Source organism: Marmota monax, unplaced genomic scaffold (assembly GCF_021218885.2).
Source record: "Marmota monax isolate L192 unplaced genomic scaffold, Marmota_monax_Labrador192_F-V1.1 WCK01_AAM20220418_F8-fsc00101, whole genome shotgun sequence".
Taxonomy (NCBI): Eukaryota; Metazoa; Chordata; class Mammalia; order Rodentia; family Sciuridae; genus Marmota; species Marmota monax.
In genome coordinates, this window is record NW_026692786.1 from 458,558 (window position 1) to 708,328 (window position 249,771).

The 249,771-nt window shown below is 49.7% G+C and overlaps 19 protein-coding genes and 1 non-coding gene across 41 annotated transcripts; 9 read left to right on the plus strand and 11 right to left on the minus strand.

Annotated features, from left to right (window-relative positions):
* Positions 1–5,062: 5,062 nt before the first annotated feature.
* Sdhaf1 (succinate dehydrogenase complex assembly factor 1) lies at positions 5,063–6,177 on the minus strand. The gene has a single exon (XM_046448127.2). It carries the CDS (start codon positions 6,080–6,082, stop codon positions 5,726–5,728), a length of 357 nt encoding a protein of 118 aa, XP_046304083.1. The 5' UTR covers positions 6,083–6,177; the 3' UTR covers positions 5,063–5,725.
* A 39,191-nt stretch (positions 6,178–45,368) lies between these two features.
* Lrfn3 (leucine rich repeat and fibronectin type III domain containing 3) lies at positions 45,369–52,224 on the minus strand. The gene is made up of 3 exons (XM_046448023.2): positions 51,145–52,224; positions 48,411–49,841; positions 45,369–45,997 (listed from the first exon to the last, which is right to left on the minus strand). The coding sequence occupies exons 2-3, from the start codon at positions 49,823–49,825 to the stop codon at positions 45,532–45,534; spliced, it is 1,881 nt and encodes a 626-aa protein (XP_046303979.1). The 5' UTR covers positions 49,826–49,841; positions 51,145–52,224; the 3' UTR covers positions 45,369–45,531.
* Positions 52,225–56,267: 4,043 nt separating this feature from the next.
* On the plus strand, positions 56,268–56,374 carry LOC124095045 (U6 spliceosomal RNA). Its single transcript, XR_006852404.1, has one exon. It is a non-coding gene; the product is annotated as a U6 spliceosomal RNA (small nuclear RNA).
* Positions 56,375–82,165: 25,791 nt separating this feature from the next.
* On the plus strand, positions 82,166–84,927 carry Tyrobp (transmembrane immune signaling adaptor TYROBP). 2 transcript variants are annotated; one of them, XM_046448129.2, is made up of 5 exons: positions 82,166–82,319; positions 82,662–82,688; positions 82,827–82,961; positions 83,332–83,375; positions 84,703–84,927. In XM_046448129.2, exons 1-5 carry the CDS (start codon positions 82,262–82,264, stop codon positions 84,766–84,768), a joined length of 330 nt encoding a protein of 109 aa, XP_046304085.1. In that variant the 5' UTR covers positions 82,166–82,261; the 3' UTR covers positions 84,769–84,927. The 2 variants fall into 2 exon arrangements, with proteins under 2 accessions (XP_046304085.1, XP_046304086.1); XM_046448130.2 differs by lacking the exon at positions 82,662–82,688 and having other exon boundaries at positions 82,170–82,319.
* A 137-nt stretch (positions 84,928–85,064) lies between these two features.
* Hcst (hematopoietic cell signal transducer) lies at positions 85,065–86,572 on the minus strand. 2 transcript variants are annotated; one of them, XM_046448134.2, is made up of 4 exons: positions 86,413–86,572; positions 85,965–86,027; positions 85,440–85,577; positions 85,065–85,221 (listed from the first exon to the last, which is right to left on the minus strand). In XM_046448134.2, the coding sequence occupies exons 1-4, from the start codon at positions 86,453–86,455 to the stop codon at positions 85,181–85,183; spliced, it is 285 nt and encodes a 94-aa protein (XP_046304090.1). In that variant the 5' UTR covers positions 86,456–86,572; the 3' UTR covers positions 85,065–85,180. The 2 variants fall into 2 exon arrangements, with proteins under 2 accessions (XP_046304090.1, XP_046304091.1); XM_046448135.2 differs by having other exon boundaries at positions 86,004–86,027; positions 86,413–86,568.
* Positions 86,573–88,595: 2,023 nt separating this feature from the next.
* On the plus strand, positions 88,596–95,786 carry Nfkbid (NFKB inhibitor delta). 2 transcript variants are annotated; one of them, XM_058580478.1, is made up of 12 exons: positions 88,596–88,613; positions 89,325–89,425; positions 89,807–89,867; positions 90,245–90,462; positions 90,715–90,902; positions 90,989–91,094; positions 91,259–91,405; positions 91,516–91,567; positions 91,659–91,807; positions 94,122–94,238; positions 94,492–94,656; positions 95,144–95,786. In XM_058580478.1, exons 4-12 carry the CDS (start codon positions 90,457–90,459, stop codon positions 95,195–95,197), a joined length of 984 nt encoding a protein of 327 aa, XP_058436461.1. In that variant the 5' UTR covers positions 88,596–88,613; positions 89,325–89,425; positions 89,807–89,867; positions 90,245–90,456; the 3' UTR covers positions 95,198–95,786. The 2 variants fall into 2 exon arrangements, with proteins under 2 accessions (XP_058436461.1, XP_046304015.1); XM_046448059.2 differs by lacking the exon at positions 88,596–88,613 and having other exon boundaries at positions 88,906–89,425.
* A 4,111-nt stretch (positions 95,787–99,897) lies between these two features.
* Aplp1 (amyloid beta precursor like protein 1) lies at positions 99,898–108,659 on the minus strand. 2 transcript variants are annotated; one of them, XM_046448005.2, is made up of 17 exons: positions 108,498–108,659; positions 107,455–107,598; positions 106,555–106,687; positions 106,237–106,349; positions 105,882–106,015; positions 105,588–105,772; positions 105,029–105,159; positions 104,574–104,648; positions 103,660–103,818; positions 103,454–103,582; positions 102,475–102,574; positions 101,508–101,615; positions 101,222–101,245; positions 100,977–101,047; positions 100,689–100,751; positions 100,413–100,556; positions 99,898–100,316 (listed from the first exon to the last, which is right to left on the minus strand). In XM_046448005.2, the coding sequence occupies exons 1-17, from the start codon at positions 108,642–108,644 to the stop codon at positions 100,218–100,220; spliced, it is 1,959 nt and encodes a 652-aa protein (XP_046303961.1). In that variant the 5' UTR covers positions 108,645–108,659; the 3' UTR covers positions 99,898–100,217. The 2 variants fall into 2 exon arrangements, with proteins under 2 accessions (XP_046303961.1, XP_046303960.1); XM_046448004.2 differs by having other exon boundaries at positions 101,222–101,248.
* Positions 108,660–109,837: 1,178 nt separating this feature from the next.
* Positions 109,838–118,124, minus strand: Kirrel2 (kirre like nephrin family adhesion molecule 2). Its single transcript, XM_046448002.2, has 15 exons — positions 117,806–118,124; positions 117,449–117,598; positions 116,742–116,891; positions 116,415–116,575; positions 115,866–116,016; positions 115,511–115,616; positions 115,281–115,429; positions 114,890–115,017; positions 114,673–114,805; positions 114,289–114,389; positions 113,924–114,143; positions 113,102–113,206; positions 112,725–112,825; positions 112,176–112,241; positions 109,838–111,034 (listed from the first exon to the last, which is right to left on the minus strand). The coding sequence occupies exons 1-15, from the start codon at positions 117,855–117,857 to the stop codon at positions 110,699–110,701; spliced, it is 2,109 nt and encodes a 702-aa protein (XP_046303958.1). The 5' UTR covers positions 117,858–118,124; the 3' UTR covers positions 109,838–110,698.
* Positions 118,125–120,957: 2,833 nt separating this feature from the next.
* On the plus strand, positions 120,958–140,157 carry Nphs1 (NPHS1 adhesion molecule, nephrin). Of its 3 annotated transcripts, none has more exons than XM_058580452.1 (29): positions 120,958–121,501; positions 121,603–121,818; positions 121,893–122,015; positions 122,213–122,341; positions 122,862–122,943; positions 123,299–123,402; positions 123,591–123,718; positions 123,807–123,978; positions 124,127–124,284; positions 124,501–124,645; positions 124,746–124,870; positions 126,030–126,141; positions 126,427–126,556; positions 126,729–126,901; positions 127,264–127,404; positions 127,487–127,627; positions 128,054–128,175; positions 129,001–129,175; positions 129,275–129,431; positions 129,511–129,662; positions 131,062–131,173; positions 131,257–131,438; positions 132,907–132,963; positions 135,002–135,121; positions 135,260–135,284; positions 135,393–135,468; positions 135,635–135,728; positions 135,833–135,939; positions 138,025–140,157. In XM_058580452.1, exons 1-29 carry the CDS (start codon positions 121,276–121,278, stop codon positions 138,154–138,156), a joined length of 3,816 nt encoding a protein of 1,271 aa, XP_058436435.1. In that variant the 5' UTR covers positions 120,958–121,275; the 3' UTR covers positions 138,157–140,157. The 3 variants fall into 3 exon arrangements, with proteins under 3 accessions (XP_058436435.1, XP_046303937.2, XP_046303936.2); XM_046447981.2 differs by having other exon boundaries at positions 120,960–121,501; positions 126,054–126,216; XM_046447980.2 differs by having other exon boundaries at positions 120,963–121,501; positions 126,030–126,216.
* Positions 140,158–146,247: 6,090 nt separating this feature from the next.
* Positions 146,248–155,822, plus strand: Prodh2 (proline dehydrogenase 2). Its single transcript, XM_046448061.2, has 10 exons — positions 146,248–146,515; positions 146,589–146,785; positions 146,870–147,008; positions 147,092–147,178; positions 152,335–152,415; positions 152,493–152,648; positions 152,725–152,891; positions 153,433–153,543; positions 154,359–154,444; positions 155,593–155,822. The coding sequence occupies exons 1-10, from the start codon at positions 146,342–146,344 to the stop codon at positions 155,775–155,777; spliced, it is 1,383 nt and encodes a 460-aa protein (XP_046304017.1). The 5' UTR covers positions 146,248–146,341; the 3' UTR covers positions 155,778–155,822.
* A 132-nt stretch (positions 155,823–155,954) lies between these two features.
* Positions 155,955–164,293, plus strand: LOC124094972 (inactive serine/threonine-protein kinase TEX14-like). Of its 4 annotated transcripts, XM_058580466.1 has the most exons (15): positions 155,955–158,023; positions 160,278–160,853; positions 160,930–161,084; positions 161,168–161,228; positions 161,305–161,429; positions 161,540–161,632; positions 162,083–162,418; positions 162,496–162,647; positions 162,727–162,920; positions 163,005–163,077; positions 163,163–163,239; positions 163,327–163,482; positions 163,617–163,773; positions 163,906–164,009; positions 164,100–164,293. In XM_058580466.1, the coding sequence occupies exons 2-14, from the start codon at positions 160,749–160,751 to the stop codon at positions 163,971–163,973; spliced, it is 1,752 nt and encodes a 583-aa protein (XP_058436449.1). In that variant the 5' UTR covers positions 155,955–158,023; positions 160,278–160,748; the 3' UTR covers positions 163,974–164,009; positions 164,100–164,293. The 4 variants fall into 4 exon arrangements, with proteins under 4 accessions (XP_058436449.1, XP_046303989.1, XP_058436450.1 ...); XM_046448033.2 differs by lacking the exon at positions 155,955–158,023 and having other exon boundaries at positions 158,101–160,853; XM_058580467.1 differs by lacking the exon at positions 155,955–158,023 and having other exon boundaries at positions 158,101–160,853; positions 163,960–164,009.
* A 45-nt stretch (positions 164,294–164,338) lies between these two features.
* On the minus strand, positions 164,339–177,585 carry Arhgap33 (Rho GTPase activating protein 33). 3 transcript variants are annotated; one of them, XM_058580451.1, is made up of 23 exons: positions 177,471–177,550; positions 176,676–176,755; positions 175,404–175,501; positions 175,215–175,299; positions 174,748–174,828; positions 174,507–174,644; positions 174,005–174,097; positions 173,333–173,455; positions 173,168–173,245; positions 173,016–173,082; positions 172,874–172,933; positions 172,632–172,784; positions 172,446–172,548; positions 170,943–171,087; positions 170,781–170,863; positions 170,590–170,697; positions 168,865–169,010; positions 168,063–168,216; positions 167,833–167,978; positions 167,672–167,746; positions 166,071–166,748; positions 165,589–165,980; positions 164,339–165,504 (listed from the first exon to the last, which is right to left on the minus strand). In XM_058580451.1, exons 2-23 carry the CDS (start codon positions 176,751–176,753, stop codon positions 164,725–164,727), a joined length of 3,864 nt encoding a protein of 1,287 aa, XP_058436434.1. In that variant the 5' UTR covers positions 176,754–176,755; positions 177,471–177,550; the 3' UTR covers positions 164,339–164,724. The 3 variants fall into 3 exon arrangements, with proteins under 3 accessions (XP_058436434.1, XP_058436433.1, XP_046303934.1); XM_058580450.1 differs by having other exon boundaries at positions 164,339–165,980; XM_046447978.2 differs by lacking the exon at positions 176,676–176,755 and having other exon boundaries at positions 164,339–165,980; positions 177,471–177,585.
* A 1,704-nt stretch (positions 177,586–179,289) lies between these two features.
* On the minus strand, positions 179,290–193,184 carry Proser3 (proline and serine rich 3). Of its 5 annotated transcripts, none has more exons than XM_046448000.2 (11): positions 192,064–193,184; positions 190,780–190,876; positions 190,296–190,480; positions 187,371–187,498; positions 187,169–187,266; positions 186,419–186,501; positions 186,171–186,280; positions 182,759–182,958; positions 181,728–182,670; positions 181,557–181,638; positions 179,290–181,405 (listed from the first exon to the last, which is right to left on the minus strand). In XM_046448000.2, exons 1-11 carry the CDS (start codon positions 192,072–192,074, stop codon positions 181,261–181,263), a joined length of 2,082 nt encoding a protein of 693 aa, XP_046303956.1. In that variant the 5' UTR covers positions 192,075–193,184; the 3' UTR covers positions 179,290–181,260. The 5 variants fall into 5 exon arrangements, with proteins under 5 accessions (XP_046303956.1, XP_046303954.1, XP_046303955.1 ...); XM_046447998.2 differs by having other exon boundaries at positions 186,171–186,319; XM_046447999.2 differs by having other exon boundaries at positions 187,169–187,269.
* A 16-nt stretch (positions 193,185–193,200) lies between these two features.
* On the plus strand, positions 193,201–195,555 carry Hspb6 (heat shock protein family B (small) member 6). The gene is made up of 3 exons (XM_046448123.2): positions 193,201–193,464; positions 194,356–194,478; positions 194,577–195,555. Exons 1-3 carry the CDS (start codon positions 193,267–193,269, stop codon positions 194,742–194,744), a joined length of 489 nt encoding a protein of 162 aa, XP_046304079.1. The 5' UTR covers positions 193,201–193,266; the 3' UTR covers positions 194,745–195,555.
* Positions 195,556–195,601: 46 nt separating this feature from the next.
* Lin37 (lin-37 DREAM MuvB core complex component) lies at positions 195,602–200,132 on the minus strand. 2 transcript variants are annotated; one of them, XM_046448099.2, is made up of 9 exons: positions 199,930–200,132; positions 198,097–198,255; positions 197,851–197,901; positions 197,538–197,567; positions 197,373–197,458; positions 197,118–197,284; positions 195,947–196,087; positions 195,794–195,867; positions 195,602–195,720 (listed from the first exon to the last, which is right to left on the minus strand). In XM_046448099.2, exons 2-9 carry the CDS (start codon positions 198,252–198,254, stop codon positions 195,639–195,641), a joined length of 789 nt encoding a protein of 262 aa, XP_046304055.1. In that variant the 5' UTR covers position 198,255; positions 199,930–200,132; the 3' UTR covers positions 195,602–195,638. The 2 variants fall into 2 exon arrangements, with proteins under 2 accessions (XP_046304055.1, XP_046304056.1); XM_046448100.2 differs by having other exon boundaries at positions 198,097–198,172; positions 199,930–200,131.
* A 1,194-nt stretch (positions 200,133–201,326) lies between these two features.
* Positions 201,327–202,653, minus strand: Psenen (presenilin enhancer, gamma-secretase subunit). Of its 2 annotated transcripts, none has more exons than XM_046448131.2 (4): positions 202,503–202,653; positions 202,203–202,346; positions 201,757–201,861; positions 201,327–201,604 (listed from the first exon to the last, which is right to left on the minus strand). In XM_046448131.2, exons 2-4 carry the CDS (start codon positions 202,261–202,263, stop codon positions 201,465–201,467), a joined length of 306 nt encoding a protein of 101 aa, XP_046304087.1. In that variant the 5' UTR covers positions 202,264–202,346; positions 202,503–202,653; the 3' UTR covers positions 201,327–201,464. The 2 variants fall into 2 exon arrangements, with proteins under 2 accessions (XP_046304087.1, XP_046304088.1); XM_046448132.2 differs by having other exon boundaries at positions 202,481–202,615.
* A 138-nt stretch (positions 202,654–202,791) lies between these two features.
* U2af1l4 (U2 small nuclear RNA auxiliary factor 1 like 4) lies at positions 202,792–204,986 on the plus strand. The gene is given in 10 exon segments (XM_046448143.1): positions 202,792–202,835; positions 202,979–203,019; positions 203,022–203,061; positions 203,460–203,491; positions 203,494–203,529; positions 203,618–203,667; positions 203,737–203,835; positions 204,020–204,153; positions 204,269–204,364; positions 204,715–204,986. Coding segments are annotated over 10 exon segments (684 nt in total). The 3' UTR covers positions 204,827–204,986.
* A 13-nt stretch (positions 204,987–204,999) lies between these two features.
* Igflr1 (IGF like family receptor 1) lies at positions 205,000–208,110 on the plus strand. Of its 2 annotated transcripts, XM_046448071.2 has the most exons (5): positions 205,000–205,128; positions 205,785–206,009; positions 206,479–206,666; positions 207,293–207,659; positions 207,741–208,110. In XM_046448071.2, the coding sequence occupies exons 2-5, from the start codon at positions 205,850–205,852 to the stop codon at positions 208,058–208,060; spliced, it is 1,035 nt and encodes a 344-aa protein (XP_046304027.1). In that variant the 5' UTR covers positions 205,000–205,128; positions 205,785–205,849; the 3' UTR covers positions 208,061–208,110. The 2 variants fall into 2 exon arrangements, with proteins under 2 accessions (XP_046304027.1, XP_046304026.1); XM_046448070.2 differs by having other exon boundaries at positions 205,084–206,009.
* A 387-nt stretch (positions 208,111–208,497) lies between these two features.
* Kmt2b (lysine methyltransferase 2B) lies at positions 208,498–229,662 on the minus strand. The gene is made up of 37 exons (XM_046447973.1): positions 229,294–229,662; positions 228,146–228,218; positions 225,896–227,901; positions 225,569–225,682; positions 225,326–225,476; positions 224,831–225,110; positions 224,599–224,654; positions 224,070–224,348; positions 223,546–223,640; positions 223,164–223,262; positions 222,910–223,023; positions 222,629–222,775; positions 222,430–222,525; positions 221,915–222,032; positions 221,268–221,381; positions 220,917–221,101; positions 220,753–220,842; positions 220,547–220,651; positions 220,346–220,419; positions 219,594–219,709; positions 219,406–219,497; positions 219,186–219,323; positions 218,172–218,330; positions 217,855–217,975; positions 217,698–217,776; positions 217,436–217,596; positions 216,134–216,361; positions 214,747–216,049; positions 214,581–214,658; positions 214,391–214,500; positions 210,611–210,748; positions 210,451–210,525; positions 210,171–210,348; positions 209,601–209,708; positions 209,407–209,490; positions 209,160–209,289; positions 208,498–209,071 (listed from the first exon to the last, which is right to left on the minus strand). The coding sequence occupies exons 1-37, from the start codon at positions 229,660–229,662 to the stop codon at positions 208,796–208,798; spliced, it is 8,139 nt and encodes a 2,712-aa protein (XP_046303929.1). The 3' UTR covers positions 208,498–208,795.
* A 990-nt stretch (positions 229,663–230,652) lies between these two features.
* On the minus strand, positions 230,653–234,482 carry Zbtb32 (zinc finger and BTB domain containing 32). Of its 4 annotated transcripts, none has more exons than XM_046448047.1 (6): positions 234,432–234,482; positions 232,105–233,091; positions 231,792–231,865; positions 231,623–231,691; positions 231,344–231,505; positions 230,653–231,159 (listed from the first exon to the last, which is right to left on the minus strand). In XM_046448047.1, the coding sequence occupies exons 2-6, from the start codon at positions 232,989–232,991 to the stop codon at positions 230,873–230,875; spliced, it is 1,479 nt and encodes a 492-aa protein (XP_046304003.1). In that variant the 5' UTR covers positions 232,992–233,091; positions 234,432–234,482; the 3' UTR covers positions 230,653–230,872. The 4 variants fall into 4 exon arrangements, with proteins under 4 accessions (XP_046304003.1, XP_046304004.1, XP_046304002.1 ...); XM_046448048.2 differs by lacking the exon at positions 234,432–234,482 and adding an exon at positions 233,628–234,422 and having other exon boundaries at positions 232,105–232,152; XM_046448046.1 differs by lacking the exon at positions 234,432–234,482 and adding an exon at positions 233,628–234,422.
* Positions 234,483–249,771: the final 15,289 nt, after the last annotated feature.

The following is a 249,771-nucleotide window of genomic DNA, read 5'->3' on the forward strand; positions in this document are numbered from 1 at the left end:
ATAGGGAGCATAATTATGTTTTTGTTTTTTAGGGGGGTACAATTTATTCATTCACTTATTTTTGCAGTACTAGGGATTGAGCCCAGGAGCACTCTGCCTCTGAGCTAGATCCTCAGACCTCCTTTCTAAAAAAAGTTTTGTTTTTGAGACAGGGCCTCATTAAGCTGCTATCCACCTGCCTCAACCTGCTGGAGTAGCTGGGACTAAAGGTGCCCATCCATGGGAACCCCCATGTTTTTGTTTTTTGTTTATTTGGCAGTACTGGGGATTGAACCCAGGGGTGCTCTACCACTGAACTACATTCCAGCCCATTTTAATTTTTTATTTTGAGATAAGGTCTTGATAAATTGCTGAGAGTCTTCTAAGTTGCCCTAGACTGGCCTTGAACTTGTGATCCTCTTGCCTCAGACTCCCAAGTTGCTGGGATTAAAGGTATACACCACTGTGCCTGGCAGAGGGTGCAATTTAAATAAAGAAGCTGAGGAAGTCAAGGTAATAATTCTGTTGCTATGTTATAACTGCCTTTAGAACAAACAGTAGTGAGAAAACAAGCTGCATGTCCAGTAGTAATGTAATGCAAGACACAAATGCAATTTAAAATCTTCTAATAGACTAAAACAGTAAAAATAGGTGAAATTAATTTTAAAGATTTATGTTGTATTTTACCTGGTATGTCCAAAATATATCACTTCAATATATAGTCAATATAAAAATAATGACTGCTGGGTGCAGTGGTGCATGTCTGTAATACCAGCAGCTTGGGAGGCTGAGGCCGGGAAGTTCAAAGCCAGCCTCAGCAATTGAGTGAGGCCCTAGGCAACTTAATGAGATGCTGTCTCAAAATGAAAAATAAAAAGGGCTGGGGATATGTCTCAGTGGTAAAACCTCTGGGTTCAATCATTAGTACAAAAAATTTTATGTATATATAAACAAAAATCTGGTCATGATACTTTTTTCATTGTTAAAATATTCCATAGTAATTTCTCCACATCATTGCACCCAGGGTGACGCTGTTCAAGGGAGAGTGCTGAGCAGGAGTGGCGGGAAGTTCTAGGTGTGGGGTCGGTGGCTCCTCCTCTAGTACAGTGAATTTCCCAGAGTTCTCCAAGGCCCTCCTGGGCCATCTCCTGCATCTGGTCATTGGTACCTTGGGACAGCTGAATTTGTGACCCAAGATAAGAACATATTCTAGTAATCTGTGATTCCTGGTAGAGTGGCGATCAGACTCTATAAGGAAGGCCAAATAAGGTCTTTATTTTTTCAAAGACAAAAAAAAAAAAAGTGGAAATTTTATTTAATTGATTTTGAAATAAAATTGTGAAGCAGCAGCTATGCATGAGTTTTGTAAAGTCTCAAAATATCAGCTTCTCTTTTATAAAAATGTGCCATTGTCTTTCAGGCCCAAAGATGACAATGACTGGTAAGACAATGACCCAGGTTGAACACCCCTAATCTGAAAATCTCAAATCTAAAAAGCCTCAAAACTTGAAATTTTTAAATACCAATATGATGCTACAAGTAGAAAATTCAACACCAGGAAGCTTCATTTCTTCTAAAAATTTTTATTTATTTACTTACTTACTTTTGAGATGGGGTCTCCCATGTTGCCCAGGCTGATCTTGAAGTCCTGGGCTCAAGGAATCCTCCTACTTCAGTCTCCTGAGTAGCTGAGACTATAGGTGCCCACCATAGTACCTGGCTCAAACTAATTAAAAATATCAATATATATAAAAGTACTTTTAGGTTATGTGTATAAGGTGAATCACAAATTAATTCTATGTTTAAACTTGGGTCCCACCCTCAAGATGATTCACTATGTAGACACAAATATTCCAAAATCTAAATCAAATGCATTGGTCTTTAGCATTTCAAGTAAGGGGATTCTGAATTGGTATAACCATTAATTTTTTTGGGGGGGTACTAGGGATTGAATTCAGGGGCATTATACTACTGAGTTATATTTCCAGTCCTTTTTAAATTTTATTTTAAAAGACAAGCTCTTCCTAAATTGCTGAGGATCTTGCTAAGTTGCTGAGGCTGTCCTTGAACTTGCAATCCTCCTTCCTCAGCCCTTCTTCCTCCAGTCACCACTGACTTTTCTTGATTTTTCATTTTTGAAACTTGGTTCAATTACTGAAAACCAGGGGTGCTCTACCACTGAGAAACACCCCAGTCCTTCTTTCTTTCTTTCTTTTTTAAATGTTTTTTAGTTGTAGATGGATACAATACCTTTATTTATTTCCATGTGGTGCTGAGGATCAAACCAGTGCCTCACACGTGTTAGGCAAGCCCTCTACCACTGAGCTACACTTCAGCCCCACCATTCACATTCTTGCTATTATATATGTGTATGTACAAATTCACATACGTGCACACTTGCATGTTTTGGAAATTTTTGAGAATAGGCTGCAGACATGATGACTCTTCACTTCTAAATACTTTAAATACTTTAATGTGTATGTCTTAAGAACAAGGGCGGGCTGGGCGTGTAGCTGAATGACAGAAAACTCTCAAATGTGAGACTCTGGGTTTGATTCCCAGCACTGCAAACAAAACAAAACAAAAGGCATTCTCGTCTGCAATTAGAATACAGTTGTCAAAATCAGGAATTCTACCGGTGTGGTAATGCACACTTTCCAGGAGGCTGAGACAGGAGAACCACGTGTTTGAGGCCAGCCAGGGAAACTTTGTGAGACCCCATCTCAAAATAAAAAGGACTGGCAATGTAGCTTAGTGGCACAGCACCTCTGTGTTTAACCCACAGTACTGGGGGAAAAATCAGGAAATTTTACAACTCAGTTCAAATCTATTATTAACCCACAATCCATATTCTAAATTACTCCAACTTTATAGCAATTGCTTTATAGCAATTTTCTTGGACTAGGAGATTCTTTTTTAATAGACCAGGGCAAGGAGTTGAAAAATGTTAACAGTGGGCCTTGGCAGAGTGAAAGAATAGAGCAGTAGACAGTCCCAGAGCATCAGCAGAGTCCCCTCCTTTACACAGAAGCACATGCTGAGCCCCAGACTTGGATGAGGAATTTTATTTGGGAGGTGATCCAGGAAGCATGAGTGGGGAGAGTGAGGCAGGGCTGGGGGGAAGGCCAAGAATACTGTTCATGGAGTGGTGACCACTGTGGGCAATAGGGGCTCAATCCCATAGGGACCTCTGAGGAAGCTTGAACATGTATTATGATCGGCTCGATGGACAAGAGGCAGGTCTGGGCACTCATCCAGTGACTGCTGTTCCCCACGGCTAAGGGTTGCCCCCAGGGGCACTAAAGCACCTTCTTTGACTCCCAGAAACCCTTCAGCAAAGAAGCAGAGAGGTAGGGCTATGGGCAGGAAGCTGGCAGCCTGCTGGGAACCTGCTTCTGCAGCTGCAATTGAACTCAAGCTGGAGGGTTCAGTGGCGGGCAGAGGAAGTACCATCGCTGGCTGCTCACTAGTTCATAACAGTCATGTGATGGGGCCTACTACTATGCTCATTTCATCAATAAGGGCACAAAGGTGCAAAGAGGTTGTTAAACCACTTGCCCATGACCGTGTAATCAGCAAGTGCTAGAGCTATGATCAACTGGCATTCGAGTTCTGTAGTCCTGCTCTTAACCTTCCCTTACCTGCACACCTCCTCTGTCAAAGGAGCATTCCCTCCACATCCTTCCTACTTTCAAACTCCATTCCTCCACAACACCCAGGTGAATGTCTCCTCCTCTGCTGACCAAGGTTGCTCAGCTCAGTGGGAACCCTGCTGGCAGCTCCATCCTGGAGCTTATTAGGGCTCAAGATCATGTAGCCAGGTGGGAGGTAAGGCTGGAAGACATAACAGGGGCTGGATGGGTAGGATCCTATTAGTTTCTTTTTGCGGGGGGGGGGGGGCGGTGCGCCAGGGATTGAACCCAGGGGCACTTGACCACTGAGTCACATCCCCAGCCCTATTTTGTATTTTGTTTATAGACAGAGTCTCACTGAGTTGTTTAATGCCTCGCTGTTGCTGAGGCTGGCTTTCAACTTGTGATCCTCCTGTCTCAGCCTCCTGAACTACTGGGATTATAGGTATGCGCCACTGACCTGGCACCCCATTAGTTACAAGTCTTTATTTTAATTCTGAAATGGAGCCTGGACAGAGTCACCTTGATGGAAAAAAACTGAGGCTGAGAGATGAATAGATGACTAAGGTCCCATGGTGAAGACTATTCAGAGACAGAAGTAGAGGAGATGACACAGAGCAGTGCCACAGCTTTGTTGTCTGAGGCACTCTAGGTCCTCACTAGGACCCTGTATTTCTCCCCCTTGCCCCTATCAGGCCTTTATCCTCAGTGATCCTCCTCTTAGAAGTCTATAGCTACTTTCTGAAAAACTCCTAATTCTTCAAATTTCAAGCCATCTTTATAAATGTTTGGGTGCCTGGCTTCTCCATTGGGATTAGGGCAGTGACTGTCTTTTCTGCCTGGCCTCTCTTCAGTCAAGGTCTGGGTTCCTCTCTAAGATCCTCCTTTCCTCAATTGCATCTGCAAGAATTCATCCCTCTTCCACTTTCTTAACTGACTTGGATGCAAATACAGCTCAGGGTTGCAAAATATAGTACTCTAGGTAATGTTCAGGGAAGGTTCGTACGGGAACAGGAGAAGGGGTATGCCTGTGTTTTGTGGGTCCATCTCCCTGCCCCCTGTCCCAGGGCCTTGCTAACAAAAATCCCAGCTTCTAGCTGAGGTTGGACTCCTCAATCAGGTTTGAAGATGTGTAAGTTTCTAGATTTTGTGAAACACTGAAAAGAATATGAGATCCCCACTACTGCCTCAGCTCCACCTTTTCCTCTCCTGATTTATTACTTGATTTAAAAGGAGTCAACTGGAGTCTTTTTGAAGTGAAGCTAGGATGGGTCTCCTCCTTGGATTTACCCAAGAGAGAGAACAATGCCACTTCAACCAATTTGCCAGGCTAGAGGGCTTCAGAAGGGAAGAGACAGCTCCCTACATCCATTCTCTCCGAGAGAGCCAAATCCAGGTGTGGATGTGTGTGTCTTCAAAAATTCCCCATAAAATCCTTAAGAACAGGGAACTAAGCACATCCCCAATTTTATTCCTTTTGTGCAACAGTCCTGAGAGAGAAGGGGCACAAGAGTTAGAGTTGCCCCTTTAACAATCAAATAGGGATTCTTAAGCTGATCAGCTGGGGGTGAGACCCCACCCCTTCCTTGTGGTTCCAGTTTGACACAGTGTATGGGGGTGAGGTCAGTAAGCTTTTCAAAGGGAATTCTAGTCTTCTCACGGTTCATCAGAGTATCTTTCCAAAGTGCTTCTCAGCAAAAAGTCTGCTTTTCTCAGAGTTAAATACAGGAAAGGGCAGTCCCGTTGAGAGCCAGGGGTAGATGTGTTCTCAGAGGTGAAGGAAGAGAAGGGTCTCAGGCTCTTTGTCCATGACAGAGGGAGGGGGCGTCTGGGCTCCCCATGACTCTGGGTAAGTAGATCTCCGCAGAGCACTATTCAGCCTCCCAGGCCACCCCAAGGGGATGGGGGGACTGACCTGTCAACATGTATCGGGCAAGGTAGGACATTTCTCACCGTCCACCACAGGGCTCTCTACGCCCATGTCGCCAGGAGGGCTGTTTCCCAAATCTGGAGCTAGTTTCTCAAGACCTCTCATCTTCCATCAGATGGGTTCTCGAGCCCCTTCAAGGAGCCAGGCGGGCCCCTCTGCACCACTGAGAGAGCTCTTCTGCCTGTCATCGTCCATCGGGTCGGATCTCCGGTGCCCCGGTGTCGTCGAGAGGGCTCTTTGGACCATCATCATCGTCAGGCGGGGTCCCCAGGGCCGCCGCGCCGCCAGGCTTCTCCGTCGGGCCCCGCGGGCGCACAAAAGCACCCAAGGCCTTGGCGTGGTCGGAGCGCAGCAGCTGCAGCTGGCGCCGTCCGCGGCGGTACAGGTACTCGATGCGCAGCACGTCGGTGCGCGGTAGGCTGGCGTTCTGCCGGAACTCGGCCCGCACCCGCGCCTCGGCACCCGGCTTCCCGCGCCCAGCGCGCAGAAGCTCTCGGTAGAGGCTCAGAACTTGCCTCTGCAGCCGGCTGGGCCGGCTCATGATAGCAGCAGGGAGGCAGCAGCAGCAAAGGCCGGGTGGACAGCAGCCAAACAGCTGCCCAAGCCAAAGGGCAAGGAAACAGTCACTTCCGCAGCGCGCCCTTCAAAAACTCCGCCCCCCGCCTCCAGCTATCCGGCACCTCCACTCCCGATTGGCTGTCGTGGCAGTTACGTCACGGCGCCCCGGGGAAGGGGGCGGAGTCTTTGTAGCCCTGGCCCGCCCTAAGGGGAATTAGTGTCCTCTAGTGGACAGCCGTTCTATCGATCCAAGCACCTGGGACCTGGGGGAAGAGAGCTAGGTTCTCGGATTTTTAGGCTTTGGGTCAGAGAGTACCGGAGGTTCTGACCTAACCCCTTGGTCTTGGAAGAGAGGGAGCTAGGGACGTGGACCCTTCTGACCCCAAGGGCGTGGGAACACTGGGAGAGAAAAGACAAACATTTTATTTTGCTTTGTCTTTTAAGGAGACGGGTTTCGCTATGTTACCCAGGTTGGCCTAGAATTTCTGGAGTCAAGTGATCCTCCGGGGCAGCTGGGACTACAGGCGCGATCCACCTGGCTCCAAGCACTTTGTCATTAGTTATTAAAAGCTGCGTGCGTTCGCTTCCTCAGGCCAGGTCTGCTTTAGGGGTCCCAGCCTTGGAGACTTCTAGAGGGAAGGGATTAAGGAGTAAAATGCTGGGTCCGGGACAAGATTCTCTGTTTTGGAAGACAAGCAGAGAGAGGGAGAGAGCGCCAAGCTCAAAGAGTTGGACTGGTCGCGCCCTCTGCGGGTGAGAGTCGGGTCCTGGGGCAGCAGCGGGAGAGTCCTTCCCCGCAGTTAAAGCTCTAAGTCCCATATGCTGAACAGCTTGGCTGGGTTGACACAGTTTGAACCTCCTGGTCTGCTGCTGCAATTTCCTTGTAGTCCTAGCAGGCTGCTGAGAGGCTCGCAGGGAAACCCCCCCTCGGGTCCCATTAGTACCAGGAGCAAAGGGAACCAACCACTGGATAACCCCTGAGCCTCTGCCAGGCATGCAACCAAGTCTCTGCACATGAGTGGGCAGCCCCCGCTGGGCACTGGTTCTGCAGAAAGGATGGGTGGGTCAGGGTCAGAAGATGAAATGGAGTCCAGGAGTCTAGAGGGGCTCAGAAACCACCGTGAATCCTGCCGGGTGTATCTGTATCAGCAAAGAGGAATAAGGTCTAAATCAAGAATGGTAGGATATTTGGAGCTGATGGGTTCGTAGGGTTTCATAATACTATTCTATTTGTGATACTTGAAATATTTTCTTTCTTTTTTTTTTTTGAGTTGGGTAAAACAGTCAGAAACTATATTCTGTGAGTACAAAGAACAGAGAGGGGAAAACTCATGCTCTAAAGACACTTGCTTCCCAATGTGGGTCAAGAGGGGCTCCTCTTGGGCTGGGGCTGTCGCTCCGTGGCAGAGCGCTTACCTCACATGTATGAGGCACTGGGTACAATCCTCAGCACTACATAAAAATAAATAAATAAAGATATTGTGTCCATCTACAATTAAAAAATATTTTTAAAAAGATGGGCTCCTCTTATGAGTGAAAGGGCCGATGGCAGGGGTCAGATCAAGGTGGGAAAAGGAGAATCATGAGCAGATTATCTTTTTGTGCTCTGCACCCAGCTAGTTTTGTGCTCGCCACACCACTGCATTTAGATTTTTCTGGTTTGGATTGATTTTGCAGGTCTTCTGTCATGGTTCCTGTTGAGTAAGCATGCCGTTAGGCATGGTTGAAGCCAAGGAGGCGACTTACCACTTTTTTACCCAAAAGGGGACTTAGAATGACCCTTTGGTTCCACTCTCATTTCTCCAGCTTTATTTGATACTTTTTCTTTTAAGCACTTTCCTAAAAGAGAGATTTCAAGGGAGAAAATAAAGCCTTGGGGACCAATTGCATCTCTCTCACCAATGTCTTCATAATCGGTTTACTGCGTGCTCTGTGACAGGTACAATTCCACATGACTTTGATGTTTTATCATTTACCTTATGGGAATATGTGACACAGTATATTCATATAATAAAATGTGCAATATAATGTTTGCAATTGGTATTTTTACATTGCTACTTAATTTATATTATTTTATGTAATATTTTTATTTTGAAGTAGTAATTATTTCAAGGCCCTTTGTCACTGTGCCTTTCATTGGTGTTTTTAAAGCTCTAAGAACTCTCAAGATTCTGATATGTAGTGAATATTGTCAACTCTGGCAATGGAATGGACACAATGGCAGATGTATCTGCTTTTCTGTGTTGTTTTTCTTTCTGTGGCCATCTCTTCATTCCCAGGGTCACTCAGGGGTTTAAACATCCATGCTTTTAGCTGGGTGCAGGCCTGTAATTCCAGCTACTTAGGAGACTTTGAGTCAGAAGGCTTATAAGTTAGAGGCCAGCTTTAGCAATTTAGCAAGACCCTCACTCAATATTTAAAAAGAAATAAAAAGGGCTGGGGGTGTAGGTCAGTGTAGAGGGTCCCTGGATTTAATCCCTAGTGCCTAAGAAAAATTCATGTTTTTCTATCAAGTGGTCCTTCATTTCCTAGACAACTATGTCAATCAGGCTTAGGGTCTTTCTTTGCTTTCCAATAGACTCAAGGGGCTGCAAAATCTCAGACGACATACTATCCCTCCACCCCCAGCCCAGTGTCTATCTGTGGTTTTCTGATAATGGTCTCTCAGTGTGCCTTTGGGGATCTAGCTCCATTCGATATACCCAGACCTGGCCAAACAGAGATAAACAGAGCACTCCATCCCCCGTTCCTTTGATCAATACAGGAATGAGCAAAGGGGCACTGGGACGATGATTGTCAATAACTATCAGCCCTGGGATATCTGCTAAAATTGTTGATAAATAAGTGCTGCCTCCCTACTGGGATTGCTAACCTATATTAAGTAAGTCTGGACCAGTTGGAGGCCATCTTTGCTCCACAGACAAACAGGTGGTTTGAAAGTGAATTTATAGCTGGCTTCAAATATCCATCCTCCATTCCTTTCCTAGATTTTTTTTTTTTTCCAGCATCGATGGTTGAACCCAGGGCCGCTCCACCATTCAGTTACATCTCTAGCCTGCTTGCCTCAGCCTCCTGAATAGCTGGGATTACAAGCATGTGAGCCACCATGCCTGGCTTTTTAGAATTAGAATTTTTAGCTACACACGTGGCCACCCAGCTAAAAATACATTTTCCAGCCTTCTTTGCAGCCAGATGGTGTCTTTCCTGGAAGTGTTGGCCTATGGGAAGTACATGGAAGAGATGTGTGTCACTTCTAGTTGTACCCTTAAAGGAAGGTGGCCTGACTTCATGACCTCCTTGTCCTGCCCTTTTCTCTGCCAATTTGCCTGAATATAGACGTGGGGGGGGGCAGCAAATGAGGGCAGAGCCACCTGATAGGAGTCTGTTTTGGAAGAACCAAACTGGCTATACTTGGACTGTTAATGAGACAGAAATAGACTCCATCAAGTTTAAACCATGTAAATTTTGAGCCTTTTTGTAGCATTTGGACCAAGAGCTTACCGAATATAGAAGCTAACTCAGAAAAAGGAAAAACAGGGATGAATAAGTCCTAAATACATCATTTGAGTTCCTGAATCCAGCCATGCCTAAAGGCTTCACAGATAAGTAAAAGTAGATAAATTCCATTTTAATAGTTAGCTTCATTTTCTTTCATTTATGACTGAAAAAAAATACTGTGGTTCAGGGAACATCTTGTGATGAGGTATGAAAAACTCCGCCCCAGCATTAGAAGAGGTTCCCTCTCACAGGGGTGTAACATCTATAGTGGAAGCAGCCACCTGGCCATACATACCAAATTTCAAAACTTAGTAAGAAAAGAGAATTGTAAAACATCTCATTGTTTTTATATTGACAATGTATTGAAATGATAACATTTTGGACATAGAAGGTAAAATAGAACATAAATTATTAAAATTAATTTCACATATTCTTACTGTTTTAGTGATTACTAAAAGATTTAAAATTGCATTTGTGTCTATTGGACGGGGCTGCACTAGAAGTCCATGTGGCTTATTTTCTCACTACAGTTTGTTCTAAAGGCACAATTATAACATAGCAACAAAATTATTTCCTTGACTTCCTCAGCTTCTTTGTTTAAATTGTACCCCTGCCAAGCTCAGTGGCATATACCTGTAATCCCAGCAATTTGGGAGACTGAGACAGGAGGATTACAAGTTCAAGGCCAGCCTGGGCAACTTAGTGAGATTCTCAGAAACCTAATGAGATTGTCTAAAAATAAAAAATGAAATGTGCAGGAGATGTAACCGAGTGGTAGAGTGCCCCTGGTTTAATCCCCAGTACTGAGTGCCTGGGTGACTGAGCATGGTGAAAAAACTTTCTATACCCCTCTGTGCAAGCAGGGTTTCCACTGGTCTATTCTCAAGGGAATTTTTACTTTTATAGCCTTTATTTTTATAGCCATTTTATAGCAAGATGTGTGTGGTCTTGCCAATTCCTGAGATGCCCTCAAATCATCTTTCTAAACTGTCTCTGGGTAAAGCATGTAGTCTCATTTTAGTGAGTTAGAAAACTGTAAAGTTTTTAACAGCCTCAACTTCCTTTGTCCCAGTTTTCATCAAACTTTTGTGGCTGAACTCCAAGGTTTTCAAATCTTTTCGCTCTGTTTTCTGCTCCTGATTATCACAGGAAATGTGACTAAAAGCTGCCATCAATATCCATGCCACTGTCTGAATGCTGCGCTGCCCTGAAATTTCTTCTGCCAGATTAATTAGCACATCACCTTTAATTTAGTCTCACACAAAGTCTCCGGAAATGGGCAAAATGTAAGAACTTCTTATCCATAACACCACACGAATGGCCTCTAGTTCATTTTCCAATAGAGTCCTCCTTCTCTGAAACCTCATGAGCCCGTTCTTTACTGTCCACAGTCTTATCAGCATTCTAGTCTTTTAAACTCCCACCAGAATCTCCCATTAAGCTCTGCTTACAACATTCTAAAGTTTTTCCAGTTTGCATCTCTAAATGTTTCAAAATTCCTCCCACAAATTCCAAAAAGCTCCAAAAGCTTCTGGACCACCTGGTCAGGTTAGTCACAGCAATGGTCCCACTCTAAGTACCAATTTTTATTTTAGTAAGTTTTTATTTTTGCTTCTGTGACCAAAAAACTTACAAGAACAATTTTAGAGGAGGATAAGTTTTTTTTTTTTTGTGGCTCACAATTTCAGAGGTCCTGGTCCATATACAGCTGACTCTGTTGCTCTAGGCCTGAGGTGAGGCAGAACATCATGGCAGAAAAGTGTGGAGGAGGGAAGCAGTTCAGGAAGTAGCACCAGGAAGCAGAAAGTGCTCTCATTCATCAGGGGCAAAACATAAATCCCAAAGGCATGTCCCCAAAGATCCACCTCCAATCACACCCTATCTGCCTAGAGTTACTACTACTATTAAGTGGATCAGTGCACTGATTAGGTTAAAGCTCTCATAACCAGATTATTCCACTTCTAAACTTTCTTGTATTGTCTCACACAGGAGCTTTTGGAGGATACCTCATATCTAAATCATAATACTAGATTATGACCTAGTGACCCCTATCAGAGGAGGGCGTTCTTCCTGGAAACCCATAACCTGCTCTGGATACACCCCAGACCCAACCATAGAACTTATAAGGTTTAGGGCTTGCCCAGGAGTTCACAGGGAATTCCAGCTTCCTGCCAGGCTGTGAGGGCATCACAGAGGCAAAGGTACCTCTTCTCTTGTAGGTATATAATAAGGAAGGGCTTGGGGTTGATGTGGCCCAGGTAATGGTCAAAGGAGCCATCTGATACCTTCAAAAGTCCACACAGTTTGGGAGCCATGAAGATCTGAACAAATTTCATGGCGCAGCTGATGCTAACACTGTGGACTGGTTGGAGAAGAAGACAGGAGTAATGACCAGTACTTCAGTCAGGACTTGGACCAAATTGCCACCAAAGTTCTCATAAAGCCCTGATAGCTGGCCTCAGAAGGTGAAAGGTACTGACAGGTGCATCTGGCTGCCCCACATATTGATGAAACGCAGCCACAGCCTGGGAGCCCTCACCGTTCACCTACAGAGAAGGAAAGAATTTGGGACTGTGGCTGGGGAGCTCCAGCTTATTTCTAGCGCTTCTGCAACCTGGATGTCCGTCCTCATCATGCCACAAATGAGCTGTGAGAACTGGGGGAGAGAAAGCCTTTCTGAACTTTACTTGTGTGTAAAATGGAAAGAAAAGAATATATACTTCATAGGGTTGTTGGGAGAATAAATGAGATAACTAAAAGGGCTTAGAACAGAGCTGGATATGTGGTAAGTGCTTTGTGACCTTGGCCAAGATCAGCTAAATGCCAATCAACTCATAGACATATGAGTGAGAAAACTGGTTGGAGTAAGTCACTAAGATTCAGAGGTTGTGCTGGGTGGTGGTGCACACCTGTAATCCCAGCTACTCAGGAGGCTGAGGCAGGAGGATCACAAGTTTGAGACCAGCCTGAGCAACTTAGGGAGACCCTGTCTCAAAATAATAAATAAAAAGGGCTGCAGATGTACCCAGTAGTAGAGTGCCCCTGGGTTCAATCCCCTGGACCAGAAAAAAAAAAAAAAAGATTCTGCAGTTGTTTATTCTACAGTGTTAGTTGACTGATACAATTGTGAGAATTAAGTGAGATGATGCCAGAAAAGAGCTTATCACTAATAGTATTTACTGAAAAAAAAATCCCAAATGACAGATTTTCTGCAATCCTACATGGTGGACATAATATAAGTATCAACAGCTACTGTTTAGCACTTAATTATATCCAGGGTGTTTCCACCTGATTGTATCCTTGCATCATTTAAAATCCTGAGGGGGCACACACGTGAAACCGAGATGTTTCCAGAAGGGGAGGGGCAGGGCCTGGGGGTAGCCCAGTGGGTGCTTACTATGATGACACTGACCACTGAGCAGTCCAACTGTAGCTGGATGTCCAAAGAAGTTGAAGTGCAGACTGGTTTGGCCTCACGGTGGGCCACATCAACCTGAAAGGCGAGGGTCCCCACACATCCCAAGTCGAGGTAGCGCTCAGGATCCAAGGATGTGAGCACAGGTGCTGGCAGGTGCAGCATGAGCGTGGGGCCCTCGGCTGGCAGCAACTCAGTCCTTTACCGAGGCTGCATCCACGCAGTCAGCGTGCTCCATCTCCACCCAAGCGCCGCAGCGGCAGCAGCATACGGAGCCAGGCCCAGGGTACCAGATGGTGCTCAGCGGTCAGTACCCTGGCTCGGGCAGGCAGCCACGCACACACGCAGACATTGCAGCTCAGCAAGAAGCCCTGGTCCCAGGAGCAGCCCTTATAGCACGGCAATGCTGAGGGGGAGGGTCAGAAACCTGGCCGGGACAGAGATGGAGAGACACAGTGGGGGACAGAGAAGGAAGTACGCCCACAAGAAGCTGATGGGCAGATGGGGGAAGCAGAGACGGAGGATGCAGAGGATGCGGGGGTGAGCAACACAGAGGTACTCTGGGAAGAGAGGGGGAACTGAGAGAAGGGCCCGGGGGAGGGGAATCAGAAAGGGACAGAGAGAGACAGACAGAGGCATGATGGTGAGTGGGTTGGGGCTGGTGGGTAGACACAGAGTGACGAAATGAGACAGGCGCAAAAGACAGAAAGACTTAATTAAGCCGTAGCCACACCAGGTAGGGCTGCTCCTTTCCGTGGTCCACTCTGCCTGGTCTGTTTCCTCCAACCCAGGGGGAACTGCTTCCCTTGGATTTGCTGCATCAGCGCCTGGTGGCCTAGCGACTCTTCTGATCTCTCTCCAACTGCCTGGGCATTCTAGACAGAAGTCAGGGGTCCTTCTCAGCCACAGGTGTAGGCTCAGGGCTTGGCAAAACAGGGTAGATGACCCAAACGTGTGGCCCTTTTTGCCATACACGTTGTCTAGTGGGAGTCCAGCACTGCATAGCTTGGGAAGCGCCAGCAGCCCACAGTGCACTTCCCTGGCAGGTGGGCATCCGTAGCTGAAGCAGGGTCCACAAGAGGCCTTCCCAGACCAGGCTGCAGTCCAGCAAACGCAAGGGCCCGCTGGAGCCGCTGGGGCTGCAGAGTTCATATAGGTAGGGTCCACAGAGCCCTGGCAGCTCATCACAGGCACTAGGCTGCTCCAGTCCTGGTCAGGAGAGGTCTATTTCCACACAGAGCTGGTGGCTCTGAAGGTAGTGCAGAGGCAGCTGCCATGAGAGAAAGACAGCAATTCCTGAATTCTGACCACCTACAGGGAGGATGCGCAGTGGGGAGACAGCAGGAGGAGAGGGTTCAGAGTAGTGGTGGGTCAGCAAAAACAGCCAGAGAGAGATCAAGGAGAACATAGAGGTTGGTTAATAGGGCTAGTCATTAAGTGTCATAAGAGGATTCCGTGGAAGGTCATGTTACCCAAGTCCTAGGCCAGAAGCAGGACTCTGAGGGTCCCAACAAATTAGGTCTTGCCACTCATCCAAAAAATCAAACGGAGAAAGTAACAGTGAAAAGTGGGAAAGGAAGCCAGTTGTGGTTGGCAAGACTGTAATCCCAGCAACTGGAGAGGCTGAGGCAGGAGGATCTCAAGTTCTTTTTTTTTGTGGGGGGGGGTACTGGGGGTTGCACTCAGGGGCACTCTACCACTGAGCCACATCCCCATCCCTATTTTGTATTTTATTTAGAGACAGAGTTTTACTGAGTTGCTTAGCACTTCACTTTTTGCTGAGGCTGGCTTTGAACTCGTGATCCTCCTGCCTCAGCCTCCCAAGATTCTGGGATTACATGCGTGCACCATCGCACCCAACAGATCTCAAGTTCTTGGCCGGCCTGGACAACTTACCAGAGACCCTGTCTCCAAATAAAGTAAAAAAAGGGAAGGGATTGTAGCTCAATGGTGAAGTGCCCCTGGGTGGTTCAATCTCTAGTACAAAAAAAGAATAAAAAGGCAGGAAAGGAATTTTTTTTAAGAGAATTTTAATATTTATTTTTAGTTCTCGGCGGACACAACATCTTTGTTTGTATGTGGTGCTGAGGATCGAACCTGGGCCGCACGCAGCCAGGCGAGCTCGCTACCACTTGAGCCACATCCCCAGCCCCAGGAAAGGAATTTTAATCAACAGGGCTGTACAGGGAAACAGATCAAGAGTCTCAGTCCTGTCTTTGCAGCATTGATGTGAACTCTAGGTTTAAATAGAGGAATAATTGGTACAGAGACATGCATAATTGAACAGTCTTGGTTAATCTGTGGTTTGGTTGACCATTGTCTCAGTTTGGTTCTGTAAAGTGGCTGGAGAAGTCCTTATCACCTGAGTGATTCTTATGGTTTGGATTTAGAATATCTCCTAAAGTTCCGTGTGTGTTAAAGCCTTGGTCCGCAATGCAGCATTATTCAGAGGTGGGTCTTTTAGGAAATGATTTAATCATAAGGGCTCTGCTTTCATCAGTGGATTAATCCACTTATAGCCTAACTGACTACTAGAAGGTGGTGGAAATTGTAGGTGGTGGGGCTGGTTGAAGGAAATAGGTCACTGGGGGCCTGCCCTGGAAGGGTATTTCTTGTCCCTTAGCCCCTTTCTCTCTTTTCTCTTCTCTTCGTCCTCCTCTTCCTTCTCCTCCTTTTCTTCTTCTCTTTTTTCCTCCTCCTCTCTTTCCTGACCTCCATGATCTTTGTGGCTTTTCTCCACCACTGATGTCTTCCACCGTGATGTTCTGCCTCATCTCAGTCAGATCACTTTCAACGCAGGATGATTTTCTGTCTGTCTTGGTGTTACAGAGTAAGGGCCTGTTGTGGAGGCCATGCAAACCCACAGTGTCCTCAGTTACCAGTTTTTGCTGTCACACTGTAAAGTTTTCAGACATGTCACCCAGAATAGTAGGCATCAGTTTATTAGAAGGTCTAGAAAAAGAGAAATAGGGGACACTCTTAAAGGAGAGAGTGGGTTCTCAGAGAGGAGAAAGATGGTGCACCCCTCCTGAACTCCAGTTTTACTGGGGGTGCCAAGGAAGTTTCCAGAGACTCCCATGCAGGACCACTTCTTGATTTTTGACTGACAGCAGGATCGCATCAGACTTCCAACTCCCTACTATGCATGGTTTTACCCCATGGAGGGGAAATTTGACTGTTGTAATGATATGCTAAAGATCCAAGGCAACTCTGGTTCACTTTGGCCCATGCCGACCAGTTCTAATAGGACCTTGTTCTTATAGATTTTATGGTGAGGAGGATTATCCTATTTCCCATAGTTCTGGGATCTGATCAGTATAAGGATCACAAAAGTTTCTCCTTCAGGGTAACTCGTGTTTTTCTTATTGGCAGGGAGGAAACTTTTGGTGCCTGCATTTATCCTACAGATAACAGATTGTTTGCCGAGGAATGTAACATATCCTGTCCACTTAAGCCAGGCAGGGCTGCGGATAAATTGCTTCTTGGAGAAAAAAAAGCATCTGGGGGTCAGCACAGTGGGCCCAGTTAATAGAATTATCCCCTTAACCTTATGTTCCCACCACCCACATCTGTCTATTACCTAGCATTGAGATCATGGAAGGGGCAATTCAGTTCCCATGAGGTGATCACTTAGGGTGGGCAGATTCATCATGGGGTGATCTATCTGTGAGGCTGTGCTCTTTCTGGAATCCAGGGTGAATGCAGGTTTAGGGAAATGACTAGAGTCTTCTAGGGGCTCCTCTAGGGGTCTGCAACAGGAGGCTATAAAAGCTTGAATGTTCCTGCAAGTGTGTGTATGTTTTTTTTTGTGTGTGTGTGTGTGTTACTGCAGATACTGCAAGGGCACTCTACTACTGAGCTATATCCACAGCCATTTTTATTTTATTTTTTTTAGACAGGGTTTTGCTAAGTTGCCCAAGCTGGCCTAGAACTTTCAATCCTCTTGCCTAGGTGTCCTGAGTCACTAGGATTGCAGATGTTCACTATTGCAGCCAAAGAATGTCCCTGAAAATCATGAAAATAACTTAGGTACTCTTATCTTGGTGTCTTCAGCCTTGAGGGGGGACAAGATTGGTTGTATTATCAGTTTTAGATGAACATGAATAGGATGGAAGAAATAAAGAGGTAGAAATGAGACAAAAGGGAAGGAAAAAGAGACTGTAGCTATCAATCTAAAAGCCACATGATTAGACATATTCTCCAGCCCTGTTTTTACCTCCAGGCATGTCACTCCCAAATTTCTGAGAAATCTACAAATGTTACAGTTACTGTAAATTCACTCATCTGTGAAAATTGCCTCATTTTGATTAAAGGTTAAGTGCAGTGTTAGCCTACACAGGTATTTTCAGATTAGATAAAGCAAAGAGAGATGTATTTTAAGACATCTATTATATAGGCACATTCTAAACATTATGGAAGAGAAAATGTCAACCTGAAGATTCTGGAAGAAGATGAGGCCATCATAAATGTCTTGTGATCCATGATCAAAGAACTGAACTCACTGAACTGTCATTATTCTCATATACATTACCGTGTCGATCCCTCACAAAGTTTCCTTTAAAAGAAGCTCCCATGGCAGGCAAGGTAGTACATACCTGTAATCCCAGAGACTCGGGAGGCTGAGGCAGGAGGATTGTAAGTTCAAGGCCAGCCTTGGCAACTTAAAAGAGCCCATCTTAAAAATAAAAAGGGGGCAATGGATGTAGCTCAGTGGTAGTACCCCTGGGTTCAGTACTAAAAAAAAATAAAGAGCCCAAGACCCCCATAATGCTTCTCACTCTTGAGATAGCCCACCTTTGGCTCTGAGAGTGAATATCTTTACCTTTCACTTTCTGTTAAAATTCTTCCTCTTTACTAAAATCTTATGTGCCCTCAAGTTCTTTTGTGTGAGCCTGAAAGGTCCAAGTAGAGGTCTCTTGTGCCTCTGGAGAGATCTCCTTATGAGGGGAAGAAAGCGAATAACCTGCCCAAATGCAGAGCTGAGCAGGAATCTGAAGAAAGATACAAAATTAAGCAGAGATGCCTGGCTTTATCCTGCTTTTAGTTACCACTGGGAACCTTCAGACCCTCATGAAGAGTCGGTGCCTTTAGCAAAAATAACTTCTAATTCTCTGGTCTAGTCAATAGGCGCCTCAGTGGAGGGTCAGTTAAGGACTCAGTTAAGGATTCAATGGTAGAGTGATCAGAGTAAATGAGGATCTCTCGGAGTTCAATGATGGGTAATGAGAGAATAGCCAAGTGAGTAAGGGTCATTGGGGGAGCCATAGAAAGATCAAGAAGATGGCAAATGAAGAAATGGTGGCTGTGTTCACATATCACTGCGGATCAAGTCTTAGTGGGTGGTTTTGAGTGGCAATGGAGTGGGAAGGCTCTGCTGGAAAGTAAGTCGGGTGGCATCAGCAGGTGTTAATGGGATACTCTTTGGAAAGTTCAATGGGTGAGAAAATGGGTCAAAGAGAGACTCAATTAGGATAATTGAATGGCTTGAGAATTCAATGGAATAGTGGATATTAATAAGAAGTTCACTGGGAGAATTGGTGGGTGGTGGGAGAGCTCCATGGGAAGGTAATTATGGACATTAATGGACTGGTTAATGGATCACTGGGAAGGTCAACAGACTGCTGAGTTCAGATCAGTGGGGGAAGGTGGCTCAAAAAGACAGTGGATAGGGTTAATGGGCAAGTCAGTTTAAGAGTGGAAGGATCAGTTGGGGAGCAGTGGATGACTCAATAGATTAGTGGAATGTCCAAAGAAAGGGAGGGGCAGTGGGGAGATCTGTGGGGTGCCCGTGGGTCAAGGGGATGCTATTAGGGAGTTAATAGGAAGATCACTGAGGACTCAATGGAGAGTCAATGGTAGGGTAATTGGAGTCTCAGTGGTGGTTAATAATGGCAAGTGGGGAGTTGATGGGGAGGGATCAACCAACAACTTGGGAGGGGGTCAATAGCCATTGGTGGGGGATACACAGGGTCAGTAGGAAACTGGAGTCGGCATTTTGAGATCCAATGGGAAAGTTAATAAAAAGTTAACTATAGGTTGCCTGGAATAGTGGGAATAATGTGGAGTCTTTAGGAGCCTCACCTGGATGTAGTTGAGGCCCTTCAGGCTCATGGTGTCAGGTCAGGTCACAGACTGAGAGGGTCAAAGCCTTGGTGCAGCTACATGGCTGCAGAAGTAGGATGTGATCAATCAGGCTGATGGGCTTGAGGTTGGCATGGGCTATGCCCCTGAGAATCACCCTTTGGTAGATGTAGGAGCTGAGAAACTCCCAACAGCCCCTCTAAATGTGTGGAAGTAGAAGTCTCCAGTGGCAGTGTAGACCAGTGGTTCCTCCAGGACAATGGGACTGGACAAGGACTGGGTCAATGGGCAGCAGTGCCAGCCACCTGTGGAGGTCTTACAACCACCTCAGCACTTGTTGGGACAGCACCAGGACATCCTGGTATCAGGGTCTTTCCAGGCAGTGGCAGGGCCTAGTACATCTGTCTGTCCAGAAAGTGCACCTTGATGAGGAAGCAGGACAGTGGGTGCCAGGCCACAGTGGCCTTCAGGAGCCGGTATCCAGGCAGGGAGTTGCTGGTAGAGAACAGTGGTTGCAGCTGCTGGGGCCAAGGGGCTGGGCATGGGACCCACATGGGACAAAGTGAGAGTAACCAGGGTCATGGGGCCATACTGGGGTAACCAGTGGCGGGGCTACAGGACTCAGGGCCAGGGTTGAGGATGCTGTAGGGGAGAGAGAAAGACAGGAACCCATGACTCGGGGTCCCCAGAACTCTCTTCCTTCAGACCCAAAAGGCAAGGCCCCCACCCCCCTTTCCAGGATCTAGAAGTCATGACCCCACCTCTGACTCCTTGGACTCCATCCCTGGTCACCTCACAATTAGGAGCCTGGAATTCCATCTGAGATGCCACAAGCTCCCCCGTTAGTGTAGCTAAAGGATCACAGGTCACACTCTCTCCCTGAAGGGGACAGGAGAAGTCCTTGATGAGGGAGTCTGGCCTGGGTATGGAGGAAGCAGTGGATGGTGAGGTGCTACTGGAAGGTACAGGGAGAGGAAGAGTATGGCTTCAGAAGCCAAGTGGGTCCACACAAGTGTGACACTCCAGAGACCCAGGAGAATGCTCTCAGGGAAGTGCGGGCCATTGAGGCAGCCGGAAGGAAGGTCTACAGGGACTCAGGGTGCCAACTACTTTAATGTGCCCAGGATATGACCAGCATGGCTTCCCCTCTCTTTGTCTTCTTTGAGGTCTTGTTACCTCATCCCCAGCCTCTGCTGAAGGGGTTGGCCTCCATGTGAACCAAGTTGCCCTGCCCACCCCCAAAGGTCTGTGGGGGTCTGTCTCTGGCCTCTAGCAGGGATGCCTATTTTTGTTTTCCATACCCAGATTGATCCCAGGGGTGCTTGACCACAGAACTATACCCATAGTCTTTTTTAATTAAAATTTTAATTGTTCTTTTTAGATATACATGATAATAGGATGTTTTTAACATATTATACATACATGGAGTATAATTTTTTTCTAATTAGGATCCCATTCTTGTGGTTGTACATTCCCCAGTCTTTTAAATTTTGAAATAGGCTCTTGCTAAGTTGCTGAGAGCTTCATCAAATTGTTGAATCTAGCCTCAAACTTTGATCCTTCTTCCTCAGCCTCCCAAGTCTCTGGAATTATAGGCATGCAACCCCATGCAGGGCTTCCATACCCTTCTAATAATAATCTGTACCTTCTTTCCTTTCCTTTCTTTTTCTTTTTTTTTTTTTTTTTTGTGGTACCAGAGATTGAACTCAGAACCACATCCCCAGCCATTTTTATTTTGAGACAGGGTCTTGCCAAGTTGCTGAGGCTGCCCCGCAACTTGTGATCCTCCTGCCTCAGCCTCCAGAGTTGCTACCATGTCCGGCCTGTACCTGGACAACTGCCTATTCTTACCTTTTTTTTTTTTTTCCTGTTGTGAGGAACAAATCCAAGGCTTCACACATACCAGGAAACTGCTCTACCACTGAGCTGCACACCAAGCCTCTCCATCCTTACTTTCAATATGTGGATTGAGGTGATTCCAACACCAGCCTCCTTGTTAGGGGTGCTAACAAGCCTCAAGTCTGGCTTTCAGATTATTTCTCCCTCCTCTAGGCCATGATAATTGGCCAACAAAGCCTACAGAAAGCTGCTACTGGGGAAAATGGTGTTAGGCTTTGAAGCTGTAGGATTTAGTCTAAATTATTGATGCCTTGTTGCTACCATGGGGGGACAATCTGTTTGAGAATGGAGTTGAACAGGGTTGGGGCATACCTGTAATCTCTCCTACCCAGGAGGCTGAGACTCGAGGATGGAAAGTTGGAGGCTTCCATTCCTCTGAACGGAGCCTCCATTGCCATGGATGAGATCGAAAGTCTTCGTAGTATGCTGGGCCCATCGGCCTCGGATTGGTCTATTTTGATCCTCAGCAAGCAGCAGATGCAGGAGCTGGAGGCACACTTCCTGAAGGACCCCTTTCCATCCCATGGTACCCTGTTGGCCCTGGCCTCCAGCCTCGGCCTAGAGGAGCAACAGATGCAGAATTGGTTTAGGGTGCAACAGGAGATATACCCGAACCCTGAACGAGGCTATCAGCCATTTTGCACCATGCCTCGGGCGGCCCTCATGCTCATCCTGGGCCGGCCCATCCTGGTCTAGCTTCTGTTGTACATGCTCATCCTGAAAGTCATCCACTACCCCAGCCCCAGAAGATCCAGAAGGTTCTCCATTCAGGCCCAGGCCTGTGGGAACCTCCAGGGCGGTGCCCAGGAGAGTGCCTGGCCCCTCAGGGGAGAGGATGAGGAACTAGAAACCGCCTTGAAGAGACTCTCCACTGCAGAGCCTGAGGAAGGTGACCTTGAAGGCGCAGACAAATTCGGTCCAGGAGATTTCTGAGTGGATGGGGGTTCTGCACCTGCCCCAATCCACGGGTCCCACAGGTCCTCACTCTGGCTACTATTCCATCTAATTATTGTCCTCACCTGTCATTTGAATCACCTGGGAGTGTCTGGGTCTCCAGTCTAGGAGTGGAATGGGTGTTCCTGGGTACACTTCCTTCCCTTGATGCTGCCCCCTCCCCTAGTCTACAGCCCAAGGATCCTAATTTATGGGGATCTTGGTCTACAGCCCAGAGCAGCGGCTGCCTGCATCTCCAGGAATGAAGGACCTCTGCTCTCCCACAAGGATTTTCCCACAGTCCTCTGCTGACAGCCACACCCACATCAGATCCCCACCCCCCACCTGAATCCTTTAGATTCCATATCCAATCCAATTTCATCATCTTGAAATAGTTTGGAGCTTTGTCTTAATTTAGGTATCTTTTCCTCTTATTTCCTTTTAGTCTTTGCTTTGTTACTTGTTTGAGGTTATTTTTCTGTTTGATTTTCCTCGATTTTTTCAATAAATTTTCTTCTTTTGCTTCAATGGAAAAAAAAAAGAAAGTTGGAGGCTATGCCCTGTAATTTAAGGAAACTCTGTTCCAAATAAATAATAAAGCTAACTAAGGGGGGTGCGGGGGAAGAAAAGGGACAAGCAAGAACAAGACAAAGAAGAAGAAGAAGAAGACAGAGGATATAACTCAGTGGAAAAGTGCCCTTGGGTTCAAGGTTCAATCCAGCACAAACAAATGGAGAGAGAGAGAGAGAGATGAATTCCCGATATCTAGCTAAGCCTGAAGGTAGAAATGCCCCTTTAGTCTTTGCAGTTGTGTGTGCTCCAAAACCTTTTTTCTTCCACTCTTTGATTCTGACACTGCCATTAAGAGTATTGCCTGAGGGCTGAGGACATAGCTCATTTGGTAGAATGCTTGCCTAGTATGTGTAAAGCCAGGGTTCAATTCCCAGCACCATAAACAAACAAAGAATAATAAAAAATTATTTGCTGGGCACAGTGGCGCATGCTTATAATCTCAGTTGCTCTGGAGCCTGAGGCAGTAGAATTGCAAGTTCGAGGTCAGCCTCAGCAATTTAGCTAGGTGCTAAGCGACTTAGTGAGACCCTGTCTCAAAATAAGAAACGAAAAGGACTAGGATGTAGGGGCTCAGTGGTAAAGTGCCCCTGGGTTCAAAATCCAAGTACCAAAAAAAGAAGTACTGCCTGAGGGCTGGGGTGTAGGATCCTCAGCACTGGAAGCAAAAAACAAAAACAAAAAACCAGTTTGCCCCTCAAAACAAAACAAAACAAAAAAAACCCTGCCCAATCCAGATGGTGGCATTCACCTATAATCCCAGCTACTCAAGAGGCTGAGGCAGGAGGATTGTAAGTTCAAGGTGAGCCTGGGCAATTCAGTGAGACCCCTCTCAAAGTAAAACAATACAATGAGAGGATTGGGGACAACCTCAAGTGTACAAGGCAGTGGATTCAGTCCCTAGTGCCACAAAAAACGCACCCTGCCTCTGCTATAGCCAGTTGACTGGGTCAGAGCTGGACAAAAAGTACATATGGAGGTCATCCATATATAGTAAGACAAGACAAACAGATGTCCCCAGGAGCATGAACCTAGAGGCAGGGAGGGGTTGAGTGGTGGGGAGTGGAGGACACAGACACAAAAGAGTAAGTCAACGTGGGGCCGAGAGTTCAGGAGGGGCATGGAAGAGACAAGTGGACACAGAGACTCAGAATTGGTGAGATTCTGTTTAAAAAAAAATGAGTAATTGTTTAGATCCAGCTGAGCCATATTTTGGGTGTGTAACTTTGGGCAGATTCCTTAGCCATCTGTGCCTTGGTTTCCCTCATCTGTAAAATGTACTTGCCTTGTGGGGCTGATGGGAGAGTTAATTGAAGTAGGAGAGGGCTAAGCAGTAAAGACTGGCTTTATGGGCTGGGGCTGTGGTTCAGTGGTGGGACACTTGCCTAGCATGTGTGAGGCACTCGGTTCAATTCTCAGCACTGCATATAAATAAATAAAAAAAAAGATCCATGAACAACGAAAAAATAAACAATAAATAAAAAGATCAGCTCTATCTGTCTATCTATCTATCTATCTATCTATATTTGGTATTGGGGATTGAACCTAGAGGCACTTTACCACTGAGCTGTATTCCCTGTCCTTTTTATTTATTTTTCTAATTTTGGGACAGGCTCTTGTTAAGTTACTGAGGTTAGCCTCTAACTTGTGATCCTCTTGCCTCAGCCTCCTTAGTGGCAGGTGTCTTTTTATGCCATCATTGAGACTTTTCTTACCTTATGTAGAGGTGCTGTAGCACAATGAATCAGAGTCAGGATTCTGGGATCAGCCGAAAGGCCAGTTACTGGCTGTGGGATATGGGGGAGTTGCTTAGCTTCTCTGCACCTCAGTTTCCTCAACTGTAGAAGTCAGACAATTGTTGCTATCTTGTGGAGTAACTTTTGTTTGAATTTTTGCAGTACTGGGGGTAAAACTCAGGATCTTGTGCATTTTAGACAAGTGCTCACACCCTGCCCTGTCATAGAGCAGTTTGATGACAGAGTGAGCTAAATTAAAGGAGGTAGAACACAGGATCTCAGGTCTGGCCTTGCTCCAGAAATTCCTAGAGAGTTTGTTAAACCTAGATGGTTGGGCTCCATTCCAGAATTTCTGATTCAGTGTGTTTGGGGTAGGGCAAGGGTTTACATCACCCTCACCCCAACCCCTGCTGGGGATTCAACCAGGGCCTCACCCATGCACTTCACCACTGAGCTAAAACCTCCAACCCCAAGAATTTGCATTTTTAACAAACCCTGGTTATTGCTGGGGCTGCTGAGAAACTTCGAGAACTACTGCCTTAAAAGAGCACCCAATAGCCCTCCTGCCTCTTCCCTGGCTCTGTATCCCGCCCTGTCCCCAGGGACCACAGAGGCCTCCAGATCTCGCCCCTGTCCTGAAGACCCCCTCTCTCCCCATGCCCACCCCACTACTTTACTCCTCCCTCTCTTGGTCTCCACACTCCTCCCACACAGTGCCCTGTGTTAGCTAAGAACTCAAATGAAATCTGTCCTTTCCATGAGAATATACACAGGATTCCTCTTGTTTGGTGCTGTCCTCAGCATTGGGGACAGCATTTAGTAGGTCCTCAACTAATACCTGTGGATGACTAAAGGCTTCATGTCCCCGCTCACTCTGGAGGGGGTGTTGAAAAGTGTGTTACAGGGCATGAGAGGGGGTGTGTCAGAACTGGGGGGGGAGGTGGAAGAGGATGGGACGACTTAGAGGAAGGACAGGGGGATGATGAGGTGTAGGGCCTGGGAGACGTGGGACTGGATGGGGGAAAGTGAAAGGGAGGGGGCCCCAGGCAACATTTTGGGTGGATACTGTGTTATGATTTAGATATTAGGTGTCCCCCAAAAGCTCATGTGTGAGACAATGCAGGGAGGTTTAGAGGGGAAATGATTGGGTAATGAGAGCCTTAACCCAATCAGTGTTGATCCCCTGATAAAGATGAACTGAGTGGCCACTGTAGGCAGGTGGACATGGCTGGAGGAGGTGGTCTTTGGGGGCTCCCTTTGGCATACATATTTTGTGAACTGAGCTTAGTCTCTGCTTCCTGGTGCCGTGATCCCAGCTGCCTTCCTCCACCATGCTCCTCTGCCATGATATTCTGCCTCACCTTGGGTCCTGAGGAATGGAGTCGGCCGTGTATGAACTGAGACCTCTGAAACTGTGAGCCCCAAGGAAACGTTTCCTCCCCTAAGATTGTTCTTTTCAAGTCTTTTGGTTGCAGCTGTGAAAAAGCTGACAAGAGCTAGCGGGAAGGGGGCCAGGAGAGGGGAAGTGAAAGTAGCAGGGTGGGCATGGGGGTGCAGAGAGAGCAGGGACACTCAGGACAGGAGAGTGGTCTGGAGGCCTCTGTGCATCTGAGGGGTGGGGAAGGCTATAGAGCCAAGGAAGAGGAAGGAGGGGATGTTCGGGATAGAAAGAGGGACTATTCTTGGGGGAGAAAGGGCCAGTGGTGAGTGAGGGACACTCAAGGAAGGGGTTTGGGTGAACAGGAGAGGTTTGGGGAGGGTGGATGGGGAGGAGTTAATCATTTTGTGGGGGGAGAGGGCACTCTGAGACCCAGGAGGAGGAGCAAAAGATAGGGAACCTGCAGCTGTGGTGCACACCTGTAATCCCAGCTATTCAGGAGGCTGAGGCAGGAGGGTCACAAATTCAAGGCCAGCCTGGGCAACTTAGCAAGACCCTGTCTCAAAGTACAATAAAAATGCATGATAAACAGACTGTGGTTGTAACTCAGTGGTAAAGCTCCCCTGGGTTCAATCTCCAAAAGTGAGGTGGGGGGAAAAGATGGGGAAATGCAGATCGGAGGATGGGAGAGAGTGGTGGGTGGGTGAAGAGATTGAGGAGGGAAGAAGAGACACAGAGACACAGAGACTGTGCAGCACGGAGCAGGGATGCGCAGCTGATGAGGCAGGTATGGAAAGGTGAAGGGAAGAGAGAGAGAGATGAGGGAGTGGAGAGTGGACAGGGGAGGAGAGGAGCAGAAATGAGGGTGTTGGAGAGGGGAGGGAAGGAGAGCTTCAGAGGTGGACACCCAGGGACACACCCAGGGACTCACCCACTGGAACGGAGTCTTGAAGGCCATCCAATGAGGTGGGCTGCAGTGTGGGGCCTCACTGTGACATACTCCAGTGTCAGGGGCCACCCTGAAGTCACAGTGCATAGCAGAGGCCAGGCATTCCTGGGCCCTTTTCCAGCACCACCTCTAAGGCCGTATACCTGCTGGGCCACACCCACCAACAAATGCCAGTGCTTGGGAGGTGCTCTTGAAGATGCAGTGACAGGGCCTTCTTGAGGAGATGCAGACGCCTGAGACACCGCCAGAGGCATTGCAAGGTTTTCAGGCCACCCAGCAGCCGGGGTGGCAGCAAGCAACTGTGGCTAAAGGCCTGATGAGGGGATGATAGTCAAAAGCCAGGCTCAAGGTAGCGACCAGCTTGGCTTGGCACCGACTCATGGCCACATCACACGTGTAACCCTTGCACCCCTCATGGCAATTCTGGCTGCCCTATGGCCTGGGGCAGCTTCAGTCCCACGCAAGTGACCCAGCAGCCAAAGCACGTGGATGGGGTGTGACTGTGCTGAGCACAGTGGGCCCGGGGAAAGGAGGAGGCATGGAGGGTTACTCGGGCATGTATTTGAGTAACCCTTTGGTCCTCAAGGGTATCTCTGGTCTCACCTTCTGTTTCTGGGGTAGATCAGTCATCTGGGGTCTTGTGGGGGGGATAAGGGCTGGAGAATTCAACTTGGACAGAACTGAAGCCTGGACCCCCAGATGGGAGACACCGGGTGGCTGACCATGGATCAGAGGAACTTATGGGATCTCTGAGATGGGCAAGGGATTAGGGGCTGGACAGGGAAGGGGTCCTGAATCTCTCTGAAGAGGTCAGAGCTAATGGGCTGGACTGTCATCAGAATTGAGAATTGGCAAGGATAAGAGTTGGGGACTGGATTCTAATCAGAGGAGAACAAACTTCAAGATCGGTATATAGGAAGGTCTGCAGCATGACGGAGGGGCCTGGGTTGAGTCTAGCACCATGGGAAGCCCAAGGTCTCGGGGACTAAGTTGTTCAGGGAGGGTATGGAACTCTGGGATGGACAGTAGTCAAGGAGCTAAACCTGGTCAGGAGTGGAGCCACGTTCCCCAGAGATGAAAAGACTCAGAGGCTGGACTGAGGCCCTGGGTATTTACTGAGGGCTCAGCTTCCGCCAGGGGAAGACTTGGCCACCTAGCAACTGGCAGGTTTCACATTAGAGACTGGGCATGGAGCAGGCACCAGTGTCCAGACATACATCCTCCAAGCAATCTTGGAAATAGGGGCCTGGTGCCTCCATCTCAAGGCACAGGAGCAAGGGCTCCAAGGTACCCAAGAGGATATCATAGATGTGGGCAAAGCAGGCCAGGGTGCTGGCAATTGGCAGGATGACACAGGATAATGGTAGTGGTGGCATTTTTTGGGGGGGGTACTGGGGATTGAACCCAAGGGTGTTTTACCGCTGAGTTATATACCCAGTTCTTCTCTTTGTTTTGTTTTGATACAGGGTCTCACTAAATTGCCAAGACCAGTCTCAAACTTGTGATCCTCCTGCCTCAGACTCCTGAGTTGCTGGGGTTACAGGTGTGTACCACTGTGCCCTGCTAGTGGGCATCTTGCCAACAGCACTTGAGCACTCCAAGGGGGAAACCCATCAAGCAGATGTGGTCAAAGGCCCAAGACTTGTGTCGCTTGGTCCTTGCAGAATCTGGGCAGCTGGAGGTGGTCCATGGGATTCCCACTGAATTCAAAACCAACCCCATCAGACAGCCCCTATATGCTGCTGGCAAAAGTAGCACTCTGGGGAGGTGGCCAGAGCCTCTTTAGGGGGTTCTTCTTCCTGCCAAGGAGGGTGTAAGCCACCTAAGAAGTTAAAGTCTAGAATAATTACTGAAGAACAAAAGACAAAGTTGGAAAGATGGTTAAAAGGTGGAGCCCCTGATAGGTCCAATCCACACAGAAGCTGGAACTAGACAACTAGAAAAAGGCTCCTGCAGTTTATTTAAGGGGTACATCAAAGGCAGGGATAGGTTTCAGGGGTGGAGTCTTGCTTCGTGAGGTCTTGCAGTCAGCAGGTTGATTGGCATGTTGGTAGGTCACACTCATCTCAGAGGGGCTGTGCAGCTACAGCAGGTCACCCCATCTCCCGATGCTGTGTGGGACCTTTGGCAGAGCTGTATAGGGCTCACAATGTGTCTGGGCAGTCAACCAGAGGAACTGTCCACTGGCATTTCCCAGACACCAGATTCTCCTATTCATTAGGCTGCAATGTGCAAGATGGCTGGGACACACACAGCCCACAGGTGGCTCTCACACAGCACCATGTGGATACCAAGGTGTAGGTCACAAGTAGGTCAACAGGGCAGCGAACCAGTGTCCCACCCATGGTGGACACTGTTGCCCAGAGTCTGAAGTGCCAGATTCTTTTTCTTTCTTTCTTTTTTAGGTGGGAATGTGATACTGGGGATTGAACCCAGGGGATTTACCACTAAGCTATTTTTTGAAACTTGGTCTCACAAGGTTGCTGAGGCTGGCCTTAAACTTGCAATCCTCCTGCCTCAGTCTCCCTAGTCACTGGGATTACAGGTGTGCACCATCACACCTGGCATGACATGCCAGATGTTGGGAAGAGAGTGGGTCAAGCTGGAGACTAGGAACCCAGTCTTGGTTCTGAGTATTCTTGGATCCCTAGGTAAGAAACGTGGGTTCTGGAGGGCTCTGCCACAGGGCTAGGAATCTGCCCGTAATGCCTATCAGTGTTTGAGTTGCTATTTGTTGTCCTGATCAACATGTTCTTGAAAGGACTCACAGGGTACAGAAATTTATGTCCTCAGAAACCCAAAGTCCCCCATCCAAAATGAAAGTCTGGCTCTGGAACACAGAACTCTTACTCCAGCCCATAGGTTTCTCACCCTCTAGAACCAAGACCTTTCAGTCCACCCTATCTGGGAAGCCATCCCTTTTAGAATGAAGTAGTTCTGATCACCCAGGCCCTAGAAGTCCTTGCCCCAGGACTCAGATGTCCCCCCGACTCACTGGACCTACGTCTTGTTTCCCCAGAAACCAAGAACCCAGAAGTCCCAGCCTTAGAGCCACGGGGCCTCCATTCCCAGGACCCAGGATCCAAGAAGTCCTGCCTCCAGACTCTAGAAGTTTCCTCTTAACTACTCCACCCCCAACAACTTAGTAGTTCTGCTCCCAGCACCTAGAGGCTGTCCCACCCCAGGGACCGGTAGCCTTGTCCCAGCAACCAGACCTCCAGAAATAAGAAGCGTCACCCCTGATTCCCCGGGTTTCTTTCCCCAGCAGCCATTAACCCTTTCCTTGGAGGCTTGCCCACAGTAGCCAGCCTGGAACCTCCATGGACACTGACCCCCAGGCACTGACACGTATGTGCATGGAGGTGAGGACTGTGCAGCATGGGGGTTGGGGAAGTGGCAATTCCAGGCACTGCAGCTGGCCTTGAAGGGCGTAGGCAGCAGCACTCGGTGACAGTGATGAAAGACATCTTTCCAGGCAGCCAGAACAGCATAGGATCCTGGGGTCTGTTGTCGGGATGTGGGCTTGGTGCAAGGGGCAGCTCAAAGGATGTGGCTCAGGGCATCAGGTGCTGCAGGGCCCATCTGTGCCCATGTTGTCAGTCCCCTTCCAGTTGAAGTTACCACCCAGGGCCAGCATGTGTGGTGGCCCCAGCCACTTGCAGTGATGAGGTCCTTGTCATCTCTCCCTTTATTCTGCACCACGATCCCTCTGCAGCAGCTGCAGTGAGCATCTTGCTGTTCCTCTAGTGTGCCTGGAAGATTCCCACCTTAGGCTCTTGCTGTTCTCTGCCTGGAATGCTCTTTTCCCAGACAACCACATAGCTCTCTCCCTTACTTCCTCTAAGAATTGGCTTGAACCTCTTCTTCTATTTAAAACTGCACATTCAGAAATCCTGATCCCACTTTCCCTGCTCTATTTTTTTCTCCTTGGTGTGTATTACCTTCTAACATGCTATGTGATCAATTTACTTATATTTATTGCTTATCTCTCTCTGCCAGAACACAAGTACCACAGGAACAGGGAATTTTGCCTGACTTGGTCACTGATGTGTCCTCGGCACCTTGAACAAGGCTTGATACATAATAATAAAACACCCCATAAGGAAGGAAGGAACACAGGAGTGTCAGGTCCCTGGGAAATAAGAGTTCATGTTAGTGAGAGAACAGATCTGGATCCTTGAGAATTTGAAGGTCCTGAATACCTGGGGTGGAGGCCACTGGATCACGGAGAGCTGTAAGAGCACCCGGGGACTTCTGAGTGGCAGGGTAACATCTCAGGAGTCGTGTTCTCTCTCTCTCTCTCTCTCTCTCTCTCTCTCTCTCTCTCTCTCTCTCTCTCTCTCTCGTATAGAGCATTGCAGGATCATATATCAGGTCCTAGCATCTCACACTCTGAGTTTTCCATATATTAGTTTCCTTAATCCTCACCATAACCCTACAGGTTAGATCTTTTCATCATTTTTATTTCACATATGAAGAAACAGGCCCAGAGGGGTTGAATAATTCACCCAAGGTCACACAGTAATGAGAGGCCAAGCTGGGATTTGAACCCAGACCATTTGGCTTCAGAGTCCATCTTTTTTTTTTTTTTTTAAGTAATTTCCCTATTGTCTTCCTATAGTGGTACTGAGGGTGACTTAGTACATCCATGACCTCCGTCAAGCTCCTCCTCTAGCAACCTTGATTAAATATACTCTGGTCCCTACAACCTTTCAACACAGAGCATTATCCCTAAACGTCCTCTGAGGAGAAGTTTGGGACATTCTAGCAGCTGCATGTGGTCCTAGGATATGTTTAAAGCTCAGAGGATCTGGAGGTTCCAGAGGGCAGTGTTATGGGGAAAATAAACACAGCAAGCATTCTTCATATGCCACTCCCTATGAGCTGGGCTGTGTTTCAGGTGCTTTTTATCTGTTAAATCACTTCCATCTCATAGGAGCTCCGTGAGGTAGGTGCGAAAGATCCACAATCCCTTATCCCCGAGGGTGAAAAATAGCCTAAAGACCAAAAGTTGGATTTGATGTTAAAACTTGATTGGCAGCACATGCTGATCTGAACTCATGGGTGTCTGCTTATACTCTTAATTGACCCCACTTAATGTGAATATTCAGATAGTTCACTTCAGAGATAGTAGTGTTTCTGATTATGTGAACACCCACTGGTTGTGTTATATAATATGTGGCATTTGCTGGTATGATCATTCTAAATTCCAAAACTTGAAATGACCTGGCCCAAGCATTTAAGGCAAAGAACTTTGGACTGTATGATTGCCTCCATTTTAGAGATGACCAAAGTAATGTAGAGAGAAGGATGAGTTTTCCCAAGATCCCATGCCTTAGGATTCTTACCCATGCTTGACAGCACAAACAATGATGTCAAAGATGCACACTGTGACAGAGCATAGGGGATACTTCCTTCCAGAGCAGGCACAGGGTAAAAGTAACCATTGAAAGTGTAGACAGGCCATCTAAAGTGTAGGTGGCACACACCAGTAATCCAAGCAAGTTGGGAGGCAGGGGTAGAAGGAAGGGATTGCAAGTTTGGGGACAGCCTCAGCAACTGTGTCTCAAAAATAAATTTAAAAAAAGGTTAATTTGTAGCTCAAGGGTGGAGTGCCCTGGGTTCAATTCCAACTATGACAAAAAAGTATAATGGGATGGCAACCCAGAGGCCTAGCAGCTACCCACTGTGGTGTCCTTCTGCCCCTGCTAGAGAGGCTTACTCTTTGATTTGGCCATAGACACCAGTTTTAAGTTCTGGTTTTGTCACAGCTTGTAAGACTGGTTCAGTCACATTTACCATTTTGAGCTGTGGCTTGGCCACTGTGACGATTCTGATCCAGACAGACAGAGTGACTTGGCTTTGGACGTGGTTATAGACACTGGTTCATCTACGGGCTTGGATGAAGGTACAGATGCAGGTGTTTGCTCAGCCACAGCTACAGGCTCAGGCCAGACACTCATCCACAGCCCCTCATGAAAGCCCTGGTTGAGCCATGGCCACAGGTTCAGGTGCAGGTTCAGCGATGACCATAGAAGCAGCTTCAGGTGCGATCTTTGATCCTGGCTCAGCCATTGCTGTGGTTTTGGAGATGAAGATGGATTCTGTTTTGGAGCCTTTTAGAAATACCATCTTGGAACTGGATGTGGTCTTGGGACCAGATGTGACATGGTTACTGGACATAGATTTAGGCTTCTGCTTCACAAAACGACATGTAAACCCATCACAGCATGCAAAGTTCTTACTGGAATGACACTACCAGGAAAGCGTCACCAGCTGTCCAGGCTGGCAACTAAAACCCCACACAAACACAGAAATTCCTTTTTGGGGGTCAGGGATGGCTCTGAGACCTCAGGTGTCAGCTCCCACGCTGGAAGGCAAGGAAAGCAAGGGAGGCAAGGCAAACCCCCCTATTTATTGGGGAAAAGCCATTCATAGAATATTCCACCCAAATAAGGCAAAGGATTGGGTTTCGAAGGGTGGAGTCTTGCTTGGTGATGTCTTGTGGTCATCAGGTTGATTGACAACTTGGAAAGCCACACCCATCTCAGGTGCTGTGTGGGATCACAGGCAGAGCGAGAGGAAAGGCACACATGCATCGCACAGCCCAAAAGCGTGAAACACCAGATCAGTCCCCTTGTACACTCAAATGTGCATAGCTCACACACACAGCCCATGGATGGCTCATGACAAGAAAGAATCTAGGAAGGGATGGAATTCTTGGAATTCCAGTTGCTCTTCAGTCAGAATGCCTGGAGATGAGATGAAGAGAAGCCACAGGAGAATTTAATGCCTATGTTTAGCCTCACCCCTGACCTGCTTCCATATCTAGGCCCCCAGGTTCCTTGGAACCAGAAACTCAACATTCAGAAGCAAGCAGGGTTCCTAGTATAAAATTAAGTGGGCCTGTATGTATCAGCAGGAGGAGAAAGATGGGACTGAGGTAAAATAAAGAAATGATCAGCATTTCTGGGTATAAAATAGAACTGATGTGAGCTGTAGAGTACAGGCCCCATGTAAAGATAACAAGATTCAATTATTTAAAAATCCCTGGGGGTTAGGGGATGCAGCTCAGTGGTAGAGCACATGTTTAGCATGTGTGAGGCCCTGGGCTCAATTCCCAGCACTTGCACATGCACACTCATCCCCACATGTGCACACACACACACACACACATATACACCTGTGTCAGTCAGTCCAAACACATCTTGTGGATTAATTTTGACCAGTGAGGACTTCAGCTTGATACATTAAGCAGCCTTGAGAGTAGCTTGCCTTCCTCCTTCCTAGGGAGGGGAGATATTTGTTCATAGCTGGTGATGAAGTTGGTCCCCTACAAAGTGGATCTTTAACAGATAATCTTGCTTTTTCTAGAGTTTTGTTTATTTTCTATGAAAATGGAAAACAGAGTTTTAGTATGGATTAGACAGATTTGATTAGCATCAACACCATGAGGGTAAGGATATTGTCTATATGGTTCATTGTTGCATCTCCAGTGTCTACAATTGGACTGGCCTTAGGTAAATGCCAAAAAAAAGAGATCATCAAAATATAGTAATAGCAAATATTTACTGCTTACCAGGCACTGTTCTATAATTCATTTTTTAAAAACCCACAATAGCTTTATGATGTTGTTGGCCTTATTATCTACTTTCACAGAGGAGGGAATAGAGACTCAGAATGATGAAGCGACTTGTACAAGGGCTCACAGTTTGGTTTGAGCAGGATTTGAATTTTCTTGGCTCCAGAGTTCAGCTCTAAGCCATTAGAAAAAATGAAGTCAAGGTCTTCGTTTCTGAAAAACTCCAGCCTGTCTCTGAACATTATTTCACTTTTTCTCGCATCTCCCTGGTTTCCTGTTTGTTTTTCAAGACTGGAAAAAAATTTGAGTGGGAGTCCCTTAATTCCAAGGACACAGAAAAATCCTGAGTCTGAAAGCACCGTGTGTTCAGAACCATGGCCAGCGCCCAGTCACACTGAGTCTGCGCGAAACACCGCGCTCTCCACAGCCACAAGGTTGGTTCCCAGCAGCCCCAGCGAATTTTGGGTACAAGCTGCCACTGCTTCTGTGTGCCTCTGGGCGATGATTTAGCGCCTTCAATCTTCACTGCCTTCTCTATTAAGTAGAGGGATGATAAAACACCTGCCTCCAGGGTGACTGAGGAATATATTATATGATGTATGTACATTATACAGAGAAGCACTTACCACTTAGCCCATAAAGTCTGGACTATTTATAAGTCTTTGTGAGGAAGTACAACACACACACACACACACACACACACACACATCACCACCACCACTACCACCCAAAAAGTGATTTGAAGCTTGTGCTCTGGAAGCAAGCAGACCTCAGTTCAAATATTATCACTTTTTAGTCATGTAAGGCAAGAGAGGTGACTTCTGGCCCCTTTCCTTCTCCTCAGGAAAAAGGAATTGTTTCAATATTATTATAGCTCAAAGGCTGGCAGGAAGATAAAAAGAGGATGCAGAGGCCTGGGTCATAGCTCAGAGGTAGAGAGTTTATCGAGCATGTGTAAGGCCCTAGGTTCCAACTAACAGAGAGAGGGAGAGGGGGACGGAGAAGGAAGGGAGAAGTGGGGAAAGGGAGAGAGAAAGAATGAGAATGAATATGAAGGCACTCAGTACTAACCATTATTATTTTGTCCCTTCCCTACCCCACTACTTGCATATTACACTGTAATAAAGAAAATGTGTTGGCCAACAGTTCCTCTCTGAGCCCAGCACCTGGCACAAGATGTGGTATTTTTTTTTTCAGTACTAGAGACCAAACTGAGGGTTTCTCACATGCTAGACAAATGCTGTATCACTGGATACAGAGCCGGCCTTTTTTTAGTTTTTATTTTGAGACATAGTATACATAAATTTCCCAGGCTGGCTTTGAACTTGTGATTCTCCTGCCTCAGCCTCCTGAGTAGTCGGGATTACAGGTGAGCACCACCACGCCTGGCTGATGTGGTGTATATTTTTAAAAAATGATGAATATTATTCATTCCACAAATTTTTACTTAGCACTGAGCACTATCATAGATTCTGGCTATTCAACAGTGGACAAAATATTCTTTAAAAAATCTAACCTTTTATGAAGCTATCTGGGGTGATGGAAATGTCTATAGCTTCATTTAAATGATGATTACACAGGCGTACATATATGTGAAAATTCATTCAGGCTAGATACCTACACACTGTGCAATTAACTGCCTATCTTAAGACCTATTTAACAATGGGAAATCATTGCCTTCAAGGAACATCTGTATAACAGAGAAATATTATAGAATAAATAAGCATATAGAAAGAAATATGTGCTATAAATAAAAAGCCAGGAAAGGAGATAGTGAATATAGGAGATGGGAGTTTGTGATTTAAAATCTGGTAGTCAAGTTGGCCTCAGTCAGAAGGTGATATTTGAGCAAAGGAGGTGAGGGAAGGATCCAGAGGGATGTCACCAGGACAGCCAGTGCAAAGGCTTTGGGACAGGAAGAAGAAAATAAGGGGAACAGTGTGGTTGGTGTAGATGGAGGGAGGGACACAGTGGGAAGAGAGCGGTTATGGCAGCAAAGGTGTAGGGCCTTATAAACCACTGTAAGGGTTTTGCTTTTGCTGGGAGGTGGGATAATTACATTGCAAAATTTTTTATTTCATTTTATTTTTTAAAGGTGCACACAATATCTTTATTTTATTTTTATGTGGTGCTGAGGATCTAACCCAGTGCCTCATGCATGCTAGGCGAGTACTCTACCACTGAGCCACAACCTCAGCCATACATTGCAGAATTTTGAGTGGAGTAGGAATGTGACTTGCATTTAAAAAGTCTCTCTGGCTGCTATTTGAGCAATCAAATGTAGTGTTGTGCTTTTCCTCGATCCCATCCTCAGCAATTCCATCATATGATCGCTTCCCAAGACCCTTGGTCCTCAGGTCTGTTGAACCTCTGGTTGAACTAAAGCCACAGTCCAGAAGCTGGGCACTCCCACTGGTCGCTTGTGAGTCTCCAGGTGGTGCACAACTCTATACGGGTACACTTAAGCCTCCTCGGTTCAGGGAAGCCTTGAGCTAGCTTTGGCCAGGAGGCTGCTGCTGGCGATGAGGCTTGGGGCCAGTAGGGCTGAGGCGCCAGGGCCTGGGCAGGGCAATAACCACCGGTCCAGGTCCACCAGAGCAGGAGTGCGCCATCAGCACCGCCACGTTGGAAAATTACGGCTGTACAGTGAGTTTGAAGCTCCAGCCAATCGTTCCAACTCATGACATGTGTACGAAAAAGGGATCGTAGGTGGCATCTCTGGGAGCCCTGGCTGCCACCAGAAAAAGCACCTGCACACTGCCAAAGAACTAAAGAAACACCAGCGCGCACACAGCGTCCTTTGGAGGTGGCCCCAGCAGAAGTGCAGGCTACCCAGGCCACTAACCGCCACTTACACGCTGTCTCGGGGTCAGGGAACCACTGATGTGGCCCCAGAGATTCTAGGGCAGCGGTTGTTCTAGCTTGTTGGCAACTGTGGCCGGCCAGTAAGTAGCGCGACGGGATGGGTGGCCAGGATGCGGGAGCTAGATTGGTGGCCTGTGCTCTGTAGCGGCGGTGCCCGGAACCGTTCGAGGTGCAAGAGGAACGGCCGACGGCAGGGTGGGCGACCCGATCCAGCAGGACCATCGCAGGGTGCGTGAGACACACAGCACGTGGACTGAACCCACCCCCAGCCCCAGTCCTTGTGCCTGTCGCGGGGATGCTGCCACGGCATCGCCACCAAGCAGTAAGTGCCCAGTAGGCGGCGCCGTGGGGCAGGCACCGCGTCCAGGAAGGCGCCCCCACAGGGATTCCGAGCCAGCGCTCAGGCGCTGTCACTAGCACCCCCGTCGGGGGCCTTTAGGCGGTGGCAATACATACAGCCGGAAGTCAAGCTTCTCAGCGCCCCCGTTTTCCAAGAAAGCTGCGATGAAGTGGCTATCCTAGAAACCCACAGACGCAGCTGTTGAGTCTGAGGGAAGCTGGAGGGGAGAGGAGTCAGAATAACTGGGTGGATTTAATCCGGTTTTAATCCGGACTGCCAGGTTCTACTCATATGAAGCTGAGCAAGGTATCTAACTTCTGTGGGCCTCTGTTGCCTCATCTGGAAAGGGGTTATTAGTACACGATTCATAGAGCTATTGGAGGTAGATGAAATGGAGTAGAAAGGCCATGGATCAGTGTCCTGTGTATAAATATTAAAGTTGCTTCCTTGAACTAACTGCTGTGCCCCCTTCCAGTTTGGCCAACCCCTGGCACAGAGTTTGTCCTAATAGCCCCTGTGTGCCAGCTGGCCAGGGCTTGATCCCAAGAAGTTTCACTGTCACCCCTCTGTCACAGAATCATGCCAACCCCAGCCAGCATGACCAGTCCTCTGCTATAAGGCCAGACCAGCTTACCTGCTTTCTGTGTCCACTATGGATCACCTAGAGCACCAAGGCATGGAAGGCCAGGCACGTGGGCAGCCATAACTGGGTAAGGGCTGGAGGCCTTTGCCTGTCTTCTCTTTAGCTTCCCACTGTAGGAGCAGTAGGAGGCACAAGGGAAACCCCAGAGGAGGACTCACCTTAGAGCCCAGGGAGGCAAACAAGGCTGGGAGTCCCGCCCATCAGAGGCCAGGCTGAGGCCAGGAATGCTCAGAGGGGGACACTCTATTGTAGGTGCCTAGGCTGGTCCCTCAGCACCCTCCCTGAGTCTGTTCATGGATGTCTCTGTTAGCACTGGCTCCAGCCTAACCTGGTGCCATCCATCATGATGATTATGGGGATAAGGACAAGAGGCAGATGGAAGGGCAGAGAAGGAAGGGAAGAGTGACAAACGTAGGGAAGCAAGAGACAGAGAGGGACATAGACACTAAAAGAGGGAGAGGAAGAGATCATTACAGTGAGGAGAAAAAGATGTGGGGAGAAGATGAGGGAGAGAGAACGGGTATAGGGAAAGACATAAAGACTAAAAGAGAGTCAAGAAGGGGAGTTCTGCAGAGGACAGCCTCTGGGTGTGAGGGGTGGCTGTGCTTGGAGGGCTCCCCATTTCTGCCACACAAAAGGGATCAGGGTCAAAGGGGCGGGGGAGGAAGCCAGGTCTGAAGGCCATCCTGAGAAAAGAGAGGTGGCCCCCCACTGAGCCTGCTGAGGAGGGAGAGACAAGCTTCCAGGCTGTGCTTGTGAGACCTGGGAAGGAACGCTCTGAGGAAGGAGGGGAATGGAGCTTGGGTTCCTATGTCTGAGGGAGGAGGGAACTGGGGAATTGAATTTGGGGAAGGAGGGGTGGGGGCCTGGACTTCTGGGTCACAGAAGTGAGTGGAGACAGAAGCAGGGAGTCCCACCCATCGGAGGCCAGGCTGAAGCCAGCCATGCACTCAGATGCGAGGTGGAGGGTGGGGGGCAGAGCTCCCCACGGGAGGACAATGGCCATCCTCCCAGAAGGTCCTAGCTGGAGAGCAACAGAGCTTCTTTCTCCCAAGGGGGTCTGGGAGGGAAGGACAAGGCAATCTCTAGAAAGGAAAAGGCGAAGGTGATAGTTTCCAACCACCTTCCACCTCAGGCCCCAGGAGCCTACACCCCTAGATCCCTTCTCCCCCGGAACCCTTGCCTTTGGTGGAGACAGGGTACAATTCAAGAAGGAACTAGCTTTCTTCCAGTAGCTTCATTTGCCATTCGCTTAAGATCTTTCCCTGGCTCTTCACTGCAAGCAGGAAGTGAGGGCAGGTTCCAGAGAGGGCACAGTGAACAACATGAAGGAAGAGCTGAAAGTCCCTGTCCCTGCCTTTTAGGGAGCAGATTTCCTTCCAGCCCGAGGTGGGAACAAGCGTGCTGGAGATGGCACTGGGGGAAGGAGGACAGCATAGGAATAGCAGGCTGAGGAGCTTAGAGTCTGTCCCTGCGAGCCATAAAGGAGTCTATGAAAAGGAGGGTCTGGTTTGGCTCTAGGAAGATTTTCTACCAGAATCGGGAGACTGAGGCTGGCAGTGCAGAGGGAGGCCAGTGCAGGGACCCAAATGTCTGAGGCCAGCTAGATCAGGACAGGGCCAGAGAAGGGAGGAAGGAGTGGTAGGATGGACACAGGGGAAGCTGAGTAGGGGTTACCCTGAGATGGGACCTGGGAGGAGGGGCACATTTGGGAAGAAACTGAGGCCAGGGTGGGTGTGAGAGCCTGGGGGCTGTCCAGGAGGACAGGGTCCAGGAAGTTGAAGTAAACCAGGTCTGGGGTTTAAGAGAGGCCAGGCACAGGAACAGAAATGTGGAGGTCAGCTGGGCGTGGTGATGCACACTGGTAATCCCAGTGACACTGAGGCTGAGGCAAGAGGATCATAAGTTCAAGGCCAGCCTGGGAAACTTAGTGAGGCCCTTTCTCAAAATAAAATAAAAGGGGGCTGTGGATGCAGTTGAGAGATAGCTCACTCTTGTGTTCCAAAAGAAAGAAGGAGAGAGACAACGAGAGACAGAGACAGAGATATGCAGAGTTTGGCAGCAGAGAAGAAAAACTGAGGCCCTGGAGTGGATGCTGCAAAAGGAGGTGAGAAGAGAAGGAAGAAGGAGGTCAGTTTCCAGCCTTGGGGCTGGAACAGCATTTAATGGGAAGTTGAAGAGGAAATTCCCAAGGAACTGCTGGTTGAATCCAGAGGGCTGGGGAGAGGGAAGAGTGCCCCAGGGTTCCATGGAGTTGAAGCCAGAATATATCCAGAATAAAGTCCTTTGAAGTCTCACATTTTATACTCTAAATTCCTGCCAATTTTGCATTCACCTCCATCAGTCTAGCCATTCGAGTGCTCATATAAAAAGATTTTCAAGTACTTACCAGTGACATTCTGTAACTCAACCTCTGTGCTTCCTCCCCACCCCTTATAGCGAGAATTTTCAAGGGGAAATGAAGCTTTAAGCTCATCCTGTGGCTCTGGGGTCTCCCCAGCTGGTGTCCTGGTATATTGGAGTGTCTGTCATCCAAGCATTCAAGGTTCTTCATGAGCCTGCCCACACTGACCTCTCCTCCCCAAGCCTTTCCTCAGGGTCATGGACACTCCCAGCCCCCTCCACAGGCAGCTGAAACCTCTGTTTGCTCTTGGTCACGTGCCCCATCCTCCCTCCCCACAGCAGCAAATGGATCTTTCTGAAGTGCAAACCTGGAACTTCCCCTCCACTATTTATCATGCTCCCTGGCTCCACAGCGCCCTGGGATGGCCTCAGAACTTCTTGGCCTGGCAGCTGACTTCCGCCCACCACTTGAACTTACCTGTCACATCTCTTGTCCCACCCTGTGTTCCAGTCACACCAACTCCTGCCAGTTCTTCAAGTGAACATTCCCCTCTCCTTTTGTCTTGGTTTTACACACGATGCTTTCTCCTTAGAAGACCCTCTCTGCCCTGGTTCTCTTTGAATATCTTTCAAGTACTCTCCTTTAGGCAGGACTGGCTACATAACTTGCAGGGTGTAGTGCAAAATGAAAATGGGAGCTGGGTGTGGTGGCGCATGCCTATATCCCAGTGGCTTAGGAGGCTGAGGAAGGAGGATTGAAAATTCAAAACCAGCCTCAGCAATTTAGTGAGGCTCTGAGCAACTGAGTGAGACCCTATCTCTAAATAAAATATAAAAAGGGCTGGGGATGTGGCTCCATGGTTAAGCACCTCTGAGTTCAATCCCTGGTACCAAAAAAACCCCACAGGGTCCCTGTTAAGTGTGCAGTGCTGGGTGACTCCTCAGATCACACTATCATAAAGCAGACCCTGCCTTCTGGAAATCTTGGATTTTCCCCATCTTCTATCTCAGTTGGGGACCCCCTTTGGGAGGCTCCTGAAGTCCTCTGGGCTTCTGCAAAAACATATCCCCCAATTGTTCTTGCTTTGCACTTCTCCACCCCACCTTCAACTACTCTGGGATGTCATTTGGAGAACATCTATTTGTTCCTCTAGAACTGGAATTCTGAGGGAGTAGAGTTTGGGCTATTGGGTTACCACTATGTCCCCAGCATTGCCACACAGACCAGGGCAACACCAAGCATTAACACCTAACACTGCTTTTGTGAAACATGGAGATGGGGGCAGGGATATCAATGAGGAATCACAGGCAGCAGCCACCAAGTGCCACCCAGAGGAGGACCATCCTCCTCAGGAGCACCCCTAATTGATTCTCCCACATAGGAGCTCATGGAGAGAGCTGCAAAAGTCTGGCGTTAGTGCAGGCCTTACAGGGGTCACAAGCATCTCCAGATGTTGAGCACCTGTGCTAGACTAAGCCATTCCAAGACACATGGGTTGGATCTGGCAGCATGCAGGCTGGGGAGAATTCTGGTATTAAGACTACAGTCACTTCAAGAAAATGCCTCAGTATGCCAGGTTTGGAGGATTACATTTGTAATCCCAGCAGCTCAGGAGGTCAAGGCAGGAGGATCGCATCGTTGAAGCCAGCCATAGCAACTTAGGTCCTGTCTCAAAATAAAAAAAAACAAAGAAACAGCTGGGGATGTGGCTCAGTGGTAAAAGTAAAAGCACCCTTGGATGGATTCATCTCCACTACTCAAAAAAAAAGCTTCAATAGACTAGAGTTTTGGTCTCCAGATTGTGCAGGGCATTTTCCAAAGCCAGATAGGGAATGGACAGTAAAAGCCATACTTCTGAGCTCAGGAAATTGGAGGGTTCAGCTGGGCAGGATTGGACAGGTCAAATTTTAACTTTAAATCTTAGACACAATCTCCTTTGTTCCTACCCAGGGGATGAGGAATGGTCCAAGCATCCTGTGGGGAGCAAAGGGAGCCATACTAGAGGGACCAGCCTGTCCCAAATCCTCCCACTCTCCCTGTTTCCAAACTTGTAACAAGCTATCACTGGGTGCACATCCCCATTCTGGCTGTGCATTCCCTACGTCCACATCCTCCCAGCCAGATGCAATATCTGCTTTTCAGCCTCTGTGCACTGTCTGCCTGGGACTTGGACTTGGACAATCTCCTTCATGGCCGTGCTACAGAGATCAGCTCCAAGTTTCCACACTTAGGGGATGGATCCTGGGATATCCGGGATCAGGGTCCCACGGCTCTTCTTCCCTGGTCTCTGCAGTTTTGCCTGAGCACTGGGCAGCTGGACAGTAGTCTACACTGCTCTTTTTGGGTAGGGTTGGAGACTTCTGGTAATGCTTCACATCTCTCATACACTTCAGGTCTGTCCTATGCCACCCTTCTGCCTGGGCCATTGCAGTATTCTCCTCCCAGGCTTCTCCTTTACCCTCCACATGTAAACAGATGTGCCGCCAGAGCTTTCTTGAGATCAGGGAACATGACTTCCTTCATAGGTCAAACCCTCCAATGGCTTGTCATGCCACTTAGAAAGTCCAGACTCCTCCCAGCAGCCTCCTCCTAGGGTGCTGCCCACTCTCTGGCCTCAAAGCTCTGTTACTCCCCTTCCTGCATCCCACCCCAGCTGCCTGGCCTCCTTCACTCCCTTTACTCACCATGACCCCTTGGCAATGCCCTTCCCTGCCCAGGGAACACTCTTCCATCTCTTTTAGTGAACTAAGCATGTTTCAGGCCTCACCTCCTCTAGGAAGCCTTCCTAGACTTTTCTTGGGACAGGTCCCTTGATGATAGCCTCACAGTTCCATCTCTCTCCTACATGATCCCCTTTGTCACCATGGCTGCTTTAAAACTTGCTTGGGACTATTTAACATTTGTGTTCCCAACAGATGGTGAGATAAGGGAGGGAAGGACCTATTTTTGTTCAGCACTGAGTCCTCAATGCATTGCACACAGTAGGCACACAATAAAGGTCCTTCAAATTTAAAAGGAGGGTCCAGGAACAGTGCACGCTGGCTCCCCACCCCCCTATGGCAGAAACTGGTATTTTGTAGTGGGTACAATCTTCCCACTCCCTAGGACCTATTCCCCAAGACTGATGCCCTCACTGTTCCTCATGACCTCATGTGACCTCAGTCAACCCAGGATAACCAACAATAAGAGGAAGGTCCTCATAAGAGGAAGGACTTGCTGCTGGGGAACTGGGAAGTCAGACTGGGAAGAATCCAAGGTCTCTGGGATTCAAGTTGTTCCTATGGTTAATGGAATATTATTTCCAAGACTAAGGTCCACCACAAAAACTGGGGAATTTAAGATTTGTCATCCCATCAAGACAAAGTCATGTGACCAGGGCATGAGAATGAATGGTCAGTCCAGTCTTGGGCTCTCCTCACCATGTCTCTCACACCAGTGTTACTCCAAAGGGTTGATGGGATGGGATCCAAGTTTCCTCACATTCCTGCCTGGACCCACCATTGGCCTCTTGCTGCTCATCCCATGTCTGGACCTCCAATGAGGCCTGACGTGTCTTGGGCCCAGTGTTTGATCCCACAGACTTGTAGGTCTGGTACCCAAGGGGCCTAGGGCAAAGATGGAGTGAGGACCAGACAGATAAAGACACGTGGTCTCAAGTTCTAGATCAAACTGAACCAGGCTCTAGCCCACAGAAACACGGATTATAAGTCCTGTCTACACTTCTCACCTCCTACTCTCAAATCAGTCAAATGTGGCATCTGCCCCCACTGATCCCTTCACTATGCTCTTGATGGTGTCACCTCCACTTTCACATTATTAAACACAATAGTCACTTGGGTCTGAATTGCTTGTCTTTCTTTCCCCGGCCCCTGCTCCTGTATTGTTTGTTAAGTTTTTTGTTTCCCCCTTAAATATGGAAAGTCCTAGTGATTGGGACTTGGGACCCTTCCCAAAGGCTCTCTCACCCCAAGTAGCCTCAGTTCCCATCTCTGCTGACAAAACCCTTCTTTCTTTCCTTAGCTGCACCCTCAGATCAGGAGTTCCTTGGTATCCTGGATGTCACCCTCTGGACATCCTCTGGATCCCCCACACCCACTGAGTCCCACACTGGCCAGAGTGTCCTCCACAGACCTGCCCCTCCTCCCCGGTCCTCTACCAGGGAAGTCCCACCATCTCCCTTCCCAGAGCCCAGGGCCTAATCCTGACACTTCTTCCCCATGACCCTCAGCTCCATGACCATCCACTTCCTGCCTCTACTACCCCTCGCTCTCCTTTCCCCGACCCTGGTCCAAGTTTGTCCTCACCAACCCATAAACCGGCTCTGGCTTCCTCCTGCTCCCAGCTGCAGTCTCTTCCTCTAGTCCATCTTTCTTAAGTAGAAGGATCTTCCTAAAGCCCAAATCCCTTTGCCTTATCCCTTCCCTGCACTGAATCCTCCATGGCTCCCCGTCAGGCCACAGCCTGAGGTCTTTGGCCTAGCTCTAGTAGGCCTGAGCCCTGCTCACCCTCCTGCCATAGCTCTACCACAGCACGCCCAGTACCTACTATAAACTAAGCCCTTGCTTATCTGTGCCCTCTTCCTGGAACAGCTTTTCTTCAGCTCTTTGCCCAATTATCTCCTTCAGATGTCTTTCTCAGAGCCCAGGTCTCCTCCTCCAGGAAGCCCTCCCTGACCACACCCCAGGCTGAGCCAGTCATCACTTCCCGGCTCCACAATCCCCCAGGCTCCCCTCTTCACCATACTCCCAGTCTCTTTGGGCTATTACTGCCTGAAGACATGTCTCCCACTGGACTTTGTGCTCCCTGAGGTTAGGGCTCAAGGCTTTCAGGGTCACTGCAGTGTCATCCAGGTAGACACTCCAGGGATGTCTGTTGACTGAATGGATGAACATCCTCAGTTTTCCCCACCGGCTCCTGCCCCAGGACCTCAGGTTGAACTGGGGGGTCTCTCAGAGGAGGTACACCCAGCCCCAGACCCCTGTACCATTCCCCCAAACCCCACAGACAGAGACAAGGGCAAGAGCCCAGGCCCAAGCTTAGAAAAATAGGACTTTTTTGTTGTGCCCCGGTGCCCCGACACCCTCCCCTTCAGAGTTTTAAAAACCGTGAGCAATTTGGTGAGTCTGAGGCCAGGTCCCGCGGGGTGTCCGGGTCCTGCTGTCCCCTGGAGCCAGAGGAGCCGTAGAGGTGGGTGCCCAGCTAGGGTCCCGTGGGTTCGTGGCTGGGCCCCCAGGACTCGCAGTCCAGCTGGACAACGGTGTGGGCCCTGGGTGCGGAGGGCTCAGGGGCAGGTGCAGTGGGCGTGGGACCCAGGGCGCCATTGGTCTGGGAGCAAACGCTGCTGACAGGCGCGGGTGTCTTGGCCTTGCCGGGGGGCTGGCCACCGTGCACCTTATAGCGCATAAGCAGCACGAAGATGAAGACCAGTACCGAGGCCACGATGACACCACCGAGCGCGATGATCATTGTGCCGCCCAGGAAGGGTGCGTGCGGGGCTCCGCACGGCCGCAACGCAGGCTCGGTGGAGAAGCGGGCACAGCCCACGGGCCGCGTGGCGGTCAGCCCCGTCGCGCTATCCTCGTACACGGCAAGCACGCACAGATCGTAGGTCCGGCCTGACGCCAGGTCAGTCAACAGGAACGAGCGGCTGTCTGCCGGGATCATCCTGGAGGAGCAGGCAGGTGGAGTCAGGTCCCCGCTGCCCAGCACCCATCTTCTGTCTCCCCCACCCAAAGCCCCGCGGGGCTAGATTCCCTCCACTCTTCTACCTCATTTTTCTCTAGCCCCAAGTTCCCTCTGTCCAGCATTCCAGTTTCCTTGGGCCTCTGACAGCCCTTCAGCGACCTGCCTGATGTCCCTCCAGTTTGCTCAGCAATCTCACTCTAGTCCACCCTCTTGCCTCCCCGAGCCTGCCAACCCACTTCTTTTGCTTTTTCTTTGGACCCCATGCCCAGTTTCTCCGCAGCCCACCACCTGAGTTCCTCCACTGTTTCATGTATTTATACCCACCTGCCCTGTTCCTCTTTGGCACTGCCACCCAACTTCCCTCCACTCTGCAGCTCAACTTCCCTGCCCAGTTCTGCCCCAATCCTCTGCCTGATTTCATTCTGATCTAACTATAAAAGTTCCTGCCAGTCCTAATGCCAGATGTCTCTCCAGCCCAATTTTGTTCTAACCCTGTCTGAATTCCCTGGGACCTAATCCCCTTTCCTTCTAGCCTGCCAGCCAATTTCCCTTTACCCTCACTCCCCCATCGCCCTCTAGACCCCCACCCAATTTCCCGCTGGTTCCTATCTGAGTTCTCTCCAGTCTCTGCCTAATTTTCCTTTTCCAGCTGCCTGATTTTCCCCTAGTGTACAGCAGAATTCTCTTTAATCTTTTAATCTAACTACCTGATTCCCTGGTACCCCTGCTGCCTGATTTCCTCTAAGCTGCCAAAAAATTTCCCCCTAGCCCCATTCCCTTATTATTACTATCATACTCGTATCTGTAGTCTGTTTTCCAGTGAGTCCTGTCATTTGAATCACTGCTGCTGATTTCTTTTTCTCCCTGTTGCCTTATTTCTTTCCGGCTCATCACTTAACTCTCTTTTATGTCTATTGTTATCCTTACCTTTCCCATTTCCTTTTAACCTTACCACCCAATTCCACCGTATTTCCTGTTGGTGCAGTGTACCCTGTTGGAGGTTTAACTTGTTTTATTACTAAACTGCTTTATTGAGAGAGAAACAGGAATCTCCAGGATTGCCTGTGGATGGTGGCCATCCAAAAGACTGCTGGTCCCATTAACAAGTCCAGGCAAGGAGGCCAGGACTTGTGTGACTTTTCAGGAGTGAGCACCCCATGGAATCTACTGAGTAGTATTGTCTGAGAAAAAGGAGTAGAATCAGGACTGAAAAGAAAACCAAGTGATGATCTCTTGAGGGGTGGGTCCCAGAGGCGGGAGGGGGTCCTGGTATTGGGTTTCTACATTGTACATCCCAGTCCTTGGCCACCGTGCACCTTATAGCGCATAAGCAGCACGAAGATGAAGACTAGTACCGAGGCCACGCCTCAGGGACTGCACTCTTGGAACCACGCCTCAGGAACTGCACACTTGGCCCAGCCTGGTGGCAAGAACAGGGTGTCATTAACAACTGCTCATGCAAGGTTGGACTTCAGTAAGAGGTGTCAGCAGCCACCACTTTCCACCATATGTATCAATGCTATCTGGCTTGGGGACAGAAGTTGAAGCACCCCACCTCTTGGACTCTTAAAAACTCCAGGTTTTTTGTTTGCAACCACGGAAGAGAGAAGGGAACCCCCCAAGAGTGACAAATAGGATATTTCTGATCACCCAGAAAGAAGAGCTTGAATTAAGTTTGATTTGACTTAGCAAATCAAAAATTGATATGTCACCATTATCAGAACTCCACATGTACAGAGATCACTCTCCGCATGAACCCAAAGCCTAGTCTCTATTCAACCTCCTCCCTCCAAGTTTTCCTTTTAAACTCTGGTCTGATTTCCTTTGTAACGGAGCTGCCTCATTTCGTTTTCCCTGGCATTCCTGTACCTTCCTGCTTGATCTTTTTCTTCCTGCAGCCTCGCTTGTATAAAGCCGTCATCTAGAAAACTAGGCTTTTCTCTCTTTACCTTTTACTGCTGAAATTTGCTTTTATCCCCCGCCACTCATCCCCATTAATGTTTTACTCTCTTGGCCTGATTACTTTTTACTCTTGCTGTCTAATTTCCTCATGTTTGTTACCATTTACTCTTACTGTCTTATTTCTCTTTACCTCTACAGGCTCATTTCTTTTATCATTACTGCTTGATATTGTTTAGCCCTATAGTCTGATTTCCTTTTTCCTTATAGCCTGATTTCTTCTTACCATTGCTGTCAGATTTCTTTTACCACTTCTGCCTGATTCTGGTGAACCTCACTGCCAGATTTCTTTTACCTTTGCCATCTGATTTCCTTTATGACCCTGTAGCATCATTTCTCAGCTGTGCTTCAGTATGGAGCATTCATGGGTGTGCCCTCCATCCTCCCCATTCCTCACTCCCCCACCCAGCTACCCCTCTGCCTGGCCCCTGCACCTGTACACGAGGATGTCATCAGCTGAGCTGTTGTACTGGATCTGGTACATGCGGATGCCTGGGATGGGCCGCTGATCTGGCCACTGGACGAGAGCAGCTGTGGCTCCATGCTCAGTCACTTGGACGCCACGATCAGTAGGGGGCACGGTGTCAGCCACCTTGGCGGAGGCCGAGGCAGCAGAGGGCGGGGTGAGAGCATCAGGATCCCCGTCCCGCGGGGGGTCACAGCTGGTACTATTGGCTAGCTGTGGGGGTGGTGGGGGACCCACGGTCAGCTCAACAGCAGCCGTGGCCTCACCAGCTGCATTGGCTGCAATGCAGGTGAAGATGCCACCATCGCCTGGCTCAGTGACCAGCAGCTCCAGTGTCCCATTAGGGAAGGCACGAGCACGGCTCGAGTTGCCCAGTAGCCGGCCTTGGGGTGATACCCAGCGCACACGGGGCTCTGGGTCCCCTACTGCCCGGCAGCGCAGAGCAGCTGGTCGACCTGCAGGCACTGCTAGGGGTGGTGAGCGGTGGGTCACCACAGGTGGTTCACACACAAACTCCTCCTCACCCACAGCCCAGAAGTAGCGGCCCCCCAGTGCAGGTGGCGAGGCACAGGCCTCGAGGTCGTCTTCCCGAGCCAGCCGCCGCAGCCACACCAGCTCACAGTTGCAGTGCAGGGGGTTCCCACCAAAGGCCAACACCAGGGCAGAGGCAGGAGAACCACGGGGCCGGGCAAGCAGCGGCAGGCGAGAGAAGAGGGGGTCAGGTGGGATGGTGGTCAGGCGGTTGGAGGTCATGTCCAGCCGTGCCAGCTTGTGCAGGCGGGAAAAGGCGCCAGCAGGCACAGAAGCCAGCAAGTTATGGTCAAGGCCCAGCGTGTTGACATTGCCCAGGCGGCCCAAAGCCTCCCAGGGCAGCTGCTCAAGGTTGTTGTAGGAGAGATCGAGGTCCTCCAGCGTCTCGGCACAGTCGTCCAGGGCACTAGCTGCCAGGGCTGCCAGCTGGTTGTTGCTCAGGATGAGGTGGCGCAAGTTGACCAGGCCACGTAGCTGTCCCTCGCCCAGCGAGGTCAGTCGGTTACCATCTAGGTGTAGGGCGCGCAGGGCACGGAGGTCAGCAAAGGCGCCGGCTGCCACGTGGCGGATGGTGTTACGAGACAGGCTCAGATGCAGCAGGCCCGTCATGTTGGCCAGGTCACGGCGGCGCACGGCTGCAATGAAGTTGTCTGCTAGGCGCAGCTCGGCTGCACGGCGATCCAGGGAGGGTGGCACGAACAGAAGGCCTGCCCCTGGACACAGCACACTTAGGGGCAGTGACTGGGTCTGGCAGCGGCAACGGCGGGGACACGGGCTGGATGTGGCTGGCTGGGGTGGAGACGAGGCAGGGGCCAGCGGTAGCAGGCACAGGAGCAACGGGAGGACGGCCATCGCGGGCGGGGGCCACCTGCAAGTAAGAGGGGCAGCACTGGGGCAGGCTGAGGCCAGAAGAGGGGCCCCACAGGGAGAAGGTCACCATGGGATGTGAACAGCAGAGCTGGTCAGAGTTGCTGAGAGGGAGGAGGGGTCAGACACAGTCCAAAGCCAGAGGAAGTAGTCAGAGACTCAGAGATGTGTATAGTGGAGGCACAGAGGGAGGAGAAATGAACAAAGATGGTCAGAGGGAAGGGAAGAGGCTAGGGAATGGGCAGAGATGGTCAAAGAATAGGCGAGTTGATCAGGGTGGGCAAAGAGAGGATCAAAGATTCCTACTGAGAGAAGAGGTGGTCAGGTGGTAATCAGAAATGGTCAGACGTGACCAGAGAGGAGAGGTGGTCAGAGGTGGTCAGGAATAGTCCAGCCAGGAGAGCTGGTCAGAGAGAGAAGTGATTTGACATGGTCAAAAGCCAGAGAGGTGTTCAGAGAGAGGAGAAAGAACAGACATCAGAATCAGTTGGAGACCAGGGGAGTGGGGAGAGGTCATCATAGGGAAGAAAGACAACCAGAGATGGTAGAAATAATCAGAGATCAACAATTAAGAGAGATAACGGGTGAGAGGGGACCAGGAAAGGCCAGAGATGAACAGATGGTTGTAGACAGAGAGTTAGAGTTGGGGTGGGTGAAGGGCAGGAGAGATAGTGGAAGATGGTCAGAGAAAGGGAAGATAGAGAGGAGGGACGGCAGGGCAGCTAGAGAGAAGAGTGGTGGATAGAGATGTCAAACATGGTTGGAGACGATCACAGACCCAGGATTAGAGCCAGGTGTGGACAGAGAGCAAGAGAGCCAGTGGAAGATGATTAGAGAAAAGTACAGGGGACAGAGATGTCAAAGATGGTCACTGAGTGAAGCAGTAGACAGAGATGGCTGGAGAGAGGAGCTGTGGACAGAGCTGTCATATATATCAGAGAGAGTAAAGGTGAACAGAGATGGTCACTGAGAGGAAAGCGGCAAAAAGAAGACTAGAGAGAGTGGTGGTGGACATGAAAGGCAGCTGGAGATGGTCAGGCAGGACAGATGGTGAGAAGCTGTAAGGGTGATGGCAGCAGAGAACTGGAGATGCTATCTGCTGGGAATAAGGAGGTCAGAGGGGTAGGCTGGCCAAGTGTCCTGGGAATGTTGGAGGGAGAGCAGGACTGGATGTAGATGTAGAGAATGAAATGACTTTTTTTCCAGGGAAACCCAAGAGTGCCAAAGGGGACCTGGTCCTCCACCCCAGTTACAAAGGTCCTCTCAAGTCCCTCCCCACCACGGAGGTCTCTCAATGGCCTTACCTGAGCTGGAAGCCACCCCAGGGAGCGGAGTCCTCAGGCTCCAAGGGGGTCAGAGGTCAGGACTCTGGAGGGGGTGTCCGGTCATGCCGTCCCTGTTCCTGAGGTCTCTAGAAGGACTGTTGTGTTTCAGCTGAAATCCGTGCCCATAGAGTCTACAGATCTTGATACTTAGGGTCCCAGACCCCCAAATATAGGACCTCTAGGGTCCTGTTTTAGAGACCCTGGCCCAAGTTTGTTTGGTTTAGGGTCAGGGTTTCCCAGCTCCAGTCTTAGGATGCTAAATAAGTCAAATGGGGAAGTTTAGGGTCTAAGTTCCAAATCCAACCCTGGATTCTGGTAGTGGGGTTCTGTGTTCTGATACTGGGGTGCCAAGTAAAGACTTGGAGGTCTCTAGCCCCAGATTTCAGCATTCAGGTCTGCAGGAAGGACTTCAGGCCCAAATTCAGGTTCAGGTGCCTTGGAATCCCAAGGTTCAGATCTTGGAATTTGAGGCCTAAATCCCAGGGTTCAGTTCCCAAATAGTGGGTTCCAGGATATAGATTTTGGAATCCAGTCCCAGATTTCAAGGTGCCAGGCACAGAATTGAGAGTTCAGCTCCGGATTTGGGGGCTTATATACCAAATCTTGGGGTCCATGCTCCAAATCATGGGATTCAGTTTCCAAATCTTGGGGTCCCAGGGACCGATGTTGGGATTCCAGCTCCAGATATTGGGGTTCAGGGTCCAGATCTGCGGGTTTCGCGGGCTGGATCTCGGGGTGCTAGCCCCAGATCAGGGTCTCAGGCTTGGGTTTCCGTATCTCTCCATCCAATCTCGGGGTGAAAGCCCCCGATGTCGGGGTGCGGGCCCAGGGTCTAGGGCGGCAGCATCGCGGCTTGCTTCCCGGCTTGCAGCTGGCGCTGGCCCAGAGGGAGGGGGTCCGCTGCGGTGGGGAGGGGGGCGGCCCGCCCGGCAGCCCCAGGGCCGGGGTGGGGCGAGGCCTGGGCGCAGACAGACGGACTGACAGACAGGAACTCGCGGGATGGGGGCAACGCAGCGCGGGCGGGGGCGCCAGGGGGGAGGGGCCGCGCTCAGAGACCCCTCCCCCGCCGGGGCCGGGGCGAGGGCCGGGCGGGGGCCGGGCAGGCGGGCCGGGTCCGGGAGCTCCCGCGGCCTCCTCGCCGGGAACCCAGGGCCGCGCGCGTGCCCGCGCTTAAAGGCGCAGGCCTCGCGCGCGCCCGCGCTTAAAGGCGTAGGCAGCCCCCCCCCCTTTCTCAAAGGCACGCCCCTGGCCCCACCTCCTATGGAGTCGCCCTAGCACTGCTGGGAGCGAGAATCCCTGGATACAAGGAGACTGAGACCGGCACAGAGACTAAGGCAGAGAGACAGAGACAGAACAGAGAGAGAGAGAGAGAGAGAGACAAAAAGATGGGCAAGCTTGGATTGAGGGACGGAGAGGAACAGAATGAGAGATACAGACAGAAATACACACGTGTGTTCAAAGAGAGATGGAAATGTAGAGACAGAGACAAGAGGCAAGGACAAGTCAGAGACAAGAGATGTGTATGCACACACACACGCTTTAATATACAGCACTTGGGGGCAACTAGACCATGAGGATGGATACATGTAGATGTGTGTTTGGAATTCATTCATAGCTTTGAAGTAACTCTCCATCCTAGACACCCCTTACCCCCGCCAACACACACCTGTCTCCTGCCCCTCTACCTCAGCACCATCTCCTTGGAATGTCCTTTCTACAGGTGAAGTTTCCGTACCTGGGTTCTGCCCAGCAATAGGCCTGGCCTTTCAAGCCAGAAGACCTCCTTCCCAAGTCTCCTTTCCCTGGCTGAAAGGACAAAACTTGGATCTATGTTTCTTTACCTTGTAGGATTAGGGGTAGACCTCAAGATGCACTGAGAAAATGTCCTAGAGAGGAGAGAGAAGATAGGAAATGGTTCAGAGGCAGGGGGTTAGTGAGGCTGGCTCAGAGAAGTATGTCCACTGATTTCCCCTCCTGCCTCTCAGGGCCACTACCCACAGAAGATTCTACCAGGAGTGATGAAGGGATGGGGGGAGTGTCCCACACTGTCACGGCAGATGGTATCTTAGGCAGAAGGGTATGGGTAATGGTCTGCAAAGCTGGCGACTTTGTTATAGCAATGTGAGGGAACTGATCTTGCAGGAGCCCTGGTCCAAAGAGGACAATTTTGCCCTGGGTGGTTTGGGGACATGGCCCTACACTGGGGAATCTGAGTGGTCCTGGGAAGTATCCTACATATACCATCTGAGGAGAAGAGTAAAGTGACCTTGCAGGTGGGGTGTGGATGCACATCACCCTGGCATCCCTAGTCTGTTGAAGGTTTCAGAATAGACTTTTGGCTCCTTGCACTTATGTGTATTGAAAAATTGCAGCTAAAATTAACTTGGCCCTGGGACCCGCCTTTCCAGATCATTAGCAAAGTTCATCAGTGCTCCTGGCCCAGCACAGCAGATACTGGTCACTTAGAAACTCAGAAAAAGACTACAGAAGCTTCAGAGATGCTACAAAGTTAGAGGAGCTGGGGAAAAGAGAAGGACAGAGATGGAGGACTGAAAGCAGGACTAGAGAATTCAGTGGAACTGGCTAATTTGGGGGGTGATCCCAGGAAACACAGGCAAGAGAAGAATTGGGTAGGGGAGAAAGAAAGCTAGTGGAAGGTGTACTGATGAGGAGCATGTTATCTCCCTGGGCAACTGGGGTTAGAGAACTTTAAGGTACCTTATAGAACACATCAGAATTGTCCTTCTAGTCCCCCAGCAAAGTTCAAAGAAGCTGGGGCATTTATCTATGATCTCTGGCCCACCTTGGGTGATGATTGTCCCTGTGTGTGTGTGTGCTGGGGGTTGGGTGAGGGAAGAAATGGTAATTATGAGCCATGGAAGATCTAGGAGGTGGAAAAGTAGAAAGAGTGCCTTGACCAGTGAGTGGTCCTTGAAATTTAGATCATCAGGATCACCTGGAGGGCTTGTTCACCATGGACCTCCAGGACCCAAGCTCAGAGTTGATTTGGAGTCTGACTCAATAGGTTTGAGGTGGGACCTAGACAACAATTGCATTCTCAACAAGTTCCCAGGTGATTTGGGGACCACACTTTGAGAGTCACTGGACTAAACTGAGAACATCTGCAATGTGCAGGGAACTGTCCACCACAGCTATGCTAAAACCTGGTGAGTTGAGGGGATGATGTAGCAGCCCAGGTATGTTCCAGAAACAGAGATTCAGAGGCGCAGATGCTATCATTAGTTTGGCATTTGTTATAGATTTCTGCACATGGTCATGTTAGTTGACACTGCAGTAAAAGTGGTGACCAAGAGAGCTCAGGTCCTGTCTTCAGTGAACTCATATCCAGAAGGGAGAGAGTCACATTTCCAGACAGCCCAGAGCCATCAGGGCTGGGATGGGAAAAGCTCAGGGCAAAATAACAAGGTTGGGGTGACAAAGCACAGGCCAGAGTAGCCCAGGCTCTTATGGGGAAAGCAGAGGGCATGGGGCTCCAGAAGCAAAATCCAGGCTCTTCTCCCCATTCTGAGCCTTGGAGGCTCCCTGGAGTAGGGGACCATCATGCTGAGATGTGAAGGAGAAGTACACATGAGGCAGGGGGGCAGAGGGGCTCCTTATGCTGTGTCCACGCAGCTCGCCTGTGCCTTCCTGCCATGGCACGTACAGCTTGGGGTCCCTGAGTGCCTGGATAGTGGGTCTGCATATGCTGTAACCCCTCATTAGCTCCTGGAAAGGGATTCTGGTGGGATGAATGTTTGGGGGACTCTGCTTAATTGCTGCATTTGCTTAATTGCAACATCTGGAGAAGAGGACAGAAGCAGCGGAAACAGCCGCAGAAGAAAGAATGAGGTTAAACTGCCTGTGAGCTGAGGAGGCCTTGGGGGGAAGGAGACAGCTCCTATCCGCACACAGCCCAATGCACACATTCCCCAATAGACACAGAAAGCAGGGGACACACCCGTACTCACACATGCACATCATGTACTGAAGCTTGCTGGAACATAGTCATGCAGACACATGGGCTCATGTTCAGACAGAGGGACACGCACATACACAATCTTACATCAGGCATGTATGTAGAAGCAGTCTGCACACATATTCTCTCTGGCACCCCTCCCCTAAGAAACACAGAGGTTCATGTTTACACAGGAAGGGGTACACACACACACACAGGCATATGCATGTGCACCCAAATCAATGAAATCAGTTAATCCGCCCAAAAGGGTCACTTTATAAAGGGACATAGTCCCCTTCCAAGTCAGGGGGCTGTCAGAGCAAGGAGGGAGGATGTGGTTTTTCCCTATCTCTCACCTAGCACCCACCAGCTCAAGTTTGTGGGGTTCACTGGAATATTAGCACATGGATCTGGACTGAGGACTAGGAACTCACTTTGAAGATCAGACTCAAAGGTATCTCCACAGGGTGGGATCAAAAGAGGGTGGCACAAAGATTTGTATCCCCATTTCTACCACCACACTAACCACTTTAAGGGGTTCCAGGAAGCACTAACTTCTGCAGGGAATGAAGAAGCCCCCATATATGAGGTTCTGCTTAATAATGCTGGAAGACCTAGTTGCAACTGTCAGGGTCTGCCTTAATGACTTCAGCTACCAACATGGAAGACGACTTCCATAAGCACATGGGAAAAAGTTTACATTTGTGCAAAGAATGGGGGGGAAATACCGCTAACTTTTAACTAACAAGCATAGAGATTCTGAGTCATTGAACAGATATTCTATATGAAAGCCTGAATGCCACAGCTGGGGATTAGAAGCTCATTTCACAGACTACTACTGCTCAAGATTTACAGACATCAGGAGCCCAGAGGGGAAGGGTCAGTGTATTAGTTAATGTAATGCCAGCTGCTATAACAAATAACCCCCTTGGATTTCCCTGACTTCATACAATATTTTATTTCTCATTCACAGGTGTCCTAGTTGGTTGGCAGCTGTCCTCCATCTGGTGATTCACATACCAGACTCATTAATCTTGAGACATCATTATTTCCTAAGGCTCAGAGTTATCGAGTTATCAGTTTCTACCTGGCGAAAGGGAGGAGACAGGATGGAGGTGGTTTTCCAACTTCTTAAAAGACGTGTCCAGTGCTCACTTTTGCAGCACATATACTAAAATTGGAATGACACAGAGAAGATTAGCATGGCCCTTGCACAAGGATAACATGCAAACTTATGAAGCGTTCCATATTAAAAAAAAAAAGACTTGTCCAATAGTGACCTTCAGACATCCTTTCTGTTCCTATTTTATTAAAGAGAACTAGTCAAACAGTCATCCAGGATACAAAAGGGGCTAAGAATATATTCCCAGGTCAGGCAGTTCCCATCCAGCCACAAAGGGAGTATGGATTATTATGGCACCAGTATTAGCTACCAACACATCCAGAAACTTAGGAACAGGCAGCAGGAAGAAGCTATTGGGTTACCTTCCACCCACTACACCAAATCCTGCTCCAGGAAGAAGTTCCCAATCTCCCCCTGACTACCACTCATCTACCATCCCCTGCTTTTTGAGTGAGTGAACACAAATTTGATTACTTTGAGGGCAAAGTGAACCTGGCTTAATCTGATAAGTCTAATGAGGTCAGTGTAGGATGATGATGAGTGACTAGTGCTCTTTTTGAGCCCTCTCTGTGTGTGAGTCTCATGCTGGGAACATGCCCATAAATCAGACACAGTCTTTGCTTTGAATTTGATTCTTCTCATAAGCAGCAAAGAGAACAGATAATTTCTGAACTTGTGTTTGTCACTGTGATATTCCATTAAGAACAAGGAGAGGGACAAGAACACTACCTGCTGGTGTTGATGGTGGTGGTTGTGGATTTCAGGAAAGGGATGGGGCAACTTGTCCAGTGCTCACTTTTGCAGCACATATACTAAAATTGGAATGACACAAAGAAGGAGGTCACCTGGACCAAAAGGGAATAGGCCTTTCTTGGCGAGAACAAAACCTGTGTGTGTCACTGTGCAAATCAGAAATCTAATGACTCCCAATCTGACACAAACCACTACTGATTCAAGAACTAATCAGAAATCTGATCCCTGTGAACAGAAACCTGTGATGATTAATATGCTAATTATTAATCTGTTTTGATTGTAAACTTTGTCCCAGAGCAGGTCTAAATCATTAATTTGGGGCTGGGATTGTGGCCTAGCATGTGTGAGGCATCGGGTTTGATCCTCAGCACCACATAAAAATAAAGATATTGTGTCCACCTATAACTAAAAAATAAATATTAAAAAATGTCATTAATTTGTGGAAGACTAGCATGGATAATCACCAACTCTAAGAAGTTCACACGATTAATAGCCATTTTCAGTGGATTCATATGCCAATTACAACCTCAAGATAACAGAATATGATATTCATATTAAAAAAGAACAGACGGAAGCTCAGATTGTCAGGGTTCAAATCCCAGCTCTGCCACTGAACCCTGACAACTCTGGCTGACATTCCCTTCTCTGGGCCTCCACTTCATTCCTGTAAAGAGGTTTGATAATACCTCAAATGGCGGTTGAGAGGATTAAATAAGCTAATACATGTAAAACACTGGAAGCTGTACTTGGCACAGGAAAAGAGCTTACTCGTCAAGCACTTGCTGTAATAACCACAGTATGCAGCCAACAGTTACTGTCCTGATTTCATTTAATCCTCATAGCAGGCCCTCCTCCAGTTTCATGCTACCACCCTTTCCTGGCATAGGTCTGGGAGCCTCAGTCTCTGGAAAGAGATTCCCAAAGCGACATTCAGCGTTCGCAGCATCGTCCGGCTCCCTCTGCGCACGATTCCTAGACTCCTGGCCAACCGCTCAACGGCCACGTGAGGGCAGCAACACACCGCTCAGTCGCTACGCGCGCGGTGCATTGTGGGGTGCGTAGTCTAGCGGGCAGGTTAAGCGGTGGATACAGCCTGGGAGCGAACTTCACTTCCCAGAATGCCACGCGGCACCCTCTGCCTCACCTTGCTCTGGTCTGGAGGTGGAGGCCTCGCCCCACTAGTGCGGGCTTCCAGAGCGGCGCGGGGGTTTATGGGTTGTGGGGACAGGGCTCCACGCCCCGGGTGCTGCGCAGGCGCGGAAGGTCTGCGGGTCCCACGGGACGTTAGGGGGTAGATAGTAACGGAACGTGTGGTGTAGGGGCTGTGGCTGTCCATACTGTAGGCAGAGCTGTCAGGAGAGGCTGTGACGGCCCTTATTCCAGCAAAAGAGAGTTCAACACCCTCCACGACTGGATATACCCCGGAGCTCGCTCAGCCTCTTTCTGGCTTCCCTGCATCCAAACCGTCCTGTCAGCTCTTGAGCATGTTGATGGCTCTTGATAGAAAAAAATTCCCCTTATTTTATTTTTCTTCACAGCCACCTCCTCCCGCCTTTAAAATTTATTGTGGTAATGTTCATCCTTACACAAAAATAGAGTTATATAACGATCCTCCAAGTACCCATCTCCCAGCTTCAATTATTGTCAACATATGGCCAATCTTGTTTTATTTATTCCACCTCCCCCTGAATTAGTTTAAAGCAAATCCCAGACATCCTATGATTTCATCCATAAATAGTATCTCTAAAATACCAGGTTCTTTAAAAAACATAACTATAACATCTTTATCACACCTAAAAATTAAGACTAATTCTTTAATAGTATCTAACATCCAACCTGTCTCCAAAATTCCCTGATTGTCTTATAACTTTCTTTTAACTCTTTTTTTAAAAGAAAACATTTTTAATTAATTAATTAATTTATTTATTATGTGGTGCTGAGGATTGAACCCAGTGCTTCACACATGCTAGGCAAGCGCTCTACCACTGAGCTACAACCCCAGCCCTTCTTTTAACTCTTGACTTGCTCAAATTAGAATCCAAACAAGGTCGGCACATTGTATTTGCTGGGTACTTCTTTAACTTTTATTCTATAACTGTTCCCCCTCCTCATTCATCTTACAGTTGGCTTTGACTGGTTGCACCTTTTTGTGTCTGTTAATATGTTTTACTGTCCCCTGTTATGTCTTGCAAACTGGTAGATCTAGAGGCTGGGTCAGATTCAGGTTCAATTTTGGGGTAAGAATACTTCATGGATGATGTTGAATTCTTCCATCAGGAAGGACATAATGTCTGATTGTCTTTTTGTGTGATGTTAATATCTAGGGTTGGTTTTGAGTCTTGTCAGCCTGACCCATCTGTTGCAAAACCACAGCCAAACTTCAGGAAGGAAGTGTCTACATACTCTATCCTTCTCTCTCTGCTTCACAAAAATGAAACCTTTTATTGTGAAAGCTCATTCTTGTTGCTAAATTCAGAGGCAAGTTTCCATCCTCCACTTACTAGTTCTGCAACAATAGCTGACATTCCTGGCCTGCCCAGTGCTGTCCAATATGGTAGCCAGCAGTCACACAGATGGCTTTTGAAGACTTGACTAGTCCTGAAATGTGCTACAAGTATAAAACACAACTGAAATTTCAAAGGTTTAATACAAAATATAGAATGTAAAATGTCTTATCAATAATTTTATAAAATATTGATAACATGTTGAAATGATAATATTTGGGATAAATTAATAAATATTAGTGATTTATTATTAATTAAATACAAGTATAATATATATTTTTTAATATTTATTTTTTGGTGTAGATGGACACAACACAGTGCCTTTATTTTTATGTGGTGCTGAGGAGCGAACCTGGGTCCTGCCCGTGCTAGGGGAGCGCTCTATCGCTGGGCCACAATCCCAGCCCCAAGTATAATATTTTATTAAAATTACTTTCACCTATTTCTTTTTGAATTTCTTTTGCACGGGGATAGGGATTGAACCCAGGACCTTGGGCATGCTAGACAAGCACTCTATCACTCAGACTTATTTTGACTTTTTCAATGTAGTTACTAACAACCCCTCCAAACCATTCTTGTGTTAAAGCTCCTTCCTGGTTTCTGTGATGCAGTACCCTCCCAAACCCACCCATTTGTCACCAATTCATTGTGAACTGCTGATCCAAGCACCATTGGGTCCCACCTGGACCACTACACTAGCTTAGAACGTGGTTTCCTTGCCTCTAATCTTGTCTCCCATTGACAGTCCTCACACCACAGCTAGAAAGATTGTTCAAAAACATAAATCAGATTCCCTCTGTGTAAAGACTTCCAATGGCTTCTTATTGTACTTAGAGTAAAATCCAAACTCCTCCTGAAGTCCCCCGGCCCTCCATCATGTGGCCACCGAAGCCTCCACATCCTCATATCATCCTGCAAGTTCCTTGTTGGTCCTTTCACCCTAACCATACCTTTTTTTTTTTTTTTGCACCAGGAATTGAACCCAGAGGTGCTTTACCACATCCCCAGACCTTTTTATTTTTTATTTTTGTTTTCAGACAGGGTCTTGCTAAGTTGCTTAGGGCCTTGCTAAGTTGCTGAGACTGGCTTTGAACTTGAGATCCTCCTGCCTCAGCCTCCTGAGTGACTGGAATTACAGGTGTGCACCATCTTGCCCAGCCATCACGGTAATCTTCTCTCTGTTCCTCACACACTCCCAGTTCTTTTCTGCCTCAGAGGCTTTGTGACGGCCATTCTCTTTTCTGGGAACATTGTTCTCCCAGAACTTTGCAGGGATTTGGGGGTCAACTCACATGGCCCAATCTCAAAGCTGCCATTGTGCCACCAACTAAATCTTGACTCCTCTGCACGTGTGTTGTTCACACATCACCTTTGATTCTCTGCATGGCAGATACCACATGCCCTTCTTCCTCTCCCTCTTCATTTGTTTGTCTCCCCCACTGTAATTCATGCATATAAGGGCAGGTACTTGTCTTACTCATCTCTGGTCTCCAACTCTCCCACGGGGTCTGGACATAGTAGATGCTCCATAAAGGTCTGCTCATTGACCCAGTGAGTGAACTAATTCCTCTGCTCCTCCTCAGTCTCTTTTGAGCCACTATCTACTTTGAAGTCAGAGGACCATTGAAATCCATAGTATTTGACTCTTGGTACATTTCCCACAATGATCCTTACTTCTGACTTTTGCCACACGGGGATATCTGACAATGGGTCTATCTTCCTACTTGGGCTCAGTGGGCTGGAGGCTCTAAACCTGGAGAAGATGCAGAACCACTCCCATATGAGAAGAGAGGGACATTAACACATGGAGGTGGTCATGCAGGGGATGGAGGAGCTGAGGGACCTCTAGGGGAAGGAGAGATCCCTGATACCACCCTTAATTCTTTTCTTTTTCTTTTTTTTTTTTTGAGAAAAAGGAAAAAGAAGGTTTATTGCTTTGCTAGCAAAGGAGAAACCCAGGGGGCTCTGTTCCAAAGGCTGTGATTCTCCCCATCAGCAGGAACAGGGGACTTTAGAAGAGGTGATTCAAAGGCTACATGCCACAGTTATCTGTGGGGTTGTAATTCACTCTTTAATTTGGGAGAGTCATTTCTGAGATCTTCTGTTACCATCCCCCAAAGTCTGGATGACTTCCTTCCTTCCTATGGGGGATGTGTACTTAAGGACAGATCAATCTGCCTAAGCTGGAGAAGAAAAGTAATCCTATTTCCCCTGAGATTACCACCCTTAATTCTTATAGGGGCTCTTTAGCTGGATCAAGGAAACAAATTTATACAGGGGCTGATGAATAAGACAAAAGTTTACAAATTTAGTTACATTCGCGTGTACCTGGAGATCTTCAAGACTGTGAAATCCACAGAAATCAACCCATGCAAGATGCTCTTGTATTTTTTTAGACGAAGATCAATAAATCTTGAGAGCCGTGACAGGACAAGGGAGGGCAGCTAAAAGATGGGAAACTGTGCGATGCAAATATATGGGAAGAATTTAGTGGAGCCGGGTTTGCAGATCCCTAGTGCCTGGTTCTGAGCTGATAAAAGTCATCTTCAGCAAAGGAGGATTTATGTCATGCCTTTAGGCAGACACAGAAAGGATGGAAAGTCCCTCTGCTTTCTAACCTTCTTCAGCTCAACAATCCTTTGTATTTAAGGGAGAAATATGATGATTTTCTTTGGGCTAAATGGGAATCAGTGAAGCAAGAGGAAGTGAGTAATAGCAGCAAGTTGCTGTCACTGAAGGCTGGAGGGACCAAGAGAGGAGGTGGTATTACCAGAGGTCAGAGAGGAAATCGCCGAATAGAAGCTGGGGACCCAAGGAGATGGTCTGGCTGGTAGGAGCTGGAACTGTGGAGGAGGCACACAGCAGGGAGAAGGGGGGAGAGTGACCCAGCCCCTGGCTTCCACCCTTGTCCCCTCCTGGGCTTCCCAGTGGTTGAAGGTGAATCCAGATGAAGGGGAGGCTGAAACCTGCAGCCAGAGAAGCTGGCGGAAAGGGAAGGGTGGACACAGCCCAGAGCAGCAGTGAATGGGTTCCTCAGTGTGACAGGGATCCCACCACGTCTATTGTCCTGTACCAGGCCCTGATTTGGGTACCCTGTTTGGTCACTTGGGGTTGGGATTGAGTTTCAATGATCTATGGCTGCATAGTAACATCCCTGAATAAAGCAGTTTTAAAACAACCATTTTATTCTTATTCCAATTTTACGGGTCAGGAATTCAGGAAGGTTTCAGCAGGCTGTCCTTACCCTGGTGTCCCTCTGGGGCTGCAGTCATTTGAAAGCTCAGCTGGGCTGATGTCCAAAGTGGCTCATTCACATGGCTGGCAATGTTGCTGACTGTCAGTCGAGAGCTCAGCTGGGCTGTTGACCAGAACAACCACACATGGCCACTCCAGCCCTGAGAGCCTGTATGGCAGCCGGCTTCTTCCAGAGGAACGTCCCTTGGAGCCAGGAATTCAAAGCATGGCCCTTTCTGACACATCCTCAAAAGTCACAGAGCATCACTTCTGTTTCTGTCTGTTGATTGAAATAGTCACAAGCTCATCCAAGATGAGGCTACCTAAATCCCACCTCTACATACATTTCTTCTCTCCCAACTCCATTCTCTTTAGATGACCTTCTCTATTCTGGTGGCCTTGATGACCATCTACATGACTATAATTCTCCATCTATACCCGTTCCTGATGTATAGATTGATTGTAAACTGGACATTTCCCACATCCCCAAAGTTGCTTAGGAACCTCCATATTATGATATTCACACCTGGACTCATAATTCTGATACACAGATGCTGCTGGGATTCACTATCCCCCAAGATGAAAGCCACATTTATTTATGCACCTTTCAGTGGCTCCATTATCCCCCATTCCATGGGCCCTGCTTGGACTCCAGCCTCATCTCCCCAACTTGAATTTCAGCAATTCACCCAGACTGAATCAGTGATTTCTCACTGATGAATCTTGACATGCTCTTCTGTTTGAATGAGTAAGTTCTATTCATTCTTAAAACTCAGTGGCCATGATTTGAATATTGTTTATCCCCTCCAAAACTCATATCAAAACTTGATGGCCGTTGTGGCCGTATTGGGAGGCAAGGTTGTTCTTTAAGAGGTGATAAGACTGTTAAGAGGCTGCACACTTGTAATCCCAGGGACTCAGGAGGCTGAGGCAGGAGGATCACAAGTTCAAAACCACCCTTAGCAACTTAGCGAGGTCCTAAGCAACTCAGTAAGATCCTGTCTCATAAATAAAAATATTAAAAAGGGCTAGGGATGTGGCTCAGTGGTTAAGTGCCCTGGGTTCAATTCTTAGTATACAAAAAGGAGGGGGAAAAAAGGGACTGTTAAGAGAGATTAGTGACTTTCTCTATAAATGGGCCACAGAACAGGTCGTGAGTGCCTCTTGTGGTTTGCCTTTTGCACGTGTGCCCACTTGCCCTTCAGTTTTCCTGCAGTGGAGGCCCTCACCAGATACCAGCGTACAATCTAGGATTTCCCAGCCTTCAGAACCATGAGCCACAATAACTGATTTCCTTTAAAAGTTACCCAGTCTCAGGTATTCTATTGTAGCAATGGAAAACAGACTGGTGCTTTTGCTTTTGTGTACTCAGGAGCCCTGAGCTCCCTGCTGAGGAGACCACATGGAAAGGCCACCTAAAGTCCACATGGAGAGACCACTTGGAGAAGAACTGAGGAAGCTGAAAAGAGCAAGTATTGATGTCCCTAACATCTGACTCCAGCTTAGGTCTCCCATAGATATTTAAGGTGCTCTTCCTGATGCAACAGACATGGAAGAGAAGAAGTTCTTTTGGCTATTCTAGTTTTAGCCAACATCATGTGGAGCAGAGACAGGCCATTTTTATCCAAATCCTTGAAACACTGGACAGTGTTAACAACAACAACAACAATATGGGTGCTGTTTTAAGCCACTAGTTTGGGGGTATTTTGTTATGTGGCAATAGCTACCTGATACAGGGTGAGTGAACTGTTTCCTGCTTATTCATGGTCCTCACAGAGGAAGGAGAAGAACGTTGTTCCTAACATAAATAGGCTCCCTGCCCAGATTAGGGCTGATATATTATATTCATTCATTTATTCACTTACTAATTCATTCTTTTAAAAAATATTTTTAGTTGTTGATGGACCTTTATTTTATTCATCTATTTATATGCAGTGCTGAGAATCGAACCCAGTGCCTCACACATGCAAGGCAAGTGCTCTACCACTGAGCCACAACCCCAGCCCTTCATTCATTCTTTTACTGAATATTTATTGACCAGGCACCAGATTCTAGGTTCTGCAGATACACTGGTAACAAGATAGTAAAATCAAGGAGGTCAGTCAGGCACAGCAGCACACATCTGTAGTCCCAGCTGTTTGGGATGATGAGGCAGGAGGATCATTTGAGCCCAAGAGTTAGAGGGACAGCCTGGGCAACAGAGCAAGACCCCAGCTCAAAAAAAAAGAGCTTGCATAATTTAAATCTGGCTTTAGTGTAAGAACAATCATCTTGGGTAATATAGCAGACCAAATGGAGAAAGCAAAAATGTATTATAGAACAGAAGCATAATATCATACAGTTGGATTTATATCTCAACCATTCGGGGGAAAAATACCAATTTGGAGCTTCATCTTACATGACAAAATGAAAATAAATTCCAGATGGACTAGAGTAAAATGTGGGAAGAATATTACACAATAAAATTCTTGAAGATGGAATAAATATTTAATAACCTCTGTGTATGGAAAGACTTTCTGTACTTTAAAGCAGAAGAACAAATCACTAAGGAAAAAAAAATGATGGGTTTGACTGTATTAAGAGTTGAACATTCCAAATATCCAAAAAGCATGATAAAAATTCAACTTAAATGAATAACATATGCAACAAGGATGATAGAAAAATAGTTACTGTTCTAAATGTAATGAAGATATTAATGAATTAATGTGAAAGACCAATGAAATAGGTAATTCACAAAAGAAATGCAAATAACTACCCACAGATCAAAGCCAAGTTTATCTTAATTGGTATTTGAATGATTTGCTACTTGAAATATGGAGACACATCTCTTTCCCTGTCAATCGGCAAAGATGTTTGAATTGTGGTTCCCTGTAGCCCAGAAGAGCTCAGAGGGGCGAGAGACCCCATTCGCCCTGTTCAGAATGCAAATACCAACAACCTTTCTGGAGAAGGACTGGGCAATCCAAGTCCAAAGACGGAAAATGTGCACATCTGTTGATCTAACAATTATACTTTAGGAATTTAATATCTGGAAGTGATCCAGGTAGTGGGTAAAGATTTCAGAACAAGGATTCTGATGCCAGTTTTGAATAATAGCAAAATAAAGTGGGGTGGGAGGGGGACCAAAACAAACTGGTAGTAACCATGCATCTTGCCAACATTTGACAAAGATCCATGGGATATTAATAGGTACTCAAAGATAAAGGCACTCCTAGCTAAATGAAATATGGGGAATGATGGCGTTCATGAAGTTAAATGAGCTGTTTGTCACAGCAAAGTTCATTGACATGCTAGAGTCCATGGCAACCATACAAGAAGGAGCCTCCTAGGCTTTAATTTCTGAATTTATTTGTCAGAGCAACTGCATGAATTAGCTATGGATGGCAAGTGTCACTGCATCCCTTTTGTCTCATTTTTTCAGCCAAATCAGGTTTTAAACCTACCCTGATTCAGTGGGTGGTGTGTTAGCTACCAAACCAGCATTCAAAAACAATTAGAGGAGGAGAAATTTATTTTGTGCTCATGGTTTCACAGGTCTCGTCCATGGTCAGCCAGCTGCCCTGCTCTAGGCCCAAGATGAGGCAGAACATCCTGGCAGAGACTAGCTGCTCAGCTCATTACCACTGGGAAGCAGAGCAAGAAAGGGGAAGGACCCTGGGGGACGATGAACACTTCCGGGGCACACCCCCAGGGATCCACTTCCTCCAGCCCTGCCCACCTGCCTGGGGTTACCACCCAGTTAGCCCATTAAACTCCAATGGACTGCATGATTGCCAGGGAGGGTGGGAAATGCAGTCCAGCTATGTGCAAAGGGAAGGACTTTCATGAGCAATTAGCCAGCCTCTGCCACTCATTTTGCAATAGGCTACCCCTGAAAATAGAGGAGTTTTACTTTATATATTTGCTTTCTTGTTTATTGTCTGTCTCTTTCCACTAGGAAATGAGAGCAGTTTTGTTCACCACCACATCCCCATTGCCTCTTACTGGGCCTAGACATAGTAGACCATAAGTAAGTGTTGAATGAAGGAATGAGTGAATTAAAAATATAAGTGACTTCATGGGCTGGGACAGTAGCTCAGTGGTAGAGCACTTGCCTAGCACTGTGTGGGTTCAATCCTCAATACCACATATGAATAATTAAAATAAAGGGATATGTCCATCCACAACTTAAAAAAAATATATCAATGACTTCAGAGATGGACAGCTACCATTCCTTCAAGGCTGGTATTCCTAAAGAAATTGAGAAACAAGAGAAGTTGCTGATTATAAATGAAGTGTTAGGAAGAGTAGGTAGGATGTGAAGCCAGCAACAGAACTCAATATAACAGTGGCTTAAAGAGAGTAGAAGTTTTGTTTCTCTCTCACCAGTACACTCTTTTCTGTGGTTTTGCTTTCTACAGTTTCAGTTTCAAAAAGATTAAATGGAAAATTCCAGAAATAAACAATACTTAAGTTGTAAATTGCTCAGCCTTCCAAGTAGCGAGATGAATCCCACACTGTACTACTTTGTCCTACCCAGGATGGGAATCATCCCTTTGCACAATGTATCCACCCTGTATACGCTACCTACCTATTAGATATTTAGTAGCCATTTCAGTTGTCTGATCAACTGGTGCTGTAGTGCAATCATTGTGTTCAAATGACAGAGAGAGAGAGAGAGGGGGGAGAGATTTTCACATTTTTATTACAGTATATAGTTAAAATGGCTTTATTTTATTATTCATTGTTGTTAAACTCTTAGTGCCTAATTTTTAAATTAAACTTTATCATAGGTATATATGTATATATAGGGCCTAGTATTATCCTAGGTTTCAGGTGTTCACAGAGGTCTTGGAAGGTATCCCCCCTAGATAAGGGAAGACTACTGGAGACTACACATAAACAGTCCAGGCCTGGTATGGAGGCTTCAAAGGGCCAGAAATGCAGGATGCTTCTACCTTTAGTTCATTTATAATCAGCAACTTCTCTTGTTACTAATTTTCTTTAGAAATATCAGCCTTGAAGAAATGGTAGCTGTCCAACTCTGAAGTCATTGATATATGTTTTTAAGTTGTGGATGGACATAATATCTTTCTTTTGTTTATTTCTTGCCCTCCTGGGAGAGTGCCCAGGCCTGTGTGGTTCAGGATGCTCTTGGTAACACCTGTCCCTATTCCACGCAGTGGGAAGAAGGGGAAAGGAAATAGACTCACTCCACAGTGAGTGAGTCTTTCCAAACACAGATGAGTTGAGAAATGAAATCAGCTTTAATTTATTCTTCCCTAAGGACTTTCAGGGGTTGTCTCTTTGGTTTTTTCCAGGGCAAAGAATCAATGTATAACAGGGAGGTCAGATCACAGGTGAGCAAAGGGAATATAGCTGTTCCTTCCAGGTTAATATGATTTGTGTACAAAAATGGGCAGGATACAAATTTGTATCTATGATATGGTTAGAATTTATAAAAAATATGCCCAGGAAAAGGAGAAGAAATAGAATTAAATATTAATAGACATTGTCTCTGCATGATAGGTAAATATTCTTTTTCTTTCTTGCTTGCTTTATTTTTTTTTTTCTTGCGGCACTAGGGATTGAACCCAGGGGTGCTTTACTACTGAGCTACATCGCTGGCCCTGTTTATTTTTTATTGAGACAGGGTCTCACTAAATTGCTAAGGTTGGCCTTGAACTTTCAGTCTTCCTGCCCCAGCCTCCCAAGTTAATGGGATTACAGGCATGCACCACCATGCCCAGCATAAATATAAAGATAAAATCATATTAATTTAAAATATCGTTTGATGACTACAGATTCCTAAAGTTAATTAGTCAAAGGTATCAACCTTCTCTATTATAATCAGTGATTTTTGAGGGTCTTCCCTCCCTTGAGGTTATAAATGTATGCTTCTACATTACCTTTAAGAAATTTTTGGCTGGGCATAGTGGCACATGCCTGTAATCCCAGTGACTTGGGAGGCTGAGGCAGAAATATCGCAAGTTCAGCTTCAGCAACTTAGTGAGGCTCTGTCAAAAAATAAAAAATAAAAAGAACTGGAGATGTATCCCAGTGAGCCCCTGAGTTCCATCTCTGGTACCAAAAATAAATAAATTAATTAAATAATAAAAAGAAAGAAAAGAGAAATTTTTGGTTTGCCTTTTACATCCTGGTCCATAATCTATCTAGACAGAGTGGATTTTTATGTTTGGAATGAAAGAGGAGTCTAATGTCATTTTTATACATTTGGATGGCAAACTAGCTTAGCTTCTTTACTAAAAAGAGTGCCTTCCCCACAACTGAGTTTTGTAGTAAAATGTCTATTGCAAATCAGGTGGCCACATATGCATGAGAGTATTTCTTGATTCTGTTCTATTCAAATTCACCAATCACTGTGTTAATTCCTGTAGCTTTATAATAGGTCTCGGTTCCAAGTAGTGAGACCACCTGCCTTGTTTTTCCTTAAGAACATCTTTGTTAGACTTGACTCTTTGTATTTCTATATAAAATTTGGAATCCACATGAAAGTTACAAAGGAAAAAATGTTTTAACTTGGATTATAAATGAATTGAATAAATAAGTAAATTCAGAGGGAAACTGACATCTGATCCAGTAATTTGATATATAACACTATTTTTAGTTAGTATTTAAAAAAAAAAACTTTAGTAGTTGTAGATGGACAGCATGCCTTTATTTTACTTATTTATTTCTATGTGATGTTGAGGATTTAACCCAGTGCCTCACACATGCTAGACAAGTACTCTGCCCGTCTTTTATAGCTGGGTGTGTGGCTCATGCGTGTAATTCCAGAAATTTGGGAGGCTGGGCAGGAGGATTGCAAGTTTGAGGTCAGCCTCAGGAATTTAACAAGGCCCTAAGCAACTTAGTAAGATACTGTCTCAAAATGAAAAATTAAAAGGGCTGGGAATGTAGCTCAGTGGTAAAGCATCCTGGGTTAAATCTCCAGTTTAAAAAAAAAAAAGTCTTTTAGGTCTTTTATAAGGTTTCTTTGTATAGAGCTTTCACCTAGTTTTATAAAACTTGCTACTAGGTACTTGTCCACTTGTAATAATACAAATGGTTATTTTTCTACTTTTGTTGGGTTTATAAAATTGATTTTCTATCAAGCAATCTAGTTAAAATCTGCCCTGAAGTCTAATAAATGATTCTATAGAGTCTTGTAAATTTTCTGTAACCACAATTGTATCACCTCTTTTTTTTTTTTAAATATTTATTTATTTTTTTAGTTCTCGGTGGACACAACATCTTTGTTTGTATGTGGTGCTGAGGATCGAACCCGGGCTGCACGCATGACAGGCGAGCGCGCTACCGCTTGAGCCACATCCCCAGCCCCACAATTGTATCACCTCTTAATAATGATGCTAATAACTTTTATTTTCCTGCTTTACTACCATATAATGTCTCCAAGACAAAATAAACAACTGGCATTTTTGTTGTACTCTGAAGGAAGGGAAGTTTTTGGTACTTAATTACTTTTGTAATTAGATGCTTTAATACTTAACCACAAATAATGCTGGCTATAAGTTTAGGTAATGTTATTCATCAAATTAAAAAATTTACTTCTAGTGGCTGGGGTTGCGGCTCAGTGGTAGAGTGTTCACCTAGCATTCATCAGGCACTGGGTTCGATCCTCAGCACCACATAAAAACAAAATAATGTGTCCACCTAAAAATAAATAAATATTTTTTTAAAAATTTACATCTATTCCTACTATGCTGAGAGTTTTAAACATGAATTGAGGTTAAATTTCATCCAGTATTTTTTTTTTTGTATCTGTCGAGGTACCCTATGATTTTCTCCCTAAACTCATAATATGCTGGTTTACATTAATATCTGGTTTTTGAATATTTAACCAATCTTGCATTCTTGCTGTAACTCTAATTTGATTATTATCTATTCAAATATTGCCTGTGCCCCACGCTTTTGGTACCACAATAAAATAAGCTAGAAACTTTCTGTATTTTATCTGGTATTTTTGTCCCTGCCCAATTCTTGATATTTTTTTTTTGACCTACTTTCTTTTTATTCAGTTCTGTCTAATCTCTGTTAAATGTTATCTCTTTTTTGTATCTCTGTTTGTATATAAAGTATGTTGACACCCAATTCAAGTCTTCATACATTACTTTGTATAATAATGTGCATCACATTATCTTTTGAGTTTTTAATTTTAGCAATTGTATTTTTCAGTTCTGTAATTGCTTTTTGTTTTGTATTCTGTTATGCAATTCTCTGTGTGTGTGTGGAAAGGTGAGGGTTGGGTCAAACCCAGAGCTCTATTGCTGAGCTTAGAACTCAGTCTTTCTCACCTTTTTTTTGCGGGGGGCGGGGGGGTGGGCGGGGGAGTACTGGGGATTGGACCAGAGGAGTTCTTCCACTGAACCACATCTTCAGCTCCCTTTCTTACTTTATTTTGAGATAGGATCTCCCTAAATTGCCGGGCCTGGCTCACAAATCTGAAAATCTTATCAGGGAACTATAAAAAGTGAAAGTGGAACTGGGCATGGTGGCACATGCTTTTAATGCCAGCTACTCAGGGGATGGAGGCAGGAGATTCACAAGTTTAAGGGCAGATTTGGAAACTTAGTGAGATCCTATCTCAAAGTAAAATAAATAAGTAAAAAGGGTTGGGGGGTGTTATTGAGGTCTTCTGGGTACAATCCCCAGTATCCCCAGAAAAAAAAATTTTTTTGATCTATGTTTTATTTACTTGAAAATCCATGCAGCCATATTATAGTTTGTATCTGACAACTCTAGTATATAAGTGTGTGTGGATATGTTCTCGTATTTGTTGATTCTTCTGGTTCTCATTCTGATTTGTAGGAAGACTATGAAGGACTAATACAATGGTATGTTACTCCAGAAGTGACTTTTTTTTTTTTTTTCTTCTATCAGTCACCTGGGAACACCATTAATCCAGGATAAGACCTGAGTTTATCTAACTCATTTAGGGGGTACAAAGGTAAGCAGTAAATTCACAGCGGGGCTCAGTGATTTCTGGTTCACTTTTACCTTGAGGGTGAAATATATATACCATATTTGTACCAGGGTACCAGGGATTGAACCCAGAGGCTCTTCATCACTGAGCTATTATTCACTCAGCTGCCATCTTGTTCCCTGCTGCTGGCAATGTCTAATTAATTAATAATAGCTATATCCCCAGTCCTTTTTATTTTGAGACAAGGTCTTGATAAATTGCTTAGAGCCTCACTAAATTGCTGAGGCTGGCTTTGAACTTGAGAGTCCTCTTGCCTTGGCCTCCTGAGCCACCACGCCCAGTTGAGGGTGACATCTTTCAGATGAAAAGCTGGTTTTTGGACTGTCCAGTCTGGGTAGGCCTGAGTCTTTACTGTTGTCCCACTTAGTCCCAAACTGTCATCTGGATTGAAAAATGCAGTCAGTAACGTGGGGGCATTTGAGTTTGGGCTTTTCTCTTGTTTTATTCTGAGTTTAGGACAGTGCTGTAATCACTTGCCCTATTCCTAGTGCTTCACACTTTCCAAAATTTTATCCCATTGTGTTTTCATCCTGCATTTTAAGTTGTGGTTTGTTGGATGGAAGGTGGTTTCTGGATATTTAGAGAATCATTACTAGTAGCAGAAGTCCAGTATGTTTTCCTCCCACAGAATTGGCTTTAGTTGCATGTTTTACCCTGTAAAAAATTCAAACAACAGCTGGGCATGATGGTGCCCGCCTGAAATTCCAGTGGCTCAGGAGGCTGAGATAGGAGGATTTCGAGTTCAAAGGCAGGCTCAGCAAAGGCCAGGCACTAAGCAACTCAGTGAGACCCTGTCTCTAAATTAAATACAAACTAGGGCTGGGGGGTATGGCTCAGTGATTGAGTGCCCCTGAGTTCAATCCCCAGTACGAAAAATAAATAAATAAATAAATAAATAAATAAATGTAAGACATCTACATCTCATCACCTAGAGATACCACTGTGGACCTTCTCTTGACTACACCTTCGTATTTTTCTACACAGATTTACAGTTTAACATATGTAAATTTATGTAAATAGCATCCTGTCCAACAAAATGTCATCATATATTTCATTTATTTTCAACCCTGACTTTTAAATTTATTTTTTAATTTTAAAAAAAATTTATTGTTTTTTCGGTGATACGGGACAGTAGAATCTATTTTGATATCCACCCTGTTTTGTTCTTCCCCATCTCCTACACAGGCCGCCAACATTACCAGCTGAGATGCATCCTAGCTTTCCCCATCATCAAACAAAGGTGTAAATATGCACACACATATTAATAAGGGATTCTTTCTGATTGCTGTTTGGAGTTGTACTCTATTCATTCCTCTATATTTTGCTTTTCTCAGTTAAAATTCCTTTCAATCAATTTTCAGAGTTCCAATTTATTAGTGACAGCTTCATTTATGATATGAATGAACCACAGTTGAAGAACCCAATTAAGCATTATTGAATTATATTTTAAAAGCCTTCATTTTACAAATAAAGAAAAGCTAGCCATTGTGGTCTAAGTTCACTGCCAGTATCAGAGCCACCTTCTAGCCAAGAGAAGAGACAGAAAAGGAAGGCACAGTCTTCTTTTTTTTTTATTAGTTTATTTATTTATTTTAATCAGGTATGTATGACAGCAAAATGCATTCTGATTCATTGTGCACAATTTTTCATTTTCTAGTTGTACATGATGTAGCATCACACCATGACTTTAAGGACACAATCCAGAAGTTTTCTACATCATTTCTGTCACATTCCGTTGACTAGAAGACAAAAAGATGCAGATGCTTGCCTCCAAAAGGGCTGAGAAACATCGTCTTAGCTAGGGGACTATACACCCAATCGCAAAATCTATTTCAATAGAAGGAGAGGAAAAAAAATATTGTTGGACTGCTAGCTTTCTGTCTTGTACACCTTCTAGCAAGCCAGCATTTGCTAGCACTTTCCAATGAGTCAGGGCGGGAGAAGTCCCGCTGGTCTTTGATATTGCAACTGATAGGAAATAAAGGGATCACGACGCCTCTTTCCTAGTTTCTTTGGTGCTTATACTTTCCATTTCATCAAAACAAAACTTTAAATCTAGGTATAATTTATAAAGGAAAAGTCACCCTTGTAAATGTATAATTCTATGAGTTCTGAGAAATGTATGCCGCCATGTCACCAATATTACAATAAAAATATAGAATTCTAGTGGGATGCAGTGGTGCCCGCCTGCAATACCAGTGGCTCTAGAAGCTGAGGCAGGAGGATCCCGGGTTCAAAGCCAGTCTCAGCAAAAGCAAGGTGCTAAGCAACTCAGTGAGACCCTGTCTCTAAATAAAATACAAAATGGGGCTGGGGATGTGGCTCAGTGGTTGAGTGAAATGCAATTCCCAGTACCAAAAAAAAAAAAAAAGTTGAATTCTAGCACCTTAAAAGTTCCTTCTTTTCCTTTGGTAATCAATTGTTTCTTCTACGTCTAGAGATACTCTGGCAACCGCTGATCTGATTTCTGTCCCTGTAGTGTTGGCTTTCTAGAATGTCATGCAAAGGGGATCTTATGGCATGTGCCCTTTTGAATTGGTATTTTCGCTTATTGTCGTGCTACGGATTGGTCTTGGTCATTGCGTGTATCAGTTCATTCCTTTTTGATTGCTGCTGTCAAGTATCAATAGCCCACTTTTTAAAATTGCTGAACAGTATTCTGTTGGGTGGATGTACCAGTCTCTTTAGCCATTCATCCACCGAAGAACATTTGGGTTGTTTCCAGTTTGAGGCAATTATGAATAAAGGCGCCATTCACATATTGTTCTGTTTTTTTGTGTGAACTTGAGTTTTCACTTCTCTTGGGTAAATACCTTGGAAGGGGATTGTTGGGTCACATGGTAAATGCATATTTAACTTTATGAGGAACTGCCGGACTATTTTCCCAAGTGTCTAAGACGCATAACATAGGTCTTAGCAGAAAATCCAGGGTGGTATTAGCAGAGGAACTGTGGGGTTTGTACTCCATGACAGCAAGATGTGTAGCTCAGGACTGATTCTCTGACCTTCCTAGAGATTCACCAGGCTCCCTGATGTCCTTGAACATATCCTCTTTTCTGCTTAAACTAGTTGAAGTGTCTTTTATTGCATGCAATTAAGCACGCTGATTGCATGTGAGTCAGATGTAAAGTCTGTCTTATTGGTCGGAGCCAAGAAACGAGCACATGCAGTTTCCACTTCCAAAGCGTAGAAACAGCAGGCTCTTTGAGAAGGAGGTAGAAATAGGGAGATATCAGGGGCATCAGTTGTCCTGAGGACCCAGTGTCTCTCCTTCCTTCTAGGAATGACACTTCTTTTGTCCTTGAATGGATTGTCCCTGAACCAGATAGTGAAAAGAAGATTCATATGCAGGTCATTTACTCTGGAGGTACCAAGAAGATGTGTGAGGAGTAGGAAAGGGTCACAGGGAAGGGTGAATGAAGGGTGTGTTATCTACAGCGATTGGGGCTTAATCTTGCTGGGGATTTTTGGGAGCCAGTGCAGACTATGTGTCATAGAGTTGTCCCAACCAAGGGGTGAAGGAACTGGGGACATCTATCAAGCATCTCGCATCAGTTGCTAGTTAAGAGCTTCTTTCAGGAGCTTTAATTCTTTGGTCCTTCCAGTCTGCCCCTCTCTTGGGCAGGGTGGGTGCCAATGTCAGATAGTCACAGTCCGGACAGTTGGAAGCCCGGTGGTCTGCTTGGAAACAGTAAGTGTGGAGGGATGTGGGTGAGTACCAACAGCGTCTCTCTGAGACTACTGCTTCCTCCATCCATCTTGGTGTCCTTATGGATCATGTCATCTTATAGATTTTGATTCCCCAATGCCAGCCACAGATGATTAGTTTGGGGGGTCATCAGGTTATGAGCCAGTTATGACCTCTTAACTCAGCTAGTTCAAGCAGGGATAGCTTTGCCTGTATTAAAAAGTCTCTGAGGGGCTGGGGTGGTGGCTCAGTGGTAGAGCACTTGCCTAGAATGTGTGAGGCACTGGGTTCGATTCTCAGCACCACATATAAATAAATAATAGGTTCATTGACAACTAAAAAAATATTTTAAAAAATCTCCAAGATGGGGCTGGGGTTGTGGCTCAATGGCAGAGAGCTTGCCTGGCATGTGAGGGACCCTGGGTTCAATCCTTAGCACCACATAAAAATAAATAAACAAAATAAAGATATTGTTTCCACAATATCCACAATGTTTTTTGTATAACTAAAAAAAAATTTTTAAAAATCTCCAAGATAACAGTGCTGTTTCCAATGTCCATGGCTTTGTAACAGACCCCTCATTTCCTAAATGTACTGGCTTAAAACAAAGATTTATAATTTCCTATGATTCTGTGAATTGATTCTTCTCCATGTGGTATTGCCTGGGCCACTCACGTGGCTGCATTTGGCTGGTGTCTGGGATGGTGTGGAACATCCAAGATGATGCCTGTCACCTGTCTAGGGATTTGGTGCTGGCTGTTGGCTGGGGTTCTTTGATTCTCCTCTGTGAGGCCTCTCTTTCCACATAGTGTCTCCTCCTCTAGGGCCTCTTTGTGGGGCCTCACTCTCCAGGTAGACACTGGACTTCCTTACAGCATGGCAGCCAAGTTACAAAAGCATAAGCTGTTCTCACAGGCTTCATAAGGCCCAGCCTTAGGATTGGCAGAGCATCACTTCCACTGTGTTCTTGGCCAAAGCAAGTCACAAGGCCAGCTCAGATCCTGAGGGGAGGAAAAATAGATTGTCTACCTCCTGATGAGAAGGACAACATGTGCGTTTTGGGAGAGAGGGGTTCTTGGTGACCATCTTTGGAGACCACCTGCCACAAAAGGCTTAAACAAGGTAGAAGTTACTAGTCTAGGGTTGGTGTGGCCCCTCCAAGACGAAGGGCCTGCAGAACCTTTTGTCTTGTTTCTCTCTCATTCTATGGAGCTGCTCTCATCTGTTTGTTCCAAGAGGACCCCTCACATATTCAGATTTCTGCAAGTGGAAAAATCAAAGACGAGGAGTTAATGTACACCCTTTCACAAAGATATGACCTACAAATGACTTACCTCACTTCGCACACTGTCTGTCAACCAGAGTGAAACCATGAGATCACTCTAGATACAAATGAAGTTGGGAGATATAGCCTTGTCTAGTGGCCTAAGTCCTGATAAAAATTCCATGGCAGAAAAAGCAAGAGGATATTGGAGGACACTAGCATATTTTTTTTATTTTCAATTTTTATTGTAGTAAAATACACATAACATATAATTTTCCATCTTAACCAATAAGCATTCATTATGGAGGTATTTAATGTATTTCCAGTATTATACAACATCACCACCAGCCATCTCGGTAATTCTTTTCATCTTCTTAAACTGAAACTCTATACCCATTGCTATGGTTTGAATATGTCCCCGAAGTTCATGCGTTGGAAATTGAATCCCTAATGCAAGAATATTGAGAGGTTCAACCTATAAGAGATGATTAGTGGCTAGGTGCGGTGGTGCACACCTGTAATCCCAGCAGCTCAGGAGGCTGAGGCAGGAAGTTTGGGGTTTCAAAGCGAAACTCAGCAATTTAACAAATCCCTAGGCAACTCAGTGAGACCCTGTCTCTAAAATAAATTATATTTAAAAAGAGGGGCGGGGATGTGGCTCAGTGGTAAAGCACCCTTGGGCTCAATCCCTGGTACCATAAATAAATGAAAAAACAAAACAAAATAAACAAAAATAGGAGAGAGAGAGAGAGAGAGAGAGAGAGAGAGAGAGAGAAAGGATTAATGGTTTATTGCAGTTCTCTCAGAAGTGAGTCTGTTATTACAACAACAGTTTTGTTATAAAAGTAAATTATGGGCTGGGGACATACATGGCTCAGTGGTAGAGCACTTTCCTGACATGCAGGAGGCCCTGGGTTCAATCCGTAGAACTACAAACAAAACAAAGTAAATTAGGTCCTCTCCTGCATGTTCTTTCTCTCTCAAATGTCATGCCCTCTGTCTTCCGGCATGGGATAATGCACAAGAAGTCCTCCGCCTGATGCGGGACCCTTGAACTTGAACTCTCCAGCCTCCAGAACAGTAGAAAATAAATCTCTTTTCTTTATAAATTTCATCAGGTATTCTGTTATAGCGTCCCAAAGTGGACTAAGACACCTATTAAACACTGATTCCTCCAGGTGCAGTGGTGTGCACCTGTAATCCCATCTACACAGGAGGCTAAAACAGGAGGATCATAAATTTGAGGCCAGCTTGGGCAATTCAGTGAAATCTTGGCTAAAAAAAAAAGAAAGAAAGAAAAGAAAAGGACAGGATCTGGGATGTAGCTCAGCTCAGTGGTCTGGGCTCAGTAATAGTGTCCCTGGGTTCCAACCCTAGTATTAAAAACTAAATAAATATGTACATTTATAAAAAATAAATAAATAAAACCAAAACATGAATTTCTCATTCCTCCCTCCACTTTAGCCCTGACAACCAGCATCCCAATTTCTCAGACTCTGACCACTCTGAGCAGCACATATAAATGAAATCATACAGTATTTGGGACAGTAGCATTTTTATTTGTTAAGTGATAAAATCAAGAAGGTACCATGCACAGGTCTGGGATACCCTTAGACTCCTGCAGAGACAAGGAGCCGGGTTTAATTCAACCATCTATTGCTGTCATTTAGTTCCATAGCCAAAGATTGGGGTGTTGGGGGATACAACAGTGAATAGGACAAAAAGGTCCCTGTTCTCACGGAGTTTCCATTCTAGAAGAAATGGCAGATGAAAAAAAAAAAAAGGAACTCATAAATCAGAGAATTAAGGGTTTGACAAATACCAGGGCGAAAATGAAACTGAGGGTGGTGGGGTGACTTTAGCAGTGGCGGTCAGGAGAGGCCTCTGTGAACCTGACATTTGAGCTGAGACCTGAGGATGCAAAGACTTTGGAAAAAGCATCGCAGGCAGGGTGTCAGTCCACTTTCTGCCGCCGTGGTGGGATACCACAGACTGGGGAATTTGTAAACAATAGAAGTTGATTTGGCTCTGGGTTCTGGAGGCTGGGAAGTCTGGCAGCTTGGTGCTGGCATCAGGAAAGAGCCTGCCTGCTGAGTCATAAAATGGCAGCAGGGCAGGCTATCACATGCCAGGCAGAGGAAATTGAAGGAATTTATCCTTTTTATGAGACACTTACTTCCTTGATGAAGCATCTATCCATTTAAGATCTCACCTCTTTTTTTGTTTTTGTTCGTGGTACTGGGAATGGAACCCAGGGGTGCTTTACCACTGAGCCACATCCCCAGTTCTTTTTATTATTATTATTATTTTATTTTGAGAAAAGGTCTCCCTAAGTTGCCCAAGCCCCTGCCCCTTAATGCTGTTCCAAAGGCAACATAAGTTTTAGAGGAGACACTCAACTCACAGAACAGCAGTGGCAGCAAGTACAAAGGCCCTGGGGTGAGAATGAACTTGACCTATTTGAGAAGCAGCCAGGAGGGCGGGGTAGTAAGTGAGTCAGGCAATAGTGTAGTCAGTGAGGGGAAGAGAGATAGGAGGGACAGGCAGGGGAGAAATACTGTAGACCTTACACACATTGATGTGTATATGGCTTTATTTCTCGTGGGTAAATAACTAGTGGTGGGTTTGCTGGAAGCTGGGTAGGTGAATACTTAACAAACTACCAAAGCAGTTGCTCTAATCTCATGTTTCCACCAGCAGTGTATGAGATTTCCAATTGTTCCACGTCTCTGATGACACTTGAAAGGGTCAATCTCTTTAATTAGTCATTTCAGCGGGTGCATGGTGATGTCTCCTTGTGGTTTTCATTTATATTTCCCTAATGACTAATGATGCCACATACTTTTCCTCATGCTCAATAGTGGCCATATGTGTCTCTTCTTTGGTTAAGTGTTCAAAAAACCAAAGGGCCAATTTTTTTTTTGGGGGGGGGTGGTACTGGGGATTGAACCCAGCATTGCTTTACCACTTAGCCCTTTTCATTTATTTTATTTTATTTATTTTGAGACAGGTTCTCACTAAGTTGCCCAGGCTGATCTTGCACTGCGATTCCAGGCATGTGCCACCATGCCCAGCTCTTAGGGCCATTTTTTAGAATTAGAATATTTGTCTGATTTTTATTTTTTGCAGTGCTGGGGATGGAACCCAGGGCCTAAAGTATGTTAGGTGGCTCTGTCCCGTTGAGCCACCACCTCAGGCCTGTTGGTCTGATACTTCAAAAAGCTTCCTCTGGCTGTTGGGGAGGACAGCAGCAGCTTCCACAGAGGTCACTGCCTGATTTCCAGGAAAGCCGACTTTGGCCTTCGCCCACTCTTGGCCTGCTGCCAGGGCAGGTTGGGCCACTTTGCAGGTCTTGTGTGGAGACCTTCAGTCCAGCTTCCTCAGCCTGGCATCTTTGGAGGCAGAGGCCAGACAGTGGGGATACCGTCCATTTTATCTTCCTTCACCCAAAGGGGGAATCTTATCTGCCCATCAGGCCCAGAGACCAGCCTAGGACACTGCGTTCTGTGCTCTACGCCAGCACACCTGCATCCACTGCAAAAACATGGAGGTATTTCCCTTCTCTCTGATAAAGATACTGTTAACTCATGTCTTATAAATGTCTGCATCAGGGGCTGGGATTGTGGCTCAGTGGTAGAGCGCTAGCTTAGCACGGGCAGGACTCAGGTTCGATCCTCAGCACCACATAAAAATAAAGGCATTGGGTCGTGTCCATCTACACTTAAAAAATAAATATTAAAAAAAATGTCTGCATCACTCCAATCCCCTTGGAACCCCCTTGAACTTCACACTAAAAAGGGACTCCAGGACTTCAGCCCAGCCCACAGGCCACGTTTGTTCTGACTGGATGGTGCCTGGGTGTCCCGACCTGTCAGACTGGATGTCTTCTGGGGACAGCCCAGGCCTGGCTGGAGTTGGAGGGTGGGTCAGGAGGCTGATGCTGAAGGGCTGAGGGAGGATTTTTATCAAGCCCAGAACTCAATACGGGACGTACTAACACCAATATCAATAATGAGGATGGTAATTAACATTTCTTGAGCCCTTGCAGTTGTGCCAGATATTCTAAGAGATGTTACAAAACCCAAGCACCACAGCAGGCTGCCTGCCCCACTTCCTGCTCCCACCCACAGCCAGAGGGAGCCTGGGAACACCTGACAGGTGAGGGCCCTGGTTACCCTGCTGGCTCCCTTTGCTCCGTAGTCTGCTGTGTCTGGGGTGGGGAGGGAGGGCACAGGGTCTCTTCCTCCAGGCTTGCTCTAGACCTAATGGGAAGGTTCTGGGTTCTTTAGGGATCAGACTTGGCCAGACCTAGGGGCAGCTGTGAGCAGCCAGCATGGTGCCAGCCTTGCCCTGACCCTCCAGCAGCCCCCAACTCCCCAACCCTCCCCTCTTGGCACTCAGCATCTGCCTCATGACCAGCACCCAGCTTCCCCTTTTCTCTCCTGCACCCAGGCCTGGGAGTGCTGGGGTGTGACGTGAGGACGGGGGAGGGGGCTTCCTGCAGCTGGCTCACCCCCAGCACCCTGACCTCAGGTTCCTCCTTCTCCTGCCCCTGCCTCAGCTCCCACTGGGAGAGAGAAGTCCCTGACTCCTCCTGGGTACCCTCCCTCAGTCCCTGTTCCCAGCCACTTCCTCCTCCTGCAGGCAGCCCAGCCCTGCTCAGTGGTCACCGCGTTGCACTCCCCCATCTCACCTAAACCCAATCCTGTCTCTGTGGTGTGGTTTCTGTGACACTAATTCTTACTTTCTCTCTCTTCTTTGCCATCATTTTTTCCTTCTCCATCTTTCGTCTCTTTTTCTTTCCCCTAAGACTTAACATCACTGTCGTGCGTTCAGTTTTCACTTTTATTTACCGTGTGAACTTAGGCAAGCGTCTTTATCTCTCTGTAAAATGGGAATAAGAGCATCGACCTCAGAGGAAGTTTGTGGGGATTAAATGATTTAACACTTGGGACAGAGTACCATATGTCAGGGTGCCTAGATGCTGAGGCTCTCTATATTCTGTGCACATCACAAGAGTCTGATTACCAGGGCTGGGGAGGTAGCCCCGAGGTGGAGAGCCGCCTAGAATGCACAGGATCCTGGAATTGGTCCCCAGTATATCCCCCTCCAAAGGGGTCTGATTATCAAATAATTATAGCTGACGGGTGCCAGACCCTGTTCTAAGAATGTTAATTCATTGAGTCCCCTACAACAACCCCACAATTAGGTACTGTTTTACTCCTAGTCTTACAAGTGAGGCCTAGAGGCTGATGATGCTCAAGGCTGCCTGGCCAGGAAGAGGCAGGACTGGCTTCACTTGTACTCAGGAGTGACCCTCCTGATACAAGGCTGCTGACCCCTGACTGGTGATGGGGGTCAAGAGCTGACACACGTACCCTTCGCCCTTCACGTCCAGCTGTTAGGTACTGTGTGCTGCGCAGGCCCTGGGCCTGATTCTTTCTGGTGCTATCTCTGTCTGTCCTTCCTCCTCCCCTATTGTCCCCTCCTCCCGCTGCACCACCCACCGCAGACTTCCTCCTTCACTTGGTTGGAAGCCACGCCGCATCCCACTGGCCCCTGGACTGTGGTGTCCGGCAGTGTCCAGGAGTCATGGGGGACCTGGATCCCTCGTGGCGGCTCCTGATCCTTCTTCTCCTGACTGTGGCTGGTGAGTTGGGGGCTTCTGCAGCTGTGTCCTGAGGCCCCGGGTTCAGCTAGCGGCAGGGCAGTGTGGTTCTGGTGAGAACCAGAGGGGAGGTTGGGTGGAAGCAGGTCCGCGTGGAGCCTCTGGGTCTCCAAATCTGAGCCCCCAAGATTCGGCTGGTGGGGGAGGGGATCATCTAAGGGTGTTGCAACAGGACAAGCGGGCAGAGAAGTCACATGGCATCTAAGCCTTGGCGCTAGTCCCCTCCCAGGTCCCACCAGATACTACTTTCTGCTTTTTCTGGCTTCTAAGGCCCACTACCAGCCATAACCCGGTGCCTCAGTTTACCTCTTTTTCCCTTCTCAGGTCTCAGTCCTGTCCAGGCCCAGAATGGTAGGCCTAGACCCTGCGGTCCCTCTCCCTCCCTCCCAAAGACCCTTCTCCAATCCATTCAAACTTCCCCCTGCTGACACCCACCCCCTAATTCCCAAAGCACATGGACCTCCCCTGACCCATGTGCCATATTCCCAGAATGCAACTGCTCCCCAGTGAGCCCTGGCGTGCTGGCGGGGATCGTGCTGGGGGACCTGGTGCTGACCCTGCTCATCGCCCTGGCCGTGTACTCACTAGGACGGCTTGTCCCTCGGGGACGAGGAACTGCAGCAGGTGAGTGGGGCTGGCAAGAGATGGTCTGGGACACTGTAAGGGTGAGACTGGTGGTGGGGTGTAAGCTCCCAGGTCACAAACATCCAAAGGGATGGAGGTAGAAGGACTGATTTTAAGACAGCAATATGGCTGGGTGTGGTGGTGCACACCTGTAAGCTCAGTGACTTGGGGGCTGAGGCAGGAGGATGGCAAATTCAAGGCCAGCCCAGGCCACTTATAAAAAATAAAAAAGGGCTGGGGATGTAGTTCCATGGGAAAGCAACCCTGGATTTAATTCCCATTATCAAAAACAAAAGCAAACAAAAAAATGGTCCCAGTTTACTATTCTGTCCATCTTTGCACCCTGTGTCACCCCTTTGTCCCTCTGCAGGGACCCAGAAACAGCACATCACTGAGATGGAGTCACCTTATCAGGTAAGAAAACCAGATTCATTCCCACATCTTTCTCCTGCCCATTCCTGTGGGCATCTGGATTATGGACACCCCCATGTCCTCCTGAGGACCCTAATGCCCCTTTCCCAGGTGCTACCCCATACCTAGAAGGCAAATGGGACATCTGTCCAAAAGCACACTCAGTGATAAACTGCAACCTTAAGCTTAGCTTAAAATGTGTGGAGCAGAAATAAAGGGTGTCTTGCCTTTGTAAGATCAGAAACAAGCCTTATGAGGCCCCAAATTGTTCTGGAAAAAGCTTAGCCCTAGGAGAGGGCTAGAAGAAGCCCTCAGTAGGACAAAGAATGGAATTCAGCCCTAGTTTAGTGACTCAAAAGAGAGGAATCTTAGAATTTGAGGAATGAGAACCCTAAATTCTTTTGAGAAGTAATCAAAGCTAGAGACTCTTCAGAAAAATCCACACACAAAAATACAAAGTCATGCGTATAATCCAGAGGCACTTCAAGTGATGTAGACAGAGGTATCTCTCTAGTTCTCCCTCTGCTAAGGCTCCTTCTTAATCCTTTAGGGGGGGTCATGAGATCCTGAGACCTCCCCGTCCTTAGAGAAATGCACACCAGAAACGGGTCTTTGGTATATGAGTTCAGGGATTCTACCTAAGGCCTGCCCCCTGGGACCACAGACACCTCTTATTTGTGAACCAATTTATTATCCGTAATCAGCTTTGCTGGCTTGCTTCACTTGTGGATTGAATGTTTCTTTGCAAAGTGTAAAAATCTCAAATTGGTTCTGTGAGGTCTTGAAAACTGAGAAAGCTTTCCTGTTATTGATAGCAGTGAAATTTTAGGCAAAGCGTTACCCTGGTCTATTTATTCCTTCAGTGGATTTGTTGAGCACCTACATATATAGCAGAATTTACATCCTAGCTGGGGAGACGGACTTGAAGCAAATTAACAAAATCATTTTGGAGAGGCACCATGAAGAAAATAGAGCAGGCTGTGTGATAATGAGTGGGGTTTGGGAGAAAGAAACTATAGATGGGGAAATTGAGAGCTGAGACTTGAAGAGGGAGAAAGAGACTGAAGGTCTACAGGACTGGTGTTCCAGGCAGAGGGCATCATAGCACATGCAAAGGCCTTGTGGCTGGCTGGGCATAATGGTGAGTCAAGGAAAGGTGAATGCTGAATTCAGGTGAATAAAATCCAGATCTCTTCCACCGCCATGTTTGAAGAAGTTGCGGGGGTGGTGGGGGGGGGGCGGGGGACTTGAAGACCATTAGGAGAAGTCTGGATTTTGTTTGAAATTTATTTGGTGAACCCCTTCCACTAATGTCCTTCATTCCTTTTAGGAGCTCCAGGGTCAGAGGTCAGATGTCTACAGTGACCTCAACACACAGAGGCAGTATTACAAATGAGCCTAGTCAACAGCCCCATATTTGGATCCAGTCACCTCTGTTGCCCACCCAGCTCATCATTCCTACTCCTACTAGAAAACAATTCCACGGAGAGTCTTCCCGGGGATTTTAGACCTCTCCCCACTAACGTTCCCAAATAAACAATAGAGTGCAAAAATATTGTTGAGTTATGCCAGACTCTTGGGTTAAAGGATTGGGGATTTGCGGGGTCCTGAGAAGGGTCTTGAACACAGAAACAGCTAAGTGAGGGGAGTTTTGGGGAATCCTAAGGTTCTTTGGAGAAGAATCAAACCAGAGATATTTGAACCGCTTTATTCAATCCAAAAGGGTGGGGGTGTTGTACATGTTCCTGTGCCATCACACACGATTCAGGATGAGAGGGTCAGAAGTCAAAGGTTGAAGTTACAGGAGGTCAGCCTCTACCAGGCATGTTGATGTAGATTTTGTCATTTTCTGGGGGTGGGGGAGAGAAAGCATGAAGCCTGACCACCCACCACCCACCCCACATCTCCACCTTCCTGGGGACCCCCTGCCTTAGGGGTTTCCTCAGGGATTCCCCCAGACCCCTCCCCCAGGGTTTCCCCAGCACCTCCTCCAGGGCTTCCCCGGGGGCCCCCCTCCTTGGGACCCCTCTCTAGGGAGGCCACCGCCCCTCCAAGCCCCGCCCTTACCATAGTTGAGCCTGCGACCTGGGCGTGGGCGGGCACACACCAACACCACCCCCACAATTATCAGTGACATGACAGCATCTGCAGCCACTAGGCTGGCCAGGAGATGCGGGGAGAGGGGCCCACATCCGGAACAGGAACCTGGAAGGTGGAGCCCAGACAAGAAAGTGGCTCAGGGGGGTCCTGGTTCCCTGGGGCTGTGCTTTGGCCACAAGAGGAGAAGAGGAAGTCCCCTTTGAGGGGCGTGGATCCCAGGTGGTGCATGGAGAAGGAAAGATGGAGATCCCTAGCAGCAGCAGTGTCCCAGGATTCCAGGGGGACTGTGCAGTGGGCACATAGGCCACAGACAAAGGGAGGCTGGGGTCCTCTTTTTTCCCTGGGGCTCAGGGAGTGGTGGTGAAGGGGGCAGGATGGGACCCGGAGAGGGTTGCAGATCCCTCTCCAGAGGATGTGAGCTGGTGACGGCAGAGCCATGGAGGTGGGGCATTCTAGGACCCTCAGGCCAGGCTTTAGAGATGGAAGCAGTACCTGAAGTTCCAGGGTCAAAGGTAGGGCGCGATGGCTCACCTGTGGACATCTGGGCAGCAGCAGCTGTGGAAGGACAGGGGAGGTGGGTGAGGTGGCCCCAGAGCAGGGTTGAAGGGAAGATGATGTCCTGAGAAGGAACCTCCACTCTGGAGGGACAGAATGGGAAAGAGGGCCAAGTGGAGAGGGAAGCTCCCAGGGACACAGAGAGACAGAAAAGGGGAAGTAGAAGCAGTGACTACCGATGACAAGGGGAGGTTAACAGGCCACCGGCCACTCCGGAGCTCCCCTCCTCCCTCCCTCCCTGCCAAGGCCCAGCCCTGATGCAGAATGATCTCCAAGAAGAGAAAGGGCGCAGGCAGAAGGGCCTGCCCTCACCACCCTGACTTCAGATGTCACCCTTCCCACAAGTCCTTTGCCTGCCACCACCCCCCATAGCCCCTGGCTTCACCTGGGAGCAAAAGTAGGAGCAGTATGTGGCCTGGAGGGGTCATGGTGGACTGGGGGCTGAAGGGATCTGGCCAAGGACTGTGGTCCAGAGAAGTCCTGAGGAAGAGTGGGGGAGTAGAGAGGTAGCTATAGCGGATGTCACCCTGATGGTGGCAAGGCCACTTACTTCCTGTGTATGTGTGTGTATGTGTGTATGCGTGGGTGTCTCTATGACTCTTTGGGGAACAAATTGGGGGAGGGTCAGAGAGTCCAGGAAAGCTGCTATGATCATCTAGGGAGATTCTGGAAATATTTTAGAGGTACAGCCAACATTTGCTGGTGGAGTGGATGTAAGTGTGTAGGCAAGAGGGATCCAGGATGACCAAAGTTTCTGGCCATTGAAAAGATGGAGTGTGGATGGAGAGGGAAGTGGCAGAAGCTGGTTTGGGAGGCAAGTGCTGAGTTTCAGGCATACGGAGTTGGAAAATGTCTGACACAGCTCCCTGTGGAAATGTAGAATGCTCAAAGCTGCATTTATGAATTCAGGGGACAAGTCTGGTCTGGGGATGTCAGTTCAGGGGTTGATGGCCTAAAATTGGTATTTAAAGCCACGAGGCTGGATGACATCACCAAAGAAGTGAGTACAGACAGATGATAACCCCACACAGGGGCCCCTTCCACACACACACAGAGAATGGGAGAAGGGGACAAACCAGCCAGGGAAATGGGAGGAGGAGGAGCAAGAGACGGGGGAGACCCACGAGAGCAGAGTCTTGAAAGCAGAGGAGAAATTTGGTCACTGTTGTCAGTGTTGAGAATGGCCACCAAATGGGAAGTGAGAATCTCCTCCCTCTGGAATGACTTGAGGGCTGGGAATTCCTGCCTGTTTACTTCTCACTTGTACCACAGCACCCAGCAAGGCGCCTCCCCGGGACAACAAATTATTAAAATAATGAAAGAATAAATGAAACTAGACTTCGGAGGCCATGTGGGAAAGAGCGAGAGATTTGAGCCTTATCTTTCCTCCCTACAGACCAGGAAGTCCAATCCCCCGGCCCCTCTCCCCGCAGGACTCAGTAATACTACTCTGTCCACCCGAGCCCAGAGCCCCAAAGTCAAGGTCTCTAGTCAAGGTCTCTAGCTGGAGGCTCTGGACCTCTCTAGATTCCTGATTCCCTTTGGACAGGCTCGGGAGTCTAGGTCCCCAGTGTCACCCTTCTCCTTGAGTTCGGTATCAGGCTCCTTCAGGCCAAAGACCTGACCCCCAACTCCCTTTTTCTGGGGAGACTTGGGACTCAGCCCCGCCCATTTAGAAACTAAGTTTGCTGGGGTGTGACGTGGGGACTCCCAGGGCTGAGGGCGGGGCCCTGCCCTGCACTGGGCGGTGCCAGAACCCTAATTTAAAAACTCGCGGGGACCCTATTCAAGATCGGGGACCCGACGGCGGCTCCGAGGGAAACAGCGAGGCTGGCGCAGCGCCGAGGCCGCGGCCCTGGGGGCCCACAATCCGCGCCACGGAATCCCCGAGGTACTAGATGGGGGGATGGTGAGGCACCTCGGCTCTTAAGAGAGTGACAGCCTGAGGTCTTGACTTTGGGGTCCTTGAGGGACAGAGCTGAAGCACCAAGATCTGGGCTCTGAGATCGAGTACCCAGTGTTTGAGGGTAGCAGGGGGTCCGACCCCCTGCTCGGGATGGAGGAGTGCCAGGATTCTGCACTCCTGGGTTTTGGGGGCGTTGGGGACTGGAGATCCAGAATCCTGGTTCTCGGCGGTACGAGAGCTGGGAGGCCAGACTACTATGTCCTGTGGAAGGAGAGGGATGGTGGCCCGGACTCCTTTCCCCAGAAGGACCGGCTGCAGGGAGCTCTTGGGGGCGTGGTTGTTTAAAATCTGCCGCTGATCTTAGTGGCCAAGGTCCGGCGCCTGGCGCAGGGTCCACGCTGGCAGCGACCCTGCCCCTCCTTGGGGTTTCCCAGAGCGCCACCGGCCCGGGTCCCCCAGCTGGGCAGGAATTCCCCGCGTGCGGGGATTCCAGGAGTGCCACGCTTGGCTGCGCGCCCCGCCTGCGAGCGGGACACCTGCGGCGCGGGGCTGGAGCGGAAGGCGGAGATGGAAGATTCCCTTGCGCGAGCGCCGTGACGTTAGCGCGCAGTGTCTGGGCGGTTTCCGAATCTGCTCCACGCCGGCTTAACCCTTCTGTCGCCGGAACCCAAGCTCGGCAGGTTGTGGTGAAAGGGCTGGTCTTCCCGGGTGACAGAAAGGAGGAGTCTGAAAACCTGGACTCCCCGGTCCTGGAGAGGAGGGGGCTGAGGGCTTGGACCCCCGCGTCCTGGAGAGTAGGACGCTGGACTCCCGGACTCCTGCGTTTGCGGGGTGGACCCTGGACTCCAGGTTCTGAAGAGGTGGAGCTGGCGGCTCTGAACCTCTGGATTCTGAGGAGCTGGGCGCGGGCGGGGGGGGGGGGGTTCTACTGGCTCGTGATTCCTTGGGGGAGGGGACTTGGGGGCTCGGACGCTTGATTTCCCGGGGAACTGTAAAAGAACGTCAGCTTCATTGGGAACCCGGTTGTGCGTCTCTGGGGAATGGTGGCTGGCGACGTTTCCCCTACCCCAGGCCTCAGAACTGGAGATCTGGGGGTGGGATTTTTCACAGAAGTAGAGGGGTGCTCTCCCCCCTCCCCTTCCTCAGTTTCCACGACGCTGGTGGAAAGTTGGGTCAGCGGGAAAGTGCGGAGCAAAGAGAAGGAAACGGCGGAGGCGGGCACCGCACTTAAAATCTTCTATTGGCTTTGGAGTTCTCAGGCGGCATCTGTGTGCCAGTTTTTCCGCGCGCGGGAGGGCGAGATGGGCGCCCACATCCACTCCTCCCCCGCTCTGAGTGCATTTAGATGACTTAAGGACCCCTGATGACTTCCTTCTCTCCTCCCCAACCAGTGAGCCGAAATGAGCGCAGCCACTGCCCAACACAGACGGTGAAGAAACTCCTGGAAGAACAGAGGCGTCGCCAGCAGCAGCCTGACGCTGGTGCAGTACCGGTGAGGCCTGAGAAGCACTTTAAAAGACAGCTCTCGCTGGGCGTGGTGCCGCTCGCCTGTAATCAGCCACTCCGGAGGCTGAGGCAGGAGGACTAGCCTCAGCAAATTAGCGCGACCCTGTCTCAAAAATTAAAATAAATAAATAAATAAATAAGAAAGGGTTGGGAATGTAGCTCAGTGGTAAAGCGCCCTGGGTTAAATTCCTAGTACAATGAAAGAAACAAAGGGGGGGGGCAAATCTCAAGAGGCCATGTGCTTGTTGGGCCCTCAGAACTGATAAGAGTTGTAGTTCTGACTCCGATGCCCTAGAGGTTGGAAACAAATGCCGAGAAATGTAGCAAATTAATTCTCCCTTGTTCCTTTTTGCTTATGTCTCTACAGATTCACTTCTCCCCTCCCCTGACCCAGCCCCTGACCCCATCTGTGAATGAGGCCGAAGCTGGTAAGTCTGGAAACTCATCAGGTTCCCTGAGCTCCCAGCCCTAGCCTCCCTCAGGCCCTCAGACACCCCAACTCTTAGAATTTTAGGGAACAGAGGGTTCAGGTTCACATTTTTTTCTGGGACTTACTAGAAATTTGACCTAGTTTCATTGGCTCCCAATCATCTATGCACTTGGGCCCCAGGCTTCCACCTTGTGAGGGCCCCACAAGTCCAGGTTCCAGTTTGCCCCTGGGTGTTCCAGGATCCTAGGCCCCAGCCCCTTAATGTCCCAGAAATCCTTTGTCTGGGCACCTTGTGACTCAGGCTCCTCCTTCCCTGACTGTGACTCCCCCAAGCTCTGGTAACCAGGCCCCCACCTGCCCTCCTCTCACATACAGGCCATACTCACTTCCCAACAATCCAGGAGACTGTGGGTTCTGGAATTGGCACCCTGGCACCCCCAACAAGCTTTCCAGACTGGGACCCCAACACACATGCTGCCTATACAGACAGCCCCTGCTCTTACCCTGCTTCTGCTGCTGAAGGGTTCCTGAATCCTGAGTTCTACCAGCCCTCGGACTCAGGGCGATCGTGTGCATTTTCCCTAGGGATGGAGGTGAGATACAGAATGAGGAAGGATGCTGAAGGGCTTCTAAAACTTCCCAGTTGCCCTTGTGCAGTATTCTGAACTATGGAATGGGATTAAAATCCCATTCCCCAGACAGGCAAAACAGGCCCAAAGGTTCAAGGTCACTTGGCATAGACGGGGTTCCCAGCTCTAGCCACTTGACCAGAGGCTGTGTATATGTATGTGTGGTGGGCTGGGAAGGGGGAATTCTCAACTGACTGACTGTCCCTACCCCTTCAGGACCCCCTGGACACTCGGCTCTATGCAGAACCTTCCCTGTCACAGGCAGAATCCTGGAGAGTTTCTGGGCCCCCCTCAGTACCCCCACCATTGCTCCCATCCACTGGACCATCCTTGGAGACAGCCCGAGCTCATATGCTGGCTTTGGGGCCACAACAGCTGCTGGCCCAGGATGAGGAGGGAGACACGTGAGTATAAGGGAAATGGGGGTCATCTGCACACTCCTGAGTCAGCAGGGGGACTGTTCTCACTGCTTCCCCCTACCTGTCCGCAGGCTCCTGCACCTGTTTGCAGCATGGGGACTACGCTGGGCAGCGTATGCTGCAGCAGAGGTGCTCCAGATGTACGGACATCTGGACATCCGTGAACATAAGGGCAAGGTGAGGGCTAGAGGCCTGGATTTCTGGGTACAGGGGAGGAAAGAGCTGGGGGTTGGAATTCCCGGATCCTGGGTCTGAGGGTGGAGAGGGCTGGGAACCTGGATTCCTGGTTCTCAGAGGGGAGATTGCTTGGGGCCCAGACTGATTTTTCCCATGACCTGCAGACCCCTCTTTTGGTGGCTGCTGCCGCCAACCAGCCGCTGATTGTGGAGGATCTGTTGAACTTGGGAGCAGAGCCTAACGCCACGGATCATCAGGGACGTTCTGTCTTGCACGTGGCTGCTACCTACGGGCTCCCAGGAGTCCTTTCGGTATGGTTAGCTGGCAGGCAGGGGTCTGGGGTGGATTGGTTGCCCAGATCCTGATCCAGGGCTAAGAGGCCTGGGGAGACCCTTTGACAACATCTTTTTCCTCCTCCTAGGCTGTGTTTAAATCTGGTGTTCAGGTGGACCTGGAAGCCAGAGACTTCGAAGGTAAGCTGTGTGTGGGCAGGGCTGGCATGGCGGCAAGGCTGGGCAAGGTGGGTGCCCCAGCTGTAGGTCCCTTACTCTCTCCATTCTACAGGACTCACACCCCTCCACACAGCCATCCTGGCCCTCAATGTTGCTATGCGCCCACCCAGCCTCTGTCCTCGGACACTGAGTACCCAAGCCAGAGACAGGCTGAATTGTGTCCAGATGTTGCTGCACATGGGTGCAGATCATACCAGCCAGGTGAGCTAGGCTGTGGATGGCTGGCCCATAGGAGGGTGTGTGGGACAGGGTCACCTGGATGTCCAGGGACATTAAACAAAGCCTGAGTTTGCTACTCCCTAGCTGTGTGACCTTGAACATGTTACTTCTCTGTGCTCTAGTTGTTAACTTGGGGTACTGTCACGGATCTTAGCTTAGATTTATCCAGCACTTAATAGTGATCAAACACCAAATTTTATATATTAACTTATTGGATCCTCACAAGAACCTTGTAAGGCGCATGCTATTATTTCTTTCTCCGTTTTACTGACAAGGAAACTGAAGCACAGGGAGTCAGAAGTCTTAAAACTTGTGTGTCAGAGAGAGAATTAGAACCCAGGGAGTCTGACCCTAAAACCCAGCTCTAAATCATAATCACCTTTGCCATGAAGCTTCTTTGCAGGCTCGATGAGAGAATGAAATATCACTTAATTAAAAACAATTTTTGGCTGGAATTGTGACTCAGTGGCATAGCACTTACCTAGCATGTGTGAGGCACTGGGTTCGATTCTCAGCACCACATATAAATAAACAAAATAAAGTCCATTGACAACTAAACAGATATTTAAAAAAATTTTTTTTAATCAAGAATTTTAAACACAGATAAAGTGTAGGAATACTAGAATGAATTCCACATACCCAATATCAGTAATCAGCAACTCATGGCCAGTGCACCCCCATCCACTCTCCCACTTTCCTGTTTTTTTGGGTTTTTTTTGACCGTGCTGGGGATAAAGCTCAGGGCCTTGCTCCTTCCCTAACATACCATTGAGCTACACCCCCAGTCTTTGTGTCTTTAAAAGTTGCTTCCCCCTTCCCGGTACCACTATTACACCTTAAAAGATTAGTTATCTCATAATCTCAAAAATCCTGGCTGTGTTCAAATTTCCTTTTGGCTCTAAAGTGACTTTTTTTGTTCATTAAAAGTAATTAGGGGACTGGGGATATAGCTCAGTTGGTAGAGTACTTGCCTCACATGCACAAGGCCCTGGGTTCAATCCCCAGCACCACACACACACACACACAAGAAAGTAATTAGTAACCACATATTACAATGATGTCTTTTTAAAGTTACTTTTATTTTAGAGCTCCTCCTTCCGTCTCTTTGTGTTCTCATCATAATTTGGTGAGCAAACTAGGTTGTTTTCCCTATACAAGCACTTAAAATTTTTGATGTTTGTTAAAAATGTACAGTAATTCCATAAAGGCAGGTAATGAAGTTTCTTTTTAGAAAATGTCTATTTTCCCCCAAAATACGGAGGGCATGGGCTGGGGTTGTGGCTCAGCAGTAGAGCACTCGCAAGGCCTAGCACGTGCAAGGCCCTGGGTTCCATCCTCAGCACCACATAAAAATAAATTTTAAAAGTAAAGGTATTGTGTCCAACTACAACTAAAAAAATAAATATTAAAAAAATATGGAGAGAGCAACTTAACATTGCAGTAGATATAGGCTTAGTCCACTGATTAATGCCACCGACTCTTATCCTTGTAGATAGAATACAGTCATGTGGGACAGGGTGCACTTTAATGTGCTAGGCAGAATGCAGGACAGCCAGGTAGCTGCAGGCCAGAGTTCCTTTGAGAGATTGGAAAAGGAGCCTGTTTATCAACAACACTTAAACAGGAAAACAGTCATAAAAAAGGTACAGTTCTGGGGGCTGAAGTTGTGGCTCAGTGGTAGAGCGCTAGCCTAGCACACAAGGCACTGGGTTCAATCCTCAGCACCGCATAAAAATAAATTTTAAAAAAAGGTATTGTGTCCAACTACAACTAAAAAATATATATATATATAAAAGGTACAGTGTCGCGACCCCTCGCCGGCAAGGGAAAACACGACACAGGATTCTTCTTTCAGCAGTTTATTCAGGCCTTGATTCAAGTATCATCTTCTAGTGACCCCCCCCCCCCCCCCCCCCCCCCCCCCCCCCGGTCGAGTGCCCAAGCACAGCCTAATAAAGCCTCCCGCATACCAATCCCAAGCTGCCACGTGGACCTTTCTCATAGGGTGGTAAGGGATTGCGTGCCAACTCTCCAAAAAAGGAGTTGTTTATCACAGGCCACAGTGGAAGCCGGCGCCATCTTCTAATGGCGGCCACAGTCTATAAGAATGGCTTACCACAGTACAGTTCTGTGCTGCACATGGTATGAATTGCTACCTGTCTCCCTTGGAGGTGGTGCTCTTATACAGCTACAACACATGTAGCTGTACATGGACACCCCTGGGTAGGGTCTGCAGGAACCCTGAGTTCCATGGGAGGAGGACTGGCCTTGACCTCTGCCATTGCCCCCCCCACAGGAGATCAAGAGTAACAAGACAGTTCTGCACTTGGCCGTGCAGGCTGCCAATCCTACCCTGGTTCAGTTGCTGCTGGAGCTGCCCCGGGGAGACCTGCGGGCCTTTGTCAACATGAAGGTGGGGACCTAGGCTGGGATATGCAGGTTGTGGTAGAGAAGGGCAGTAGGGTAGAGGGTCCTGTGGGCTGTGGGCATGGAGGGGACAGAGGGTGGGAGGTGAGGGAGAATGCATAAGACAGACAGAAGGGGTGTGTGGCATGTGGCTGTGAATGGGGACACATGAGATGCGGATATAGAAGAATAACAGGTGTGGTTTGGAGAACTCAGGCAGCTTAGCCTGCAGCCTTATCAACCCTACCCCTGTTCTTCAGGCCCACGGGAACACAGCCCTCCACATGGCAGCTGCCCTGCCCCCTGGGCCACCCCAAGAGGCTATTGTGCGGCACCTGTTGGCAGCTGGTGCAGACCCAACGCTGAGGAACCTGGAGAATGAGCAGCCTGTCCACCTGCTGCGACCAGGGCCGGGCCCTGAGAGGGTGAGTACTGCCCCTGACCACAGAGGGACCCCCTCCGCTGACCCAGTTTTGACTTTGGAGGGTGACTTCAAATCTCAGAAAATGACCTTCAACCCTTATCCAACCCCGACTTCAAAATGTGATCTTCAATGTCAGTACCTGGTCCTTTCTGTCCACATGAGACCTGGTTCTGATTTCTTATCCAACCCTGACCTCTCAACCCCAAATCTTGACCTAAATGTGCCCTTTGATCTCTCAGTGGATCCTTTGAACTCCTGTCCCTAACTCTGGGTCCTGACCTCAAATGTATTTCCAACTCTTGCTTTAACCCTTTGGTTCTGATTCAGTGCTGACCCGAAGGTCTTGAGACCCCAGGCCAGGGACACCCTTCCCGTCATCTCTGCTCTGCTAGGTTTCTGCTCTCTGGTCCCTCACTCGTGGGTGCCTGTGACTCCCCACTTTCCTCCCAGTCGCCCACACTTTTCACCTTGCCTTTTCTCGTCTACAGCTCCGGCAATTGTTGAAGAGGAGCCGTGTGGCACCCCCAGGCTTGTCCTCTTAGGACTCAAACCCAGAACCTGGACTGATTTTCCAGTCCCCACCGTCCTGTGGGACAGCCAGCGTATGCTAATGTTGCAAATCCATGATAATGTATGTGGAATGTCCTGCCATTAGGGTCTTACATTAAAACCCCAAAATGGCTGCCGGGAGGGTGAACAGTCCCCAATATTTGGGGTGGTGTGATACCCCTTCCCTACCCTCAAGGAGCCACCTGGATGATTTCCATGAAATCGAGGCTTCTTGATTGTTTCTGTGAAACAACCTGGGCCCTCTGACCCTCTACCCACTAGGGTATTTCAGGATCCTCTCCCTTAACTCAGTCCTGCATGTCTAGAAATCCAGATGTAACCCTTTCATAGGACTTGGAGCATCTCAGCAGGGTTCCCTAACCTTCCCCAGAACCCACATCCCTCCAGTCCTAACCCCTGAGACATAAGAAGGACCCTGTGGGACTAGTGTCCCTGGGGTCTGTTGCTTTCAGATTCAGTATTCAGTGGAGTCCCTGCCCCAGATCTCAGCATCCCTGTGAATCCCTCTCCCCTAATATGAGCCTCCTCTAAGCTCCCTATTAAACTTTACTTAGAACATAACTGTTATCATCTCATTTCTGGGGGCATTGGTGCAGGGAGGTGGCTATCACCCCACTGAGGGGTCACATATGCATGCATGTGCTCAGCAGGGCATGTAATAGACACTGTGGGTGCCATCAACCTTGACCTACCCAACATTGTGCCCTGACAGCTGGGTCCAGCACCTGTGGATTTATATGTCACAGGTGCAATTTCTAATGAAGGTGTTCTCTGGTTCTGCAGAGGACCATCTTCGTACTTCACGCATTTCCATACTTCTGGTGTGTCCACTGTGTAAGATGTTGGCAAATCATAAAATCCAGGGAGTTTATGCTACACATAGTGGTGCACATCTGTAATCCCAGCTACTTGGGAGGCTGAGGCAGGAGAACTACAAGTTTGAGACCAACCTGGGCAAGTTAGTGAAACCCTATCTCAAAATTTTAAAAGGGTGGTGGTGGTTAGGGATGTAGCTCAGTGGTAGGGCGCATTTGGGTCAATTCCCAATTTATCGCATGTGCGCACATGCATGCACGAGTGCACACGCAAAGCCAAGGAGTTTATTCGAGCTTCAGGTATGGCTCAGTGGTAGCAGGCTTGCCTGTCATATGCAGGATGCTGGGTTTGGTCTCAGCACCATAAACAAGAAAAGAATAAAAGAAAGGCCAGGGAGTTCATGCCTGCCTCTTGGGCAGCCCTCAGCCAGTGACTATTAGGAAATGGTACATACATGCTCCAGGTCCCTCGACGCCCTTGGGATAAATTTTATGTTCTACTCTGGTTCCCAGAGTCCCCCAACAGAATAAATGAAGCTCTAGTTTCCCAGAGTGGTTTGGGGGAACTCAAAAACTCCATTTCCCTTCTCTGTGTCTCTTCCTGCCTCCCCTAGCAAGTTTCTCCAACCCTTCCTCCTAAGCTTGACCTTAAGTGCTCGCCTGAGTCAGCTTCTGGGGGAACTCTCTGAGTTCCTCTGCCATTCCTGCTTCGTATACTTGCCCCACAACCTCAACTCTGGTTGTATTGTAGACGAATCACACCAAGAGCACCCATCTCAGAAAGCTCCTTGGCCCACCTGAGCCCCTTTGCTCGGAGTCTCTTTTGAACAACAAACCAAGTATATATTTGCATACCTCAGGAGTCTCCATCCCAATATTTAAAGCTTAAAATGTTTGCCTCTTAAATTGTTTATGATTCTGCAATCTGAGCTGGGTTTAGCTAGTGGTTCTGTTCTGTAGCTTTGGTCACTCATGTGGCTGCAGTTAGTTGGACACTGCTGGACTGGATCCGAGACAACCTCACTCGTAGGTCTGGTATCTGGGCTAAGATTGCTGGAACTGCTGGGAGTGGACCAAGAATATCTCCACGTGGTCCAGGAGGGTAGGTGGATCCCTTCACATGGTAGATAAGGGCTCCAAAAGAGAGCAGGCCAAGGGCTGGGGTTGTGGCTCAGTGGTAGAGCACTTGCCTTGCATGAGCAAGGCACTGGGTTCAATCCTCAGCACCACATAAAAAAACAAATGAATGTATTGTGTCCATCTACCACTAATTTTTTTAAAAAAAGAACATTCCAAAAGAGCATGCCCTTCTTGTATCATGCTCTCCTACATGCCATTGACCAATGTTAGTCATGTGGCCATGCCCAAAATCAGCATGCGGGGTTGGGGGCAGGAAAATTGGGAGACAGAGTTGGGAAAACTGGGAGACAGAGTTGTCAGGGACCATTGGTTTTAACTCTCCCATCAGCTTCTGTATGCCAACCTGTGTCACTCTTGTATGTATCATTACAGTGGCAGCTGGCCCCTGAAGAATTCATATGAATATGCTCTTATTTCATTGATTCTAAGAATAACTTAATTGGAATTCATCTTACAACCAATTGTGTGACATAGTTTAATTTCTACCCTTTTTCCTTTGTGATACATAAAACAATGGGGTTTTTTTGTGTGTGTGGGGTGTGTGTGTGTGTCTGGGGACTGGAACCAGGGCCTCATGCCCTCTACCATGAAACTATGTTCCCAGCCCAATGATGTTATTTCTCATCATTGATAGCATCTGAAATTTTGTTGACATATATTTATTCCAATTTGTATTATTATGGATGTTTATTCCAATTCATATTATTATGTTTGTGTGTCTCTCCCCCAAATCAATATGTTGAAATAACAAGCCCCAATGGGGGTGGAGCCATTGAGAGGTAATTAAGTCATGAGCATGGAACCCTCATGATGAGATTAATAGCAAGACACAGGGGAAAGCTTGGTTGCCCTCTTTCTGCTCTGTCCTATGAGGACATTGCAAGAAGATGGAGCCATCTGCAAACTGGGAAGCGTGTCCTCAGACATAAAATCTGCTGGTACCTTGAGCGTGGACTTTCCAGCCTCTAGAACCATGAGAAAGAAATGTTTCTTGTTTAAGCCACACAGTCTATAGTATTCTGTTATAGCAGAATAAGACATGTATCAACACACACACACACACACACATACACACACACACTCACTCACACACCACTAACATGTTAGAATGTCCCTGAAAACCTAATTTATATTAAAAGAAAAATTAATAAAATCATCTTCAGTGTGACTTAGGGGCACAAAAGCATCAAATGAGCATTATAAAATCAATATGTTCATAAAAATAGCATTTTAAATGAATTATTCTAAGCATCGCCACTAAAGTAGAAATTTGGTTAAGGAATCAGACACTGACCAGATTGGAGAGAGAATGGCCTTTTAGTCCTGGTCTCACCTGCTCGAAATTCCTTCCCTATTGTTAGCCTGTTGTTCACTCATGGTTGTGAAAACACAAAGGCAGCTTTCCCCCAAGCCTGTATTGTTGGTGATAGATTTCTGCTGAGCTCATCTGACTATAACTAAAGATATAACCACTGTTGGAATGATGATGCATCCTGAATTCTCTAACAAAGCTGTGGCGTTGTATCCAACTTGCGTTTTAAAAGCACCTTCCTCCTCACACCTACCAGGGGTGCATTTAATATACATGACCTGTATTTACAGGGATATATTATGAAGAACTCTGCTAGCTCATAGGCCCTTTGGGAGAGTTAGAAATAGGTGCTTCCTCCCTAAGCCATCTGTCTGAAAAAAATTGTGCTTACATTAGAACATGGCACATTACCGCCATCTGCTGGGAAATTGTGGTAAAAGAGCAAATCTGCAATGTCTAAGGGTGAAGGAATGGTAGGCATGACTTGGAATTTTGCAGTGCACAATTTAAGCATTATATATGACAGTCTTGAATTATTAAATAGTATGTTAGCAAAGTGCTCTAGAGTATATGCACTGGACACAGGATGCCTATGTTGAATTCCCAGCCCTCATTCTTCCTAGATGATGGAGTCAAAAGGAAATTTGATCTCACTTCTCTCATCCTGCCTTTCCTAACCTATAGATGGAGATAAATTAGTTCCAGTTCTATGGAATGAAAATAATGATGAAGCGCGCCCATGCATGTAAAGTGTGTTGGTACTAGGATCAAACCCAGGGCATCACGCATGTTAGGCAACTGCTCTACCACTGGGTCCCCTCCATTGTGGTTTGTTTTAAAATTTATTTAACAAACACTTGCTAAGTGGCAGGAACAGTTTTAATATCTCCACAAATATTGACCCTTTTAATCATCATAATGACTGTCTTGGGAATACATCATCTGATGGGACCCTTGAGTATATTCATTCCAATAGGTGTTTGCAGACATCACATACACCCCACTGGGACACGAAACTGGAATTTCTACATTCCAGGGAATCTCCTTTTGACTCCCTAAGAAGCTATGAAGACTTGGGATTGGGAAGTGATTCCAGATTCCCAGTGCTCGCAGGTTGGGGCAGATGCTGTGTATGATTGTATGGGCAGGTAACTAGAAGGGTGGAGAAACTTGCGGGAACCCAGCAAATAGACACCTGGAAGTGGCAGCCAGTTCAGCACCACGGAAAGCTCCTGGGCAGGCGCAGAAAGCCTCACCGAAGTCTCTGGGCCCTGCCCGCCCGCCCTTTCCGCCGGCTCCGCCCAGATTTAAAGCTCTCTTACTTAGAGACCCAAAGGAGGCCTGGGCAGAGAGGGACACCGCGTCCAGCATATTTACACACTGAATCTTCCATAAAGACATAGGATGACTTGGTAGGGAAGAGGACTTTATTGGGATGTTAGTGGGAAAAACGTGGGCAGGTGAACTCTAGGGAACAATAGACGCTGAAACCAAAATGGTGGTGACCTTAAGGAGCAATAACTTACAAAATAAATTAAGTGAGGAGGTCCAAAGTGGGTTGGCAGCTGGGAATATCTGGGTATTTCTTAGGGATGGCACTGGAAAGGGGAAATAAGAGTGAACTTGTCAAGACCTCCCTCCCCCACCCTAGGCTGGGAATTGGGGTTCTGGGGCCCCAGGAAGAGGGGAGGTCTGGGCTCAGCTGAAGGCATCAAGGGGGTGGGTTCAGGGTCGTTCCTCCAGGAAGCGGTAGGTGGGGTTCTCATAACCATGTCGCTGCAGTTCACGAAGCTGCTGCTCCTCCAGGGTCAGCATGGGATCCACCTGCAACAGGGGCAGAGTAGGGCTCATGGAACTCAGAGACCTGGCCGCAGAGCTCATGGTCCATCCATGTCTGCACCAGGCCTTTGCGCCTCTCACCTCCACCACTCCGTGGCTGATGGCCCCATAGGGCTTCTTCTTGCGCAGGAGCAGCATGGAGAGGACGATGAGGGAGCCCCCACCGGCTCCCATGATCAGCAGACCCGACACAGCCTCACGAGACACTCCTGTCCCTGCTGGTGCCTGCAGGGAGAGAATAGAGGGCCAAAGACATCTTTGAGGCTTATCTAGGTCCTGTGGGGCTTTGGGAGCCACAGCTTAAACAGTGATCTCTGATCTTTTCCCCCTAAGCACTGAGAATATGCTTCCTCTTACCAGCTCATCTCTCTGGATCTCTGAGGAGTGGAAAGGAAAGCCCCTTGGAACAGACACATTCACCTGGGGAAGCAGGAGGTATCATGGATCCCAGCCTCTTCCTCCCCAGGAGCCCAAAAGGGGACTCCCCACGGCCTTCTTCTCTCCTAGGACCCCAAAGCCCATGGCTTCAGCCCTCTTTTCTCTTCTGGCCAAGGCATATAAACCCTCAGCACCTCCTCCCTCACGCCTAGGAGTCCAGGCTCCCTCTTGTGCTCCCTCAGGTGCCCATAGGTCTGTTTTACTTACCTTTGGCTCATATTGCTCCAAGGGGGTCATCTTCTCTTTTCCAGGTGATGCATTATCTTGTTCTGTGGACCCTACCCCCCAAGTCCCATCTCATTCTTGAGGGTCCAGAGGGGTGCTGCCCCTGCCTGAGGAGGGGGTCATAAAGGGCACCAGACTCCACCCCAGGAGGTCTGAGGTTCCCAAGGTATGGACCTTTTCCATTCTGGGTTTAGGATTCAGTGGGATTTAGTGACTTGGACACTCACCTTTTGGAAGGGTCATGGGGGTGTCTGCTGGCAGCCAGTGGGGGGAAAGGCAGGGAAACAGTAAAGAGAGGAAGGTATCATCAAAGAAAGAGCAGGGAAACACCCTCCCAGGGACAGAAAAAGGGGGACAGAGGACCCTGCAGAGGCCTCCACACCTTCAACATTCCTCCCCATCCTCTTTTACTCACTATGGTGACTCAGACACCCCCAGACTTTAGGGGAATAGAAATAAGGTTGGAGGCTTGTCCCCCAAAATCTTGAGTTATCAATATTTAGGTTCACTCACCATCCTTGGAATCTGGAGGCTGTGGCCCACCCTTGTCCTCACTGCTGCCCCCAAGTGCAGGGACTTCTAATTCATTGGGACCCAGGTGTTCTGAATGGAGAAGTTCCTCTGAAAAGAACATATGGAAAGGTGGATGGGTTGGTGAGCCCAGGGACTCCACAAAGAAAACTGGGTGTGTGAATAAAACCCTTAGAGTTATTGGAAGATTATGCAGATAGCAGAGGCAGCCCAAGTGTGGGGTAGCAACAAGTGTATCCAGGATTCTGGGTGTTCTTAAATATCAGAAGGTTTAGGGTTAGGTATGGAGCATCCAGGAGAAAGTCACAATAGATTTGGAGGCTGTGCAAGGTCACACTTTCTGGTAGTGACCACTTTTTCATAATCTTATTTAGGCCCCTCCCCTTGAATCTGACTTGGTTTGTAACTCATTATAACCAATAGAATGTCTGTCCAAGCCTTAAGAAGATCTGGAGGGGTTGAGGATGTAACTCAGTGGTAGAGTGCTTGCCTAGCATGCACACAGACCTTGGTTTGATCCCCCATTACTGAAAAAAAAAAGGATCTGGCAACTTCTATTTTTCTGCTTTGGGGCGCCTGAGCCACCATGTAGGAAATCCAGCTATCCTCATGGAGGGACGATATGGAGAGAATCCATAGAGAAGAGAAGCCCTGAGCCTATTTGGAGAAGACAGACCCATCTACCAGAGAGTGCCTGACCCAGTCAATCTGCTGGCTAAATACACAGCTGCACACTTGACTACTGGCAAGATTACCAGACCAGCCAGCTGAACCCAGAACAAATGGCAGGATCATGAACAAAGAAAAATGGTCATTGATTTGAACCACTAAGTTCTGGGATGGTTTGTTATATAAGAACAGATAACTGAAATCAGGGAAGGCTGAGGGTTGAGGGTCAAAGTCTGCCCTGAGAGATCTGGAATGAGGGCCCGAGGTCATAGGTACTCACGGATCTGGGGGCGCAGCTCCTGAGCCAGGTGGGGATTCTGATCAAGCAATCCCAGGCTCTGATTCATCCTTTCCTCAATCACCTGAAGGTGGGTCTGCACCTGCAGAGAGTAGGTTGGAAGGATGAAATGGGCAATACAGCCTGGAAAAGAGGAAACCGAGGCTGCATGAAGGAGGAATTCAATAGGGTCCAAGGGAAAGTAGCCCATAATGATAGACAGCTACCCTGCAAGGAGTAAGGTCCAGGAATTGGGCCATAGGAGGGAAATTGAAGGAGAAGCAGGATACAAAGAGAAAGAAGAGATGTACACAGGACAGGAAGTGAGGGGCTTGGGAAAGGAAGTAAGGTACCAGAGAAAGAAGTGATTCCTAGGAAAATGTGGGCACAGGAGACAAGGTAAGCCAAGGTAGGTGGGGTGGGGTGGAAAATAGATCTGAGGAACAGAAAGTGGGGTTTTAGGGGATTCTAGAGACAGGAAGTGGGATTGGAGAGTCATATAGAAATGATGGCAGTTTAAGAGCAAGACCTGGAGTTCAAGAGCACAGAACAGAGCATTTATGGACAGGAAGATAACCAAAAAGAAAGAATTAGAATCTGAGGGCACAGAACAGGGGTTCCAGGGAACAAAAGTGGAGTTAGAGAAGAAGGAGGATTGATGGGCGGGAACAGGTTTCTAGGTACAGGAAGAGGATTCTAGGAAAGGAAGTAGAAATTCAAGAGCCAGGAGGTAAGAATCCAAGGGAGGAGAAGGGGCTCAAAGGCACAGTGCGTGTGTAGGGGCAGTGTTCCAGAGTCAGGAAGTAGGGATCCATGGGACAGGAAGTAGAATTGAGGGACTGGAATGGGTCCTGGGGCACAGAAGGAAGGCACTCTAAGGGGATCCACGGGACAGAAAGAGGGTTTGAGGGTCAAGAGAAGAATCTGAGGGGCTGGGGTCTGAGGATGGCAAGGCATGTGGGGGCTGGAAGAACATGAGCACCTGGAAGCGCATCTGCTGGGCCTTCTCAGGGTCCACTGCAGCCACGTGCTGGTAGTGCCGCAGCGTGTGCCGCTGCTCCTTCTGCTCTGCTCGCAGGTAGCGCCGTAGGGCCAGAAGGACGCGCTCTGCCTGTGGGAGGGACAAAGGCTGCCCAGGCCTGCCCTAGTTCTCCTCACCTTCTGTTCTCTGTCCCCACGGCCCTGTACCTGAGGAGGATCCCCTTGCAGCGCGGCCAGGAAACCCTCCAGGGCAGCACGGCGCTGGTCATTGATGAGGGCAATGACTCGGGAGGCATGAGTCTCCACCAGACGCTGTCGCTCACTGGACACCTGCTCCTCCAGGGTCTGCAGAATGGACTGGAAGTGCTAGGGGTGGAGGTGGACAAGGGGTCAGGAGAGATAAAGAAGGATGAAAGGCAGGGATATTGGGGCAGGTAAGGTGGGGTTCAGTGCATCTCGGCCAAACTAGGGTAGGACTAGGTCAAAGGAGATTGACTGGAAGGAAGGGCTATGGGGATGGGTAGAGTAGGGGTAGCACAAGGCTTACTGGAGTTAGTCTGAGGGTGTCGACTGGATGGGAATGAACTGGGAAAAGAACTGATGAATGTTAAGATGCAAGGGAACTTGTAGGGAGATTAGGGTCAAACTAAGACAGGCTGTGCCCCAATAAGGCTGATAGGAGTGGGACCAAGGGTTCAAATGGGAGCTAACTGGAACGGGGTTAAGGGAGGAGGGGCCAAGAGGTCAAAGGCCATGTTTACTGGAGAGGGACTGCATAAAAGTGACATCAGAGGGGCAGGACCAAAGTGAAGGGGTTGGGGGCGAACAGGGCCATGAATATTTCCAAGAAAAGGGCCCAGCTATGACAGCAGAAGGCTAGGGTTGGAAGAGACTCCAGAGACGTCCTCAGAGGAAAGTCAAGGACACATAGGGCTAAACCTGGCCAATATGAGGAGGAGAGTAATGTGGTGTTAAAAGGAACAGGGCCAAATGTAGGGAAAAGGCCAAGGTAAGTAAGAAGGGGTTAAATGGATGGAGCAGAATATGGCCAGAGCCAGGCTAAGACCATGCACCCCTCATAGTGGACAGGCATGAGTGGGACTCACTGGAGATTGTCCTACCTCGTTCAGGGCCTGTCTATCAGCTTTAGGCAGGTTCTTGGACTGGTTGTCTGCCATGGCCCATTCACGCATCACCTGGAGAGGGAGGAGCTTCAGGATCCAGGAACCCTCCCTGATTGACCTGGCTAGTCTCCCAGTCCCTCTTTAAGACTTTGGAAAGTCCAGATCCCTTAAGTCCCATTGATTCTTGGGTTCCCCAAAGGGAAGACCTAGAGGAAGTTGAAAGTGGAAGAATACCATGGACCAGAGTTTCCATGGAATTTGGTGGCATCTCAGTGGGATTCTGGGTGGGTCAGGGATCCCTGGTCATCTTACACAGTAGTGTTGAGGGCTCAGAATTGAAGGAGGCTGGGCATCCCTTAGATGTAGTGTCAATATCAATGTTTCTAAGGAATCTCCTGGTATTTGTGGAAATCTGTGGGGGTGGTTGGTCCTGGGGTCCCCAGTATCATCACCTCATTAATCTGGCGCATTCTGCGCTCCTCCAGGTCCATCTTGGCCCTCAGGAATCCTTCATGCTCACTGATTTCCCCGGGCATGCCGAAGTAAACATCCACACCATCAGTGGGCCTTGGGGTGGGAGTGACTGCAAGATCAGGAATCAGGAGATCAGTCTGCAGCCCACCTCCAGGTCACCTTTCCTACCTGGAGAACTACATTTTCTAGAGATCATTGTGTATCTGGTTTAGTCATAGCTGCTAGGAATTACATGGGAGATGAAATTCTAGTCTGGTCCTACTCTTGCAAAGTTCAGGAATCCTTTATACTTCTGAGCTTTCCCCCAAATGATACTTAGGACCTACCAAACGGCCCCTCCACTTCCAAGTACCCCAAAGCTCTTTGCATTGTTCACAGGCTAACCCTTCCACCTCTACTTAACCCAAAGCTACGTGTCTCTTCCATTCTTCCCAACTGGGCCTCTCCCCTTCAGGTCCTTCCCAAAGATGCTATTATACCAAGGCTCCCCAAATCACCCTTTCCTCTATGGTAGAGAGGACTGGTAGATTGCCTGACCTTTGCTGACCACTGCAGGGGTATGGGAACTCGGGAGCAGGACTCCTTCTTCTTCCTGTTCCTCTTCGGCTTGAGGGGGCTCCACAAAGTAATCATCTACTGGCTGTAGGAAGGATTCTTCCTCTTCTTCATCCTCATTCCCCTCTGTTCTGCCCCGCAGGGGCCAGGACCGGGTAGAGGGGTCACTGAGAGAACAGAAGATTCAGGCAGTAAGATTATGAGCCTAGGCTGCCATGTTTCCATCCCCTGCCTCAGAAATCTTGGGATGCGCATGGAGGGTTCCCTCCCACTCACCCAACTGCTGTCCCAGATGGGTCAGGGGTCACTGGAGGAGGGCAGCACACATACTCCACACCTCGGAATCGATCTGTACCACAGGGTAAAAGCATGCCCGAGCCATGAAGGATGAGGCCTTGGGAGCTGCAAGCCTGTAACAAGAGTGGGCCCAGATGCCAGGATTGTAGAGTAGGAGGGTGTAGAGGGGAGCTTTGAGAGCTGGTCTTGGGGGATGAGGAGGCTGGAAGCCTGGATTCCTGGCTCTAGAGAAAGGGATTGGGGGATAGAAGTCCTAGATCCCAGTGGGAAGAGGGAGCTATAGGCCTGGACTCCTGGGTTTGAGGGATGAGGAAGGGTGGGCCATGGTCCTGACCTCTTGTGCCTCCTGGTGCCTCCGGGTGGAACTCTCACACTGGTCCATGCGTTCCTGGTGTAAGAATCGACAACCTTCTGGCACCAGTAGAGCCTCACTCACAAACTCACCAGCTGAGGAAAGGGGGACACCAGACTAAGGCTCTCCTACAGCCACCAGCCTCATGCTCTGCAGAATCCAGATATTTTATCCTCCAGCTTCTCTGCCCCACTCTCAGTTCAGATGCCCAGCCCTCTAATGTGGGTCTGAGACAGGGGCTCAGAACCTCCTTTCTGGGAGACTCCCACCTCATTTCCCTTCTCCCAGCCTGTGACTCACGCAGGCAGCGGAAAGGCACAACCTGGTGGTGAGGGTGGGCACAATGGCCACCCCGGGCACCCTCGCACCAGCGCTCCATTGGGATAGCCTGTGCAGCCTGCTCCACACGTGCGATGTGCAGCTCCGGATACATCTGAGGGCACCAGGAAAGGGCAGTCAACCCACGGCCCCACCTTGCCAGCCGCCCATCTCCTTTTCAAGGGTCTAGTATTCATACGGACATTTCCTCCCCAGTCCCTGCTTCTCCATAGAAGCAGCCTTAGATGCCAAGTCCTTCCTGCCCATTGGTCAAATCCCCTAGTGCTCTCCCTTTAAAATCTGGCCATCTTTAGGTGCTCTTTTCCTGCCCAGTTTCTTTATGGAGATCCTTCCATCTAACCCATCAGCTTAACCTCTCTAAGTCCCTTACTCTGGTTACTCCTCCCCTCCCATCAGGTCCCTCTCTCAGTAGATCTTACAGGTTTTCTTTATATTCAGCCCTCCTTTTTATAACCATGCCTCTTAGCTATCTATTCTCCCATTGAGTTCCATCGTTCCTCCCCATCTTGCTGGTCCCTAGGTTTCTTTTACTTCTTTGCCACGCCCCTTCCTTGGCCTCTCCCACCTACAGCTGTACTCTTGACAAAATCCACCACGTATCTCTAAACTTTGCCTCTTCATTGGGTATCTTCCTTAGCTGGCATTCTTGCGTGGTTCTCAACTCTCCTTAGTTTCTCAAAACAGGTCTTACCCTAAGCTAGCCTTGCTTCTTCGTAGGGCACGCCCCCTAGCTTCCCTTCTTATTAAATCCCACAAGTCCTTGGATCCCGCCTTTTGCAAGTCGAGCTTCTTAGCCTGGACCTCGCCCCCTCTGGAACCGGCTTTCCCGCTGACCACGCCCCTCTCCTTGGTCCCGCCCACCTGTCTGCAGTACTCCAGCACGCGCTGCGGGTCCCGGAGACAGCGTCGTGAGCGCTGTGGGTCTGGCTCCCAGCGGCCGGTGCGCAGGTCCCGGTGAAGGGTTAGGCGCCCGCATAGTCCGGCCACTTGTGCTGATCCCGGAGCCTGGGAGTGGAGGTGGAGGAGACAGTGAGAGCCTCGGGGAAGCTGACATACGGGGTCTTTTGCTTCCTAAGACCCAGATATTCATATCCCCAGCACCAGCCCTCCCCCCAAGCACCGCACACCGGCCTCAGTGGAGGCACCGTTCCCTGGGAAACAGCTCCTGAAGGGCGGGAGTGCCCCAGCTCTACCCGTTGCTATGGCGACCCAGGTCCCCCGGGTTTCTCGCGGCCTTGTTGCTGCGGAGACAGGCTCCGCCCCCACCCCAGCGCGGCAGAGACGGAGTCGGAAAGGGTTAAACCTGAATCGTGGGGGAGGAGGCCAGAACCCAGGCGTTCTGGCCCCTCCTCCCTCCATCCCTAGTTCAGGCTCCTATTGCGGGGGTGCGAAGACTACAAGGCCTGGCTTCTCAGCGGGCCTGGACACCAGGTCCTTGGGATTGGAGAGCTGCATTCTGTTTGGGGGGCGGGTAATGACTGGAGGCCTGGACTCCTGGCTCCTGCGAGCCTGTGGGCGCCCTCATGGGACCAGAGGATGCAAGGAGCCCGGATTCTTAGATTCAAGTGCCCTGCTGCCTGGTGGATCCTATGTTCAGGAGGCAAGGGGTTGGGGCCAAGTCGTCCAGGCTGAGAAGGTGTGGAGGAGTAGGCTGGACTTTTGGGTCCAGGGGCTCTGGAAAAGCCAGTTCCTATGCTGCGGGTGGGAGTGGGCTAGGACGTCAGATGATGGGGTAGCTGGGGCCTGGAATCCTGGGTTCATGAATACCTAGTGCTGTTAGGGGCTCCTGGGAGAGGGCTACCTGGCTGCAAAGACTGCGCTTTCTGCCCTGGACAGTCCGCATCGGAGTACCGAGGCCCGGTCCCACCCCTTCCCCCATCCCCCAGGACCCGGCCCGGCCTCACCTCGGCCGCGCCGGGGCTCCCACCGGCCAGGCTCCCGATGGCGAGCTGCGCGCGCAGGAGCAGCAGCAATAGTGGCAGCAACAGCGGCAGCGGCTGCGGGCCCCGGCGGCGGCCCAGACCGCAAGCGGCGGGGCTGGCCGGCCCCATGTCCCGGCCCTCGCGCCCTCACGTCCCCTGCACACCGCCCGGCCCGGCCCGGCCCCAGCGGTGACAGGAGCTCCCAGCTCCACCGCCGCCGCCTCCTCCTCCCGCTGCCCCCGGGCTGCGCCGGCGCCGCCAGCCCCGCCCCGCGCCGGCCCCGCCTTCCCAGCCAGGACAATAGCGTGGCAGCTCTGCGCAGAGTGGAGAGGCTCCGGAACCCCGAGTGGGAGCCAGCTCCAGGCCCCCGCCCCTTGAGATTCCAGGCGACCTACCCACTCCTGCAAAAACCCAGCCAGGAGTCTGGTTCATGGGCTGTGCGGTTTGGGATTTTGAGTCCTCCTTCAGGGCTGTCATGCACAGCCCTCTTCTTCATCAGATCCAGACACCCATAATCGGCTTTGTCCTCCGCCAGGGATGCCAGCATGGGGAACCCCCCTCCCAATAAATTCCTCTCTGGAGGTCACAAGAATTCAGTCTCCCAAATTTCCTCAATCAAGAACACAGCGATTGAGATCCATTCCCGTCCTTTCAGAGGAAGCCCCAGGCCCCTTTTCCCTCAGAAACAGAGGCAACCCCCCCCCCACCCTTTCTTCCTCAGACCCAGAAGTTCAGTCTTCCTATCCTGCCTCTTAAGTCCCTGGTGTCAGGACCTTTAACTTCTAGCTCAAGAATCCATGAACCAAAGCTTCCAGGCCCTTTCTAAGGATGACCTAAGTCAGGCACCCATCAAAGATCCAGCATCTCAGGACAAAGGTCTGGCCCCCTATCCTCACTCTAAGGACCAAGGGATTTCCATTTTCCCATCCCTAGTCTTCTCCCCTTCAGTGCTCACTGCTTTGTCTCCACAATTGACAGCTTAGAATTCTATTTTCCCTGGCTAACTGGGGCAGCTGTGTCACAAGTGTGCATCAATATGGACTTTTATGTGTGTGTCCTGTGGTTACATGGGTATCTATGTTTCTGTTTGCAGCTCTGTGTGTGCATGTGTATATATATATATTTGTGTAGTTGTATATTTAAAACATCTAGAGTGTTAAACAGGTAGCAAGGGACTGAGAGGTGGCTCAGAGTTTTGGCTCCTACAGTCACCTCACAGGCTACGGTAGAGGAAGACCCTTAGAACACATTTGATAGACCTCTTCCTTGAAGAAGAAAAGTAATAATACCAGGAAAATCTTCCAGACATGCTTGCCTGTTTGGCTTTCTTTTTTTATAAATAAACATAAATATTCTTATCCCCAGAGTCTCCTTCATCTCCACAATGATAGTTCTCACCCTATCCCCACTGTTTGAGTTCAGCTCTTTCTGAGTCTTTAAGGAAGGTGGAAGGAATCAAGATGGCTGCACTTCTATTGGCTAAATAAAGTGCTTTCAGGGAAAGCCAGGACACAGTGAGAGTGTCTTTTTTCCCCCCTTGGTGGTGGTACTGGGGATTGAACCCAGGAGCACTTTTCCATTTAGTTACATTAGCAGTCTTTTTTATTTTTACAAAGGGGCCTTGCTAAGCTTCAGAGGTGGTTGGAATTACAAGCATGTGCCACCATGCCTGGATTATGTCTTCCATCTTGATCTGCCCTATACTATCTTTCTTCTCAATGCAAGTCGTCATCTTGAAGTATATTTCCTCAGTAACTAGAAATTACTTCCATTCCTGCCCCTAACTTTTATCACCCTCTGTCCTCAACCTCTGCAAAGGGTTGCATCTTGAATATCTTTGTGTGTGTGTGTGTGTGTGTGTATGTGTGTGTTACTGGGGATTGAACCCAGGGCCTCTTTCAGACTAGGCAAGTTCTCGACCACTGACCTACATTCCTAAACCCTTGAATACCTTTTACACCGCAGAATAGGTGGGCACCACAATGGCCATATTGCTTCCACTTGGGGCATTTGCTTTGGCTGAGTTCACTGTGTATAAATGATCCTGATAATTGTAATGATCCTTCCCCCCACTTGATATTCAACTTTGGAGGAATAAGGCTGTCATCCTGTTCTGGTCCCTCAGAAATCAGAACAACCCATTATGGCAAGTTGAAAATCCCAGGACTCTTCAGTTGGAGATGTCACACATGAGTCTGGAGACGTGGGTGGCTTGGCATGGGGAAGGCAGCATACGGGAAGGGGGGAGTCCCGGACGCCAGCTCTGGGGGTCCAAAGGGTGTGGGTTGGATGTAGTTGGTGAAAGCTCGGGGATGCGGTGTGGTGAGATAACCTGCCCGGGCTCTGTACAGTCTGCAGGGGGGAACCATGTCCAGGTGTGGGTTGAAGTCATAGAAGGTAGGGGTCCCTGGAAGTCCAAGGGGGGAGGAGGGTGGCAGGAAGAGGCCTCCTCCTGGAGCTTCACCAAGGCTCAGGCTCACACTGACCCCTCGCACCTTGTAGTAACCGTTGGTTGGGTCCTGAGGGGACAAGTGGGACTTGGATTGGTAACACATATAAAAGTACAGGGAAGTGAGGATCAAGGATGGACAGACAGACTGAGATAGATTCCAGACCTACAGAGACACGAAAAGACAGAAGCAGGAGCAGGAAAAGACCCAGAGACAGAGAGACAGACATAAAAACTGGCAGAGAGACAAAGCGAGACACAAAAATAGCCACAAAGACAAAGGGACAGGAGACCAGCAGAGAAAGATAGAGACAGGGACAAAAAAGAATGAGACAGAGACAGAGGAACAGGCCTACTGAGGGGAGGGTAGTGGTGCAGAGGAGGGGGCAGAGGGAAGGACAGCCATTCATTCATCTGCCTAATAGCCCCTGGGCTTTGATTTTATATCATGCCCTGGGCCACTCTGGAGACATGTCCAGAGGAGGCCTGGACCTGGTCTTCATGGAGATTTCAGGCCAAGAGGGAATGACAAACCCCCAGATAGAGCAGAGCCCAGAGAGGTCAGAGATGTGACTAGGAAAAGAACAGGCAGTGACTGGGGCTGACAGGGGACCCTTTGGCAAAGTGATCATGCTGTGACAGGAAAGCCCAGGACAAAGTGGTTATGGCTGTGATGGAAAAATTGCAGGCAGAATAACCGGGCTGTGATGAGAAAAGCATGAGCTTCCTAGAATAGGCAAAATCTGGGCTGAGACTGGAGGAATAAAGGAGGGAATTAGATGGATGTAGGAAGGTGGAGGGTTTCAGGCTAAGTGCAGAGGAAAACGATGGGGAGGGTGGGGACTGGGGCTGGAACCAACAGGGCTGTCCTGAGGTGGGATCCCAAAGGTGGGATAGGTTTGGGGAGATGCGAAGCTAGTATGGGACCTAGTGGGTGGAAGGGGCCTGGGAAGACCATGGATAACCAAGGAGAGACATCCAGAAGGCCTGAAACATGACTGTGATGGGGGAAAGGATGTCTGGTCAGGACTCAAGCTGGAGACTAAGGCTGGGGCAGATAAGTGGAATCAACAAATAGTGCAAATTAGAGCTGCACAAGTGATAGATCCCAGGTCTAGAGGAGACAGAATGAAAATGGAGGAGACAGAAGCAGGGAAAGAGTTATAGACACAGTGAAGAAGCCCCCCACCCCGCACCCTCCCGTTCCTCACCTTGGTGTCCAGCGCCCCTTCCTCATCCAGAACTAGGTCACTATGGTCTGTGTGCACAATGGGGCCCTGGGGTATGGAAAATAGTGAGAGGGAGTGGTTAGAGGAGCCTCCTGACCCAATTCCAGATCCCAAAGACCTTCAGCCAGCCAGTGGAGGCCAGGCCACAGTGTCACTTGGGAACAGGAATCTGGACTCAGGACAAGAGGCCAGGGGATATATTGGGCCTAGGAAATGATACGGTCAGGGGCATATGTGGACTGCGGGTGCATTTGGGTCTAGGATCACTGTTAGGACTGGGGCAATATTTTTTTTTAAATAGAGAAGGGGGGGAGAATTTTTTTAATATTTATGTTTTAGTTTTCGGCGGACACAACATCCTTGTTTGTATGTGGTGCTGAGGATCGAAACCGGGCCGCACGCATGCCAGGCGAGCGCGCTACCGCTTGAGCCACATCCCCAGCCCCTGGGGCAGTATTTGAGTTTGTGGGTTGGACTAGGTTATTATTGGGGTCTGGAAGCACAGTCAGGTCTGGGACCCTTTCATCTTACCTGTACCTCACCGCTGCCTGTCTCCTCCTCTGGGCCCCTTGAACTGGAGCCATCACTGCTTCCTGGGATTTGCACCAAGTTCTTTTGCTTGGAGAAAGAGGCTGCAGCCCCAACAGTGGGAGGCTGAGGTGAGTGATGGGCAGAATCACAGTTTGTGGGGATCAATATGCCATAACAGAGTGGACTGGGGTAGATTGGGTGGGGAGTCTGGGAGCCCATAATAACCTTGTCTTGGAAGTGGGTGGTGACACTGAGGACAATGTGAAAAGCTGAGGAGAACCAAACTGTGCAGGGGTAAGTCCCAGGGCCAACAGTCAGTGGGCAGGGAATGTGTGGGGCTGGGGGCTTGGGGACTGGAGACTGGATCAGGCACTCACCCTTGCTGTGGCGCCAGCAGCAGAGGGCCACCCCAGTAATGACAATAAGGATGGTTGTGGCTGTAGCAGCTACCCCAGCCACCAACTGCACAGTAGGCAGCAAGTCTGCAGGGAGGAGAAGGGGCATGCTGACAAAAGACTGAAGAACAACAGGGAAACTGGGGCTCAAGGCTCAGGCTTGAGATCTCTGGGTTCAAAAGTCCATCGAGTCTGGGAATATCCAAGGTGTTTCTTTTTTGTTTTGTTTTTTGTTTTTTTGGGGGTTTTTTGGGGCACTGGGGATTGAACCCAGGGGCACTTACCACTGAGCCACATCCCCAGCCTTTTTTTTTTTGCATTTTATTTAGAGACAGGGTCTTACTGAGTTGCTTAGGGTCTCACTAAGTTACTGAGGTTGGCTTTGAACTTGTGATCCTCCTGCCTCAGTCTCCCAAGCTGTTGGGATTACAGGGTGCACTTAGTTTTGGACTTATGAACTCATGAATCTGAGGTCTGAAAGGTCTCAGAGTGTGTGAGTTTAAACTCCTGGGCTTTAGAGAGTCAGAGTTTGAGGAATCTTTTATTTTATAATTTCCTACATTTGTGGGCTCTCCTTTTTTTGGAGTTCTTAAGTACAAGGAGTCTTTTGGTTTAGGTTCTGTACTTGAGGGAATTTATTGTTTGGGGGTCTTAGGATTCAAGGAACCCATAGTTTTGAGGTCCCCAATGTTTCGTGCTCTCTACATTTGGTGATCTTATTCTTTGGCGGCTCTACTCTGGGAATCCTGGCATTCCTGGGGATTGAAATCCCCAGATTTGGGGGTCTTTGAGCCAGTGTCTCACCTCTACGACCCAGGCGGATCCGGGTGCCTCCCTCACCCAGTCGGTTTCGGGCACTGCAGTTGAAGCCACTGCTGAAGTCGGACTCCTGGGTCCCGGAAATGTGCAGCACAGAGATCAAGCCTGGACCTTGTCCCCGGTAGCTCTCTGGGGCTGGGAAGGTCTCCACCAGGAACCTGCCTCTTGACCCTGCCTCTAAGAAGCCTTCATCCCAAGACCAAACCTGGGGACACAAAGTAATGAGAGAGATCACTGAAGAGACTGGGGAGGGAGGGAAGAAGTGGGTGGGATGCTGGGAAAGTCAGAAAAAGTCACAGCAGCTTCAGGGGTGTGGCTGGGCAGGTCAAGGTAGGAGAACTCTTCCTTACCACAGCTTCTGGGGCTGGAGAGGAAAACACTAGACACTGGAGGCGAGCAGGGCCCCTGAGGAAGGCGGGTGCAGAGTGCAGGGCCATCACTACCGGGGGAGCTGGAATGCAGATTGTGGACCACTCAGGAGAGGTCTCGCCCTCCCCAGAGCCGATTCTGAATCAAGGAAGACCAGGCCTGAGCACTCCCAGCTAACCCCAACCAGGCAGTCCACGCCCCTCAACCTACTCTCAAAAGTCTCCCTTTCAACAGAATGGCCTGCAATCCCCACGCCCCCATCTACAAAACTTTCAAGGTCATGCCCACTCCCTTTAGACCTCACCCCCTTTGACCACTTCCTATCCCATGACCCTCCCGATCTCTAGAAAGTCCCTCTTGCTCACCATTCACGGTCAGCCTAGCCTCGGCTGTGCCGCCCCCCAGGCCCAACAGCCCCGGCTCAGCCCGGCACAGATAGTCGCCTGCATCCTCGGGTCCAACCGACTGAAGACGCAGCGTGGGCCCAGAGCTCAGCACCTGGGACAGTGAAAGGGCATCAGGGGTGGGACTTTGCGAGGAAGCCCGGCCCATGCCAACTACAGGCTCCCTATCGAACTTCACCTGCGCGCCCCCGCGGCGGGTCCAGGTTACCCGTGGGAGGGGGTTCCCGCGCCAGGCACAGCTGAAGGAGGCGTCCTCCCCCACGTCCACGGACATGGGTTCTGGCTTTGCCTTCAGAATCGGCCCAACTGGAGGAGGAAGAGAAGGGGGTCACATGGCTGGGGCAGGATAAGCCCCTGGTTTGGGATCAGCCTCTCGGAAACGCATATTCAAGGGCCTAAGTACACCCACAAATTGTCCACGTTTTACACGCCCCTGACCCGCCCCTGCCCCACTTTGGCACTAACCCAGCCCAATCCTGCCTATATGCTCTTTTTAGCCCCAGGCCTTCCCACCGCGCGCTACAGCCACTCGCCGCTTTGGCCACACCCACGGCCCCGCCCCTGCTCACACAGCACGTCCAGCGCGGTGCTGCGGTTGGCGCTACCCACGGCGTTGCTGACCTCGCAGGACACTGGCTCGGTCAGGAATGAGGCGTCGGCCACCACCTCCAACCTTGGTCCTCGGGCCCCAAGCACCGGAGAACCTCCCTTTGCCCACCTGCAGAGATGATGGTATTGTTAATGTCTCAGCCCTCCCCAAACGGTGCTCTGGCTGGAGAGAGGTAGTCTTCCTACTCACCTGTAGCCGGTGACAGGAGGTTGGGCTGTAGCCTGACACAGGAAAGTGACCTTCTCTCCCTCCTGCACAGTCTGTGGCTCAGCAGACAGAGTCACCACTGGGGGGTCTATAAGGATGGGACAATGGTCAGAGTGGGCAAAGACCTGGAACACCTTCATTGCTGACCTAGGTAGGAGTCCAGTCCCCAGACCCTCTAACCCACTAAGCTGAATCTGTACTTCCCTCCTTTCTTTGAGCCAGCAGTCTGGGCTTCCAGTTCCCAACTCTCCAATGAGCTGTTTTTCTGTCCTCTCCTGCTATATCAGATCCAGGAATCTAGGTCCCACCCCTCTTCCCCAGGGCCAACTGAACTCACACTGCAGGCTCAGTGTGATAGCTGTATCTCTCCCTGTAGGCAAGGCCTGGCTCCTGGCTCGGCAGACTAAGGTGGCTCCATCATCATGGCTGGAAGGGGTCAAGAATAAAATGCTCTCCACTGACCCAGTGGTTCCTTCCTTCAGCAGGTTCTAGAGGTTATGGATAATAATAATGATTTCGTCTATCCCTTATATAAATGGTAGTGCTTACTATGTGTCAGGCACACTCCTAGGCATTTACAGGTATTATTTTATTCAATCCTCATAATTATCCTATAAGGTACTTACTATTAATCCCATTGTACAGATAAAGAAACTGAGGGTCAGAGAGGTTAAATAACATACTCAATATCAATCAGTTAGCAAGTGACTGAGTCAGGATCTGAATCCAGGTGTTCTGGCCTTAGAGTTCTTATCTTGAATCACATTCCAAGGGTCCTAACCTTTGAATTCTTGCCCTCCCCTGCCCTGTACTCTGGGTGAATGATCAAAGTGGACCCTAAGTTTCACTGAATAGGCAAGGACCAGCAAAAGGATTTGGATCTGACCTGGTGGAAGGTGGTCCCCTCCAGCCGGACACCATCTCGAAACCATAGCAGCTCAGGGATGGGGCGGGCATCTCCATGGCTCTGACAGGTCAGATTTGCAGGAACTCCAACAACCAGAGACACAGAGGGGCCGCCCAGCACCTGGGGGGCTTCTGGGGGCACTGTATGGTAGATCTTAGATCAGAAGTGGATCCTGGGCCAAGAGACCCTCATCTTCTCAGCTCCAACCAACCACTTTCCTGGTCTTTCTGAATTCCAATACTCCTAGCTAGTACTGGCTGCAACCCTCGCCCCCAGCTCTTAAGGACAAGCAGGCTGGATCCTCACCCAGTACGTGCAGTTGGGCTGGTCGTGATCGAAGACCTGCTTGTGTAGCCTGACATTCATACGATGCTTCATCCTCTAGCTCCACTGGCCTAATGTGGAGGTCATGTTGGCCACTGGCTGCATTCCCAGATATCCAGTACCGAGACCACCCTGAAGTCAGGGAAAAGGCAGTCACACCATGGTTTGAGCTCTTGACCTCTGGTCTTCATCCCCAAACATACCACACCAAAAAATGGCCCACACATTCCATGGTTAGACACTTAAAAAGTATGCAGTAGACCCAGAGAAATAAACCCCATTCCCAATGCAGAGTCACTGAAATTGTGGGAGTGATAAAATCAGCAAGGAAAACAAGAAAATGATTGCTATAAACATAAGGTTAGAGTCTACTTCTGGGCTATGATAGTGGAAAGGAATAAGGGGCATTTGGGGGACCCAAGTTATTGGTTACATGACTGTCTATAATTATTTGACAGCTTGTCCATTTATGTTTACTGCACTTTTATAATATTTTACAGCAAAAAATAATAATCCCAAACTCTATGAGTCACCCCCAAAGAAGCATCTCAATAACCAGGACTCCCAGTGTTTACCTGATCCCATCAATTTCCCAAACTTGAAAACGTCATAATAGAAACTTCAGATACAGCCCAAGCCCAGTAGTCCCACTCTAGTTCTAGTGCTCCCTGAGTAGAGGACAGCCTCACCTGGCAGGTCCCTTTCTCCCCCTAGAGCCAGCCCATCCTTAGTCCACTGAACGAGACCCCTGTATGCGCCCAGAACACAGGGCAACCGGGCTTCCTCCCCCAGCAGCACCACCAGGTCCTCAGGCTGTTTCAGGAAATGGGGCGACCGGCCTAGGAGAATGGGGACAGCAGATCTGAGCTTAGCACATTAAAGAACTCCCTCACTCAGGACCCAGGGATCCAGTTCCCAACCTGCTCGCTCTTCGGATTCTGAAATCCAGCTTCCAGAATTCTCCTCCCTCAGACCCAGGAGTCCCAGCCCCAAAGCCGTTGTCGGCAAAAATCCTCCCCATTTTCGTCCGCTCCCGTCTTGGGTACCTGCACGCCCTCTAAAGCAGAAGAGGAGGACGAGGAGGGCGGGGACCAGCATCCTGAGTGTGTGTCCCCCAAGGTCCACAAGACTTGCTGTTGCACTGGCTTCGCTCCAATTTCCTTAGTTGCGGATCTCTCCTCAGCCTGGAGGGGAACCCCCCTTGCACCCTACTCTTCGCCCCAGACTGGAGGTCCCCTGCTTCTGGCCTGAAGTCCTCCAACTTTGCTCATCCGCAGCCTCTGAAGCTCTGAAGCGCCTGCGGGATCCGCGCGCTGGGTCTCTCGGAGACCCCAAGAGGGCCTGATCCCGCTGGCTCCGCCCCCGCCCGCCCCCTGGGAGAACCGCCCTCTTCCCATTGAGAAACTCCCGCGGTCTGGGCTCCGAGGAAACAGGCGCGGGGCGGGGGCGGGGGCAGCCTAATTGGGGTCTGGGAGCCGGAACACCTGGGTGCAAGAAGGGGGTCCTGCCTGGAGTGGACACCTGCGTCCTGCCGGCTTTGGGGAGAGTCCTGGGAGCGGGTGGTGAGGAGGAGGAGGAGCAGGAGCAGGAGGAGAAAAGGCAAAGAGTGGAAGAAACTTGCTCAGCCCGGGTCCTGCAGGGACTGTGATGAGTGGAAACCGAGCTATAAACGGGAGCCCCTGGGGCCTCGCCAGTTTCCGCGCCCTGGGGAGGCGGGGCCCAGGACTCTCGTGGGTCTTCGGGTCGCGGAGAGGGCACCCGGGTGCGGGAGGGTCAGCTGGGACCCCTAAGAAAGGGGCTTCGGCTCCCCACATCACACAACTCCTCAAAAATATCGCTCTGCTGCCTTGTTATTGCTGCAAACCGTAGCACACTCTAAAACCCAGGAGTCCAGGCCTCCAGTCTCTCCTTTCCCAAGACCCCGCAGTCCGGGCCCAGCCCCTCTCCCCATTCCGCGGGGGCCGGGCCCCTGGGCCTTGGTTGCCAGGCGACGGCTGGGAGGCGGCGGTGCCCGGGATGGGACAGGCGGGGAGGCTGGGAACTGCGCAGCTTGTACTGACGGCTCCATGAAGCCCAGCTGGGGCGTTCCCACGCTGCGCAGCTGGCCGAGCAGGTGGGAGGAACCCTGAGCTTATTGCGGGGGGCTAGGGTCTGGAGAGGTGGGACCCCGGATCTGACATCTGTGGACCTGTAGGGATTGAGGTCCACATTGAGATTCTCAGTTGCTCCTGGGCTCTTAGACTCCAGCCTCCCTAAATGGCAGGGGCTTGGATTTCCAGGACTGTAGGGACTGGTGGTCGAGATCTCTGATGACCTGAACTCCCGGTGCTTTGAGGCAAGCAGCATGGTGCAATTGGGTGATGATCAAATATCTGGTCTTAAGTCTTAGAATCAGTGGATTTAACCACAGTCTCTCTCCCATCCCCATACGGACCCAGGAGGATTTGAAAAGCTACAGACAGAAACATCTGTCCGAAGTCCCGTGGGGGGAGGGAGGCGGTAGGATTGGAGACCTGAACTCCTGGGTCCTTGGAGAGAGGGGCTGGGAGCCTGAACTGCTGGGTCCAAGAGAGGAGGGTCCTGGGGGCCCAGACTCCTAATTCTGGGGGCATGAATTCCTGGCTTCATGGTTGTGGATCCAGGGCATGGATGTTGAATTAGGATAGGCTCAGATCTAGGACTCCTGAGTCTTGGGGAGGAAGTCAGGTGATGAGACTGTTTTTCCAGACACCTGACATCGCTTCCCCTTCCTGGCTCTCTGGGGTCATAGGCATGGAAAAATGGAGAGCCTGAGGTCCCTGGAGCATGCAGAGAAGGAAAACAGCCAAGGTGGAAGGTAGAAGATTTGTGCTAATTAAAGGTCCCAGCAACTGACAGCTCTGCACCCTGACCTCCAGGGACACCATCTGGTGAGGGCCTCAGACAGACCCTCCCAGGTCTGCATCCAGCCCAATTCCCAGGAGGTGTGGGGGGCAGTTGGGAAAGGGAGTGTGGGAGGAGGGCAAGGAGTCAATAATGGAAAGCAGGGGAGAAAAACCACAGGGTGCATCAAGGGTGGAGCTGCCCCAGCTCAGGCCAGATGCCTTGCCTTGTTCCTGGAGGAGGATCAGATAGGGGGTCACAGGGAGGGGGAAGAAACATGAACCGTTGTAATTCCTGCAAGAGATAAGCAGACAGAAGGAGCTTATCCCATGCGAGTGTGTATGTACACACTGGGGTGGGGAGGGCGGGCCAGTTAGCATATGGTTATAAAATTCAGGGATGTGAGAATCAGGACTCAGAGCTGGAGAAACTAATAAGAGAAAGAGGCACAGGCAGGAAGATTCACTGAGAACAAATATTTATTGAGTTCCTGAGGTATGAGAAACTGAATGTGAGGTAGGAGCAGCGAGAGCTGAGAACAGAGACAGAAAAAAAATTTTAAAAAAATAAACAGGCTTAGAAAGACAGTGGAATAGTTAATAAAAGGTTGACTGAGATTTAACTATGAGAGAGAGAGAGAAAGAGAGAGACGTTTCAAAGAGATAAAGATAAATCATGATGGATAAAGAAAGGGACTAAGACACACAGGGAAGGGAGGAAGAGATGGGGGAATGGTAGGAATGGAGACAGAAAGAAGTTCACGGCGTCTTTGCTAAAGGTCATCCACACTAAAGGCTGGCAGATTTGGACTCATCTTTTCCTTGCACTGTTCTGACTGTCCTGAACCCTACACACTCACACAAAAGACACTCTGACCCAGTCACACACTCGGCACACACCTTCACAAATCACAATTCACTCTTGGCTTCCTTCCTCTCACACACATGCTCACACATACAGGCATGCTCTCACACCCTCATGCACACACAGGTAACTTCCCTCTCTCCCACACTCTCCCAGTTTCACATACACTTTTGTACACTCCCCAGCAGAGATCCCATATGCACTGAGGGGCTGATTGTCTACTCAGGAAAGGATGGGACTTGCCAAGGTCATGCTCTGGACAGGGAAGAGCTGGCCCAGCTCTCTACTCCCTAAGCTGAACTAGGAGATGACCCATGTCTGGTCTGCTCTCCCAGGCCCTTGGGGTTATGGGAGCTGGGGAGGCACCGAGGAATGTGCCTGGCATGTGCTGACAGGGGATTTCATGGTCCAGCTGGGCCAGGAGGAGCCTGCTGGGTGGAGGCTGGAGTCGGAGACTCAGGAGTGGCTTGGCTCTGCCACTGACTGCCTCTTTGCTCTCCTGGGCTGATGGGGCTCACTGGATTCTGAGCAGCAAGTCTTTTTTTTTTTTTTGTGGGACTGTGAGTGGTGGAAGAGGGTGAAGGGGCAGGGGGTAGCAGGAGAGAAGAGAAACAGACTGTCAAGGAGATGGATGGACAGATGGATGGATAGATAGATAGATTGAGGTGGAAAGACAGGCCAAGGGTGGTGGTGGGGGGATTCAGAGAGTTGCTCAGAGAGAAAGAGCCTGAGACAGGGAGAGAAAGAGACAGAGACTCAGACAGAGAGACTGGGACAGAGGGAGAATGAGATGGAGATAAAGAGACACTCCCAGAGAGAGGAAAATGGAGAGAGTTGGAAAAAGAGACAAAAAGAGAACAAGAGACAAAGACACAGAGAGAGGGAGTCAGAGAAAGGTAGTGACAGACATACGTGGCAGTCAATGGGCACTGTGGGAGCCATGGCCAGAGGAACTGGAATGGCCCTGAGGACACCCATCAGGGCTCCCTTGATGCTCATGGGGCTGCTGACCACAGGTGAGTGGGACACTGGCTCTGTACCCAGTGCCAAATGGCCTTCATTTCCCACCTTTTAGACAAACCTCTGCCCTTTCTTGCTGATCCTTTTGTGTCTCCAGGCCTGGCTCAGTTGCCAATCCCTGCCTCAGCCCCTCGTGGTTTCTGGGCCCTGTCTGAAAACCTGACGGCTGTGGAGGGGGCCACAGTTGAGCTGCGGTGCGGGGTCACTGCCCCTGGCAGTGTGGTACAATGGGCCAAGGATGGGCTACTCCTAGGCCCCCACCCTGGGATCCCGGGCTTCCCGAGGTACCGCCTCAAAGGAGATCCTGCTAGAGGTGAGAGATCAGAGCCTGAGACTCTGAGCCACCAGCAGAGGCTGTGGTCTTGACCCTGTGGGCCTCTTCTGCAGGTGAATTCCACCTGAACATTGAGGCATGTGACCTGAGCGATGACGCCGAGTATGAGTGCCAGGTCAGCCGCTCAGAGATGGGCCCCGAGCTCGTGTCTCCCAGAGTCATCCTCTCCATCCTGGGTATGGGTGAGAGACCCCCAGGACCCTCAAGTCTGGGCTTCTAGTCCTCTTTTCCTCTAGGATGTGGGAGCTGATGGTCCCAGATCCTCCTCCCCCAGATCCTGGGTACAGAACTCATTTCCGGAGCAAGGAGACTTGGCCCACATCCTCCTGTCCTTCTCAGTGGTGGAGGCTGATTCTACATCCTTTCTCATCAGTTCCCCCCAAGGTGCTTCAGCTGACCCCTGAGGCAGGGAGCACAGTCACCTGGGTAGCTGGGCAGGAGTATACGGTCAGCTGTGTGTCTGGGGATGCAAAGCCAGCACCTGATATCGCCTTTCTCCAAAGTGAGTGTGGGTGAATTGGTGGGGACAGTGTGATGCCCCTAGAGTAGGGAGTCTGTGTGTTATGCCTTCCTGGGGGCCCAGAAAATATAACCGAGATAGGACCCTGGAGTAGGCAAGGGGAGAAGCTGAGGCTTCTTTCTTTTGAGAATGGGATGCACTGGGTGGGAGGGGACACCCGGGGAGGCATCCAGGAGACCACAGGAATGCTGGTCGGGGGCCTGGAAGAAGCCAAGGTTCAGGCAAGATGTGGGCAGGGAGGGTGGCACAGGAATGAAAAGCTGAGGTGATACCAACAGAAGGAAGAGGCCCAGGACCTGAGAACTCCAGTCATTTGGGAAAATTCCAGGGAACAGAAGTGAGGGAGTCCTAAGTCTTACAGGACAACAGGAATTTCCAGGGGACAAAGCTGGCACCTCAGGTTCTTTTCCTCCAGAACCAGGAGGAAGGAGGCATCATGACCACCCCAGAATCTACTGTGGGGAGTGCCCAGCACCCCCTGCAGCCCTCTTGTTGCCCCAAGGTGGACAAACAATATCTGATGTTTCTGCTAACGTGAACGAGGGGTCCCAGGAGAAACTCTTCATGACAGAGGCCACAGCCAGGTATGCCAGTTGGGGGTATCCTGTCTTCCTGTTTCCCCGTAAGAGCTCCATATCCCAGGTATTCAGGCTGGAAACTCAGGCTGAGTATGAACATCCGGGACTCAATTTTTTACTCAACACCCAAAACTTCTTCAAGGGAACCCCAGTTTCAGGATATTAAGTATAAACATTTGGAGCCAGTATGGCCCCCTGAAGCCCTAATTCTTATTGCTAAAGCCCAAAATCCTTCCCATGGGACTCCAGATCTTAGAGGAAATCAGTATGGAGACTTAGACTAGGTGTGGAGGCCTGGGACTCCCACTTCATCAATTTCAGAAGATGACTCTGACTCCAGAATTCCAACTTCCCATCCCAGGGTGACACCCCAGAGCTCGGATAATGGGCAGTTACTAGTCTGTGAGGCATCCAGCCCAGCTTTGGACACTCCCATCAAGGCTTCCATCACCATGAATGTTCTGTGTAAGTGGAGAACTGACTCGGTTGTGGGCCCGGAGGATGGGAGGCAGGATTGGGGGTCTTAGGGGATTGCAAGAATTATGGGAAATTCAGTCATGCCAAAGAGAAACGTGGGAATTCAGAGTCTGGCTATGGAGACTAGAAAGAATGAATGGACTCCCCAGGCCTACTGAGTGGCTATTGCTCCCCAGTCCCCCCAGGACCCCCTGTCATCCAGTGGCCAGGCCTGGAAGAAGGGCACGTGAGGGCAGGGCAGAGCCTGGAGCTGCCGTGCACGGCTCGAGGGGGAAATCCGCCAGCCACACTACAGTGGCTGAAGGTGAGGGCAAAGGCCAACATGGAAGGCTTGGGGGTGGCCAGATCCAGGAACGGGCTCTGAGCTGCTCTAGGTCTGACCCTATCTCCAGAATGGCCAGCCTGTGTCCACAGCGTGGGGCACAGAGCATGTTCAGGCAGTGGCCCGCAGTGTGCTGGTGATGACCGTGCAGCCAGAAGACCACGGAGCGAGGCTCAGCTGTGAAGCCTACAACAGCGTATCTACAGGGACCCAGGAACAAAGCATCACGCTACAGGTCACCTGTGAGTCCTGGTGCTAGCTGTCTGTCAGCCCGTGTCCCCACATCATGCTTATCCATTGCCATTTGGGTCCCATCTCCTTGTCTGTCTAGGCTGGTCTGTGAGGAACCCAGTTCAGTCCAGGGTCTTTCTCTGTCCATCTGTCCCGCAGTTCCCCCCAGTGCCATTACCATCCTGGGATCTGCGTCACAGACTGAGAACAAGAATGTGACACTGTGCTGTATCGCCAAGTCCAGTCGCCCTCGGGTCCTGCTGCAGTGGTGGCTGGGGGGGCGGCAGCTGCTTCCTACGGATGAAACAGTCATGGATGTGAGGAGGGGGCTGAGCCAGGCGGGGGGCTGAGGGCACAACTTCTGGAGTGGGGACAAGAAGGCTTGGAGGCCTTGGTCCTTGAGAATAGTGGCCTGGGGCCCCCTGAATCCTGCATCTGATGTGCCCCTGCTGGGGTCTGGGGTAGGCCCAGGCCTCTGGTACCATGGGTGGGGATGTTTTAGTCCCCAAGTCCCAAATCTCATTTTCTGCTAGGGCCTGCATGGTGGCCACATCTCCATGTCTAATCTGACATTCCTGGTGCGGCGGGAAGACAATGGCCTGACCCTCACCTGCGAGGCCTTCAGTGAGGCCTTCACCAAGGAAACTTTCAAGAAGTCGATCACCTTGAATGTGAAATGTGAGTCCCTATCCTGATCCAGGAATGCCACCAGGCCCCACAGATCCCACCCTGAGGCCCCAGCCCAGAGGCAAAGTCACCCTCCAGCCTCTCCCTACAGATCCTGCCCAGAAGCTGTGGATTGAGGGACCAGCACAGGGGAAGTATCTCAGGACTGGGACACGGGTGAGGCTGGTGTGTTTGGCCATTGGGGGCAACCCAGACCCCTCCCTCATCTGGTACAAGGTCAGTGCTGGCATGGGTTGTCGGGTGACCAGGAATTTGGGGAAGGATGAGGACACTCCTCTCCTTCAGAATCTTTGGAGATCTTGGAAAAACCTTAATTTCTTGAAAAATACTGGAGATTCTGAATTTTGTTAGGGAATTGTAAGAGAAAAAAAATGTCATGAGAATTATATGGAATCTTAAGGAAAATTCTGGGAATTCTGGAAAAACAATTCCAGGATAAAAGAAGGAATTCTGAATCAAGATTGGGAATTCTAGAGATAAAGGCAATTAATTCCATTAAAGTTAAAAGAAATTCTGGTGAAAAGTTCAATTCAGGGAAAATGTCAAGAATTTTAGGGAAAAACCAGGAATTCAAAAAACAAAAACAAACAAACAAAATGACAATGATATTTTGGGCAAAGGCTAGATATTTTGGGGAAAAGACTAGTGATTTCACAGAACATTGAAAATCCTTTAATATTAAATTGAATTCTTGAGATATATAGGTAAGAAAATAAAGTTCCATTAAAATTAAAGGAAATGGGATAGAATTCTGGGAAAATTCTAGCAAGTTAGGGAGCTACTGTAAATTCTGGAGAAAAGACTAGGAATTATAGGCTGGCAACAGGATTCCATTTTAATTGAATGGAATTCTGGGGAAATACCAAGAATTGGGGCAACACATAGGATTCTAGTGATCAGGATAATAAGGGAATATTGAGAAAAAAGATCAGAACTCTGCAGAAGTCACTGGAATTAAGCGAAAGGTCAAAAGGAGTGGGAATGTTAAGTAAAAGAACTGAGGATAGGAAAAAGGGAAGGAAGTTCTGCCAAAGATTTGGGAATTTCAAGGAAATTTCTGGTTCATAGTGTGATTAATATTGAAGAAATAGAATTTGAGGAGTAGGGCAGAGGGTCCTGGGGGACTGGGAAGGTGGAGCGAGGCAGGAGGCGAGATCTCAGGGGGCTCAGGGAAAGAGGAAGAGACTCGGGGTTAGGGGTTCTGAATTCCTGGTCCACTTCTTACTCTAGCGGGATGCCAGTTGATGGGAATGCCTTTTCCTTATCACACAAAGGACTTGTCTGGTCTGGCAATGACCAATCCAATAGGGTCGTCTCAGGACTGGGTGGGGAAGGGCAGGGCTACCTGCGGTCCCCAGCCAGCCCCGGTCCTCAGAACTCCCGCGTCGTGACGGAGCAGCGGCTGCAGCAGGAGTCCCGGCGGGTGCACCTGGGAAGTACCGAGAAGTCTGGGAGCACCTTCTCCCGCGAACTGGTGCTGGTCGCAGGTCCGTCGGACAATCAGGCCAGGTTCTCGTGCAAGGCGGGCCAGCTTATGGTGTCCACGCAGCTGGTGGTGCAGTGTGAGGATGCCAAAGGACGGGACGGGTGGAGGGTTTGGCTGGCGCGGGGTACAGACTACACAGCCAGGCCGGAGTGTTTGGACTCCCAAACACCAAGTGGTGGGCGGGGCCGGGCTGGGGACTGCAGACTGGGAGGGGTCTGGGGGTCAAGATGCTGTGAAAATAGGCCAGGGGTCTCCTGACTCAGCCTCGCTCCTCTGACCCGCTAAGTTCCTCCGACTAATTTGACGATCCTGGCCAACGTGTCTGCGCTGCGCCCAGGGGACGCCTTAAACTTGACGTGTGTCAGCATTAGCAGCAACCCACCAGTCAACTTGTCCTGGGACAAGGAGGGGGAGAGGTGAGAGTGTGAGGCTCCGCCCCTCCAAGGTTCGGTTCACACCCAATCCGTTCTGGTCCCACCCGAGATTGTTGGGCCCTAGAGACTGTTGGAGCAATAGCCCTCCAATCTCTAGTTTTGGTCCCACCCTCGCACCAGCCCTGGATGACCCAACTGTCTGCGGTGTGCACAGGCTGGAAGACGTGGCCGCACCTCCCCAGAGCGCCCCGTTCAAAGGCTCTGCTGCGTCCAGGAGCGTTTTTCTTCAAGTGTCATCCCGCGACCACGGCCACCGTGTCACCTGCCGCGCCCACAGTGCGGAGCTCCGCGAAACCGTGAGCTCCTTCTACCGGCTCAATGTGCTGTGTACGTGGATTGGTCTGTAACTCTTGATCCCCTCCTGACCCTAAACTACTCCAGTCTTCACCTTGACACTGTCCTTAGCCACTACCCCAATCCTGTTACTTTCCTACCTTTATCCTGATCCATGCCCCAACTCGTATTTGCCCCAACCCCTAACCCCTATCCTGACCCCTTTCTCCTTCCTTAAGCCTAACGTTGGTTCTATACTTTTCCTAAACTGAATTTTAACTTCTATCCTGTTACCTCTCCCCAACCCTAGTCCTTCCTTACTCCGACTTTAACCCTTAGACCTGTGCCTGATCTCAATTCATTCCTGACCCCGACTTTAACAACACTCTTGACTCCCTGCGGCTTTCCCTCTGAAGACCGTCCAGAGTTCCTGGGGGAGCAGGAGCTCGTGGTAACCGCGGTGGAGCAGGGCCAGGCACTGCTGCCTGTGTTGGTATCCGCTAACCCCGCTCCGGAGGCCTTCAACTGGACCTTCCGCGGCTATCGCCTCAGCCCAGGTGCGGGAAGGGGACACACAGCGGGGTGTGGGTTCCTGGTGATGGGAGGGTCTGCCACGCCCCTTACCCTGACTTTCCCCAGCTGGCGGTCCCCGGCACCGCATCCTGCCTGGTGGGGCTCTGCAGCTATGGAACGTGACACGTGCGGACGATGGCTTCTACCAGTTGCACTGCCAGAACTCAGAGGGCACCGCTGAAGCCCTAGTGCGGCTGGATGTGCATTGTGAGCCCCGCCCCGATCACTCCAGGAAATTAGGGTCTCTGGGAACCCTGCCTACCATTGGGGACTTTGGGACCCACTGTGGAGTCTCCTCATTGCAGAAGCTCTACCCACTTAGGGACAACCACCCATCCTAGAATCCTCCCATTCTGGAAGTCCTTTCACTTCTCTTGTGGAATCTGTGCCCACTAAAAAGACCCAGTGTGGAATCTCTACCCAGAGAGGCGGACCACCTAAAAGGGAGCTACTCCCTTCAGGGAGCCAAGCCCACTGTAAAGTCTCACTCTTCAAGTACATCACATAGATGGCAAACTCTCCACACACTTAGCTTTCCAGGTCACCTCTAAGACATGCCTCTTGTCTGGAGCACTCTCCCACCATGATCTATCTGGGCCCAAGTGCCTTTCCCAACCCCCTATCTCCCACCAGATGCTCCCACCATCCGTGCCCTCCAGGACCCTACCGAGGTGAATGTCGGGGGTTCTGTGGACATCGTCTGCACTGCTGATGCCAATCCCATCCTCCCAGAGATGTTTAACTGGGAGAGGCTGGTGAGGACCCAGCCTTCAGTGAATGGAGATGGGGCAGGGGGCTGTGCTTTCATAACTGTGAGATCCTCGGGAATGAAGTCCACATCCTTGTGATTGTATAACTAGAGATTCATCAGGGCATACTCCAAGAATGAGTAACTGTTAGTCAAACAGTAGAGGGATGGGTGGATGAGTGGATTTATAGTTAGGTGAGTGGGTTGGTGGATGGATAGATGGGTGGATGAATGAGTGGATGGGTGACTAGATGATGGAATGAGAGACATTAGTGGACAGATTAGTGTATATGGTAGATGGATGCATCATTAGTGGAAAGATGTATATGGAATGATGAATCGATGTATGGATTGACAGTGGAGAGATGAATAAATAGATAGCTGGATATATGGGTGAATGGTTGTATGTATTTATGAATGTGTGCACATATGAGTGAATAAATGTGCTTTAAAAAGCAGCAAGGATGGATAGATGGGTGCATAGGTAGAAGACAAACGTTGGTTTCATGAATGAGTGGGTAAGTAGATCCAAGTATAAGTGGATGAATGGGTGGCTAGATAGTTAAATGAATGGATGGATTGATGTGTGGGTGGAAGGATGCTTCCAGGCATGTGTAGTAAGATAAATGGGTGGGTGAGTGGTTGGTTGGATTGGTGCTTGAATGAATGGATTGAATAAATGTTTGGATGGATTATAAGAGAAATTTTCATTCAATAGCTTTGTGGAGAGTAGTTGTGAGTGGGAGAATGACTTTACAGATGGGACACAGTTTGGGTGATGATGGATTTGGGGCTAAACTGGAGGACAACCCTCTGAGTCCTGGGTCCCCAGGGAGAAGAGGAAGAGGAGGACCATAGCCTAGATGACATGGAGAAGATATCAAAAGGATCCACAGGACGCCTGCGGATTCACCATGCCAAGCTGACGCAGGCTGGTGCTTACCAGTGCATTGTGGACAATGGAGTGGCACCTCCTGCCCGGGGGCTGGTCCGTCTTGTAGTCAGATGTGGGTAACATTAAACTTTTGACTTTAAAAGTCTGCCACTAAACTCACCGCACTTGTGTCCTCCCACGTACCTCATGTTGATCCCCCAACCCATCCTAGTTGCCCCCCAGGTGGAACATCCTACTCCCCTAACTAAAGTGGCTGCAGCTGGAGACAGCACCAGTTCTGCTACCCTCCACTGCCGTGCCCGAGGCGTCCCAAACATCATCTTCACTTGGTCCAAAAATGGGGTTCCTTTGGATCTCCAAGATCCCAGGTGAGCCAGGCCTGCCAGGAAGTGGTCCAGCCCAAACTCTGGTCCCAGCCCCTGAATCCCTGCCTCGCTGTCTTTCCAGGTACACGGAGCACACCTATCACCAGGGTGGGGTCCACAGCAGTCTCCTGACCATTGCCAATGTGTCTGCAGCCCAGGATTACGCCCTCTTCACGTGCACAGCCACCAACCCCCTTGGCTCAGACCACACCAACATTCAGCTCGTCAGCATTAGTATGATGGGAGGGGGCTGGGAGGGGTCAGGGGGATGCTTCTTGGGTCAACTCCCAAGTCCCTAGTTGGCAGTGTTGCTGACACCTGAAAGGTGTGTATGAGTGAGGATGGAGTCTCTGACAGCCCTGAATTTCCTAATGGGAGACTAGATCTTCAGGGAAACCCACAACAAAGACAAACAGATTAAAATGAGTTGGGAAGACTTATTGGGTCAAGTAACTGAAAAGAGGATTTTTCAGGAGTTGCTGGATCTAGGGCCAGCTCTTAGGTCTGCTTTTCTCTGTCTTGCCTTTAATTCTAAAGCTCCTCCTGGTGGGCTTTTAGAATTCCCAGAGGAAATAGAATTCTTTCTCCTCTGAACACTTATATGGAAAAACTAGAATGAAATATCATTGGCTCTGCTTGGATTCCAGCTCATCCCCAAATCAATCATCTGATGGAAGGGGCAACCCTCTAATTGGTCAGGCCTGGTCACATGTCCATCTTCCTAGGAGTGGAGTCACTTCCATCAGAAGAATGTGACCTGAGAATGTGAGAGGGTGGTTCTCCAAAGGGAAATTCAGGGTGTTGGAACTGTAAGCAATGAGAATGGATGTGAGGTTGGCATAAAAAACCCACTGAAAGGAACATGTATGTACATGTGTATGTATGTGTGTGTGTGTATATAACATATATGCATATGTTTATATATATATATATATATATATATATATATATATATATATATATATATATATTCATCTACTTGCTAAAATGTATTTGTAATCTCCAAAGCAATACTCATGGTACTTTGTGGTCACTCAAGGACATATACAGAGTGATGCAAAATTTGAGTCACCTGCTGTGCGTGTTCCTAGCTGAGACTGAACAAGATGACACTCCACATCTTGTTCCAGCTCTTATACTGTAAATAAGTGTGGTTTATTTAGTGTCACTTTAAAAAAACTTTTTGTGCTTTGGGTTGGTGATTTTGTCATTTAAAATGCCCACCAAGCACAAAGCTGAAATGCTGTCCACTATTTCTAAGTGCAAGATGGCTGTGATAGAAAAAAATACTTGTGCTCTGGATAAGTTTGTTCCTGGAGTGAGAGTGCTTTTGGCCACGTACTAGTGGTGAATCCCAGTACGTGTTGCATAAGGCACCTTTAACAGGAACACGCCTAAACAAGATCCTATATTCATTGGTTGATGAAAATGCTGTGACAAGAGGTTTGAAGAAAACTAACCCTGAGTTTCCTTTACAAGCAACAGTTTAGTATTTTCCAGCTTAGTGTTCACAGTGAACTTATTGAACGTAATGACCATGAATAATGAAATTAACTGTAATTTAGAATTATTATTAGGAAAAAACTGAAAGGAATCTTCTAGAATCCTATTTTCCCCATCCTTCTTTCCAAAGGCCGTCCTGACCCCCCACTGGGATTCAAGGTCATAAGCATGACCCCTCACTCAGTGGGGCTGGAGTGGAAGCCCGGCTTTGATGGGGGCTTGCCACAGAGGTTCCGTATCAGGTGGGTCCTTGTCAAGGCAAGTAAGGTGTGGCAGCCAGTGGGCTGGTCATTTTCCTGAACTTACTGGCCTCTCTGTCCTACAGGTATGAGGCCCTGGAGACTCCAGGATTTCTCTACATGGATGTCATACCACCCCAGGCCACCACCTTCACATTGACTGGACTGAAGCCTTCTACACGATATAGGGTCTGGCTGCTGGCCAGCAATGCCCTGGGGGACAGTGGCTTAGCTGAAAAGGGAGTACAACTCTCCATCACTACCCCAGGTGGGAAGGACAGTCTTGGGCAGGTTGGAAAGTTCCTCAGAGGACTTAGAGGGTGGTGTAGTGAAATGGATACTAGTGTTATTCCCCTTTTACAGAGAAGTTAAGCAAATCAACCAAGGTCACACAGTTAGGAAGAGGTGGAGATGAGATTGAAATCTCAGGCAGATGAGCTCCATAGATCTACCTGTACTATCTTGGTGTGATTACTGACAAGAGGAAATTAGAAAATAGTTTGAATTGAATAAAAATGAAAACAAAAAATTTGGGGGGCAGCTAAAGTAGTGCTAAGAGGAAATTGGATGGCATTAAAATTTTATATTAGTTTTTTTATTTTAAAAAAAGTCTTCAAATAGGCATTTTACATTTCCATTGTAAGAAACTTGAAAAAGAAGAGCAAACTAAACCCAAAGAAAATGGAAGGAAGTTAAGAGAAGAAATTAATGAATGAGAAAACAGAAAAAATAAAGGAAAAAAATCAATGAAACAGAAAGCTCATTCTTTGAAAAGATCGATGAAATGTGTAAAACTGGGACCTGGGCTGTGGCCTAGCATATGTGAGGCACTAGGTTCCATCCCAGGCATCACATAAAAATAAACAAATAAAATAAAGGTATTGTGTCCATCTACAGCTAAAAAATTTTTTTAAAAAAGAAATGTGTAAAACTGATCAAGACAAAAAAGAGAGAAGACATAACTTCCAAAAATATCAGGAAAGCCAGAAGAGACATTATTACTGACCCTACGGACACAAAAAAGATATGCAGGAATATTCTGAATAACCTTAGACCAACACATTCAGTGACTTTGATGAAAGGGACAAATTCCTTGAAAATGTCTAAGAAGTATCTTATGATTCTGACAGGCCCCGTGGTTAATCCCACAGGGTCTGGCTCAGAAAAACCTGGGTTCAAGCCCCCACCTCCCCTGCCACTTCCTAGTTTTGTGAACTTAGGCAGGTGCCTCAGTTTCTAAAAATAAGGTTTCACACCAGGTGTGGTAGCGCACGCCTGTAATCCCAGCAGCTAGGAAAACTGAGACAGGAGGATCTCGAGTTCAAAGCCAGCCTCAGCAACAGCAAGGCGCTAAGCAATTCAGTGAGACCTTGTCTAGAAATAAAATATGAAATAGGGCTCAGGATGTGGGTCCTGAGAGCCCAATATCTTTTTAGGGGGACGGGGAGGGTTAAGTCAGCAAATTGATAATTCAGGTTAAAGGACTTTGTACAACATAAAGCACTCATTTATCATTTATTATTATTATTATTATTATTGATATTCCTATTGTTATTAGTGTGTTGTCATTAGTATCAGAAATACTTGGCTATCTTTAGAATACCCCTAAGAAATCATGTTCCCATTCCAACAAGTTTCAAAGTGAGGTGAAAAGCTTAGTCAGAAACTGAGAAATACATAATCATCTCAAATTTTTGTTATTAATGCATAATCTCTATATTCACCCCCTACCCCAGGCCTGGACCAGCCTTCTGGAGAACCTGACCATGAGGAACCCACAGAGCAGCCTGCAGGCAAGTGCTCAATCCCCTGAATCCTGCCCCCTCCCCTGAGAATGGAACCTTTTGACCCCATCTCCTCTCCCTTGTGGTCACAACTGCTCTGTCCCTAAAGATTCCCACTTGCATCTGAAGCTCTTCCTGTACTGGAGTGATCGATTTTTTTTCTCTTCCTAATTTAGTTTAATTGTAAAAGAATTAGCTGATTCTGAGCTCTGTAAGGAGGTTGAGTCAGGTAGTTTTAGCTGCATATCAAACTACCACCCAAACATGGGCACTTATGGCAACATACGTCATTACCCATGACTCCTTGAGTCTGGGAAAGGGTTCTGATCTAGGCGGGTTTGAGTCATCTCTACAATCAGCTGGCAGCGGGACTGAGAATTGTCCATATAGGATGGCCTCCATGTTAGTCAGCTTTTTGTCACTGTAACAAAACGTCTGAGAAAAACAACTTCAAGGGGGAAAGATTTATTTTAGCTCAGTTTTCAGTCTGTGTTCAGCTGGCTCATTGCTTTGGACCCGAGGTGAGGCAGAACATCATGGTGGAAGGGTGTGTCAGAGCAAAGCTGCTCACCTCGTGGCAGCCAGGAAGCAAAGAGAGAAAGAGCCAGCTGTGGGAAGAGAGGAAAGAGCCAGGGACAAGACAGAGGCCCCAAGGATCCTCTTCCTTCAACTCGGCCCCGTATCCTGCAGTTGCCGTCACCTCCCAATAGTCCAGTTAGCTAAGGATCCAACAGTGGATTAATCTATTGATTAGGTTAGAGCCCCCATGATTGGATCTCTTCCTCAAAGTGCCCCCCACATTGCTGCATTGGGGATGAAGCCTGCAGCACATGAGCCTTCGGGGACACTTCATATTCAAACCAAAGAGCATCCTTCTCTTCACATGTCTGGCAGTCATCTGGCTGTTGATTGGGACATTGGAAATAACTGGGTCACATGTCTCTCCCTGTCATATTCACAGGGAGGTGGTCCTAGGGGTCCCAAGAACAGAAAGAGAAGAAAAACTAATTTACTAGCATTTTTCAAGTTTCTGATTCTGTCACATTGTTTTGTCTCATTGGCTCCAGCAGAGTTGGGTGGAAGGGGGATTATGCAACAGTGTAGAAACAGCTGGACATGGTGATACAGGCCTGTAATCCCAGGGACTCGGGAAGAAGAGGCAGGAGGGTTCCAAGTTTGAGGCCAGCCTCAGAAATTTAGTGAGGCCCTAAATAACTTAGCAAGACCCTGCCCTAAAATAAAAAGGGCTAGGATGTGGCTCAGTGGTAGAGCATCCCTGAGGGTTCAAAAGACAAAAACAGGGTGAGAGGCCCTCCCACCTTCCGCACTTCTAGCTTTCGTTCTACTTCTTGGCTGTGTGTAGATGTGTCCTAACTGTTGTGCCAAAGAGCCACCATGAGTCAAATGCCAATCACTGTGGAAAGCGGAATGAGTGATCTTTTCCAGGGTGGGTCAGGTGATCCCCCTAGAGTCCTGTAGGAACCGCACAGACTAGGAGCAGGGGACTGGCTCTTTTCCCAAAGGAAAACAAGTGTCCTTAGCAGTCGATGGCAAAATGGAGGGACTGAACCTTGTCTTCAGGGATATGGTAACCCACTATTGGCTGGGATGGCGGTTGGTGGAAATAAGTCATTGGTGATGAAATCTGTGGAGAAGAAAGGACATTGAGGATAGACACTTGATTATTCCAAGGCTCAGAGTTGTGAATTTGCTTTGGCGATTCTGGAAATAGGTAGTGGTTCGTTTGTGTGACCAGAAGGTACAATTCCGGGGTCTATGGTTGGTGGGCAACACTAGAGCTGTGGAATAGGCTGGATTATAGAGAGGGCTCAGGCAGTGGCTGAACCTGCTGCTGACTTGACTTGAGGGAGGAGCCATCTGCCCTTAGATGGCAAGAAGAGGTGGAGACGGAGATCGTTGCTCATTCGCTTCCTTTACCTTGGGTAGGGAGGAGGGCTTTGCTTGATCAGGGGCGGCCTTCTCAGACAGCTCCACTGCACCCAGAGAAGATTGCTTGGGGCTCGCTGAGAGGACTCTCCACCCCTAGGACCCTCTGGGCTGCCCCTGCTACCCGGGTTGTTTGCTGTTGGGAGTCTTCTGCTGCTTTCCAATGCTTCCTGTGTGGCGGGGTTCCTCTGGCGACGGAGACTGAAACATCTTGCTGAGGGTGAGGAGAGGTCCTGCTCCTACCAGGACAGAGGCCCTAGGGGGACAGGAACCCTGGGGTTGCTGCATATTTGCAGTCTCCCCAGGACCAGGTGGGCTCACATGGCATCTCTGATTCCTTTCCCCCTATTTCTCTCAGGCATCTCAGAGAAGACAGAGGCAGGGTAAGTAGGGGCATTTTGCTGTAAAGAAGGCTCTGAGGAAGGCGGTTTGGGGGTGACAGTGGCAGAGGGTCAATCACCCAACTGCCGCCCATACCTCCATCTTGGAAGGTCGGAGGAGGAGAGAGTCAGGAATGAATATGAGGAGAGCCAGTGGACTGGGGACCGGGACACTCAAAGCTCCATGGTGAGTGGGGGTGGCTTGGACCGATCCAATGACGGGGTGACAAACTCTACTGTGAGCTTCAGGTTAATCATTTCCCTTTGTGTAACTGTGGAGTCAGAAAATGGAAAGGACTTTACCTGTTTTTTTTTTGTCTGTTTGTGTGTGTGTGTATGTGTGTGCCTGACAGGCTAGCACGTCAGAAGTAGAGCCATATTACCACTCCATGAAGGACTTCAGCCCTCGGCTGCCTCCCACACTGGAGGAGGGATCTTATCCCCAAGGTGAGTCAGGACCCCATCAGGACCGCCCCCATTCCAAGGTTCTCTGACATCTGGACTGGGTGCCCTGATGACTCTTCCTTCCACTCCAACTCTGGGTTTCACAGGTCTCAAAGATGAGGACATGGCCTTTCCCGGGCACCTGTATGATGAGGTGGAAAGAATGTATGCCCCATCTGGAGCCTGGGGACCCCTGTATGATGAAGTACATATGGTAAGGAGATTTGTGTCACACGCAGTTCAGGCTGGAAACCTGCCTCCTACTGCTTGTATCAGGGTAAATTAGCTGCTGTAACAAAGAGGCCTGGCCCTAATCCAGCGGCCTAAAGAAGACAATCTAGGATTGAAGATGTATCTCAGTGACAGAGCTCTTGCTTAGCATGGGTGAGGGCATAAGTTCAATTCCCAGCACTGCAAAGAAAGCAGGAAGCAGTTTATTTCTTCTCACATGGCTGTCAGAGGTGAGCCCTACTGTAAATGTTTATTCAGAACCCAAGTCAGAACCCAAGTTCTTCCCATTGTGTTCCTCTGCCATCTCCTGGGACATCCATCATCCACATCTATGTGGAAGGGCCAGTTTCAGCTGGAGTGAAAGGAAACACCACCCTGCCTTATGGCCCAGGTCCAGAAATGGTAAACGTCATTTCTGCTCTCATTCCGCCAGGGAAAACAGGGTCCCATTGCTATGCTTCACTGCAAAGGAGGCTGTGAAATGTAGTCTACCTTGGTACATACACTCCTCACTATAGTTCTGCTACTGTGGAAGAACTAAGGGAAGTTTTTCCTTGGGCACTTAGTAATCTCTACCACAATGGTTAAGCAACCAGAGAGAAAGAATTTTTTGGCTCATTTCGCTGAGGAGGGATAGAATTGTCTTCAGGACCAGACAGATCCAGGAGTTTCTCCCTAAAGATTTCCTAGAAAAGCCAGGTTTGTAAACAGTTAGATTAAGAATCTTCAAAGAAAGAGAATGCCTCTTTTCCAAAACTCCCAATGCCCAGTGATGGTATTGATCTAGCTTGGGTCATATCTTCATTGTTGAACCAACCAGGCAGGGGATGGACTGTACCAATTGGACAAGCCTGGATCCGTGTCCACCCATGGGATCAGGGAGTAGAGGCCAACTCAGTTCACCAGATTGAGGGTGGGAGAAGAGAGAGAACCAGAAAGGAAGTAAAGATGGTGTCTAGGTAGATGAAAACAGTAGGCACTATGACCATCCACCCACCCATTGCCCCAAAGTAAGGAAAGTGGGGCAGAAGGCTTGACTGTGTGTGGCCTTGGCTAATGCTCTGGCATTTCTGGGCCAAGGGAGCCCCTTTAACAACGTCCCACTTGGTGCACTGTTTTCTCAGACTGTAGCTCTGTACCAACAAGGAAATGATGTAGAGCCCCCATGGCGCTGTCCATGGTTCTGGACTGTCCGTGCCCGGAAGGCACAGATGAGGGAATCTGCAGACATTTTCTGTAGAGGGTCAGAGAGTAAATATTTTGGGCTTTGTGAGACATAGGATTCTTCAAAACTGCTCAGCTCTGCCACAGTGGGGTTAAAGCCACTCATACATAAAAGAATGGCTGTAGCTATGTTACAATAAAACTTTATTTTTGGACACTGAAATTTGAATTTCATGTCATCTTCATATGCCACAAATATTATTATTCCTTTGATCTTCCCAACAACAATTTATAAATATCAAGCCATTCTTGGCTCTCAGGCAATACAAAAACAGGTGGCAGGCTGTATTTGGCTCATGGGCCAATCTGCTCTAAAGTTTGCTAAACAACTATTTTCTCCCAGCTCTAGAACAGAGCACATCTCTGGCAAGGATAACCCTTCACTGTCTTTTTTTCTCTTTAATTTTGATGGGGGAAGTGTTTTGTAATGCACAGGGCTAACAGAATCATGACCCACATTCCAAAATTGGCATAGCCGATATCACGATCTTTCCAAAGGGTTTGTATTCCTGACATTTAAATTATTTTCCTGCCATGAAATCATGGGATATCTTGAACTTGTTTCAAAATAATCCAGTTGGGTGGAAGTAGAGGGTGAGAGGCAGAGATTTAGATAAATCAAGATGGACCAAGGGATGGTTCTGTGGAAGTTATGTGTTGGGTATGTCATGGTTCATGAGGAGGTTCACTATAATCACTCTTCTGTGTGTAGATTGGATCTTTTCCCTAATTAAGTAGGACTTTTTCCCCTGGGAAGGTGAATAGGGGTGTGTGTCCTCTATAGCTGTGATGATGACCCAAAAAGGATCTCTCCATGGTTCTAATTCTACTTTTTGCCTATTAGGACCCTTATGACCTCCGCTGGTATGAGGACAAGTATGAGAATCCAAGAGGAATCTATGACCAAGTGGCAGAAGACTTGGATGCTTTGAGATCTGATTCTCTACCCTTTGAGCTGAGGGGAGAGCTGGTATGACAGACAGCCTTCTCCGAGTTTTTTCAAGACAGAACACAGGGTGGGGGGATATGTGTAACTGACAGAAGAAGGTTCAAGCTGGTGTCAAAACATAATCAAGGCTCCTTCTGGGCTTAGTTTTAGAAACTCAACTTCTCTCAAGGGGCAGAGTCATTCACGTGACACCTCAACAATGAATAACTATTCTAAGGGTCTTTATGCTTTTTGAAGTAAAAATTCAAAATTAGAAAAGACATATTAGCAACTCATTTTGGGGGTGGGGAGCTGGGATTGTAGCTCAATGGTAAGAGCGCTTGCCTAACATGCATGAGGCACTGGGTTCAATCCCAAGCACCACATACAAATAAATAAAATGAAGGTACAGTGTTCATCTACAACTAAAAAAAAAGAATTTAAACCCTGCTATCTTTAAAAAGAAAGGAAAAAAACTCATTTCAGGGCTGAGGATGTAGCTCAGTGGGAGAATGCCCACCTATTATGTGTGAGGCCCTGGGTTTGAGTCCCAGCATCACCAAAAGCAACAACAACAAAAAACTCAGTTCATTTTGAGTTTCATTACATCTGAAATAGCTAATTATAAGTGGAGTTTATGAACCATGGTTATGTCCTGCCTGTACCTGGCTTATTGTTTTCCACGTATATAAAACATGATGCATAAACTGTAGCACCTGTGTAAGAATAGACTGTCAAAAGGGGGGAAGATGCAAAAGAATACATTCCATATGCTTTCTTTTATAGGAAAAACTGATTTATTGTGCTATGGTTATATAAGAGAGTGCCTTGCTCTTTAGAAGTGTGTGTTCTTCTATATTTAGGGTAAAAGGGTATGGCAGCTTCCGTTTATTCTCAAACAGATGAGAAAAAAATATGCGTATTTACACAGAGATAAAAACAGATGAAACGTGGTAAAATGTTGACATTTGGGGAATCTGGGCAAAGTGTACGTTGGAATTCTTTGTTCTGTTCTTGGAACTTTTCCATAGGTCTGAAATCATGTCAAAATAAAAGTTAAAGTTAAAAAAATTTTGTTGTAAAGCTGCCTAACAATGACAGAGATGCAAAGAAAAGGATGTGAAGCTGGGTGTCACTTGGTTCTGCCCAGCTCTTTCAGTGGTGACGATGGCACACCAATACGAAGGTACTTAATACCACTGAACTGGGTATTTCTAAATGGTTAAGATGGTAAGTTTTCTATTATAGGTGTTTTACCACAATAGAAATTGAAGAGAAATCCAACTAACAAAACACAAAAATGGGCTTTGCATGGACAAAGAATGCGTCCTGAACCATGAATAATGATTAATCCGTTCTGTGTTTCTGAAGGCTCAGAAGGAAAAAAGAAAAGCAAAACAAATATTAAGGCACAACCATGTGCTTGTGAGGGTGAAACTGCCAACCAAAAATGTTTTGACAGTATCTACAAAACCCAAACATATATATGCATATGCCATGACCCACTAGTTACACACCCAACGGAGATACTTCTATATGTGAACAGAGACACTAACTAGTACGTTCAATGGCATTGGCAACTGGAAACAACCCAATTGTCCATTAAAGGAAAATGGAACTCAATTATATATTCATCCAACGGATTCTAGGCAATGAGGATGAATGAACTACTGATATATAGAACAACATGGGCGGATTTTACCAAGATAATAGGGAATCAAAGTCAGACCCAAAGAGAACATGCTGTATGATTTCCACTGCAAACAGGCAAAACTAATCTGTGACATTGAAAGTCAAGAGTAGATATCTTTGGTAAATAGTGACTCCTGTGCCAGGAGAGTTTCTGGGGTGGGGAGTAGTAGATAATGTTATTTATTGACCTGGGAGCTAGCTATATGGGTGTGGTCGCTCTCTGAAAATTTATCATACTGAACACTTGTAATATAGCCATGCTTTTATATGTGTTATATTTTACTTAAAATTGTATATTATATCTCACAGTTGGGATTGTGATTTTCTAATATGGTTAATTAAAAAGGAACAATTGTCGCTCTGTATCATAGTTTCCTTTCAGAAAAGGTCAATATATTATGGTCTCAGTGGGCACCAGGCTTGGGAGGCTGAGGCAGAAAGATTGCAAGTTCAAAGCCAGACCCAGCAAAAACAAGGCACTAAACAACTTAGTGAAACCCTGTGTATAAATAAAACACACACATACAGACACAGACAGACAGACAGACACACACACACAAGAAAGGAAGAAAATCGGCTGGAGACGTGGCTCAGTGGTAGAGTGCCCTGAGTTCAATCCCCAGTACCCCCCACCACACACAGGCACACAAAGAGTCAATATATTTTAACCATACCCCAAATTTTCATGTTTGCATATATGTTATGTTAATAATGTAATTAATATTGTATTTACCTTTTCTTTTTACCAACACGAATGCCTGTAAGGACATTTTCAAGTTGTTCCGGACGCGAAAGCAATACCCAGTTTTCTGGGCCCTGACTTCTGAAAGTGGGTACCGCGCCCTGTGATCAATGTAGCAACTACGAACGGGTGTGCGAATGCCAAACTCTCCCACTAGGGGGCGGCACTGCCCCGTTGAGAAGACTTGACTTGGCCAGCGATCGTGAATCAGCGCGTGCCCATGGGGTTCTGGTGTTCAAGGGCTAGAGGTCTGTGCTGGAGATCAACACTGGTCAGGGAGTGTCCCCTGCGTGTAAGTGGCCACTGAACCCCAATATTAAAGGATAAGTAGCGGTGCAGGCGTCGAGGCCGAGAGGACTCCAGGAGCACAGTGCAGGGAGGGATTTTCCTAAAATTGCTGAAAAATAAAGGGCAAGTCTGGAAGTGTAGGAATTGAGATTGATGAGATGAGCGAGGATCAATCACGTTATCTTAGGGAGTTTGTCCTTTATCTGAGGATGGAAGTCATGTTGCAATAATAATAACAGCATTTATTCCTATTTAGAATCTACTTGTATTTATTCCTGTTTAGAATCTACTTGTATTCATGTAAAACTCTCTAAGCCCCTTGTCCACCAAATGCTAAACATCTATATTTACATCATTCAACAAAAATTAAGTCCTGTGCTAAGTAATATGTATAAATAAATGACAAAGCTAAATGTAATTCCTACCCTCATGATGGCACAGCCCGGTGAGGAGGGAGAGATTAAGTAAGTGCTTACTCAAAGATGAACAAACGTGGGCTGTGGCTGTGGCTCAGAGGTAGAGTGCTCACCCAGCATGTGTGGGGCACTGGGTTCAATCCTCAGCATCACATAAAAATAAAATGAAGATATTGTTTCCACCTATAACTAGAAAATAAATATTTTTTTAAAAAAAGAAGAAGAACGGACATGGCAAGATCTGCAAGGTTGCTTTGGTATTAGAGTGTTCATGGTAGAACGTCCCATCATCTGAGAGGGACCACTGTGTAAGTCAGCGTTCTGTTGCTGTGACCAAAATACCTGACCAGGACAACTCAGAGGAGGAAGAGTTTATTTTGGCTCGTGATTTTAGAGGTTCGATCCATGGTGGGCCAACTCCATTGTTCTGAGTCCAAGAGGAGGCAGAATACCATGGCTGAAGGGTGGAAGATGGGGTGGAAGATGCACCTGCCCAGGGCATCCGCCAACCAGTGACCCAACTCCCCCTTGTACTACATGATGGCAAGGTGTTTTCCCCAAAGGTCTTGGGAAGCTCTGCCCCTTGGTCTTGTCACTTGGAGGGCACTGGCCTCTCTTTTAACCTGTCTCTCTCTGCAGCCAGTCCACATTACTGGCATTTCCTAACTACTGGGGGTCCTGGGGTTCCCACTCCAGCTTTGGCTTCTCCTTTACAGCTTCATGCATCACCCTCTCAGCAAAAGCCTACAGACCCTGCTACCCCTTGCCTGGCTTCCCAGGCCTTCCTTTGAATCCTCAGTGAAAGCCTCCATGAGCCCCTCATTCCAGCCTCACATGGATGATGCCAAGGTCTGCTGCCAGCTCACACATACCTGAGCTCCACGGAATCATGGCTGCAGCGACCTCTGAGTGCTGATGTAGCTCAGCATGGTTAAAAAAAAAAAAAAAACAACTTCCTAGGCCCTGATGTATGAGCAGGCACCCCCATGATCTCCTTTCAAAAGAATTTTCTCTTCTGTATCCTGGAGCCTGTAGTAGATGTGCTCTTGCAAATTCCTGAGATGCCCCCAAGTCAACTTTCCTATTGTCCCTGTGAGAAATACTCAGCATCTCTTTAGGGACTCTAATCTCTTCAATAAGCACAACTTCCTTGGTCCCAGTTTTACAAGCATTTTTTTTCTGGCCAATTTGCAAGTTTAAAAAATCCTTTAGCTCTGTTTTTTGCTCCTTATTCTCACAGTAATCCTGGCCTAAAGCTGCCAGCAACATCCCTGTCACTGACTAAATGCTGTCCTGCCTTGGAATTTCCTCTGCCAGATTAATTAGTCCATCACTTCTAAATGCAGCCTCACACACAGTCTCAGGACGTGGGCAAAAAGTAGCCAAGTCCTTTGCCAGAACAAAGCGTGGGTGGCCTCTTGTCCAATTCCCAACAGAGTCCTCATTTCCCCCTGAGACCTCAGGAGCACAGTCCTCATTCCTGTCACCATTCTGGTCATTTGAGCCCCCCCCAGAATCACCCATTAAGCTCCACTTGCAACATTCTAAAAGTTTTCCAGCTTGCATCTCCCAAGGTTTAAAAGTCCCACAGACTGGCTCCAAAAACTTCTGAACCACATGGTCAGAGGTTAGTGACAGCACCACCCCACTCCCCAGTGCTGATTTCTGTTTGAGTCAGCTTTGGGTCTCTGTGACCAAAAGACTGAGAAGAACAACTTAGAGGAGGAAAAGTTTATTTAGGGCTCTAAGTTTCTGAGGTTTCAGTCCATAGATGACGGACTCCATTGCTCTGGGCCCAAGGTGAGGCAGCGCATGATGGGAAAGGGCATGAGTGGCCTTTCCCAGCCACTCATGCCAGCTCCCGGTGGGGTCGGGAAACAGAGAGAGGGAGGAAGAGGCCGTAGGGAAATTGTACCCTTCCAGAGTAGCTTCTGGTGACCCGCCCCCTTCAGCCATGCCCCACCTGCCCAGAGGTACTGCCCAGTCTATTCAAATGAGGAGGGTCTGACTAGGTTCTGCTCTCAAAATGGAACCACCTCACCTCTGAACATTCCTGGACCAACAGGAACTTTAGGGGGACACCTCGCATCCACACCATAACACTACTTCATTTCTCAGCGCTATTATGTGCTGCCCATAATTGGGGGCTGCAGCCTCTTAGGAACAAATAAGAATGACAGGGAGGGAGGGAGGGAGGGAGGGAGGGAGGGAAGGTAGTTTAGAGATTGCAAGAGGAAATGGGGGGTCAGAAGCAGGAGTCCGATTCTCATATTTGGCCAGAGCCTCTGTGCTTGATTCCCTAGAACGTGGGGCTCCCATGGGAATGTCTTCAGATGAGGGGACAGTGTCCCTTAGATGCCACACTAGACCAAAGTCTCCATCCCCGTTGCCTTGGGACTTGGGGTTCCCATGAGGAATTTTAGGTTACCTCCCACCCACGTTGCCTCCTAAGTACTCGCCCTCTCAGCACCTTCCTGGGCCAGCCCCACACTGGCCCATTCTGATCTGCTTCACCTTCCTCCTGTGCTGCCAGCCTCCATCTCGTCTGTCTCTCTGATCCACTCTATTCTTGGTAGCCAGGGGTAATCTTCCTAATGCCTAAATCCGAGACTTCCTGCCCAGAATCCTCCATGGCTCCCCGGCCTCATCAAGGTAAAGTCAACACTTCATAATGAATCTTTAAGGTCCCCCACAATCCAGCGCAGGAGACTCTTTTGCTTCTGGCTTCTCTCCTCTCCCTGTGTCTCCCTAATCCCTTCCGAAGATGCCCAGCCCTCCAGTGAGAGTACGATGGGGGCTTTGAACCAGTGGTTCGCGCCGTCTCTCTCTCCTGTTGAGTTGGTGCCAGCAGAGGCCTTGGAAGGCTGGCCTGGAGGGCCATTTAATAACCTGGTCGTTAAGAGGTCTGGCACGAGGACCCCAGAGGCAACCTAGTGGTCACCAGTGAAAACCGGCTTAGCAAATTATGGCTGTAGACCAAAACTGGCTTACAGGCATTATAGAGGATGAGGGGACACATTACATGATGTCATAAGGACATAATCAGGTAAATCCAATATGTGGGGCATTCTACAACTTGCATGGGAGCTTTTAAAAAGCAAATATTATTTTTTTAAATGTCAGGAAAACTGAACTCCACCCCAACCCCCCTGCAAAGATAAACTAAAGAAACATAACCAAATGCAAAACATGAACCTGAATTGACTAGTTTAAAAAAAAAAAAAAGGATCACAAAGGCTGAGGGCATAGCTGAGTGGTAGGGCACCTGCCTGGCATGCTCAAAGCCCTGGGTTCAATCCCCAGCACAAAATAATAAATTATTTAATTTCTTCATTTATTTATATTTTGGTACCAGGGATTGAATCCAGGGCACTTTACTATCAAGGCACATTCCCAGCCCTTTTTAAAATATATTTTATTTTAGACACAGGGTCTTACTAAGTTGCTTAAGGTCTCGCTAAGCGGCTGAGGCTGGCTTTGAACTTGTGATCCTCCTGCCTCAGCCTCCTGAGCAGCTGGGATTACAGACATGTACCACCACGCCTGGCTAATTAGTTAATTTTAAACAGCCATTTTAGAGGCAATTGGGGACATTTTTACCATGGGTAAGATATCAGGTGCTAAGGAATTATTGATATTTTCTTATATGTGAGACTCACATTGTGGGTACATAGGAGAACATACTCATTCTTTAGAAACGTATGTTGAGTATTCTGGCCTCTCTGAATTCTATGAGACCTTATAGAGAATCACTGAACCCGAGGTGGTCTTGGGGATCCCCAAACACAGAGGTGATTATGACACATGCCTCCTCAGAAAGACAGATGTCAATGAGATTGTGCATACACAGCCCTTTATGATTACAGCCAGCATTTACAGAACACGTTATGCACCATTAATTATGTATGTCCATTAACTGGATTCTCAAAACAACTCTGGGAGACTGATACTATGGCAAATTAATTTTTAATTTTAATTTTTTTAAAATTTTTGGTTGTAGATGGACACATTTATTTTATTTATTTTTACGTGGTGCTGAGGATTGAACCCAGTGCCTCACACATGCTATAGTACCAGCAGAGCCCACGCCAGCTCCTCTGTGCCCTTGAGTTGAAAGACTTCTCCATCGAAGTTCAGGGGCTGCCAGCCCCCAGAGGAGGGCCCAGCCTGCAAGTAGAGCACCCGACGGCAGAGCATCATACCACTCCACACCAGGGAAAGGGGCTTTGATGGTGGCAGATGCACGCTGACTGCCCCTTGCCCAGCCAGGGGGCAGTGACTGATTAACTGGGCAAATCTTTAAGATTTGAAAGCAGGGAAAGTAAAACTATAATAATGTTTTAGAGGCACACACGGGTGGTCAGGCAAAAGAGTAAGAAAAACAAGGAAATGATTAACACAAAAGTCAGAGAGATGGCTGACTTCTGTTACTTAACATCGTGTTTGTGAAATTTGACCATGTGGTTGTATACATCAGCAGCTTGTTCTTTTTATTTGCTATATAGTATTCCCTTGCATGACTAAGTTGCAATGTATTTATTTATTCTTCTTTGATAAAAACTTGGGTGGTTCCAATCTGGGGCCATTATAAACATTTTTGTACATTTTTCCTGATGCCAATTTTCAAGTTCTGTAGGATATATACTTAGCATGGAACAGTTGGGTTATAGATTATGTGTATTTTAAATTTTATTCAATAACACTACACTGCTTCTCATTAAAATATGAAACAATTGCAACAAGAGAGCTTAGGTGACTTTCCCAAGATGGAAAAGCCAAACTGCCTTGAATCCAGAGTTCCTGCTTCCCAGACCGTGTGTCCACCCAACAGCCCCAGGCATGTGGTGCACATCTCGCAAGAGTGCACTATGACACTGAAGGTGGCCGGGGGGCTGTAACTGGGGGTTTCCTTTCCTGTTACTGTTACTCCGAACTCTGTCCCCATTGGTTAATAATTAACTGCCCCCAAAGAGCTTTCAATCTTAAAGATTTTCCCAGTTAATCAGTCACTGCCCCCTGGCTGGGCAAGGGGCAGTCAGTGTATCTGCCACCATCAAAGCCCCTTTCCCTGGCGTGGAGTGGCAAGGGACTCAGGATGCTCCGGACCCATCGAGTGCTCTACTCGCAGGCTGGGCCCCCCTCTGGGGACTGGCAGCCCCTGAATTTCGATGGCGAGGCCTTCCACCTCAAGGGCACAGGGGAGCTGGCTCGGGCTCTGCTGGTGCTACGGCTGTGTGCCTGGCCCCCTTTGGTCACCCACGGGCTGGCGGTGAGCTGTGACCCTCAGCATGGGCCTGGAAGCTCCCAGGACTGGCTCTGAGCCCTTGTTCCCTGTCACCCAGCTCCAGGCCTGGTCTCAGCGACTCCTGGGCTCGCGGCTCTCGGGTGCCCTTCTCCGGGCATCTGTCTACGGGCAGTTTGTGGCTGGAGAGACCCAAGAGGAGGTGGAGGGCTGTGTCCGGCAGCTCCAGGCCCTGGGCCTCCGGCCCCTGCTGGCGGTGCCCACTGAGGAGGAGCCAGACTCGGCTGCCCAGACGGGGTGAGTAGGGGCCAGGGCCAGGGAGGCTGGGGCGACGGCAGGAGAAGGCTGACCGCCGGACCCTGTCCTCTGCTGGCCGGGCAGTGAGGCCTGGTATGAGGGCAACCTGGATGCCATGCTGCGGTGTGTGGACCTGTCACGAGGCCTCCCGGAGAGCCCCGACCTGGCTGGGAAGACCCTCATGCAGCTGAAGGTGACGGCGCTGGCCAGCACTCGGCTTTGTGTAAGGGACAAGTAAGATTATGGGGGTGGCGGAGGGGCTGCCCACCACGTCCCCTCACCCCCCCACCTGCCACCCCATTTCAGAAGGACCTGACCTCATGGATCACAAAGCCAGGGGTCTCCTCAGAGCTGAGCCCGGAGAGGTTGGCAGAAGCCATGGACTCTGGACAGGTAAGGACTTCAGGGGGGCAGTGCCCGGGAGCAGAGTCCCCCGGACTAGACATAGCAGGCTAGAGAGAAACGGCGAGTTTAGCTGCAGAATGATGCACAGGTGATGTGATCCCATAAGATTATAACGCGTCTGAATATTTTCTGTTATTGCCTAGTGAGATCATAGTTCTTGTGACGTCATATCACGATGCCATGACTTATGTATTGGTGGTAATGTTGGTGGAAACAAACCTACTGTGCTACCAGTCGGAGACAAGTATAGTACACCTGGGTGCAATGGCACACACCTGTGATCCCAGTGACTTAGGAGGCTGAGGCAAGAGGATCACAAGTTTGAGGCAAGCCTCAGCAACTTAGGGAGACCTGACTCAAAATAAAAAGGGCTGGGGGGAAAGCTGGTGCCCTTGCCTAGCATGTGTGAGATACTACATTAGATCCTCAGCACTGCATAAAATAAATAAATAAATAAAAGTATTGTATCTATCATATATATATTAAGGGCTGGGGATGTGGCTCAGTCTAGAGCACTTGTCTAACATGGTTGAAATCCTGGGTTCAATCCCCAATACCACAAAAAATAAATAAGTAAAAATAAAAGTACAGCACATGCAACCATATACAGTACCTATTTGATAATGATAACAATTATGTCACTGTTTTATGTATTCTCTCTATTATCCTTTCTACCATTGTTTTATTTTATTTGTTGTGGTACTAGGTGTTGAACCCACGGTCACTCTACCAATTGAGCTACATCCCCAGACTTTTTATCTCTTTCCTTTTTAATTTTTTTTGAAGAGAGAGAGAGAGAATTTTTTAATATTTATTTTTTTAGTTTTCGGTGGACACAACATCTTTATTTTTTATTTTTATGTGGTGCTGAGGATCGAACCCAGCACCTTGTGCATGCCAGGCGAGCGTGTTACCACTTGAGCCACATCCCCAGCCCCTTTTAAAATTTTTTATTTTGATACAGAGTCTCTCTAAGTTACCAAGTTACCTCAGCTCCCCAAGTTGCTGGGATGACAGGCGTGAACCACGGCACTCGCTGTTATGATTGTTTTAAATGTTCTCCTAAAAACTGGTTGACAGTGCAGCAGTGCACTGTGTTATGCAGGCAGCAGCTTCATGGATCTCGTGTTTGCCAAATCTCTTGCATTGAGAGGCCACTGCTTGCTGTTGCACGTTTATAATCCCAGGAGGCTGAGGCAAGAGGATCGCGAGTTCAAAGCCAGCCTCAGCAAAAGCAAGGCACTAAGCAACACAGTGAGACTGTCTCTAAATAAACATGCAAAATAGGGCTGGGGATGTGGTTCAGTGGTCGAGTGCTCCTGAGTTCAACCTATGGTGCCCCCCCCCAAAAAAAGAGGCCACAGCTGATGACTGAGCTCTAGGTGTGTGGAAGCACACTCCATGAGGTTCACACGGTGGCTCATTTATCAGAGTCGGTCCACATGTGTAAGTGGCAAAGGCTGCACCATATTTAACTGCCACTTCTTCCTAGGCTTAGAACGATCAGGATGAATGTGGCTGCAGCCCTGGCACCTGGTGAACATGGATGGCATATGAGTCCTCCAGGGTTCTCAGGGAGGAGCTCAGGGGCTGAGTGCTCCCAAAGGAGGGCTGAACAGCAGCTCTTTCTCCCCAGATGACAGTGTATCAATATTTTATCAGTCAACACAGCTGAACCAATGGGCACTGGCTGTTCCTTATTCCTCTTTGTATCCATATCCTGTGTCTCCCCTCCTCACGGTGGCCAGCCACTCCATCTTGGGTAGCATGTATCTTTTTATTATGGTGATTTGTTTCCAGAAAGAGTATTTTGGGTGATACTTCCAATACACACACACACACACACACACACAGGATTAAACTCAGGGGCACTCAACCACTGAGCCGCATCCCTAGCCCTTTTTAATATTTTATTTAGAGACAGGTTCTCACTAAGTTGCTGAGGTTGGCTTTGAACTCATGATCCTCCTGCCTCAGCCTCCCGAGCCGCTGGGATTACATAGGCATGAGACACTGCGCCTGGCTTCCCCCAATATTTTATCATGAATATTTTCAAACATAGAACAGGAAAAATAATAAAAAATATAACAGCTGTTTATACCTACCACCTTTAACTGTATAGTCATCTCTTAGTACGTATGGAGGACAGGTTCCAAGACCAACTAGGGTGCCAAAATCCTAAGATGCTCAAGTCTCTACATAAAATGGCATAGTATTTGCATATAACCTATGCACATCCCCTGTACACATTGAATCATCTCTGGCTTACTTATAATACTTAATGCAAATGTAAATATACTATCTTGTCTAGGGAATCATGGCAGGAAAAAACTCTTACATGATCAGTACAGATGTAATTTTTCTCATTATTTTTACTTGCTATTGGTTGAATCCATGGAAACAGAACCCACCAATCTGAAGAGTCCACTATACTTCCTTTAATTCATATCTATCCCTCTATCCACCTTCAAGCCATCTTATTTTGTGATGTATTTCTTTCTTTTTTTCTTTTTTTGGTACCAGGGATTGAACCACTGAGCCACATCCCCAGCCCTACTTTGTATTTTACTTAGAGACAGGGTCTCACCGAGTTGCTTAGTGCCTCACTTTTGCTGATATTGGCCCTGAACTCACAATCCTCCTGCCTCAGCCTCCTGAGCTGCTGGGATCACAGGTGTGTGCCACCATGCCTGGCTCTGCCTGTTTCTTAAATATGAAGGTTCCCCAGGCTTAGGTTCTGGCCCCACCTCTCCCCCACCACAGCAGCCTCAGTTTCCCTACTCTGCACTAGTGATGCCCATCTTTCTGTCTCAGCCCCAGCCCTTCCCCCTAGCCTCATGGATTCCTCCCCTGGAACATGGATCTCACACTGGCCTCGGTGTCTCCACAAACCTGTCCCTCCTTCCTGTTCCTCTCCTCCCCCATCTCGACTCCATTCCCCTGCCTAAGTCTCCATATCCACTGTCACTGCCATTTCCTCATCCCCTGGCACCTAGACAAGATATGATTAATACACATCAAACAAATGAATAGTGGAGAACTTATTTATCACTCACACTATGCCGCATACTGTCCGGCTTCACATACGTTCAAGTATATTTTCTGCCATGAGTTTAGACAATGATCTTAGGAACCCAGGCTTTGGAGGAGGCTGAGGTTCAGATCCCAAGTGTGCCCCGACTAGCTGTGTGACTTTGGACAAGTGACTTTGCCTCTCAGTGCCTCAGTTTATCCATCCACAAAATGGGGACGATGATAGTCCCTCCCTCAGAGGACTGCAAACGAGTTAAACACCTGGCCAGTGCCTGGAATGGCGGACTGCATGGAGTCTGGCCCTGTGAGGAGGGGTGTTATGGAGAGGAAGCCCTGGAAGCTGCTAACTCTCCAAAACCCCTGAGACCAAGCTCCAGGCTGGGAGAGGGGCAGTTCTCTGATGCGGAAGAGGCGACTGGGCAGGTGCCCCCAGCTCTTCCTTCTTCCTAAAGAACCCTCTCTGCCAGGATGGGAAGATCGAAGTGTCTAGAACAACGTGTCCCCAGGTGAGGGTCGGTCAGCAGCCTCAGGCTATGTTGTCCCGGGGGACTCCGTGGATATAATAAGGGATTCAGTCCCACCTGGGCCTCATTCTTTACCTTCACAATTTCTTTGAACTCAGCTAGAGTCCCTTGACACCCCAACAGTTCCCATTTACCCTTTTGAGTCCCCATAAAAAGACTGCGAGTTTGGGACAATTATTGCTACCATGTTACAAATGCATTTGTTCCTAACACATTTAATCTGGGGTACGTGTGCCCTTGAGGGTTATACTGGGGCACCTGGACCCTCCTGTCTCTCTATTTGCTTTCTGGCTGCACGAGATGAGCGGTTTCCTCCTCTATGCAGTCCCCACCTTCATGTACTGCCTTGCCACGGGCCCCTCGGGCCAAGTGGCCATGAACCAAAACCTCTGAAACTGTGAGCCAAAATAGACCTTGCCTCCTTTTAAGGTGTTTACCTCGGGTATTTTGTCACAGGGACGGAAACTGACTAACACAGTGACCAAGACAACTAAGTTCCTGCCCTGGTGTCACTTACTTGCTAGCCAGGGACAGGAGACCCTCAATCATTAAAACCCAAGTCAGAATGTGACAAGTATAAATGAGCATTGCGGGGAAAATGAGGCAGAGGAACAGGAAAGGCAGGTCCTGGAGAGAACAGCAAACTAACAAAGATGAGGGAGAGGGAGAGGAGGAAGCCAGGCAAGTGGACATCATCTGGGTAACAAGAACAAGGACCCTCAGGGGGGAAGGTAGCTGGCACATTCAAAGGGTGACTGGGAGGCCAGTGTAGAGGACAGAGCAAGGAGGAATGTGGGAGCAGAGAAATCACAAAGGACCAGACCAGGAGAAGCCTTTGAGGCTACAGTGGGGCCCTTGGCATTGGATGAGGAAATGAGGTCCCAAGAGACCACTGTGATGTAGCATGGCAGTCTCTGTGAGCTGGCCGCTGGGCTCAGCACCTTCCATGCCATCCTGGGTCTCTGCACCTCTGCAAGCTTCAATCTCCTCACGGGAAATTGGAACTTGAATAACATTAATATCTGTCTGTTAGGATCATTGTGAAGATTAAGTCTGATCATATATAAAGTCTTCTACTCATTCCAGTAATGACAGTGTGTGCTTATTATGTGTGACACTGTCTTGTCCTGATGACATCCAGGAGCATTTCACATATTGACCCATCTTCTGCACACAACAACCCCAGCAGGAAGGAACTATTATCATCTTCAGTTTTCAGAGGAAGGAATTGAGGCCCAAAGAGGTTATACGACTTGCTCAAGATCTCACAGTAGGGCTGGGGATATAGCTCAGTTGGTAGAGTGCTTGCCTCGCATGCACAAGGCCCTGGGTTCAATCCCCAGCACACCCCCCACACACAAAATTACACACTAAGTGGTAGAGCCAGGATTCAAACCCAGAGTGTGATCTCCTAACCTTTGCATTACATCTATCCCAATAAATGGTGTCTATTGGATATGGTTATTTTTTTCTACTTCTTACAATTTCTAAATTTTTTCCCCTTCTTGATGATGGGGGAGAGGAGACACAGGCCCTGGAAGCATCCAGAATCCTGAGCCCCTCTCTGCTCCCCTGCTGCCCTCCCAGAACCTCCAGGTATCCTGCCTCAACACTGAGCAGAACCAGCATCTCCAGGCCTCCCTGAGCCGCTTGAACCGGGTGGCACAGGTAATGCCAGCTGCAGTCTTCTCTGTGCCCCTGTGGGACATCCCTGGGATCCTCACCAGGGTCTCTGTTCCCCTCAGTATGCCCGGGACCAGCAGGTGGGGCTCCTGGTGGACGCGGAGTACACCTTCATCAACCCCGCGCTCTCTCTGCTGGTCGCTGCCCTGGCTGTGCGCTGGAACAGCCCCCGGGAAGGTGGGCCCTGGGTGTGGAACACGTACCAGGCCTATCTGAAGGTGGGTGATGCCTTCTGGAGGTCCGTGGGTGGGGGCCCAGCACCTGCCCCACCTCCACCCGCCATGTGCCCTGTAGGATACACATGAACGGCTGCGGCGTGATGCGGAGGCGGCACACCGGGCAGGCCTGGCCTTTGGAGTGAAGTTGGTCCGAGGTGCCTATCTGGAAAAGGAGAGAAAAGTGTCCCAGCTCCAGGGGACAGAAGACCCCACTCAGCCTGACTATGAGGCCACCAGTCGGAGGTAGGGCTGGGCCAGGCAGTCTTGGGAGCAATAATAATTCGTGACCTTGAATTCATCAGAGTTCACTGCCAGCCAGCATCCTGTATCTGCCTACGCGTGACTTACCCTCCCTGGTCCAGGACACTGCTCACCTGAATGGTCACCTCCTCCTTGGGCTCTCTGCTCCTCCCTTTGTCCCCAACCATCACCCCGTGCTCGTCAATGTGCCCTAGTTCATACAGCCAGTTCCCTGTGGGTTGTTGCCAATCATGTTCTGTGGACAGTGGTGCAGGGACCACCCTTAGGTGCTGGCATCCCATGCTGGCAGCGTTTCCCCTGGTTGTGAGTCTGCCATTGTGTCAGAGACTGTCACACATACCCTCACAGCAGCCCTGTCAGTGAACTCACATGGCCACAAAAGGAGGAAATGGCTCAGAGAAGGGATGTCCCTTGGAGCTGGGGCAGGTGGGATGAGGAGACTTATGGACTCCAGAGACCCTACCCCAGTCCTGGGGCCTGACCCTCGCCCACCAGGTGAACCGAATGGGGCATCTCCCTTCAGTTACAGCCGCTGTCTGGAGTTGATGCTGAGCCTCGTGTCCCACCATGGCCCCATGTGCCACCTCATGGTGGCTTCCCACAATGAAGAATCTGTTCGCCAGGCAACTAAGCGGTATGAGGTGGGGGAGTGGGAAACAGGTGCCCACAGGAGGGCCCCCTTCCTTCAGAGGGATGGGCAGAGGGCGATGGGGTTACAGTGCTTTAGAGAGGATATAAAAATATTTAAGCCCTGGATAGACAAGGAATTGTCCCTTATTTACTGGGGCGTGGGGAAGTCTGATAGTTCCAGGAAGTGACCAGGACTCATTGGGAGTTCTTTAGGAGACTCATATAGTTATTTATCATTGAGTTTGGAAGTACAATTATTCTTCATTATCCACAGATGATTGGTTTCAGGAACCACCCCCTCGGGCAAAATCCTTGGGACACTCAAGTCCCTTGTCTAAAATGGCATAGTATTTGCATGGACATCTTCTCATGTACTTTAAAAAAAATAGTTGTTAGTGGACACAATAACTTGACTGTATTTATTTGTATGTGGTGCTGAGGATCGTACCCAGTGCCTCACACATGCTGGGCAAATGCTCAACCACTGAGCTATAGCCCAGCCCCTCATATACTTTAAATAATCTCTAGAGTACTTATAATATCTAATAGAACATAAATGCTATGTAAATAGTTGTTACACTGTACTGTTTAGTGAATAATTGCAAGGAAAATGTATGCGTTTGGTGCAGGCACAATTTTAAAATAACATTTTTCATCCTTGGTTGGTTGAATCTGAGGAATGCAGAATCCGTAGATATAGCAGGCCAACAGTACTTCAATATTGAATTACCAGAGCAACCTATGGATGTGCAGTGGCTGACTTGCTGCTCCAGATTCAGTCATTATCTTTCTTGATGGATGATGTGGTCTTTTCTGTAGCATGTGGGAGCTGGGCATTCCTCTGGATGGACCTGTCTGTTTTGGACAACTTCTGGGCATGTGTGACCACGTGTCCCTAGCACTGGGTATGTGAAGGGCCCATCTCCCATTCATACCTGGAGCTACCTGCTGCATGCCTCATTTCCTCCCAGCCAGATCCTTTCTGCTATTCCCAACCCATCCTGGCCGTGTTCCCATCCAGAGCCCACAGAGTTCCATCCTCCAGCTCCTTCCAGGTAGATGAGTTGTCCCAATATCTGTGGGCCTTGCAGGGCTGGGTCCCTGCTCTCTTCTGGTTCTTGATCATGGGGCCACAATTCCTGTCTGCTTTGTGATCTTGACTGTGCTTCTCCCCAGGACCTGAGGCCAGAAGATTTATGTTTCCTTCTGCTAGATGTTCAGGGATACAAAACCATTGTACCCTAAATCACAGCTTGAGGTTTCTTGAGCTATCCAGGGATGCAAATTTGGGCTGCAAATATGAGAGGGAACTAACCCATGGCCGTGACCTCTCAAGAGATGGATCTTTCTGTTTTCTTTCCTGTTCTACTTATGGCCATTTCATTTCTTGGGAGTGGGGGAAAGTGGAAGAATTTACTTCTCCTTGATTTTTGTTCTAAGGGTATAACTTTCTCTGTTTTGCAACTTAGCTTTGGAAAATTTTTCCTATAATTCTTCCTCTAGTGAGGCTCACAGCTCAACTGTACCCTGACATCAATGAAATCATCAAATAGGAGCTCTAGTTTGCATGCAAAGCATACGTAGCTTCCTGTACGTCCTTCTTTCTCAGATCTCATTTTCTTTTAATTCTGAATTAGTAAATTCCTTGCTGTCTTGGCAGAATTATTATTATTATTACTTGGTACTGGAGATTGAATCAAGGGGTTGCTGAGCCACATCCCTAGCTATTTTTATTTATTTGTTTTTAAATTTCAAGTTGCTTAGGGCCTGGCTAAGTTGCTAAGGCTGGCTTTGAACTTTTGATCCACCTGTCTGATACTCCACTGGGGATTACAGGCGTAAGCCAAGGTGCCCAGCTCTTGGCAGCATTTTAATAATCTTAAGAAGATTCTTTGAAATGTTTACTCCAGAATCAAACTTTTTTCTCAGTGGGAAATTTTGTCCAACTCACTCAAGTCTGCCATGTTCTTAAAATGGAAATCTCTGTTGAAGATGGGGCCTGGGTGCCTCTCCCCAAGTCTGAGCCTGTCCCCTGCCAACACTCTCCCTCCAGGGCAGGCTGGATATATGGTGTATAAGTCCATTCCCTATGGCTGCCTGGAGGAGGTGATCCCCTACCTGATTCGGAGGGCCCAGGAGAACCGCAGTGTGCTGCAGGGTGCCCGCAGGGAGCAGGCATTGCTCAGCCGAGAACTGTGGCAGAGGCTGCTGGGGAGAAGCAGAAGGCTACTCCATTAGCACCCCCGAGGGTTGTGTGTTCAATAAAGATTCTGAGCGACTGCCCAGGCTGCTGTCCTGCACTGATGCTGCTTTTTTGTGGAAGGGTTCATCTCAATTTTAACCAACCCAGGCGAGGGAGATGGGGGCTTAAGAGAGATTCTTTAAATGGCCCCAGCGCATACCAAGGACATTGTTCAAGCACTAATGAAACGTCCCCCTCAACTCTGATATCTCCCATCTTGGGATAAACCTGGGCAGTGACTGAAATGGGAGCTTCGTTCATCTCAGTGAATGCCCAAAAGAGGAGCATGGAGGAAGAGTGCACGCTGAGGCACTGACGATGAAAGGTTGGGCCAAGGTCACATGGCCAGGGACGAACAAAGCACTTTCCCAGTTAATAAACACTGGGCTCTTTTTGAGCTAGGTTCTGAGGTGAGTAAGGCTGGTGGTATAACAGTGACAAAGACAATCCTGGGCCCTGCATCACAGGGCCAGGAGGTGTAGACAGACCCACTTCAGACAGTGATAACCCAGAGTGGTCAGGGCTATGTTGGGGTAGCATGGCGGCTGTGGGAAGCCAGAGGAGGCACCTGACCCAAGCTGAGGATGATCAAGAGACCATCCCCCCAAATTCATAAGAATCATCATGAAGATTAAGAGGAGCATTCAAAGCAAGGACATGTGCAAAAACACAAGTATGGCATGGATTGGGGGGTGGGGAGGCAAGCATAGAGGGGTGGGACAACACTGGCTCACAGGTGACTGTAGAGCTTGGCCTCAGTCCCAGGGGAACTGGGGAATCAGAAGGGGTTCAGATAGGAGAGAAACAGGGTCAGTTTGGGCTGTAGGAGACCCCCCTGGCTGCCATGTGGAGGGTGGACTAGAAAGTGGTATCAGGCTGGGAGCCTGAGAGAGGCTGGAGCAGGGCAGGGAGGGGAGGAGGAGACAGGTCATGGGACACGAGGCTGAGGGCCAAATGGAAGGGAGATGGCCAGGGTGAAGTCCAGGGCTCTGACTTGGAAAAGGGGGACAGTGGGGCCAACCCTGAGATGGGAATACAGGAGAAAACAGTTTGGGGAGAATTCTGAGGCCACTGTGGGTCATGGGGTGTGTGATGGTCCCAGCGGATGTCCAAGGGGAGATGCTCTATGTCTCCCTCAGAAATAGGGTGCAGGGAAAAGGCTAAAGAATCCATGGAGGTCTGTGAGGAGCATGGCAAGACAGCCAAGGAATCTACACAGGGTCAGGAAGGGCCTGCTGTCCCCCAAAAGTTCTGCAGTGTAGGCGAGAAGGGGGGAACATGCAGAGCTCAGAAGAAAGCCCTGAGGCAGACAAGGCTGTGAGGGCCCTTTTGCGGGGAGGGAAGCTTCTGCGCAGGAGTAACAGGAGCCGCTGGGGCACGTGGGCCTAGATGCCCAACCAGACAGCCATCTTGCGCTGCGGTCACGTGGTGGTCACGTGATGTCCACTATAGGGCCCAACGGTAGGTGCAAGCCACCTGGATTGGGGTCCAGGCCTAGAACTTTTTCAAGCTTCAGGTCCCTCAGTTCCCCCCAGCCCCTCCCCCAGGCCTCAGATCCCGCCCCAGGCTCCTCCCCCAGGCCTCAGACTCCGCCCCGGCCCCCCTCCCTTCACTAGTCCCTTCCATCGGCCTCCAGGGACCCTCCCCAGCCCAGACGCTGCAGCTAAGCTGCAGACCGCCGCAGCTTGGCCACTCTTCCGATTCCTCCTCCCGCCGCACTCAGGCGCCACCTGGCCCTCTCCGGGGCGGGTAGACCACTCCGCCTCTTCCTCCACCGCTGGCCTCTTCCTCCAACCAGCAACGTCCAGAGCCGCCTCCTAAGCCCTCAGACGCTCTTCCAGACTCTGTCACCTTTGCCACGCCCTTCCCCAGCCCCCAGCTCCTCTCCCAGCCCTTATGCTGCCCTCGGGCTTCGATCCTCAGGCTGACCTTCTGTTATGGACCACGCCTCCACCCCTATCAAACCCTCCCGAGTCCCCTTCCCACCGGGCCAGTTCTGACTTTATTGCATTGCTTTATTGCCCCCAGAGGTGCGGTCCTTTACCTCCTTCTGCCCTCACGAGACCCCCTAGCTGACCCCCAACCAGGAACTGAGTCCACAGCCCACAGATGCCCTCGCTGCCCTCACGCTTCCCAGTGGAACTGGGCTCCGTGCGGGATCCAGATGCCCAGGTGGGCCGTCTGCATCGTCTGGCGGTGGCCGGCGGCCCAAGCTGGGGTCTGGCCAGGCTCCTGCGGAGAGGTGAGGACCTGGCTCCTGGGTGGCCTGCGGGACAGGACCAAGGGGCGTGGGGTGGGGTGGGTGGGTGTGGAATGTACAGCTTCAGTTGGCCAGTGAACAGCTGTATACACCAGCATCTACTGTGCGCCAGACTCAGAAGTCCGAGATGGGGATTTTAGGGTGAATCTAACTTCTGAATCATTGAGAATGAAATCTGATAGTGGCGGTATAAGAGGAATGAGGATGAGACACATCGGACAAGTGGCTTTTCAGATGGAGTGAAACTTTAATCCTGCGGTATAGGAGCCAATCATGCAAGAGAGAGACAGACAAACAGACAGACCCCGACCCCCTTGGAAGCTGAATGGCCTATGCAAAGGCACTGAAATCAAAGCAAACTGGGCATGTGTGTGCATGGGCTCTGGTAGAGGACTCAGGTCCAGATAGTAAAGGGCTTCAGAATGTGTGTGAATTTTGTTGGATTTTGTTCTCAGTGGGATGGAAAACCATTGGAATTGTAAGCAGGCAATTAACATCACAATGAGCATTAAAAATTTACAATTTCTGTTTTCATTGATTTTTGTTAAGTTCTGGCCTATTTCTGAACTTGCTTAGTTGTTGTAATTGTTGATTCTTTATTTTTCTTAATTTTTTAATGTTTATGATTTGTTGGCTGAAAATGGTTAAGGTTTGGTCTTTGCCCTTCAATATTTGAACTCTTAAGTTTCTTTTTCTTCTCTTGAGTATTAGCCAGAACTCCCAAACCATGTTGTTGGCAGACATAGTTTTCCTTGTTCTTTTTTCCTCCTTTTAATTAGTGCATTATAGTTATACATAATAGGAGGGTTCATTTTGTCAGAATCGTACATGAATGGAATTTGATTTATTCCATTTCAGTTTCTGGTCCGCCCCCCCACACACACACCTTTTCCTTCCCTTCTTTATCCTTGTTCTTGATATTAAAGGGATTGAGTCTCTATTTCTGTTTTATCATGCTTGCTATTGGCTTACAATTCTTATCAAGTAAGGGAGGTCCCGTCTATTTTCTGAGGTTCTCTTCCTTCAATTATAAGTTGATATTAACTTATATCAAGTACTTTTTTATCTACTTAAGTATGTGATGTTTGTCCTTTAATCCATGAATGCATTTTATTTCATGGATAGCTATTCTTGTGTTGAATAATCCTTGCTTTCTAGAGATAAAGCAATTTTATTTTATTTAGTGTTTTTGCATACATGATTACAAGCAGAACTGATAATATAATTGTTTTTTCTGGTTCTGGAAACTCTCATCAGGTCAGATTGGCCTCAGAAAGTGAGCCTTACCATCCTTTTAATTTTTATTGTTTTGGAACAACTTGTGTAAGATTATCTAGTTCTTAAATGATTTGTATTTAAAGAAGATGCCTTTGTGTTGCATGATGAGTGCAAAAACCATTTAGAAGACCATTGCAAAAGATGGGCTTGAGTAAAACATGATGCAGTGAATGTGGTATTCAGAGGTTCTGGAAGGTCTACATTTGAGGGGTTTTTGAGGCAGAGAGCCGGCTGGGGTGGACCAAGTGCATGATTGATTGTTTCTGCCGAGGACACAGGGGTACAAGGACAAGCACACTATGCATTGGCCCTCCTTGGCGCAGGACCTGGAGAAAGAGGAACTCATGGGGAGGGGCATAGATATAAAGCATGGAGCAGAGGGTGAGTGAATGGGAGGTGGCATCTGCGCAAAGTGATGATGGGGAAGGACATGGGGGAAGGCACAGCATTGAGGTGGCAGTGAATAAGAGGTTGCCTTTAGGTGCAGTGTTCTAATGAGAGATTTCCTCGTAGAATCCAGAAAGTTTGCTTTTCTTGAAGATTGAAGGCTGGACACATGGGACCTGTATATACAATACTGAGTTAGGGCTGGGTGAAGGTTGCCTGTCGCAGACAGTGGGACAATGCACAAGGTTTCGTGATGGTTCCTTCCTCCCAGCCCCATTGTGATCTTGACACCTCTAGAGATATGGATGCTGCACGACAGGCAGATGTCGCCCCTTGTTCTGTGGACCTAATGGTGATTTCCGGTGCACCTTGTTGAGGATTGAGTCCTCAGCAGCTGGTGCATGTATGTGGAGGGGGTTCTGGGACACTGATGGAACCCGGGGTCAGGGGTCACCCAGTCAAGGAGGGACAGTGGAGGCTGGGAATTGGCAAGAATGTTTGCCTGATGGCCCTAGGACCTCTGCCCCAGGAATGCATGGCAGGGGCAGTCCTAAGTCTTGCTGCCTCTCAGTTGTCCAGGTGGATGGTGAGAACTCTGCTGGGCAGACGGGGCTTTTCCTCTCAGCACTGTTGGGCCACAGCTCTGCCGTGCGGCTTCTCTTGGCCTTTGGCGCCAACCCCAACCAGTGAGTGGACAGGCCAAGATGCCCCCACACTCCCAGGGTGCTGAGCCTGAAAGCCAGGACTCCTCTTCTCTCCCTTGGTGATCCCCTGGTCCTCTGGGGTAGCCCTTTCTCATCCCTGCTGCTTCCCACGTTCACAGTGGTCCTCCTCTCAGCCCCACAAAGACCCAATGGCATCCTAAAGTAACCCTTCCCATTCTGGTACCACTTCCCTTGTTCACAGTGACGCCTCCATCCCCCAGGGCCATCTTCCTGCCACTTTTTGCCCCTGTTCCATCCTTTCCTAATCCATTCCCACCCTTGTTCTTGATGGCAGCACACCAGTGCATGCGGGCGCCTTCTCAGGCTGTGGCCTGGTGATGCTGCACCTGCTGCAGGCGGGGGGTGACCTGCGCCTGCATGACCAGCAGGGTCGCACACCACGAGACTGGGCTGAGCAGGGGGGTGCCAAACCAAGCTGGGAGGTAAGCAGTGGCGTTGGTGCAGGTGGGACGTCAGGGCCAGCACCGTACCCAGCCTCACCCACGTGTCCCCATCCAGATGCTGGAGCTGTTGCAGCTGTGTCATGCCCATATGTCAGCACTACTGCATGGTGCTGACCTGGCACCTACTACTTCCCTGGGTCAACTGCAGGCCAGCTCCAGGAATAGCATGTGTGGCTCCCTGTCCTCTCTGTGGCTGGTACAGACAGACAGGTAATGTTCTGCACCCTGGAGAGCTCACCCACCCATCGTGCTCAGTTACTCCAGATTCACCCTAAGCCCACCCTTTACTCCAGAACACTGAAGCCAGAGCAGATCAGGAGATCCCCTCAAATCCCAGCTTTGGGGTTTGGCCAGGTAAGTGGGAGGTATTGGGGGAGAGTGGACCAACCTTGTCTTCTTCGTGTCTCATGGCCTTGCTCCCCGTCCCCAGCTGAGCAGCCTGCAGCTGCTGGGGCTGGTCACAGGCATACCCCTGGTGGACCCCAAGGAGCTGCTACCAGCCCAGGGCGAACCTGACCGCACCTACGAGAGCACTTCCCATACCCTCATGGTCAAGTGAGAGCCCCCTCTTGTGTTCTTGCAGTGCCCCCTGCTCCCTGGCCCCCTCACAAGGAAATCCTGCCCCCATGTCTCAGACCTGCCCTCTGCTGCTCCCCATTCTCTAGCCTCCTGTGGAGGAGCCACCCTGTGGCTGTGCGGCGGCTGAAGGTCCCAGGAGCCCACCCTGATGTGCTGCTGGCTGACCTTCAGCACTGCAGGTATCCTGTCCCAGCCTCCCCGCTGCCCAGCCTGCTCCCTGCGCCAGTCTCCACCTGCCCTCCCGACTTCAGCACTCCATAACCCCACGACAGGACAGTGTGGCGATAGCCATGGTTAGTCTTCACCTCTGGGTGGAACGCAGCATGGAGCCTTCGAGCTGGAGTGATTCCCCTTCCACTGGAAAGTGGATGCCCAGTTCTTTGTGCTGTGTCCCGTGGGCCTCGGAGAGGAGGTGGGCATAGGGAGGGGTAAATGGATGGGGAGTATGGGCTCAGTGCTGGTTCTGCCACCGCGGGGCTGTGCGACCTGGGTCTCAGGTTTTCCTCTAACTGGTGGCTGGTGCAGGTGGCCTGCCTCTGGCACAGGGTGGGTGGTGTGTGCTCAAGAACAGAATCCACCCTGTGCAGGTTGGGCCTGCTTGTGAGTGGCCCGCTCTCCTCCCTGCCTAGCACCCTGCACCACCCCAACCTGCTGCTGCTGATGGCACTGAGCCCCTCTGTGGACCTGTCGGGGCTGTGCCTCCTGTTTGAGCCCGTGTGGCTGGGCTCCCTGCACGTGGTGCTGCACTCACAGAGACCAAGTGAGGAGGGTCCCCAAACCGTGCCAGGCTTGCTGCCCGGCCACCTGCTGCTGCAGGTGTTGGAGGCCCTGCTGTTCCTGCAGGCCCGCTGGCGAGCCCACGGTGGACTCACCTCCCATGCCGTGCAGCTGGTGCGGCCAGGCCTGGCTAAGGTGGGCAACCTGGAGCATGGGCGCCCACTGCACCAATGCCGGCTGCGACCCAGGTGAGTGCTTTCGCCACCCGCCTGCCCTGTGAGCCTCCCAGTGGCCACTGCCTCATCAGGCCCCTTGGGCTCCACAGGCTGCAGCAGGGCTACCCTTGGGGGAACCAAGGGGTGCCCCCACCCCCTGAACTGTACCCATGGCTGCCACTTGAGCTGATCCACGGTGACATGCCTGCCACCACCTCAGATCTCTACAGTTTCTGCATCCTGGCTCAGGAGGTTTTCACTGGTCAGTGAGTGACCACCCTATACCCTGGCCCATTGAGGCATCCCACCTGGTTGGGTTCCCTGATTGTACTTCCTCATAGGAGAGCTGCCCTGGGCTGGGAGAGAGGGGCCTGAGGTGAAGGCTAAGCTGGAGGCAGGTGAGAGCCCAACTCTGGACCCCATGGTGCCAGCCCCCTACCAGGCCCTGGTTCAGGCTGGGCTGGGCCTAGGGCCTGCTGACCGCTGGGGCAGCTTGCAGAGTACTCGATACCTGCTGCGGGAGGCCATGGCCCAGGTACAGGAAGGTCAGCAGGGGTTGGGGGTAGTCATGGAATCCCAGGCAGGTTTTTGTCCCCCATAACACGCCTCCTTTCCACAGGACTCATCCCCTGAGGTTGGTTCCACATTGGAGTGGACCACACTGTCCCCTCTACTGCAGGGTTCTCCACCAGGTTAGAGGGCAAGGAAGGGTGGTGGTGGTGCTGGGCGTAGCGGATCTGTGCCTCCCGGTTACAACCAGTTGCTCTGTCTCCCTAGAGAAACTGTTCTATGAGGTAGCTTCCAGAGTCAAGACCAGACCCAGGCCTGTGCCACCAGGCCCCGTCCCATCCCAGGTAGGGGCCGGGGAATGGAGGTGGGGGACCAAGGCAGGTGTGGGGCACCTGGGTGACCCATGCCCACTGTGCCATTGTTCTCTGCAGGCCCTGGAGACTCCTGAGGCCACAGGCCACAGCAGAGTGCAGAGGAGTGCAACCTTGGACTCCGGCAGCAGCTTGACTCTCAGCAGCAGCCCCAGCTGCAGCCCTAGCCCCAGAGCCAGGGGCCGCCTGCACTGCTGTCTGGAACCTAGCTCCATAGTACGGACACCCCAGAGCCCTTGCTAGCCCAATCCCCCCTGCCCAGTAGCCCCCTGGCCCCCTCTCCTCTGACCAGTGAACCTCCCCACCAGGGACTCTGAACCTGTTACCCCTGACCAACCTGCTTCCCTCAGGGCCCTGCCCTGCCCTCCAGCTTCCAGGAATCGGCCTCCCTGCTGGGGACCCAGAGCTCTGAGGAGCAGTTTGAGAGGAAGTTCTCAGTCAAGATTCAAGCCCTGCAGGGGCTGCTGCAGCACCCACACAGGGTTGCCCCGCTGGACCCCCGGCCCTGTGAGCCCACCCCTGCCTGGTGACCCACAGGGAGGCTTCCACACCTTGGGAGGCTGCTGGCAGGGAAGGCCATGAGGGCAAGCAAAGTGGAGGACCCTGAGCCCACCCACCATGCGCCTTCCGTTCTTCCAGGCCCGCTGGAGCTCCGTGACCCCCAGGGGCAGCTCAAGCCTTTTTCCCCTGCAGGCACCTGGCACTGAACTGATCGCAGAAGGGCTCTCCTCCAGCCTGCAGCAGTGAGAAATGGAGCCCCGGTGGGGGGACCCTTGCCTCCTCCCTCATCCCTGAGGTGACCATGGGTCTCTCCCTGCCCCACTGCTCCCCAGGATGGACCTTCTGGAGGAGATCATGGCAGAGCTGCAGAGTGGATGCCAACTGGAAGACAAGCCCAGCCTCAGCCTCACCCCTGGCACAGATTGCTAGGGCGCCAATAGGGCGCCAATGTCCTCTCCCTGAGGATATCACCCCCCTGCAGCCTTCCAGTAGAGACAAGAAAATGATAAAGCAACCCCCAACCCTATGTCTTTTTCATTTGCCGAGTCTGGCCCCAGCATGACACAACAGCCACATTTTCACCATTTTTATTCATTAATTTTGTCAGATGGTTTAGTGGGGCACACAAGGAAAGACAGGCAGGAGTTGTCCCCCTACCTCCTGTGCACAGGTCAGGACAGGCAGGGGGCTCCCGGAGGAGGAGAGAGAACAGGGTTTCGGCCTAGCCCTCCCTTGGATTTGTGCGAGAGCCCCAGAAGGGAGGATGGTGGGGAGATAGGCAAACCCTTCAGCCAGGGTGGACACTGATTTGAGGTGAGGGACCATCAGAAGCAAGTTACAAAGTTAGAAACCGGGGGTAGGCTCAGGAACTCAAGTAAATACAAAATGAAGGATTGGGCTGGGCTGAGAGTCACTGAGGGCGAAAGAGGGGAAAATAAGGTCCTTGTCAGCTCTGGCTCAGCAGTAGCTTCGGGTCTGGCCCTCAGAATGGAGAGACCAGCTAGGCGTGGGGTAAGGGGGTGGGGGACCAGCCCCCTCCCCTCTCTGACCCCCATTTCTATACAGAGACCCTCGGTGGTGCTCACCCCCTCTCCCGTAGGCTGGTGGGGCTGCCCTGTAGAGCAGGAGAGGCTCTGGAGGGCCCCAGGGGCCAGGTACCCTGTGAGGGGTACGGGGACCCCAAGGTGCCCGCTGCTTCTGGGGAAGGCGGGGGGCTGGGGGTCCGGGATCTGAACGACTTCGGGGGTGGGCCGGAGGGGAAGAGGAGGAACAGGAAGAGGCAGGTGAAGGACCCCTGGGCCCTAGGGCTAGGTTGACATAGAGGGGCTCAGGCCGGGTGGGACGTCGGGCAGAGTGCTGTGGGGCTGAGTAGCCAAGATGGTCAGGGGGAAAGCAGGAGGGGGTTGGGGGGTAGCTGACCAGGAAGTCAGGGGACCTGTGGAGTGGTGGTGACTGGCCAAGCATGCCATATGAGGCATTGAGCCTATCAGGGGGCATGGAGCGAAAGGGACTCCAGGACTGGGTAGGGCCCGCATAGGAGGACCCCTCGCTTGCCCCAATCTCATAGTACAGGTTCTCTCCCCTGTCTGGAGGGCCCAAGGAATTCCTCCAGACTGGGGCTGGGGAACTGGGCTGGAAGGATGGGGGGCCCAGGGGATACAGGCCTGGTTTGGGGGCCCCAAGGAATGGTGGCAAGCACTCCCGGGGGGCTGGGGAAAAGAAGCCAGGAGTAGGAATCTGTGAGGGGACAGAACATGGGGACTGAGCTGACATCTCGGGGGCATCCCTGCACCCCCCACCTGCCCTGAGCTGGGCACTGACCTGTGCTGGGCCTCTGAGTCCCCTCCTTGAGGTCCCCATGGGCCGCTGGCTCCTCACCAGGCTCCCATCACTTTGTTGTCTTGGTAGGTAGGATGGGGGTCCTGGGGCCCAGGCACCCGAATGGGCCAGGGAGTGAGGGGGGGGCCCACTCCCTGAGATCCCCACGGGCTCCCCGCCTACTTCCAGGGACAGTGAGCGGCGGAAAGGGGAACGGGGAACAGATGGTGTGCCCCCATGCTCCTGTTGGCTCTGTCGCTCGGCCACCTGCTGAGCCCGCTCAGCCAGGGCCAGAGCCATGAGGCGTGCTGGGTTCTTGGGGGGTGGAGGTGGGGCCCCCCCAGGGCGCAGGAGGGTCAGGGGTGGGGGTAGCAATGGTGAATCCATACCAGGACCTACAGAGAAAGGAATGGGAAGGAAGTCAGCTGTGTTGTGGGACAACCTCAGGATCTATGAGAGTATGAGATGGACCAAGCAGGACTCACCATGCTGGCCCTGGGTTCCCCGGGGACTAGGCAGTGCCAGCTTGCTGCTGATCTCCTGTTGACAGGTGTCACTCAGTTGGGTCTCGGCTCCACGCAGCAGCAGGGGAATAAGATGGGGGCGCAGGCCCGGGCCAGGGCTGAGTGCTGGTGTTGGGGTGGCTGAGGCAGGTGTTCCCCCAGCCCCCAGCAGTTCTAGGACAGCAGGTGGCACTGATACAGCCAGGGGCTCTGAGATGTCCAGGGCAGTGGGTGAAGCAGGACTGGTGGGCCCCCGAGGTGAGAGAGCCTGGGGGGTCACCCTAGGTGGGAAGGCAGAGGCAGAGGCCGGGGGTGCTGGGCTGGCAGGAGGTGCAGGGTCCCCTGGGGTGGGGCTGCTGCAGCGAAATGTAAGGGGATCAAAGTCAAGCCCCCGCAGTCCCTCCAGGCAGCGTGGTGGGCTGAAGTCCAGTTCATCACCATCATCTAGCCAGGCTGAGGTGCGGTGTGAAGGGGACCCAGAGTGTGGCCCCAGGCCAGCTGCTGAGGACTTGGAGGAGGAAGAGGAGGAGGAAGAGGAAGAGGAGGAAGAGGAAGAAGATGAGGAGGACAGGCTCTCGCAGGAACCAGCAGGTGCTGGGCCCACAGGGAAGGCGTCACTGCTGGAGTGGGGTCGCCGTAGCCTGTGCAGCCTCTGGAGGCCTGGAGGGGGCACAGTTAGAGACCAGACGTCAGAGCAAACAGGACACAGGTCCACAGAAAGGCAGGAAGCAAACAAGAGGCACTTCCCTAGAGAGGGCCAACGAGGCCGTGGATTTAGGAAGAATTATTCAGGCAAGACCATGAAGAGACCATTCCAGATCCCAAACAAGAATGGAGTCTTGCTGCCCCAGGGTCTGTGAGCTGCTGGGCATCCAGATGGGACTGTTTGGGGAAAGCAAGTCACCCTTGTCCTGTGATTTCAATGTGTGCAGACCCTACAGTAGAGCACCTCTACTCCTGGGAATGTGGCAGAGCAACCTATGACAGGGACTCCTCACCCTGGGGATTTAGGATGGGATACCACCCCAGAATAGAAAGCAATGGGCTGAATCTGGGCTATGCTCAGCAACACGGATGGCAGTTCGTAATGGAGTTGTGAATGAAAAATTCATTCTATAGACGGCATGATACCTCCTCGCTCCTTTCTTAACATTTCCTGTAAATAGTATCAGAAGCAACTAGAACTGAGCAGTATGTTCTTTACACATATACTTGTATTCGATAAAACCTTGAAGCAAGTTCATGATCAGCATCAAATTTAGAGGATGGGGGAGAGGGAAGGGGCTCCTGGGCAAGATATTAGGGCTCTTCTAGCTGTGCTTAGGGAGTTGGTGGGTATTCATAATATTTAAATTTTTTGAAAAGGAATGCATAAACAAAAGACTGTTTTAAAGGAACCTGGATGAGCCAGGAGGCAGAGTGTATAGTGGATTTTAGCCAACTCATTGTACCTAAAGTTCAGATTTTAAAAATTTAAACATTCAAGAATCCTTCCAAATCTGAAATATAACTTTTGGGGACAAAACCAGGGCTTCAGTTCCCCTATGATGCTTGGGTACATGTAGGGCCTACCCCCTGCTCACCAGCACCGCTGGCCTGGGATGACAGAGACTCTTCGCTCTTGGCAGATCTCAGTGTGACTGTGTCGGGTCGACTGCCTGTGAGGAGAGGTAGGAGAGGTAGGAGGGCCTCCACACACCATCCCCCCACCCCCCGTGCCAACTGCACAGGCACAGCCACTGACCTGAAGGCTGTGGTGGGGCTCTGGTACCCCCTAGCCAAGGCAGGGGCTTCTTTCGGGGGACACTGGGGCCCCGGCCTAGAGCAAAGAATGTCTTCCAGCTGCTACCCCCTGGCTTCCGCTGTTTCTCACCTCTGTCCCTTTTCCTCCTGGGGTTTGGGTGAGAAACAAAAGGCAATTTGAGTCATGGCACACCTCCAGTCCTCCTCCCCGTCCCCCCAAATCCCACTCACCTTTCCACAGGTGAGGCGGGGGCCTTGGGAGCTGTGGGCTCAGTGGGTGTTCCCAGCCGACCCTGGGTGCGAGCCTGAGCTTCCTCCAGTGTCAGCAGGCGAGTGGAAGGGCCACTGCCCGCAAGAGACTTGGGCCTGGGGAGGAGGCAGCGGCCTGGGGAGGTCAGAAAGGGGGAAACTATCAGCTTTGGGGTCACTTAAGGCTACAGGCAAAGCCAAGCGCCACAGCCCAAGCCCCGGCCCGCAGCATGCCCACCCGGGCTGGCAAGGCAGGGGGCCAGGGTGGATCAGGCGGGAATGGGGGTGGGGCAGCAGGCAGGCGAGGAGGAGAGGTGAGGCAGAACGAGCTGATGAGAAGGCAGCTCCCAGCAGCCAGCAAGGGCAGCGGCTCTGGTCAGTTACCTCGGGCCAGAGGGCCCTCCGACGAGCTGAATCCTGACTGGGCTGGGGTCCCGGGCAGGGCAGGGAGTCTGGGCAGGGCCCAGGCAGGGTCAAATCTGGGGACCTCCCACTTCCTCCCAGGTAGACCCATGGCCCCAAGTGCCCCCAGGAGCTATAAGGGGTGAAGGAAGAACGGCGTCCTGGCCAAGAAGTGGGGATCCTGAGCGTAGGAGCTGAAATGAGAAGGAGGGGGCGGGGGGGGGGCAGGGAGAGGGATGGGCCGGGCGGGGTCCTCAAGGAGTTGGGAGGGAGGTCCGGCTTCAGTGGGGTAGGGATAGGGCTGGAGCCCACCTGCCCTCCCACTGCTGCCCTGACGTTGAGTGGGCAGTAGTCAAGACATCAGAGGGTAGGATGGGCATACCTGCAGGGTCAAGGCCAGCAGAGGTGAAGGTGTCACTGAACAGGACCTCCACATGGGTGAGCAGGAATTCCACCACCACAGACTGCACCCGAACCTCCCGGAAGGCTGCTGCTCCACCCAGCCCCACTGACTCCAGCTCCATGGACCTGGGAGAAGAGAAGGGGGGGCAGGCGCCTAAAGCCTGGGCTGGCAGGTTCTGGGTGGGCAGTGTGGGGAACCAATGAAGTAATGACTGTCTGTTCAACACCTCAGACTTTCCTGAACTAATCACATGTGGAACTGAGTGCCCAGCCTTTCCCCAAGCTTCCCTACTTGACCTCTCTCTTTCCTTCATACCCACATCCAATCTGTCAGCAAAACCTGTTAATTTCACCTATAAAATCTATCCAGAATTTAACTCTTCTCCCCTCTACTACACCCTGGCTGCTATGGTTTGGATCACACATATCCCCCATAAGGTCCCCAAGGTGGTGTTATTGGGTGGTGGTGAAACCTTTAAGATGTGGAGCTAGTGGGAGGACTTTAGGTCATTGAAGGCATGACTTTAAGGGGGATTTGGGGATCTTAGTCCCCTCCTCACTTTCTTTTTTGTGTCCTGGCCATTAGGTGCTATAATGTGTTGCTTCGCCACTGGCCAAAGCAACAGGGCCAATTGATTGTGAACTGAAACCTCCAAAACTATGAGCCAAAATAAACCTTTTCTCTTTATAAGTTAATCATCTCAGTATTTCATTACAGTGATGGAAAGCTGACTGACACACTAGCCCAGAGTCTGTTCCCTTCCACATGAACATCAGAGCACCTCCTCCCAGGCCTCCTGTTCCTATCCCTGTCCCCAGAGTCTATTCCTACCTATAGCAAGAGGGAGCCTGTGAACAAAACTGAGTCAGATAAGGGCCTTCCCTGTTCAGAGCCCCATCCCAGCTGCACCACACTCCAGCTAAAAGCAAAATCCTCACTATGATCCGTGAGTCACGCCTCTATCTGGTCTGATTACTTCTCTGACCTCATCTTTACCTCCCCTCTGTTCCTCTCACTCCCTCAGCTCCAGCCACACCGGCCTCCCTGCTGTTCTTCCCACACATCAGGGTCCACCCCAACCTTCTGTTTGCACTCACTGCTCCTGTTTGGCTTGTTCCTTCCCAGAGTCCACACACCCTACACAGGTCTTGACTCAAATATTACCTTTTCAGTGCAGTCTTCCCCACCCACCTTTTTAAAAATTGTAGACCTCCTTATCTGAACCCTTGGTCTTTCTTTTCTGTTTAATTTCTCCCATACTTTTTGTGCCCTTTTTTGATGCACCACCTGTTTTACTTATTTGCATGTTTCCCAGAACATAGAACTCCTCCAGGATACAGATTTTACCTGTCTTGGTTAGCAGCAGATCTGCCAGGGCTTACCTTGCTGCTGGCCATAAAAAAAAAAAAAAAAAAAAAAAAAGGAAAAGAAAAGACATAAGCCTTCTCTGCCATTCTATCTAGAAACTTCAAACTGCCATGACTTGGTACACTTCCCTTCCTGACTCCTCTCTTCCTTCTTGGTATCAGACATTACACTGTATTTTTCTTTATGATTCATTGTCCATTTCCTCCATGGGAATGTGGGCCCCAGGAGGATAGGATCTTGCTCACTACTGTGTTGCAAGTGCTAAGATCAGGGCCTGGTACATGGGAGTTACTTGAAAAATATGAAGAGGGTCATGCTGGTAAGCTGCCAGTTTACCGTAGGAGGTTGGGTGCCCAGACAATGGCCAGGTTGCGGGCATGCATGCTGGTGTTGGCACTATGTCGTGCCATTCGAGCCAAGTGCCTCAGCAGGTACTCCAGAGTCCTGAGAAAGGGAGCAGAGGGGGACAGCTGAGCCTCAGCCCCCTTGGAACCTACCACAGTCCTTCCCTGCTGCTCCTGGTTTACCTGTAGTGTGGTGGGGGCAGCTGCTGAATGACATCATGGACTCGAACCAGGCGTTCCTCCTCCCCAGGCACTGACATGGCCTCCTGAGATGGTTGACAGGCATGATGGGGCTGGGCCAGACGCATCCCCACACCCTCCAACCTTGCCAGCTCCCTTACTCACACTGAACTTCCCATAGAGTTGGTAGGTGAGCAAGGGATTTGGCAGCTCTCGGAAATAGAGCTTGCAGAGGGAGGAGACACTGTGGATGTCCTGAAGGAAGGCGGGGCCAGACAGTTCAGGGATCCTCTCACTGTCAAATTCATGCCTGAGGTCATTAGATGCAGAGGAGGAAGGTTCAGATCAAATTGGCTCACCTGACCATATTCCCCTAGCCCTACCCCAAGTTCCCGCAGATGAATATAACTGTCTTCCCTAGGCCCAATGCTGAGCTATCCAGGGAGAGAACCTTACAATCCCCCCAAAAATCCTTGTGTGGCAAAGGCAAGGGTGCCCCATTTTAAAGAAGAGGACACTGAGGCTCTGGTGTGTGATACCTCTGCCTATAACTACTGAAGGCTGACTCCAGAGCGACCATGTTCCTACCATGAAGTTGTGTCATTCCTCTGGCTTTAAGCAGTCACTGGAAAATGCAGATAAAATCCTAGCAACCCCCTACTCATAACTCTGGTGGGGCCCAGTGCTAGAAGGTGAAGCTCCTGTGTAGAACAATCTCCTGTTGGTCCCACTGCTCCTTCGGGCTTTGAGCTCTCACTTCATGGCCTCTGGCCTCCCCTTGCTGTATTTTGTTTTTTCAATATTGGGGATTGAACCCAGGGGCACTCTACCACTGAACCCCTAATGCTTTTTTATTTTAAGACAAAATCTCACTAAGTTGCCCAGGCTGGCCTTAAACTTGCTATCCTCCTGTCTCAGCCTCCCCAGTAGCCTGGGTTACAGGTGTGTGCTACCATCCTCATTCCTTCCCACCACTAGACTGTTATGAGGTCTGTCTCTTCTTGGCTTAGAATCCTTCTGTGGTTCTCCCTGGCTCAGAATAAAAGCCTAAATCCTAACAGTCATGAAAAGGCAGGGCACACACTGCCAACAATCTCCACCCCATCACCTGCTGCTATCCCCACTGCGCTGGTTGCTTGCTCCACTATGACTGCTTTTCCCAGGAGATCCACGTGGCCTGTTCCCTCACCGCCTCCACAGCTCTTCCCCATGAGGTGCCTCTGCCCACACTATCTAAAACTGCAATCCTCCTTCCTGGTTGATCCCCCTTACCCCTAATCAATTTTTCTCCAAAGCATCTGTCACCTTCTAGTAAACTCTTATCATTTTTTTTCTTTTTTTGCTCTTTTCTCCTTCTAGTATGTGAGCCCAACGAGGGCAGAGGTTTCTGTCTTGTTCTCCATTACTAGTATGGACTAATGCTCAGTATGTGGCAGGTGCCCAGAGAAGGTTGATCCCTCTGCTTATGCTAATTCTACTCTCACCTTTCAGGCCTTAGCTGGAGTGTCACTTCCTCGAGGAAGCCCTCCCTCCCTGACCCCAGCTTTTATTCACCCCTTCTCTGTGCCTTCCTAAATTCCAATAACTATGAACCTGGCACAAAATACAGGGCTGGACTAGAGAAGAGCTCAGTGAATCTTATGGAAGGGGTTGGTGGAGGGCCCTCACCGTAGTCTTTGGATGTTGGAGGACACGCCTGAGAGCCTGTAAATTCCATCCACCACTCCGTGGGCCTCAATAAACTCAGAGCAGCAGCGTAGCACTTGGGGTACTGGGGGAAAGCAACAGAGTCAGGGCTGGGGGGTAGCATCCTAGATAAGAGGGGTGGGGTGGGGTGGTGGACCCAATTCTCACCATCCTGGCCTGAGTTGCTGAGGTGTTCTCCAAGGTCACAGCCAAACACTCTCTGCCGCAAGATTCCCCGCTGCCGCAACCGCTGCCGAGAAGGGCGGGAGCGCATGAAGGTTCGGAGGAGACCAGCTAGCTTCCCACGAGGTCGAGGTACAGCTGTAGGGGAAAGGAAGGCTCCGTAGGGTCAGCTCAGTCATAAGCCTGGTGGGGCAGGGGGAATAGACCTGACCCCTGGTTTCCATTACCTGAGGTCAGAGAGGAGATACCCTGGGGAGCTGGGATGCCACACAGGGGACCATCAGCATCTGCGGGGTGGACAATGGGTGGAAAGGATGGATGGTAGGCAGAGGATGCAGGGGGGCCTCCCACTCTGTCCACGGCACTTACCTGCTTTTAGGCCTGGACCCGGCCGCTCTGTGAAGAGTTCTACACACTCACTGGGGAAGAAGCCAACCTGAGGAGGAGGCACTGTCAGTGGCTGGGTCACCTAACTTGGCATGGCACCCTAGACCCACATGTCCAAAATAAGCCAGGCTCACCTGGAAACCTCGCTTGCCTCGCCACCAGCTCCGATCCTCTGTGGGTGGCATGTCAATCACTGAGACAATGTCTCCTACCTGGAAATGGACATGTGGAAGGAGGAGGGTCAGAAGGGGCAGGGGAAGTGGGGAGCCCAGTTGGAGACTGCTTGCCCACAGCCTCACCTCAAAGGATAACTCATCTGGTGCCTGAGCTGTGTACCGTTTGACCACATGGGCAGCAGCCACCGCAGGGATATTGAGTGAGGCCTCCTCGCTGAGGAGCAGTCGCCGGCCGTGATTGTCCAGCTGAGAGGGAGGTGAGATGCAGCAAGAAGAGGTCAGAAGAAAGAGTTAATAAAGACAGATGAGTTCCTCCAAGCCCAGTGATGTCACTGCTTGTCCCCGGACTTAAGAGCCTCTGTCACTCAGAGCTACTGGTCAATCACCTAAATTCCTGCCCCCCCCCCCTTTAAAACAATTGTCCCTTTTCTCCACACTTGACAAGTCCCAGGACTCTTCTGACCCCAAGACCTCGCCACATACTCCAGCACCTGGAGTGTTTTTACTATCTAAAACCCCTCTGGTTTAAACCAGGTGTTCTTTGAGTTACAGCCCAATCCATTTCTAACTGGGATACTTTTAAATGCTCAGGTTCCCATAGTCCAACACCTGCTAAAACACAGACACACATAGACACATACTTCTCTCACAGGCGCCCACATAGACACTAAAATACCAACGCTTCCCTCACTCTGGCTCCTTTCTTTTCTGTGCCCACACACACTCCCAACTGGTTCTCACACCTCAGACACCCTAGCTTTCTCCTAATTCCAAGCACCCCCTGCCCATACCCACCTCCATCCAGGTGAGCACAGGCCCACAGTTGAGGTTACTGTCCACCAGTCCTGATAGGGTCTCCAGGTACTGTAGCAGCAGTGGTACCAGCATCTGTGGGCAGGTTGTAAGGGTAGGCTCCTGTGAACAGATGCTGAGAGAGCCTCTGCCCTCCCACACTGCCCTGGCTCATCTCTGGGCAGGATCAAAATTCAACCTGGATGCATGGGTGTTGAAATATTGTCACATCAATTGGTAAATAATCTTTGCTAAGCTCCAGTGTGCAATTGATATGGCTATGCTAACCCTCCTGTGGAATCTCTGGACCTTCCCACAATCCCAAAACTAAAGGAAGCCTCCAGAACCCTTTTATGTTTCTAAGGCTTCTCCACTCTGATTGGTTGGGACTCAGACCATACCAATCTTTAAATATTTATCTATCCCCCCACCATGGTGATTTCACTAATGCCTAGTGAAGACACACCAATGGCTGAGGCAGGGGCTGAGACAACAAGTATGTTACCTGAGCAGCCCTGGCACCCTCCGGGGGTGGGGGGAGCTCTGGGAGGCAGGAAAACCTTCGGTCAAATATGCACCTATGGAGATGGGCATCCAGGGAACGGAAGTCATCATAACTACGGAGAACTGGCCAAGAACGGCCCTGTTGGAGCAAGAGGGACAGAAGAGAACAGTGGTCCCATTACATTGAGCAGGACCATGGCGGCCAGTTCCTCAAGCTACATGAAAAGCAAGGGTGGCTTTACCTGACAGGTCACCTGCACCCCAAACACCAGCTCATTCTCTCCAGAGAGGCTGGGGCCTTCACGTTCTGGAGATAGGAGGAGCTGCAGAGGGAAACAAAGGCCCACATGAAGGCCTCACTTTTGTCTCAATCCTGACCTCTCTAAATTGGCACTATCTAGGGATGGGTCTGTGTCACCCTCCTGAACCTTCCCAAAGATAGGACTTAGTGATCTTTTGGTCAGAGTATAGGGCTCTGGCACAGAACAGATAACTAAGAAAAAAATCAGTGAATGAATAAGTCAAATAACAATTGGATGAACAAATGAGCAGCTCTCCCCATCTGCCCTAGCCCCTGCAACTCCTGCTACTGACTGCTCAGACAGGAGGAGCAGCTAGTATAGTAACAGACTTCAGTGATAAAGCAGTTGATATTGGTTCATGTTTGGGTAGGATCTCACCTTCCCATCTGGATGCAAAGACCCCATACCTGAATGTGGCCAAAGTCAACGTTCTCATAGTGGAAATGGGCACAGTCAGCCAGGCGGGGGAAGGGACCTCGAGGAGCTGAGAGCCTGGGAGAAGGTGACACATCACCAATGACTCCCTCCTTCAGGCTCCCTCCCTCTTTAAGCTTCCCTTCTTCCTAAGCTAAACCTTTTCCTCCATCACCCCTCACCTCTTCCCAGGCTTCCCCTTCACATTGGGCCCCCCAGTTGGGGGTACAGGTTGCACTGTGCCTTCCCCTGAGCCATCCAAGCTGTCAGTGCTGCGGGCCTGTAGAGCATAGAGAAGAATCAGAGGCTCCCAGAGATGGGAGCAAAGAGACAAAAGGAGCATTGTTATCTGCCAGCCTGGACCTACAGGCCCAGGTTGCTCCTTGCTCCATGTTTTCCTGAGCATGGGGCAAAATGGTAGGTCACCAGGAGGTAAGGACTGGACTGAGGATAGGCTTCTTCATGTGTGGTCTAGAGTGGAGGACTAGAGGAACAGGGGCCAAGGCATGGGTCATCAACAGGAGAGAGAGCATAGTGGGCTCAGCTCTCCCTGTTTAAGACCCGTCAGTAGCCTCTGCAGGGTACAGTTATCTCCTGCCACACTCTGGACATTCACAGTTCACATCTTGTCAGTCCTCTGCTTCTAACCCCTCCCTTCCTTCCAGATTCTTCACAAGTGCCAGGATCACCCAAATTTGGCCCTGTCTATCCATAGATCTGGACCTTCAATGGCTCTCTGCTGTCTTCAAGATGAAGTTGGAAGTCTCTGGTCTGATATTCAAACTTCTCTAAATTGGTTTCTGTTTACCTCTCCAGTCCTGTCTCTCCCCATTGTCCCTACTCTCAAAGCTCTTGAACTTCTGAGAGTCCAGCAAAAGCACCACCTTCTCATTTCTTTCTATGCTTTTGCACATGCTATTTCCTCAGCCTGAAACCTTTGTCCCCACCCTATCATTAGGTCCTCTCCTCACCCCTCAGGCCTCAACTCACATATGTACTACTCCAGAAAGCCTTTCTTGATCTTTTAGGCTGTGCCAGGCATCTCTTCTAGACTCTCTCCATCCTCTGAGGTCCTCCAATCCCAAGCTCCACAACTTTACCTGACTTTGTCCCATCATAGCCCTGAGCACTCCTGAGATGCCACTATCTGGTGACAAGCCCATCTCCCCCACTGGACTTTTTATCTCCCCAGAAACAGGGCCCCAGGCTGAGACACCCCAGCACACCCAGCACAGAGGTGGGCACAGTTGCTACTCTTCATAGGGAAGATCATTCTGCATTCCTCTCTGGATCTGCAATGCCCAGTGCCAGCCCCATTGTACAGCATGGGCTAGGTAAAACCTGATGAATAAATTAGCCAACTACCAGATGGGAATTCAGGGATTCCCCACATTGGGCTCCAGTTTCTCCCTCCTCCATGTCCCTGCAACCCGGAGTTCATCCCTGGGTCTCACCCTCAGGGTCTGTCCCCTGCCAGCCCATGAAGCTCCCCAAGGCAGGATGGGATCTGACTCTCTCTGTGCCTGGAGCATGTCTGTTGAGTGAGGGAATGAGGTACAAATGGATGAATGGATGAATGGTGGGAGAGGGAGCCAGTGGAGGAGGGGAGATGAGCACAAGAAGATGGAGAGGACCCAAGGATCAAGGGGAGGTACAGTACTGGCTTGTTGGGTGGAGTAAGGAGGGGAGCGGCTGGAAAGGCTAAGGTAAGGGTTCTGACAGATGGGGGGCCGGGGATTGAGAGGAGCTGGGATGGGGGTGAAAATGAGGGAGAAGGAGAAGAAAAGGGTCAGGCTGAGGATGAAGCCGGTGGGGGTGGGGCTCAGGAATGAGAAAGGGGCTGTTGGGAGGAGGAGGAGGCTAGACCAGGGGGGAGTGAGGGTGTGGATGAGGATGCCGAGGAAGGCGCTGGAATGGAGACTGGTTTCCAGGGAGCCTCAGCAGACCCCTGCGGGGGCCACTCGCGTGGCGCGGGTCCTTCCCTGGACCAGTCCCTCCTCGAAAGCCTGGGTCCTCGGCCACTGTCAGCCCCATTTAGGGCGCGGAGAGGGATGCGCGGAGGGGGCGGGGTCGATGTAAGGGCTCGGACCCAGGACCTGGCCTGGGGACTAGAGGGATCGCGACGAAGGGTGAGGGGCGGCGCAGGCCGAGGGTCCGGGCGGGGCCAGGGGCGGGGCGCGCAGGGAGGGGCCGCGCACGGACAGAGTGACACGCGGACCGACAGACTGACGGCCGCGTGGGCCCCTCACCACCATAGTCGCGTAGCCTCCGTCAGGCCCCGGCCGCGCTAGACCTCTCGTTCATGGTCCTCGTCGCCGCAGCCGCCGCCGCCATGGCGACACAAAGGGGAGGGCGCGAGCCGCGCGCGGGCGGCTGCAGACCCCGCCCCTAACGGCCGCCGGTGGTTTCAGCGCGCGCCCCACGGGGGCGGGGGTATAACGGGGACGCGGCGCCGCTTCTCATTGGCCCCACCCTTGGCCTTTTGGCGACGCCACGCCCACCTGGAGTTTTTTCATTGGCTTTGTCTTGGGTACCACCCCCGGCTCTGTCTCTCTTCGGTCCCACCCCCGAAGTTTGACAGCGCCACGCCCATGACTGCTTTTTATTGGCTGTCATCCTCCTCCTGAGACACACCCCCAGGTTCTTTATCCTTTGCTTCCGACATTTCTAATATTAAGCAATAGACCGTCCTCTTACTTGACTCTCAGTGATCACTACTCCGACATTCTTAATTGGATTCTCCCACGGCCTTAGGGTTTGGGTCCAGTCCTCGAGCAGCTTTTCAAAGCCTCGGTCCTCTACTCCCACCTTGTGGGTCCAGACCCTGACCCCACCCACAGAATCAGGAGGGCGCTCCGCCCACTTTCGTTTTTTATTGCCTCGCACACCCTGCGTGGGATAAAATCTTCAGTCCTCTACGACTTGCCTTCGGCGTACCCACTGGACATTTTCCTCGTCTCCCCTTCTACTGCTTATTACAAACATCCTCGACTCCTTTGTCCTGGAGAAAGGTTTAACCCAAAATGCTAGAACATGATCTTGCCTCCCATAAAGCCACTCTCAATTATTCCTACAACAGATTGAGCCGTGACCAGGAGACACTCTGTAACAATGCTCTTTCCAAGAGGACGCTGTCGTTGGTCATACCCTCAGAAGAGCCTTCACCTCAAGAGAGCATACCTTGGTTTATACACTCATTCATTTCATAAAAAACTCAGACCAATTTTGTGAATACATCAACAATCAAAACAGGAAAATATACCCTACCCACATTGAAACTCAAAGCTGACGGAAAAAGACAATGAACAATATTTTAAAACAGCCTGGCACAGTTGTGCAAACCAGTGATCCCAGCCACTGGAGAGACCAAGACAGAGAATTACAAGTCTGAGGCCAGGCTAGGCAATTTAATGAGACAGTCTAAAAAATGGACCAAGACTGGCCTGAGGATGTAGATCAGTGCTGGCCAAGGTTGAATCGCCAGTGACACACACACAAAGAACCGTGAAGTATCCTGTTGAGAAGTGTGACTATCTTGAGGCAGCCATACTTTGAGGAAGTCCAAATCAATGGAGAGAGGACATATGAGCATTATAGTCAACAGTCCCAGATGAGTCTAGTCTAAGTTTTCTGAGCCTTGAAGTGGTGCCAGACTGTCAATGAAGAAGTTCCAAAGGATTCCGTCCCATAGCCGTTAAGCCACCTTTTGAGTTTCATGTGAAGAGAGCAGAGACAAACTATTCCCAGCTTTGTCCTCTCCAAATTTCCAGACTCACAGAATACATGAGCATAGTGAAATTATTGTTATGCCACTAAGATTTGGGGGTAGTTTTTTACCCAGCAGTAGTAACTATGGTGGTCCCTTGTGAATTAGATAATTCTTAAGTGGCTTAACTTAAGTGTATCTCTTCACAAATCAGCTCACTTGCTCAACTAGACCAGGTTCTTCTACTATAAACATCCCTTTATTTCTCCTTATGTCTAAACAGCTATTATCTTCTTGTTTATTTCCCTTTAATGTATGGTTTGTTCTAAAAGTCAGGAAATCATGTTTCTGACACACAGAGCTGCTGTTAGAAATCCATCCTAACCCAACTTTTATTTTTTATAGACAGGTATAACAATCTTGGTCAAATATTCTCCATCATTTTATTTTAAAGTTTCTTATAGCAAGTTGAAAAATTTTAGAGGACATCCACATATCCAGTTAGATCTTGCCATTAACATTTCATTTTATTTGTCTTATATCTGTTACTTTATTCATTCATCAATCCAATTAATCTTTGATGCATTTTAAAATAAATTGCACAGGGCTGAGGATGTGACTCAAGCCGTAGTACGCTCGCCTGGCATGCGTGCGGCCTGGGTTCGATCCTCAGCACCACATACAAAGATATTGTGTCCGCTGAAAACTAAAAAATAAGTATTAAAAAAAATTAAAAAATAAAATAAATTGCACAGGTTGTTATACTGCCCCCTAAATATTTAAGCATGCATATCTTTATTTTTCTTTTGTGATAAATCTGTACCTACAATAAAATTCACTGAGTTTGATAAGTGTGTAATCTATCCCCAGCATAGTAAATCAGGTTCATTTTATTTTTTTAAACATGGACTCTAAAACAAGGATCAGAAAGGGAGCCAAAGGAAACCAAATGGATGATATCATCTTTTCTGAGTTTTGGAAGTTAAGCTGCATCCTTTCCTCTGTACTCTATTGGTTGAGTGGCTGTTTCAAAGAGAAGGAATGTAGACTACCTCTTGGCAAGTGTCAAAGAACACATAAGCCAGATGTGGTGGCACATGCCTGTAATCTCAGTGACTCAGAAGGCTGAGGCAGGAGGATCACAAGTTCCAGACCAACCTCAGCAACTTAAGCAAAGCTCTAAGGACTTAGTGAGAACCTGTCTCAAAATAAAAACATAAAAAGGGGGTGAGGATGTTGCTCAGTGGTTAAGTGCCCCTTGGTTCAATCCCTGGTACCCGCCCCTCCCCCCAAAAAAATACACACACATTTTTCTAAAAGTTATACTCTATGTATGTATACCTTTGTTTATTTTCATGTGGTGCTGAGGATTGACTCCAGTGCCTCACAGGTACTAGGTGAGTGCTCTACCACTGAGCCACCACCTCAGCTCCAACATGTTTAATAATAAGTTTCAATAGTCCAGGTAGGAGGTGGTGACAGCCTAGACTGAGGTGAGGGCAGTGGAAGAAGAGGGTAAAATTTTGACAATTTTAAAGCTAGAAATGACAGAATTTTCTGCCTGACTGTAGGTGGAAGGGAAAGAAGAGTAAAGGTCAACTATAAGGCTTTGGCTTGTCAGCTAAAAGGACAGAGCTAAGGAAAAGGAAGGAGGAGCAAGTTTAGCAGGGAGGCTGGGAGCTCAGGAATTTGAGGATCTATGGAATTTGAAAGAAGTCACTTAGACCTTTGGGTGGAGATGTTGAGCGGGCAACGCCATGTAGAAACTCAACTCTAGGCCAGAGATAGAAATTTAGGGGCTATCAGAATATTGATGGAGTTTATAGCCATTAGGCTAGACAAGAGCACCTAGGAGAGAGTGTAGATAGATAAGTCAAAGCCTTGGGAGACACCAAAGTTGACACATTGGGGCAATGAAGAGGCAAGAGCCAACAGGTAATGAGAAGGTTCTGGAAGCAGAGAAAGAAGTGCTTCAAAGAGGGAAGGATCACTTGCACCAAAGGCTGTGGCTGACACAAGAGGATATCGACTACTGGTCAACGCTTGGGTGACCCTAGTTAGCTTCATATCTAGAGGACAGTCCCTTTGTCCATCTGAGACAGAAAGATCCACTCCTGAGTTGAAGTCGGATAAATTAGGTCTCAGACTTGCCCAGACTTCCCAAGCCCAGATGAAACCAGAAAATAAATTTTGATTCAGTGGTCAGAATAGAGAGGGAGGGACGGTTCCTGAAATTGGCACAACCCTTGGCCATTCCACAATAATCCATTTCTCAGAGACAAAGAGGAACCTGGTAAAACAAGTTTCATTGGGAAAAATAGATCGTATGCAATTCAAAGTCGTCTAGCTTCAAGAGAGACTCCTTCCCTGCGCAGCCGCCTCCGTGGGGACGACGTTGTGGGTGACCTGGCTGGAGGCAACCACGATCCTCGGTCTTCAGCATGGTCCAACAGGATGGATAATTGGGCATCCACTTTCCTGGAGAAGGCGAAGTAGAGGCAGCTCAGGATCAGGTCTGGGACAGTGGATGGGGTTCTGGGAATGTAGATGGGGTGGGGGTCAGGTGCCCAGCCCCGGTCTCAGAGGACTCAGGGGTTCAGTGTCATGGATCCCAGTGACGGAGGGTTACCTCTTCTGCAGCCTCAGCTCTGCCCTCTGAGCTCTTAGCACCCGCAGCACCGGGTCGTCCTGGAACTCACTGCCATCTGAGTCTGGGTGGGTGGGTAAAGAGTGAGTTCCGGGGCGCAGGACTCCAAGGAGGCAGACGCCAGGATCCCAGAGGCCCCTGCAACGCGCTCACCTTCTGCAGCCTCCAGAAGTCGCACGGCCTGGGAGAGCAAGTCCTCTGCTGGGGGCTGAGGGTCCCCTGGTGGGGGCGTGGCCACGGCCTCAACAGGCCCCGCCTTGAACTCTGGCAGCGGAGCCTTGGGGAGTGTGGACGCCTCCTCAGTTGGAGGCGGTGGGGCCTTGGGCTGTGGACACTCGGCTTCAGCAGAGCAAGTGGCTTTAACTTTCTGAAGCACTGACCCCGCTGGAGCGGGCGTGGCCTTGGCTTTGCGACCCTGAGCCCTTGACCGACAGTGAGGGTCAGAGGGAGCGGGCGTGACCTCTGGGCAAGGGGGCGAAACCTTGGCTTGTGGGTGTGTGACTTCTACTTTTCGAGATTCAGTGGCCGCTGGAGGCGGGCCCTCAAGGCGAGGGGGTGTGTCTTCCAGGAAGTCAGGGAACAGCCGAGCTGTCACTACTTGACCCAAGGCGCCCCTGAGCTGCAGGTCAGGCCCCTCGCCAGAGTCTTCTGGATGCAGAGCTCTGGACCTCCGAGGTTTGGGGCCCAGCTTCTCTTGCTGGGCAGGGCTGCTTGGTTCAGGGGAGGGAGGGCCTGGGCCCTGGAGGGTAGTGGGGGGCGTGGGAGTGGAGGCCAGGGGAGCCAGGGTGGAGGCTGAGGGCACTGGGATGGAGGCTGAGGGTACCGGAGTGGGAACGGGGGTAGCTAGGGTAGAGGCCAAGGGAACCTGTGTGGAAGCCAGCAGCGTGGGAGGAACGGTCGCAACAGATACCCAGGGGCTGGACTGTGGAGCCCAGAAGAAGCCATAGGGGCTGGGGGCCCAGATGATGTGTGGAGAGGACCCTGGGGGAACAGGAGGCCTCTCCACATACAAGGCCTCGTGGGGACCAGGCTGGGCCACACTGCCTCCCACGGGGACACAGTTAGGCTGGGTCGTCACAGCAGGGGTAGGAGAGGGCTGTAGACAGATGGGAAGGGGGTGTGAGAGGGTGGGGAAGAGGGTAGAGGGTCCTACAACCCCCTGACTCCCCCTTCCTCCAACTCACCCGAGTGCCGAGGACTTGGGTCCGGGGCAGCACCCAGGTTCCATCCCCCTCACCTCCTCGGGCCTGTTCAAGCTTCCGCCGCTGCCGCCACTGGTACAAAATGTCATCCTCTGGCGGAAGGGGTTCTTGGGGGGAGGCCAGGGCTGGGGCTGGGGCTGGGGCTGGAGCAGGGGTAGGGGCCTGGGCTGGTACCGGGGCTGCTGTGAGGGAAACAGAGGAGAGGTAGGAGTCAGGTGATCAGCCACCAAACAATAGCCTGTGCAGACACTCTGTGCCAGAGGATTGTTCAGACAGGCTGTTCAGTAATGCCAGCTCCTCTCTGGGGTGGGAAGTGGGGAGGGGGCAAAGTCAGAGGAGAGAGCAATCTATCATTTTTTCAGTTCTTCAATCATCCAATGGATATTTACTGAGCTTTTACTACATGCCACGCATATGTGTTCTGGATATGGGAGTTACAGCACTGAACAGTTCCTTTGCCCTCACCCTGGTCCAGCCCCCCTCACCCCACCTGGTCTATCATAGTGACTGCCACGGGCTCCTGCCTGGGATCCCTGCTCTCCTGTCCTCCCAATCTGTGCCCGACTCACAGCCAGAGTCAGGTTGTGAATACCTGAGTGTCCAGGGCCTTCCTGGTTATCAACACTCCCCTGGCTGTACCTCCCTATTGGTCAAAGGCAAAGGCCACTGTGTGCTGGTGGTTCCCTCTGTCTGGACTGATCTTCCCTCATGTATCACATGCTTCATTCCCTCTCCTGCTCTGTGTCTTGTCCAGATGTTACCTTCTTGGTGAGACCTTCCCCGACTACCCTATTCAAAAGTGCAACATCCACCAGCCCTATTATTCCCTGTCCTCTGTCCTATTTCATTTTTCTCCTTTCACTTACCCCCTTCTAACATACTAAATGGTATTTCCTGGCTTAGTTATGGTTTGTCTCTCCTTCCACAATGCCAGTTATGCAAGCAGAGTGATTTTTGTCTGTCTTGTCCATTACCCTTGCCCTAGTGTGAAGATTAGAGCTCAGTGCAATCAATATTTGAGACACGATGCAAAAAGAACTGTTTATTGTGCCCTGTTCCAGTCCCCAACTCTGTACTGGGGAAATGGTAATGATTAAGGACAGGGCCAGGGGGATGGGGCTGGGGCTGGGGCTCAGTGGTAGAGCACTTGCCTGGCACCAAGTTCGATCCTCGGCACCACATAAAAATAAAATAAAGGTATTGTGTCCACCTACAACTACAGTAAATAAATAAATAAATAAAAAGGTTTGCCTGCCAGCAAGCTAATTATACCTTTAAAAAGGGGGGGGGGGGGGCTGGAGCTATTTTTGTTCCATTGGGCATACATTATTTCTACCACCCTGGGCATCATTTCATTTGTCCTATCAGTAGAGCTACCATGATCTCTCAGAAGCCCTACCATTTGATGCTGCACAGAGGGGAAGACCCCCATCACCCCTGCTACATCCTGCAATTCTGCTTTTAACCTGGACACTTCCCTCCACTCCGCTCTTCAGTTCTGGCCCAGTTCAAACCAGCAGTTCCTCTCACTGGATGTAGACAGAAGCCAGAAGAAGTCTGCTAACACCCAAGAAAGTTCATCCTCTCCATGCTCCGACCTCTCTTGAGGATCCCCAGTTTAAACATTACAACCAGATGCCTCCCCATGCCTCCACGGCCCAGCATTCGAGGTGCCCTGCCAATCTCTCCCTCCTATGCTAGTCTGATCCTGGCTCTTGCCTTTTCTGGTCTATTGTCTGCACCACGCTCCCTCTCACTTCAGTCAGTAGTATATGCTCGAAGGCTCTGTTCATCCCACCCTCCTCATCTAGGTTTCCACTTAGTTAGCACCTCTGGAAGCCCTCCCTGACTTCTAACTCCACAGTACTCTCCTGCCTATCCTTCATTTCTGCTTGTTTTACTTATATATGGGAGGGTTATGTGGTAAATCTCTGTCCCACATCCAGTATGCCACGAAGGCTTTGAAGGAGGGACCATGTATTCATGTTGTGAAATCCTCAATCCTATTCACAGGGCCTCAAACATGGTAGGATTCAATATGTAAATGGCTGAATAAATTTAACTGCAAAATAACTTATGAAGTAGGTACTAATTTTATCCCCATTTTACAAATGAGAAAACTGAGGCTCAGGAGGGAGAGATGAATAAAAGACAAAGCTTAGAAAGAGTGAAGAACTGGATAGGTGAGTCCTTGGGTAGGATCATGCAACATGCATGAACACCTCTATTAACTTCTGCTTGCTTGTACCCAATCAGGGGATCCCTATGAGACCGGGATAGCATTCTGAGCACAAAGTAACAGTAACAATCGGGACAGTAGTAATAGTAACCTAGGTCTATCATCCCATCTCTGAAATTGATCTGGAGTTCCAAAGTTTGCATACTTTAGCCAAATTGCATGGTATATACAGCATAGACATGGGTCTGAGGCAATACATCAGACTCAAACATATTGACACATAGTGGAACCAAGCCAGACACTGGTGCGTGACTTGGGGAGGCTGAGGCAGGAGGATTGAGTTTGAGGCCAGCCTTGGCAACTTAGTGAGGACCTACCTAGGTAACTTGTCAAGACACTGTCTCAAAATAAAAAAATAAAAAGGGTTGGGAATTTAACTCAGTGGGGTAAAGCATCCCTGGGTTAAATCCCTTGCACCCTTCCTCCCCCTAAAAAAAAAAGAAATATAGTGGAATCATACAAAATGACTAATATTCACCTTTTACTTATAAAAATGAAAATTCCATATGGTTCAATGTAATATTCATACACCAAGAATTATGTATAATATTAACCCTAAATGAGATCAATACAGACTACAAATAGCTTCATAGGTCAGATTCTGCTGTTAAATCATCTAGGTTTCCACTTAGATTTCCCCAGATTTTAGGCTGGGGGTGGATGGGCGCAATGTGGTACCGAATCTGCAAAAAGCCTTCTGATATTGGAGTTTGTGTTCAGAACTGCAGAAAGAATGTTAGGTCTCTCACACTCATGACAACTCCTGCTTTGTTTGTTGTTTTTGGTATTGGAGATGGAACTCAGGGGTGCTTTATATTGAGCTATATCCCCATCCCTTTTTAAAATTTTGAAACAGAGTCTCAACTAAGTTGCCCAGGCTGGCCTTGAACCTGTAATTCTCTTGTCTCAGTTTCCCAGGTTGCTGGGATTACAGGTGTGCGCCCCTGTACCCAGCTATGACAGCTCCTATTGACAGACTTGTGCTAAGTGAACTCATTTCATCCTCACCACACCTGGAGGAGAGAGATCGAACTGTTACTTCTGTTTCATAGTTGGGGAAACGAGGCCCAGAGAGGAGAAGGTCACACAGCTGGTAAGCAGCAGAGATGGGATTTGAACCCAGGCTGCCCTCAATCCTTGCCTCTCACCACTTACCAGGTGCTCTGGAGCCACAGCTCTTGCTGGCGTCAGGGGTGAAGGTCATGGAAAAGGGAGAGAGGCCATCTGAGCTGACTGGGAAGGAGGAACTGCTGGCATCACTGGGGCTGAGGGAGGAGGAGGAGGAGGAGGAGATGGAGGCCTTGCTGCAAGGGGAAGGCAGAAGTGAGGCACTGGATGTCTCCGAGGCAGTGCGCTGGGCTGTGGCTGGAGCAGTGGGAAGGGTGAGGAAGTAGGGGAAGCACCTGCGTTTGAGCAGCCTGGTAGCTCTGCTCTGCAGGCTTAGCGTCTCCAGGTCCAGCAGCGATGAGCTCCATGTGTTGAGCTTCTGTGGGATGAGAGGGGTCAGAGGCTACTCCCCACCGCAAAGGCTGCTGGGAAAAGGGCTCTGGACAGAGGGCCTCAAGTGCAGGTTTCTACTCCACCTGGTACCTCACGTGGCAGCTTACAATTTCCTCAGGGAATGGAGACCCAGTTTTCCTCTTGGATCCACACCCTTCATTTGCAAGTCACTACTGTTGAAGGATTGAACCAACTTTCCTGAGGGAACCCAACTAAATAAAGCATTCTATCCTCTGGTTCACAGCGATTGACTTAGGATGGGTGAATAAGAGTGAGTCCTGGGGTTTGGGATGGAGCCAATGGAAAAGCTCCACTCTCCATTAAAGTCGCTGAGTTAGTACTCAAAAGCCTAAGCTGCTGGGGGCCATGTTGGCTACTGTGAGGGGAAAGCCTGCCTGAGACAGAACCCAGCAGAGGAACACAGAACCAAGAAAAGCTGAGTTCCTCCCAATATTGTCCAAAACACCTTGATCTGGCCACACCTGAAAGCATCTACTTTTGGAGCTTGCAATTACACTTAGCAAAATAAAATTTAAAAAAAAATCCTCTTTTTAAGGTTTAAGCTTCCTTGAATTGGGAATGGCTTTAATTCTATCTCAGGACTGGTGCTGATAGTTGAGGCACACAGAAGAGGGAGTGAATGAGGAGGTCACCTGCTTTATTTCCTGAAGTGGAGCCTCAGCCTGGGATGCGCTGGCCACCTTGGGAACGAGAATTGCTGTTTTGAGTTTTCCTTTCCGTTCACGGGCTCCTGCTGAGAAACCTCAACTGAGTGAAGGGGCCAGAAGGAGTGGTTGCTGGGGTCATTGATCAGGAAGGATTTTAGGCTCGGGGTGGATGGGCGCAAGGAGATACCTGCTGCATACTGACTGCTGAGATCTGGAGATTCTGGCCGAAGCCACCAAAAGTCATCTGGGGTTGGACCTACAGGCTGGCGTTCCTCTCGACTTGTGGGCTGAGCTTGGCGGAACCTGTTTATATACCTGCAAGCATTAGAGGATGGGAGGTAGGGGACATGAGGAGAGCTAAACAACAGGTGAAATCTCCAGTACCACAATATTAAAAATTAAAAAATAACTTCTTTCAGAGGCACCACAATGCCAGACCTTAAATTATACGACCGAGCTATAGTACAAAACAGCATGGTATTGGCACCAAAAACAGACATGAAGGCCAATGGTACAGAATAGCAGCCACAGAGAAACACCCACAAAAATACAGTTATCTCACACTGGAAAGGCACCATAAACACACACTGGAGAAAAGTTAGCCTCTTCAACAAATGGTGCTGGGAAAACTGGAAATCCATATGTAACAAAATGAAATTAGAACCCTCTCACCCTACACAAAATTCAAAGTGGATCAAGGACTTAGGCAATGTGCCTAATAGAAGAAAAAGTAGGCCAAAATCTTCATCATGTCAACTTAGGAACCGTATTCCTCAACAAGACTCCTAAAGCCCAAGAAATAAAATCAATTATCAATAAATGGGATGGTATCAAACTTCTTCACAGCAAGGGACACAATCAAGAATATGAAAACAGAGCCTACAGAATGGGAGAAAATCTTTGCCACCTGCATCTCAGACAGACCATTAATCTCCAGTATGTATAAAGGACTCAAAAAAAAAAAAAAAAAAAACCACCAAAAAAACTAAACAACCCAATCAATAATAAGGAACTGAACAGACACTTCATAGAAGAAGAAATACGATCAATCAACAAATGTCTGAAAAAATGTTCAACATCCCTAGCAATTAGAGAAATGCAAATTAAAACTACATTGAGATTTCATCTCACTCAAGTCAGAATGGCAATTATCAAGATCACAAGTAATAATAAATGTTGGGGAGAATGTGGAGGAAAAGGCACACTCATACACTGCTGGTGGGACTTCAAATTGGTGCAACCACTATGAGAGTAGTATGGAGATTCCTCAGAAAACTTGGAATGGAACCACCATTTGACCCAGCTATCCCATACCTCAGTTTGTACTCAAAGGACTTAAAATCAGCATACTACAGCAACACAAACACATCAATGTTATAGCAGCTCAATTCACAATAACTAAACTATGAAACCTAAGTGTCCTTCAACAGATGAATGGATAAAGAAAATGTGGTACATATATACAATGGAATATTACTCAGTCACAAAGAAGAATAAAATTATGGTATCTGCTGGTAAATGGATGGAATTGGAGACTATCCCAATAAATGAAATAAGCCAATATCAAAAAATCAAAAGCGGGATGTTCTCTCTGATATGAGGATGCTGACTCACAATAGGGGTGTGTGTTTGTGTGTGTATAGGTTCACCAGATTAGACAGAGGTGAGTGAGAAGAAGGGAGAGGGGATGGAAACTGGAAAGAGTAGAATGAATCAGACATAACTTTCCCATGTTCCTATATGAATACACAACCAGAGTAACTCCACATCATGTACAATCACAGAATGGGAAGTTAGACTCCCATGTATGTATGATATGTCAAAATACATTCTACTGTCATGTATAACTAGAAAGAACACATAGAAAAAGGAAAAGAAAAAAATCTGATTAAGCTATGTTCATTCTAAAATCAAGTGGTAGCTGCTAGGCATGCGGCAATGCTTATAATCCTAGTGACTTGGGAGGTTGAGGCAGGAGAATTGCAAGTTTGAGGCTAGACTCAGCAATTTAGTGAGACCCTGTCTCAAAATAAAAATAAGAATAAAAATAAAAAGGGCTGGAGATGTAACTCAGTGGTACAATGCCTCTGGGTTCAATCCCCAGCATAAAAACAAAAACCAAACCTGCTTTTTGCTAGGCACGGTGGCGGCACACACCTTAATCTCAGATATTTGGGAGGATCTGGCAAGAGGATCCCAAGTTTGAGGCCACCCTGTCTCAAAATAAAATAAAGAAGGGATGGGCATGTATCTCAGTGACAGAGAACTTGCCTTGTATGCATGACACCTGGATTCAACCTCCAGTACCAGACATAACTTTCATAACTTACACTATAGGCAAGTAGTTGTCTTTCAATAATTGTTCTCCTTTCTTATGTGTTAATTTTATTTTATCTATTTATTTGGCAGTGCTGGGAATCAAACCCAGGGTCTCCTGCATGCCGGGAAAGAGCTCTACCACTGAGTTACAATACGCTGGGCCCAGTCATGCAATTTTTTGTTGGATACGGAGTCACTTCTTCTAAGGACTACATTTGCCATGTGACTTGTGATCACATGAATAGATGCTTGACAAACATGAAATGAAGAGATTCAATTCTAGAAAGTCGATTCAGTTGGGAGCCATTTTGGTCCATGAAGGAAAGAACACAGTCCAGGGATGGAACAGCAGTAAGACAGAAGGACCCGTATCTCTGACACCTCCACCCTGTTGCTTCTGCCTGGACCATTAGATGAGGGAGAAATAAATGCAAAGTTGTTCAAGCCATAATTAATTTAGACTCTTTATTATAGCAGCTGATCCTTAACCTACAAATTCAAGTGTTCATTTGATACAGTAACTCACTGAAAGCTCAAAATAGCCCTAGGGGTATGTGCTATTAATATCCCCAATTTAAAGATTAAAAAAAAAAACTGAGGCCAAGATCATACAGAGAGTAAGTGATAGATCTGGGACTTGAACCCACACAGCTGAACTTCAGAGCCCTCCATAACACACATGAAGCACCTGGCCCTATAAGAGCACTGTATAAACAGTCTGCCTGCGATGATTATTACCTTCTCCCTCCCCTGACCCAAACTCTCCTTTCCCTTCAGGGTTTCTGGTACTTACTTGGCCATCACTGAGTCCCCACTGTCAATCAGGGTAGGCGGTGGAGAGGCCTTCTCAGTGGTGCTGGATGGGGAAGAGGTCCCTGAACTGGATGGCCAGGACTCTTCAAACAGTTCAGGGGAGTTGGCTGCAGCCTTGGGAGCTCGTGGGAGCTTGGATCTCTGGGGCCTGGATGGGCTCAGAGTCTAAGATAGGGGAGGACACACAAAGAAAAAAGTGAGGTCTGAAGGGTCCTTCCTGTAGGGAACAAAGAAACAGTGAAGTCTCAGTTCAGAGGGGAGGAAGCATATCCCACAATGTTATCACTGTTAGCAACCTCAGGTGATTGGGGGAACGATGGGGGATATAAGCAGTAGAGAGCTGTACAAGGGAAGGTTATGGGGAGGTAAGGAGGGTCTTTCTCCTAATGTCTCATCCCCATCTCTCAATATAAGCCTTCCTTCCCTCCCTACTAGAGGTACTACTCTCTGTGGGCAGTCCTCACCTTGGATTGCCAGGTCTGGCTTTGGGATGGCCAATCGTGGCCTCCACCCAGGGAAGCATCTCCAAAGGGGCTTTCTTGGATGGAGAAAACTGACAGGCTGCAAGGAAAGAATGGGATTGGAAGGCAGAGCATGGAAGAGGAAGGCAGAAGAGACAATTCTCATGGATTCCTGGAAGAGATGGACTATAATTCCCATGAAGCACTGATGCACTTTTAAGATAATGATAGTGGAGCCACGAGTCCCATGAGCCCTTGGAGAGCCACAGAAAAACCTAGGAACCAGAAGTTGGTGGTTCTCAACTCTGGATCCACTTTTTTGGTGGGGGTGGGAGGGTGGGGTGGGGGCGTGTTTACAATTACAAACAAGCCGTTCCTACTCCAGACGGACAGAATCAGAATATCAGGAAGTGGGTCTAGGCATCCCTATCTTTTTCCCATTGTCCCAGGTGAATTTTTTAAAAACTGTAGCCCAAAGGCAAAATGTGGTCTGCGGCCTGTTTTAATTTTTTTTGACACACACTAATTGTACACATTATGAAGTATAGTGTGATAATTCAACACAAGTAGACAATGTATAATGATCGTATCAGGATAATTATAATTTCTATCTCCCAAACATTTCCTAGGTGATTTTTAAGAGGGGCTCAGGTTAAGAACCGTGATTAGGCTGGGACTGGTGGTGCTTACAGGCAGGAGGACCGCAAGTTCCAGTCCAGCCTCTGCAACTTAGCAAAACCCTGTCTCCAAAAAAAAAAAAAAAAAGACTGGGTACTGTAACTCAGGTGGTCAAAACACCTGAGTTCTCCCCGCCCAACCACCCCATACCTGGTAAAGAAAACACAAACAAAAGACGAACAACAACAAAAAAACCCGGGACTAGACCGTACCCTGTACATTTCCCATAAACCCTTGGGGGACACTAGGAAATGGACTACAATTCCCATGATTCACTAGGCTCCGCCTAACCAAGAAAGTTCAAACACAACACCCTTGGGTGTCTAGGGCAATTTCAAAATTTAAAAACTCAATTTCCATGTCTTCTTAGAAGACCTTAAGGGAAAGAATCCTTTACAGGTACTCAGAGAAAAGAACATAAGGCATTTAGGGATACCGGAGACTGTGAAGTCCAAGGCGGGGGGCAGCCAAAGGCTGTGGAGCATCTTGGAAGTCGTAGTTTTAATGCAGTTGAACCCGACACTCTGGACTCCAGCATAAACTGGTGCTACCCTCACCCTCGGCCCTTCCCAAACCTCTTGTGATCTCGGGAAGAGTAATCGGCCTCACCCACGGTCCATCCTGCAGCTACTCTGGGGCGCTTGTGCCAGCTCCGCTTCTTCACCCGACAAACCCAGTGCGCATCTTGTCGCTTAGCAATGCTCCATCAGCCCCGCCCCTCTTTGGGAGTGCCCGCTCCGGAAGAGAGCGGCCTCCAAGGAGACCAATGAGAGACAGGAAAATAAAAGTTGGAAAGGGGCTAATGGGAGGTGTTTCACTGACTGTCTATAACGCTGGCATGCTTGAGAGAGCGCGTTTGATTGGAGAACCTGGAGCGTACATCAATAATTGGCAAGACTGTGGACCAATGGGAAGGGCTTGGAGTTGGAGGCGTTCTAAAGGATTCTTATTTTCCTGCAGTCCTGCTGTCACGCCGCCCCTTCTTGTGGAAGCCGAAAGTTCTTTCCCGCCCGAGTCCAATGTGTTCTACCCGTTGAAAGGGTAATCGGGTACTCCTTCTCCTTTCTAACCTCCATCAGGCCAGTCAGACCGCCCTGATGGTCATCCAACAATTTCCCTCTTGCTGCAGAGCAGCTGTTGCACCTCTTGCCAGGCCCGGGCTCCTGGCCCAGGTAGCGGGATCAAAATGAGCTATTTCGGGCCCCAGCGCGAGGCCCCTGGGGGGCCAGACTGGAGAGTTAGTGCTCACGCCCCCGGGCCTCTGTGTACCCGAAGCTGAGTCAGAGGCACCGAATTAGGCCCAGCCTGCTGGGGGGGCTGGGCCCAAGGCAGGGCTGAAGATGGGGGTAGGGTCTGTTTTGTGTCCTTCTGACAGCCTGGCCCGGCTACTGCATTCTCCAGCAATCTGCTCCTAAGACCTCCATCTGCGTCATCCTCAGAGCTGCCAGCTGGGTGGTGGTGGGTTAAGAGAACTGAGAACTCTTCGGTGGACTTTTCGTCTCTCGGTCCCAACTGCTACTTTGTGTTCTCCATACTCTTCAAGGCTCCGCCCTCTTAGCCTTAGTTTCCCTTTCAAGATATTGAAGAATCTTAATGACATTTTCCTGGCGTCCTTTCCAAGCATCCAGCAGGCGCTTAATAAATAGCCAAGTCATTATTGGGGTTTCTAAATAAGGCTCTTAATGGCCGAATCTGGCCACGGTCCCAGTGTCCCCGAGAGGCCCGCGCAGGGGCCGGCACAAGACGCACTATAAATCAGCGCCTGTGCATGCAGGGGCACTGCGGGATCCAGGGCGGCGGTGGAAGAACAGGATGGAAATCCCGGTGCCTGTGCAGCCTTCTTGGCTACGTCGCGCTTCGGCCCCCTTGCCGGGAATTTCCACTCCCGGACGCCTCTTTGACCAGCGTTTCGGCGAGGGGCTGCTGGAGGCGGAGCTGGCTGCGCTCTGTCCTGCTGCATTCGCCCCTTACTACCTGCGCGCCCCCAGCGTGGCGCTGCCCACCGCCCAGGTGCCAGGCACGGGGGAGGGGGCAACTCGACTACTTTCAAAGCCAGAGGTCTGGGTCACCCCAAGGGGGTGCTGGGATGACTTTGAGCGTAGTGGAGAGTGCGACCACCCAGGGTTTCTGGAGTTCCCTCAGTTTGGATTGCTGAAGAGAGTTCGAGGTCCCCATTACTCAGAAGGGGCGGGGTGGGGGGATTGACTCGTAGTTCTAAGGGGAGTGGAAGGGCTGGGTCGCTGGGAGGGGAGTCTTGGCTCTGAAGGATGCCGGTGACCCAGGGAATCTGGGGGAAAGGTCAGGTGGTGATTCTTGAATGGTTGCAGTGTTGTTGTTAGTCTTGTTGTTAATTTGGAGGTTGTGTGTGCTTCCCCGGATGTCTCCTGGAGAGGTAAAGGAGAGAAAGGATCCTGTGATTTGATGAAGGGCATCTTGGCCACCCTGAAGCAGGGGAAGGGTACCAGAAACTGCTGAGAGCGCAGGAGGTTAGGTGACCCGAGTTGGAGGGTTTAGAAGGACTCTGGAAACTTGTGGTTAGAGGCATCTTGACAATTTCTGGCGGGGGTGGGGAGTTAGGACTGCTGGGGCGGGGCAGAGTGACTATGGAGTTTTACACTGGGGGAAGGGACAGGCTTTCTCGCCCTAGGATGGCTTTGGACCTGACCTTGCAGGGGAAGGGAACCTTATCACTCTCTGTGTGAGGGGAATCCAGTGATTAGAGGGGATGGGAGGATACCCGTTATAGTGGGTTATGAGGTCCTCACTGACTCTCATTAGGGAACTGGACTCCCCAGAGTCAGCAGTAGTTATGGAGCCGACAGGGGTGGGGCCTCGCCGGGTCTGGGGATCCCGGCCCCTTCTGATGACAGTCCCGCCCGGCCCCGCGCCCGCTGTTCGCAGGTGCCGACAGACCCCGGTCATTTCTCGGTGCTGCTGGATGTGAAGCACTTCTCGCCGGAGGAAATTGCTGTCAAGGTGGTAGGCGAACACGTGGAGGTGCATGCGCGCCACGAAGAGCGCCCGGTGAGCGCCGGCGTGTTGGAGCGGAAGACGTGCGCAGGCGCGAGGGGTGGGGCGCCTGCGGGAAGGGGCGGGCCAGCTGAAGCCTCTCTGCCCTCTAGGACGAGCACGGATTCATCGCTCGCGAGTTCCACCGTCGCTACCGCTTGCCACCGGGCGTGGATCCTGCCGCCGTGACCTCGGCTCTGTCCCCTGAGGGCGTCCTCTCCATCCAGGCTGCACCTGCGTCGTCCCAGGCCCCTCTGCCGCCACCGCCTGCCGCCAAATAGAGGTCCAGGCACGCTTGAACCCCGTGGTTGCGAGGGGTGCCGCTTTAGGCTCCTTTTCTTAAAGCCGATCTGACTCCGCCCAGCCAGAAGTCCCAGCGCCAAGACAGTCCCTCCATCCAAATCAAGATTCCGTCCTGACCTTCACCCTAGACCCAACCTTAATAGCCTAGACCCTTCCAATGACACCCCCGTCCAGCTTTTAGATCCCAGCCTAGATTCCATTAGCAATGACTCCACTTTCTTGTCTTATATCCCCTCAAGATTCCCTCCTGTACTTCCCTCTAACTGCTGAAAAAAATTTTATCCACATACACACACTCTGACACCGGATTATGATGTTTGTAGCCCTGCTTGGTCAGGCATAACCCCTCCCTAAACGGCCCACACTGCAAACCTCCCACTCCAGTCTAGGGCTATGCCCCAATACTCTGGATCTTTTCCTAAAAGCAGACACTCCACTGTCCACACCCCATTTTTTGACTTGATACCTCATCCAGCCACCCAGACTCTTGAGCTCTTTTCTGATTCCCAACCTTTGGGACACCTATCCCAGGCCAACTAGGACCTGCAAACTCAAAACTGTATAGGTTGCCCCCCAACCTCCCTAGACAAAAGATGTGTCGGGCCCCCTCCTCAGTTAACTAGAACTCTCCAGTCCCTTTGTCTTGACCTCCAATCCACCCTCCACACCTCATCCTCCAGGACCCAACCAAGTGGCCACTCTTTCATTCCCTCACCAAATGACCCGTCACCCCATGCCCCCATTCTTTCCTAGGCTCACTCCCCAATAAATGTGCTACAGCACTGTTAACTGCTTTGTTTGGGCTGGGAAGAAAGGGCTGGAACACAGTCTAGTGTACGGTTGGGGGATATTTATTGGAGGAGCGGGGAATGTCACTGTCGATCGTACATCTCCCGTAGGATCTTCATGCTTTCTGAATAACGAAGCTGATTCCGATGGGATGCCTCCTTCCACCTGGTGAGGTAGAGTGAGGATTCAGTAAATGGAAAAAGAGGTCATGGGGGGAAGCCAGCTGGGGGAACCTCACCTCTGGCGGATGCGTTTCCAGCGCTGCATGTTACGATAGATGAGTGTGGAGGGTGAAGGTTCAGGCTCAGAGGGCTGTGTGGATAGAGATCAGGTGTACATCCTGGAGCCCCACAACAAGACCCACAGCCTCAGGCCAGCCTCCTATACCCACCTCATCATCGGTCGTGCCCTGGGTCTCAGGCTGCAGTGGGGATGGAATGCGTGATCTGCAGGCATCTCCAGGTGGCCCAGGGGCTGTAGGTGGAGGCAGCTTGTACACATCACGACTTTTGCTGTTGGCGACCTCTGAACCCTAGAGATACAATACCCCATACCAGGCCCAAGAGAATCAGAGCAAAGGGCTGGGAGTACCCGTTTTATCCTTCTTGCCTCTCCCAGACAATAGACTTAAGGGGCTCACTGGGAAATCTATACTTGGAGGACTCATATCTGAAGGACAGATACCTTAAACAGCCTGGAAGTCAGCTCTGTCTGCTCCAGGGATACCTGTCTTCTCCTGTCAGCTTAAGAACCCTTGTCTACCCTTGACCAGCCTAGGAAACCCCATCTATACCTGTCATCCTGGGGTGGGAGGTCACATCTGTGTCACCTAGGAACCCTCTTCCACTATTACTGGTGGTCAGGTAGTCATCATTTCTGCTCTGATCTTTTTTTTTTTTTTTTTTTGTACTGGGGAGTGAATCCAGGGGTGCTCAACCACTGAGCCACACCCCAGCCTTTTTTTTTTTTTTTTTGGTATTTTATTTAGAGACAGGGTCTCACTGAGTTACTTAGGGCCTCTCTAAGTTGCTGACGCTGGCTTTGAACTCGCAATCCTCCTGCCTCAGCCTCCTGAGTCGTTGGGATTACAGGCATGTGCCACCATGCCCTGCTCTGCTTGCATCTTAATAGTTCAAAGGGTCATATGTATGTCCTGGGGACCCCTGTCTACCCTCTCAGGCCAGATGATTAATGGATCCCCATCTATCCCTCCATAGCCCAGAGGGTCCATGCTATACCTAGTAGCCTCACCTATCTGTACTAAGGATCCATGTTCAGCCCTTTAGCCCTTGGGAACCCAATAATGGAGGTCATGTCTCGGCCCGAGGGAGCCCTGTTGCCTCTCCCCTAAGGCCACATTGCCATGTCTGTCTGCCTCAGGAGACCTCTGTCCATACCCCTAGCCTGAGGATGTACATCTGTGTGCCTCACCTGGTCCAACATTCATTTGGGAGACTTAGGGACCTATACTTGGCAACCACTAGTTTAAGGGGAGGGTCCCTTGAGCCTGTCTACCCACTGCCCTCCCTGGCTGCTGGGCTGGGGCCCACCACCCATCCCACCTCCTCATCTTCGGGCAGTGGGGGCAGTGGTGAGCTGGGTGAGTGTTCACGCTCGCGCACTGAGGGGCTGTTGCGCATCCAGGCTCGGCAGATTGGGTACAACGGTGTATTCTCACTGAACTGGGCCAAGTCCACACTCCGGTCAAACAGCTTGATCACATATGTGTCTGGGGTGGTGGGGGTGGGAGGTAAGTGAGCATCCTTATGTAGCCCCTGGCTCCCTGCCCACCCACCCTCTAGGGGTTGCCTACTCACTGGATCGCTGAGGCCCTCCCTCAGCTAGCCCATCATCCATCTCCCTCCTCTTCTTCCTCCGCTGGTGGGGGAAGCGGGCAGATGGCCTGTGTGAGGAAGGGAAGTGTCAAGACAGGGGTGAGGGCTGGAAACCACATCCACTGGCTGGGGCCCCTGCCACCTTACCTTTTGCCAGTGGCTGCGATGGAGCAATCTCTGTGGGGAAAGACAGGGCATTAGCAGGCTGACCTTCAAACAAATGCCTGCTCCAAACCCCCTGAAAGGGCACCCTGGGACCCCTTGAGTCTTATGTCCCCCTCATACACTGGGGTTCTAGATGCCAACCATGAGGGGACCTAAACTGCTTCTATCACAGTTTTTGTGTATGTACTGTGGTTAGGAGTGTATCAGAGAAAGCGCAGGCAGAGTGGCCAGGGAATAGATGAGGAAAGGAGTTACCCACCACATTCTCGGATCCAGATCCTATAAAACAGCTTACTTGTTGTGGGTGTCTGAGGGGGTTTTCCCGGCTTCCTCGTCCAGACGCTCCCTAGTAGCAGAAGAGAACTATTGGCTCAGGGTTCCTAGGGCCTGGTGTGTGTGTGACTGCATCAAGTGGCTTCCCCATGAGACACCTTTCTCCCAAAATTAGCCTCTGGGGTCCCCACCCAGATCCACCCAGGATCAGGAGTTTCAATTTGCCAGAGCTCCAGCCCCATGATCCCACCCTGGACCAGGTTCCAACCTGTCCAAGTGACTCTTCTCCAGCAGACACTGCAGAACAGCATCCAGTTGGTTCCGGGCTTTGGCCATCTCCAACTCTGGGGGCAAAGGGTACCAAGCAGGAGTCAGCTCTCTATGTATATCTCCACCAGGGCCAATCCTATTGCCTGGTCCAGGCATGCTAAAAGGGTACAGCCAGCAGAGACTGAGAGATACAGGGATTTCCAACATCCCTTAGAGGAAAGACAGTTTGAAGATGGGGGTTGGGGCAGCTGAGACTGTAGCAAAGAGCCTTGCATCATGTTCACATCTCTGTCCCAGTCTTGGCTTCTCTCCTGAACCCCAACTTGTAGATCCTACAACTTAGACACCTCCCCTTGGACATCCCCTGTGCTCTTTTTGTGCACCGGGCCCTACACTGGCCTCGGTGTCTCTCTCAACTTACCCCTCTTCCTGGATCCCACCATGAAGGGTGACCCCACTGTCTCCCAGTCCCTTCATTAGTCTCACCATGGACGCCTGTCCCTCCCCCATCTCAGCCCTCTAACCCCATGGCTTGACCACTTGGCCTCCTGAGTGTCTTCCCTCTTTCACCCGTTCTATCCTGCCCATCCTGGTCCTGTCTTCTCTTTTCCTTGGGATCCTAACCTCAGTATCTCAAGGTAGCCAGGGGAACTTCCAAAATCAAAATCAAAAACAAGACCCTGATTTTCCCCAGCTTAGAATCCTCCAGGACTCCACAGCACCCCCCAGAGGGTGAAGTCTTCATTCAATCTGGAGTTCACAGGTCTATCTCTAGCCCCTACCATCATTTGTGTTCAGACCCCTAAGGGGTCTGAATATTTTTTGGCATTGGGAAGGTCCTTTATTAAGCCACTTGAGTTCAAAACCCTCCCTTGGATCCTTATTTCTCTCAAAGCAAAAGCCTAAGTCCTCACCTGGGCCCACAAGATCTGTCAACTCTGATCACCTCTTTGCTTCAACCTCCTCTCTACCTCACTCTGCTTCAGCCTCCTTGGCCTCCCTGCTGTCCCCCCAACTCACCAGGTAAGGCTTCTATTTCTGGGCCTTTTTCGGGCCTTCTTCAAAACTACTTCCTTTGTTTGGCAGTTCCCTCTAATATCATTTTCATAGCATTCTGCTGTACCTTGCCTCACTCCCACTCCTGATCTCCTTAACTTCTCTCTTTAAGATTTAAAAGGCAAAGTCTTGCTATATTGCCCAGGCAGGCCCTGAACTCCAAGGCTCAAGTGTTCTCTTATCCTCCACAGGATAAGAACTACACCACCAAACTCAGCTTCTGTCTTCTATATTTAATAATATTCATCGGATGTCATTCGACTATTATATTTTTGTTTGAATTCTTTGCCTCCCCACTGGTTTTTACCAGGCCAGTCTTGGATACCCATCAGCTCTGCCCCAACCCAAAATGACTTCTTCTGTCTGAGCTTGTTTCCCTATCCAATGCACTTCCTTATTCCTAGGATTATTGGAATATAGTGACTTGAGGGTTAAGAGTCCTTATTTTTCAAATTCACAGCACAACGCCTGACACATGATCACTGCTGGGATCGGAGAAACTGAGGTGGGGGCAAGAAAAGGGCCCTTCTCAGTTACAGCATGAAAATCTCCTTCTCTTACCAAACCACGCTGTCTGAACCACCACCATTCAATCTCAAAGCTACTGTCAGCACAGACGGGGATGGAATGATCGATGCCTGATATTGCGATTGTCAGATGGGCTGCAAGCAGAAGCCACCTAGCCCGCCTTTTCGCGATACTCCTGCCTATCAGACCTCCAATACCCTGAATAGCACAGTGCTCCCTTTCAGGCCCCCGATCTCCGGGTTCTCACCTGATTTCTCCACTTTCACCTTCACCGGGAACATGGTTTGGCTTCGGAGTCTGGCTAGCTGGGTCACAAAAAACCCAAAAGTGCCTAGTGTCACAAATCAAGGCAAGAGGCGAGCGGGGAGAGGTCAAAGGTAAGCTCCGTGTACGGAAGGCCCTCCAGCTTGAGCAGTGTCCAGCCGCGACTGCAGCAGTGGCCGCCGCCTCCCTTCTTCCCCTTCTGTGGGTGGGCCCCTTCCACAGTCTCTTGTTCCCATTAGTCAGCCAAGTCGTCAATTTCGTTCGCTGGCCAATTGACAGCTGCCCCCCCACGGCTCCCAGCCTTAGGTCCCACCTTTTGGGCTGCCGCTTCCGGAAATAAACCAACGACAACCCGGGGTGCTTCCTGGGAGGTGTAGTCCTAGCTCCCGAGACTCAATCTGTAACGCCGCCCTTGCCTCGCGGGGCGCGGTGGGAAACAAAAGCTCCGGCATCGCAAGGCTTTTGGGGAGTTGTAGTGTTAGGTTTGGGGAACACCTATTTACCTATTTACAGGGTTTAACTAACCGTAGGAGTCCCTCTGGTTCCTAAAAGGAAGACTAGTCTTAAATTAGAGTGGCCTCCTCTTACGGAGCACTAGTTAGATGCCCAGCTACATGTTAGTTTCAGGTACAATCTCATTCATTTAGCAAATAATTAGGCACTGGGGAAATTGCAGTGAACAAAAATCCTTGCCCTAATGGAGCTTATCTTTTGGAGGATGGAAGATAGGCAATAAACAGGTAACATATTCCAAATGTATGATGATAGGAGAAAGAATATAGCTTGAAATGGTAACAGGGAGCAAGAAAGGAATTAAGTTTTAAATAGGAAGCTCAAGGAAGGCTTCTCTAAGAAAGTTCTTGAACACTTCTGTTGCTGCAGACAACACTTCCTTCAGAGAATGAAAAATTTCCACTTAGCACATGTCTTGGCCTAGATAAACTCCTAGGAGGTAGCATCCTGATTTGTATTCTAATGAGAATATTGGGGCCCAGAGTAGGAAATTCATATTTTTGTTTAGTTTTGTGATGCCAAGAATCAAACCCAGGTCCTCATGCACTCTAGGCTTATGCTCTACCACTGGGCCACATCCTCTGCCCAGAAAGTCATGTTTTTGAATTCACAACCACCATTACAGGATAGCACCCTTTAGAAAATGGACATGTTATTTGTTTCTTGGCTCCTCATCTGTAAAATAGGGTTCATGAATAGGAAAGTTACTATTCCAGAGGGTTATTAGTTTTCAGTGTGTGTGTGGGGGGGGGAATGCATATAATGTGTGAAGCACTAAACCTGGTACAAAGTAAGCACTCACTAAATGTTTTTGAATGTTAATGATCATTTTATGCTTCAACGTCCAAAGATCTCAGGAAGTCAATATCAAAAGTTAGGGTTATTTATTGGGGATGTCAACAGAGATGACAGGTGATGGGCACATGTCTTTGGGGCTTAAAAGTGAACTTAAAGCAGAGGAGCCCATTCAGGGAGAAATCAGGTCCCCAGTCTGTGGAGAAGTTGTCAGGGAGTGCCCAAGGGTATAGTAAAGGAGAGGTAGTCTCCAAGGGCACCCCAGCGGGGCCGGTAGATCTGGAAGATGGTGATCCAGGTGGTGAGCACAATCACCCAGAAGAGGAAGCCCACAGCTGAGCGCCAGACATCTATAATGGGGAACAGGAATGAGGAGGGTTGGCCTCCAGATGCTCTTTGGACTCACCCTGACCATCCCTCTCTTCTCTTTCACAGATCCCCGAATTCTGGAGCATCCACCCCCACCCCCCACTTCCCCTTTCTTCTGGTGCCCTAGACTTACAGCCTTTGATTTGGCTCTGTTCTGTGTAGGCTGGGGCGAGGAACGCCTCTCGGAAAAACCAGAAGATGTTGACCAACCACAGAAAAGGCAGAAACGCGAACCCACCTAGGAAGATAATCCACACTGGGTTATAAAGCAAGAAGGATCTCTACCAAAGCCCACACAGAAGATCTAGTTCAACAGGAGATCGCTGCTGTCAGGGGCTCAGGGATCCTGGCTCCTCCCTGGGATCCAGGAATCTGATTCTTCAACTTCTTATAGGATGAGGTCTCAACTTCCTCCTTCCTCAGGACCCTGGTGCTCCCTTCCCTCAGATCCAGGAGTCGGAGTTTCCAGCTGCTTTACCCCTAGGGACCCACGAATCCAAGCCCCTAGGCCCTCTATCCCTCAAGCGCTCTAATTCAGTCCCCTCTTTTCTCCCGAGACCCTCGGGGATTGGCCCTTACCCAAGTAGTACTTCCGGCACAGGTTCAACTTCTCCTCATTGGACACCCGCTCCAAGTTCATATTTGCGCTAGACCCGGGTCTTCTTAAGGGTCTGCGGGGCAAGACCCAAGTAACAGATGCAGAGATCACGAACAGCCACGCCCCTATTACGACAAATCAGAGACAAATGCAGAGGTGGGTTTGATGAAAGAAGGGCACACAGCTCCCATTAGCAAGCAGGATGAGTGAAAGAAGCTCTTTATATTTATTGGGGTTCGCGAAGCGACTCAAAACTCACCAGTGGAGTTTATTTCCTTTACCTTGGATGCCTTTGGTATTTTCAACTACGGACGTTTGCGAGAGGTGCCGCAGGTTTCGCTGGAGTTTGTAGTTCTTTCTTTTTGGAGAGGCAACGCTGTACGCATGCGCATTCAGGAACCTCCCAGCGGTGTTTGTGGGAGGGGGACGCGGACCTCCAATGCGCAAGCGCACTAGGGAGTTTGTGAGAGCGTGATAAGCGTGCGGAGGCAGAGACGAACTACACTTCCCAACGCTCCTAAGTAACGGAAGTGATGTAAGGATTGGGCAAGCTAGAGGGTTCGAGTGAAAATGGCTGAATATTTAGCTTCGATATTCGGGACTGAGAAGGACAAGTGAGAACAGGCGCAGGGAGTGTCCTCTCGAGAATTGGGGGCTAGGGCTTTGGTCGTTGGTAGCCGGACGGTTGGGAACGGTGTTTCTGGGGTGTCCGACCTTCCCGGCCCTTAATTCACTACTGTCTTTGCACCTCTTCCAGGGTTAACTGCTCTTTTTACTTTAAGATCGGGGCCTGCCGGCACGGGACCGACGCTCCCGGCTTCACAATAAACCGACTTTCAGCCAGATGAGTCCGGACTCAGATCCCCGCTGGCTACCACTTTCAGGCTCTTCCCCTTGTGCTGTCCATCATCACTAGGTCCCACGTTTTCCGTATTTCTAAGGTCCAGCCTACCGCCCGGCTGTTTTCTGGTAGGCCCTCTCTGCAGGTTCCTCCCCTTAGCTTTCAACGCCCGCTCCCTGAGACTTGGCCACACACCGCCCCCCCCCCATGACAGACTGTGCCCCTCTATTGTCTCTAGGTCCTCCCCCACCTCTTTCTAAGGGGCAAGCACCGCAGATGCACTGACGATGCTTAGAGTTCTTCTCTGGTGCAGGGTTCCACTCCCAAACTTGGGTACTTCCCTCTCTGCATGAAGCCCTGCCCTCTGAGCTCAGGTCCCGCCCCCTTTAAATTCTGTTCAGACCCTAGTGCTGCTCAACCTATATCGGAATCACAGAACACCGCCCAAACCGCAGATGGATCTCATTGTGAGTAAGGGACTAGACAGGACAGGAGCAGGGCAGACAGCCTTGCAGGAAGGACATCTCCTGATTTCACCCTTCTCCCCACCTCCAGGTCACGTGAGCGATGTAGAGGTGCAGGAACACTATGATAACTTCTTTGAGGTGAGAGTTAGCAGGGGTAGGTTGGGTTTCCTCTGCCAGCTTAACTGAGTTTCTCCTTGTCTTCTGCAGGAAGTGTTCACAGAACTGCAGGAGAAGTATGGGGAGATTGAAGAGATGAATGTGTGTGACAGCCTGGGGGACCACCTCGTGGACAATGTCTATGTCAAGGTGCTTGCTGCCAGCCCCCCTTTCCCCAGCCCTGAAATGGAAGCATTTCAATGCCTGGTGACCATCACTGAAACTTCACAGTTTGAGGTCCATTACTAAGTTAAATCCTGTCTAGCCTCAGAGCTACTATCTAGTTCCCTGAAGATCACAAGTTCTGCTGCTGACAGCCACCCACTTTCTCCAGTTTTGGCAGGATGAAGATGCAGAGCGGGCAGTGGCTGAACTCAGTAACCTCTGGTTCAACAGTCAGGCTGTGCATGATGAGCTGTCTCCTGTCACCGACTTTTAGGAGTCATGCTGTCGGCAGTATGAAATGGGGTATGGTAGTTTAAGGGTGGGACAGACACTCAGAGTCCCAGACTCTTGAGTGTGCTGGAAGGCTCAAACACACTCAGTGAGGAAAGTTTCCTGAATCCATCTATCCTCTACTCAGGGAATGTACCCAAGGTGGCTTTTGCAACTTCATGCACCTGCAACCCATATCACGGAACCTCAGGCAGCAGCTCTATGGGCGGGGACCTAGGCACAGGTAACTCGGGACCAGTCTGTCAAGATTTCTTATACCTAAGGACCCTGAGATAAGCCTAATCCTAAATCCCAGTCAGTGTCCCAAGACTCTTGTACCCTAAGAATAGTCGTGAGCTCTATCTGAAAACTAGTACCTCAGTCTCAATCCCCAAACCAGCTTGAACCTCAAATCCAAGACCAGCCTAGATCTCCAACCCTGAGATTGATCCCCGAGTGCCTTTCCTGAGACCACCTTGTGAAACACTAGTTATATTAATGACCACCCTGCCCATCCCAGAGCAGAGAGGCGTGGGGGAATCTTTGCACCACTCCCAATGGCTCTAACCCAGTTCTCTCCCTTCCTGTCCCCATATCACCCCTGAGGTCCCATACTGGCCACCGTCCCCGAGAAAGGAACTGTCGCCATTCCCCAGACCATCGGCATACTGTTTCTAAGACTGGCCCCCTTGCCCTTCACCCCTGACAGTCACAGATGTTTCTAGCAAGGACCCCTCCTCAAACTCCCCTTCACTCTAGCCCCATCTTCCCCAGGCTCCAGAAGTCCATTAAGTAATCTTTATAACAAGGATTTTCTCTACTGTGCCTCACCTAATAAAGTTCCACACTGAGGGTTTAGAGCGTCATCTGTGGTTTGCAGTTTCCTTCCACACACTTCCGATAAAAAAAAGAAGAGAGAGAGAGAAAGAGAGAGAAAACTGCTGGCTTCCAGCCACACGCTCAGCAGAAGCACTTCGAACTACTAATGTGAGAGAGGCTTGGGCTCAGGTCTGTACTGGTGGGGTGGGGATACCTTTGTCCTGGAAACCTCAGCTTCTCCATTTGAGACATCCTCAAGGGGGAGGTATCTGTTTATGGCAGATTGGAGGATTCCTAACATGGAAGAGATTAGGATCAGGAAGGGAGAGGTGGTTGGTAGTTCAGTGGGAGTCTCTAGTGAGTTAGGGATGGGTTCTTGAAGACCACCACTCTTGAGATGGTGGTAATACTTAACACTTAAATTGAATTTGGTATATGCCAGGTGCTGTTCTAAGGGGTTTACTTTTCTAAGCAATTTTCCTTCCTTCCTTCAAGACAGGGTCTTGCTATTTTGCTCAGGCTGATCTCCCAACTCCTGGGCTCAAGCAGTCCTCCCAGGCAACTTCTGAGTAACAGGCCTACAGGGCACCATGGCCTGGCTGGCTCTAAGCACTTCTAATAACAGAATATTCTCCACAGCAGCCAGGTGCTATGGAAAAGGGAGGGTGGATACCAGATCCAGAGTTCTCCTTAGCCATCTTGAGGCCTCTTGGGTCCTGATAATGAACGAGGAGTTGGCCTGGGGGCTCTGGTGGGGGTTAGGTTCCCGCTTCCAAAGAGGCCAGGGAATTCCTTCCCCGCAAGGAATTCTCCTACTTCCTTCTTCCCCTGGGATTTCTGGAAAGTGTGGCAGAAGAGCTGTGGTTGGAAGTCTTGTGGCCACAGCCTGCGGTGTGCAGGACCTGCCCAGATGGGGACCGGACGCTTCCTCCGTGTCGCCTTGCTGCTTATGGCTCAGGCCTTACCACAGCCGGAAGCCTCCCAGTACTGCGGCCACCTGGAGTACTGGAACCCTGACAACAAGTGCTGCAGCAGGTGCTTAGAGCGCTTCGGGCCACCTCCCTGCCCAGGTGAGGAGCGGACTAGGTATATGCATCAGTCGGTGAGGTGGTAGGAAGCTGCGGAAGGGGTGAGTGAGGGCTGTAGCTCAGGCCTGTGAGGCTTGTTTAGAGGCAGGCGTGGGCCTTCAGCAGGTAAGACAAGGCCGGCCTAGCCTATGTGGAGGACAGAGATGGGGCCGGCTAGTGGCGGGGTGGGGGGTAGTGGTTGTGTGGAAAGGTTGGCCTTTTTGTGGGTGAATTCGGATATGGGCAGTGCCTGGTGCTGAGTGGGTGGAGGAAAAAGGGGAGAGGCCAATATATAGTGGTGAAAGGGGCGGGATCAGTGTGAAAAGAAGGGAAGGCGAGGGCGGGCACTGATAGGCTGGGTGCGTGCCGAAGGGGCGGGACTTACTGGGATGGGGCAAAGGAGAGAAGTTAATAGAGCAGAGGTTTTGGGGCTCGCTCAGCCGCTCAGGATCTTGCGTTTGTTTCCCACTAGACTTCGAGTTCGTGGAAAACTGCGGGCTTAACGACTTCGGCGATTTCTTAACGCACCCGTTCAGAAAGTGTCCTCCTGGACACTGCAACCCCAACAACTCAGAGCAGTGTAGTCCCTGCAGCAGTGGAGTCGCAGCCTCCACCCCCGTGGGAAGCCGTGGCAGCAGAACCTTACAACGTTGTAAAGAGGTGCTGGGCGGCCTCCAGGGTCTGGGTCAGGGCTTGCTCAGGGTAGGGCGGGAGGCATGGTTTGGGGGTCGATGGGCAGGGCCTGGACCCAGGGAGAGGATAGGAAGCCGCGGAAGGGGTGAGTGAGGGCTGTAGGGCAGGCCTGTGAGGCTTGTTTAGAGGCAGGCGTGGGCCTTCAGCAGGTAAGACAAGGTCTCCTCCCCACAGAAGGGCCAAGCAGTACCTCAAAGTGGGGTGCCTGATGGGATGTGGGGAAGGCGGACTGGGTTAAGGTAGTGTGCACACCTGGCTGGTAGATGTATTTTATATGCAGTTTCTCATTTCATCTGCATAGTGATTTCTGCGGTTGGTACTATTATTATCACCTCTTTAGTATTAAGGAAACTGGGTCTCAGAGTGGTTGAATATGTTATCCAAAGTCATCCAGCAAATGGATTCTAGCAGGGAAGTACAGAGCCAGGCTACCTCCACCATCCCTGTCTGCCCTGATGTGGGGTGAGTGGAGTGAGGACAGGATGGAACAGGGGATGTAGCCCATCGAAGGATATAAGGGTGGGAGGGGCTTGAGCTGTTGGGGCAGGCGTGGCACATGGATTCCCTATTTATTCCCAAATCTTTATTCCTAGAAGCCCATCCCTTCCAAGGGCTCCTGCCCTATGTCATCTCAAGAAACCAGAGCCCCTAGTTCACCAGTGAGTTCCAGTCTCTCATGGACAACTGAGAGCACCAGCACGCTGCCAAATTTTGTTCTGTCTTTGGTACTGATCTCCTTGCTGGTCCTACTCCTGATCTTTGCAGTGATCCTCCTGCGCCCCCTACAAAGATACTACTGTCCCCGCAAGGGAAAAGCCATTTCCCTTCCCTCTCCTGGCTTGGTTTGTGGAGACCCCAACACCTACACCCTCTCCTTACACTCACCTTTCCCAGGTGCCCCGGAGGCACTGGAGAAAAGGACCACAGGGACAGTATCTCTGCTTCCACTCTCAGGCAAAGGTTAGTTGGGAACAGGACACATACAGGTGAGGGGTGACCTGGAAGTCTGCCCCTCCCTCTCTTTTACTTTCCATTTCCCAGGTCTGCCAGGCCTGGAGTCACAGCCCCTGTCTCGCCTCCTGGATGAACTGGAGGTGCTGGAGGAACTGATAGTTCTGTTGGATCCTGAGCCTGCTGGATGTATAGCCTATGGCACCACTCGACACCTGGCTGCAAGATACGGGCTGCCTGCTACTTGGTCCACCTTTGCCTACTCACTGCGGCCCAGTCGCTCACCATTGCGGGCCCTGATCGAGATGGTGGTAGCAAGGGAGCCATCTGCCTCCCTGGGCCAGCTAAGTGTGCACCTGGCCCACCTAGGAAGGGAAGATGCACTAAGGGTGCTGTCCAAGCTTGGCTGATTTGGGATTTGCCAGGCCTACTGCTCAAAAATAGTTTATCTTGAATTCAACACTTGCTGTCTGTTCCTCATCAAGGGGACTTCTTGAAGCATAATCTTAATTGGGCAAAGAAGACCCAACATGCCACCCCCTCCTCCCCACAGAAAGGCCACATGTGGGAGAGCTGACCTCAGTGCTGCTTTCTGAACAGTCTTGCTGCACCTCAGACAGCTCATCCACAGGCATTCAGTCTGCATTCTACATTAGAAAATGTGAGGCATTTCTTGCTTTGAAAACTTCGCAGCCCACACAATTTACTCCTAATTCCTACATGGCCTCTCACATACTGTTGAGGCTGATGTACTTCCTTGGTTCAGGAAGGGCTGGGGTATGGAGAAGCAACAGCTCCTACCTGCCCCTGCCTGCCCCCAACACCATACACATGGGAAGACCACCTCTCCAAACATTGACAGACTTTATTGTGGGGGGTTCCCACCTGGGACCCCACCCTCTTAAATAAAAAAAGTGCATAGAAAAGAAGGGATTTAGAAACCTTTGTACAATATCTACATCCTGGGCCCCCAGGGCAGGAAGGGGGCAATTGCTGGAAGGGTAGAGGCAGGCCCCTTGCCACTTGCATGTCCACATCCACTCTGGGAGGGTGGAAGTAAGATGCTCTGAGGGACTAGGGATCCTTCAGGCTAGGGGCAAGATGGCAAGAGGAGTTGTGAGGAGTCGTGGTGGGCAGCCACGGCCTCAGTTAAGGAACCGTCGGCAGCGCTTGGCGCCACAATTGCAGGGCAGCTTGTTGCTGGCATCCTCAATGGGGAACTTGTAGTCATAGGTAAGTTCCTCACCACGCAGGATGCGGCGCAGAGCAAAGATGACGATGTGCTTCTGGCCCTCCACATGGATGACACGAGAGAAGCAGTTGGGCTCACATGAATGGTTGATGAAGCGGGCGGCATTGCCGTGCATCGTGGCATCCACCACATCAAAGTCATCCATGCGGAACATGTAGCACCCGATGCCCTACAGAGATGGGTGGAGAGAATCAGGTGCTCGTCCCCAAGGACTGGCCCACTTCACCCACCTCATTCCCATGGCCTGTGCAGCCCACCTTCCCATCGTAGAACTTCTCCCGCTTGTCAGTCAGCACAGAGCGAATGACAATGCCAGAGTATTCAATGACCATCTCGCCGGCATCGATGTTGCGCTTACAGAACAGGCCTCGCCCATGGATGGCTGATCTGCCGTGTAGGATGGATAAGGGGAAACTCAGGGGGGCAGAGGGCCAGACACCATATCGCCCCCTACCAGGGCACCTGTCCATCCACCCAAGGGGCACCTCCCCTGACCCCACTAACCTGTAGACACCCACAGCCTCTTTGGACGTCTTTTTGAGGTGGCGAAAGCGCATGGCCATGGGCAGTTCCAGGCTGGTGGCACGTCTGGTGGGAGACAGAAGTGTGGAATCCAGGAAAGAGGGCTCTCTTACCCCTGGTCACCCTCTTTAGGATTCTTTCAGACCACCCACAGCACCCCAGCTTACCCTCCATACCTGGTTGACCTGAGCTGCACCTCATCCTCTTCCTCGTCACAGGTGGCCCCCTCAGGGAGCACCCGGTGTTGGGAGGCCAGGAAGTTGAACATATCAAAGGTACACTTCCTGCAGGTGGGAAGGAAGAAGGGAGGGAGGGTCATACATTCCTTCATGCTGCCTACAGATTCTGTGGCCTTGGTCTGCTGCTGACAGCATAGGAGGAATATGCTGTTGAAGACATAGCAAAAGGGGAAATGGTGGGCTTTATTCTTCTGATGTGAATGTTATGTTAGAAATAACTCTTGGAGCCAGGCGTTGTGCAGGCCTATAATCCCAGCAACCTGGGAGCCTGAGATAGGAGGCTCACAAGTTCAAGGCCTGACTGTCCAACTTAGCCTGTCTCAAAAATGGGAGGAGGGGCTGGAGGTGTGGCTTGGTAGAGTACCCCTGAGTTCAATCCCCAGTACTGAAAAGAAAACGAACAACAAAACCCCACCACTCTTGGAGCAGCCTAGTGTCTTCTTCCCAGGACTTGGTTTCAATACTACAGACTCAGCTCCCACCCTTGAAAGCTCCCAGACCTCTCACCGGAGATAGACCTCAGCACGGGCAGCCCCATGGGGATTCAGGGGTGGTTCCTCCTGACCCTCTCCCTGCTGGTGGTAGCGAAACTTATAGTGCTGGCAGCGCTGGGCCCCAGGCAGTTGCTCTGCCAGGAAGATGACAGCATCATGGTGAATGCCCAGGAGCCTGGCCCCACTCATTCCTGAGGAGAGAGGTTGATGATGGATCAAATCCTGGAAGGCCTACCTTGCCCTCAGGGAGTTATCCCAGCCCCCAAGTCCCTGTTGATCTACCCTTTACTTACCACTAAAAGAGAGATGTCTCAGCCGTGCATGCCCTCGGGCCTCTTGCACTTTCTCAATCAATGTTCTCCACGCCCCTGGAGTAAGAGCAGTGCCAGAGTAGAGTCAGGAGGAGGTCTTGTGGGCCAATTTTCTTCCCTGCCACTACTGTTCCCAACTCACCCTCCAAGCTCTCTGCCTCCACACTGAAGCCATCCTCACTACTGATCTCAAAGCGCAGATGTGGGCCAGCCCGTTTTGGAGCCTGGTTCTCTTTGTCCTCTGGAGATGGAGGTTCTTCTTCAGAACTGGAGGCCTCACCTGGTCCCAATGAGCAGGTAAGAGGGCAAGGATCACCTTCCTGGAGTCAAAAGTCTCCAACATCCCACTGTACTCCCTGCAGACACCACTTTCCCTTCCCCCAGGCACACAGACTATGGAGTCCAATCACCCTCCTCCTGCTCGTTCTGCCCAGTGAGCCCTATAAAATGGACATATTTTTCTCAATGAGACATTCATAAAGGATTTTTCTTTTTTGGTGGTGCTGGGGATTGACTCTAGGTTGGCCTCAAACACCCTAGGCAAGCATGCCACCACCAGCCCAGAACATGGTTTTTCTTTTCTTTTTCGTACTGAGGATTGAAACCAGGGGTGCTCAACCACTGAGCTACATCCCCAACCCTTTTTTAATGTTTTATTTAGAGAGAGGGTCTCACTGAGTTGTTAAATGCCTCACTAAACTGAGACTGGCTTTGAACTCACCATCCTCCTGCCTCAGCCTCCTGAGCTGCTGGGATTACAGGCGTGTGCCACCATGCCCAGCTTTTCTTTTTCTTTTAATTTTTTTTTTTTTAATTGTAGATGGACACAATACCTTTATATTATGTTATTTATTTTTATGTGGTGCTAAGGATCAAGCCCAGTGCCTCACATGCCTAGGCAAGCTTTCTACCACTGAGCTACACCCTAGTCCAGAACATGGGTTTTTCTAAGGGGCCTACAGTTCCTTTTCTTTTCTTTTCTTTTTTGGTACTGGGGACTGAACCCAGGGGTACTCCACCACTGAGCCACACATCCCCAGTCTTATTTTGTATGTTATTTAGAGACAGGGTCTCACTGAGTTGCTTAGCGCCTCACCATTGCTGAGGCTGGCTTTGAATTCACGATCCTCCTGCCTCAGCCTCCTGAGCTGCTGGGATTATAGGTGTGCGCCACCATGCCCGGCTGCGGTTCCTTTTCTATAGGACTTCTCAACCATCAGAACAGTTTCAAAGAGGCATGGAGTGTTTGAACTCTGCAGGCCACACAAGATTGCTCACTCAAATCCAGTCTATCATAAATGCCCATATATCAATCATCATTGTTTTCACACAAATTAAAAATACTAGGAAATTATATTTTGCAGTTTTTTTTTTTTTCCATGTTGGGGATCAAACCCAGGGCCTTACAGATGCTAAACAGGTGCTCTAACACTGATCTACAGCCCCAGCCCTATATACAGTAAGTTTCTACAAATATTGTAAGTAAGCTGGGCGTGGTGGAGCATGCCTATAATCCCAGGGGCTCAGGAGGCTGAGGCAGGAGGATCGCAAGTTCAAAGCCAGCCTCAGCAACTTAGCAAGGCCCTAAGTAGCTCAGTGAGACCCTCTAAATAAAACATAAAAAAGGGCTGGGGATGTGGCTCAGTAGTTAAGTGCCCAGTTAAGCAGTCTCAGTCCACCTTGCTCCACTTTCATGCTCAACAGTTAATCTCTGTGTAATGAGAAAATCCCCAGGACCAAAAAAAAAAAAAAATATATATATATATATATGTATTACAAGCATACATACTCATACACATAGAACCAAGTACACTGTACATTAAGGTATTTAAAAGACTTCTCAGGGGTTAATAGATTTTAGAGATAAGAATAGGTGACTTGCTGACATAGAAGTGGATGTGACAAAAAGAGTTGTGGCCAAAGACAATTCCGAGGTTTGGAGCTTAAATGGAAAAAGGATAAAACTGCCACTGACTGCAATGGTGAGGAAAAACAAGAACAAATTTGGGGTGAAGGTCAAGGGCTCAATATGGGACATTATGGCTTTGGGTTGCCACTTAGAAAACTCCCCCTGCAATTTGCTGGTGGAAATAGCAAGGAAAGGAGGCAGCAGATTGCAAACTAGGAGTTCAGAGATTAGGTCTGGGTTGGGAAAGCAATATGGGGACTATCAGATTATAAATGTGTATGTAAAGCCAGAAGAGAACATCTGGGAGTATAGATAGTCAAATCAAGGGCAGGACTCTGGGACACACTAAAATTAGCAGGTTGGGAAAATATAATGACCAGCTCTTAGTCTGTATCCTGTGGTGCCAGCAGCAGCACTGGTACAGCTGTGTGCCCTCCCTCCTTGAGACATTCCTTCCCTGGCTTCTAGGACCCCACATTCTCCTCTCAGAGGTGAGAGCTGGTCATTACATCTGGGGTTCAGGGTCAGAGCACAAAAGCCTGAGTGGAATATGATTTAGGATAGCAGGACCCAATGGCCACATTCTTGCCACATCATTTCTCAGGGGTATCCTGCCCACACACCCTCCCCAACTCCAAGTGAAACTCTAAACCAGACCCTTGCTGTGTGTGTGACTCGCATCATCCCAGGACTCAGCATCCCAGGGTCCACCTCTAACCACTTCTAGCTCTTCTCTTACCTGCTCCCCATCCTCACCTCTGCACAATAGTGCTGACTGCAGGGCTCTTGCCCAGCTACTTTCATTTTTCCCTCACAGTACCCATCTAACCTGTAATGCACTTGTACTGCATTGTGTGTCTACTTCCCCTACCAAAACTTGGTATGGTCCCTAAGGGCAACAAATGCCTGTCAGTTACTGCCATATCCTCATGTTGTCTCTGACCCCCTAAGCAGCCTCTCAGTTAAGCAGTCTCAGTCCACCTTGCTCCACTTTCGTGCTCAACAGTTAATCTCTGTGTAATGAGAAAATCCAAACACCTGGACAGGATTGGGCCACAAATCCCAAGCAAGGCTGTTTGACCACCAACTGACTTGGCTCTCCCCACTCTTGAGAGACTTCACTTCCAGCTTCACTGAGTCCTGCAATCAAAACTACTCTGAGCGCCCCTATCATCTCCCAATTTCTGCATTGATACGTATCTCACCTCTTCTCCTCCATCTCAGAAGTCACCTGTTTGAAGCTAACCACCATAAGTTCTCCCACTCGCCTTTCCTTCCACAATCATCCTTTGGTTCATCTCAACCCTCACACCAAATACTTCTAAGCAGCTGCCCTATCTCCTCCCCCTCCTAATCCTTAGCTGAACTTTGTGGCAAGGTGCCTGTTGTTGTTTTTAGCTTCTTCATTAACCAATACCTTTTAATTCTGGATGGTGACACAATATCCTCCTCACCCCTGTTCCACCTGCTCATACCATACACTGTTCCCAGACTCCCAGTGGTGCTTCCTATGGCAGGTAGATTCCCAAATGACCACTCCCTTTCCTTGACCGCTCTCTTCTGGTCCTCCTGTTCCTGGCCCTCTTCTGGGTCCTTGGTCATCCTCTCTAGATGATCCCCAAGATGTTCATCTTTAGCTTGACTAGATACCTACCTCTCTGACCCTGTCAGACCAAGCTACCCTGGGCAGGCCAGACAAAGGACTTAAGAGGACTTTGCTGAAATGTTATTAAAGCTAAAATATCATTTTTATGTCTGTTTCTGCCACAAGGCCTTGAGATCCCCATGGGCATCTCTGTGACCATAGCACTTAGCCTTGGGCTCACAACCACTAGGTATATTCTCCTTTGTTTTCGGGTGCTAAAAATTGAACCCAGGGCCCCTCTAAGTTAGGTATACCCTCAGCTACTGGTATGCACTTTTTTTTTAAATTGGGCCAATTCAGGATGTGTCAGTCATCTAGTTAAGTCGAGCACAAGAAAAAGGCAGTGAAAAGGAAAAACTGGTCCTTACCTGAATAGTGGTGCCACTGGGACTCAAGCAGCAGGTCTGGGGTACCATCAGGGGCCCGGGGAGGACCTGCTTCTGGAAGTGGCAGCAGAAGGGACCGTTCCTGGAGGGGCCTGTGAAGAAAGACCTGTTAGAAAAAGAAGGAACAGAGGTCCCAGACTGGCCTCTAGGAAAAGGGGACCTAGCCACTCACCCAGAGCTTTCCTCCCCAGGATTATCCAGGCTGAGAACTCCTCGCACCGTCGGCGTTTTCATCCTCACTCGGCTAAACCTGGCAGGGAGAATCCATGAAAAGGACAAGCTGCCTTCTCTTGCCCATCATCCTTGCTTGCTGCCCCAACCTCAGGACACTCACTTACCCACTGCTACCAAGTCCTGGAACTTGGGGGACATCCTCCAAGGACTCCCCATCTTCATCCAGCCGGGGGGTTTTGTTTGGGGGAGGTGCTGGTGGGGAACGGCCAGAAAAGGTGGACACCCTTTTGACACGGATGGCCTGGCGAGGCGGGCTGGGGGGCCCACTGCTGAACACCAGTGTCAGTGGAGGCGGAGGCGGAGGCGGAGCAGGGCGGACTACCCCTACCCCTACCACTGGCAACACACCAAGCAAGGGTCCTGGGGGCAGAGTCCAGGAGGTGGGGGTCGTGGGAGGAATGGTAGGGGGCAAAGGTGGCTGCTTTACTGGGGGTGGGACAGGTTCACCCTCCCCAGCCATCTTCACAAATACTTGCCCCAGCTTGTTGACAAGAATGATCTTGGATGTAGCAGGTTTAGGGGGCTCAGGAGCAGGGCCCAGGCTTAACACCCGAACTCCTGGGGCCCCAGGGAGCCAGGCAAATGTCCGGGTGGGATCGGCTGGGCTAGGGGGCAAGCCTTGGGAGGGCTGGCTGCCATTTGCCATGGGAGGTGCTTGGGGAAGTGACTCCTCTCTGGGACCAGCAGCCCCCTCCCCAGGCCCCCCTAGGTTCTTCAACACAAAATCCACAATTTCTGATGGCAGGTCCTCAGGAGGTCGGGTCCTGTCCCCTGCAGCCCCGAGGACTCCAGATCGGCCCACTCCAGGCCCTGCAGGAGGAGTCCCCTGGCCCCGGGGTTGCTGGACTGCCTCGGCCTCGCTGTCTGTGCCATCGTCCACTCCATCCAGCTGTTCAATTCGGGGGACTCCAGGGAGGGTGCCAGGTGCCAGAGCAGGGCCAGACACCACTGTCACAGGGAAGTGGACATAGCGGGTAGTGGGGCTGTTCTCTTCCTCTGAGCTGTCCCCCGGGCCCTCATGGCTGCTCCCCACTGCCCCTGCAGCCACAATCTCTTCCTGGAAGGGCTCAGTCCCCAGTAGGCTGGCTGCAAAGTCCAGGTCAGCAGCACTCAGTCCTGATACAACTTCCATGTCCTCAAAGTCTGGGCCCAGATCTTCAGGGGGTGGTGGTGGAGATGGGGCCAAGCCAGGGGGAGCCAGCTCCCCTGAGGTAGGTGTGAGGGCTGTAATGACTGAGGTAGGAGGGGGCACCCTGAGCTGAGGGGACGTTCTGAGAGGAGGGGAGGCCCGCCTTGATGGTGGCGGCCTGGGAGTCAGGGGGCTAGGACGACGGGAACGTCTGGGTGGAGCTGGGAAGTCCGGGTCTCCCACAGTAGGGATGTGGTGGGTCAGAGAAGATGGACTTCCTGTGGTGAAAAGGGTCAGTGCGTCAACCAGTGACCAGCCAATGGGGAACTTCACCCTCCCCTGGACACTCCCCAAGTGCTCACCAGGGGAGGGCAGGGGGCCAAAGGAGACACCCCCCAAGGGCCTCCGGGATGGCGAGTAGTTGGGCACTTTGATTCGAGCCCCTGAGAAGGAGCGGGGGGCTGGAGGAGGAGCGTTGCTTGAATCTAGCCGGAGTGGGGGATCCAGATTCTGAACAGGCGAGTGATGCTCAGGAACTCCAGGGATTAGGGCATCTGTATCTGGTGGGGGATCCTCATGATATGGGGGCTCTGAAGAAGTAAGAGAACTGCATTAGGGGCGATCAGTCCAAGTGTCCCATTACGATACCCCCTTCATTTAAACTAAATACACCGTCCAGGACCTCAACCCTGAACTGGTCACATCATGTACTAGACTCCTGTCATCAACTGGGCCCCATCTGTGGCACCTGTAAAACCTCTATGAACACCCGCATCAGGGTCCTTTCATGATGTCTCTTCCCCATCCTTGCCATCTCCCCACTTCCTAGTTGCCCACTGCTTTCTCTACAGTAGGCACCACCTGCCATGAGCTACAGTGCCCTCTCTCCAGCATAGCCAGTCCTACCACTTCCTACCTGCTCTGAGCATCCATGCCACATCAAACACATCGCCTCATCCTGGTGTTTCAGGCTCTCCATTAACTGGCCCCACCCAGACTTTGCAAGATGATCTCTGCCTCCTCTCAACACTCCCTTCTCTCCAGTCAGGATGAATGCACCCTCCTCTTCTCTCCACTTCATATCATGCTCCAACTTGGAGTAAGACTGTTAACCCACAAATACAATCCACACTTCTTCCTCCTATTTGGCCCACAATGACTTCTCCCTTTCCTACTAATCTCTAAGTACATTCTTTGAGTCATCCAGCTCTAATCCCTCCCTGTCAGCATGGCTGTGAGGTTGCCAGTTGGGAAATAAGTAGATCCAGGTTCAAATTCCAGTTCTACCAATATGTTACTGCAATAGCAAAAGTCCCCCATGAGATACAATACCACAGAACCCATACCTTCACCAGAGTTGGTGAAGCATTAAATTATCATATAGCCCTAATCCAGGAACTAAAACCACTCCACTTCTTACGGCTGTCCCCAAGTCACCACTCCTCTAAAGCTAGTCACAGGGTGTTCTCCCCCCAGTCACTTCCTAGGAAATGCTGAGCACAGCCCTAGGCAGGTAATGCATGGCCAGTAAGTTATTATTTTTATTACAAACAAATAAGCACTTCCTGGAGTTTCTCCAGGAGAGCAGGGAAAGAGAGGCTGATGGGTAACCATTTAGGAAGGGCAGCATCAAAGGAAAAGAATGGGGTAGTACCGAGCCAGACCTGAGGAGGGGGCAGGGCTGTGCGCAATGGTCTGGTTCTCCTCTGCTGCCTCCAGGTGAACCGGCTCTTCCCTTGGCCCCCACGGCCGATACTCTAGAATTCGGCACCGATACCAGCAGCGCCTCCGAGCATCCACTGTGCTCCAGTACAGACGGGAGCACCTGGTAGGTCGAGGGTGTGGGATGAGAAGGTTAGGACAACTTGAAAAAAGGGATCCAGTCCTGAAGTTCCCCAACCCACTAATCACCCCTGGATTGCTCACTGGTAGCCAATGGGGAAGAGCCGTCCCTCACAGTCCGAGAGATCAGAGAGAGTACCCAGGGAGTCAATTCGGATGGAGCCTATGGTGCAAACAAGAGATCAGGAGGGGTAGTTGGACAAGCAAGGTCAGAAGAGTAGGGAGAATCCAAGTGGCTTACCAATGAGCACATTGATGGCATCAGGTTCAAGGCCTGTCAAAAACTTTCGCTTAAAGTTGATGCCTTCAAAATCCACATAGACTCGGCGGAGAACATCAAACCCATCAGGGGTCACAATCTCCTGTGAAGTAGAAGGCAAATGGAGGTTGATTGGCGGGAGTGAGGGGAATGTGGGGGTATGTGAGGGAACAGCTCTGCAGGCCAGAACTGAATGGTCACGTTCGAAGCTTGTCCTAAGGACTGTGGAAGAACATACAAGGAGGAGACACTGAAAGTGCAATGGGCAGCTAGCTGTCTCCTCAACTGTCCTGGCCCACCTTGCCATCTAGGAGGTCTGTGTGTTTCTGGCAGAAAACCTTCTTGTCGTCCTGGAAGATGCAGTAGCTGGCTCGGGCACACATGAAGTGGAAGTTACTGAGGCAGGAGGACAGGCAGCAGCCCACTGTGGCGCCAGGCTTCAGGCAGAGCTCACAGCGCTGCAAAGGGAAAGGGCTGTTGAGTGGACAAGCCAGGTACTAGAGCCAGGGTCTCATGCCGGGCACTGCTGATTCTAGGACTCTGCCTAACCCAGCACCTCCCTCAACAAAAGCTCTCACTAGGCTAAACCTCTTCCTTGACCATGGCGAGGAGCACATCCAAACCATTTTAGGGCCTTTTTTTTTTGTTTTTGTTTTAGTTTTTATGTGGTGCTGAGGATCAAACCCAGTGCCTCACACAAGCTAGGCAAGCACTCTGACTCTGAGCCACAACCCCAGCCCTGCATTTCAGGGTTTTTGAAACAAAGCATTATTAGACAACTTGAAAAAAAAAGAGAAAGATTAACAATAGCCAACACTTACTGAGTCACATTTAGTATCTTCCTTTCCTCACACTGTTCGAATGTGGAGTCTGCTTTACTCTATCTGGTCTTCACAACTAACCCCTGCAGTCAGAATCTCCATCATCCAAGCGCTGATGAGCACTTGGCACTCTCTGAGGCCTGCCCCAGGCCAGACAGTCCATGGGGGCAATTCTGACCCAGGTACTACCTCATCACTTCATGGGGGCAGAGTGAGCGTAAAATGTCACAGTATAGCACATCTAATACAGGTTCAATCAACAAGACTAAAAAGACTAAAGCCTAACTTTAGTCCCCCAAGGCTTCAGGCTCAAATTATGGCCAGATCTGTCACTGTAGCACCAGAGTCCTGGAACAACCAAGAAAGGTATCTAGAAATAGCAGTCAAAAGACACATCCTGGTAGAAAATGTGAAATAAGAGCTGCTTCCACTAAAGGCAGGGACCTATCTGAGACCCCAGGGCTGCCCTTCTCTCCAGGACCCAGCCCTCACCATCTGCCTCCCTCGAGCCACAGCAGCATGCACGTTCTTGAGGGAGCCATCGTTCTCCTCAAACACTTCAGCCGACCAAATAGCACAGTTGACGTGTGTCCACTCATTCTGCCCGATGTACAGAAGCCGTCCCGCTTCCTATAGGCAGAAGAGGAATTGTATGATGGAGGAGGGAGCTTCCAGGGCCCCACAACCTGAAGCTTCATACAGCAGCCCTCACCTTGGAGTCCGCATCCCCGTATTTGAGGCAGAGTGCACACTGACGGGGGTCCTCCAGGTGTGAAAAAGCAGCAGGATCCTTGCACTGGAAAGCTGGAAAGGATGCAGAAAAAGAAGTCCAAGAATCAGGATCAGCAGACTAGCCCTCAAGCTTAAGGGCACTAGCTTCCAGCACCCACATGTCAGTACCTGCTGAAGGATCCCCTGGAGGCTGCCCTGATTCTGGGGTCTCAGGTTCCTCCTGTCTCCACTGAGCATACACATGGTCCAGGGATGGGGGCAACACCGCATTGGGAAGGACTCCGCTGTGGACACGCAGAGTTAGCATCTGATATGTCTAACAAGGACAGCTGGACTGGGGCCCACCCACAACATCAGTCTAAATGTGCCATGACACTCTTCATCCTCTCTCTATGTGGAAGTTTTCTTAGTCTCCCAAATAAGCCAGATCCTCTTGTACCTCCTTTGATGTAAAAAATACTGTTCTCCTCATGCCTGAAATAATCTTCCTCCACCTCTCAGCTCAGATATCACTGCTTCCAGGAAGCCTTTCTGATCCCCAGCCTCCAGCAGGTGCCTCCTTTAGGCTCCCACAGCCCCCTGGATTTCCCCATTGCCACCCTACCCATCTAGATCATTAATACCTGCCCAGCACCCCAAACGTGAGCTCTTTAAGCAGAGTCCAATTTTACTTGCTCACTGCTCTGTCCTCAACTGCCTTATATAAAGTAGAAACAAAGCAAGAGCTAACTTACACAACCTGAGTCTTTGCTAGTCCACAACCGCCGGGGAATCTCATCCTGGTTTCACCACCCTCTTCTTTAGCCTCAACCCTAACTCTGATCCTTATCTATTTTCAGCCCAGCTTGACCCTGGATTTGTAGGTGCCCCTGTCTTTGCCCTCACTCCCTGGTTCCCTCCTGCTACCCAGCCTTGCTCACTTTGGCAGCCGGGTACTCCGTCGCCAGTACTTGGGGTCGTGGGCGTCGAACCAGCCGAACGCAGATTCTAGCAGCTGGGGAGTGGGTTAACAGGATGAGAACTGGCTTCCCCAAAAGTTGGTGGGGGCAGGGTCTGATGAATCCACTCTCTCCCCCCACTACCATTCAACCGCCCTAGGAACAACATCCCCCAGTGCTTACCTTCAATAGGAGCCCCTTCATCTGGCTTCCTGCCCGGCGCTCTGGGGTCTCTCCTTCTTCTGAGTGCCTCATCAGGATGCCCACCATGTCCTCCATGAAGCTGTGCTGTAAGGGGGTTTGTCAGGGTCTGAGCCAACCCTAACCCACAGACCTAGCTCTACCCTCTCCTCTTGGTACCCACCTGCTCCTCCCCATGTCCCACTCACCACAGACTTATAGTGGCCATCCTCGAAGCGCTGACCCACAGCTTGCAGATCACAGGGACCTGGATGCAGTTGTTTCCCATCCTGCCCACACTGCAAATAGGAAAAGTCAGCAGGGCTGGTGCTGGGCCTGGCCCCACCCATCCTGCCTCCTGGGCCCTCCAGACCTGGGTGCACAGCAGCAGTGGGCCCGCCACCTTTGAGCTCAGCAGGCCCTGGAGCACCTGGCGCAGGCCCCCCTGTAGAGCCCCACTCAGGGCCTCTCGCCAGCGAGGCTGTGTGGCCCCAGCACATGGTCCACACGTGTACAGCACCGAGTCTGGCAGCCCAGAGAGGATCTCATAGTCTTCATCTAGAACAGCCAGGCAGGAGAGGAGAATATGTTTTGGGAGGATGGCAGAGGTCCTAGGAGCCCCTAGGCCATGAAGAACACTTAGCCACATGTTGTCTAAGGACCTGAGGTGGGATAGGGATCCCCCTAGGGCTAAAGCTACACCCCAGGTACTCTGCCTACTCACCTGAGAGCCCCTCACACTTGGCATGCACCCAGTGGTCACACTGTGCGCACTGCATCATCTTGCTCTCATAATCATTGTCTTCGTAGCAGCGTGTACAGATTGGGCAGTAGTTTCCTAGAGGAAAAGGGAAGCAGGGAAGAGTCAGAGAGGCTGGAGTTACTCCCTACCCCTCACAGTCCCTGTGGAGAGCCAACCACACCTTGACTGCTATGTAGGAGGCATCCATTATGCCTGTCTCAAGTCCCTAATAGTCCCCCCCACACTGGCTGAAGATGAAGCCTCTTTTCTAACTCTGCAGCCCTGATGCCCTTCGAAACCAGGGTCTTGCTAAATGTGCTGCTTGAACAAATTAGGAAAAAGTCCCAAGTTTTGAATTGCCAATTGGAGATTGGAGTTTACAGATAGGATCTCAGAAACTGACCAAGAGTAGGGTCCCAGGCCCTTTATTCCTACCACCCTCAGAGGGGCTGTGTCTGTCTTTTAAATGAACTTCTGTGGGAGGATATTCTGAATCAAAAAGTTATGTAGCTAGAAGGTAGAAAGCCACTAGACTATCTGTTCCAACTCTTGCTGGCAGAGGCCCTATATCAGGAGCCTGGCCTCCTCCCCTCTGGTCCTCCAGTCCCCATTTTCCTGGCAGGTCCCACCTTTCTCATAGAGCTGGGTGCATCTGGGGCAGAGGCTGTAATCTCCAGACCACTCAACATCCCAGTTCTTCCCTGGAGTTGCCCCACAGCTCTTGCAACGCACACAGGCCGAACAGATCTGGGAGAGCAGGGTGATATTAGGAAGAAACCAGACATTGGGCTGAAGCAATACAACAGGGGAGATAGGTGAGGAGAAGTGGGGGGAACAGATGAGGAAGGACAATAAGAGGAGAAGAGATTTGTGGGGGAAACAACGAGGAAGAGGAGAGGGGCAGAAATGGACATCAGGCTACGGCAGGTAATGCTGAGCCTGGGAATGTGGAATGCACCAGCTCCTAAAACCATGACATCAAATTCTGCATCTAAATCTTGTCTGTGAAAATTTAAAGAAAATATTAATCAAATTCTCAAAGTGATGCCAGCCCTCCCCTCCTCCTGAGAACCCTGGGGCAAGTCGGGGGTGGTGGTGGCATAATTACACTACCATAGTGAGGGTTGTGAGCCTCATCTCTCACCCAATGGCGTCTTTTACGTGTGGCCCGGGTTGGATAACTGGGCCCCAGGCAGGCTGGATGGTAAGCATGGCGGCATCGCTCACACTCCAGAAGGTGCTACGGAATGTTGGAGAAAGATGGCAATGGCAAAACCTATCGGCATAGGGATATACCCCTCTCGCATGCCTTCACCTATTACAGGCTGGCCCCTGTGCCCAACCTTAGATCCCCTGCCTTTGCGCCCACAGACATGGCAGAACTTGCAGCGACGGCAGCACCAGCTATCATGATGCTGAGGCAGGGGCCGTTCAGCCTCCTCCAGGCAGAATGGGTGGAAAGGGTCACAGCAGACTTGGCAAAACACCAACTGGAGGTAGGGTGGGAAAGAGCAAATGATGGGCACAGTGTGAGGTTAGAAGGCCAGGAGATGAGATGGCCCCAATAATCAGGAAGAGCCAATGAAGACTTGGGGGGGTCTGTGAAAAGAGGGAGAACACCAACCTCATGTAGGCCTTTGCTGGCACACAGCAAGCACACCATTGGGGGCCCTCCTGGGACAGAAGTGAGCACGCTCAGGCCACCCATCAGCCATACGTTCTCTAGGTCACAATCCTCCTAGGGGAAGAGGGGACACAGGATTGCAGAATAGCCAGGAACCTAGGTCAGATCCATCCTTTAAGCCCTGGCTACTCTGACACAAGCAAAAAGCTTCTTCCAACTACAAGCCCTACAACCTGCCTCTCTCCCTGACATACCTTAAAATCCACACGAACCCGGTGCACTCCATCTGGGGACTTCTGTTTTCCCGTCCAGCCATTGGGAAAAGAAGCAAAGTGGCTAGGGCCCAAAGCATCCTAAAGAGGGATAAAGAACTGATCAGAGGCTGCCCATCTTACCCTCTCTGCAGACTCCCCTCCTCAATGCCCTTCCCCTAGCCTGCCAAACCCTGACCTTTGCCCATACTCCACTCTGCTTTCCATATAGCAAGGCCTGACTCATCCCTTAAGGCCTGTCCTCTGGTGTGGACACACCACAGTACTCTGGTGTGCCCGTCACCCTGACTTGCCAGGTAGCTCCTGGAGGGCAGGAGCCATGCCTCACACAGGGCTCGGGGTTCTCGAAGCGGGCCGTGCTGACCTTGTCCAGGCGCCTTCGAGCCTTGAGCTGCAACACAGGCTGCAGGGTGGGTTTGCGGGGCCGGCTCTGCTCCTCAGGTTCTGGTGCTGGCAGCTCTAGGCAGGACACGGGAGCAGTGAGACTCCCCATCTATACCCCATGATCGTCTTCTACAACCCCAATGTTACCTAGATTACCAAGGCCTTCTTTAACTAAGATTCACAAGGATGACCCTGAGGCCCTGCTCAGTAAGTTCAGTGAGATCCTCACATACCAGTTCTGTACATTCTCCTAAAACTACCTCCTCCTCTGTTCTCAGCCACCCTTTCTCAAGCAGACTGATAAGAGCCCTGGTGCTGAATGCCTTGCCGCTTCCACAAAAGACACAAGACCAGGGTTGTGCACGTAGCCCAAAGATGGAGCACTTGCCTACCATACACTAAGCCCTTAGTTCCATCCCCAACATGGCCAAAAAAAAAAAAAAAAAAAAGAGAAAAAGAAACATAACCGATTGCTTGACGGAGAAAACATAAAGTAGTCCATACCGTTTTCTCTGGGGGTCCGACGCCGAGGAGCAGGAGGACCCCCGGGCTCTGAGTCATCCGAGTCCTCGAAGATATCATAGGAAGGTCGCTGTTTGACGCAGCGCCGGGCTGACTTGCGCTGCAGTAGGAGGGAGTCCTGCTCCTCGGGTCCTGGGGGGGCCACCACCTCCTCCCGGGGCCCCCCAGTTCCCGCCCCCCGACGTGGGCCTGGAGGACCCGGGGAGGCCTCAGGAGATTCATCCGAATCCCAGGGCAACAGCGTCTTCACTATCGTCCGGCCTGTGGGAACAGGGGACTTAGTAGGATTTGAGCTCAGCTGGGGACATGGGACAATGAGATAGAAAAAAGACAAGAAAGAAGTGGGGCGGACAGAATGAACATAGGAGGAGTTATGATACATTTGATGGGGAAGAAGACAAAGGCAGAGAACTGCAAAGATAAGGAGGAAGAGCGAATAAAACGTGGCTTCCTCCACACCACAAATCTACATAAGGTTTCGTGAAGAAAAATGCTCCTCAAACCTGGTTACCTTTTTTGGCCAGCCGTTCCATCTTACGAGCCTCTATCTTGTCACACTTTCGGTATCTGGGGAGGGGAGCAGCACGTCACCAGGGTAGGGGACTGGTGGTCTGGGGGAAGAGAGGAAGCTCTCCACAAGGATGCCAATCCCACTGCTCTGGCTGGGCAGAAAAGGGGCTGGGGTAGGAGGTCTGGATCACGAACAACCCCAAGTGGGAACAAGGCCACCCCCAGCTACTCACACACAGCACTGCTTCTTGGTGTTGGGGCCCCCAAATTTGGGCTTATCCAGGCAGTTGACACAGGACCCACAGTCCTGCACACGCAGGCAGCCCCGACAGTGTCCACACCGGGCCATCCGCATCTTCTTGCCGTGGTGGGAGGGCAGTGAGCGCCGGGGTGTGTGGGTTAGGGTCCCTCCAGACCCTGTAGGCTCCAAGTCTCCCCCAGGTCCAGCTGATTCCACTTTTCCCCGCTGGGACCGGGATGGGACACTCTCAGTCTCAGATGCTGATGACGTATCTATTGCAAAAGATAGAGTGGAAATGGAGCCACAAAGCCACCAGGCATCCTGCCTCATTTTCCTGTTCTCCCTCAAGTTCCATTCAGCTGGCCCTCTGGCCTCTACTTTCCCACACTGATAGGTTCTAGATGCTCCCGAGTCAACCTGCTTTGTCAAAGATCCAGCTAACCTGACGTGGCTGTCAAGAACTCACCCCCCAAATTAACCCCCCTACCCTCTGTGGCGAGATCTTGCCGGTCCCGGAGAGGGAGGGCACTGAGGCGGGGAACATCTTCAGGTACCATGGCCCGGGCCTGACCAAGGGCTACAGCAGCATGACGACACACGTGTTTGATACGGGGACCTTGCACAGGTGACTCAGGGCCCTGGGAGAGGAGCAACCAGAAATAAGTGTGGGCAATGGTTCCCTGTGTTCCATAACTAGCCTACTTCCAAGAACCCTCCTCCAACTGCGTACCGAGGCGCGCTCTCTCTTGACTTCCACAGACTCATCTTCAGACCTGACACAGCCTCTGTCTGGGGTCTGCTTGACAGTCCCCATAGCCTCTTCCATTTGCCCTCCAGGGCTCAGCTGGTAGGGGAATAAACAGGGTCAGGATCTGGGAAGTAAAGACAGATGGGGACAGGGGAATAGCCATAGGGAAGGAATAGGATCGAGGACAAAACAGGACACTAGAGGATAAGGGAAGAACTGGTTCTGAAGGCTACTGACAGTGCTGAATAGTATCTAGGGAGGCAGCTGGATGAACTAGGGAAAAGGGCCTGGCCACAGCACCTTGCTCACCGGCATGGCCGCTGCCACCTTCTGCTGCTGCTGTTGGTCAATCTTGAAGAGCTGTACCTTGGCTCTCTTGAGAAGGCTGAACATTTTCTCCTCCACCCCAGACAGTGGTAGGGAACTCAGGCTGGTCATCCGGGCCTTTTCCAGTGGTGGTGTGTGCTGTGGTGATGGCTGCGGCTGCACTTGTGGCTGCTGGGGTGGTAGTGCCTGGGGCAGTAGCTGGGTCTGCAAGGCCTGCAGGGGCTGTTGTAGCTGAGGCTGCTGCCCATTGCTTAGAGGTGGAGCCCCATGGGGGGGCACCTCAGCCTTAACAGGAGTGGTGACCACAGGGGCAAATCGAGGCAGGCTGAGGTGATTGGTTCGGCCCACTGCCCGTGGCTCAGGCTCAGCTGGAGAATCATCGGCAGGAGGCGGCTCTGGCTCAGGGGCTTCAGGAGCCCCAAGAGGAGTAGTAAGCACCGATTCATAGATCTTCAGGTGGGCTTCGCTGGGGGTAAACTGTGGGGCTCGAAGAAGCAGGGGCCTCCGGGAGGGTGTGGCAGGGGCAGGTGGTGGAGATGGGGCTGGTGGAGGGGCAGGGGGAGGAGGGGGCGGCTCCCGGGTTAGTGAGGTCCAGCGAAATGTGGGTTCCCTTAAGATGGACCGCCTCTTCTCAGGGAGTGGGACTGGGGTAGATGGGGGAGTTGGAGCACGTGGTGGAGAGGGAGCTGGTGCTGGTTCCTGGGGAGCAGGTGGGGAGGTGGCGATGGGAGGTCGTAAAATAGGTGAAACCTCCACCTTTGGGGGCTTGGGAGGGTCTTCATCCATAAATCGTCGGGGTGTTTTGATGACACGGGAGGAGCGGGCACTCACCACAGGCATAATAAACTGCCGGATATTTTTCAGGAAGGTGGTACTTTTGGGGGCCACGGTGGGACTGTCTTCTGAAGGGCCTCCCATGGTGGTAGTGGGGTTTGGAGTGGGAGGAGAAGTACCCTCTGGCCCTGCCCGAGCAGCTTCCCGCTCTGCCCGTTGGCTGGGAGTCAGGGGAGGCCGGCCCCTCTTCCTGGAGCATGTAGCTGGGACTGCAGGAGGTGGGGACTCTTCTCTCTCCTCTGGGACCAGAGGTGGTGGAGGGGATGGTGGGGGAGGGGGAGACATGCGGACAGGGGGTGGTGGAGGGCAAGGTTGAGGGGGAGGAGATGTTGATGGGGGTGGGAGAGGAGGAGGGGGTGGAGGGGCTGGAGGAGTTAAAGGTGGTGATGGTGGTTTTGCCTCCTCCTTTTCCTCAGCTAGCATCACCTCTTCCTCAGCCTCAGCTTTCTCTTCCTTCTCCTCTTCCTCCTCATCCTTTTCTTCTTCTTTCTTCTCCTCTCCTTCCTCCTCTAGCTTCTGCTCCTGCTTTTTGCAACAAGGGCCCCCTCCTTGTCCAGATTCAACTCTTCTTGGGGGAGCATCCTGCCAACTTTCCCCATGTCGACCTTGACCCTGACCTGATTCAAGTCCCAAGGACAACTGTCCCATCTTCACTTTTTTGGCCTTTGAAACAAACTTGATCACGAGGGGGAGCCCACCTCGGCCTCTGCCCCTGCCTCCACGGCCTCCTCTCCCAGTCTGTCCTCCACGTTTGGGGGTCCCAGGTCCTGGGCCAGGCCCCTCCTTGCACTTCCAACTGCCAGTTCGGTGTTTTACTGGAACCACAGGAGGTGGGGGTTCAGGTTTAGGGATTGTCACAGCCGCTTCTGCTACCACTACTGCTTGCTGCTTCTTCCGGCAGGGGCCTGCTGGCCTTCCTGGGGGCCGTCCCCGAGACCGACGCGGGGTGGAGGGCTCACATGCCCGGCTTCGGGGGGCTGGGGGTGCCTGGGCCCGCCGGAGAAGTTCAGTCAGTGCCTGCACCATCCGTTCTGTGCCCTCCTCGCCCCGTTTCCGGGCAGGGGTCTTTGGGGGGGTAGGTGTCACATCTGATAGGCGAGGAGGAGGAAGAAGGGTCGTCTTATGTTTGCGGCCCCGACCTCGGGGGGCTCGACCTAAAAGGAGAATAGGTGTGGGGAGATGGGTCAAACTAGCCCTGCAGACTGAGGAAGGTGCTCCAGAAGGGCAGAAACTAAGTCCTATTTATCAGTTTCCCCCACAGCCCAGTCTATCTTGGACTCTGAACACAGGACATACTCAGTAACTGACGGAGACTAGCAGAACAGGGAAGAACTGACACAAAGGGCAAGAATAACATTTTTGTAAAGCTACAGAGGTAGAGTTTCCCCCATCACTCACCTCGCTGGGATCGGAGCGCAGAGCGCAGGGAACTGGGGGCCACATCTTCATCTGAATGAAAACCCTGAAACTCCTGATTTAGGGGACCGGGGGTGGAGGGGAGAAACAGCAGTCAGTGCCAAAGCCCTGGTTCCACCTGGGACTCAAGGTATGGAGAAACACCCCCAGCTTACCCCTTAATGTACCTCTGCCTATTTATAAAATAAATGGACTGGAAGGACTTTCCCTACAAATGGAGGCACAAGGTGTTTCTAAACTCCCCTCCCCAGTGCCAGGGGTTCCTGGCCCAGAAGAAAACACAACAGTGTCTCCTCAGGTTAGGCAAGTAAGACCTACACCAATGGCCAACTTCAACTCAGAACAAATTGGAACCTCCATTTACACCCTTTCAGGCCACAGTTTCTTCCTGAAGATGGGAGTAGGGACACCCAAGGGCGGGAAGGAGCAAGCATCAAATAGTTTATCATATCAGGCTGCACTGAGTCCTCAGGTGATTAATAGGGGTCCCAGCAATACAGTCGACACTCTCTTGCTTTTTCTGAAAGGTTAGGGGAATAAATCCTGAGCTGAACTCAGACCAGGCAGAGTGTCCAGTCTCAGCCTCCCTTTCATTCTTCTTCAACCCGTGTCCCAAGAAGCCCTCCACCACTCTACCTTAAGATCAGCAGAAGAACTGGAGCACTGGTGAAACTAGGGATGTGTCAGAGATTGAGATCCTGGGGGAAAGCCTACAGCTAAGAGCCCAGACTGCTCTAGTCTCTAGTCCACTAAAGCCATGCTGCTGCTGTTGCTGCCGTCGCTGCTGTCAACCACCACTGATTGGGCGTGCAGTCCTCATGGCCTTCTCGCCCACACTTCTACTCCTCTAGTCTTGCTACCAAGAAGGATCAGCCCAAGACACTTCGGCAAGACCTGTCTGGGGCCCAAGAGGCTAGCTGCAGACAGGGCTTCTCTATCCACTTTCAGAGGCCCTATCCACCCAAAGCTCTCTGCAGACTACCTCCTTCCACGCTTGTTCCCAGAAGCCTTTCCTCCACAGAAGCCCTGAAGATCCCACTTGCCCACGCCACCCCAAGGGGGCACCCAGGTCCCTGTAAGCCCCCGGCCTCCGCCCCACCCGGCGCGGGGGACGCCTCCGACTACCTCACCTCATCGTCGGAATCCCCGTCACTGCTCTCCTCCTCTGGCACGCAGCCTCGGCCCGGCCCCGGGCCCCAGCCTCGGCCCCGGCCCCGGCCCCGGCCCCGCTGAACGCGCGGGCCGGCCCACAGGCGGCGGAGCCGGCGCAGGCCCCGGCGGAACCCCAGCAAACGGAGCAGGGCCGTATCTTCCCCAAGCTCGGCTCCGCCCGGCCCCGCCGCGCCGCTGCCGCGCCGCAGAGCTACCCGCACTCTTTCGGCCCCGCTGCCCCGTCCGCCGCGGCCCCCGCCCCCGCCGGAGCCCCGCGGCCGGCCCGGGAAGCGGCCCCGCGCGGAGCCAGGCCCCGGGCAACTGCCGCCGCCCGCCGCCGCCGCCATCTTGGCACCGTGAGAGGGGCCGGGGAGGCGGGGGGAGGGGCGGCCCGTGCGCAGGGTCGGGGGGAGGGGAGCGGAGGAGGGGCGAAGCGGGGCGGCTGCGGCTCACGACAACAACCAGCGCCGCCGCGGGGCTGGCGGGAGCCGGGGGCTGGGCCGGCCACGCGCAGGGCACCACGGGAGCGGGAGTCCGGGGCCGGGCGGCCGTCACCCTCAGACCGCACCTGAAGAGAGCACAGACCCTGCGTCCGGGCCGTAGAGGGGCTAGGCGCAGGGGCCTCCGGGAAATGTAGTCCAGACGCCTTGCTCCTTCCGCCGGCGGCTCGGACGCGAGAGCTGAGAATACGGGGTTCCCGACTGGGACCCGGAAAGCCAGTTCCCCGTCTCCGGGAGGTGTGGTCCGCGCCCCAGACTCCTCCCATTGTTCTTGTCGGAGCCAGCGGTCCGAATGGACTACCACTCCCAGGGTGCCGCGGGCTTCAGACCCTGGGAACCCGGCAGACGCTGGCAAATGAAGTTAGCCAGTACGGGAGGCGTGGGCTGGAGAAGGGGCAGCAGCAGAGGATTAGTTTCAGGTCTAGGAGCGACTCGGGAGCCGTTCCGTCGGTGTTGAGACACGATGTTGTGCGCTCAGGGAGAGGAGACGAGTAACCGAAAGCAGAGCCGGAGCATGTGCTTCTTTCCAGTTCTGGGCCGGGCGCGCCCAGATCAGTCAGCGCACCGTGCATTGCTGTGGATGGAGCCAGTGCCTCCCATCTCACAGTTCACCCCGACCCCTGCAAGACCTGACGTGAAGTTTGCCGGGATGCCGGGCCCTCATGGCCCATGGCCTCTGTGGGAGGCCCAGGAACCCGGAGAGATGGAGAAAGTGTCGGTCCCGCTGGTTAGCACAGCCACCAGGGGGCGCTACAAGACAAGGGACTAAGCTGGGGGGGGGGGGGCCGAAACACGGACTGAAAAGCCTGCGCTCGGCTTTCCTGTCCAGACCAGAGAGCACAGGAAACTCTTTATTATGGTGATAAAATCAACAGTCCCCATACAGTTAGTCCTCACTCGTGCGAATTTCAGCCCACAGGAGCTCGCTGACCCAGGCTTCTGTAACCCGCAATCATCCGGGAGAGGGCTCTCGGCTCCTGTCCTGCGGCGCTTCTGAAGTCAGATTTGCTAAATCTAATTGGATTCGTCTGAGGCCAAAGGACCTACCAACACACCGTCAGGTGGTGGTGGAGGGGGCACTACCAGGAGAGGTGGAGGCCTGGGACGGCCTCGAGGATGAGGAGGAGGAAGAGTAGAGGAAGGTGGAGCGTATGGTCCATCCGGGCGGGAGCTGGCTGGGCGAGTGGCCGCGCATGTGCGCCTGCATGGAGGCCAGGCTAGGGCAGCCGGCCCCGCACAGAGGGCAGCGGTAGGGAGCAGCCCCGTGTGTCCGCAGGTGCTTGGTCATGGCAGAGAAGTCCCGGGAGCGCTGAGGACAGAGGCTACAGGAGAAGGGTTTCTCTCCTAGGGCAGAGGGAGGGGGAGGCCATTTAAGGAAGGAACAGGGGACGAAGGCTGACCAAGCCTGGGGTACATTGGGCGACGAGGCTAGGGAATTGCGCCGGAGCCGGAGAGAGGGACCCAGGAGTGGGTAGACCGACGGTAGGGAAGGATGCCGACAGCTTCACACTGGGCTGGGCGCCCATACCTGTGTGGACTCGGTAGTGCGTCTCCATCTGATGCTTGAGTGCAAACCTCTTTCCACAGACAGAGCAAGAATAGGGCCGAGACCGAGCAGGAGGCGGGGGAGGGTGTTGGCGAGATGGGCAGCCTGCCGTGCCCTCATGACCCACACAGGTTGTCCGGGAGCCTGTGTGGACAGAGAAGTCAGAGCCGGGCAGGGCCAGGAATTCCGTAGTCTTAACACCTGGGCAAGAAATCAGTAGGTCCAGTGGGGCTGAAGCAAAAATGCCCTCACCCTACTCACCTGTGCGCTCCTGCCCAGAGTCTTCCATCTCCCCAGGGCTGACCTGCACAGGGCCCTGGGGGAGGGAACCTAAAGGGAGCAGAGTGAGGTGGGGGTCCCTGCTCAGGTCAGGCCTGGGACCCAGCCCCGGGGGAAGAGACCAGTGTGTGCAGGACAGTGAGGGGCTTACCTGGGGTAGGGCTGGAGGAAGCCAACTGATTCTGACTCCAGAACCCTTTAGGGCTGTTCAGGGTCAGAGGGATCCTGGGGGACAGGGCAAGGAAGAATTATAGCCATAGAAAGACCTGGGAGCCTGGTCAACACTGGCCCCTTCCCGAACCCTCACGGCTTGACCCTGGTTGCTCCTGTGGTGGGAATTTCTTGGCCCAATACTGGTTTAGGAAATATAGAGATAAGAGGTATGGTACCCCTCATCCATCACTGCTACCTTTCTTGCACCACTCCCTCCCAGACTAGAGTCTTCCACTAGGCCCTTCACTCACCTCTGGTTCCAAGGCCAGACCTCCTGCCAGGTTCCAGTGCTGGGTGTGCTATGGGAGAAGGGAGTGCCATATCTGGGCGGCCACAGCAAGATGCTCCACAGGGCAGGCTGGTCCTCCCCCAACCAAGGGGCCTCGGCCCACCAAGGCTTGGGGATGATGCTGGTTTGGAGGGAACCTGCTGGGGGAAGGGGACTAGGGAACCCCCGAAGACTTTCCTCAGAGCCCCCTGTTCTCTCTGTCACCCTCACGACCACTCCTTGCTCTCTATCTGCTCCCTGGTAATCAACAGGGATTTGACTGAGTTTCTTCTCTGATCTCATCTCCCCCTGACCTTCTGGTATTGCTCTTGTCATCTCAGAGTACTCTATTGGTGGTTTGTGCCCGTGCAATGTCTCCTGTTCCCTCCCACCAATTCTAAAAAATTTCTTTGGTTTTTGCATCTCTCCGAGCCCCCACAGTCCTCTTTCTGAATCTGAATCCCTTGTGGGTTTCTCTGGCTCCTCCTGATGTTTCTTCAGCCCTTCATCCAGTTCTTCAGCCTTGTCCCTTCGAGCCCTCCTGCATGCCTCTTCCAGGGCCTGCACCCCCAAAGCCCTGGCTGCTTCCTCAAGAGGCCTCAGCTCCCCAGGCTGCAGCTCTACATTCTCCCCATAAACAAAGCTCAAAAGCTGGGCAAAGGTGGAAGGGCTGATGCCTTCTACCAGAGCCCACTGGCCCCTGCAGCCCAGCTGCTGGCTCACACCTGCTAGTACCAGGCTGTGTGCAGGGAACTCCTGGTCTCCTACGGTGATCATGGTATCACATAGTGCTGGCCGGAGCCTGGCTGCTAGCTGGACCAACCGATCAGAGCCATATGGGCTGAACAGTCTTGTTGGGGGGAGGGGCATTTTGCCTTGCCTTGGATACCAATCTTAGGGATTCTTAGAGAAAGACCACAATGTGGGGTCCTTGGCAGAAAGGGGAGGGAGATACGGCATATTCTCAAGCCTGTGGAGGGGAGGGGAGAAAGAATGAGTTTTTGGTCTTTGATCAGAGTTCTCTCTTCTGAATAGACCAAATAAGCTAACCCAAGAGAGGACCTAAACTTATCCAAAGTCATTACAGGAGCCAGTGGTGAAAATGTGGTGGTAAGAGAATGGAAACAGTAAGAACCAGGGCTGGGATTGTGGCTCAGTGGTAGAGTGCTTGCCTAGCGTGTGTAGGGCCCTGGATTCGATCCTCAGCACCACATAAAAAAAGATAATAAAGGTATTGTGTCCAACTACAAGTAAAAAATAAATATTAAAAAAGAGAGAGAGCCAGAGAATTAACAGTTGTGGGTTTAAGACTAGTATAGGAAGCAATCTCTGGCTTAAGAATAGTCATCATGGATACTTCTGCAGAGGAAGACCTCCAAGCTGACTGAGCTTTCCTCATTCTAGACAAAGGGATCACCAAAGAACAGTCAACCCTGGCATTTAGGAATACAAAGACACAATTTCACAGGAGAGCTTAGAAAGCTAGTAGGTCCTCCCCAGACATACCTGAAAGCCAGAGAGGGCAGCAAGACAGTGGTCATGGCTGCAGGAGGGTCAAAGACATCCCTCAATCATCTCCCTGAGGCTGAAGCTTCTAGAATACATCTTTGAAGGAGGAACTGGAAGAGACTAAAGACTCCCATCCAGTGGGTTAAGAATGCAGATTCAGGAGCCACAGAGAGAAGGCTCTTGACCCGGTGATAGAGTAGGGTTTTGGAGAAGACTTTGGTGCCTGAGAAAGTGAGAGAAAGGGAATGGAAACTATAGAGAGAGGAGGCTATTCTCTCCCAACATGAGGGTAAGGAGATGGTTTCATTTTGTTTCTCATAAGTCAAAAAGTGAAAAATAGAAAGAACTGTACAAGTCACATCAAAACCACCATATGGGCTCTTTTCTCTTTTTTGCCATACTAGGGATTGAATCCAGGGGTGCACTATCAACTGAGCTACATCTCCCCCACTTTTATTTTTAAATTTTGAGACAGAATCTCACTGAGTTGCCCAAGCTGGCTTTGAATTTGTGATCTCCTGACTCATCCTCCCAAGTAGCTGGGATTACAGGCATGCAATAAGGCTCCTGGCTCCATCATATTGACTTTTAAGAAGAGAACTGAGAACTCAGATACAAACAGAAACACAGCTTAGAGGCCAGCCAATACACCAGTCCTGGGTGCAGGTTCTCCATAAGGACCCTTGTAGAAGAGAGAGTTATGACCTGGATGCCTCAGGGAAGTTACAGGTTGGTAAGAAGTAGACAGGAAGAGGGGTGTAATGGGAGGAAAGCCTCAGCTGGGGAAAGGTATCCACTCACCGGTTGTGTCTGCCTCCTGACACCACATGCTCTGAAATGCTGTTGGGGATGCTGCCCCCCCACCCCCGAGTTAGCCCCGCCCCTGACTTCAGTCCTCCATTGGATGCCCCAAGTATCAGTCTGCCATAGTCCCCCAAGAGGGTGTGGCTTTATGCCTCTGCTTTACCCTGCAGGGGAGAGATGGCCCTTGTACTTCCAGAACCCAGCCTCTTAACGTCCTGTCTCTTCATTTCTGAACTCTTAAGAGTCACAGAAGTGAATCTCTGGCAATGAGGACTTTGGAATAATCTGATTTGCACTTAAGTATCATCTCTGCCCTTTACTAGTTGAGTCAACTTGGGCAAGTCACCTCTTTGAGCCTCAGTTACCTCATCTGTGAAATAAGGATAATCTCTGCTTGCCTCATTTGAAGATGAAATGGCTTGAATATGAAAGTGGTTTATAGGTAATAGCACCATGCAGATGATATTAGTTCCCTTTTTGGAGGTGGCATAGTAGCTGAAAACTCTTCTATCTCAGAAATAAAAAAGGGATGGAAACATCTGGATTTCAAGGAGAGAAGGAAGGAGGGCCAAAAGCATGCCTCTTCCCTCTCCCTGGCTTAGTACTGGGAAGCCTCACTTGCTCTATGGGAATGAACTCTGTCATCTGGGCCACCACTGGGGACTGGATGTGTGTGTGACTCAGATCCTCCCACAAAGCTCTGCAAAGGGGTAACCCCAGGAACAGCCTGTGGTGGTCTTCGAAGAGAAAATCTTCTTTTCTTGGGCTGATGACAAATGACATTTCTCTGAAATCAGAACCCTCTTTCATTTCCTGCCCTAGAGGTCAAGGTCCCTGGAGATTTCCCCTCCTTTCATACTTAAGTACTTTTTAGTGTGGGGAAGAGAAAAAGGCCTGAGAGGTTCAAATTTCTTTTTTTTTTTTTAATATTTATTTTTTATTTTTATTTATTTTTTTTTTAGTTTTCGGTGGACACAACATCTTTGTTTGTATGTGGTGCTGAGGATCGAACCCGGGCCGCACGCATGCCAGGCGAGTGCGCTACCGCTTGAGCTACATCCCCAGCCCTCAAATTTCTTTTTAGTTTGTTTCCTATAATTCCATTATCCCTGATCCCATAGCAAATTTTTCATTCATTCAACAAATGTTGGTAAAATATTTATGGTGTGTGTCTGGCATATCATATACATGCAATAAATAAGTAGAAGATAAACAAGTCAGGCATTGGTAGATTGCTCTAGTGACAAGACATAGTCTGATTCCCCCTAACATCTCCTTTAGATCCTGGTCCCCTCCACCCAAATACTGTCTCTAAGTTCCCCTTTTTCCCTTTGACTCCAGGATCCTAAAATGTTCAGAGTACCCTCCTATTCTCTCTTCCTCAATATCTAAAATACCTTCCATCTCATTCTAGCTTGGGTACAGGCAGGTATTAATTCTTCCTAGATCAGACAGGGTGTGTCAGTGGGTGAGGCTGGTGGAGGGGCACCAGGGTGGGGAGAGGGGAAGATGAGTCAGAGTGAAAGGGAACATGCAAATGGGCATGTGGTATTCACCTGCTACTCTGAAGCTTGAGTATTTTCCATTTCCGAGCTCATATCACCACCACACCCAGGGACACATTAGACACCCATGTAAAAGACATAAAACATCCTTCTGATATGTATATGAAGACAGGGAAACACCCTTCTTCCAACACAGAAATACAAGTTCTTAAAGTCCGGGAAGAAGTGGAGAAAGCCACCAGGAAGAAGCCCCCAAGTATAACAGGAAAGGTTCAGGGGTCTGGGAGATGAGCTCATGACCATATGGTCCCCTCCATCATGTGCCTGTGACTCAGCTGCCCTACTAGCACTGTTTGCTCATTGATGATCAAGAGTTGGAGACTGTGTTCAAAGGGCAGCAACCTCTGTAAAACCAAATGCAGTTGACATGGAGTGTCAGTGGGCTTTCAAGGGAATCTAAAAGCGGGGAGAGAAAGGGAAGGGGACTCCCCACTGGGTGAACATAAACCCCCAAGAATGGGAAACCCCATCTTGCCTCCCATTTAGGGTCTACCCCATCTAAGGATATCCCCTTAGCACCTCCTTAGAGGAATCCTCAGGGCCCTCTGCACCTCATGCTTGTGATACTCTAGGCCCTTCTCTGACCTCTTACTACATTTTTTTTTTCTGTACTGGGAATTGAATCCAGGGGTGCTTTACTGACAAGCAATAACCCCAGTCCTTTTATTTATTTATTTTGTATTTTGAGACAGGGTCTCACTAAGGTGCCCAGGGCTGACCTCAAATTTGCAATCCTCCTGCCTCAGCCTCGTGAGTAGATGGAATTACAGGCATATGGCACCATGCCCAGCTTCTCCCCCTACATTCTTGGTAATGCAGTCTAAGCCATCCTGCACCAAGTAGTGATAACAGATGCAAATAGCACTTTGACTTGGTAGGGACACTGCTGATTTATTATTCTTGGATGTTCTCCCCTCTCTGGTCTCAAAAACCTTGCCCACCTTCCACTTCCCAGGCTGACTCAGTAGGTGACACTCAGGAGATATCGCAAGAATGTATTGTCCCCCTGGGATAGAGGAAGGAAACCGCAGGTTAGGAGGACATGAGCCTGTATCATGGCAGAGTAAAGTAGACAGGAAATATTAGGGTAGGTCATGTTGGAAAAGAACTTGTGGAAAAGGGGTATGGTTTTTTGCTTCTGTTCTTTTCAATATTCAGATGACCAAGTCAAGTTTGAAGTCTGGTAGTTTTTATTCTGATAGATTTGACCAATGAGACAATAGGGGGAAATGTGTGAAGTGCTCAGTGCACAGCCTGGCTGCAAAATCAGAACTTTCCAGAAATCTTGGATCATAAGCTTCTTCAGGCACAACCCAGCTTGATGTAACAATGTCAACACAGCAATAAAAATATTGATTCTATTTAAATACTATAATTAAAATTAGATCATCAGATTAAGCCCTGGAGCTGAGCATGGTGGCACATGCCTGTAATCCCAGCAACTCAGGAGGCTGAGGCAGGAGTATTGCAAATTTGAGGCCATCCCTGGGCAATGTAGTGAGACCCTGACTCAAAACAAAAAAATAAAAAGGCCTGGGGATATAGCTCAGTGGCAGAGCTCCCCTGGGTTCAATTCCCATTACCAAATAAATAAATAAATGCCCTGGATAATTATTTATTTTATGAAAATGTTCTCCCCCACCTTTTTTTTTTCCCAGAGCTGGGTATCAAACCAGGACTTCATGTGTGCTAGGCAAGCACTCTACCCATGAGCCATATCCCCAGCCAAATGTTCTCCCTTTATCTCACGTATTGATAAATATTGATCCCACTCCCCAAACCAAGCTGAACAAGATTCAATTTAGAAAAACTCTACTAGGAAAAATTCTTCTCAGAAACACACCTCTTTCCACAATTCAAGGTGATGAAAGCCCTTTTATATAGATAAAGGCCAATTATTCAAATCCAACACGAACTTTCAAGATATTTGCTCTTTCTAGATAAGTGTGCTCAACATGTATCAGAGAAGACACACAATGGGGTGAATTTGTTCCTTCCTTTAAACAGGTGCACTACATTACCCAAGAACCACATATTTAGTCATACCCAGGCAAATTGAATCAAGGTCATAGAGACCCTATCATAGCGCACCTTTTGTGGATTAAATGGAAAACAAACTAGGCTTGAAGCCAGAAACTTAGGGTCCACTGCATTCTCATAGTGGATGGCTATTCTTTAGTAATAGTATTGTACCCAGTACTTGATACCAGTACTTAAACTCAGGCAGAAAGCCCAGCTCTGATATCTTTTGGTTTTGTCCTTTCCCATAAGCTGAAAAATTCAAGGGCATCTAGGAAGTGCCCACATGGAAACTGAAAGCACCCCCCACCAGCCGTGAGATCATGATCTGGGTATCCAGGGCCTGAAATTTAACACTAAAGTGGGCATTCATGGCCTACACGGGCCTCAACTCAGGTCCATTCAGGAGAGGACTGTGTGGCTGACATTTGCACCTTGGGTTCTGATTGTGTGTGAGGGGGGATGTAGAGCAAGCTTGGATGTGCAAACTAGTATGTGAGACGCCATGAGGTGTAAGCCAATACAAAATGTGGGAAGAATAGGGGAATATTTAGTTTTTGCCCATTCCCCATAAATAATACAGGAACCTATTTTATTCAAATTGGTCTTAAACTCTTGGGGGTGGGGGCTCCATCCAACTGAGAATGTAAGCCATAGGACCAACCCATTACATTAGAAAAGTGTAGACATTCATACCATTTTACATATGAACAAATGACAACAAATTCCAGATTGTTCTGAATCCCATGCCTGAATGGGGTAAATATTCCTTTAGCTTATCCTTACAGCCCTTTTTGCACCGCCCGCCCCCATACACACATGTATACAAATTTTCCTCTTATTTCCAGGAACAAACAGACCCCTGAAGTCCACTCATATACTGCCTACCCCCTGCATCCCCATCCATGGGTATATACAAAAGTACTCTGAAAGCTATACCACCATTGAACAGCTGAATGAAATTAGATACTGACACCATGCCCCATGAATATAAAAAGATGATTAATACAGACAACCTGGGTGATTTCCTGAAGATCAGACTATCTCACACACTTCTTATGCTCTAGGACAATACCCCTGCACCTGCCTCTTCTTACAACCTGATATCTTCTGGAAATGACCAGAAAGAACATGGGGAAGAGTGGGCATGAGACTGAAAAGCCCCCCAAAACACCTATTCCCATTGTATCTAGAACTACCACAGGGCAATAATAATTCATTCAGGGCAATCAGCTTGGCTAGGATTCAGAGGCTTCCTTCCCAGAACCTCCATAGGATCTCTTCCCTAATCTCCTGGCTACATTGTTCAACCCAGACCCAATATTGGAAAGTCTGCCAAGAGAACCTCAAATCACAGTCCAGAAACTCTCTAGAAATCCTTGGAACCACAGGTTCCCAGCACAGCCTGGGCGCAATAATGACCCTTGACAATTTCCCAGTGGACTTTCAACCTCACGAACACTCACTCCCTGCCCAGGCTGGGCCCCCAAACCCCAGAAAACCTCCCAAGTACACACTAGTTTTCATCTTTTAGCCAGTGACTACATAATCTTCGAAAAACTACAGGCCTCCACTCTTAGTTGCTAGGTCCACACTCAGTCCAGAGACTCCAGACAACTTCTCACTGTCCAGATACCATACTTCAAAGTCAGTGAACCCCCAGAACACATTTACAAATGCAGGCTGGCCTCAGGGACATGGACCAACTCAGAGGGCATGCTAGCTTGACTTTGTCCCAGCCTAGGTCCCAAAGTGCCCAGAAGCCCCCACGTTCAGCCTTTCCAGGACAGAGGAAGGCCCAAAGGAACCAACTTTCTCTACCCTCACTTCCGATCCTTAAAGGGGACACTCAAGTCCCCTGACTCCAGTTTTGCCAAGTGCCAGGTCAAAGGCCAAAGAAAAAGGATTTTTTGCTTTTTTTTTTTTTTAATCCACGGCACTCACCAACTCAGACCGTGTTCCTTCTCCCCATTCAGGGTAGCGTAAGCCCGAGTGACCGAGTGACCGTTAGAAAGAGCTGAGCAGCGCGAGGCCAAGAGCTGGTGCCCAGAGCTCTATGAGCCTGGATCCCGAAGCGGGCGCTGATTGGTTGCAGCGTCAGCCGCGCTCTCTTTCTTGGCTCGTGCGGGATGAGAGCACTAAACAGTTCGGAGGCACCTAGGACAGCGCCACTTCTTCGAAGCTGATTGGCTGTGGAGCTCATGCGGATAAGCAGATCCTTGACTCTGACTGGTCCAGGGGTTTAAGCTTCGCGCCTCTAAGGCTGAGATCTCATTTGTCCTCCAGCCCATCGCTAGAGTTGATTGGCTATGGAGTTTGCCCTTTGCCACCATCTGTGAATTGGGCCCTGAACCCCCTTCACCAGAATAACCTTGAGGCTCTTTGGGCAAGAGCTTAGAGAAACCACCACCTTTCTTGCTTTTATCCTGCTATCCTGAGTGGCTTTGTTGTTGGCGGCGGCGGGAGGTGGGGGGATGGGTACCGGGGATTGAACTCAGGGCCACTCAATCACTGAGCCACATCCCCAGCCCTGTTTTGTATTTTATTTAGAGACAAGATCTCACCGAATTGCTTAGAGCCTCGCTGTTGCTGAGGCTGGCTTTGAACTCGCGATCCTCCCCTGCTGAGCCGCTGGGATTACAGGCCTAAGTGGCTCTTGTTTGCAAACCTCCTACAATCTGTGGAGATTAACACTCTATATAAGCGTGAGGGGGTGTGTAGGCTGCTTCCACGTTTGATTGGCTGGGAGGCCAGGATTCAGAAGCCGGTGGTGGCTCCCGTTTCCCGCCAATTCCCCTGCCCCACTGGTGATTGGCTGCACAACTCACCCTGCCTCAACAGGAAGTATTCGGGAGCAGGAAAGACACAAGACCGGACAGCGCCTTGACCGGTGATTGACTTAGATACTCTCACTACAATTCTCCCTGACTGGACTCTCTGCAGAGCCAGGATTAACTATGTACTGCAGGTACCAGCCATCCACCACACCGTAGCCCGCTGTGCTGCCCCAACATTAAATGGCCAGAGGACTTCCGCCTAGCCATAGCTTTTGGTGCTGACAAGTCGTTAGCTCGCACCACGCCAATCTCCCGCTGCCAGCTGACTGCACTTTCCTTGCACAAGCCAGATGCGGTTGCACCACTGATTGGCTGGCACCAGTCTCTTCTAAGTTTGCCCTCGGACACATCCAATGAGACGCGAGGGCGCTGTAAAGAGGCGGGCATTGCTCTGCCGGTGCCACTTCTGATTGGTCCGAAGGCTCACTCTTCTCTCTTGATTGATCAGCGTGTAGGAGTGAGCGGGAGGTGGGCCCAACGGTTTCGGGCCGTTTTTAGAGCTCTGCTGCGAGCTCAGCAAGGGTTGCGGGCGCCTCCCTGCTGGCGGCTGCTAGAGGAACTAGGGTTAGGAGGAATGGGACCGGGCAAAAAGACTCCCTTGAGGAGGGCAACACGGTAAGGACCTGGGTCAGTAGCCAGAGCCTCGAGTGGCGACAGAGACACCCGAGAAGACTTCCCAGCCCGAGAGGGAGCAGAAACCTCAATGAGTACAACCTTCGTCGCGATCGTCGCGGTGGTAGTAGTAGCAACCGCAACTCGCGTTATGGAGCCCTTCCCACTCACCGCTCTTTGCGCGTCATCTCGTTGAATCTTTCCAAACAAACCCGTAAGGGAGACTATTGCTATGTGGGTTTAACCTCAGAGGCTCAGAAAGCTGAAGTCATTTGTCTCAGGTCACACAGCGAATATGAGCATTGCTTGAACCCTGTTCTGGTGAGAGTCCAGCCTTTGAGCCACGCTATTGAGTAGGGTTGATCTTGTGGGTCTGATGTGGTCACATGGTTCCTGCCTGGTTTGCCTCATCTACAAATGAAAGGTTTTTTGTTTTTGTTTGTCTTTTGGATTTGGATCTGAACCTGAAGAGTCTGCATATTTTCAAGTCCTCGAATATTTGAGAAAATTAATTGGCATTGTAAAAAAGATTGTTTTTAAAAATCAAGGCTGGAAGAATAGCTCAGTGGTAGAATTCCTGTCTAATTTGTGCAGGGCCCGGGGGTGGGGTGGGGGGGAGTTGACTGTATAATACCTTTGCCACTTATTTTACACTTAAACTGAACCAGGCTGGGTTTAAATGCTTTACCTACATCATCTGACTGAATCCTTGTAGCAAATTCTAATAGGTATTTACTGTTATTATTCTCATCTTGCAGATATGAAAACTGAGACTGAGAGAAGAAACTGATTGTTCCTAAGATCTCACTAAGAGGAATGTCAGAGCTCGAATTTGAATAGGCCTGTTCTTCTTACTCCAGACCTCAGCTCCTAACCGTTCATATATAATATCCGAACAGCTACAGTGTCCAGAGTGCAGACACACATGCTCCTGGGGAATACTCACAGCCGCCCTGAGAAGTGCTGATAAGACTCTTTGGGCTCACCAAGATAATGTTAGCTAGGTCATATAGTTCATCTAAGGCTGAGCAAGGAGTAGAATGTCACATGACCTTCCGAATCCAAACCTGAGGGTTAATCACTTCTCCTACTTCCCAGTAGACAGATAAAGAAACACACCCTGGCAGGGCGCCTTAGCGCACGCCTGTAATCCCAGCGGCTCCAGAGGCAGAGACAGGAGGATCAGGAGTTGAAAGCCAGCCTCAGCAATTTAGCTAAGTGCTAAGCAACTCGGTGAGTCTATAAAATACAAAATAAGGCTAGGGATGTGAGAACTTGAGAAGAAATCAGCTGGAATGCAGCTCCAGATTTTTCTGACTCAATTGATCATCCCCTGAGCCACCATACTTCCAGGAAGTACTTGTCTGATAGATTCCTAGGTGGAATCAGTTGAGTTCTAACCCAGTCAAGCTTATTTATAAACTGAGTTCATGTGGTCCCAGTTTTGGCCCTAAAGGTGTTTGAGGGTGTATTTACAATGGCTTCTCATTGAGAAGCCCTAATGATAATTTCTAGTTTATTGAACCCTTTTTGTAGACTAGGTAAGGTAGGAAGTATAATGCATTGTATTATCTCACTGATTTCCCATAATAATTTTAGTACATAGGGATTGTTACTGTCCCCATTTTATAAGTGAAGAAACTGAAAGCCAGGGAGGGATTCTATGTAACGTTCCTGTATTTACAGAGCCAGAAAATGGTGGAGCCTGGAAAGGAACACAAAGAATCCTACTCCAAAGTCCTCAAATTTACATTCAGCACCGGGCTCTGGTAGGGTGGAATAGGATGGGTTGTCAGCTTGGTTCTGAGGTTTGAATTGCAGGATTTGTAGAGTTGTCTAGAAAGTGGAGAAACAGTTATTGCTTATTGAGCACCCAATCCATGCCAGACTCTATTCTAAACTTTAATATAGCCCAAGAATCATAGGAGGGGGCTGGAGATGTGGCTCAGTGATGGAGTGCTTGCCTGGCACATGTGAGGCACTAGATTCCATCCTCAGCACCACATAAAAATAAAATAAAGGTATTAAAAAAAATCATAAGAGAAGCTGTGGTTAATTAGATGGATGCTGGATCCAAATCTGCCTGTATTCATATCCTGGTCCTGCTATGCATTAGTTGTAAGACCTTTGGCTAGTTACTTAATTCCTATGGACCTGAATTTCCTGAACTATAAAATGGGGATGATAATAATAGTACATACCTATCAGAATAGAGAGAATCAAAAGAAGTAATAGAACAGTGAAATCTCTTCTCAACTGTCCTGGAAACTGTTGTTTCCTTGCAATCCACTACTTTGACTCTGCTCTAGACCCTGAAAATTAAAGCTGATATCTGCCTTCTCAGAAGAGGTAGCAAGTAGAAGGCCCTAACCCAGGAGTGAACTTAATATGTTTGAGATTCAGTAAGAAGTCCATCTGGAGCCAGGCAGCTGATTAAGACTCAGGAACTCAGCTCAACTGCACAAGTGTTCACAGCATATTTAGAAATAACTCTGTACTTTACAAAGCAGAAAGGAATTTCACTAAGTTCACTAAGCTTTGATCTCTGGAAAAACCAAAGGCCATGATTATTGAGGCTCAGCAACCAAGATTACACAGGGATTTAGAGGTGAAACTTAGAATTCAGGACTTGAAGCACCTTGGAGCCCATGTGTAGGCATCAAAAGATTTGCATTTACTTAAATACTAACCTCCATAGTATATGTCAGCCACATTGAGCCCTGGAGAAGACCCAGCCCCTGCCTTCACAGATTTCACCTAGTCTGCAGATAGAAAAAGGAAATCGAGTACAACAGGGAATCACATTTGACAGTGCTTTAGAGGATGGGCAAGGTGCTATATGATCAGAGGACAAGTGGAATGAACAGTGTGGGCACCAATAAAAATGCAGAAAATTGCTTTGTATGTTGGCAGAGAAAGTGGGAAAAGCAGGTATAGGGAGAAATCTGATGTTCACAAAGTGAAGCTGGAGCAAGTACTAAAAGGCCCAGAGGAAACCCTTGTGACGTACAGACACTATTGCCAGACCCTGCATAACTTCTCCCAGCTGGAGGCCTGGAAAAAGATGGCTGCCCTAGCAAGGGCCTCCCCAAGAAGCAAAGTGGTATGCACGTGACTCCGCCAGAAGCTTGCTAGGCAGACTCTGGGACCCAAGTGACAGAAGTGTCCTAGGGCACTCCTCCCTGGGGAAGCACAGATCTGGCTTGACCTTCTGCCCAAGGATCTTTGATTCCGTAGCCTCAGATGGGACTTTTACGCATATGAAGTAGTAATTTATGAAAACCGAAAATAAAAATAGCAAAAGGAACCAGGCGAGGTGGTGCATGCCTGTAATCCCAGCGGCTCCGGAGGCTGAGACAGGAGGATTGTGAGTTCAAAGCCAATCTCAGCAAAAGCGAGGTGCTAAGCAACTCCAGTGAGACTCTGTCTCTAAATAAAATACAAAATAGGGCTCAGTGGTTTGAGTGGCCCTGAGTTCAATCCCCAGTAAAAAAAAAAAAAAAAAAGCAAAATCATAATGTTAACTACCCAGATCTTAACCCTTTCAGGGGTTGGAGGGATAGCTCAGTTGAAGAGTGCTTGCTTAGTGCTTGCCTTATCTGGGGTCAATCTTCAGTGCTAGCAAAAAAAAAAAAAAAAAAAACAAGAAAGAACAGGAAAGAAAATGATACATTTTGTGAAATACCTTGAAAGAACCTTAATATTTTTTTAAAATTTCTAGCATTTTATAATATTTTTTTTACAATTTGCTTTTTCATTCATTGCATAATATACCTCCCCTAAGATCACAGCATTTATAGTTTTGTAAAAGTGCTATAATTTATAAACTATTCTTGTTGGATCACTAAGTTATGTCCAGTTTTTCACTCATAAGGAAGGCTGCAGTTTATATCTTTGTACATATCAATGATTATTTCCTTTGTATAAATGCTTAGATTTCCTAGTTCAAAAGCTATGCAGATTTTAATGCTTTTGATGGTTATTGGTAAAATATGCTGATTTAATATGCATTGAAAATATGACAGTTTAAGCCCTACACAAAGTCCCAGACGCAGCCAGGCGTGGCGGAACATGCCTGCAATCCCAGCAGCTCAGGAGGCTGAGGCAGGAGAATCAAGATTTTATAGCCAGCCTCAGCAAGACTGAAACTCAGTGAGACCCTGTCTCAAAATAAAAAATAAAAAGGGCATAGAATGTTGCTCAGTGGTTAAGCCCTGAGTTCAATCGCTGATACCAAATACATAAATAAATAAATAAAGTTCTAGAAGCATGCTCCTTGCTTCATACCATATCATTTAGCTAATTTAAAAAATTTGGGTGGAGGCTGGGGCTGTGGCTCAAGCGGTAGCGCGCTCGCCTGGCATGCGTGTGGCCCGGGTTCAATTCTCATCACCACATACAAAGATGTTGTGTCTGCCGAAAACTAAAATAAATAAATAAAATTTGGGTGGGGGGTACTGCATAATTAAACCTGGGGTGCTTAACCACTGAGCTACATCCCCAGCCCCTTTTATTTTTTTATTTAGAGACAGGGTCTTGCTAAGTTGCTGAAGCTGGCTTTGAACATGTGATCCTCCTGCCTCAGTCTCCTGAGTTGCTGGTATTTCAGGCATGCACTATCACACCTGGCTTCATCTAGCTAATTCAATAAGCAAAACAAAAGCAAAATGAACACACAAAAACCTTTTTAACACCTTCTAATTAACTTAAATAGCATGGACTATTTTTACATTTGATTATTCATTTGCATATATTCTTTGAAATACTGCATTCTGCTTTTCTATTTTTCTTATTAGTTCTTTTAAGTTATATGTGACAAAATCATTTTTGATAAAATTATAAAAGCATGGGATATATCTTATTCTATTAGAATTTCATTCTTATGGATGTACATGGTGGGGGATTCACTGTGTTGTTTTCATGTATGTACATGGGAAAAAACTATGTCAGATTCATTCCACTGTCTTTCCTTTGCTTATCCCCCCCTCCCTTCCTGCCATCTCCTCTTGTCTAATCTGCTTTATTTCTATTCTTCCATTTCCAGCATTTAAAAGAGTGTTTTCACAAGGTCAAGTTTGAGCAAGGCATGTCTATAATACCAGATACTCAAGAGGCCAGACTGGGTGACTTACTGAGACCCTGTTAAAAAATACAAAATGAAAAGGGCTGGGGATATAGCTCAGTGGTAAAGTACCCCTGGGTTGAATCTTCAGTACTGGAAAGAAAAAAAGGAGAAAGAAAAGGAGAAAAAGAAGGTGGTTATATTTGGGGTTTTATCACTCACTCTACCTGAGGATTTATATGATAAGCATCCCATTGGTAATTATCTGAGATTCAAATAGGGCTGCTTCTCCACAAAATTTCTTGGTATTATATGATATGTGTCACAATGACTATTTACACCACTCCTTACTGAATGCCATGACAGAAATGAAGCATAAACTCATTCTGTTTTGAACTTGATTGGAATCATTTTCTTGAAGAGGGACAGGAAAGTCTAGTTGGGAATGGCATTTGTATATCATGATTATAAAAAAAAATCGGTCACTACTCTGTAATTTCTAGATTCATCTGTGACTCTTAATGGTAACTCACTTGGCATCAGACAGTGATATAATCAAGAGATACAGTTCTTGGACTTACAGTTTGATCTTTTGTTTATTAACCTTGAATACTGTATTCTTGCTATAATCATTTATTAGTTCTATGATGGTTACTGTTGTTGCTGTCATCTGTGAACAAAGATAGTCCTATTTATTCTTTCCCAATCTATATACCTTTTATTTCCTTTTCTTGTCTTATTGCATTAGCAGGACTTCCAGTATAGTGTTAAAAGGACTGTGAGATGGGACATATATTTCAATTTGATCTTAGATTTTGTTCTGTTTTGTTTTTTTGGTCTTTTTTGTTGTTTGTTTTTTGGACAGGAAGGATTTGAATGCTTAGGGACATTCTTTTTATTATATTTCCAACAGGACTAGAGTGTTACTCCAGAAAGATCATTTTCTTAACCTTTTACTTTTTCTATTGTATTTCTATTTCAGTGCCAGGGTATCTAACAGACATCTAAGGGAATCTTCATATCTTTAATAGATTTCCTACTTGGGTTTTGAAACAGGAATTTCAATGTGAGTTAGAACCTTATCTTTTCAACCTCCTGTAATATCTGAAATGTTGAAAAACCACCTATTCACAGGATAATTCTGCTTACTGGAGAAACGGCCCAAGGGGCTGGGGATGTGGCTCAAGCGGTAGCGCGCTCGCCTGGCATGCGTGCAGCGCTGGGTTCGATCCTCAGCACCACATACAAATAAAGATGTTGTGTCTGCCGAAAACTAAACAATAAGTATTAAAAAAATTCTCTCTCTCTCTCTCTTAAAAAAAAAAAGAAAGAAAGAAATGGCCCAAGGACTGGCTACTGTTGGCACTCTTCGCCATCTGACTTCTTCCAGGGAACTCCTCTATTTGAGGAAATCCTAACAATGGAATGCTCAAGTGGAGGCATTTGATTACCTCTGCTGGAAACTGTGCGGGTATCTTTTCATCTACCCTGTGTGGTAGACTATGAAAATGGCCTCCATGATTCTCCTCCATGCTGTACACCTTTGGGTAACCACCTCCCACACTAACTCTGGGCTTGCTTTGATATATGAGACAACAAATGTGACAAAAACCTTGATAATTGCTACCAAGAGCCTTGATAATTGCTTGTGCACGTTGGGACTTGTGTCCTCTTTAGCTGCTTGCTCTTGGGAACTCTGCACCATGTGAATAAGCCAGGACCAGCCTGCAGTAGACACATGGCCTAGTCAGAGCCATTGTGCCAGCTACATACACCACTGCCAACAAGCCCCAAATGCCACACATGGAAGGGTGCTCTAGCCCAGCCAGCCCCCAGACTCTCCACTAGCAGACTGCAGCTGCATGAAGGAGCCCAGATGAGACCAACAGAATTGCCCAGCTGAACTCAGCCCGAATGGTCCTTAGGTAGGATAGAAGAAATAAGAAACACGCTAGAAGACAAAGGACAAAAAATAGGATTCAAACCATAGTTCTGCATGCTTGTTACCCTCTAAGCCCTATCTCCCTTCTGGGCCTGTTACTTCCACATTCCTGGGAAGTCTGTCATCTACCTGTGCTCTGTTAAACATCCAATCAATCAATCCATCAAAGAGATACACTATCTTGAGGAACCTATAACTTGGGGGACTTTCCAGGGCTATCTACTGATCAGATAATGAAGACCACATCAGCCTAAGCATCCTGAGTGGCCAGACCAGTAGAAGTCAGCTTGAGATCATCATTCCCACATACCTGCATCCAGCAAGTTTCTAGAAGAGCTGGGAACTCACAAAATGAGTCTCTCTTGAGATTGCCCACATTCTCCCTTAAATATGTACCTCCTTCCTATTAAACGTCTATGTCTCTAACTGGAATGTGCTGGAATGTGTTTCTTTCACGAACACCAAGAACCCTGTTGGTCTGTGTGAAGTTCCTTCTCCTCAGATCCTACTCTGAGGACACCTCCTGTTGACAAGTCTAATAGAGACAGAGGGGGAAAACATTATTTTAGGGCACTGTGTTTTGGGGTTCTTAACAAAAGCTACCTGATAAACCTGGACTGGAATCATTTTTAGGCAAAAAATATCACTATCCATGACTAGGTATAGACCTTGAAAATTGAACATTTTGTTTTCTGTTTCCAGATTTGTTTCCTCAAATTTCAGAATAAGTTTTTATGAAACAAACTTTAATATCTGGGTCTTTTTTTTTTTGGTGGGGGTGATACTGGGGATTGAACCCAGGGGCACTTGACCACTGAGCCTATCTCCAGCCCTATTTTTTGTATTTTGAGATAGGGTCTCAATGACCTTAACTCAATGAGTTGCTTAGCTCCTCACTTTTGTTGAGGCTGGCTTTGAACTCCCGATCCTCCTGCCTCAGCCTCCTGAGCTGTTGGTATCTTCTTTTGATTGATTTCTTTTTTCAGCAAGGCTGGGAATGGGCCCCTCAAAAAGGCCTTTTTTTGTCCCTCTGCATTCTGTTTTGCATCTTTCTGTTTCCATGTGGAGAGAAGCTGAGAAAGCTGTCAATTCAGTAAGAAATAAGGAGGTTTTTGTTTTCTCTTGATACTGGGATTGAACTGAAGGGCACTTTACCACTGAGCTACATCCCCAGTCCTTTATATTAATTTTATTATTTTTTTTTAATTTTGAGACAAGTTTTCGCGAAATCGGTGAGGGTATCTCTAAATTGCTGAGGCTGGCCTCAGACGTGGCCAACCTCCTCCCTCAGCCTCCCGAG

Excerpts from the sequence above, each read along its gene's own strand:
- Sdhaf1 (XM_046448127.2), bottom strand. The coding sequence starts at position 6,082 with ATGAGCCGGCCCAGCCGGCTGCAGAGGCAAGTTCTGAGCCTCTACCGA.
- Lrfn3 (XM_046448023.2), bottom strand. The coding sequence starts at position 49,825 with ATGGCCGTCCTCCCGTTGCTCCTGTGCCTGCTACCGCTGGCCCCTGCC. Across the intron at positions 45,998-48,410 it reads GATGACATCCTCGTGTACAG|GATGATCCCGGCAGACAGCC; the intron begins GTGCAGGGGCCA and ends CTGCTCCTCCAG.
- Tyrobp (XM_046448129.2), top strand. The coding sequence starts at position 82,262 with ATGGGGGACCTGGATCCCTCGTGGCGGCTCCTGATCCTTCTTCTCCTG. Across the intron at positions 82,689-82,826 it reads TCCTGTCCAGGCCCAGAATG|AATGCAACTGCTCCCCAGTG; the intron begins GTAGGCCTAGAC and ends CCATATTCCCAG. Across the intron at positions 83,376-84,702 it reads AGATGGAGTCACCTTATCAG|GAGCTCCAGGGTCAGAGGTC; the intron begins GTAAGAAAACCA and ends CATTCCTTTTAG.
- Hcst (XM_046448134.2), bottom strand. The coding sequence starts at position 86,455 with ATGACCCCTCCAGGCCACATACTGCTCCTACTTTTGCTCCCAG. Across the intron at positions 86,028-86,412 it reads GCTCCTACTTTTGCTCCCAG|CTGCTGCTGCCCAGATGTCC; the intron begins GTGAAGCCAGGG and ends GTCCTTCCACAG. Across the intron at positions 85,222-85,439 it reads AGGTCGCAGGCTCAACTATG|AAAATGACAAAATCTACATC; the intron begins GTAAGGGCGGGG and ends CCCCACCCCCAG.
- Nfkbid (XM_046448059.2), top strand. The coding sequence starts at position 89,297 with ATGACTTCCTTCTCTCCTCCCCAACCAGTGAGCCGAAATGAGCGCAGC. Across the intron at positions 90,463-90,714 it reads CATTTTCCCTAGGGATGGAG|GACCCCCTGGACACTCGGCT; the intron begins GTGAGATACAGA and ends CTACCCCTTCAG. Across the intron at positions 91,406-91,515 it reads GGCTCCCAGGAGTCCTTTCG|GCTGTGTTTAAATCTGGTGT; the intron begins GTATGGTTAGCT and ends TCCTCCTCCTAG.
- Aplp1 (XM_046448004.2), bottom strand. The coding sequence starts at position 108,644 with ATGGGGCCGGCCAGCCCCGCCGCTTGCGGTCTGGGCCGCCGCCGGGGC. Across the intron at positions 105,773-105,881 it reads CCATCTGGGACAGCAGTTGG|TGACCCCTCTACCCGGTCCT; the intron begins GTGAGTGGGAGG and ends CTGTTCTCTCAG. Across the intron at positions 101,616-102,474 it reads GGAGCTGCGCCCCCAGATCC|AGGAACTTCTCCATTCAGAA; the intron begins GTGAGTACCTAT and ends TGTTCTTTTCAG.
- Kirrel2 (XM_046448002.2), bottom strand. The coding sequence starts at position 117,857 with ATGCTGGTCCCCGCCCTCCTCGTCCTCCTCTTCTGCTTTAGAGGGCGT. Across the intron at positions 115,018-115,280 it reads CACCGCGCTGGACGTGCTGT|TTGGGCCGATTCTGAAGGCA; the intron begins GTGAGCAGGGGC and ends TTCCTCCTCCAG. Across the intron at positions 112,826-113,101 it reads CTGCTGGCGCCACAGCAAGG|CCTCTTTCTCCAAGCAAAAG; the intron begins GTGAGTGCCTGA and ends TTGGGGCTGCAG.
- Nphs1 (XM_046447980.2), top strand. The coding sequence starts at position 121,276 with ATGGAGATAAAGAGACACTCCCAGAGAGAGGAAAATGGAGAGAGTTGG. Across the intron at positions 128,176-129,000 it reads TGTTTAACTGGGAGAGGCTG|GGAGAAGAGGAAGAGGAGGA; the intron begins GTGAGGACCCAG and ends CTGGGTCCCCAG. Across the intron at positions 135,940-138,024 it reads TGTATGATGAAGTACATATG|GACCCTTATGACCTCCGCTG; the intron begins GTAAGGAGATTT and ends TTTGCCTATTAG.
- Prodh2 (XM_046448061.2), top strand. The coding sequence starts at position 146,342 with ATGCTCCGGACCCATCGAGTGCTCTACTCGCAGGCTGGGCCCCCCTCT. Across the intron at positions 152,649-152,724 it reads CGTACCAGGCCTATCTGAAG|GATACACATGAACGGCTGCG; the intron begins GTGGGTGATGCC and ends TGTGCCCTGTAG. Across the intron at positions 152,892-153,432 it reads TATGAGGCCACCAGTCGGAG|TTACAGCCGCTGTCTGGAGT; the intron begins GTAGGGCTGGGC and ends ATCTCCCTTCAG.
- LOC124094972 (XM_058580466.1), top strand. The coding sequence starts at position 160,749 with ATGCTGCACCTGCTGCAGGCGGGGGGTGACCTGCGCCTGCATGACCAG. Across the intron at positions 163,078-163,162 it reads ACTGCAGGGTTCTCCACCAG|AGAAACTGTTCTATGAGGTA; the intron begins GTTAGAGGGCAA and ends CTGTCTCCCTAG. Across the intron at positions 163,483-163,616 it reads GTCTGGAACCTAGCTCCATA|GGCCCTGCCCTGCCCTCCAG; the intron begins GTACGGACACCC and ends TGCTTCCCTCAG.
- Arhgap33 (XM_058580450.1), bottom strand. The coding sequence starts at position 176,753 with ATGCTCCAGGCACAGAGAGAGTCAGATCCCATCCTGCCTTGGGGAGCT. Across the intron at positions 175,502-176,675 it reads GCAGGGGACAGACCCTGAGG|GCCCGCAGCACTGACAGCTT; the intron begins GTGAGACCCAGG and ends TATGCTCTACAG. Across the intron at positions 167,747-167,832 it reads AGCCCCACCACAGCCTTCAG|GCAGTCGACCCGACACAGTC; the intron begins GTCAGTGGCTGT and ends CTCTCCTCACAG.
- Proser3 (XM_046447997.2), bottom strand. Across the intron at positions 182,671-182,758 it reads CCCAAGTCCTCGGCACTCGG|CCCTCTCCTACCCCTGCTGT; the intron begins GTGAGTTGGAGG and ends ATCTGTCTACAG. Across the intron at positions 181,406-181,556 it reads GAGCTGAGGCTGCAGAAGAG|GAAAGTGGATGCCCAATTAT; the intron begins GTAACCCTCCGT and ends CGCCTTCTCCAG.
- Hspb6 (XM_046448123.2), top strand. The coding sequence starts at position 193,267 with ATGGAAATCCCGGTGCCTGTGCAGCCTTCTTGGCTACGTCGCGCTTCG. Across the intron at positions 193,465-194,355 it reads TGGCGCTGCCCACCGCCCAG|GTGCCGACAGACCCCGGTCA; the intron begins GTGCCAGGCACG and ends CGCTGTTCGCAG. Across the intron at positions 194,479-194,576 it reads CGCGCCACGAAGAGCGCCCG|GACGAGCACGGATTCATCGC; the intron begins GTGAGCGCCGGC and ends TCTGCCCTCTAG.
- Lin37 (XM_046448099.2), bottom strand. The coding sequence starts at position 198,254 with ATGCCTGGACCAGGCAATAGGATTGGCCCTGGTGGAGATATACATAGA. Across the intron at positions 197,285-197,372 it reads GGGAGGGCCTCAGCGATCCA|ACACATATGTGATCAAGCTG; the intron begins GTGAGTAGGCAA and ends CCACCACCCCAG. Across the intron at positions 196,088-197,117 it reads CACTGCCCGAAGATGAGGAG|GGTTCAGAGGTCGCCAACAG; the intron begins GTGGGATGGGTG and ends TTGTATCTCTAG.
- Psenen (XM_046448131.2), bottom strand. The coding sequence starts at position 202,263 with ATGAACTTGGAGCGGGTGTCCAATGAGGAGAAGTTGAACCTGTGCCGG. Across the intron at positions 201,862-202,202 it reads GTGCCGGAAGTACTACTTGG|GTGGGTTCGCGTTTCTGCCT; the intron begins GTAAGGGCCAAT and ends TTATCTTCCTAG. Across the intron at positions 201,605-201,756 it reads ACAGAGCCAAATCAAAGGCT|ATGTCTGGCGCTCAGCTGTG; the intron begins GTAAGTCTAGGG and ends TCCCCATTATAG.
- Igflr1 (XM_046448071.2), top strand. The coding sequence starts at position 205,850 with ATGGGGACCGGACGCTTCCTCCGTGTCGCCTTGCTGCTTATGGCTCAG. Across the intron at positions 206,010-206,478 it reads CGGGCCACCTCCCTGCCCAG|ACTTCGAGTTCGTGGAAAAC; the intron begins GTGAGGAGCGGA and ends GTTTCCCACTAG. Across the intron at positions 206,667-207,292 it reads CCTTACAACGTTGTAAAGAG|AAGCCCATCCCTTCCAAGGG; the intron begins GTGCTGGGCGGC and ends CTTTATTCCTAG.
- Kmt2b (XM_046447973.1), bottom strand. The coding sequence starts at position 229,662 with ATGGCGGCGGCGGCGGGCGGCGGCAGTTGCCCGGGGCCTGGCTCCGCG. Across the intron at positions 217,777-217,854 it reads TGCCATCAATGTGCTCATTG|GCTCCATCCGAATTGACTCC; the intron begins GTAAGCCACTTG and ends TTTGCACCATAG. Across the intron at positions 210,526-210,610 it reads GGAGGCAGAGAGCTTGGAGG|GGGCGTGGAGAACATTGATT; the intron begins GTGAGTTGGGAA and ends CTCTTACTCCAG.
- Zbtb32 (XM_046448047.1), bottom strand. The coding sequence starts at position 232,991 with ATGCCCCTCCCCCCAACAAGACTGTTCAGCCCATATGGCTCTGATCGG. Across the intron at positions 231,866-232,104 it reads GTCTGGCCTTGGAACCAGAG|GATCCCTCTGACCCTGAACA; the intron begins GTGAGTGAAGGG and ends CCTGTCCCCCAG. Across the intron at positions 231,506-231,622 it reads CTCTGGGCAGGAGCGCACAG|GCTCCCGGACAACCTGTGTG; the intron begins GTGAGTAGGGTG and ends CTGTCCACACAG.